General features: G+C 39.0%; 1 protein-coding gene across 1 annotated transcript; it reads left to right on the forward strand.

The window, feature by feature from the left end:
* Positions 1 to 131,118: 131,118 nt before the first annotated feature.
* Positions 131,119 to 226,079, forward strand: gfra2b (GDNF family receptor alpha 2b). The gene is made up of 9 exons (XM_036595873.1): positions 131,119 to 131,882; positions 134,275 to 134,589; positions 162,902 to 162,979; positions 185,057 to 185,441; positions 209,022 to 209,131; positions 211,597 to 211,737; positions 213,866 to 214,053; positions 221,457 to 221,507; positions 225,442 to 226,079. The coding sequence occupies exons 1-9, from the start codon at positions 131,843 to 131,845 to the stop codon at positions 225,592 to 225,594; spliced, it is 1,461 nt and encodes a 486-aa protein (XP_036451766.1). The 5' UTR covers positions 131,119 to 131,842; the 3' UTR covers positions 225,595 to 226,079.
* Positions 226,080 to 288,358: the final 62,279 nt, after the last annotated feature.

A 288,358-nucleotide genomic window follows, 5' to 3' on the forward strand; every position in this document is an offset into this window, starting at 1 on the left:
TGTAGCGATTACTTTCAGTAATTTCGATGTTCAATGCAGCTCTGCACCAGTCATTGTTACAATGGACTATTCCATTTTGTTACTTAATGTCATTACTTTATGTCTATGTACCAAATGATCTCACTGTATTGGCAGATACTTTTGCTCATTTCTAGCATATTTTTTCATATAAGCAAAATGATCTGCCAATATGGGGAGAATTTCATTTAAAGTAAAAAAGAATTCTAGAAATAAGTTTAGTAATCTGATAATATTCTTACAGCAATCTCAAAACAAGAAACATAGCAACTACCTGATTTTAAGATGATTTTACTTGCCAAGATATCATTTTTTTTTTATTTAAATATGGATTAAGTGGCCCCATAATCACTGTATCTGCCCCAGCCTATAAGCTGCCAAAGCATCCCCCAGCCTAAAACACCTTCCTACTACCCTGCCTTGGTAAAGAATTTGCGGTAACACTTTATTTGAAGCTATCTAAATAAGGACTTTAGAATACATGCAAAAGCATTGAATAACAAACTGATAAGGCAAAACGCAAGTATTATAACAGCTTATGTCATAAACACACAGACACCATAAACAGAAGTACATGACATTTTAAGAACATAATTGTTTTGTACTTTAACTCATGTGGGACTATGCAGAACTGATATGAACTTCCAAACTAGACTTTCCTTCTAAGTCCCATTACTTTTGAATGAGACTTCATAATAGTGTTATAAATGCAACAAATATCTATCACTTTAATTTAAGGTCCCTTAGGGCATTGCAATGTCATTTACTTCATAGAGCATCTTCTGTCATCTTGCAGTTACTAGCATAAGCTGGTCTCAAATAGTACTAAAACATTGCTTCACAAATATATTATTTATTAGTATTATTTATTCAGTGCTTATGCATGTGTTATGTAGTTCCTGTGTGGGTAACCTTCATCCGCAAGACAGTGGAGGAGCACTCAGTCCTGTTGGTACCAGTTTTGAGCAGTTAGCATGAACCATAAAAGTGGGCACCTTTGCTACTGGGCAGTGGAATAAGCACGTTCCCAGGCTTCTGGTGCCAAAGGTTCCACTACTAAGTGAAGTGGAAAAAGCATCATATTACATAATGTAATGATTACCTTCCCAGTAGATATTTGGAATCAAGTGCAGGTTTATTAAACAATCAGAAGAAGCGTCAACAACACCAGGCAGGGTCAAAACTGTCAGGAAATCATATAAGATCAGGCCAACAGTCCAAAAACATGATCCAGTACTCAACAACGATACAAAAGGCCAAGGGGTCACAACTGGAGTAGAAATACAAGGAATGTAAGGCTCCGAATCGCAGGGTACACCTAACAACTTTGCTTAGAGTATAAATCAGAATGTCTCTTAAATACTCTACAAAATGGCCTCTGATGAAGAACAGGTGCCAGCTAGAGTCTCAGTACTTAGGAGAGTAAGACCTCTGCTGGCGTGGAGGGGACCTGGCATCAGATGTGACACATAATGTAGTTATTCTAAATGACCAAACATGTAAGCAGTAATAATATCAGTGTGTAACTGTCTCACTTTAGGCTTAGTAACATACAAGACTCCTAAAACTACACCTGGAACACTCTTTAGTAGCTAAAAGCCATTATTTGTGTTGACCAGAAGGGTCATTTGTATGTATGATGCAATGCCTTTCCTTGTTTCTCTAGCAAGACATTTTGATACAGAAAAAGCAGCAGGTGAGTGGACAGCAGGCTTTATAATCGGTTATTGATGACTCACCTGCAGAGACTAGTGTAAAATAGCATATCCCCCCACCAGCACCAATCTATAACTCTCTGATAGGGGCATTTTTATTTACTGCATGAGCTTGTTACTATCAGCATTGTCTAGAACAAGCAATTCGATCCAGGCGTGCATGTGTGTGTGTGTGTGTGAGTTATAGTGTGTGTAAGTGGCTCATTCTTCCCTCCTTCAGTGGTTTATCAGTAATCTTGAGCGATTACCCCGTATCATCTCTGTGCAGTAGCGTGCATTAGCTAGAGCTGTAGCCATCAGTAACCAGAAGCTAACAGTTTCATTAGCCACAGGGGACAACATGGCTATTAATTTCCCTCTGCGAGCGTTTCTTTGGTTAGAAATTACAGCAGGGCGGGGTGTTTCGGTGTGTTTCATTGTGTTTCAGTGTGTTTCAGTGTTTTGGAGTGTTTCTGAGAGTTTCTGAGAGTTTCAGTGTGTTTCTGCTGGATTTGGAGTGGGATTTTGAGGATATGATGTTTTGCTCAGCGGCTACTACACAATCTTCTCTGGTTTGTCTGAGGAGACCAAGACAAGCATTTTATACTCCATGTTAGAAGTCAAACTCTACTAGACTAGAAAAGTGCATTTCCTAATGAAAAGCAGAGTGATTGTGGAGCTTTAGTAATTCCCAGGTGGTTGCTAGGTTATTGCAAGACATTTAATATGGTATTTTACATGATTGCATGGGTGTTGCCAAAAGGGTTCTTGGTTTCTTAGTGGTTGCTATGTTATCCCAGGTGGCTGCTAGGGTGTTGCTAAGCAGTTGCTATGGTCTCTCTTGTGGTTGCTAGGCAGTTGCTATATTCTTCTTGATGTTTACTATGATATCGCTGTATTGTTGCTATGGTATTCTACGTGGTTCCTAGGGCATTGCTAGGTGGTTGCTATGGTGTTCCGGGTGGTTGCAAGAGTGTTGCCAAAAGGGTTCCTATGTTATCCGAGGTGGTTGTAAGGAATTTGCTAACTGCTTGCTGTGGTATCCCAGGCGGTTGTTATGGTACTGGTTGCTTAGGGGTGGCAAGCTGGTTGCTAATGTGTTCCAAGTACTTGTCATAGTGTGCTAAGTGGTTGCTATGTTTTTCCCAGGTGACTGCCAGGGTGTTGCTAGGCAGTTGCTATGGTCTCTCTTGTGGTTGCAAGGCAGTTGCTATGGTATTCTTGATGTTTATTATGATTTTGTTATGTTGTTGCTATGGTATTCCAGGTGGTTCCTAGGGCATTACTAGGTGGTTGTTAGCCACAAAAGTTCTGCCATTCATTCCAATTAGAAAAAAAAATAATTTAAAAGGTTGCTACGCAGAAATCATACATCCATTTAAAAGCTGTACATAAGCTCACCAGTCCCCATCAGACAGAACTTTCCTGAGCTGGTTTGGTGTTGATATCTCGAGAACTGCAGGGCGATTATAATGATTATTAGTAGTCTGGTAGTTGTAGTCAGCTTAGCTTACTATACAGTACTGGACAAAGATCAGATATCAGACTATATTTATTCAATTTCCAGTCAAAATGACCATTAAGAACAAGATAAAGGAAAGAAAAGAAACAGAAAACACAATATTTAACAGAGAATTTCACAAAAGCATAAACAGCTAAATCTAATCTCAGCTGTTTGAGTGTTCAGTGAGTCACTCTTTACCTTTATTACAGCTTCCATTCTTTTCAGGAGACTCACTTTCAGTTTCTCACAGAAATCTGCAGACACACCTCCCAAGTTCAGTCTTAGAAGTTGGTTGATCATTTTCTGAAGTAATCAAACACATTCAGTGATGCTGAGGTCTGGACTCTGGGGTGGTCAGTCCATTGTTCAGCTTCTTTGTTTGATGTGTCTGTCTCCTTTTCTCAGTGAGACTTCTTGACAGCTACACATCCTTTCAGACCCATAACGCTGAGTTGTCTTCTCACAGTGGAAGGAAATTAAAGAAATGAAGCGTGGACTCAGTAACCATGAAGAGTATGTGTAATGCTGCCGGTTTGGCTGATGTTGTGCATTTCTCTGAGCTTTTACACTGAAAACAGATAAAAAGTGAGAGTGAGATGCGGCAGGCCAGCCAGAGCCGCCAGCATCGTGCACAACTCTGACTGTAGTTACTGAGCTTTCTGAAGCTGCGAATGAGCCGAAGAACGTTCACTGAAGTCTGTCCAGACATGAACACACAGCTTAGCCAGGCAGTGGCATGAGCCTCACGCATGATCTGCAGCAGCAGGAAGATCTCACTGATATTCATGTCCATCTGGAAAAGCAAGATAGCATCTTTCTTCTTTAGCATCTTTATAAAGAAAAAAATATGCATCCTAGAGAAATTTGTACTAAATACATCAAAAACCGTAAAAATAAAAAAAACCTTTCATAAGCATTGACTATGGTACTGTTTTGGATGTATTTAGTACAAATTTCTAAAATAATGAATTGTGATGCATTATTTCATTATGTTGCTATTATTGCATTATTCTGTGTAGTTAATTGTGAATTACCACATTTGGTGTTGCATTATAGTGTTAATGCATTATTAACACCACCACTCGAAATAATTCAGTTGTACCCTTAGAATTGAACAGGCTGTTTTTGTTACTGTGCATTTAAGACTGACATATGTGAATGAGCTCTGTTCTGATTGGAGGCGCCTGGTTTAAAAAGCAGTTTGTGTTGAAACACTCCTTATAACGCAATTGTAAATGGGCGGGGCTAAACTGTCATAGGCTGAATAAGCGGATTTGTAAACTTAAGGGTTAATCAGTGGGTCCAAAAACTATTTAGGGGCAGTAAGTGTGCATACGCAGTGTTTATTTGTTCATTCTAATTATCCTAATGTTTTTTATTTTTTAATAAATGCAAACGGCCCAGACAAACAGCTTTTCAATGACTGTATTTATTTAAAAAATCACATATTAAAACTTATGAACTGAGTTCTGAGGTTTTTGTTTACATCACACCAGCTGCCCTTTACATTGTGCGAACATTAGATGATGAAAGTTTCATGATAAATATTCAGTTATTTAAATAAATAAATACATACATACACACATAAATAAATAAATAAATAAATAAATAAGCAAGCTTGCACTGAAAGACCCCCAGACCCAGAGTGATGCTCAAGCCGAGTGTATGCCGACCCCAACCAAGCAGCCAAAGCTTGAATTTCAACAAGTAACAAAAGCAGAGATTAACTGCCTCTTCTTTCTTTGCCGTTTAGGCTTGTTTTTACCAACTTTGCTGTCAGCTTTGTGATGCTGTACTAAAGAGCATGAAAGAATTTGTGTATGTCTTTCTTATAAGGAGAGGGATTTGTGCTGAGGCTGAAGTCAGCTTCCTATTCACCAGCTTCTTGTTACCTTAAATGGTGCAGCAGTTAGAGACATTATAATAACAACTGCTGCTCCATTTAAGGTGGTACAGGAAAATTTAAACAAGAAACTGGTGAATAGGAAGCTGACTTCAGCTTCGTGGCAAATGTATGGTTTAACATTTTAGGCGATTGCTAACTGGCAATTATGCAACAATGCATCTCAGATGACGCTGTGAAGAAATGCAAATGTAATGTAACAAGTAGTGTAATAAGTACTTTCCACAGGAAGCAAATAAGTGAATTAATACATTACTTTTTTTGGGTATCACCCCTAACACTGATAGGAGCACTTTGTAGTTCTACAGTTACAGACTGTAGTCCATCTTTTTCTCTGCATACTTTGTTACCCTGTTCTTTAATGATCAGGACCCCCACAGGACCCCTACAAAGCAGGTATTATTTGGGTGGTGGGTCATTCTCAGTAGTGCAGTGACACTGACGTGGTGATGGTGTGTTAATGTGTGTTGTGCTGCTCTGAGTGGATAAGACACGACAGTGCTGCTGGAGTTTTTAAACATTGTGTCCACTCACTGTCCACTCTGTTAGACACTCCCAAATAATATCTGCTCTGTGGGGGTCCACTGGGGGTCCTGAACAGGGTGACAAAGTATGCAGAGAAACAGATGTACATATATGTGTGTGTAATTAAATTAATTACTAATGTACAGAGGACAGTATTTGAGAGTTTGCTATTGCGTCAGGGCCCCTTTTTCTCATCTATTTGCAAAATATCTCACAAACTGTAAAAAAAGGGGGACGGCTTGTACGAACTAAAATAACCTTCTTCTCAATTATGTCCATGCATTATGCAAATTACCTGTTCTGTTCTCTTGGTGTTGCATGATTGCTCTGAATATGCACACGTCTTCTCTAATTTCCACTACAATAATCCTCTCACTTTGTGCTCTCCGTAATTACAATCATCTGCTGCATAATTACAATTTTAAAACATTGTATCGTGGAGCATCGCGCTGACAGGGGAATAATGGCGGTAAGAGAACGGCAGTATGGGTATTCTGGGCCTGGCAGGAAGTGAGGGAGGGGCCGGTCAGCAGCTGGATGGAGTGCTATGGGGGCGGCTGAGAAACAAACACAAAAATATACTTTCAGTATGAACTCCACTGATCCCAGAACTGCACAAAACTTCTCTCAGCACAGAAAATGAGCACAGGGTGGAAACTACTGTGGGGTAAAATGTCCTAAAAATAGAGATTTTCCTGTTATGAATCATATTTGCAATGTTACATGTCCTTATATCCATATGTTCTTATGCCCATCTGTTCTCTGAGCTCTGAGCACAAACCTGAAGAAATGTTACAAATCGATCAACCATATGGATAAAAAGTGCATTTTATCACTTATTTCTTACTTTGTGAATAAAAGTATGGAAATCCAATATGAAAATGTGCGCTGTTAGATGTTCATACAAACTGTAACTATACATTTCATCACAGTCAGAATTAATTCCATGGCATTTTCCCTTATTGTACTAAATGTAATTGCTAGGCATGAATGGGTTACTATAAAAGTCACACACAATTTTGTGTGCACACACCTCAAATCAAAGTCATTCAGAGTGGTTAGGTGTGAAATACTCTTCTAGTTTCTAGAGAAACTTACTGAGTCAGAATTGTTCACAGTGGTGGTGATAGGAACCAGACATCCACCTCTAAAAGCTCCCTCACAGAGAGTTATTACATGAAATGATTATGAATACACTGCCTGTTGTCTGAGACACTGTTTTAGCATAGGTTTTTGGCCTAAAACATTTTTTAATACATTCATAGTGAAGTGATACATGTAGGATGTTGTGAGGGAAAATAGTCTTAAAAAACCTTATTATTTCAGATTTTCCTTCATCAACATTCCAAATAAAACTCAGAAGACGCATGTAGGTTCACGGGTGGTTTTGGATAGTAAATAAAATGTCTATATTTGTGTTGTAGTCATGGCAACCCCTGGTTCCTAACACCACCACTTTAAAGAAATCTAAACCATTTCACACCAAACCACTCTGAATCGCTCTGTTTACATCTCTAGCAGAAACGCTGGAGAAGTTCACCTTTAATGTTTAATAAAATTTACAACCCCATTTCCAAAAAGAGTTGGGACGCTGTGCAAAATGTAAATAAAAACAAAATGCAATGATGCAATAATTTAAACCCTATATTTAATTGAAAATAGTACAAATACAACATTTTTAATTTGATGCCAACAACACATTCCAAAAAGTTGGGACAGGAGCAACAAAAGGCTGGTAAAGTTTATTTTAGTGTAATGCTTAAAAATACACCTGGTGGTTGATTGGCAACAGGTCCGTAATGTGACTGTGCACAAAAAAGAGTCTTTCAGAAGTAAAGATGAGGAGAGGTTCACAACTCTGTAATAGACTGCATGATCAATTAGTGTAACAATTCAAGAATAACGTTTCTCAACATGAAACAGCAAAGAACTGTTGCTTTTCAACATCTACAGAACATAATATCATTAAAAGATTCCTCTGGGCTAAAGACACTCAGCTTGTTATCAGTGCACAGTTCAAAAGCCAGTATTCATGATGGTATAGAGGTGCATTAGTGCACATGGCATGGGTGATGTGCACATCTGTGAAGGCACCATTAATGCTGAACGATATATACATCTTTTGGCAACATATGCTGCCATCCAGACGACGTCTTTTTCAGGGAAGGCCTTGATTATTTCAGCAAGACAATGTCAAACCACATTCTGCATGTATTACAACAGCACTGCTCTGTATTAAAAGAGTTGGGGTGCTAAACAGACCTGCCTGCGGTCCAGACCTGTCACCACTGATAACATTTAGCACATTATGAAATGAAAAATACGACTAAGGAGACCCTGAACTGTTAAGCAGCTGAAATCCTAGATCAAACAAGAACAGGAGAACATTTAACTTTCAAAACTACAGCAGTTGGTCTCCTCGGTTCCTCAGAGTGTTGTTAAAAGAGGTGATGAAACACAGTGGTAAACATGCCCCCGTCCCAACTTTTTTGGAATGTGTTGTTGGCAACAAATTCAAAATGGGCAAATATTTTTCAAAAAACAATCAACTTCTCAGTTTTAACATATGATATGCAGTCTTTGTGGGATTTTCCTTTAAAAATATGGTTTACATGATTTGCATATCATTGCATTCTATTTATATTTACATTCTGCACAGCGTCCCAACTTTTTTGGAATTTAGTTTTGAAAAATATGGCATTCTAGACAAAATAGAAATAAACTTGAAATGAACTAAATTAAAATGCTATTTGAATTAAACTGAACTGAACTGTATTAAAACCTACAGTGTTCAGCGTTCATCTACAGTCTATCTAGATACAAATGAACGCAGTTAGAGAGAAAAAACCATGTGCTGTCATTGCTCTCACTCCTCTGAGATGTTCTCCATTTCTTCCATACAGATCAGGCTGGAAATGCACCATAAGGGCCTGAACGTGGGCCGGTCCTGCTACACAAGAGCGCTCTTCTGTAATAGCATCAGCTAATGCATGGCCGCGGGGCGTCTGCGGCCTCTACACACGGCCGCCGGGGACAAACACTGGATTTATTCCAATCCGAAAATGCCCCCGACCACTCCGGCTAACACATCCCAGCAAAATCTGGCAGCACAGAGCCGGCGGCAGGGAGATGACACGGAGCCGGCTGCTGTTATTCCTCAGAAATCAATACTCCGTCTAGATCCAGCGGTGCTGGTGTGAAAACATCACAGCGTTTGTCCCTCTGAGTGCTAACTACATCCCTCCACATGCCCCCGCAAGAGTCTACTATCTGCTATCTGGAGCGCGACTTTGAGAAAATAGCGATAAGACGCAAATGGAGGCTAGTCAATAAGGCCATTAGACTCGTGCTAGCGCTTTTATCTGCTGAGTTATTTCAGATTTATGGATAAAACCCTCACAGCTTAATAGCAGACGACACCATTCGGATGTTGGAAGGATATGCGGAGTTACTCGAGCGTGCGGCCGCCGCGGAAATGTCCCCCCTTAAGGACGTAATGCTGCGGCAATTCCGCTGCTATGATAACATTAGCGCGGACTATCAGTTAGCGCCGCTACGGGAAGTGTTAGCATTAGAGATTTGAAATATCTGGAGGCAAATGAGTTTTGACGTCAAGCAGATTGGTCTCATTGCTTTGCTAGAAGTGTGATTTATCCGCTTATCCGCAAAAATTACCATAGCAGATTCGCAGAAAGCTGCGGCGCTGCTTGGGAAAAGCCTGGAAAAGTGACCATGCTGCTATTATAGTTACTGCGTGGAGTTAAAAGACTCAACTGAACTCTGTTTCTGTTCTTATATTTAACAACTTGTATGTCTGACACAATCAGTAGTCCACCAGATTTTTTCCTGAGAGACTTTAAAGGAGTGCGACAGACAGAATTCAGTCTGCTAATGCTTTTTAGCTATGCTAACATGCTAGTCCATGTTTATAGATAACAGTGTGTCATACAGAAAGAAAGATTTCCGTTAGCTACATCAGCCTTGTAGCTCCAGTGCTGAAACTAATGATGGAAACTTTAGACACTGCACATGTCTTGGCTATCTGGGATAAATTTGACTGGGTGGGTTTTTTTTTTGCTGAACTGTGCTTAAACAGAACTGAATTAGAGGGGAATTCCACCAAATTCTCAAAATCTCTGCAAAATGAAATGGTTAAGATATAAACAGAGTCATTCAGAGTGGTCTGGAGTCAGAATGGTTCACAGTGGTGGTGATACGAACCAGACATCTCTTAAAGCTCCCTCACAGAAAGGTATTACATGAAATGGTTATGAATACACTGCCTGATGTCTGAGACACTGTTTTACGATAGTTTAAAGAATTTGGCCTAATATGTATTTTTCAAAAGAAAGGATTTTTTTCAGTTTTTCCACTATTTTCCCATCATCAACATTCCATATAAAAGCTCATAAGACACGTGTAGGTTCACTGGTGGTTTTGGACAGTAAATAAAATGTATTATTTTTGTTTTGTAGTCATGGTGACCCCTGGTTCCTATCAGCACCACTGTAAAGAAATCTAAACCATTTCACACCAAACCACTCTGAATCACTCTGTTTACATCTCAAACACTGAATTATGGAGAATATAAAAAATAAGTAGAATTTCCCTTTGAAGAGACTTTAAAGTGTGATAGCAAACACAATGCATGCAATATACTGTTTAAATGACAAGACTTTGTTTTACTCCCCGTAGTTTACTCTGTCATTGTGTGGTTTTCCACCTTCAAACGAACACGGTCTGGAACAATTACTGCTTTATCTTGATGCCCTTAAACACTGCAGTAAACAAATAATTAGAGGTCATGCCGTGTCAAATACAAACAACAGGAAGCGGACTGCAGTCTGGCTCTGATACACACCTTTGAGGAGCTACAGATTCCAGCTAAAATAAAGAAGCAATTATCTCGTTATGCAAGGCTGTTCAGGCCCGACTTAAGCAGGAGACTTTAAAGGGAGGGGGGGTGATCATATTTAATTGATCAAATGATGAGAAAGCAGAATAAAACATGGGAAAATGATTTATCCACTTTGAAAAGCACAGAAATCACTTCAAAAAGTATTTGATTAGGAATTAAATCCAAAAACCACACATTAAATATAAGTTAGCATCCCCTCATCATACTCCAGCAACAGTGAAAAAAGGTTAGCATGAAATATAAATCAGAAATATCTAGGTTTTCCAAATGTTTTTTATATAAAAGAGCATGTTTTCCCTGTTTGTTTGTAATAAACTACCATATTAAATAGAAAACTGCTCAGATCTTAGCATTTGTCAAAGTGAAAACTGTGAAACTGAAGGTGCTGCTTTGGGAATAAAGCCAAGGACCACGCAAATTTTGGCCCTTATTGTGATGTCAGCACTCATGAGTTTTAATATGTGCTTTTGACAATAGTTTGAAGGAGAAAACTGTCCTGACTTGTGAGACAGTTTCATAGGGCTCATCACATATTTACTATTTATCCTTAAATTCAGCCTGTAAATAATTTAAGTTTTCTAAACATTGTGTCTGGTTACCCAACGTAAGCTCTATAAAATCAGCTCAGGCTGATGATTACATGTTATGTTAATGTAGCAACAGAGCGGTGCATGCAAGAAGAACCATTAAAAAAAAATCAGGCAGTATGAACGCTGCACATTGAGCACACGTGGCTGTAATATATGCTGCATTCAAGAGGTGTCAGAAATGGGAAATACCAATTTTCCTACTTGTAAATTGGGCTTGTTGTATTTGCCTCTGGTAAACAGGATATACGAGATGTGACATAGAACACAACATTTCAGTTTTTACATCACTGAAAACACCAATTTTGCAGTGAATGTGAAAAAAATATTGTGGTGTTGGCAAATAAGATGACGCGGGAAACATACTGCTTTAAATGCTCTTTTATTGAACACAACAGAAGTGGAGAACCGCCACCCAGCACTACTGAAACAGCCAAGATAGCAGGCAGGTCACTTCTAGCCACAGATTTGACATTAATGGTAGGCACAAACACCGTACCACTACCCCACAGCCCAGCACAGAAAAGCCCAAGATACATACACTATATAGGCAAACGTTTTGGGACACTCCTCCTAATAACCGAGTTCAGGTGTTTCAGCCACATTCATTGTTAACAGTTGTATAAAATTAAGCACATAGCCCTGCAGTCTTGATAGACAAACACTGGCACTAGAATAGGTCATACTGATGAGCTCAGTGGCTTTAAACATGGCACTGTCATAGGATGCCAAGTCAGTTTGTGAAATTTCTGTCCTGCTAGATCTGCCCCTGTCGACTGTAAGTGATATTATTGTGAAGTGGAAGCATCTAGAAGCAGCAACAGCTCAGCTATGAAGCGGTAGATCATGCAAACTCACAGAGTGGGGAGGGATTTTGCTATTGGGTTGTTTTTCAGGGGTTTGCCTAGACCTCATAGTTCCAGTGAAGGGAAATCTTAATGCCTCAGCAGACCAAGACACTTTGGACAACTGTATGCTTGGAACTTTATGGGAACAGTTTGGGGAAGACCCTCTTCTGTTCCAACATGACTGAGACCCAGTGCACAAAAGCAAGGTCTATAAAGGCATGGCTGGGTGAGTTTGGTGTGGAAGAACTTGACTGGCCCACACAGAGCCCTGACCTCAACCCCATCCAACACTTTTGGGATGAACTAGAACTCTTGTCCAACATCAGTGTCTGACCTCACAAATGCTCTTCTGTATGAATGGACTAAAATCCCCACAAACACTCTCCAAAATCTTGTAGAAAGCTTCCCAGAAAAGCGGAAGCTGTTATAGCTGCAAAGGGTGACCAACTCTATATGAATGCCTGTGGGTTTGAATGGGATGTCATTAAAGCTACTGTGGGTGTTAATGTGTAGGTGTCCCAATACTTTTGTCCACATAGTGTGTCTACACCTCTTTAAGCTAACAGCCACAACTATTTATAACATTAAAGTCTCTCCTGCTGTAAGCCCCTTGGTGCTCTGCGCATCACTGCGCTTCTATTAGATCTATGAGCTTTTTAACACAGAAAGAAAAAGCAGGATATGGTGGAAAGATGTTGTATTTCTCAGTTATCTATCTGGTAAATACAACCTTGAGCACCTGAACGCAGCATTAGCTATAACTAACTCAGCTATTCTTCTAATTTACTCTATATACTCTAATATATTCCAAATGTATTTATCAAATATATTTTTGCAATGTATGAAAATGGCCAAAAATGTATTTGTTAAATAAATATTTTAAATGCATTTATTTGTATTTGTTATTATATTTGTTCAGTTGTGTGTAGCTGTAGTAAAGGTTACAGATGTAACTAAATGGTACTGATGTCTGCATTGTATTTTACATTAACCATGTTCGTATGCAGTAAGACACTCACACACAATGTATTTAAATAAACAAGATATCAAATCATAACTGCATTTTCACAGAGTATCAATACCTACAACACTCGCTTTTGTCATGTTAAAGGTTCATTTGCTAATATTTAAAATGAAGATACTGGAATACAAATTCATTTCAAAAGGTATCAAACAGTGAAGTACATTAGACAGGATTTTGGCTGTTTGTTACATTTTCAAATGGATTTGAGAAACACATTTACATACATTTATTTTTCTGTGGTACATTTCTATATTTTCCCATACATTTTAAATAAATGCATTTTAAAATATATTTGCTTAATATGCCAATATATTCTGAAATACATTTTAGTGTTTGGAATGTATTTCAGTGTGGATTACAATGTATTTGAAATGTATTTCTAATATATAAAAACACATGTCCATATATTTTCTTTCCATATGAATGCAGTGTTTATTTTATGTAGTTAAAATCCATGCTGGGAAAAACCTTTGTTTCCTGCAACTGCCAACGCTTAGTGACGACCACCAGGCTAGTAGCCCCCAGGGAATTTGAGATCTGACTACTGATTTAGACAAAATCTGCTCTTTACACCACTTTGATGAACATGAAGCTGAGTGTTGACGATAAATACACAAAGCATCAGCATGGAGCTGCTCTGAACCTTTACAGAGAGATTTTGCCTGGAGAAGTCCACCAACATTTCAAAATTTACACCATAATTCAGTGCTTGAGATGTAAACAGACTGATTCAGAGAGGTTTGGTGTGAAATGGTTCAGATGTCTTTACACTGGTGGTGATAGGAACCAGGGGTTGCCATGACTGACACAGTAACACAAATATAGACATTTTATTTACTATGCAAAACCGCCAGTGAACCTACACGTGTCTTCTGAGCTTTATATGGAATATTGATGATGAGAAAATAGTGGAAAATCTGAAAAAAAAATACAACTTCTTTGGGGTCTATTTTGCCTCACAACACCCTGCATGTATCCCTCCACCATGAATGGATTTAAAAAATATGTTTTAAGCCTATATCATCTAAATATGATCATAAAACAGTGTTTCAGATATCAGACAGTGTATTCATAGCCATTTCATGTAATAACTTTCTGAGAAGGAGCTTTTAGAGGTGGACGTCTGGTTCCTATCACCACCACTGTGAACAATTCTGACTTGGTAAGTTTCTCTAGAGCGGAGCATTTCACACCAAACCACTCTGAATGAATCTGTTTACATCTTAACCACTTAAATCCCATTTAATCACACTACATTACTCAGTGGCCAGCAACTTTTGATAGCTATTGTAGACGAGTGTTGAATGGCTGCATTGATTATAAGTGTTTGTGATTAATAATGAGCTTGAAAACAGTGCTGAGTTGTAGAGAAAGGGAACAGGGAGAGAACTGGAGACAAATTAGAAGAGTTTTGCCCAAACGTAATTATGCGTTGAGTGAAGTGAGGCCTTTATCCCTGCTGTTTTTTCCTTGTATGTTGGGCATTAGCAATAAATAAATACCTAAAACCAGTTATATCACACTATCCACCACACTGTGGGCTAACACGGAAATAATTGCCTACAATTAGCAGGTCCTGCCTGCAGCTCTCGTCCCTTTAGAGGGAAAAACAAACGCAGAGTAAAGTTACGTAACCAGAGATTTCAGGCTGGATGCTTCTTTTCTTTGTCCGCTGAAGTGAAGCAGCCGTGAGAGAATGCAGAGCGCTCGCAGGGCTATCAATAAAAAGGTTTCTGAAAAGGTTCTGACAAAATATTAAATGCTTTAACCTCAGTTGTTGACTACTGTAGCCCAGGGTTCAGCGCTTTGTGGAGAAGCTGCACTCTTTCCTCTGCCGAGCGGCTGCAAGAGAGCGAGAGCAGATCTTAATGGAGTCGCTGTGAATCATCTGCTCTGGGGCTTCACTCTCGGCCCACGAACAAACTCGCTGTCAGGTCAAAACCACGCTGTGTTTACTTTAACACACTGCGTTCATAATGCAGAGTCCTGCGTTGAGACATTGTACTCATAGCAGTAAAAAATCTAAACCAGATTGACCCAGTTTTCCCTCCTCACCCCAGACAATGAAGCCAAGACATGTTCTGTGTCTGAAGTTTGCTTCTTTAGTTTTAGCACTGGAGCTATGAGGCTAATGCATTGTCAGGTGGTGCACAGACAGTGAAGGATTGCAGTTAGCATGTCAGAAAATGTCTTCTAATTTGTTTTCACTACAGTAATGACTATTTGCTCTTTTAGTCAGTTATAAGTTCATCTAAAGCAGATGGAACCATCCAGCAGCTGGTTCCCTCCAGTTCACATCCTGTCTGACACCAGTTACCAAATACAGTCTGTGAGTTCAGATCATGTCTTCAACACGGTGGTAGTATGAGGGAAGACTGATTGAGGGAGGGAGGAGAACAACTTGGGCTGGAGTTCTGGGCAGCTTCTGTCTGTAGCTAGAAGGCGAGACCCCCCTCACCTGTAGTAGGACTGATATAGGATGGAGGAACAGGGAGGAGATGGGGTGACAGTGGGGATTGCGAACGCTTCGTCACGAGAACAGAAGGTGAGGATGTGAATTTATATGGCATTAGATTGGAAGAAGGAGGGGTTTTAGGCATGATCCTCCCCCCAAACTTCAGTTATAACATATACACCAGGACAGATCATACGAGTAGGGTTCCAATTTCCAGATAAAAACAGCTTTTCACTTGGTAAAAAACAGAATTTTCCCCTGGTATGATTCCAACTGGATTTTCCAACTGATTTCTACTGGAATTTGTACATTAGTAGGCACCAGTAGGAATGTTCCAATTTCTGGGTAAAACACACTTGAATTTTCACCAGGTATGAGTTAACTGGATCCAACTGAATCTAACTGGATTTTCCAGCAGGTTTCTACTAGAATTTTTACACCAGTAGGCACCAGTAGAAGATTCCAATCTCTGGGTAGAAATCTGGATTGAATTTTTCAACTGGTTTGATTTTTTCAACTGGTTTCTACTGGAATTTCTACACTAGTAGACACCAGTAGAAGCGTTCCAATTTCCAAGCATAAATGCGAGGTGAGTTAAGTGGAACCAACTGAATCTAACTGGATTTTCCATCTAGCCTCTGCTGGAATGTCTACACCAATATGCACCAGTAGAAGTGTTCCAAACTCCAAGTAGAAACCTAGAGTGAGTTAAAATAATTCCAATTGGATTTTCCAACTGGTTTCAATTACTGGAATTTCTAAACCGGTAGGCACTAGTAGAAACGTTCAAAAGTCTGGGTAAAAACCAGTTGAATTTTCATCAGGAGTCGGTCACCTGGACCCAACTGAATCTAACTGGATTTTGCACCTGGTTTCTACTGGAATTTCTACACCAGCAGGCACCAACAGAAGTGTTCCAATTTCAGGGTAAATACAATTTAATTTTCTACTGGAGTGACTGAACTGGACCCAACTGAATCCAATTGGATTTTCCAACTGTACTCTACTGGAATCTTCACAAGGCACATCTAACAAGCATTAGAAGCTTATTTGCATTAGACTGTTATAAGCTGCTGGTTGTGAAGAATCCATCATGGATGAGCTGCATTATGAATAAGAGAGAGATAAATAGACGTCAGTTCTGTATGTGTAGTGTTGATGAAGATAACGGCTGAGGTATGTTGGTGGGAAATTGGATCTTTCTGAGTCATGCATGCACAAATTAAAAGCCACCGCTTTTTAATTTACACACATAATAAGCACCAACTGTGAGCCACCCAGCACATGCTAACTGGTGGGGTGGAAGATTCTATTACTTGTTAGTTACATTAGCCTTGTAGCTCCAGAGCTAAAACTAAAGAAGCAAACTGCAAACACCAAAGGAGTCTTGGTTGATTGACTACACTTGAATTTTCACTTCATGACATTCATAATCAAAATCTTGAGAGTGTCACTTTATACCTGGGATTAGGGTATGGACTAGGACCAGGGTGAGGGCTGGATTTAGGTTTTGAGTTGAGGTTAAGGTTAGGATTAGGATCAGGTTTAGAGTTAAAGAAAATTATGGTCAATTTAGTAAATCACAGCTACATTGTTATTTACATCATACAGATTAGTTGAGCTGTGAAGCTCTGAAGTAGCAGCATCATAATAAAATCTATATCTGTATCTATCTATCTATCTATCTATGTGTGTGTATTACTTGAAAAAAATATTTCAGAACTTTTTTCCTTACCTTTTTGGAAATTAGAGGTTTTGTTTATATATCAAAAATAAAGTCATATGCAAATGTTTGGACAGGTCAAATTTGTTGTTTTGTTTATTTTCTAACCAAGGTTAACACATTCTCTACACAGACCACATACGTGGATATATATTTTTAAAAAAGAAACTGAAAATTAGCAGAGAAATATAGAAAAATCTGAAATTTTTCTGCTAATTTTACTGCCTAGTTTCCATTTATTTGCTGAGTTTAATATGCTGTAGATAAATAAAGCATATAATATTAAATATGCCATAACTTTTGCACAGGCCATATATATTTTTTTGTCCTCAATATTTTAAATTATTAAATTATAAATTATTAAATTAAATTTAAATTTTAAAATTATTTATTAAATTATTTTAACCTGACCAGGTGCACCTACAATCACAGTCATATTAAAATTATATCAACGTCTGCATTGTTTTTAGTGTTTATTTCGTTTTTTATTCATATTTGAACTTAAGTAGACACCTGGGCCAAGAGAAAATGTATTTAAGAAAAAATTCTGATTCTCTTATAAGCTCTTCTGAAGTGATTATGATCAGCCTATTGACTACATACTCTTCTACTTCATCACGCTATCCATCAGCACTGTAGAATCTCCCTGATTCCTCCAGTCCCAGAGATACGGCAAATAATAGGATGCAATCCACATCCGTGATGGAAGGGGATTAAACCCTTGGCAGGTGTTTTTAAAGCTGAAAAGTTGACTAACTTTACTCCTGCGCACTTATCAGCGGCTGCCTGTACTGCCATGAATTTTAAAGGCGGTTTTTAATCCTCTTAAATCTCTGCCACATCCGATACATTGAGGTGCCCGCTGGAATGAAATCAAGCTGCCTTTCGGAATTGTGTCGGCACTGAATGGAGGGAACGTGTCGGGGGGATCCGTGTTCACGCCGCGTTAGAGGAGATAACCTGAGCGGTCTGGGGTCCGAGATGGGCTCTGGACTCTGTTGGCGCTTTGACCAGGTCACGTCGCTCTGAGGAAAAACATCATTCAGCAGGGGTTAAAACAGTCTATCTGGGCCACGGTGGGATTAGAGCGAGAGACAGAGCCAGGAGCCGCAGTGAAAAGGATTGTGGGTACACTGACACCGCCGCCTTCTCAAAGATATCACGCGCAGTCCTGAGACGGCTTTAAGACACGGAGACATCTGCTCATCACTCTGTTACATCAGCTACTGACGTCTTCACGTTGATGTCTCATGACGTCATGTGTTGTGTACTTTTACAACAATCCTTACAATTTCACACAAACTACATGTACATGAGGCAAATATATTCTTGCTGTTGGAACGAAATCTCATATCTACAAAGTGGTAACTTTACAGAAGAAGGAAAAAAAATGTTCTTAGGTTAAAATGAAAGTTAAGAATTTTAGACCATTTCTATTCATCTGTTCTACATGAACTGTTTTCAAATCATGCAAAAAAATAAATAATTATGTGCATACTTCACTCAGATTTATGTACTGATCAATGAGATGAAAACACATTTGGGGCTTTTAACTAAACTTGCACTTTCTTCTAAAATCCTTTTGCTTTGAGTGACCCTACATGTTAATTATGCTTATTTTGTATGCTTATGCCTATTTTGTCATTTCCAAAACAATTACCCAAACTTTACCAAATGTTTCAGTAGTGACTGTTTCAGTAGTGACAGTGAGTGTGTTTACAAAACTCTGACCATTATTAGATTTCTGCAGTTTAATTATTAAGTGGTCATGTAAACAGCAGATTCTGATTTCTTAGATCAGATTAAGGTCCAGAAATCTAATTCAAAACTCTGACACAAGGCTGGATTTGAGCTCAGTAATGGGGTTTTTCAGTGCATGTAAACTCTTACTCTGATTTCTTTCGTTTCTCTCAGTCTGCACGTGTAAAAACCGAGCACTGTCCCAGAAACAGTGAACAGCATTTAACACAGCACCTGCGAGATGCAACACAACACTTTTGGCGTGTCCCTGAAACCGACTACATGCTCATTGAAGTGAAGGATTTAAATATTCTTTATCTTCTAGATGATGTTTGTTCAAATTTTTCACTAAAGTGACTCAATGTTTTTTAAAAAAAAGCCGCTCATGACATGTGAGTTATGAGATTATTAAGTGTAAACTCACTCAACCAGTTACTGACACAATCAGATTTTCTGCAGTTCCCAGATAATAAAGTGTATAAAGATTATATATGTATGGAAGATTATATATACACATTATATGCTGTTGGACTGAGAATTGTCCACCAACTAGAAATATCCTGCCAACAGTGTCCTGTGGGACGTTCTTTTTAGTTAGAGAAAGAGAATTACTCAGCTTAGCTAACAGGTACATAGCTGATCTTTACACTCAGAGGCTGAGGAACAGTGTGAGTTTCGGCTGGAGGATGATGTTTTGTCTCTGTTTAGTGGACATTTAGTGGAGTAAAATCAAGCAGCAGTGGAGGAGTTTCCTGTGAAACAGCAGGGGAGCTGAGCACATCAAGGACTTTTCTCTGAATATACTTATAGGTGGGATGCAGAAACGTTCACTCACACCTTTCATCCTTTCATCTCTCTGTTTTCATCACTACAGCATCCTCTGAGAGTTCACCTGGAGCGATTTCAGCCACTGAGAGAGAGAGAGTGCGAGAGAGAGAAATTTGTGAAAGTTGATGTGTGTCTGTCTGGTGTCCTCTAAGCGTGTGCAGTGACAGTCTGGAATAATTCTGAAGCATAAAATTCCACAGTGATAATCTGATAGATGGAGAGAAATACATTAGCAGAGACATACATCACTTCAGACTAATCACAGACTGTATCAGTATGTCTACAATCACACAAAAGATAACTAATTATTATTTTATCCCAAAAAAGATATTCATTATTATTATTAATTGTAGTATTAGCAATAGTAGTAAGAGTGCAGCATATATAAAAGTACACATATACACCAAAAAGGTAACTTTATAGGACAAGGAAAAACATTCTTAACTTTTAATAGAAGTAAATGGAGAAATATTTTTTTCCAAGTAATTTCTCTAGGCCCATTCATCATGAAATTTTGACACAACATAAAGGGCAACTGGCTTTTTTAAATTATGTCAAAAAATGAAAATTCTGGCTTTGGGAGGCTCGGGTAGTGTGATCATGTGAGTAGCCACCACGGAAGCTCATGGTAGGTGCTCACCCTCCTAAAAGGGCACTTTGTCGTTTGTTCATATACAGATGTGTTATATGTTTTTGTGTTATTACAAACAGTGTTTTGTAGTTGGGGTGAGGGTTTAGTTAGGGTGTTTTCTGTTGGGGGTTGGTCATCATGAGGGTGAGGACTGTGGCTGGTAATGAATTCGTCCATGAATTCAGTGTCCTGTATGTGCTTTTCTACCCTGGTGATTAATGAAGAGCAAATCCTGTAATGGAAATCATGGCCTCCTTTGTGCTTTACTCCATGCTGATATTACAATATACATGTCAGTGCTGAACCTTGACTATTAGAGGCTGGCCTTCAATTTGGGCCAAAAATGTCAAAACTCTACAAATCTATATACTAAAAATTCTAGTTTGTTAGCGCTAAGCTAATGGCGATTTGAAAGAACAGTTTTTGGCAGTCAGCTGATTCCTCCATCACCTTCTAAGTACACTGTAAACAATGATAGCAGGTGAAAACATTTTAAATGCAGTCTATATATCTAATAATTCTAATTATAGGATTGTTCTAAGAACATTACAAGATAATATAACTTATTTCTAGACAATGTTGATTGTTTTAAGTAATTGTATCTTATGATAGGGTCTTCTATTGGCAGATCATTTTACTTGTTTCACCTTTTATTAAGCAAAGCAAGCAAAATTATCTGCATTGTTTCTCAAAACAAGTAAAGTGATCAGCCAATGGAATGAGACACTTTATTAAGACAAAATGACTTAAAACAAGTAAAATTGTATAGAAACACATTGAATAATCTTATAATATTCTCACAACAACCTCATAATGAGAAATATTAGATATATTAACTACATTTAAGATGTTTTCACTTGCTAAGATATCATTTTTTGCACTACCTGCTAATGGTTATTCTTATACCATCTAATACCATAATTCTTAACCAATGGGAGAGCCTGGTTAGCTTTATCTACCTACATATCACAGAGAGAACAATCCTAATTGGCTGATTAAAACAAGAGCAGTACTGTAATACTTGTACAGGTTAAGCATAGCTTACTGAATAAAAAGAATTTAGAATAATATCTAATATTTAATATTATTCTAAATGTAGAATTTAGTACAAAAAACTAAAAATAACAAGAATATGAGAATAATGTATTTTTAGTTCCCAGAATCATTGAGACTGGAAGGGTTCCCTCCTTATAGGTATATAAAGACAAAGCCTTGTATCTCCGTTTTTGGCAGTTTTTATTTTAAAACATAATCTGAAAACATCAGCTTCAGGATGAATGGACCAACAGAATTTATATCAAATGACGTACAATAACTTCTTACATTAACCTTATATTGAAAGCTAAGAATTTTTTTAAAACAATTCTATTGATCTTTTTACTCAGTGTGTTAAATTCAGTAAAGAAAAACAGTAATTGTGCATGAAATATGAAAATGTGCAGAAGTGAGTCTCTGTAGAGGAAGTGTTCACTAACTTACACAGAAAATCAACACAACGTGTAATTTAACCAAGATTGCACAAACTGTTACATATGTGTGATGTTTAGAGAGATGAAGAGGCAGGATGCAAATGCAAGTCCTTGGTTTTATTAAAAATCCATGACACAAGTTATCGACAAAAGTGACAAAACAAAGACAGAACTGTCTGAGCAAAATATTGAAACATGAAGAAAACTGGAAAACAAACAAGAGAGAACCAAAACAGGGATTAAGAGCCCAAAACATCAAGCAAACACAAAGCACACAAGCAGGGGTACAAATACACATGGAACAGACCAGAAACGAGTGGGATTAATGAGAGGGTGGAGCTACAGACAACAGACAGGTGAGACAGATAACAAGAAGGCAGGACCAGACAGGAGACAAAGACCAAAACAACAATAAAAGCACATGGCTGACATAAACAAAAGCACATGGAACAAGATAACAAAGGCTGAAATGGAACAAGACAATGACAGGGCAAGACAGGGTGTTACAGTATGACTGCATGAAGCAGTTAAATAGCATACACAGTTTCTCAGAGATTATTAGAAACAGCCCTGGTCTGTCAGAGGAGAAGTATTATGGGGAAATTATAGGTTATTTTGTCTTATTTTCCTGAGTCAGAGCTGAAATGAGCTCCATCTTGTCCAGGTCATGACCTCTTAATTCTTGACCTTTCCTCTGGCCTTTAGGACATATCTGAGGGTTATCTTTTTTCTTTTCTAATTATTTCATATTCTGGTTTGAGTTTTCCAAAAAGGGATGAAATCGAGCCTCATAATGCTAAGACTGATATCCCATGGACCGATTAAAACTGCACAGGTTCTTCTTTGGTGAAACTGCTGACTTAAAAGTGCAGTAAGTGACTCTGGAGAATGACTGTTGATATTCAAAATCAACAGCAAAACAAATAAACCCCCCCCCCTTCAGTGCTCTTTCAGAAGCTCCACCCCCTAAATTCATGGATGCATATTACCAAGGTGAACGTCGCTGGGCTAGCAAACTTGTTGTTTTAGATCTTAGTGGTCATAAAACCTTCACAAACTTTATACAGACAAATACTATGATATGAACATTAGAGTGAACAACGACACAACAAGTAATGTAGCTAAAGTTAGCTGGGCTGTGGGTTAGCAAACTGTTGCTACAATTGCTGCTGCGAAGCTAACCAGTTGCTTTCACAGACATTAGCCAATAGGACAAAACGGAACTGACCTATTGGTTCTGTGAAACAGTAAAAATAAGTTAATATTTTTTTTCCAGCACACACACAGAACAGAGAGCTGGCAAACCATGAGGAGATATTCACTGAATTTGACAAAAAGGCTTATTGCTAACTTATTATTTACTCAAAAATTCAACAAAACATTTTTGCATACTTTTGCATACGGCTGTATGTAAATGTGATGGTTTGCGTGACTTCACAAAAACAGTGAATTCAAAACAGGCTGTTTTTGCATGGACTGGGAAGTAAATGTTTTGAAACTTTAACAGTGTTTACGTACTATATGAAGCTCTTTGTTCTTTAGAAATTAAAATAAAAAAAAAAATGAAAGAAAATTTGGTTTTCCATGATATGGGTCCTTTAATCTAATACCCTTTTTTCAACAAAAGCCCAGAGTATCACTACAATATTAACAGAATTTGAAAAAAAAACAGGCAAGAAAAGTCTATTAAATAAAAATCATTTAAAAATACTTCAAGCCTTTTCTGAAGACCTAAAAGGCTCCTCTGGTTCCCCTCTGGTTCCCTCCCAGTTCTATTACAAACATTGATGTCATGTGCAGTGATAATGTACACAATATGATGTTTTGAAGTGGCAAAAAAAAAAAACGTTTTTGATATGACAGCAGTGACATATATACGGCAGCATCAAACATAAACCTAAACCTTCTCTTCTTCAATAATTTGTGAAGTGAGGAACATCTTGACCCTTCCTGACTCCGTATGTGTGCTTTTCTTTGCCTTTTGAAACTCACTGCTGTCTGGACATCAGTTAGTCCGGTAGATCCAGGCTGAGTGCTGCTATATTTACCCACAATCACAGATCAGCTTTCGGCCATCCTCTTTGACTCAGCACGCGCTGCCCTCGCCGAGGCTTTCTATAAAGGCCCTGAATGGAGCGCATTCAGACCAGGTCTGCTCTGTATGTGCGAGATACGCAGCGGCTGTTTGGAATAAATGGCGTGACGTAAATTCAGATGGTGAAGGCTATGAATAAACACATTGCAGGCCAAAATAAGAGCTATCGCTGAATCACCATGGAAATAAGGGTGTTTCTGTCTGTGTGGATGGCATCCAGGGAAATAAAACACTTTATTTTACCCTTGCTGCATCACAGTGGTCTGAAATAAACATCTCAGAGCACTTTATGACAGAACTGCTAAGGTTAAAAAGTTAAAGTTGAGTGGCTGAACTGAGTTGCAGTTAAGTGAACAGACCTACTGCAAAATATCTTGCAATATCTTGCAAAAAGTGATCTAATCAGTATATATACTGTTTTTCATTATGAGACTGAAGTGAGAAAATTAAGATTAGTCTTATTAAGATTATGATTTAATTCCACTGATCATTCAGCTTGTTAAAATAAATAGTTCTGTAAAACAAGGAATAAAATAATTTCTGTAGATAAAATGACTTAAAACAAGTTAAAGCTTTCATAACACTTTATAACCAGGGGTCACCATGACTACAACACAAATACAGACATTTTATTTACTATCCAAAACCACCACTGAACCTACATGTGTCTTCTGAGCTTTATATGGAATGTTGATGATGTAAAAATAGTGGAAAATCTGAAATACTAATTTTCTTTGGGGACTATTGTGCCTCACAATGCCCTGCATGTCTCCCTTCACCATGAATAGATTTCAAAAATAGGTAAGTTTCTCTAGAACAGAGAATTTCACACTAAGCCACTCTGAACGACTCTGTTTACATCTTAATCATTTAATTATTCAGAAATGTTGAAGAATTGGTGGAATTCACTTTTAAGGTAGACATTCGTTTGACTCTGAAGTTAATTTCGGTTGTATTTGTAGCTCTTTCCACAATGGCTTTCCAGACTATAACCAATTTTAAGAGGTCCGTTCAGTGAAAAATCCTATGTATCTAATTTTACCCTTAATCCATATTAAGTTGATCAGCCAAGACATATTTGGAGTCTGAAATTTGCTTCTTTAGTTTTAGCCCTGGAGCTACGAGGCTAATGTACCTAAAAACTTAACAGAATCCTTTCTCCTCTGGGCCACAGTGGACAGTGGAGTTACTAAACTAACCATTTACATGCGATATAGTTTTCAATTACTCTACATCATTCTCGATTTGGTTGCTAAATTTAATATTGCTAAATAATTTTTTACCACCTGTATTCCCCTCCTGGGTTTGGCTGGGAGAGATAAGAGGGCCGGGCCAGCTTGGGTGGGAAGCAATCACTCAGCAGTTTGACCTCCACGCTAAAAGCATCGATTGGGCGTGGGCGCATGAGGAGCAGATCATATATCGGCCAATCACTCCCACCACGAATCAGCTGCAGACCTTTCCCCGGCCCATCCACTCGGAGGTGGGACGAAAAATCAATGGCCATCACAAAGCCTTGCAATTATCCGACCTGAGGCCATTTAGATTGGCCATTATTTCTTGTTTGTTCAGCAAATTACAAAATTGTCAGGCCCTGTGTCTATACTCGGGTTTTGGAAACTGATATACAGATTCCGTAGTGCTTCTCCCTCTGTTTCTGAGTTTAGAGCTATAGATAATGAAAAAATACTGAAAATATCAGCATCTGCTGATAATTATTTTAAAATATATTGCAATAGGACAGATGAATAGATCTGACTGATTTTGAAAAGTGATGATGTATTTGCTGAACAGAATCCAGACAAGCACAATGTTTAGGTGGCTTTGGGTTACTGCGCTAAAATATCTGCATGTCATTAATTTTACTGCATTTATAACCCTATGATCCCAATTTCTACAACATTTTTCAGAATGTTTATGTAATGGCAGATACACCTTATGGCCAAGAGCATGTGGACCATCACACTTGTATGAGCTTGTTGGATATCTATTTTCAAAACCATGGGCAATAAATAAATAAATTAATATGGAGTCGCCCCCAATTTGTGACTATAACAGCCTCCACTCTTCTAGGAAGCTTTACACAAGATTTTGGAGTGTGTCTGTGGGAATTTGTGCCCATTCAAGCAAAAGAGCGTCTGAGAGGTCAGGCACTGATATTGGACAAGAAGGCCTGGCTCACAATCAACAATCCAGTGCATTCCAAAGGTGGTCAGTGGGGTTGAGGCCAGGGCTCTGTGCAGGCCACTGGAGTTCCTCCACACCAAACTCATGAAACCTCGCTCGCTTTGTGCACAGGGGCTCAGTCATGCTGGAACAGAAAAGGGCCTTGCTTAAACTGCTGACATAAAGCTGGAAGCATGTAATTGTGTAAAATGTCTTTAGTGGAACTAAGGGGCCCAAAACCTGCAAAACAGCCTCAGCCCATTATCCCTCCTCCACCAAACGTTACTGTTGGCACTAGGCATTCCAGTAGGTAGTGTTCTCCTGGCATGCACCCAGATTCATCCATCAGACTACCAGATAGATATAATATGATTCGAAGTATGATTCGTCACTACACCGAATACGTTCCCACTGCTCCAGAGTCCTGTGGCGGCCTGCTTTACACAACTCCAGCAGTCGCTTGACAGTGCGCATAGTGGAATTAGGCTTGTGTACAGCTGCTTAGCCATGGGAATTAATTTTGTGAAGCTCCCTACACACAGTTCTTGTGCTGATGTTGCTTCCAGAGGCAGTTTCGAATTCTGTAAGGAGTCATGCAACAGAGGATAGACAATTTTTTACCCACTATACATTGCAGCACTCAGTGGCCCCACTCTGTGAGTTTGTGTGATCTACCGCTTTGTGGCTGAGCTGGTGTTGCTCCTAGATGCTTCCATTGCACAATAATAGCACTTACAGTTGACAGGGGCAGATCTAGCAGGACAAACTGCTTGGAATTCATCATTATGTTGTTCAAAATAATTGAGTTTATACGTCACATTTATCTGGTTAATACCTAGATTGTAAAAGAAATTGTTATCAACCAAATAAGCCAACTACAGACAGTTTATACCAAACTATCGCTTTAAAGCACTGTACAGAAACCAAAGGCCGTGGGTGTGAGTGGCATACAGTTGATAGCAGAATTGATTAATATGTCAAAGCCAAGATGACTGTAATAGAACAGATGATGCCTATAGAAAATCACTGACTGCAAATCATGAAAACATTCACCCCCCTGATACCCCCGATCCCCCTCCTGCTGTTTTTATGGGTGTGTGGACGTTTTGACAGTGACGTGAATAAGCGGACCTCAGAAAGCTCTCACTGCACTTTCATCATTCTGCTGCCATCTGAAAGGCATGAGATGAATATACTCCACTGGATGTTCCTGCTCTGTGTGATGTGCTACATGTCAAATGAGGCTCCAGACGTCAAACTGGCTGGACTTTCAGCTTCAGGGAGCAACTAGGAACATCACCGCATCTACAGAGTGATATCAGACTTAAGAGAATGGTTTGAAAACCAAATTTGCACTGTTTTTCCTCTTCAGTAAATATGGAGTTAATCAGCTGAGTCATGTTTGGTGTCTGAAGTTTGCTTTTGTTGTTATACACTGGAGACTAATGTAGCTAATAAATAATGGAAAACTGCTGTTTTTAGCTATGCTAACATACTTTAGTCAATATTTATAGAAATCAGTCATACAGTGTGAATTTTGATGCTTTACTGTAGATCAGGGGTGTCCTATTTTTTTTTCTGGAGGGGTCAAATGCTGTTTGTGGTGGGCCGAGAACCAAAAAGACAAAATAGTAAACAAATAAACAACATAGGTTCCAAAATGAGTTTTTATTTTAGAAGTAAAAGAAGAATGTAGTACGTTACATCCACACTCACTAAGATCTTTATTAGGAACAGTACAATAATACTGGGTAGGCCTCCTTTTGCTCTCAAAACAGCAGCAATTCTTTGTGATATGGATTCCACAAGATGTTGGACACATTCTTTTGAGATTCTGGTCCATGTTGACATGATTGCTTCATGAGATTTTTCAGCTGCACTGTTATGCTGCACATCTTCTGTTCTATCTAATTCCAAAGTTGTACTACTGGATCCCGATCCAGTGACTGGCAAGGCCACTGCAGAACTCTGAACTCACTGCCATGTTCATGAAATTAGTTTGAGATGACTTTTGCTTTGTGACATGGTGTATTAGCATGCTGGAAGTAGCCATTAGAATAGTAAACTGATCATCAAGGGATGAATATGGTCAGCAACAATACTCAAATAGGCTGTGGCATTCAAGCGATGATTGATTGATATTAATAAACCCATCGTGTGCTGAGAAAACATCCCCCACACCATTACACCACCTCCACCAGCCTGGACTGCTGACACGAGGCACGTTGGGTCCATGGATTCATGCTGTCAAAGCCAAATTTTGCCATCTGTTTGCCTTAGCAGAAATGAAGATTCATTAGACCAGGTTACGTTTTTCCAGTCTTTAACTGTCCAGTTTTGGCGAGCCTGTGCCCACTGCAGCCTCAGCTTTCTGTTCTTGGCTGAAAGAAGTGGAACCCAGACTTTCAGTTTTCTGCTGTTGTAGCCCATCCACCTCAAAGTTATACATGTTGTGCATTCTGAGATGCTTTTCTGCCCACCACAATTGTACAGAGTGGTTATCTGACTTGCTGTAGCCCGAACCAGTCTGTCCATTCTCCGCTGACCTCTCTCATTAACAAGGCATATCCATCCGCAGAACTGCCACACACTGGATGTTTTTTCTTTATTGTTCCATTCTGAGTAACTCTAGAGATGCTGTGTGTGAAAATCCCAGGAGATCAGCAGCCATGGGAATACTCAAACTGACCCGTTTGGCACCATTAATCATGCCACGGTCAAAATCACTGAGATCACATTTTTTCCAAATCTGATGGTTGATAAAAACATTACCTGAAGCTGCTGACTGTATCTGCTTGATTGTGTTCACTGTACTGCTGCCACACCATTCGCTGATTAGATAAATGAATGAATGATTAGGTGTACAGGTGTTCCTCATAAAGTGCTCGGTGATTGTAATATAAAAATATGTTTGTTCTTTCTGATGGGCAAATATGGGCTGCTCTGCTGTAGATACTGTCATGTTCTATTTCTTTTGGAAAACCAGCAAATGAGAGTCTTTAGTGGAAGCAATAAACAGTGAATGAGAAAACTGTTTTTCAAAAAATGATTTGTAAATTTTACTTCTAGTTATTTCTTTATTTTGACATACTTCAGTTGCTGGTGACCTAGCACTGCTACCACAAATAACACCAAGAAAATACAAATCTTTCTGTTTAGTCAGATCATGAACTTTATATGTCAATATAAATGTGACAACAGAATTTCTGCATAATTAAATGGTTAAGATATAAACAGAGTCATCCAAAATGGTTTGGTGTAAAATGCTCTGTTCTAGAGAAACTTACCGAGTCAGAATTGTTCACAGTGGTGGTGATACAAACCAGACATTCACCTCTAAAAGCTCCCTCACAGAAAGTTATTACATGAAATGGTTATGAATACACTGCCCGAGGCCCGAAACATTAAGATAGTTTTGAACAGATTTTAACCTTACATGTATTTCTTAAAACTCCTTTCTTGAAAGAAATATTTTTTTTGTTATTTCATATTTTCCCATCATCGTCATTCCATATAAAACTCAGCAGACACGTGTAGGTTCACTGGTGGTTTTGGATAGTAAATAAAATGTCTACATTTGTGTTGTAGTCATGGTGACCCCTGGTTACTATCACCACCACTGTAAAAATCTGAACCATTTCACACCAAACCATTCTGAATCACACTGTTTACATCTCACACATGGAATTATGCAGAAATTCTGAAAATTAGGTGGAATTTCCCTGTAAAGGATTCATTCAAAGGGTTAATTCAGTGCAGTTACGATAGTGGTGCAGACATGAGAAAATGTGGGGAAGAAGAAGCAGGAGAGATGAATCTGCTGAAAGCCCCTAGGGATGGGTCAGTTTACAATGGGATTCGCACAGTTTATTGCAGAATGAGACTGATTTGCTGGAGGATTAGTATAAATTGCTGTGATGTCCCTTCAGGGACCATGTAAGTATGCTGTCTATTCACATAAAAAAGAAAAAAAAAACATTTTCTGACCTTGTGTGCATAAATGGATGCTGTTTTTTGTTGTTAAATTTTCTTTAAGTCAAAGAAATAAACAGCATATATAAAATACTGGGCTATATGCTGCAGTTTAAAGGCCCATATCAGGGAAAAACAAATTCTCTTCAGCTTTTTGAAACAAAAGAGCTTGATATAGTGTCAAACATTATTAAAGTTTCAAAACGTACCGTTCACTTCTACAGTCTATACAGTCCAAATACGAAAACTGAACTGCAAAATCAGCACATTTTGAATTCATTGTGTTTGTGATGCCATAAAAACCAACACATTTACATGCATCAGCCAACAGCAGTCTAGTCCTGACCATTCACAAGTCATAAGACTGAAGACTTCTTCCTAATTGAGGCACTCTTCAGGGCAGCCAATTAGAACAGAGCTCATTTACATATATCAGTGTTGGAGCCACAGACATCACACCAAAAAATTAAATGCAAGAAAAATGCAGTATATGGGCCCTTTAAATGTGTGCAGCATATCTAATATTTGTTACTTGTTTTTGTTACCTATTTCTAGACATTTGAACTCATATTAAATCATTTTATCACATTTTAATCTCAAGAAATAATGTTTTATAAGAAAATGTTACCTGTTACATAGGTATTAATAATAAGTACAAATGTTTAGAAATTCAATAATCTTTTTCTCACAACAATCTCATAAAGAGAAATATTCCATGTACTGATTAGACTGAAGATGCTCTCAGTTGTCCAGATATCATATTTACAGCGTAGCTTCTAAAAGCAGAAATTCTCCTCATGTATGCACTGTTTGGAAACTGGAAGATAGCGGCTGCTCCAAAACCGTCTCAGAAGTTGACTGATAGTGCTTACTAAACAGAGCCATTTGTTCAGTTGAATGAGGGGAACTTTTAAAGCACTGCTGCGCTTCTCCTCCAAACCAAACTTTCACTGCTGTAACCATTTAATGAAAAGTCACATAATCAATAAGTTCAAATGCATTGCTCTGCTCACAAATAGGCCGAGTAGTAAAGTGCGCAGCAGTGCTGGAGATAATAGCTCTGGGTTTAGAGGCTGTTTGTGCTGCAGACTTTGATTTACACACTGTGTTCAGACAAGCTTCCATGTTTTTTTACGTTTAATGTAGTAAAATCTAGCAGTGGGCACTTTGGGTAAAAACCTGGTTATCATGGTTTGATTAAAATTCCTGGCAGTTTCAGTGTTTAGAAGAGAGATGGATGGATGGATGGATGGATAGATGGATAGATGGATGGATGAATGGATGGATGGATGGATGGATATTGCAGTGTTACAGTAGCAAGTCTACCAATATAAAAATACAAACTCCGCTCTAAAACAAGCACACATGGATCTTTCCTATGCTCAAATTATTATAAAGTTCAGAAAGCAAAACTGACAGAACATTTCATTACAATTATTATTTTTAACAGTTGAAATCGGAGGGTGCTGCAGCACTTTCCCTGGACACTGCTGGACCTATAAAAATAATGCACAACATTCACAGTCAAAACTGTCGTTACAGTTTTGCGCACGGCCTCGTGTGATGCAGCTGACTGAGTCAGGCGGCTCCTCAGGCGCTACAAGAGGAAACAGAAGTGCTCTGGTGTCCATGTTTGGCTAACGCTAACCCCAAAAGACCAGATGTTTCCTTATGTCTGCTGTCTCGACAAACAAAATGGACTACTTCAGATGAAGATGTAGTCATCCACTTTGTTTTTGAGGCAGCATTTTCATTTTCATTTGAAATGTGACTAAAACATCCCTGACTCAGACACTCAAGCTAACGTTAGCATGGTTTGCACTGTTTGTATTCTGCATTGTCTGCACTTATTAGTGGCATACCGTATAACAGTTATGGTTAAAATTCATATTAGAGGTACGATTTCATCTGATATACCATCCAGTACTGCATAGAATGTGGCCTGTGCAAAAGTTATAGCACATATTAACTGTGTGACCATAGTCTATACACATGGACTGAAGTGCATTAGCATAGTTGAAAACAGGAGTGGTCATATTGAGGCCCGAATTTAGGCCGTGTTTGTAGATAACAGTGTGCCTTACAGTGTCAGAAACCGCATCATCAAGTCTATTAGAGATCAAGTCTTTATTGAAGACGTATCATTTTGAGTAAATAGTATCAGTTGGTGAGTTGCTGTTGTCAGTGTATTTGTTTAGCTTTCCTGTTGTATTTATCTAGAGCTCAAAAATATCAGAAACTGTAAAAATAGTTTTGTGTCCTGTGGATTCCCTTCTCAAACAGCTTTTAACCGTTTTGTTATGAAATCTAAAGGCATAATTGGTATTATTGTCAAATACACAGTCCCCTGGTTGCTTTTATGTATCAGAAAATGTCTGAGCTTTTACATGCAGAAGGCTTCAGCTATGCCTGTCTCGAGTAGCGCTTGAAATCAGCTTTGAAAAGAGTAAATGAATGGCTTATAATGCAACAGACGTCGAGCATCTGACAGAGCGACTGAATGCCAGACTCTGATTTGATTTAAAAGTTTGCCTCTTTTCGCTGGCAGGTTGTGTTCACTAATATATTTTTCAAGCCCTCAATTTGCAGGCACTTGACATCCACAAAGCCAGCGCCTTTCGAGAGGCCTCATCTACATGAATTAAAAAACCGAGATAATTGTGTTAACAGAGAGGCTGTTTTTTCGGGTGGAGACAGATTTGCCTGTTTCTCCCCTGATAACACAAGCAATTATCTGCAGGTTGTGGAGCCTGGCCTTACCGATTACTTCAGGACTGAGGCGTAATTGATATTCACAATGATGCGGCTATCGGTTCAGCTGCTGGGGTGGTCCAGGATCTGCTTTCTGCCATCAGGAACAGAGGCAGACACTAATTCATTTGGTGGCCCCAGTGAAGTGACAGCGGTCAATCATGGGGCTAATGCTGATGTCAGATATATCATAAACATGAGTTCTCAAAAAAATTGGACATGAACATCTCTTTTAGTCTTTATTACAAGTGTGAGCTTTGGAAACAATTTTAGTTCCTGAAATGTCAATTTATTGCTGATGTTTACTCTTTTAGTATGGATGGTTTTAAATGGACAGTTTTGGATTTAAAAGTACTTTTTTATTTTTAAGAAAAGCACAAAGAAAAACCTATAAATATAACTTCACAAACTGTTTAGCAAGCATGTGAGGTCAGGGAGTGCATTCCTCTTGATCCTAAAAGAATTGATTATATTTTACAGTATAAAGCTAAAATATAAATATCACTGAACTAATGAGAGATGAAACTAATTATACCCTGGACCTTACAAAAACAATGAAAATTGTAACTTCTTTCAGGTGTAATAACACCTTTAGAGGGCAGGATTGAGAAACATTTGTTTATTTGGTGTTTGTTAATTATGTCTTTAGAGCACAGTGATGAGCGATGTTTGTTTATTTGATGTTTGTTTATGATGCCTTTAGAGGGTGGCGGCGAGTGATGTTTGTTTATATAATGTTTGTTAATATTGCCTTTAGAAAGTGGCGGAGAGTCATGTTTGTTTATTTGATGTTTGTCAATGATGATTTTAGGAGGCGGGTGTATTTGTTTTGCTGTTGAGTTGAAGTAGAAAGAAAAGCAATAAGTGTTATGTTAGAAGTCTTAACTAAAACAGAATAAAATGTTAGTACAGCTTAGACCAGCACAGAAAGCATGCTGGTCTGTGCTGGATTTTTCAGCAGGGTAGACCTTTAAAGATTACCACAGCCAAAGCAGCAGCTTTGTTCACCAAAGTGATGCAAAATTTCATACAGCTAACAAACAATAGTAACTTGTATCCCACCAGTTAGCATGGTGCTAACTGTATGCCCACATCATCACAGACTCACCAAAGCATGTGGAGTTTTTCAGTATCTCTAATAGACTTGATTATGTGGTTTCATGTAGACTACTAGTTTCCTGTAGAACACCTTTAGATCCCATTAGAAAACAATCAAATGCATTTAGAATCAGCAATTGGTCACCTATTAAACCGTTAGGATCCTTTACATTGTGATATCAACCCATTTAAAAAGCCAAAACAGATTACAAAACCATCAGGGTTTTTTTCAGCAGGGCTGGCTCCTAGACAGCTCCTACTATTGTTTTTAGCTATGCTAATGCCCATTTTTAAAGATAGCAGTCTTTAAGTCTGTTTATCTGTGACTATGTTGTTGGAGCTCAGCAAGGAAATTATGTCAGATCTTTCATTTCCGAAGGTATCAACACACACTCTTTGATGTTGTTGTGGCCTACGAGGGAACACTCTTCATAGACATATCGCAGCAGCCAGGCTAGCGAAATGGATGAGATCCATCGGCCGGGGGGCAAAGCAGACGGCGTCCTCTACTGCACGCGCACGTTCAGCGATTTAACAATCAGCGATCAAAAACACATCAAAAGATTGAGCATCCCCGACGTGCTTTACAACATAAGAGGAACGTTACGTTTGACCAAATCTGCCTGTTTGTTCCCGCCACATCTTCATATCCTCCATATTTTGATCTCGTTTTTGTCAGTTCTGGTTGTTTACACTCAAGGCTGCATTTTTTTTTTTTTGGACTTTGACATGTGGAATAAGTTTCCTCTCTCCCTCTGCCAGCGCTCACTCGGGTGCCGATAAAGCAGCCGTGGTAAGAAGAGTAATTCAAAGAGGTGAGAGAGGATGAGGTAAAACAAATTCTGGAAGTGAATCCTCTGCCAATCTGCCCTGCAGGCAGATAACAAGCAAAGGAACAGAGAAACCAATTGGCTTCCGTGCAAAATGAGCACACATACGCACTTGCAGTTGCAATTGTCTGGGCTCAGATGTCTAAGTTAGCTACAATTTGAAAAAAAAAAACAAAAAAGTTTGATTAGAAACCCTCTATAGGCCAGTTTATCATATTTCCTTTCAATATTACAGCCAGAAACTTGCTTTTCCAGGCTGTTAAGGAGCCCATATCATCCCATATCATTTCACCCCTGAGGTGCACTTATGATGACCCAAAACAGTCATAATACATTTATCCATGACATGCTGTATTAAAATTTTAACAAGCTGTATGTTTCACTCTAAAAACTTGGCCCATCATTTTTGTTCTGGCTCCAAAATGGCATACAGTGCTTGGACCCCTGATAATTGCCACTTGTGACATTAAATTTACATTGTCACTAATCTCTCAGCGAATATGACAGTTCACAGAAATGAACGTGTTCTACATCAATTTCAAATGCAGACCGACTGGAAGCTGATTGTCTTGGTTGTTAACAATGATAATTACACATATTAACTTTTATTGCAATTTTTAAAAAAGAAATATGAATATGCAGAAATGAAACTTACCTTCTCACAACACATGGCTCTTTTTACACATTTTCCAGGTCCACCTAAGACGTTCGTGTGGTTTAACGTACCACAAAACAGTCATCATTTATTTTGATATTTTTCCACCCTCTGTTTATAGCTTAGAATCAATTATGTTTTTGTTACTGTACCTTTAAGAAATTAGCTCTGCTCTGATTGGCTGCCTTATTAAAAAGCAGTTCAGGATGAAACACTCCTTATAACATCAGCATAACTGAGTAGAGCTAAACTGCTTTATAGACCTATATCTAAGCAAATGCATCGTTTTTAATTTTTGTGACATCACAGAAACAATTCATTCAAACAGGCTTTTGCAGTTGGGGGATGAAAATGTATTAAATTTATTTCTTTAATTTTAAAGGGAGGATTCTTTTTAACGATTTGGACCATTTGAAATATAAAATAAATAAAATAAAAAAGTAAATAAATAAGCACAGCTTCCCAGAGTAAGCCTGGCATTCACATTGCAGTTCACCCCGGGGAAGCCTTCATGTTGGTGCAGATCACATTCGCTGAGCTCAGGAAAGCAAATATTTAAGAGATCTCTCAGAGGGAAGCAAAAATCTCCCCCAAGCCCTTATTATCACACACTTTGGTGAACACTTCTGAAAATAGCAGTGACAAAAAGGGTTCTTCTTATATTTTATTTACTTTATTTACATTTATGAGATGAAATTGTCTTATAAGGCATTGTTTCTTAAAATAAGCAAAAATATCTGCGAGTGTAATGAGATTAAAACGTGATAAAAGAATCTTCAAAGAATGTCTCAAATATAAAATTCTTACAAAATTCTTGCAATGTGTGTTTATGTAGCAGCAAGATTAATGATACACTAGACTCTTAAAGAAGATGGTTCTTCTAGGGTTCTTTAGTAAATACAATGGATTTTGAAAAGGGTCTATATATCACCAAAAAGGGTTCTGCTATTGTTACGATGGTAAGCTTGTATAGAATAGAACAACCCATTTTGGTGCTATATAGAACCCTTTTCAAAAAGGTTCTATACAGAACCATATACAACACATTCTCTAACAATCTGAAGTATTCCACCAAAGAACCATTTAAGCATGCAAAGTGTTCACGGCTCTATATAGAACCATTGTCTTTACTAAAGCACCCTTGATTCTTTTTTAAGAGTGTATGTAAGATTTGGAGACCTTTCTGGTGGAAATGTGTGATTGCACACAACATACAGAAGACCATTCTACAGTGTGGATTGTGCTCCTTGCCCGAGCAAATAAATCTGATGATTGAAAGAGAATTCAAAGAGAACTCAGTCAAAACTTGGTGAAGGATGCATCTTCAGGGGATGCGAGTGAATTATCTACACAGCAAAAATGATATCTTAAGAGAAATCAGCCTAAATATAGTCTAAACATCTATTTTTTTCTAATTTTGAGATGGTTGTGTAAATATTACATGATTATAAAACTTATTTCACAACATTTCTATTTGTTTTGAGTATTTTTTTTTTAAGTAAAATGATCTCACAGTATTGGCAGATAGTTTTGCTGGGTTCAAGCATTTTTCTTAAAATAAGCAAAAATATCTACCAATATAATGAGATAATTTTACTTAATAAAATGACTCAAACCAAGTAAAAATGTTACTAAATAAGTTAAATAATCTTTTTATAAGCTTAAAGCAGTCTTACAATGAGGAATATTATGTATCAACTAGATTTAAGATGAATCTTCTTGCCATTAAAGTATTTTTGGCAGTGTACTATTGTCACCATATCTTCATCTTTTTATATTGCAAAAATTGGTATCTTGTCACCTAAAATAATCTTAAATATAGTACAGAAATCTATTGAGATTGTTGTTAGCTTAATGTAAGATGTCTACATTATTTCAAGCCATGTTTTACCTCTTTTCAGTAGTTTCATTAGGTGAAATAATATTTTACTGGCAGATAATTTTGTTTGTTTTAATATATGTGCTTGAACCCAGCAAATTATCTGCCAGTATAGTGAGAACATATTACTTAATGAAATTATCTAAAACAATAATGTCTAGAAATAAGCTAGACAATCGTATAATAAGTGCATAACCATCTCAAAATGGGAAATATTAGATACATATTTACTAGGCTTAAGATCATTTCACTTGACAAAATACCATTTTTCGCAGTATAATGTTTATTTTGAGATCTTTTGAGACCTAAACATTGAGCCAGATGATCTTTTTGAGTCTGAGCGTGCGACGTTAATACGTCAAGATGTACAACATGATGTGAAAAACACCCAACCCGACAACTCATTTTTAAATGATTATTTCAGACTTTACAGGGCAACTCACAGCAGCAAACGCTTGCCATATTTTTAGCATACAGTTTATCACTGATCAGCCCCTTTTTAGGCTGTTCTTGTTGCACTGTGTTGAATACCGGTACATGTGAATAGCTGTGTTCTGATTGGCTGCCCTGTATTGTAAATCATTTAAATAAACAGTCCAGGCTGAAACACCCTTTATGACTTCAGTGAAGGGGGCGTGGCTAAACTGCTGCAGGCTGAAAAGGTAGACCTATGGCAATTAGTTGAGACATCACAAAAACAATCAGTTAACAACTGCCTTAGTTTGCATATATGGGACTGTTTGGACTGAGGAGTTTTGAACCTTTAACATTGTTTAAACACTACATCACAACTTTTATGTCAAAAAAAGTGAGGAAAAACTTTATTTTTCCTTTTATGGGCCCTTCAATATTTGACCATAGTAAACTGTATGTTGTGAGAATTTTCAAGTCCTCAAAAAGCATCAGTGAATTTTTAAATAAGTTGAGCTCTACTTTGCATCATAACAAGACACGCTTCTACACCAACCTTGTTTGTCTCACCTTCCTCTGAGCTGCTATCTCGACATCTCCCAGAAGACCACCCATTCACATTAACAAGCATTAGAACGTCAATTTATCAAGCACCCTTTCAATAGAGTGCAGAAAAACTGATAACAAAAGAAGATACTCCAGCCATCAAACCTCTATTCGACAAGATTTCATAATTATCTCCTGGCTGCGTGCTTATCTGAGCCTTGCCAGGTACGAGCAGGAGAAAAGCGCAGCACCACTCCGCTCGGATTTAATCGCAAATGGCATGGCACAAACAGCTTACATTTCTCATTAACCTGAGGTGAATGGGTAATCGTGAGGAAAGCTTCAAACAAACAAGACCAGCCGTTTAAGATGCAGTGCTAATTCGTATTCAAACGATACAGCGGAAACCTCTGGAGCTCGTATGCACGGGTCAGAACATGCACTGTTGCTTCTGAATAGAAGGGATCGCAGATTTAATCCTAAAGGCCACTGTATGCACTGATGCTTTTGAATAAAAAAGGGGGCGTGTTCATTTCTGAAATGCAACAACACTGGATGAAAATGACTATTCAGACGAACACTGTACCTTGACCCTAGAGAACACGGCCAAGACCTTGACCCTAGAGAACATTCCAACAAATCCTGTAATTCTCAAATTTTGAGCTTGTAAATAAGTAATGAGGTATTATGGCATATTAACGAGAGAAAAAAGCATGTTAAGTGTTTGGAATGATCCGCTCTTATGAATATGCAAAGTAACACACTAATGTCATCTTATACTAATACTATAATGCATTCAGAGCTGCCACAACTTATTAGCCCAAATCCACATGTAAGTGTTTTATACACACTGCACAAAGACGACCAAAACTGTCCCCATCAGGTAAGCAGTACTTAAAGCTTGTTCTTGTATTGGTGGACTTTCAGTCATGCTGCTCTCTTATAGGTAGAGGCATACCATTCTCCTACTGGTAGGCTTTCAACCATGTTAGACTCCTACTGGGGGTATTTTAGCCATGCCATTCTTCTATTAGTGGACTTTTAGCCATGCCATTCTCTTACTGGAGACTGTTACGTTCCCCTCAGATGTAGCGAGAGGTGGAGAGGAAATAACATGGCATGTGATGGGAGACGGAAGGGAACGACACAAGTACACAGTAGTTGCGTTTGCAGTCAATGTTTTACTTTGCTTCCCACTTGTAAAGGTGTATGATACAAGAATGATATTTACAATGAAAGAAGCATGATACAATAAGCTGAGCTGAATGAGCATAAGGTAAAAGAAAAAGAGTCGACTAACCACGGGTTATGCAAGAACATTGACCAACCAACCGCAAAGGTGGACGGAGGTCGGTGCCAAAGAAATGAAACAAAGAAACCAAAATCTAATCTGCCTAGCCAAGGCTAATCCTCACCAAAATACAGCAGGTGGCACTCGCCCCTTACCTCATGTGTCTAAACAATCCAACCACTACTGTGTATGCATATGTATAGGCGCGCCCAACTTGCCTGTCCACACATCGCGCTGGGGAAGAGAAAACAGAGAGGGAGGGAGAGAGCTAGAGAGGGAGCACAGGAGACTAACATTACTGGCTACATTTCACTGCTAGAGTAGCACAGCTTGCCATACCAGCCGACACCAAAAGTCTAACACGCACTAAATGCTCCCACACATGACTAGGCTCAGGTGAGTCCTTTTATCTGCCAAGGCCCACCCCTCAGGAGAAAGCAGCCATCTTGATTGGTGGGGAGAAGAGCACAGCCAAGCATTCGACATCCACATTGGTCCATTGCACACACACCTGTACAGCGATCTGGTTGGGTGAAAGAAGAGAGAGACAAAGAGAGAGAAGAAAAAAAGAATCGAAAATCCATCGCAAGCACGCAACAGAGACTTTTAGCTATGTCATTCTTCTGTTGGTGGACTTTTCAGCCATGCCCTTCTTCCATTGGTGGACTTTTAGCCATGCCATTTTGCTACTGGTGGACTTTTAACCATACCATTCTCCTATTGGTGAGTTTTTAACTATGCTGGTCTCCTAGTGGTGGACTTTGAGCTATGCTAATCTTCTATTGGTGGACTTTCAGCCATGCCCTTCTTCCATTGGTGGATTTTTAGCCATGCCATTTTGCTAATCGTGGACTTTTAACCATACCATTCTCCTATTGGTGAGTTTTTAACTATGCTGGTCTCCTAGTGGTGGACTTTGAGCTATGCTAATCTTCTATTGGTGGATTTTTAACCATGCCTTTCTCCCATTGGTAGACTTCTAGCTGTGCTGCTGTCCCGTTGGAAGATTTTTAGATACGCCATCAGAGACGTTAAAAAAGGGAAGACTTTTTGGTTTAAATATGAATAGGAAAGCTCGTAACTCTCAATATGGCATCCGTTTACGGGGAGAGCCCTGCCCTTCAAAAGAGATCAGTTTGCTTGGTATGCTGAGACTGGGGAAAGCCTCACTCTCCATGCTGAGATCTGTGCAAAAGCAGTAGCCAGAAGTACCCAAAAAATCATGTTTTTTTGTTTTGTTATTGAGCCAAATGCTACAAAGTATTTCTGAGGTTTTTGTCAGATATTACTTGTGAGTACAAGTATGTTTTTAAGTGGTAATTTGACCTTCAGTTTCAAATATTTTGGTCTCTCACTATTCAAAGAGAGAGAGAGGAGTCTGGTCTTATATGGCTGGAAATAACTGCCCGGTGGCTTTGCAATGATGGTCACAGAGTGAACAGACTTTTCTAGAAGGACTTTGATGCCTATCTTTTATTGTAGGATTTTTAACTCCACCTTAAACTACCTTAAATAAACTCTCTGTACATTAGTTTTATATTAGACACTGAATAATTCATAGTAGTTACTCAGTAATCTTTTAATATATTTAACAACTGAATAAGAAGCCTGCAGTTTAAGAGGTTAACTCACAAGCAAACTTTTAACCATTCAGGTTCAAACTCAGCTGTGCTAAAGGAGGCCAAAAAAGAAATTTACAGGGAGACCCAAAGTCAGTGCTTTGTAGGCTCTGTAACATGACACGGGCATCAGAGTTGATTAATTACCATTTAATATATTTAACATTTAGACTGTGATCGAATAGCAAGGCCATTGATGAATGACTCAATGAAAACAGCTGATTCTCAATGAGACCCCACAATATTTCAAAAGCTTTTGTCTGGATAACACTGAATAACTTGTTACATGTTTTTAGATGACAAAGAGCATTACTTCAACCAAAAAAAGGGTTTTTAGAGTTTCTAGGATACATAACAAATGTATTCGTTCAATTCCATTAGACTTTAGAGGTTACTTATTAGACCTGCGGGAGCTTGGACAATCTGTGCTCCTTGAGCTTTTATCTTTGGCCTTGCATAACTCTCTCTCTCTCTCCAGCACCAGCAATCTAAAGCTTAAGAGTGGCTTTTACACTGTGGTCAGACCGTCTAAACGCTAACCATTAAAGCATTTCGCGCAGCTCCACCGTACAATGGACCTCCAACTATTCAGCCTGCTTTCTGTACAGTACGGTTGCTAGGTAACATCTCTGATCATCGGCCGTACAGAATCGGCATTGGAGACATGACATGCATTGATATGTAACAACTCCACATTGATTTTTTTCACATTTTTAGCCACATCTCGGAGAGAAAAGGCCGCTTGCTCTCTTTCGCTGAAACGAGAGTGTGCCACCTCCACGGACTGATTTATGGAGCATATATAACATTAGCATGTACCAGGCAGACTTAGCATAACAATCTAGGCTAACGTTATCCCGCAGATACGACGCCGTGAGGCGTATGATCGATTCAAGCGAGACAGTGGGCCCTTGAGACCGCGCTAATTAAAGGTGGAGAGCGGCCAAGCAGACGCAAAGCAAATGTCCTTCAGACAATTAGCCTGCGCTCTGCCTGGGCTAGCATTTCTGAACATTTCCTGATGCTAATCATTGTTCTCACCTCTCAGAGCGTAATTATAAACGGGCTGCAGACGGGGGCTGCAATTTTTTGCTCTTGTGGAAGATGATTGGTCGCATTTTCCTCGTGCACTCACTCATACTGCGGTCCCGCTTCCCTCTCTCCCCGCCATCAGCGAACGAAATGAGCTGACAATTGACCTTCCTCATTTAATAAAGCTCAAAGAGAAGACACAGCAGATGTATTTTAATTACCCTGCCCCGCCAACATCCCCCAATCACACAGCATCATCCCGGGCAGCTGTTATTACACCGAAATCAAATTATGGGTTGCACTTTGTCGAGGCATCATGAATGAGATGGTGAATAATTTGGATGGAAAAAATGTCCTATTTAGGTGTCAAAGCAGTAATTTAGCAACTCAAACCTACCCAGTTTTTTTCATACCCAAATGTAATCAGTCAGCCAAGACATGTTTTCTGTCTGAAGTTTGAGTCTTTAGTTTTAGCGCTGGAGCTACGAAACGAATGTAGCTAACAAGTAATAGATGCTTGTGTATGCTAATTAGCATCCAGCTGTCTGCATGCCTAAATTATCACACATTTGCCTCAAACCATATCGAGCAGGACTGGCCTGAATAATTTGAATACTCAAGTTGAATACTCGATTCTCTGTTTAGAAATCAAAAGTTCTATCCTTTTTCATGCCACAAATATTGTAGCCTGAAGTACAGCACATTTCATTAGTAAAGCTCTTAAAAAGCAAGCTAAAGAATGGAAAACGTTCAATAATAAACAAACTATAGCTGGTGTAGTTTAATACTGAATACCGTGACTACTCGGTTAACTGTCGGAGGTGTCAGTATTTGAATACTGAAATCACGATTTGAGATTTCTTATTTTTAGGGAAAGCTGGAGAAAATATACAGGCCAATAGTTCCGCGAAATGCTGATTTCAAGTAAATGCAAGTAATTATATTTCACTTTGCTACTATATAGTTTGGGAACCCTTTTGTAGTTCACTTGGTTGTGAAGCTTAGTCAAATGAGCAGACTCTCAAGATAAGTACACACATAGCAACATACACACTTATCTACCCCAATGCAGCTACTGTGATACTTGTCTTGACAAATTGGTGAGGAATTTGACAATAAAATATATCCTATTGTATCGTATATGAAACACTAGTATCAAAATGTAAATGCTTTTTGCTAACTAGGCTAACTAACTCACTCTAGCTGATGAAACTAACATGTTTGCACATCGCCTACCTGTAAAACGATGCGTACTCATCAGCGTCCAGCGTTGTAACAGTTAGCTCTGTTAGCTCAGCAACTCATCTGAAGAGGCAGCCTCTGCTACTTATTCAACACGAAAACCTACTGGCTACTTCGAATAATAAAACATGTTTTAAAAAGTGTTCTGCTGCACAAGTAATGTCACCGAAAAATGTAAATATACAGCTCTACATTAAGTATTTTTCCTTTTCTTGCGGTTAATCCACTGAAGCGAAAAGACCAGAGGTGTCTCCAAAAGGTGTCTCCACATGTGTGAGCACCTTAAATTACGGTGAAAAAAATGCACAGTAAAGAATTTGCAGTAAGAGGCTGGTACACCATGGAGGCACGACTTACACATCATCATCCACATCAGTTTTTTACTAGTCTTTGGTGAGGGTGCCGCTAAAACCGGGCAGAGAAACCTGGCACACCTGCACCCTAGCCAGCAACCCCTTGGCAGTCGGATGCTGGTGAGAGTCAGAGGCCAACCATCACCTGTGATTTGTGTGGTGTGTCCCACACCGTTAGCTCTGGTCGGTTCTCATCAGCCAGCGCTGTTTTAGCAGACTGAGCAGGCTTAATTGCCACAAGGAGAGAAATGAAAGGGAGCAAAGCAAGAAAATGGTGGTTTTTCAATACTAGTGATGGGCACTTGGACTGTTTCTGACATTTGAGCCAAAGGTGTGAATTTTTTAAACCAGCAGTATTTGAATATCGTGTTCTCATTGCAAAAATATTTAATACTGTTATGAACAAACATGGAATGAAATGAGAACAATAAAAAAAGCCCTGATAACATAGTATGTAAAATAAAGTATAGGCTTTTCTACTTTTTGTCATATGCTTATGAACATGTGTGTGTATTGCACTGCTCGATGTACAAACATTCGCTTTTGTAGCCCTTTTTGCCCACCATGGTGTACTTTCACACTCTGTGTTTAGTTTGAACGCAGACATTTGAAGCTTGTAATACATTCAAACAACATATTCTTTACTTTGTATGTTGGTTTGACAGTTTTACCAGTTGCTGCCCTTGCTATCTGCTAGCTGTAATTAGCGTTACAAAAAAAAAAAAGAATACAGAAAAAGTGAAAATTTCTACACTAAATTGCACAAACAAAAAATAGCTAAACAAAAAAAGCTAATAGGCTACTAGGTTGCTAGCTAGTGCTAAGTATCTACTACTGAATGAGATATGTTTTCAACCACTTCTAAGGTGACCTTTTCTGTGTTTGCACAAGCCTGTAGCTCCAAAATAAAAAACTCATAACTACGTAAATGTATTGCATAAATAAAAACAACCAACTAAAATATAACTAAATCGGGCTCCTGAGTGGCGCAACCGTCTAAGCGTTGGCCCTATCATCAGGAGATCGCAAGTTCGATCCCTGGTGATGCTGCCATCAGCCATCCGTAGCCGGGAGTCCAAGAGAGCACAATTGGCCTCGCTCTCTCTAGGTGGGTTGGATGGTTGCCTTTCTCCCCCCATCACTCAGCGCGATGCTAGTCAGCGCAGGCGTCTGTTAGCTGACGTAACAGATCTGGCGGTTGGCGCTTTCCTCCGAGCGCGTTCAGCTGTCCAGTGACGTTGCGTGAGCGGCAGCTCGGAAAGAAGCGGTGGTTCACAGTTCTCGGAGGAAGCCTGTGTTAGCTTTCACCCTCCTAGCGTTGATAGCATCGTGTGATTGGGGGAGTCCTAATTAGCGGGGTGGAATTGGCTACGACTAAATTGGGGAGAAAATTGGGGTAAAAATATATATATATATATATAACTAAATCACAAAAGCTTTCGGAGCCCTTGAAGGGGCATGGGATATTTTTATTTTTTTAGGTAAAATCTGGTGTACACCAAATACTATCAAGTGAGCACCAGATACTATGTGGTGAGCACCTGAGACTATCAGGTTGTGGCATGCGCCCACCCCCTGGGTTTTCGGCTCCAATGTAGCACGGCATGTGCTACCCCGGGCTCAAGGAGGACGCTGGTGACAGAGTTCAGTGTCGCAGCAGCCATATTTATTAACACACACAAATAAACACAAAGCAAAACCTAACCAAAGGTACGCTGGCCACTTTTCAGTGCACCACTTTGCAACTAGACTTTTCAGCTCTTCAGTCACTGCTGCTGCTGCTCGTCCCTCTCTCTCTCTCGCTCTGTTCCCTCTCAGCTCTTTTAAAGGCGCACACGCTGCCAGCCAGATCAGCATCAGCTGGCTCTCACTAAGGGCAGCCAAGAGGGAACGAGAGCTCACAGCTCCGCCTCCCCGCCACCGCCTCCAGCTTGCAGCTCGGCCGCCCAGGTCAAACGTGAGGTATCATGAAGCGGCCTCGCTGCGGAACAGGGGGTGGGGCCCGGGTGGCGGAGCTCGGGACTCGCTCCATGGCCTCGTGCCTCTCGTGGCTGGCACCATCGTCCTCCTCCCGCTGTCACTCGTGTGACTGGCATCCCTAGGCTGAGCTCGGTCTTTGTGCTCCGCCCCCTCCCCACTCGTGGTGAGCACCTGAGACTATCAGGGGTGAATCAGATACTATGTGGTGCACATCAGATACTATGTGGTAAGCACTAGATACTACATGGTGAGCACCCAGTACTATCAGGTGCGCATCAGATGCTATGTTGTGCACACCAGATACTATGTGGAGAACACCATATACTATGTGGTGCACATCAGATACTATGTGACAAGCACCAGATACTATGTGGTGAGCACTAGATACTGTGTGGCGAGCACCAGATACTATGTGGTGTGCACTAGATACTATGTGGCGAGCACCTGATACTATCAGGTGTGCACCAGTTACTATTTGGTGCACATCAGATACTATGTGGCAAGCACCAGATACTATGTGGTGAGCACCCTGATACTATGTTGAGAACACCAGATACTACCTGAAACTATCAGGCGTGCATCAGATACTACGTGGTGCACATCAGAGACTATGTGGTGAGCACTAGATACTACATGGTGAGCACCCAATACTACGTATATCCGGTGCACATCTGATAGTATCAGGTGCTTACCACATAGTACCTGGTGTGCACCAAATCTTTATCTCAACACATCCCTCCGTAAGAGCTGTAGGTGAACAGAAGGGCTACAATCAAGGGCTTCTATAGCAATATGAGTCACACTGCAACTGGGCTTCAGCCTTACCTTTAATACTGCTGGATATATTTTGAGCTGCGGTAATAAACATATCTAAAATTGTTAAATGTAAAACATTTAAATTGTATTCAGAAATACCAATGGGCACTCAAAGCCTGTAAAATGCTGTTCTGGGCAGCCCTACGAATTTACACTACCTGTACATTACATTAGCCTCATAGCTACAGTTTAAAACTAAATATGCAAACTACCAAGCATTTGATTGTAGGTTTTAATGTCTTGTAGTTTTACTGTGATCATTTTCAATTTCCTGTCATGATATCTGCATGTAATCTGAGAAAACGCATGCAGCCTCCACAACATACTCTAATTCAGCTTTTAGACATGATATCAAGTTTCACGTACAGAGGTCAATACTACATTAGGCTATCTCAGTCTGTGAAAGTGGAGATATTGGTATGTCTTTAAAAGAGAGACCAAAGTAACTAAAATCAGTTTAATTGCCATATCAAATGAAACTAATTTCCCTCAGGTGTACTTAAGGGACAAGCAGAGAATAATGACCCTGGAAAACTTTGACCTCTGGACAACACTGTTAGCGTGTACATGCTGCTTTTGTGCTTCTGTTATATTTTATGTTGTTAGCTGTCTGTAGTTCATCTCGCACCACTCTGGAGTCCATCTTTCCATTTCAGAGAGATAAGAGGAAGAACATCTTTGCTTTTTCATAAATAAATCATAAAAGCACTCGGGAGATACTGAGGTCAGCAAGACACTGGAGCACGATGCTGCCAGTCAGGTGTTTTCCACCTGTATGTAATAAGTAGGGTGATGGTTATGAACTGTAGGTACACTTACTTTAGCAAAGAGAAAAGATACCTTATATGCAGGAATGGAAATGGCCAAGTATCACTGGGGGAAAATGTGTCATCAAAATATTGCTGAATCATGAACACTTCTTCTTCATTTTACTTGCCATAACGTTTCTTTCTACAACTTTCTGTTGTTTCTAGGTTTACATGAAAAAAGTAGTCCATCTGTTTCTCTGCATACTTTGTTACCCTTTTCTTTAATGGTCAGGACCCCCACAGGGCAGGTATTATTTGGGTGGTGGATCATTCTCAGCACTGCAGTGACACTGATGTCGTGATGGTGTGTTAGTTTGTGTTGCGCTGGTGCGAGTGAATCAGACACAGCAGCGCTGCTGGAGTTTTAAACACTGTGTCCACTCACTGTCCACTCTATTAGACACTCCTACCTCGTTGGTCCACCTTGTAGATGTAAAGTCAGAGACGATAGCTCATCTGCTGCTGTGTTGGTCATCCTCTTGTCCTTCATCAGTGGTCACAGGACGCTGCCCACAGGACACTGTTGGCTGGATGTTTTTGGTTCTCAGTCCAGCAGCGACACTGAGGTGTTTACAAACTCCAGCAGCACTGCTGTGTTTGATCTACTTGCACCAGCACAACACACGCTAACACACCACCACCACGTCAGTGTCACTGCAGTGCTGAGCATAATCCACCACCCAAATAATACCTGCTCTGTGGGGGTCCGGACCATTGAAGAACAGGGTAACAAAGTATGCAGAGAAACAGATGGACTACAGACTGTAACCGTAGAAATACAAATATGGTCACTGGAGCTGATTAAATGGATAATGAGTGTAGATACAAACAAACATTTTAAAAATATGTTTATTTTTGTAAACATTAATGTATGGTTATTTTATATTTGATGAACTTAAATAAAGAATAAGGAAAATATAAAAAAGCTAAAAGTAAATGTAGCAAAGTCCTAGAACTTATTTTACTTATCGGGCCTTAATGAGCTCATTAGGGTGGATTATTCAGGTCAAGAGCTGTCATTAAAAATTGTCAGCTGATGAGCTTAAGAAATTCTCTGACTCTTCAAACCTTGTGCTAACACCATGTGCTCCTCTAAGCAGCTGGCCGAGGGTCTAAAAATGAAGCTAATAGATGCCTACAAAGCTTTGAAAGGCTATAAAAAGATATCAAAGCTCACAATGTTCACTGTCTGAAATGTCATTGAGAAATGGCAGTTAAGAAGAACTGTGGAAGTCAAGATCTGGAAGAACAAGAAAGCTCTCAGATAGAACTGCTCATACTGTTGTCACTGCTGGATAGAAATGCAAAGCAAAACCGCCATATGACGGCAAAGGACTTTCAGGAAGGTTTAGCTGACACAGGAGTGAAGCTGCACCATTCTGCTGTGCAGTGTTGTTGCACAAACATGATCTTCGGGGAAGAGTCATCAGAAGAAGCCTCATCACAAAAAGTCAATGCCTGAGTAAACAAAACAACATTTTGATAACCCAGAGGCATTTTCAAAATGAGTGCTGTGGACTAATAATGTAAAAATGGAACTATGTGGCTGTGATCACCAAAGGTATGTTTGGAGGAAAAAAGAGCAGCATTTGATGAAAAGAACGCCTTGTCCACTCTTAAGCATGGGGGTGCTTTGGGGCTGTGTGGCAGCTAGTGGCTCAGGAAACACTGCACGGCTAGACAGAACAATTGATTTCAATAAATAGCAAATTTCCGGAAGTAAATGTGACATAGTAGGTCAAGAAACTGAAAAGGAAAAGAGGCTGACTTTTACAACAGGACAATGATCTAAAACATACATCAAAATCCTTCATGAATTACATCAAGAAACGCAAGCTGAAATGTGACCTGAGTTGAGCATTATTAGGTAGATCTTTAACATGCTGTACATGCCAAACAGCACAAGAATATCACAGAACTCAAAGCATTCTTAAATACAAAGGGAACATTCCTAATAACTGACTTAGAATAGTAAAATATACACTGAACAACATTACTTGGAATTTGGAATTGACAGCTGTATAGTTTGTACATTCTGTCACTTTCTGCTCGGAGAAGTGTGTGCACACATTTCTATCCATGTGACCTGCAGCAGAAATGGGTGAGAGTGCAACAGCAGGTGGCTGTAATTATGATATTACAGAGAAAACCCTCCATGTTCCTCACCGTGCTCTGTGTCTGTGTGTTAGAGCTGTTCTTTGTGAGCTTGGCTGAAAAAAAGCCAGCGTCCAAAGAGCACCGTAATAACACCATCAGTTGGTGGACTGAAATATTTTCAGATTTAGAGATGAAAGTTGAAATGCTCTGAGTGTCCAGAATAAAGCTTCAGGACCATCAGGAGCTTCGGGAGTGGAGTTATTACAGTACAAACACACTGAGCTCAATACATACAGAACTGAACAACTGACACTGCAGAACAGCTTTCATATGATCCACACAGTCATTCTGACAGGCTGTAATACACTACAGGAAGTGTAGGGGGCGATATGACTTCTATTGTTTCATTTAAAAAGCGTTCTATAATGTTCATATGATCCAGACAGTCATTCTGACTGTAATACACTACAGGAAGTGTAGGGGGCGATATGACTTCTATTGTTTCATTTAAAAAGCGTTCTATAATGTTCATATGATCCAGACAGTCATTCTGACAGACTGTAATACACTACAGGAAGTGTAGGGGGCGATATGAATTCTATTGTTTCATTTAAAAAGCGTTCTATAATGTTCATATGATCCACACAGTCATTCTCATAGATTGTAATACACTACAGGAAGTGTAGGGGGCGATATGGCTTCTACAAAAGCAGAATCTCTTTCTGTATAGATAAGACTTTGAATGTACCAGCACAACACACACTAACACACCACCACCACGTCAGTGTCGCTGCAGTGCTGGTGGTTCTGTAGGGGTCCTGACCATTGAAGAACAGGATGAAAGGGGGCTGATAAAATGGACAACGAGCATAGAAAGAAGGAGGTGGCTGGTCAGTACTCATCAGAGTTCTTATGGCATCAATCCAGTCGGAAATATTACCTTTCTACCAAATAGGGCTATTTAGATCCACCCTCCCTCATTACAACATGATGATTGGTGTCAGCCCTGTAGCCTCTTCCTGCAGTGCCCCCTTGTGGCCATTCTGCCAGCAGAAGTCAACCTGGGTGTTTTTAATTAATGCAATCAAATAAAATATTTTGTCCGCCTGTTATCAGATGAACTAGGACTATGTTTTCTCTCTGAGCCTGAAATGTTGTTGAGCTGCTAGTGAGCAATGAGGACTGAAAGGGGAAAATGTAGTTCACCCCATGTTTTTGTAAATCATTTATATTTCAGTCAAAACACATAAAACAGGCAGGAAATTCATCTTATGACTACAATTAAAAGGGGGTAAAACTCCAGGCTTATTGTTTAGTAACTACATAGAAAGCAGTACAAACTCGGTGAATTGTTCTTAAGTTATAGAAGTCAGTAAGAAAAGTTTGTACTCACCACTGCTCTTGGTCTTTTACGGTGTTAACAAGGACAGATGTTCCACTAATTAACTTCATAGGAGAAACACATAGTAATTAAGACCATATAATGGTCATGGTTCTCACACCAGGTTCTAAATGAAATGAAAAGATATTATTTTTTGGACATAAATGCACACATGAATACTTTGATTTGTCTGAGAAGCAACTTTGAAAATTTTAAGCATTACAATGTCTTTAGTTAAATTCAAAAACATACAATCAGGTGCGTCCAGACTTTAGACTGGTGGTGAATATAAGAGGAAATTCTTGACGCAATTCCTTAAAATACACATATATTAATACAAAAGCCAGTCTTTTTTTCTTCCTTTTCTTTTCTTTTTAATTCCAACACGGGCTGAAAATCACAGAGGGGCGGCAGGTTTAGCGCACTGCTGTGGTAGGTTGGCCTGCAGTTATGCTTTTAAAAGCTGCGACGCATTGACGTCCTCAGCCCCCCCACCAGCAGAAAAACTACTTTACTGACATCAGACCGCTTTGAAGCACACTCGCACCCTGCAGCTCGTCTTCATTTATAATTTCAAACACTCCGCGCTAACATCACGGGCAAATCCCCCTCGGCCGTGTACAGCTTTTTCCATTAGGGATGCACGTGCTCACATAGGTGCCAGGGGCCCTTTAAGAAACCACTGGTAGAGCCCCCCGGCTCTGTCTTTTAAGCTCCTTTCTTACGAATCCGGCCATTATTTCAAAACAAAGTACAGCAGGAGCACCACAATTATCCGCACAGGCAATTAAATGCTTGTGTTTTTAAAGGCTAATCGTGACTCGGGTGTCTAATGCTCCACCTGACCGCTTCACAAAGGACCTCTCTTTCTATTTTTTACCACTGTGAACAAAAGCACTTGAAAGTGCAAAAGGTGGCCTATGGTGACATGCATGTGGAAGCACTTCAGATGCTCTTATGTTGTTTTATCTCTTGGGAGAGATAGCACAATCATCTGAAATACCTGGCAACCCTATAGCACTACAGCAAACATAACTGCAATAGCAGTAGAATCTTCACTGAACACAGACAAAATACAATTACATATGCACAATCCCAGTAATACCTGGCAACCCAATACGTATTATATTGGCAGTAAATTTGTTGTCAGTATATTTTATTACATTATCCTACATATTAGATAATATACTGCAAAGTTTCATATTGTGCTTTGAATCATGTTAGTGTGACAAAAAGCACATAACCACAACAATACTTGGCAAAACTTCACATACAGTAATTGTTGCAACTCTACAGGTAAAGTAATACCTGACAACCCTCCATATACAGTAATACCTGGCAACCCTACAATCATGGTAATACTGGTAAAACCAAGCCACCTTACATGATATTATGGTAATACCTGAAAATCTTTCAGGTAAAGAAATAGCTGCCAATCCTACAGGTATAGCAATGTCTGGCAACCCTACAGGTATGATAATTCCTGTCAGCCCTACAGGTATGGTAATGCCTGGCAACTCAACAGTACAACAACCATAATACGTACCATCCTAGTAATACCTGGCAACCCAGCAAGCACAGGGGAATGTAGGTACATGTATGGTAAACCTGGCAACTCCATAGGTATAGTAACATCTGGTAACCCTGCATGTATGGTATGCTTAGTAACAGGTATAGTAATATTCAGCAGCTCTACAAGGGTGGTAATATCTAGCATTTCTACATGTATGGTAATATCTGACAGCTCCATTTATTTGATAATATCTGGCAACTCTACATGCATGGTACTATCTGGCAACTCTACAATTATGGTAATACCAAGCCACCTTACAGATACAGTAATTCCTGTCAACCCTGCAGGTTTGATAAACCTGGCAGCCCTAAAGATATGGGCAATACTTACCAACCCTACAGGTATAGTTACACCTGGACACCCTACAGGTGCTGTAATACTTGGCAACCTGACTGTTAAAGGAAAGGCGGGCAATCTCACAAGTACAGGAACACCTGGAAGTCCCACAGGCAACAGGACAGGTACCTGGCAACCCAAAATGTACAGTTCTTTTGTTTTTTTTTGTCTTCTAAAGTCATAAATAGGGAAAGATAAATATATTATTGTAAGGATCAGCTGCATCATTTGGTTTCTCTGTCTTTTTTGTCAAGCTATGAGCGGTAACCAAATAAAATCAGCAGGTACAAACAGTAAACGTCCAGATCCCAGCGCTGCTGCAGCTGTAATTACAATCAGCTGCATTTAAGCGCCTTAAGGTGTTACAGCAGGAGAATGGAGGCCGATAAGCTTTCCACCCTGACAAATAATGCAAATACAACAATGCAAATAGCTCTAATACAAGCTGTTTTTCTTTTTTTAATCTGCTGCAATTTGTTGTTGTAGTGAAGACTCAGAGATGCACAGAGTAAACCAGACAGATGCTGCATTGTGCTAAACAGCCTTATTCACTCTTTAATTTGTGTCTCTACGGCAACCATCTGTGAATAAGTCTGCTCTCTTTAACTTAGCCCTGCTTTTCCCCCTCCCCCCCCCTGTGTGTTCAGGAGTGTTTGTTTTCATGCATTTTTAGAACTTTGAAGTAAAACTGAAGAAAAAAACATTCTCACCCACAGGACCAACAACAACAATATATTTGTGTTCATTCATCATGTTGGGACTTGTTTCCTTATTAAGTGTACAGAAGCATCATCTTTTGTTAACCCTCTAAGGCCTCTCCACACTGAACGACATTTATCTGTGCGATTTGTTTGGATAATAATTGAAGAACGTGTATAAATGATGATGTCTTGCACAGAAAATGTGATTTTTAATGGGCAGCAATAATGCAACATTATTTTTTCGCTCTCTTATGTCACTATGCCAGTGACATAAGCTCATGTTCTTTCACACAGCCATTATGTTTTAGCTTACAGAGACAACCAGATATCACTGGTCTGGACAGTTTTATGGAAAAGTCACTCTTTATAATTTTATAATATTAAAAAAACTGTCAAAAATGGAGATACAAGGTTTTCTTCCAACAACAGCGATATATGTAATATACTGTATATGGGGCATATTATTATTACATATATTATGATCTACTTACATAGAGCAAAGTTCCAGTGATTTGTTGAAGACGTTGGGAGAAATCGGTGCTAGTTGGTCACAGCAGTGCTTTAGGGGGGATGGAGAGAGTTTTTCTCACCGTCTGTCTGCTGAAAAGCCTGTAAATGTCCTGCTCGTTGTTGGTGATATGAGTAGGGGGCAGAGGCGAGAGACAGAGTGGAGAAGGAAAGCGGGGGACTGAGAGAGGCTGAAGATTGTGTAGAGTGCATTCAAATCTTCAGTAGAACACATTCAGGTTGTTGGTGAGTTGGTGGTTGTTGAGGAGAAGAGGAGCTTTTCACACCTTGAAGCTGGTGATCTCTTCAAGGTCTTTCCAGATTGATGTTGTTAACAGCAATGTCAGCTTTTCTGAGTATTTCTTTGCTGCTTTAATCCTTTCTCAAGCTTGCATTTGACCTCTTTGTAGAGAATTCTATCCCCATTACTAAATGCTGCCTCATTTTCTCATTTTCTCTGTCCATGTTCAGCTGAAAAAAAAATAGTTTATTGTTGCTGTATTTTACCTGTGCTGTAGCTGAAATGCAACTATTCTCATACAACTGTATGACATTGCAGTGTCTGTGTATTCACTGATTTTCTATAAGTGAGTGTATTATAATTACATATAGACACATACATACATAGAATACACATGTGACATTACTTAAGTATTACTTAAGTATTAATTGCTCAAAAGTATAAAAGTATATATATAATGCATATGGGATATATATATATATATATATATATATATATATATATAGTATATTGCTGTTGTTGAAAGAAAACCTTGTATCTCCAAAATGGTAACTTCAACTTAAAGTAGGAAAAAACCTACTTTACTTTTAATGTAGGCCAACCAGACCTTTTTTGCAAGTAATTTTAGGTCGTTTCTTTTAGTCCATTCATCATGACATTTACACACAACGTAAAAGGGCAATAGACATTTTCAAATTATGTCAAAAACTGAAAAATGACAAAAATGGAGATACGTCTTCCGACAGCACCGACATATATATAATTACACATAGGTACTTACATATATGTCATACATATGGGACATATGTGACTTTACGTCCTGACACTGTATAAAAACAAATCTCTGTGTGTGCTTTCTGGCCTTCTCTCCATGTTGTTCTTTTGCCTTCAGTCACTCTGCGAGTGTTGGCAGTGGCACCCCGTTATTCCCCACTGTATTATTAAGCGACTCTGCAGTGGAAGCAACGACAGCTCCGCTGACAACTGTCTCTCCATCCACAGCCTTCCCTCTGCAAACAAAGACTTTTCTCTGGCAAAAAAGCCTGGCAATTACCTTAAACAGCATGGGACTTGACATGATTAATTCTGTTGGTGCAAACATTTCATTACGATGCTAACAGGTGGCCAAACAGATGTGTGCTGATGCTGTTCTGCTTGTTCAATGTGCAGAAAGGAACTGGCCGAAATAGGAGGTATGACGACACATCAACGCATAACGAAAAATTTACCACTACATTCTTAGAGAGACAGTCTACAGTGATGTTTCAGAGGAAGCCAAATGTAGTGTTAAAGGAGAATTCCAGTGATTTTTCAAAATGTCTGTATAATTAAATGGTTGAGATGTAAACAGAGTCATTCAGAGTGGTTTGGTGTGAAACGCTCTGTTCTGGAGAAACTTTCAGAGTCAGAATTGTTCACAGTGGTGGTGATAGGAACGAGACATCCACCTCTAAAAGCTCCCTCACAAAGTTATTATTATTAAGATAGTTATGCATACACTGCCTGATGTCTGACACACCGTTTTAAGGTATTTTTCAGAAGGTTTTGACCTAAAACTTTTTTTTTAAAATCCATTCATGGTGGAGGCAAAGAAAACTTTTATTTCAGATTTTACACCATCAACATTCCATATAAAACTCAGAAGACTTGTGTAGGTTCACTGGTGGTTTTGGATAGTAAATAAAATGTCTATATTTGTGTTGTAGTCATGGTGACCCCTGGTTCCTATCACCACCACTGTAAAGACATCTGAACCATTTCACACCAAACCACTCTGAATCAGTCTGTTTACCTCTCAAACACTGAATTCTGCAAAAATTTTGCAAAAATTAGTGGAATTGCCTTACAGTCCCCCCTGCATGTACCTCTCCGCCATAAATGTATGTAAAGCCAAAATCTTAAAAATCATTGTAAAACAATGACACCAGACAGCCATTTCATGTAATAACTTTCTTTAGAGGTGGACGTCTGGTTCCTGTCACCACCACTGTTTACATCTTTATGATTTAATCAGGAAGAAATTTTGAAGTTGTTGGAATTTTCCTTCATGTAATATGTACTGTACACGTGTTATATATTTTATTTTAGATTTGATTTACTCGTCATATTCCTTCCAACATAACAACAAATGAGAAAATATTTGATCAGAACTGCACAAAATACACAGCTCAAATATTTCAATTTCCTTCCCTGTTAGACTTCCCTGCAGTGCAGCCCTCCGGAGGGACTTAACAGGAGCCGGAGCGAAAAAGGCAGAAATAAAACTCTCTTAGAATTCAGGTCAACAACTGAGGCGGCGTGGAGGATCCGGTGGAGATGAAGGAGGAAAGTGACATGGCGTTCTCAGCCCAGCCGCTCAGTGCCACGTGCAGGGCAGCACAAACGCAGCACACGTGATTCGGTTTATTTAACCTTTAAAGCGACGGACGGGTCAGAAAGCAGCGGCTCTGTGGAAGTGAAGTGAAGGAGGATGGAACAGAGGAGCCTGTGCTCATCCTCCTCATACTTTAATGAAAAAATGATTACAGGGAAATTAAAAGCAGCCTAGCAAAAGACGACTCTTAGCTAAACAGTCTGCGGTCCAGACTGAGCTCCTCATAGACCAGTCTGAATGTTTGTAAATGTAGAGGTTGGCTATACCTTCAAGTGAATAACGACATCCAGTCAGCGTACAAGCAGCTCAGTTTAAATAACAGCAAATACAAACACAACAGACAAAATGTTGGCAATAACGCTTGTGTTCGAGGCTGTAATGTCAAATCTAGACTGTAAAGAATTTCTGTAATTTCTTCAATAATGTTCTGTGTTCTAGGCCTGTCTCAGTTATTACGTAACCACCTAATCGCAGTTATTAGAGATGATCGCAGTTGTTTAAGCTGACTGCAAACGTTTTCCACAGTTGGTAGATCTCACAGTCATGTTCTGCTGCAACAAGCAAAATGTGAGTGTAAATAAATGTAAAAGAAGTCAGTGGTTTTCTGCTCTTTACTGCGTTGAGGGAAACATTTAGAAGTTACTGTCCGTGTTAATCGACTGTACACTACAGATGCAGCAGATAGAGATCAGGTTGGAAAACTGAGTCAGCAGAACTGCTGCCCACTTCAGGAGAGGAGTGAGGGATTCTGAGGTGGAGAGAAGGCTAGAGAGACCAAGTTCATGGTTTTGGTTTCTCGAGGTCAATGCTAACTCTGCTCCGCTATGAATTTCACCTCCAGAGCTTTGTCCACCACTCGGCTCCTCTGGATACCCATCAGCCTCCCACTCTCCAACACTGTTAATAAAACATCTCACACCCGCACTGACCTCACACACAGCGTTGGTGTTAACAAGCCAGCAAAATCATGTCCTCGTATATAAAAAGGACCAAAAGAGCTCACAGGTTATTTAAAAATACTGTTTAAGCCTTAGTAGTCTAATTAGTCGTGGTGCAGTAATATTTAACTGCAACTGCATAATTAATTAATTAATTAACTAACAGGATATTCAAATCGTAACAAATTATCTCCTCTTCTGTTTACAAACACAAACGTGTGGTATGATTGTTTACATTCTAGACTTTATACACAATCACTTGTTTTAGTGAGCTACAAGTTGGAAACTATTAAAGAGGAATTCCACTGAATTTTCTGCATAATTAAGTGGTTAAGATGTAAACAGAGTCATTCAGAGTGGTTTGGTGAGAAACGCTCTGTTCTAGAGAAACTTAGAGTCAGAACTGTTCACAGTGGTGGTGATAGGAACCAGACGTCCACCTCTAAAAGCTCCTTCTCAGAAAGTTATTACATGAAATGGTTATGAATACACTGTCTGATGCCTGAGACAATGGCTGCGTTTACACAGCAGGTAAAAGTGGCCCAAATCTGATCTTTTCCCTCAAATGTGACACAGATGTGTCATTTGTGCGGCAGTGTGAGCAGCAAAAAACGCATTGAATCTGACATTTTCAATTCCGATTTGAGACGCTTTCACATGTGGTACTGAAATCCAATACGTATCCGATCTGCGGCAATGCGACTCAGTCTGAACAGCCAGATCGGAATTCATGCGACTTTTACGTCAATCCAACTCGACATTCGTCATAATTTCGCGCTGCTGAGACTCATAAACATTTAGGCCGATGTTTCTGTACCAAAACATTAGATGAAACTCATCAAACCGCTCCGTGTTTGAAGAGGTTTCGAACGAACAGGCCGAACGCGGCCGGAGGAGCCCGAGGCTGCAGCGTCAGAGAACAGTTTAAAGAATCCGAGGACACGAACCAAAGAAGTGGCCGTGGCCGAATAACGTGCCCGTTTTTCGGCGAGCTCAAACACGTTGTGGGTGAAACTGAAAGCTCCGGGAGCGACCGGCGTTGGCCGTCAAGCACTGTTTTTTTTTGCGCATGCGGGTCAGTTTAGGAGCGTGATCTGTTCAGACTGATGTCGCACACAGGTCACATTTAAAAGATAATGTGAACAGCCAAACAAAAAAATCGGATTTGTTTGAAAATCAGATCTGAGCCACTTTTACCTGCTGTGTAAACGTAGCCAATACGTACTTTTACATGCACTTAATCTGATAACTGCAGAAAATCAGATTGTGCAAGTAACTGGGTTAATAAAACAGTTAAATAATGGGGAAACTCCGGGTCTACATGAGTCAGACAGTAATCAGATTTCTGCTTTACCACCAGCCAATAAACTCAGAGAATGAGACGTGACGTGAACGCAGTGTAAAACTCAAACGTCATGAGCGGCTTTCTTTGAAAACATCAAGTCACTTTAGCTGAAAATACAAACATACGTCATCTAGAAGATAAGGCACATTTGAATCCTTCATTTCGTCGAGGCAAAAGTGTTGTGTAGTGTCTCGCGGGTGCTGTGTTAAACGTTGCTGTTTCCAGGACAACACTCTGTTTTCACACAAGTGCAGACAGAGAGAAATGAAAGAAATCAGAGTAAGAGTTTACATGCACTGAAAAAACAAAACATTACTGAGCTCAAATTCAGCCTCTTTATCAGATTTCTTAGATTTCTAGACCTTAATCTGATGTAAGAAATCAGAGTCTGCTTTTTACACGACCAATTAATAATCAGATTAATAATCAAAAACTGCAGAAATCTGATTATGATCAGATTATTAGGTATTTTGAGAGGGCTTTGACCTTAAACTCAATTTTCAAATACACTGTGGCCTAAAATATTTATTTTTAAAAGCCATTCATGGTGGAGGGATACATTCAGAGTGTTTTTTTCAAATTTCCCACTATTTTCCTATTATCAACAGTCCATATAAAACCCAGAAGACACGTGTAGGTTCACTGGTGGTTTTAGATAGTAAATAAAATGTCTATATTTGTGTTGTAGTCATGGCGACCTCTGGTTCCTATCACCACCACTGTAAAGAGTTCCGTTAAGTTGCTCTACAATGAATCACTTCACATCAAAATTTCATATCTATATTGTTATTACTGATTAAATTTTAATCCAACATTGCAGAATTAATGCAGTTCAATCACCACCTTCAGATTTTACCCTAATAATGAATATAAAATTGCAGCATGCTTTTGTTATCACCAGTAACTTGTAGGGGTTAAATAGACAGTGAAAACCCTCATCTGGCTCCAGTGGACTAACTAGCTGGTAATTGGGGGGAGTTTTCTGAGGCGAAATGGGAATAGCGGGCTAATGCTTTTACACACAGTCCTCCTAAAGGCTGTTATATGAGCATGCTAATAATTCAAAATAAATGGACAGAGCAGCTCTGAGCAGAAGAATCTGGCCTTCGCTCGTATTGATAATTGTTTTAGTAGGCCGTTAGCCCACGGTGAGGTAATTAACCCTGTTCACCATGCAGGCTGGGAAACACAGCAGATAATACACTGCACGGGTGAGGGGGGGGGGTCGTTAAGCTGGCATTAGCGTATTTATCCATGCCTTTATTACAGTCCCGCACAGTGGATAACAAACATTTAAACGTATACAACCGTCACAATCCCAACAACACTAGCACCACAGCCCTGCTTACCTGCTTTTTTAGCTTTTTACTTCATGTTTCTGGTCATATCAAAAACAATTCATCATATGAATTAAACTACATTCTTGATTTCTCATCATTTTTCATCAAAATGTAATGACTTCTGCCCTTTTCCACCTCCACATTTACATGATCTCTAACAGAATTGATCATGTGTTTTCTGAAACCATGTAACTCACTGTTATCTATAAACATGGATTAAAGTATGTTAGCATAGCTAAAGACAGTAGCAGCTATGTTGAAGCCTGAATTTTGTCCATAATTTTTTTTTATTTTTTAAGATTACTTAATAGCTTGATGCTATTTGAGGCAAGTGTTTCATGATTTAGGCTTGCAATTTGCATGATGCTAACTCACAGCATAAGCTTCCATTACTTGTTAGCAACATTAGCCTCAAAACTCCAGCAAACTTCAAACAGGCTTTGGCTATGGAAGCCCATTTCCAGGAAGTAGAGTGGAAAAATATAAAAAAAAAAAAAGTAGAAAAATGTTTAATAATGTCTAAATAATGACTTACTATCTCAAAATAATCATGTATTGTCACAAAAGTTTAACTTACTAACTTACTATATTGAAATAATGACCTACTTTAATACGTTAATAACTCATTATTTGGGCTGGTACATCAGAATTTTGTCTCTGTAACTCAAAATATTATAATCATTTCAAGGTACTAAGTCAACATTTTTTTTTCTTAGAGAGCACATTTAAATATGGCAATTTTTCCCTATTTTAATACACAATTTAACATATTGGGAAAAACCCATAAGATATAAAATGTGTTTTTTCTCAGTGCACATTCTGATTTATTTTCCAAATATGTTAAATTGAGCAAATAAAAGTAATTGTGCATTAAAATGTGCAGAAGGTTGCAGGGATGTGGGAAGTGGGGGTGCTGAGTGGGCTGCAGCACCCCCTGATTTCAGGACTGCAACTGCTATAAATAATAATAACAATAAAACGTGGCAAACTTTATATTAATTTAAGCACAGTAGAGGTCCATGTGAGCTTGTTTCAGATCGAAGTTTGTATTTTTATATTTTCAAAACCTCCAGTGTGCAGAGTTACCAGTCCAAAGCAGCTAATATTGTTTTTTAAATGCCAAAATAATCAATAATCATAATAATAATAATGTTTTATGAACAGTTACCTCCTGCTCTGTGTGCGTTTTAGTATTAATCCTGCTGTGTGACCTGATTGGTTACTGTGCCACATATAAACAGTCTGATTGGTCGCCGCTCTGTTCATCTGAGAAAAGTTCATCCAGAACGAAAGAGCGAGGAAAGGATGTGTGTCCCCGATTTGATGTGCCAAAAATACGTATATATTGTTATCTCTACCTTTACTGTAACACTGTATGACATATTCTGTTTGTTGTAAATTAGCTAAATAAATAAATAAATAAAGGCAAATCATTTTGCATGACGTCATCGGTCACATCACGTATATACTGCTCAAATTTCAGAACTCCCAACTTAACACATCTTCCCGCGCCCCTAGAAGTGTGTTCCCTGTAGAGGACATATTAACTTATTTGCACTCAGAAAATCAGCGACAATATGGAATTTGACCAGGGGTGCACAAACTTTTGCATGTGACTTTATTAAGCCAAATTTTGACCTAAGTGATTATTTTCTCATCTACCGAGTGGGGATTTGGCTTCCATACTTGACTGATCAGCTTCATTTGTTGCGGAAAACTGTATGTTTTTTTTCCCGGACTGAGGCCGCTCACCTCAGCTATTTCCTGCCGTGCACTAGGAGCCTTTCACGCGATTAAGTCAATTAACCCATGCCTCTTGATGAGAGCAATGCTGACTATTAATTAGCAGAGCAGATGACAAACTCTGCCATTCCAGCTGATGAGGAAAGGCTGAGATAGCCAGACCATCTGATTAAGTCGAGAGGATAACAGATCAAGACTGGGTTAAAAGACTCACTTAGTGTGATGGCCCATTGATCAGCGCTAACAGGAGGAGCGCACACGAGCATAATGCAGCAGGAGGAGTTTTCCCTCCGCTCGGCTAATTCTTACACGCAGGCTAGGGTTAGGCCACCTCCATTAGCACTTGTTAGCGAACAGCGGCAGGTGCAGCACTACAGATGTGTTTACGTCTGTGGGACGCTGGCGGTAATTTATGCTAGCTACGGTGGCTAAACCCCCCTGGTGCTTTGTTTACCTAAATTTCTTAGCAATTACTCTGATTATACTTCTGTTTTCCCCTTGGTTTGTTTCATTTAATGGCATAATCGGGAGCAAAAAGACAAAACAGAGCCGATGGGGAATTAGCATTGTAGCAAAATAGTTGCTACACCTTCACTTTAAATGCATTAGGCACAATTTGTGACGTGCAACAGAAAAGGAACAAAAAAATACAACAGAGCAGTCTGACCTTGAAAACTCCCTTCAGTAAATCGTATATGGACTGCAGTAGGCCATAAACTGTAGCTGGAGAGCCCAATAAAAGGAGAGACAAAGGGCCTGATGAACTGAGCCTTTGCGGCAGTTTCAGGCATAAATCAGACACATTCTGTCAGCATGTTATGTACGCACATATGCATGAGGGAGGGCTGTGTGGAGATATGACATGCGGTTGATTACATATTCTGCTTCATTAGAGTGGTAACTATTTTTCACAGTCCCTTAAGGGGGAATTCCAAAATTTCTGCATAATTAAATGGTTAACATGTAAACAAAGTCATTCACAGTGGTTTGGTATGAAATGCTCCGTTCTAGAATAACTTACTGGGTCAGAATTGTTCACAGTGGTGGTGATAGGAACCAGACGTCCACCTCTAAAAGCTCCCTTACAGAAAGTTTTTACATGAAATGTATATGAATACACTGCCTGATGTCTGAGACACTGTTTTATGATATATGTTATAAAATCCATTCAGGGTGGAGGGATACAAAGAAAACGTTTAGAGATTTATCACTATTTTACCATCATCAAAATTCCATGTCAAACTCAGAAGACTTGTGTAGGTTCACTGGTGGTTTTGGATAGTAAATAAAATGTCTATATTTGTGTTGTAGTCATGGAGACCCCTGGTTCCTATCACCACCACTGTAAAGAAATCTGAAGCATTTCACACCAAACCACTCTGAATCACTCTGTTTACATCCTAAACACTGAACTAATTTAGCAAGTTTGAAAATAAACTGTCTTGTAATAAATAAACTTGTGTTCCCATGATGCAGTTTGTAGCTTAAATATTATGGTTTGTAAACACACTAAGATTTGTATTTGTAATAAATAAACTCATGTTTGCCTGTCGTAGCTTTTACCTGTAATATGTGCTTCATAAGTAGCTTTTCTACATCCAAATACCAGCTCTATGACAGTACTAATTTCTGCAACTTTTGTTCACTGCTACTGATGCACTCTATCATGCTATTTTTTCCTATATGTGATCCTCACAGAGTTATTTCCAACTTTTTTCAAGCAGAGTTTCCAAGGCCACTTCCACAATAAAAAGAGTTTTTTGCAGGGGTGAACGGGAGATTAACATGAATATTTTTGGTCGTTTTAGATTAAACAGACATTTGTAGCTTGTAAAAGACATTATCATATATCTGAGCTTGTATGTATCAGTTTTACAGTGACTCTTTCAGTAAAAAAGTCCTGGCATAGAGTTGCCGCCACTGTTTTAAATTCCTAACAACAAACCATTTTAAATGCAATGAGCATGAAGCTTCTGTTAAATAAAAATGAACTAAAACTTAGAGACATGTTTTTTTTTACTTCACAGAAATCATTAGGCCTGCTGCTACTGTAACTAATGAAAAGTTGCTACTACGGAAGAAGGCAAATTATATTTTTCTTTTTATTGTATTTTTTTACTGAAGAGAATGAGAAAATAAATGTATAAATCTTTAAAAATGTTGTGAAATGAATGTTGCACATTTATAAGCAGTAGCAGTCATAGCAAAGCCTGAATTTATCCATATTGATAGAAAGCAGTGTGTTATACAGTGTCAGAAACCACTTACTCAAGTCTATTAGAGATCCTGAACACCCCCATATAGTTTGAAGTGAGTATGAAATGATTTAGGCATACAGGTAGCACCATGCTAATTATAAGCTTCCATTACTTGTTAGCTACATTAGCCTCATAGCTCCAGAGCTAAAATGACAGAAACAAACTTAGGACACAAAACATGTCTTGTCTGCCTGACTAAATTTGGAGCAAAAGGGGACATCCTGCTAGGAAAAACAACACAAACTAGCTTGGCTGGTCATCAACAAAACCAGCATATGTTGTGTTTTGGATGCTGGTACATTGGTCAAGGGTGACAGGCTAAACCAGTACCAGACTAACGCTAGAATTTTTCAGCAGGTAATTGTGTAAATATGATTTGTTGCTGAACTAATCCTCTAGAGATTCAGTGCTAAGGGACACTGCAGCTGTAGGTTGAGGATAAAAGTTCAGCTTTATCTTCAGTCTGAAAGGCCAAGTCCTCGTATAGCACACCTGTCCTCTCTGACATTCTGCTGCTGGATGGCAGCCCAGTCTATTACTGATATTTACAAGTTACTTTACAGCGTGTACCGTGTCAAAGCAGCAGACTTGCACAGACACCTCCACACACCACTGATTCTGTGTCCACTTCAAACCATAGCCTTCACTCCTTGGTAATGGGTTTTCTAATTGCTTATATGCTCAACCACTGTTCATAGCTGGGAGTATATGAAAACATTCAGCAGCAAATTGCATGTCAAACCTGGAGACAAGCCATTTCATATAAAACCTATGATTTTTACTCATAGAAGGTGTTTTCACACAGTTATAGAACTAATTCAGTCTATACCTATACCTAAGCTGGTCTGTGCAGGTTTATGCTAGTCTGCTGCTGGTCAAGTCACCTTTATTTCTACAGCACATTTAAAAGACAAAAAGTGTTGGCCAAAGTGCTGCACAATAATATCAATTAAAATAACCACTTCAAACTAATCCAAACTACACAATACATTCAACAAGGAAAATAACATGCATACAAAAGCAAATAAAAACAATAAAAGAAAAGCTACACTTGCAAGACAGAACAAACCAGGACAGAACAGATACTGAATGCATAGTCATTAAAAAGTGATGGGTTTTTGAATTTGACTTAAAAACGTCTACTGCGGGGATTCCTTTACGAAAAGCGGAAGACTGTTCCAGAGTCTTGGGGCAGCTACAGAAAAGGCCGAGTCACCTTTGAACCTTATCCGAGAGCATGGAATGGCTAAGATCAACTGGTTAGAAGATCGCAGGACTCGTGAGGTGGAATGGAAGCAGAGGAGGTCAGAGATATTGCTTGGAGCCCTGAAAAGCTTTAAAGTTTACAAGTTTGACTGACAGATTCCCAAGTACAGCGAGTTGCAATATTCAATACGAAAGGGAATAAAAGCATTAACAAGCACTTCTCAAACTTAAGAGCAGAATCAAAAATAACATGATTTTTACATGGCTATGTACCAAAGATGATAATGGATCCAGATCACTAGCTATAGCTCTGGCCGAATCAGGATTTCTGAAAAATAATAATGTCTGTTTTGTCTAGGATTAGATTAAGAAAGTTCTTAGACATCCAGCAGTTAATATCTCTCAGACAATCAAAAATGAGGCGCAGAGAGCCATTTTTACCTGGTTTAAGCGGGAGGTAGAGTAACAGCGATAGGGGATTTTGTATCTCTGAAAAATGGACAGAAGAAACAAACAAACAAAATAGGACCGAAGATTGAGCCCTGGGGTACCCCCACAAATAACTGGTGCTAAGGAGGACAAAAAGTAACCAATCTTGTCAGAAAAGGTTCTATTTTCCAGATAAGAGTCAAATCACTTCAGCATAATACCCTGGATGCCGACACAACACTTCAGGGGATGCAACAAAAAGGTGTGACTGACAGTGTCAAAGGCTGCTCTAAGGTCGACGAGAATTACAATAGCACACATTCCAGAATCAACGGCTAAAAGGAAGTTCTTAGTCCTTCAGAAGAGCAGACTTATTACTGTGGTGCTCAAAAACCTGACTGAAATGTATCTTGGATTTTTTGTGTATGCTTGAAAATTAAGGAAGTTGAAAAAAAGACAAACTTCTCCAAAACTTTTGACAAGAATGGTAACTTTAACGGCAGCACATCTTTAAGAAACAATGTGGGAAGTGCATCCAGGGAGCAAGTGTTAGGCCTCATATGCATAATTAAATCGGTTATATGAGACATTGACTCAGGCTTAAACTTATTAAGGGAAACAGAACATGTACTTAGATCAGAGAGGTCAAGGGCCAAAAATGAGATATGCGCTCTTATATTGTCAATTTTGTGGATAAAAAAAAAAAAAAAATCTTTGCACATTTCAGCAGTTGCCTCAGGGGTTGACGTAACGGTAGAATGCAGTACCTCATTAATTGTTTTTTAAAAAAACGTAGGACTATAGGAATGTTTGGGGATGATGTTGGCCAAGTATTTTGCTCTAGCAGCTTTCACCACACCCTGATAGTTAGTTAGACATTCTCAGAAAATTTGGTAAAAGACCTGAAAATGATCTTTTTTCCATTTCCATTCTGCCTTCCTGCATTCATGTCTAACTAACCGCATGAGGCGTAAAAGAGTGTGTGCAATATGACAACAATTTGAACAAAGAAGATGGAATGGCGACATCAAACAAGATGGGTCTGTGATCAGACAAACATGCGTCTGCTAAATTGCACACTGAGACCCAAATGACAAAACAATAATCTAAAGTATGTTTATGCTCATGTGTAGAGTCAGATTTAAAAAGTCAGTAAGTAAAAATTCTCCTACTAAAGGCTTGGATGTACAGCAGACAAGAATCAGAACTTTATCAGCACTAGGTAAAATAACTGATAAAAAGTCAGTAAATTCTTGATGAAAATCCCTATTGATTTTAGGGGGTCTGTACACAAGAGCACAAATCATAGAACATGACAGCTCCAGTTTACACAGCTGCACTTCAAAACTTGAATACTCTCCCACAGTCAACAAACAGCATTTAAAATGATCTCTAAAAATTGTTGCAAGGCCTCCCCCGCGGCCGGTGGTTGTAGGTGTATAAAAAGAGCTACAATCACTTGGAGACAACTAAACAAGCGGGCTTGAATCACCAGAAGTTAACCAGGTGTCGGTCACAAAGAGAAAGTCCAGGCCACAGGAGACGAAGAAATCTTTCAACATTAACTTATTCACCAGTGACCTAGCGTTGACTAACGCTATTTTAAGTGGCGCCAGATCTGAGACTGATTGTGAAACACTGCCAGATAAATGAATGTTCAACGGAGTATATTCCAGTTGGCAGTGGTTACCAAAGTTGACACCGCTGCTTCGAGCCCATGGTCTAGCTGGACTGTGGCGAAATGCTGAACAAATAGATGGAATATGCCCATCCACAGCAAGGAAAACTTAATGTGCTGTGAAATGCAATTTAAAGGATTTGTCCTTTAAAGTAGCAACCAACATACGCTTGTTTCAGTCGTGATCAGCACATCAACTTCCATTACTGCTGACTAGCCTACCAGAATCCAAAACACAACATATGCTGGTTTTCCTAAGTACAATTACCAAATGAAAATATTAAGTGACAGATGTTGCTAAGCAAAGCAATATGTATAATGTAAAGATGAATACACTTCATCTGATTAACATGGGCGTGTGCTCACTCAGAAACTATTACATTATGTCTAAGAGTGAAAGCATGGAGTTACCTTTAAACAGTAATAGTGTATAAAGTGCACACTCACCACCTACTCTGAGGACAGATTTTACTCGGTTAAAGGGAACACAAAAATGATGTATGGAATCATCCACTGTACAGTAGGTAAGACAGGGCTAAAGCAGGTTTATTACTACCTGTTCAGCTAATTCTCATTAGAGATGCTGCCATATAGTATGCAAATTTACTCCAGATGTCATGATTTTCCTTGCTCTGCACAGCTGGTTCAAATCATCAGGTACTTATGAGTTGAATCAGGTGCATTAGAGTGGGGAAATGTAAACATGGGGTTGCTGTGACTTGGAACCAGTGCTCTAGACATGCTCATCGTTCTTCGGGTCATTTAAAGCATCTACTGTAGCAGTTAAATATGCAAAATCACCACCAGGTGTGTTGCATCTTCTACAGACTGTTTTCAAACATAAAGGTGCAGAGCTGACATACAGATACAGATACATGTTAACGCAATAGCTTGGTGAAAAACCTAATTTTGTATTTGATCAGTCGAGACTCCAAACTGTGTACATCTTTCACTGTTAATTATGCCTTCACAGATGTGCAGATTACCCACTGACTGATCCTGGATTTTGAACTTTACACTGGTAACAATGTGGATGGTCCTTTTCTTCTTTGGCCCAAAGAACACTACTTCTCTTATTTCAATAAACAATCTGAAAGGTTGACTCATCAGACTACAATCCATTTCAAATGAGCTCAAGCCCAGAGAAGTCGGAGGTGTTTCTGGATGTTGATAATATATGGCTTCCGCTGTGGATAGCACAGGCTTAACTTGCATTTGGGGATGCAGTGATGGGGTTTATTGACAACAGTTTGTCGAAGTATTCCCAAGCACATGTGGTGATATCCACCACAGAAACATGGCGGTTTTTAATGTGGTGCTGTCTAAGGGGTTAAAGGTCACTTGCGTTAGTTGATATTATGCACTGTGGAGGGTGAAATACCTAAAGTCATTGATGTTGACTAAGGAACATTGTTTTTATGATGGTGGATTATTTGTGGAGGTATTTTTTGGGCAAAGTAGTGAACCTCAAGCCATCATTGGTCATAAAGGACTCTTTCCTGGAAGCTCCTTTGACATCCAAGCATGATTGAATTACCTGTTTAGGATGATTTCTGAACACTTTCACAATGTTCCTAGTCTTAAATTCTCCCAGTTCTTTTGGAATGTGTTGCAGGCATCAATCAACAATGCTGGTTAAGTGAAACATTAAATATCTTATCTTTGTACTGCTTTCTTTCAAATGCAGTTCAAAGTGGATTTACAAATCACTCCTTTCTGTTTTCATATGTATTTCACATACTGTTGGAATAGATATTTGTAGTTAATACGTCAAGATCCTTTTTATTTTGTCAGATCTCCAAAAATTTTGGAATTAAACATCCTTACATAACAAAAAGTAATAGATGCATTTAAGCTTTCCTTATTTTTTAGCCACATTCTCCTTAGATGTCCAGAAAACAGCTAAAACTAAAGAAGAAAACTTCAAACACCAAACAAGTCTTAGCTGATGGACTATCTTTGGGTTAAAAAGGGGGGGGGGGTGTTTTTTGTTGAACTATCCCTTTAAGCTGGTACAGGCTCTGTTGTGAGTGGGTGTCTCTCGGCCTGGGCGCTCGCTCTCAGATGTGGGCAGATATTGTGATTTTTCTCTACTGGCACCGTCAGCATTTTTAATCCGGCAGCACAAAGCAGGTTTAATCACCGTGGTGATAAGCACTGGTATTAACACTGTTTCACAGACACGAAAATAACAGATTTCTGTAGTCAACACCCACGTGGCCTTGCTACTTATAGAGAAAAAACTTGCTACACTCCTTCTCACCACAATTTGTGAATTAAGTGAATTCTGATGAGAACGCTGCTTCCAAAAAATGAATTTAAAAGGAACTGAAGGCCTACACAGCATATGGTCTGTTTTCATTCTAAAGCCAGTTGGTAGGCTCCCAAAGTTTTGAGAACATTATCGTTATTATTCAGTTATTTTTTTTCCACCCTGGTCATTTAGCCGAATGCCATTTTGGTGAAAAATGGTAATGGTGATAAATATTGACTGGCTTTCTTGAGAGACATGCGATATACCCACAAGCATATTTTAAAGCAATTTTCCTGCCATTCATTGAGACACACATTATTCAGCCCAGAATTCAAAACAAAGACAAACAATCATTCAAAAAGCAATTTGCTGCTATTTACCTGTCATCAAAAAGCTTTTAAAAAACGTGTTTGAAAAGTCAATTCGATACAAAGTCTTTATCAGTGCAAGCAAAAGTCCCTTCACTGCTTGTACTCAGGCTGTAAAAAGCAAGTGACATTCAGAGAAGTCAAAAGGGCCCAGACAGAGCGAACGTGTCGCTCTTTAAGAGCAAAGCTGCCATCTGGAAAACAATTACAGTGACGAAAAAAAGACAGCTTAACACAGAAAGTGTGAATGTGTCTGTGCAGTAATTTTAGACAAGGTGCTAAGAGCTCCCACTGAGTGTTTGTTTTGATCTGATGATTGTCTCTTAAAGGGTACAGTAGATTAAAAAGCTCTGGTAGACTGTAATCAATACGGAAACTTTCTGAGCAAAACTGAAATCCAAAATATTACACTGTGTGCCAAGTACTATTTAGCTACAAGAATGCAGCCAGTGTGTACTTCCAACCATGAATTTTTCAACAATGCTAGCTATGGAAATAGGAATATGCTCATGGGAATAGAGGACCCTGGGAACATAAGGCCCTTGGAATAGAGATATTTGGAACATAGCACCCTAGGAATAAAGTGCCCTAGGAATATGGCATCATTAGAACATAGGTCCCTGTGAACAAAAGACCCTGGGAATATAGGGCCCTGGGAAGACAGGACACTGTGAATGTAGGGCCCTGGGAATATAGGATCCTGGGGATATATGGCCCATGAAATATACTTTATTTTTGGAACATAGGGCTTAAGGAATATAAAGCCCTGGCAACATAAGAACATTTAACTACAAGAGCACAGCCAACATGTACTTCCAACCATGTACTTGCTCAACAATGCTAGCTGTGGAAATAGGAATATAGGAACACAGGTTCCTGGGAATAGAGGACCCTGGGCACATAAGGCCCTTGGAATATAGGAGTCTAGGAATATAGAGATATTGGGAACATAGGACCCTAAGAATAAAGTGCCCTGAGAATATGGCATCCTTGGAACATAGGTCCCTTGGAACATAAGGCCCTGGAAGATAGGAAGATAGGGCTCTGGAAACATAGGGCTCTGGGAGTATAGGATCATGGAAATAAATGAAATATACATTGGATCCTTGGAATATAGGGCCTAGGGAGTATAGAGCCCTGGGAATATAAGATCGTTTGAACATATGGCTATCGGAATATAGGATCCTTGGAACATAGGTCCCTGGCAATGAAGTGCCCCGGAAATATGGGATCCTTGGAACATAGGTCCCTGGGAACATAATGCCCTGGGAATATGAGACTGTTGGAATATAGAGCCCTTGGAATATAGGATCCTTGATATATAGGGCCTTTGGGACATAGGGCCCTGGAAATATAAGGCTCTGAGGATATAGGTTAGCTCTTTAAGGACATTTACCAGAGGTTCTACTAATGGGACACCAGTGGTGGTACAACCTGAGCTAGTAGCGCTGGTAGTAGCAACAGGGAAGCAAGTCGTAGGAGCCCATGCTAGAGAAGCTGCTGCTTTGACAGCCAGGATACTGTTCTAAAGCTCTGACAGAGTCACCAGGCTGCAGACAAGCAATCCAAAAAGACTTACCTGTGAGCAGGGTACTTATTTTACAGTGTGTGCCAACCTGCATGTCACTGCATGACAGTGTTGGTACAAAATCTCCAGTAGAGCTACTAATTAGCAACAAAATGAACAATTAGCAAATCAACTGAACACATACAGATGGGCTTGATCCTGCTGCTCACTGTATCACGCTGTACTATTTAAATGTAATTACATGATTACATTAAAAATGAATTATGCAGTGAATTACCTTTTTTCAAAAAAGTTTTTTCCTCCTGTGAAACTAGACTGTACTCCCAACAATAACTTTCCATCAAATTCAAATCCTAAGAAAATACTTACAAACACTAATCTGGCATGAGTTGATTGTTTACATTCTGCACTTTCCACACAATTTGTCCACTTGTTTCAATGAACTTTGAGTCAGAAATAATTCATAGAAATTTACACCAGGCTTTTGTTATCACCAGCAGTAAGTGGTGATTTCTAACAGTTATTTTTTTCTATATTGTACAGTGAATAATATAAAAATAGCCTAATGGTATTTACCATCACAAGTGGTGGTCCATCAAACAGAAAAGCGCTGATGTTAGAGAGAAGTGCCAACACCTACCTCCGCCCACCGCATGCTGGGAATGTGCGGTGTATTTTGTGGGCCGCGGTGTGGTATTGTTCTCCAGCGTAACTGGGTTAAGACCTCATTCACATTCACCAGTGAAAATGCAGGGGAAGAGTCGCCTCCAGGCACAAACAGTAGGAAAAGAGGTTTATTTATTAAAAATGAATGATTTGATGAATAATTTCATGATTTTCTTTTCTGAGATGAATTCAAAGAGTTCAATGCTATTCCAATGATTCACTTTGTTTCGGTCCATGCGAGCAGCCACTGTTCACGATGTCTTTGATGAACTTACATAAAGAAAAAATCACCAAACATGTATCAGTCATGTTAAATAACATTTTGCTGATCGAAGAAACAACTAATAATGTTTGCTTAAAGGGCCTATTTGACGGAAAATTTAATTTTCCTCACTTTGTTCCTAAATAAGAGTTTGATATAGCATGTTTACAGTGTCAAAGGTTTTGTAATAAACAGCACATATGCCATATATGGACTGCAAAAGCTGCAGAAACGTCCCGTTTTTAATACATTGTTTTTGTCCTGTCACAAAAATGAACTATTTTCTACATCAGTTTAGCTCACTCATTAATGCTGAGGTTGTAAGATGTGTTTCAGTCCAGACTGCTTTTTGAAAGAGGCACAACAGAGGGACAATCAGAACAGAGCTCACTGACATATATCAGTCGCATGCAAAAGGTTTGGCCCCCCTGGTCAACTGACATGTTTTGTGGATTTTCTAGGAGTGTAAGAGATCACATTTGCACATTTTATTACACAATTACTGGTTATTTGTCGAAAAAACATAAAATGTAGCGTGTGCAAAAGAACCTTAGCAATTAGAGATTGTGTACTAAAATTTGCAGAAGAACAATAAATGCGTTCTCCGTAAAGGGTGTGTTAACTTATTTTCACTCTTAAAATCAACCACACGTGATTTTACTTTATCAGCCTTAAAGGCACATCTCCAACTACATGAGGAAAGTTTGACAAAGCCATTGCTATGAAATCCCAGGTGTTTGCTAGGGTGTTGCTATATTATCCCAGGTGGTTGCTAATATGTATGTGGGTGTGCAAGTATTTTTTAACTGTATGGACAAAAGCACTGGGACACCTACACATTACACCTACAGGAGCTTTTATGGCATCCAATTTTAAATCCATAGGCATTAATATGGAGTCGGTCCCTGTTTGCAGCTATAACAGCTTCCCCTCTTCTGGGAGAGTGTGTCTGTGGGAATTTCTGTCCATTCATACAAAAAAGCATTTGTGAGCGGGCCTGGCTCACAATTTCTGTTCCAGTTCATCCCAAAGGTGTTTGATGGGGTTGCGGTCAGGTCTTTTAGTTGAAGCATTAAGATTTCCCTTCACTGGAACTAAGAGGCCTAGACCAACCCCTGAAAAACAATCCCGTAGCATTATCCCCCTCCACCAAACTTTACAACGTAACATTCTTCTGGCATTTGCCAAACTCGTCCATCAGACTGACAGATAGAGAAGTGTGATTCATCACTCCATAGAATGCAATTCCACTGCTCCAGAGTCCAGTGGCGTCGTGCTTAACACCACTCCATCTGATGCTTAGCATTGTGCTTTTTGATCTTAGGCTTGTGTGTAGCTGCTCAGCCATGGAAACCCATTTCATGAAGCTCCTAATGTGCAGGTCGTTGACCGGGGCAGATCTAGCAGGACAGAAATTTCACAAACTGACTTGTAGCAGAGGCATCCTATAACAGTGCCACGTTTAAGTCACTGAGCTCATCAATTTGACCCGTTCTACTGCCAGTGTTTGTCTATTGAGACTGCAAGGCTGTGTGCTTAAATTTATCTACCTGTTAGCAATGGGTGTGGCTGAAACACCTGAATTCAATAATTAGAAGAGGTGTCCCAATATTTTTGTCCGTGTAGTGTATGTAAATCTGTATGTACTGTCTATGAAGGTCAGTGTGAGAGATGTTCTTTGTGGCATCACTTGTGGCAGTTAGATTTGATTTTTTTCAACATTCATCTAGCTTAAAACTGCAACCCATGAAAACAGTACAAAATAAAAACAGTTTCAGTTTAAAAATGGTTGGGATAAAAATAGTCATGTAAAATTAGTTTCTGTTACATGTAACTGCACAAATTAAAATAAAATACAAGAAAAGCATAGGATACAGGCCCTTTAACTGAGATGCAGATACACTATTTTGCTTATCCAGAGGCTTAGCCAAACACGTGGATCAACTCGACATCTATTGCTCTAATTTAAAAGTTATGAGTCAATTCTGCCTTGTTCCAGAGGGAAAACGAAAGTAGATTAGAGAGCGATGAAAAAAGCCATTATTCACTTTCCCAAAAACCTCATATTGACATGCAACGAGCAGAGAGAATGATGCTGAGACGGTGGCTGGGAGACTGATGTGTTTGCAGCCTTTTTCAAGCATGACCCCTCCACACTGTCAGGGATAAATCCACTCAGGATTCACCCAGATACCAGCCTCAATCAGATTACTCACTGATGCAATAGCTGCGCCAACACTGGAGGTCAGAGAAATGCATTATTCCACCAACGGCTACTTCCACTCCCACTGTACTCCTCTAATCTATACATCTGTATGCCTCACATTGATTTACCGCACACTGTTACATTCCTCTGCTTTACACTGTCTGTTACACACCAGCCAGGTCACTCTGCTGTCAAATTTAAGGGGCCATATCAGGAAAAAACGGAACTTTTCTTACTTTTTTTTTTTTAAATCAAAAAAATTTGATGTAGTATGTAAACATTGTTAAAGTTTAAAAACATCCAGTTTGCTCCGCAGCCCATACAGTCAATGTATGCAACCTAAGCAGCAAAAATAGCCTGTTTCAAATTCACTGTTTTTGTGATGTTGCTAACCGTCACATTTACATATATCTACTTATTCAGCCTGCAGGAGTTAAAGGGGAACTCCACCGATTTTGCAAAATTACTTAGTTATTCTGTGGTTTAGATGTAAACAAAATCATTCAGAGTGGTTCGGTGAAAACATTTTAAAAAGTTACAAAAGTGGTCAGGAACAAGGGAGGGAAACAGACATACTTGTGATGACGTTTTGTTAAAGTTTAAAATACTGACGTCAATCTAAGACAGACCTATTTATTTTGGGTGATTACGATTACACTAGTAGAAAAAATTGACAAAAACAAACCAGCAACATACTTTAGAAAGAAATGTAAATAAAGCTGCTTCCATACCTGAGAAATCCTGGTGGTAGATGTAGGAAACGTGGAGGTCATTACAGAAAGAGTACACATTTGGTTAGTTGTAACCTGGTTAGTTTCTCCTTTTCTATCACTCCAACACCAGACACTCGACGTCTCTTGCTCAGATTTGAGCCTTTATTCGTTGTGGGTTAGCATAAGTTAGCCAGAACTGAGGCAGTTTTCTAGCAGAGTTGAATTATTAAGTCATTAAGTCATTAACTTAGCCTGCTAACGTTAGTTACGCTTGCTCAAACTGTTTAGTTAGCTAGCTAGCTAACAACTCTAACAAGTGCAGACAGCAGTTGATTAAAAATGGAATATAAATTCGACACCGTTCCAAGCTCAATATGATAGTACTTAAAAAATATATATCTATCTTATTATTTTGTGAGAGCAAACGTTCATTTAAAAGAGGTGACTAGCTGAGCTACCACAGCAGATAATGGTGAGCTAACTGACTGTTAGCAAGTGATGCTCGTTTTCCTTTTAACATATGAAGAGTTCAGCAATAACAAATCATAGGATTAGGTCTGAGTAAATGTCTGACTAAAAAACTGTTGGTACATCAAATAAACCAAGCATTTACTTATCAGATGCATTTTGAAGCCTTCAGAAGTTTCCGGAAGCTGCTCCAAGTGTGCATTTCCTGCTTCTGCGGTGGAGCATTGGTGACGGCTCAGACATCAGTAAGGGTAGAATCTGCCTCAATATGCGTAGAATCTGATCTTATATTTTTTGCTGAAACATCAGTTGCTGAGCCTCACCCGTCTCTCTAGTCGAGATCGCCGCACAGCAGCTAAGCTCGGGCCAGCTCTCCATGTTAGCTGGTTTATCTAGCTAGTGGCCAGCTCACTATAGGAAAATATACTCAGTCCAGCTACAGAGATGTACAATATAAACCAAGTACAGTTTGCTAATAGCTGTTTTATGAACTTTTGCAAAAAAAAATTATATATATCTATGTGTAGTTTTGTACACTGGGTTTGATATACTCCGTTACATAGCTGTGTGCTTATACAGAATCACTTAGAGGCTACTGGGTCAGTTTGCTCAACAGCAGAGCCACCCAGATACTGGAACTAAAAATGTTATATCAACTTAAAATTGTCAGTTGGTGCAGCATGTCCACTATGAGACAGTCATTATCAGTACAGGATGTTGAGTCAGTTAAATCATCACGAGAAATTTGGGCCAATTGTATTTTTTAAATTTGCCCAACATTTAGCGAGTTGGACTTTTTTTACAGTGTACGTAACCTAAGCTGCTACAATAGCCTGTTTTTGGGATGTTACAAACCATCACATTTACATATATACACTTATTCAGCCTACAACAGTTAAGCCCCGCCCACTCATACTGAAGTTCACTGCATCTTGAATCACAACAAGGTTCATTGCATATATCTGTCTTAAAGGCACAGTAACAAAAACAGCCAGGTTAGTTGTGATTACTTTATGATTGCCTACTTAAATGACAAAAACTAACTATAAAGAAACAAAACAGAAGAGATTTTGACATTTTAATTTCTTCACTAGTTTACTAGTTTATTTGATTTTTCAAAAATATGCATAAAACAGGCATATGGAAATCTAGGTTCTGTCAACAGCAGGAGCTGCTTATTTAACGCTTACATAACTTTTGCAATAGATTTATACTTTTTTTTGTTTGTTTTGATGTCAAAAATGACAAAAACATGAAGGATCAACTTTTTATCAAGTTCAAATCATTAAATATCTTCTCTTGTTCTAGATTGAAAGTGTCTTTTTTCCACATAATCCACTGATTTCTAGGAGTCAGAAATAATTAAAGCAAACCTATGAGAAGGCATTTCACCACCATATGGGACCCAGAAGGGTTAAAAATCTGATTTAAAACACTGGCCACCCACTCTTAAAAAAAGATGGTTCTCCAGGGGTTCTTTAGTAAAGAAAATGGTTCTATATAAAACCATAAACACTCCAAGAACCCTCTGCGTTTAAATGGTTCTTTGTATCATGAAATGGTTCTTTAGATTGATGGATAATGTGTTTTATATGGTTCTATATTGCACCAAAGAGGCTTCTTCTACTGTTCTATATGATGTGAAGATTATAACAATAGCATATAAAACTATACACAACACACAACACTTCTCATCAATCTGAAGAACCATTTTACCATGCAAAGAACTCTTTAATCATGCAAAGGGCTCTTTGAGTGTTCATACTTCTATATAGAACCATTTTCTTTACTGAAGAACCCTTAAAGAACCATCTTTTTAAAGTGTCTACTAACTATACCAACTATAATCTGCCACACTGTTTCTGCTCTAGCTACTTAATCTTCAGAAGTGCTTGATTGGCTGGATCAGGTCCACTGATGCACACATTTAAGTCAGGTACAATAAACACATTACAGTTTTAGGCGTATGTTTAAGGCACAGCCACGCTAATAAAGTGGTCAGCGAGTGTACAGTACTGTATCTGAATCTGTATTTTGAGGGAGGCTGCACACCAGGAGCTCAGGAATGGGAACTTGCATTGAAGTGAGTCACAAGTAAGTTTTTTTTTGTTTGTTTTTTTTACTGAGAGACTGTGAAATTTTCTCTCTTTTTCCTGTGTGCAGGTGCAGAGTTGGGGAGGCCACCAACGGCGCAAAATTACACTCCACTTACCTGTCTATTATTGGAGTGATTCGACTTAATAGTCAAGGACCATTACGGATCATCTACAGTGGTATTACATTTTTTTCCCCATTCTCATAAAACTGTGCCCTTACCGCGGTGACCTCTCCACCACATGCCGTTACCATGACGACATGCTCCAGAAGTTATTTTGTTTTCACAAAAAGCAGTGCAACAGACAAAGTTATAATTGCAAGCATGCTTGACCCAGATGAGCACCGTGTTTGGGAATTATTTTCACCGTGAAGTGTCGACACTGCTGTGTTTTTTTTACAGAAACTATAACCACTGTATGTTTTTAAATAGCCTCAATTTTAGCTGCATTGCAGTGGGATTCAGGTGTATGTGTGAGCTTCCAGTAGACTAACTAGACAGGCATTTATTTGCAGTAAATACAACATTTGCAGTGATACAGACACAATGAAGCATGAAATTTTTTTCCTTTGCTTGTGTTGTGCACTATGAACAGTGAGGCCTTCAGTTGCAGCAATAAATGTCAAAGTTTCAAGACAAGTCAAAGTTTGTTTATGTAGCGCTTTTTACAACAGACAATGTCACAAAGCAGCTTTACAGAAAATCCGGGTCTGAGCCCCAGTGAGTGTCGTCAAGGGCAACAGTGGCATAAAAACTTCCTAAGAACAAGAGAAAAAAGCGATGAGAGGAAACAAGATTCAAAAGGCGAATCCATCCACCTCTGGTCGACACCGGAGAGCCCAACAATGACACAACTAAAGCAATATGAACAAAGAATAAGATTTTACAATTAACATGCAATACTGAACATAGAGAAAAAGAAAAAAGAAAGCAGTCTGTCATTAGATTAACCAGTGATAACTGATGACTGTTAGAGGCCCATCAGAATGACAATGAGAAACATCTGTGAGAATCAGTCACTGATAGCAGTGAAAACCACTGTCTGCTGTTAGGAGTGAATCGCAGTGAAAAACAGTGTCTGCTGTTAGGAGAGAATCACAGTGAAAACCAGTGTCTGCTGTTAGAAGTGAATCGCAGTGAAAACCAGTGACTGCTGTTAGGCGTGAATCACAGTGAAAACCAGTGTCTGCTGTTAGGGGAGAATCACAGTGAAGACCAGTGACCGTTGTTAGGAGCAAATCACAGTGAAAACTAGTGACTGCTGTTAGGAGCGAATTGCAGTGAAAACCAGTGACTGCTGTTGGGAGTGAATCCTGGTGAACACCAGTGTCTGCTGTTAGGAGCAAATCACAGTGAGATCCAGTGACTGCTGTTAGGAGCAAATCACAGTGAGATCCAGTGACTGCTGTTAGGAGCAAATCACAGTGAGATCCTGTGACTGCTGTTAGGAGCGAATCACAGTAAAACAAGTGACTACTGTTAGGAGCGAATTGCAAATGAAAGTCACATCCATATTCATCAGTGACTTCCTAGTTCCGCTAGCAGCTTGTTCGGCTGTGGAGATACAGGAGGCGTACTGCTGTGGCAGCTGCCAGAGACTTAAAACCATGTAAACAGTTGTTGGTGTGGGCTTGGGGATATGTAAATGTGTTATAGGTGTGTTATAGCACTGATCGGCAGGTTTCACCTGATACTGTGTGTATAAAAGGGCACTTGTTTGAAGCTCTATGTTTTACCCATGCCTTCTTATTTAACGCTGATGCCACACTGGTGTCAGAAGTGGAATGGCGTCCCCTCAGTGGCCTGGAGGAGAATGGCGCTACTCCGAACTCAAAGGCGTACAGCGAGAAGAGCAAAGCCCGGTGAAAGACTGTAGCAATGGGGGACGACGTTGTGAGACTCGTGTAAGATTGCCTGGTAAGACTCGATGGCGCCGCAAGACTATAGGCTAGAGCAGGAGGGTCCGTCAACAGGGCCAGCACGAGGAAGCTCGGTGGTACAGTCAACACAGTGAGGCATGATGGTGAGGCCAGCATGCAGGAGGCAGGCAAAAGTGAAACCAAAAGTGAAGCCATCGAAAACCTCAGTGGAGCAGTGGAGCAGTTGGTGAGCCAGTGCTGTGAGGGCGAGGACATCGCACCAGGCGGCATCACAAGCCTGGGCCGGTGGGTGAGGTTTTCTACACAGTATGTCAAAACTTGATTAAAAACAGGAAAAACCTACTTCTATGATAATGCTTAATGCTGCTAGTGCCTCTTTGAGATTTCTATTAGTACATTTGCACTAAGCTAACACTGTTGCACATTAACATTTGTGCAACAGTAACATACAAGCTGGTAGAAGACATTCCATCATTTGCAAGCTTATAACAGATATTATCATCTGAGCTTGTATATATCGGTTTTACAGTGATTCTTTCAGTGAAGAGTCCTGACATAGAGCTGCTGCCGCTGTTTTACAATCCTAACAATTGAATGAAACTTTACTAATTTGAATCACTACTGCTGGTGTTCATAGCTTGTGCCATCGGTGCCATTTAATTGGAGCTCAACCACTTCCTGTAATAACCCATTATACTAAAACATGACTGTGAAACGCTACAGGGCGCAAACTATTTCTCAATGAATGGATATACATGGAGCTAAATTGTTAAAAATGTTAACAGTTCTAGTCTTTAACACAGGAATTTCTTTTCAGTTTGGAAAATAGAAAAATGTACGACGTTTTTAATTCTACATTAACCTCTTAGTATCTTTCTGTTTGGTGGTTTGGTGCAGCTAGATGTTAGCATTACTGGTACTAAGTGCTGATTGGTTAGCATTACTGCTACTAAGTGCTGACTGGTTAGCATTGCTGCTACTGAGGGCTGATTGGTTAGCATTACTGCTACTGAGTGCTGATTGGTTAGCATTACTGCTGCTGAGTGCTGATTGGTTAGCATTACTGCTACTGAGTGCTGATTGGCTAGCATTACTGCTACTAAGTGCTGTGTGGTTGGTTTTATTGTTACTTCTCATTGGGGTCCAGCGGTGTACTATAACAGTGCATTTGGATTGTGTTAAGATGATGAGAAACAGTGCTGCTCTTTTACTGGCTGCAGTGAAAGTCCAGTCAGGATAATTAATGCTGTATCCACTATGAACTGGAGGATCTGCAGAAGTGTGTTAGTTCTCCGAGCGGCCACAGCTCGCTTCCTCATCAAAATGCAAATATGCTTGTTGTATTGCGGGACACAAACAAGACACGTATGATCACAATTAATGCAGATTGAGAATAAAGCATGTGCTGCCACTCCATCAGTTGGAGTGTCTTGCACAATACAAGACTAATCTTTGTAAAACAAATGTTTAATTTACTGAGAAAACTGAGTACATATGGATAACACATTGGAATATAAAACATAAAATATGCCCCTGTGCAAAAGTTATGACACATTTTGCACTAAAAGTTGCAATAAACTGCTGTATTAATGTGTGTTCACTGTAGAGGAGATGCTTCACAATTCTGACACACACGCACACACACACACACAACATATATATATATATATATATATATATATATATATATATACAGATGTTTAATCCACACCTGTGTATGTTAGTAAAAAAGGAAATATGTTATTATGATTTGAAATGGATGAAAGGCTAATGTTAAACACACAGAAAACAGTCATACTCAAACCTGTCCATACAGACTGTAAATCAAACATAAATGTAACTATAAAAATATTGAAATGATTATGTTTAAATAATTATCTAATGTAAATCGATGGTATAGTAAAACAACAGTAACTTGAGAATTCTGCAAGTTAACTTTGCTGCTCGCTGACTCCAGTCTCCTTACAGAACATACTCTCAGTCCACTTTCTCCGGTTAAAAGTCGAGCTTAAAACAAACGAAACTCATTTAACCTAAAGGTTAAAAAAGTGATTTCACTCTCAGATGGAACAGAACGAATTTGATAGATAGTTTGCATACATCATCTCCCTCAGTGTGTTGTCTGAAAGCAAGGATATTAACTCAGAGTTTGTCTCCCTGCACTGCAGGAACAGATAGACAGACGGACTGATAGGCAGACAGACAGATCGTTAGATTGATAGATAGATAGATAGATAGATAGATAGATAGATAGATAGACTAACAGACAGATAGACAGACAGACACACAGATAGACAGACAGACACACAGATAGCTAGCTAGATAGATAGACTCAAAAACATGAACATGATGTAGACTGAACACTATTCTTCACTTATTCCACTTAGAAATAATTCATAGAGAATGTACAGGCCATGGAGAACCTTACGTAAGAAATCTCTTTAAATGTATAAGATGAAATAAAAGGTCAAAAGGTTAAAGGGTTAAAGGGTTAAAGCATATGTCTCAGGGCATAAAAGTGACTTTGTGTTCACTCAATGAGCTACACTGAAACACATCTACGCCATAACTGCATGGTATCTGAAAAGCAGCTCTGCCTATCCAGAAAAGGAGGAATGATTCTTGGAAATGAAAACAATATCAAACTCCAACATGCGCAAGTGCAGAGTGAAGGTTTTCTGTACAGCAGAATAGACAGGTTCAGGCTGATTAACCTTCAGACATGTTAGTCGAACCTTCATTCCAGTTTGCCGTATGTGCTGCTGCTGATGTTCGAGCATGATTGATTGAAGTGTTTTGCGTCCAAGGTTGCAGGGAGTCATCAGCAAAAGCAGTAAAAGCAAAAAAGAGCAAATTCTCGAAAGCTTTTTCTGCTAAATTCTACGTAAGTGCTTATTGCCCAAGCAAGAGGCAGGAATTTATCTTACCGTGCTTTTTCCTGAAGGAATTACTGAACGCACATTTGCATTCCATTCTAAACACAGAAAGGATTTATAGATAAACTATCAGGCCGAAATTTGACTGTCACTCTCTGAGGAGGAGAAAAACTCTGTGGCATAAGCAGCTGCCCATAGACGTGCACTTTTTTTTGCAATGCAATTTCTCTTATCGTTTAAAGAAGTAAAACCTATAGAGCAGCATTGGGAAGGTGAATAATAATTGAAGTTGGCTGGACTCCTTTATATGAGTCATTCATGTGGAAGTTATGGAGGAATGTTCTGCTCATTTCTCTGGCCAGCTAATGATCAAACTCTTGCTCTTGCACTACAGTGAAACTATGATGAAAATGTTGGTCAAATATAGGCTCCGTTATATTTGGCTATAAGAGAAAAAAGGTTTATTCCACTGAAGAGTTAGTTCTTCAGCTTCTCCTTCCACAGAGGCTGATTTAATGCTTTACTACAAGGTGTTGACTTAAAGCAACAAATGCTTTCTTTTACTTTTTGCGAAAATTACAATATAAAAGTTAATTTTTTTCTCATGCTATGGAAAACTGAAGTCTTTATGCATAACCTGGCATGCGGTTATCTGATCACGTGCCTTCCTGTTTCAGACAGTCCTATTCTCAGACACGTTTCACATGCTGAGGTCTAGCTTCTGAAGAGCCCTCAAATTGTGCATGATTCAATATTTATACAGAGGCCCTTAAAAAAAAGTGGAGAGAGAGTTTGGGACTGGTTCAGGTAGGATTTTTTGGGGGCCTATTTAGCTGTTGAATGTAAATACAATTTCTTTATGTTTTGGGATAAAGTTCAGACAGAATTTTATAAAGTTTAGGTCAAGTTTGGATATTAACTTATTGAATTCTGGTCAGTTTTGTTTTGGTCAAGTTCAGATAGAATTATATAAGGCTTGGGTCAGGTTTGTATAGAATTACCTAAGGTTTGGGTCAGGTTTGTATAGAATTATGTGAGGTTCGGGTCAGGTTCATATAGAATTATATACGTTTCAGGTCAGGTTTGGACAGAATTTCTTTGAGCACAAATCAGTTTTGGATAAAATTTTGTTGGTTTGGATAGAATTATGTGCGGTTTGGGTCAGGCTCAGATAGAATGTTGCCAGTTTTGGGTAAGATTTGAATAGAATTTTATTGAATTTGGGTCAGGTTTGTTCAGTAAGGTATGTAAGATTTGGGTCTGGTTTGTATATAATTATGTCGGATTTGGATCAGGTTTCAGTAGAATTTTGTGGAGTTCAAAACAGGTTTGGTTTTTGTGTGGTTTGGCTCAGGTTTGGATAGAATTTTGTTGGGTTCAGGTTAAGTTTGTATAGAATTATAACATAACGTTCAGCTCAAATTTGGAAAAATTTCATTGAGTTTGGGTCAGGTTTGGATTGATTTGTGTAAGGTTTAGGTCAGGTTCAGATTGAATGTTTTAGTACTTCACAAATGTCAATTTGTTTTTAAGACCAATTATTATTATCATATTATTATTGTCATAAACTGTTTATATGAAATTACATAATTACATTATATACGGTAATTACATTACATTGAATTTACCTTCTGTTTGGACACGTTCGAGTGTGGGCTTCTGACTATTTTCTGTTTGTTTTGATGTCAAAATGATAAAAGTATGGAAAAATGGAAAAATGTCTTTATTCTTTCTGCGAAACAACACAAAACATCTCATCAAATTTGTGTAAATTATCTATTATTATTTCATTATTGAACAGTATTTCATTATTGAGCTGTGAATTCTAGCAGTTATAACTGGATTTGAGTTATAATATTGTTTGGATTAAGGCCTACAGACGAGCATTCAGTACAATCGCAGAAAAGTCGGTAAAATCTGTCTAGAGTCTCTGACCATCTGTGTTTACTCTCCGCTTGCCTGGCCATGTCTGTAAACACACCGAGAGTCTGGGTGTCTTGTTAGTCGTGTCTGTTTGGGCTTTTCTGAGATTTACTCTCCACACTCCTGCACCCTGCACCCAGCTGCTGCCTCAACAGCAGTCTTCAGATTAAACAAGGATGAATGAAATGCAGAAATATAGCAGCCAGCTGGGATCAGCAACCAATCACAACATGCACAGTGTCCCCACTCGACCTCTCCAAGCTCCGCCCACAAGTTTGTACTTTTTTAGCTTTGTTGTTGTCGTACAAATAGTCCTGGTCATCAGTGTAGTATTTTAAAGTGGAAAGTCAATGTTAAACATTATTTTTTATTTTGTGTTTTAGTGATATAATGATGTCTGTGTGCTACTTGTCACTATGCTGCAAGCTAATTAGGAATGTGGAGTTTTATTCAGTTTTATTTGGTCTTTGAGTTTTGATAGAATTTTTCAGGTTCACATCCAGTTCTAACAGGATTTCTTTTAGTTCGGGTTATACTAGGGTAGAATATTTATCAGGTTTGGCTCAGATTCTGATAGTTGTCTCATGTTGGATTCAGATAGAATTTTCATAGGTTTGGGATAGATTTGGATAGAATTTATTCAGGTTTGGGTTGGATTAGCATAGAATTTTCTTGGGTTAGTTTTTCAATAGAATGTTCTCTGTTTTGGGGTAGATTTGCAAAGCATTTTTTCAGGTTTGGGCTGGATTCACCTAGAATTATTTTGAGTTAGATTCAGATAGAATTTTCTCAGATTTGGGTTAGATTTGCATTTTTTCAGGGATAGATTTATTCAGGTTTGGATTGGATTCACATAGAAATATCTTGAGTTAGATTCTTTTTTTTTTAGGTTTGGGTTGGATTCACATAGACTTTCCTTACATTTCCTTACATCCCTTACATTTAAATAGAATTTTCTCAGGTTTGGGTTAGATTTTGATAGATTTTTTTAGGCTTGGTTTAGATAGGCAAAGAATTTTCTTCGGTCAGATTCAGATAGAGTTTTTCAGGTATGGGTTAAATATGCATAGAGTTTTCGCAAATAAGTGACAAAATTATTTCAGGTTTGCGTTAAATTCACATGGAGTTTTCTTGGTGTAGACTGGGATAGATTTGTTCAGTTTTGGGTTAGGTTTGGGTAGATTTTTTCATGTTTGGGTTAGATTTACATAGAATTTCACTGAATAGAATTTATTCAGGTTTGGATTACATTTGGATAAAATGTTTTTCAGGTTTGGCTTAATTTCACATAGACTTTTCTTGGGTTAAATTCATAAAGCATTTTTTTTAGGTGAGGTTCGCTTAGAATTTTTTGGGAAGGGGGGGTTCAGGTTAGGTATGGATGTAATTTTGTTGGTCTCAGTTCAGATTCGGATAGAAATTTGTCTGTATTTGGGTCGAGCCCAAAAACATGGTGCTTTGGGTTGGTCAGACTTGGACTAAATACAGACCAAGATTTCAGTCTCATATTAAGCTCTAATGTGAGTTACTGACAGTGTTGTTGTTGGTGGTAAATTAACAGCTCCTATACAAACTGAAGTGAGCTATTGAGTCCAGTCAGCAGCGAAACCTCAGGGCTCACAGCAACAATCTATTTGCCAATCCTGAAATGGAGGAAAGTGATACGTAAGGAGATTTGCTAAATGTATGCTGTGGGGAACGCTTGGAATAAACAGCAAAATATAAAATGACTGCACTCATTAATGTGCCGATAGCGAAGCCCCAGTAGATTAAACCATTTCAAAGTAAAATGTCTATAATTATGCAGTGAAGATGCTTAATTATATTGTACATGGAGAAGAGGATATGAGTGGATCTTATGTAATTTATTTTTCTCTTTGCGTGTCAATCATTTGGTGCTGATTCTATTGCAGGTAACTGTCTGAAGTAGCATAATAAATTCATAATCAGTCATTTAGACCCAATCCCTGCTTACACTGACACTCCTGGGGGGTTCATACAGATTGCTAGCACTGCATAGCTATAAAGGACCCAACCCGCAAACATTTCCATAGAGAACAGTACAATAACAACCTTATACCTGTTTAGCATAATTGCTGTCACTGTGAGAAACATACAAATATGGATTGAGAGAAAAGCTCGCAGTGCAATTGAAAAAGTAAAGTGCTGTTAGTTCGCAGCATCGTGCCTCTGGATCCCTGCGGAGACGGGCAGAGTCATCATTCGCACCGAGCTCCGATTCCATTAAGCCTGAGCAATAATTAAAAGCCCTCGTTCACTTCTGATGTTTGCACAAAAAGACCTGCAGAAAATTCCCAGCACTCAAGGAAATTGCGATGCTATCGGATGCTGTAGAAACGTCTGAGGGATTCGCTTCCCCTTTTAACTCACTCCAGCGGAGCGAAACAGAGAGAGAGAGAAAAACACACGTCCGCAATGTCTTCCTGCGTGCTCGAAAACTGTAGGCGTGGAGCTCTAGACTGGGACAAATTAGGACAAGCACAATTTAAATTTGTGCCAATTGTGTCCAAGCATAAGAAAAATGACAGAACTTTCCCTGTGTGAGCTTCCCTGTTTTCCCTTTTTTCGGGGTTTTGGTTCACTGCAATGTAAAACGAGCAACTTTGAACAGTATCAGAGAGAATAGTCAGCCAGAATTTCACTGGTGCCAGTTAATCCACGGAATGTTAATACAAGCCAGTTTTATTGTTCATTGGATAGTTATGACGTGGATGAGATTCATCACAGCATGGGAACAAAATAGGTAATTAAAGCATAATTAATTGGTTAAGATGTAAACAGAGTCGTTCAGAGTGGTTGGGTGTGAAATGCTCCGTTCCAGAGAAACATACCGAGTCAGAATTGTTCACAGTGGTGGTGATAGGAACCAGACGTCCACCTCTAAAAGCTCCCTCACAGAAAGTTATTACATGAAATGGTTATGAACTGTATGATGTCTGAGATGCTGTTTTGTGTTAGTGTTGTGAAAAAGTTTTGGTCTGAAACGCATTTTGATCAGTTTATTTTAATCTATTCACGTGAAGGGTGTTCAAACAAAACTTATTATTTCAGATTTTCCACAATGATTTCTCGTCATCAACATTCCATATAAAACTCAGAAGACTTGTGTAGGTTTACTGGAGGTTTTGGATAATAAATAAAATGTCTATATTTGTGTTGTAGTCATGGTGACCCCCTGGTTCCTATCACCACCACTGTAAAGAAATCTGAAGCATTTCACACCAAACCACTCTGAATCGCTCTGTTTACATCTCACACACGGAATTATGCAGAATTTTTTTTAATAAAACGATTGAATTCTTTTTCAAGCCATGGCCACAACTTAGTAAGGCACGGGAACAAGATAATTAAGTTGTGGCCACAACTTAGTAAGGCACGGGAACAAGATAATTAAGTTGTGGCCACAAATTGGTAAGGCATGGGAACAAGACAGTGACATCTGGGCCAGGAATTAGTAAGGAGTTTAGAACAAGATAGTTAAGTCATGGCTACAAATTAGTAAGGCACTGGAACAAGACAGTTAAGTCATGTCCACAAATTGGTGAGACATGGAAGTGTGGAAACAGGATAGTTAAGTCAAGGCCACAAATTAGTAAGGAGTGGGAACAATATAGTGAAGTTGTGGCCAGGAATTAGTAAGGCCTGGGACAAAGATAGTTACATAATGGCCACAAATTAGTAAGGCATTGGAACAAGATAGCTAAATTGTGGCCATGAATTAGTAAGACATGGGAACAAGAGAGTTAAGTTGTGGCCATGGCTTAATAAAGTGTGGGAACAAGATAATTTAGTCAAGGCCACAAATTAGTAAGGCACTGGAACAAGATAGTTAAGTCATGGCCATGAATTAGTAAGACATGGGAACAAGATAGTTAAGTTGTGGCCATGAATTAGTGAGGCATTGGAACAAAATAGTTAAGTCATGGCCACGAATTCATAAGACATGGGGACAAGATAGTTAAGTTGTGGCCATGGCTTAGTAAAGTGTGGAAACAAGATAGTTTAGTCAAGTTTAGACAATTAGTAAGGAGTAAGAATAATATAGTGAAATCAGGGCCAGGAATTAGTAAGGAGTGGGAACAGGATAGTTAAGTCGTGGCTACAAATTAGTAAAGCATTGGAACAAGATAGTTGAGTCATGGCCATGAATTAGTAGGACATGGGAACAAGATAGTTAAGTTGTGGCCATGGCTTAGTAAAGTGTGGGAACAAGATAGTTTAGTCAAGGCCACACATTAGTAAGGAGGGGGAACAATATAGTAAAGTCATGGACAGGAATTAGTAAAAAGTGGGAACAAGACAGTTAATTCATAGATAAGACTTAGTAAGATGTGGGAACAAGATAAGTAGGTCGAGCCACAACTTTGTAAGGCGTGGGAAAAAGATACTAAAGTCGTAATTGTTAAGTCGTGGCCACAACTTATTAAAGTAAGCTAAGTAAGCTAACTAAGTTCAAAACCCTGCTTTTCTGAACTCCTGATCATTTGATCCCTTTACACTCACATGCTTTCATTGTTTTATCCCTCTTTGTACAACATTATGGTTTGATAGTTAAGATAGTTAAGAGTGTAACTGTTAAATTGTGGCTGTGGCTTATTAAATTGTGGGAATGAGGTAGGCAGGGGAACAAGATAATTGTGATACTTAAGCTGCGGCCACATGTTTATCTGAACCATGACCAAGCAAAACATACACTTAATCACACGCACACCTTTTTGGGGAGTGCATGTATGAATGTATGTGTGTGTGTGTGTGTGTGTGTGTGTGTGTGTGAGTGAGTGCGTGCACCTGTTTTCCATGCAGAGTGTTATACAGATGGATGGTTTGCAGCAGCTGGAGCAGAAGTAAACCCCAGAGAAGTGCGTTTAAATAAAGCTCCTCTAATTACCACGGCAACCCCAGGCTCATTCTGCACACGCTGGGCTTCCCTGCTGACCCAACATGTGTCCACTGCCCCTGGAACGTGTATTTGTGTGAGGTTAGCGTTTTCTTTTACAGCAGCCTCCGCTCTACAGTCACTGTTATATCAGGCTCCTAAACGGTTCCTGGCCTGGATGTACAGTTCTGAGAAAAAAATCTGATATCTAGTATTGAAACTTTGCTTCATGTGGAGGTTCTTTATACCTTAAAAAGGTTCTGCACGCTCACACATCTCATTAACAAAAATACTTCTTAAAAGAAGCATCCATACTGAAAGGTTCTTTATGGAACCAAAAGTGGTTCCTCATGGCAAAGCTCAGATTAGCTCATCTTGGTACCTTTATTTTCAAGAGCAAAAATTAAGTTCCCAGTATTATAATGAAGGCCAAAGCAAACACTTCAATAGTTTTTATTAACAGTGCTTAACTGATATGAAAGCTTTAGCGCAAGTTCTGCCAGGGAGACTCCAATGCTACGTCACTCATTACTCTGACCAATCACAAGCTTCCACCTGTCTTTAAAATGACTCGACTTACACACCTGCTTTGCTGCTTTCAGATGCTGATGTTTCGTCGTCCCCCTCCTTCCTCCCCGCCGCCACCAGTTGGTCCCCGCTCGGTTGCCCAGGGGATATGCTCCGCCCCCCTGCGAAGCTCTACACGTCAAAGTACCTGGGCTGATGACGGGGCCCGCGCCAAGGACTTTAACTTACAAAATTTTGTTATCTATGGAATTGTTAAATACTTTTAGATTAAACTATTTTTCTTCCTTCACATTCGTCTCTGGAGTCTTTCTGGTAGAAATGATGGTTCTCTATGGTGACATACCTCCTTAAATAACAATAATAAATAATATGCTCTTAAAAAGATTGCCCTTCAAGAGTTCCTTAGTAAAACACAATGGGTCTATAAAGAAACAAACACTTAAAGAACGTTTTGCATGGTGAAATAGTTCTTCAGATGGATGGAGAATGTGCTGTATGTGGTTCAATATAGCGTCAAAAAGAGTTTGTCTATTACTGCCTTACTAATTTGTAGCCATGACTTAACTATCTTGTTCCCACTCTTTACTAATTCTTGTTCCCATGCCTTACCAATTTGTGGTCACAACTTAATTATCTTGTTCACGTGCCTTACTAAGTTGTGGCTATGGCTTGAAAAACAATTACACCGCTTTATTAAAAAAATTCCACTAATTCAGTGTGTGAGATGTAAACAGAGTGATTCAGAGTGGTTTGGTGTGAAATGGTTCAGATTTCTTTACAGTGGTGGTGATAGGAACCAGGGGTCGCCATGACTACTTATAAGCTTGACATCATTACAACAAGAAAACCCTTTTTGGTGCTGTATAGAAACCCTTTTAAAAAGAACCATATGCAACACATTCTCCTTTAATCTGAAGAACAATTTGACCATGCAAAGGACCATTTAAGCATGAAATGGCTTTTTGAGTCTTGATAGTTCTATATAGAACCACTGGGCCTCACTAATATCTTCCTCAGTTTGTTCTTAAATGCAATTCTTGAGAAAGGTCCTAAGAGAAAGTCTACATCAGATTCATGAGGTGTTCTTAAAGCACAGAACTGTTCTCACCTTTGTGCTCTTGAGTGTGTAGATTCTGTTCTTACCTAAGAACAAATCCCAAATAAGAAAACACTGGTGAATTTCAAAAAACAATCTTTTTTAAGAGTGTAAATAAAAAAAACTATGCAACTTAATTATCTCATTACATGCCTTACTAAGTGTTAGCCATGGCTCTCATGACTATCTCATTCTCAGGCCTTACTTCACTCTTAAAAGATGATCCTTCAAAGGTTCTTTAGTAAAGAAAACGATTCTATATAGAACCTTGAACACTCTAAGAGCCCTTTGCATGATTAAAGGATAGTTTGCATCATGAAACAGTTCTTCAGAATGTGCTATATTTGGTTCTATATAAAACCTTTTTGAAAAGGGTTCTATACAGCACCCAAAAGGGTTCTTTTATTTTTATGATGTTAGCTTGTAACAATAGAAGAACGCTTTAGGGTGCTATATAGAACCTTTTTCAAACAAGTGCTATATAGAACCATCTACAGCACATTCTCCATCCATCCAAAGAACCCTTTCATGGTGAAAAGAAGCCTTTAATCAAGCAGATGATACTTTGAGTGTTCATGGTTCTACATAGAACCATTTTCTTTCCTAAAAAACCCTTGAAGAACCATCTTATCTAAGTGTGTACACATCATTTTTATCATTTTTATTAAGAAAACATGTTACCAGTGCTTGTCACACTTCTCAAACTAAAGCAAACAGCAGAAAGTTAGTAAGTCATATGATGTGAATATTGTAGGGGAGAAGTAAACAAGTAGTAAAATATGAAAGTTTTGGAAATTGAACGGAACTGCGTCAGCAGATGCAGGTTCTGATCAGGATGCACAGCTGTTATTTATAACTACAAACACTGTCAGTTTCTTTGATGAGGCCTGATTTTCTTCCTGGGCGAATATTAGAAAGAAATAATCAGTTCCTAAACAGCTCCATCAGCGAGACGGATCAAGCAGGCGCCTTTATGTAATGCTGTACAGCAGGAGCACTATTTCAGTATTTACTGTATCCACTCTGTACCTTTATTTCAGCTTCCATTCTTTTCTGGAGACTCACTTTCAGTTTCTCACAGAAATCTGCAGACACACCTCCAAAGTTCAGTCTTAGAAGTTGGTTGATCATTTTCTGAAGTAATCAAACACATTCAGTGATGTTGAGGTCTGGACTCTGGGGTGGTCAGTCCATTGTTCAGCTTCTTTGTTTGATGTGTCTGTCTCCTGTTCTCAGTGAGGCTTCTTGACAGCTACACATCCTTTCAGACCCATAGCGCTGAGTTGTCTTCTCACAGTGGAAGGATGGACAGAAACACCTGTGGATGTTTCCAGATCTGAAGCAGCTTGATTTTCTCCTCTCTCTGAAAGATGAAAGCTTTTAGTGCTGTTTATCTGATGGGGACAGTTTTGGTGTCTACCAGGTCTTCCAGGTGGTTGTTAGGAGCATTTTGTCTGCAGCTTTTAATTGTTTTTTGAACTCCTTTTTGGAAACTCCAAATCTATCTTATATCTAAGTTGTTCAGAAGCATCTGAAAAAAGAAGAACTTGTACTTTTTGACTTTTTCTGCAATACAGCAAAAAACAAATAGCTGCAAATAAACAGTTGCTAAATAAACAATATCTGCAAAGACTAATATAAAGACTGAAAACAATAAAATCTCCAGAAATTCACCTTTTTTTTTTCACTTTTTTGGTTCATTCCAACACCAAACAAGCAAACAAGCAATATCAGTGCTAAATTGCTGCCATTTTGTTGATAATGATTAATCTGTGGAACACACTGAGTGGGCTACAGCTCAGAAGACTGTCAGAAATAGATCTGCCATTGTGTTATATACATACAGAGTGATATGAAAACTAAGAAATGAGGTATATAACGTTCAGAAAGAGATTAGGATTAGGAGCTCACACAGTGATTGGCAGTGAGCAGACATATTTACTGTATAATAATCAGCCTGACAGCCCAGTGGCTGCCGCTCTAATACTACAGAGCTTTTCATACAGTATATATTTATGGTCCGTACGGTACATTGGCACATTAAGCGTTAAGAAAAAAGACACTAATCAGCCCACAGGCCGTTCTGCTTCAGCTCTGAATGAAACTGCTGTAATACTTTCGGTTTATTCGGTGCTTATCTCAGGCCGTGTTTCTTAGGGGAGTCGTTTTAAAATATATCGGGTCGCTCCGCAGCGCTAAATTACAATTCTGTATTAACATGGAGATGAGCTAATGAAAGAAATTACTCTGGTTTCATTACCTATGGACATTTATGAGTGACCAGAATCCAGGGCGGTGGGGCTTGGTGGGGGGGGGTCAACCAGCAATTAACCGTGAACCGGATAGTGCAGTGTTAGAGTGCAGCCGGGTAAAACACATACATTCCCTCTGGAAACCTGAATGGAGGAACTTGACGGGAAATTAAGCTGCAGAAATGAACTCTCATGCCCTCAGCGTGGATTTCCAATCACGTATTTCTAAAGGCAGCTGAATATTTGACAGATCGTGGCCTTCTGGTAGCAGAGAGGGCATATTTTACTTATTGATTTTACAGACACCATTACACTCAGTTCAACATGTTATACTTACACTTTTGAGAGGGTGGAAAACACTTGTGACAGGGGGCATAGCTACGGGGGGGCTGGGGGGCTGAGGAAGCCACCACCCCCCCAAAGAAGTCCTTCAATGCCAATGAAAATACTTCAAAATGTGCGATCGTAATGTGCTCCTACACTCTTAAAAAAGATGGTTCTTCAAGGGTTCCTTAGTAAAAACCATGGTTTTCTATAGAACCATGAACACTCAGAGAACCATTTGCATGCTTAAATGTTTAGATGGTAAAATGGTTCTTCTGATTGATTCTTCAAGCTTGTAACAATAGCAAAACCCCTTTTTGGTGCTTTATAGAACCAAATACAACACATTGTCCATCAATCTGAAGAACCAATTTACCATCTAAAAAAACATTGATGCATGTTTCATTGATTCATTGTTTTCACCAAACAACCTTCGAAGAAACATCATTTTTGTGAGTGTACACTACAGCATAATCTCGAATGTTCTTGTATTCTTGTGAGATTTTTCCACCTTAAACAACTGCAGAAGCTCTCCTATTCTCAGATGCATTGCTGGGATCCAAAGACATTGGGGGTTTATCTGTAGGGGGTCTGTGGAGATCCTTTTGTGTGGTGGAGATTTTATTTATTTATTTATTTATTTATCTATCTATCTTTTTAGCTAGAAGTGCCATTTTCAAGAAATGTAATACAAAAAACAAAAATGCTATTCCCTACCTAAGTGAAAGTACTGTTACTGTAGTGACATCTTGCGTAAAAGTATTAACAAAGGAAATTACTCCAGTAAATAAATAGTTTATTGGAAAACTACTTAAGTGACTTCTATTTTTGTATAATAATAATAATAATTCCTTTTATTTATGTAGCACACTTGTAGCACAATATCAACTCAAAATGTCAAAAACTAATAAACAATATAATATAATAATAGAAAATAAACAAAGGTCTTTAAATGTTTAAAAAGTCTTAAGATTCTACTTTAAAAGATCCAGAATTTCTTAGAACAACACAAAATCCATAAAACACATCTAAAAGGAAAAGTCTTAAGATTCTTCTTAAAAGATCCAGAGTTTCTAGAACTAAACAGTTATTTAATAAAAACAGGTCTAAAAAGAAAAGTGCTAAGATTCTTCTTAAGAAAAGAGATCCAGAATTAGTTAGAACAAAAATAATAATAATAATAATAAAAACACATAAAAAAAAATGATTCTTTTTAATAAGAGATAAAGATCCAGAATTTCTTAAAGACTCAGGAAGCTCGTTCCATACTCGTGGACCCAATACACTAAAAGCACGCTCACCCACGGAGCAGAACTTTGAACTACAAGCAGATTTGATGATCCAGACCTCAGCAAAACTGTAGCATGAGTCTGAGGAAGTAAAAGATCCTGCAAATACACAATCTCAGAAAAAAGGTACTAAACTGTCAACTAAAAACTAAACTAAACTAAACTAAAAACGACTGCTAGTTTGAACTGAATTTAGATGACAGAAACCAAAATGACGAAGCTGAAGTTGACTTTTTTCCCAAGTTTCTTAGTCGAATTTTCCATTCCACCTTAAACGGTGCAGCAGTTACACTCCAGTGGCTAACTACTGTACTGTGTTTAAGGTCGAACTCCAAATTCCAATACTAAGCTGACGAATAAAAAGTCATCTTCAGCCTCGTGGTGAATGTTACGCTTGTTTTACCTGCAGAAGCTGTTAAAATCGGTCGAACAGAGAGCTGTGTCTATTTTGTTTTGCTACCATGAAGAAAATGGTCAGTTTGCCTGTTAAGTTTCTCTAGTGAGGCTGGAGTTTCAGTGCTGAGTGAAGGCGCATTAATGCTGCTGATGCATTGATGCGTCTTTCCTAGTCATGACGTTCAAGTCCGCGTCAGAGTCTGAGTCACTGATGTTGAAGTCAGAGTCCCAAGCTTTCTTGATTTTCTCGAGTCAAGTCTAAAGTCATCAAATTCGTGACTCGAGTCAGACTCCACACCTCCGCTATGTGCTTTGTGTCTCACCTGCTTATTTCTCATCACCAAAGCTCTCTGCTATCTGGGTCGGAGAGAAAGTTTGAAGCTAGACTGACTCCAAGCGTTACACTGTGTACTCACTTCACTCTCTCTCTCTCTTCATCATCTTGGCTGAAGTGTAATCTATCTCTCCTCCACTCACATTTTTTCTGGTCTCATTTCCTCATCATTTTTCTACATTGGGTCCTCTGCGTCTTCATCTCCACCATCCCTGAAAGTAAAGAGTTGAAATATTTCAGTAACAGTACCTGAGTTTAAATCAGGGCTAACATGATTTACAGATTATTACACATTGAGCTAGTTACCTTCAGTTTGTAACAGCTATGTTAGGTGTGGTACATGGTGTAGCATTCGCATAGATTAATATACAGGGGAGGCATGATTCTGCTGCAAGGAGTGCTCTTTATTAAACACCAGAAAAAAAGGCTCATAATGTACAGCCAAACCCACAGGGGGAGGTCACCATTAGCCAGCTACTTCTACTCCACGGTGACCAACCCCCCAACACAAAACACCCACAGCCCAAGACAAAATAACACAATAAACATAGACCACATATCTTTAACTGACAAACAACAACATATACAACATTTAAGTCCCTTTTGTGGAGGGAGTGCACCTCCCATGAACCTCCTGGTATGGTCATCAGCATGGCCACGCCTCACAAGCTTCTCCACAGTAGCACAGCCAGTAGCAGGTCACTAGAATAGTTAACCTTCTCAGGTCGGCAACGTCGTATGCAACATCTAAGGACGTACATAAAATAATAAATATCTTGTGAATGCTGCATGCTTCAGACTTACTTACATTTTTCCCCGGATGGCTAGGGCTTAGCCGTTTCATTGAGGACTCTGTTGCAATTGTTTCCTTGTCAGAAGCTTTGTAAGCCTTGAATTGCACTGTTTTTGCAAACTTTGTAAAATAAATCCATAATGACAAACACTGAACGTCTTCTGTGATTATCCATTTTTCCGTGTTGAAAAGAGTTGTTGTTCCTGACTTGTCAACCAAACAGAGGCTGTGTTCCTGACTCGTCAACCAATCAGAGGCTGTGTTCCGGAATCGTCAACCTACTAATGGCTGTGTTCCTGACTTGTCGACCAGTCAGAGGCTGCGTGCCTGACTCATCAACCAATCAGAGGCTGTGTTACTAACACGTCGACCAATCAGAGGCAATGTTTCTGACTTGTCGACCAATCAGAGGCTGTGCTGTTGACCTGAACTGGGTTCCGACTCGACAGTCAGAGACTGTGTTCCTGACTCGTCAACCAATCAGATGCTGTGTTCCATACCTGTCGACCAGTCAGAAGCAGTGTTTCTGACTCGTTGACCAATCGGAGGCTGAGTTCCTGACTTGTCGAGCAATCAGAGGCTGAGTTCCTGACTCGTCAACCAATCAGAGGCTGTGTTCCTGACTTGTTGACCAATAAGAGACTGGGTTCCTGACTCGTTGACCAGTCAGAGGCTGTGTTCCTGACTCGTCAACCAATCAGAGGCTGTGTTCCTGACTCGATGACTAATCAGAAGCTGTGTTCCTGAGAGCTCGTTGTTCCGCCTCCCCGTCATTGCCCCCGCTCTGAATCTCAACAGCCTGGATCAAACGTGAGGTGTGGTGAAGCGGCCTCGCTGCGGAACAGGAGACGGGGCCTGGGCAGTGGAGTTGTGCTTCTTATGGCCATCATCGTCATCGCCGTCCCCTCTCTGGAGGCTAACCTCCTCCTCCCGTTGTCACTCTCGTCCCTCAGCAGTGTTTGGGATTCCGGCCCCGCCTTTCCGCCAGTTCTCGTGGCTGTCATTGGCGACTGGGGGACAAGTGCATGGCACACAATGATAACATTTACACGACTGCATGCTGCCATCAGTCACGATCGCTGCTGTTATACACCAACTCTGCAAAGAGGCACGGAATGCTGCTTTTTATTTCCAAGTGAAAATAAAGGTCGACTGACTGATTGATTTAAAGCCAGCCTGCCTGCTCTACCATTCTGCAGACTGTAGGAACCTAGCTAAAGTTTTTTCAGTGGTGTCCTGTCAGTTGTTATAGTAACCAGGCAGTTAAATTTAAGGCCAGCAATCGAGTGTTGTCTTTCAGTTTCATTATTTTTCTGCCCCTCCCAACCTGTAACAATGGTTCATTGTACAGACTCAGATATCTTTACAGTGGTGGTGATAGGAACCGGGGTCGCCATGACTACAACACAAATATGGACATTTTATTTACACCAGTGAAAAGCATTGACTACTGTTGGGAGTGTATCACAGCGCAAATGAGAGTACATCTGTAAACAGCTATGACTCCTGTGAAAAGCCTAGCATGATGATCTGTTGATATGAGAAAGGCTCAGTGTGTTGTGAAGCAGGTGAGCAAAACAACACGCTTACATTATACTTAATTTATAGCTTTTCTGCAGAACGAAAGCATCTTTCTTCTTCTGTTCTGTGATCTGTAGAAAGTCGAAAACAAGTGCAAGGTAAACATCAGCCAAGTTAAAATAAGGCAGCGTCAGAAATTGAACGGAACTGTGCCAGCAGATGCAGGTTCTGATCAGGATGCACAGCTGTTATTTTTAACTACAAACACTGTCAGTTTCTTTGATAAGGCCTGATTTTCCTCCTGGGTGAATATTAGAAAGAAATAATCAGTTCCTAAACAGCTCCATCAGCGAGACGGATCAAGCAGGCCTGTGCGGCGTCTTTATATATGCTAATGCTGCGGCGCTGATTTGATCCGCACCGCTATACTGCTCATCACAGTCAACAGACATCTCTGAACTGTCATTCTGCTACTGCAAAAGCTGTCAGACTCTGACTGTAGCTATATGCAACATCTTCATCTATTACTGTGATTATTAGATGGAGGGAAAAATAAGAAGCTCATTTTGCGTGAGAACAGGCAGGAAATTGATGAGTGTAACAACACACTGCATGAGCCAGGCAGCATAAAGTAGGTGCAAAGAGAAAAAGAAGAAATGGAGTTTGTCCAGCTCCTCAAAAAGCCTACATTTGGTTTAAACAGAGTGAACTGTGCTGGGTTAGGCCATCCATAGCTTGCTTGCTAAGCTAAGGTACCTAACCTAGCTATTTTCTGAATCATGACAAAAACATAATAGTAAAACTAAGCAGAGTCAGGCCGGTTAATGATTCAGATTTCTTTACAGTGGTGGTGATAGGAACCAGGGGTCGCCATGACTACAACACAAATATAGACATTTTATTTCCTATCCAAAACCACCAGTGAACCTACACGTGCCTTCTGAGTTTTATACTGAATGTTGATGATGGGAAAATAGTAATAAATCTCGAAAATAAGGTTTCTTTGGGGACTGTTTTACCTCACAACATCCTGCATGTATCCCTCCACCATAAATGTTTTTTAAGGCAAAATCTTCTCAAAACTATCATAAAACAGACATCAGGCAGTGCATTCAGAACCATTTCATGTAATAACTTTCCGTGAGGGAGCTTTAAGAGATGGACGTCTGGTTCCCATCACCACCACTGTGAACAATTCTGACTCGGTAAGTTTCTCTAGAATGGAACATTTCACACCAAACCACTCTGAATGACTTTATCTTAACCATGTAATTATGCATAAATGTTGAAAAAAGATCGAATTCGCATTTAAATACAGAAAATTATTTCAGTGTTCAGTGTGTCACTCTGTACCTTTATTCCAGCTTCCATTCTTTTCAGGAGAATCACTTTCAATGTTTCACAGAAATCTGCAGACACACCTCCAAAGTTCAGTCTTAGAAGTTGGTTAGATTTAATTAGATTTTTGAAAAATATCTCCTGAAAATGAATAACTTGTGCTTCATGGCTGGAATGACGGGAAATCAGATAAAATAGGGGTGGTCTCTGACTTTTGCACACTACTGTATATGATCAAGTGGCATAATTTTTGCAATTTGATGTTCAGAGAATGCCTCTTGTTAAGCCCCTGGAGGATTTTTGGCAATTCACATTCCCTTAAAAACTATATAATGCATCTTTTAATATATTTTCATATGTGCAAATAAAGAAAACAAAACCAAAACAATAATCTGGTACAGCTCATTCTGTCCCGCTCATGAGAACAAAAGATAAAAGACTGTAATGTCATTCCAAATATTCCACTATAGTCTACCACTGCCGGAATGACTTGCAAGGCCTTGAACAAAAGCCAGCTCACTAGAGCACTACAGGAGTGTAGTGTCACAGTGGAACAATGAACTCCAGCAGGGTCACATTGACTCTGAGTAGTAGGGATCCTCCCTGACCCATCAGCTCCTCATTCACCCTCTAAAGCATCTCCAGACAGCAGGGCGTTGGAGTCTGGGCTCAGAAGCGGAGGCTTTAAATTTGCCGTTTGGGATAAAAGCTTCTCACCTACTCTGCCTGAGAACTGAGGGCGCAATTAAGGGCCGAAACGCGGCTCTGCCAGACCAATCGCACCCTGCAATTAGGAATCAATGACCAATCTTTCTACAAAACCATTACCCCGTCCCACCCGCGCCTCATTCAGCGCCTGGCAATAATCGCACACCAAGCTCAGCTGCGCTTTTAGGAGGACGTACTGCAGAGCTATTGTGGTTATATTGAATTTGTGTGCTCGTGTATGTGCATGTGTAGCCGTTTGAATACATTTCAGTTCCACCTGCACTGCAGTGCATGGAAACTGTTTTTTAAAGACAAAAGGGCAGACAAGCCGTTTTTTATTTTAATCCTTAGAAAGTATAGGCAGTTATTGCCAGAGAAAACAAAAGCGTGCTGTGTAATTATGCTGGTTTGGTGTAATGTTCAGAAAATTAAAGTCTACCTTCCACAATGATGTCAGCAACCACCATGCAACTGTCCGGAACACTATAGTAGCCACCAAACAAGCATGAGATACCATAGCAATCACCTATCAACACTTTAACAACTACCTGTAACATTATAGCAATCATGTAGTAAAACCAAGCAACCACCTAAAATATCGTAGTACCCTAGTCACCAGTACCCTAGCAACAACCTAGCAACCACTAATCAACTGACTAACAATACCCTACAAAACAAGTGGGAATACCATAGCAACCACATAGCAGCCAACCTCCTATGATACCATAGCAACCACCTAGCCAAAACCTTAGCAACCATTTTGAATAACACCTGTAGCAACTGCCTGACACACTACAGCAATTGCCCACAGATGGTTCTACATGGGTTCTTTAGTAAAGAAAATGGTTCTATACAGACCCATGAACACTCAAAGAACCATTTACATGATTAAAGGGTTCTTTGCACCATAAAGATGTTCTTCAGATTGATGGAGAATGTGCTGTATATGGTTTTAAATAGAACCTTTTCAAAAAGGACTCTATATAGCACCAAAAAGTGTTCTTCTATTGTTATGATGTCAAGCTTGACACAATAGAAGAACCTGTTTTGGTGCTATATAAAACCTTTTGAACCCTTGCAGAAACCCTTTTTTTTAAGCGTGTAGTAAAACCCAGCAACCACATTAGATAGCCAAGCAATGGCTTGGGAACACCCTAATAACCACCAAAAATACCATAGCAACCACTTAACAATATCCTAGCAACCACCCAACGACTGCCTAGCAATGATCTAGAACACCAACCAGAAACTGCAATGTAGCACCAGAGCTCCTCTCTGGAATACCACTGCAACAACAGCGCTAGCTGTACCGCAGAACCCTTCATTTCATTTCTTTTGTTTACCAAAAATCTGAGGGCGACTACTGAATGACGGTCAGAGGTCAACTCAAAAAGCGGTCCAGGTTAAAACATACCTTATAACTTCAGTGTAAATGGACACAGCTAAATTTCATTGTGAATATATGTAAATATGCTTTTTTTCATACATGGACTAAATCAGTGGTCACCAACTACCCCTTTAAGTGCAATACTTGTAAAATATAACAGCTGACATTATTTTGTAAGTACTTAGTGGCAAACGTTCATCAAACATCAAAGCATATGAGTAAAGTTAAATCAGGAACAAATGCAAGTGATTAGCTAAGTAGCTAACAGGACACTATATGAATTTTTTTTCAGTTAGTATAAAACTGAGAATAATAAACTGTGATAAACTGTCTTGCCAGACCAAAACTCTTATTGTTGGTAGGTTTTATTGTCCAAGTTAAAAAAATTACATTTAATACTTGTAAAGATATTTAAGACTGGTAAAGAGTGAGTGAGATAACATACAGCTTTCGTCCTCCATTTTAAAACTCTCCAATAGTCAAGCTGTTGGCGTGATGCTATTTCTGGTCAAAGAGCAGTGAACAGTTGATGCTCACTGGATTTTGTTATGCATCGTGGGAACTTTCATGGGAACAACCCAAATGTTAAGAAGAGCCATCTTGTCCTTTCAGCAAAAATCAAACCACCTTGGGAGGCACAACATTTTATGTCCGTTTTACCATCTTGACTGTAAATATGTACTAGTACAGGCTAAAAAATAGAAAAGAAAACACAGACCTACTTTGCTCCGCTTTAAGCTTTAGCTCAGCTATAGCTGCTTTTTTTATATCTCTGGCAGGAAGCTTTTCCCCAAAAGAGGAATAGTTTCTTGTAAAATGTTTCTCAATGGTTGATTTTTTATGAGGCTGAAGTCGCTTCTCATTCACCAGCATCTTGATCAAGTTGTCCCATTTCGAAATGAAAAATTTGAATAAAAATCTGACTTCATCTTTGCAACTTTTTAGTGTTTGACAGTTTCTCGTTGCAGATTAAACATATCAGATAATCAGCTGGAGTGATTATAAATGCAAATAAGTCCATTCATCTCCAAATTATTGATGTTTGCCTTAAATTTCTCTCTTTGCTGTTTTGTTAGCTACTAGCTAGGCAAGATTGTTGTCTGTGTTGCTGTGGTGACCAGTAGTCTGCGCACATCTTCAGGGTTAAAGGGTGAATCAGCAGTTCTACATTAACTCCAGCATTTAAGACCATTTATTGTTAAAACTGTATAAAATGATCAGCAGAGCTTTATTTTACTGCAAAGGAGGATTTTTTTTTATTTTTACCTAAAAATCTAATTCTGCTGAGGAGCAGCAAAAGGAGAGTAAAAGAGCTGACCCCTCTCTGACCGCTGAACTAGGGAGCTCTTTGAGACACACCCTCTACAGAAAGACAGATCTGTTGGTGACCACTCGAGTACATAGACTGGAATGTGACTTTAGCTATGTTTACATACTACATCAGACTAACCGCTTTAATCTATATCACTTTTGTGTTTGTAAGTGGAAGAGGAGATAATTGATAATTAGCCTTCAAATTTTTGCTATTTATGTCATTTTGACATAAAATGAGCAGAAAAATATATTTGAACCTGTAAATATGATTTCCACACAGCCTTCCAATGTTTACAAACATAGAAAATATGTGGTGTTTTTTTATCTTAAAGGACATCAGAGAATTTCCCAAACTAACAAAATGTTCCAAAGAAGCTACGGAGGGAAGCAGCAAAACTCCAGGGAGATGATAATGATATGCTGGTCTACTTGTGTCTGAAGCTGTCTTATTCCTCAGAGACTCCTTATATTCCAGATCTATGACACTCTAAAAGGAAACTACACTCATTGGCCACTTTATTAGAAACACCTACTTTGTGCTTCCACTTACTGGCCACTTTATTAGAAACACCTAGCTTGTGCTTCCACTAATGGCCTCTTTATTAGAAACTCCCACTTTGTACTTCCACTTACCGGCCACTTTATTAGAAACACCCACCTTGTGCTTCCACTAACTGGCCACTTTATAAGAAACACCTACCTTGTACTTCTACTAACTGGCCACATTATTAGAAACACCCACCTTGTACTTCCACTAACTGGCCACTTTTTTCAAGCTATCGCTTTAAGAAGACCTTAAAACGTAAAGGGTAAACATTGTTTAATTGACATAACAGTGACAGACGTGACTCCTTTTAATTGGTTTGATCACATTCTGATTTCTGTCCAATAGAGCCTTAATAGACTGAAGACACCATACGATACACTTTCTATTACAAAAAAAAGCAGAGCCTCAGATAACTTACATAAAAATTCTGCATAAAATGTAAAAGTAATACATAGTTATATGTGGGGGGAAAAACTAATTAATTTTATCTTAATTTCCTACTGGTGGGATGAGCAAAATTAAATTAAATCTCCGTCTCAGAGGCAGGCGTGTTGAAAAGGCCGTTAATTAGAACTTTTCTATCTCCTTATGTATCTTCTGACCTACCTACCTAAAATCATCCCTCGCTCCAGCTCCAGTAGCTGGTGATCCAGCACCTCGATAGTCCTGCTCACTCTCCTCACATACGCACACTCACAGGAGCGCAGGTTTCAGAGGAACTGTGTGAGAAGATATCATTCCAGCTGACATGTGAAATAGTGCAGCATTCTGCAGAGAGAGAGAGAGAGAGAGAGAGAGAGAGAGAGAGAAAGGGAGAGAGAGGGAAAGACAGAGAGAGGGAAAGACAGAGAGAGGAAGAGACAGAGAAAGAGAGTGAAAGAGCGAAAGAGAAAGGGAAAGAGGGGAAAAGAGAAAAAGAGAAAAAGAGTGAGAGAAATAAAGGGAGAGAGAGAAAGAGAGAGAGAGACAGCAAGAGATAGAGAGAGAGAGAGAATTTTCTGTTCCGGAGAAATTGCTATCATTAAGGTCCACATAATGTCACATAATAAAGCCTTAAGTTAGAAACACAGCCTGAGGTGGGACGGAGGACGGGGGGCTTGACGCAGACGGAGCAATTTAAACACAGACGGCGCGAGTGAGAATGTATGAAGGGCAGAAGGATGAAGACAGTTCAGATTATTGGTTTGAAGGGACCTGAAGGAGACACTGTGACTAGATCTTTACCTTCAGCATCAGCCCTGAGGAACATGTGTCTGTATTTAGCTCTTTGAGGGGACCAGACGTCCTGAAGTTGATTAAAAATATTAACTTATGGTTCCTGATTTTAAGCCTGAGAAGCCACAGCTGTGGTCAGTGATAACTAAAGCATGCTGTAATTGTATATGTATTATTTTTTTCTATTATAGTATATCTATACTACTCTATCATAGTATATCTAATTATAGTATATCTACACTAGTCAATTAAAGTATATCTATACTACTCAATTACAGTATATCTATACTACTCTATCATAGTATATCTATACTACTCTATTATATCTTTACTACTCTATTATAGTATATCTACTTATAGTATATCTATAATACTCAATTATAGTATATCTAATAATAATATATCAATACTACTGATTGATTCTTCAAGGGTTCTTCAGTAAAAGCAATGGATCTATATAGAGCAGTGAACTCTTAAAGAATCATTTGTATGCTTAAATGATTCTTTACATGGTGAAATGGTTCTTTAGATGGAGAATGTGTTATATATGGTTCTATATAATGTTCTGCTGTTGTGACGTTGTGGTGCTAGATAGAACCATATATAACACATCCTTAATCAATCTAAAGAACCATTTCACCATGTAAAGAACCATCCAAGCATGCAAATGATTCTTTGAGTGTTCATTGTTCTACATAGAACCACTGTCTTTACTTAACCTTTGAAGACCCTTGAAGAACCAACTGCAGCACTATGATTGGCCCTCTTTACAAGAACCGGAAGTGTGTAAACTCTGGGTAAAACAAGTTCTGCTATTGCCTTACGGACAGTTAATAACCTCAGAAATACAGGCGCTCGTATCACTTCAGCTCACCACAGAAAGGTGTGTCACTTTATCTCTGTCATTGTTGCCAAGACTGAAATTTGCAGATGTGTCCAGAACTGTTGGAGAACCAAAGACACAACAATGTGGGCGTCCAAACTAAGTAAAGGATATAAATGCATCATCTTTGTTATTGTTGTTGCTTTAGCATGACCCTGCAATGACTACTTCCTGCAGAAACAATGTGGAAATGTGAAAAGGACCTATAGTCAAAGTTGGCCCAGCCCCACCCACTTCATTCACTGGGCCACCCATAATAGCCCCTCACATTTATTTTTAATATTAAAATATTGCTGAATCATATTTACAGATTTTGGAGCATTATGTGCTGCCCTTCAGACAATGTTCTTTTTTTGTGAAGGCCTGGCTTATTCTGGCAAGACAATGACAAACCATATTCTTCAAGTATTACAGCAGCATGGCTCTGTAGTAAAAGAGTCTTGTGCTAAGCTGACCTGCGTGCAGGCCAGATCTGTGAACACTGAAAACGTTTGGCACTTTATGAAATGAAGAATACAACAAAGGAGACCCCAAACTGCTGACCACTTTCAAAACTACAGCAGTTGGTCTCCTCGGTTTCCAAACGCTTACAGAGTGTTGTGAAAATAAGAGGTGATGCAGCACAATGGTAAACAAGCTCCTGTCCCAACTTTTTTTGGAACATGTTATTGGCATCAAATTCAAAATGGGCATATATTTAAAACATTCTCAGCATTTGATTTGTTGTTTTTGTAGTGTTTTTAATTAAACATAGAGTTTACTAATTTACTTCTTATGATTTTGAACAGCGTCCCAATTTTCTTTATATTTATTGACTGTATCTATAATATATATGATATATACACTCAGTGACTGTGTATCTGATCTATAGACTTATTGATATATGTATATGTGATATATATATATATATATATATATGATATATACACTTACTGACTGTATATATGATACATATGATATATACACTCATTAATTGGAACATGCCTGTTTGAAGTCAGTGATATAAATAAGAAACTGTGTTCACTCTTTGGAAATCAAATAATTTTAATGTTCAGGTTCTATGTTCACATGATGATAATAACATTATTGAATTATTGAAGGTAATAAATACATTCTGAGGAAGGTTGTCTTGTCCTCTTATACAGCTATAATAAAATCCACTGCTTTTATATGGAATAGATCTTTCTTTTGGGTCAAATGTGATTGATCATTAATTAATTATTTTAATCGCTTGACAGCTCTAATAATTAGTTAACAACAGAAATAGCATCAAAAGGCTAAGGTTAGGGTTCAGTTAGGTGGAGCACACTTACTTTTATACAGAACAGCATGGAAACACCACACACGTGATCAGTAGTGTGAGTGTGTAAGCCTAGTTTGGTCCTCTGAGAAAAAGCAACATGTCCCATTGCAGGAAAATGGAGCAGCAGTGCGAAGAGGGAAGCGGCACATCAGCCCCTCGATAAGAATGCTATTTTCACTGCACAGATAACACTTTCCGGAGACTGTACAGGTGTTTTGCTGACTGTGAAAAAATTCTTTTCTGCACGTAACAGGTTTGGATCAGAGTCTCTGCCTGAGCTCACCGTGAAGAATATCCAATGCACTGCAATAGGCAGTGCACAAACAAAGAACAAATCCTAAATAAGAAAACAATTGGTGAATGTCAGAATCTTCATGAAAACTGCGTGATTGAGTTTTAAGAAGAAATTTCTTCTTAAGAACAGTTAAGTTACAGCAAACCACACTGCTGTTCTACAGTCACACCAAAACACACTGCTGTTCTACAGTCACACCAAAACACACTGCTGTCCTACAGTCGCACCAAAACACACTGCTGTCCTACAGTCATGCCAAAACTTCCTGCTGTCCTACAGTCACATTAAAACACACTGCTGTCCTACACTCACGCCAAAACACACTGCTGTCCTACAGTCACACCAAAACACACTGCTGTCCGACAGTCCCACCATAACACACTGCTGTCAGAAAGTCACACCAAAACACACTGCTGTCCTACAGTCACACCAAAACACACTGCTGTCCTACAGTCGCACCAAATCACACTGCTGTCCTACAGTCGCACCAAAACACACTGCTGTCCTACAGTCGCATCAAAACACACTGCTGTTTTACAGTGACACCAAATCACACTGCTGTCCTACAGTCGCACCAAAACACACTGCTGTTTTTACAGTGACACCAAAACACACAGCTGTCCCACAGTCGCACCAAAACACACTGTTGTCTTACAGTCACACCAAACCACACTGCTGTCCAACAATCACAACAAAACACACTGCTGTCCTGCAGTCACACCAAAACACATTGTTGTCCTACAGTCAGACCAAAAGACACCACTGTCCTAGTCACACAAAAACACACTGCTGTCCTACAGCGACTCTAAAACACACTGCTGTCCTACAGTGACACCAAAACACACTGCTGTCCTACAGTCACCTGAAAACACACTGCTGTCCTACAGTCACACCAAAATACACTGCTGTCCTACAGTCACACCAAAACACACTGCTGTCCTACAGTCGCACCAAAACACACTGCTGTCCTACAGTCACACCAAAACACACTGCTGTCCTACAGTCACCTGAAAACACACTGCTGTCCTACAGTCACCTGAAAACACACTGCTGTCCTACAGTCATACCAAAACACACTGCTGTCCTACAGTCACACCAAAACACACTGCTGTCCTACAGTCACCTGAAAACACACTGCTGTCCTACAGTCATACCAAAACACACTGCTGTCCTACAGTCACACCAAAACACACTGCTGTCAGAAAGTCACACCAAAACACACTGCTGTCCTACAGTCACACAAAAACACACTGCTGTCCTACAGTTGCACCAAATCACACTGCTGTCCTACAGTCACACCAAAACTGCTGTCAAACAACAACATCAAAACACATTGCTGTTCCAGGGATGGAACTTCCTAGAAGAAAGTTTTGTTTCTCATATATTTTTGATTGTTTGAGAAACATAATGGCAATTCTCACTATGCTTCATTGAAGTGTCATGTTTCTTGAGCTGTGTTGTCTAAGCCTCTCTGAAGCCCCTGGCAGTCTGGGGCCCCTGGGCTCTGGCCTCACTGGCCCATTCAGTAGTTCATCCATGTGCTGCCCAAAGTCAAACCACAACACAGGGACACTACACTAACTACATCTGCAGTTACCCCACAAACAGTTACACACATATAGTCCAGCCTAATTATGATCAAGGACAACCCAGTACGAGAGAGAGAGAGAGAGAGAGAGAGAGAGAGAGAGAGAGAGAGAGAGAGAGAGAGAGAGAAAGAATAGTGCTAGCTGTAGAGTTTTCAGGGGAAAATAATCCTGTGGGACAGCCTATTCAAATGGGTTTAATTAAAGCGTGTACAGAGGGAGTTTGTGTTTGTAATTGCTGGCATGTTCACTGAAATGTGGACTGTGCTACTGACTGCGATTCCTAATTAACTTACAGATGAAGTTCAAAACCCTCCTGCTATTTACGAGGTAATTGTCTTTTATGCTATTGATTCAAGTATGACGTATCTATTTTGCAGCGACACGAGAGAGAGAGAGAGAGAGAGAGAGAGAGAGAGAGAGAGAGAGAGAGAGAGAGGAAGAGCGAGCATGAAAGAAAGAGAAAAAAAATTAGCACAGCGGTGAATACAGCCTTACTCATTATACACCAAGACATTTCGATATAAAAGTTGACGCTTGAAATCTGTTTCTAAGGCAAACATAAATAGTGAGGTGATTGAAGCGATGTTTGTGTGTATATGTTTGAAATGCCTTTCAATCATCGTCAGCCCACAAAGTGTCAGTTCACTGCTTCAAGACTTGCATGTGGTTTCTGACACTGTATGATGTACTGTTATCTAGTCAGGAACCCTCACAGCCTAAGGCCTATGGTACGAAAATAAAACGTCTTTTAGTTGATTTTTATTCAATTGAATTTTGCCTTTATGTATTTGTAGTAGTACCCTAGTCCATTGATATGTTTTGGTTGAACACAAAAAGGGTTCAAATAAAAAAAACTGGCAATACCAAAATTGTTTAATCAATATTTTTTTTCTTTGTGGTATCTAGGCAGATACAGCCAAGCTGCTCTCCTTAGGACTTCAGGAGCTGGACTGAAGGCTTTACATGTTAGATTAACTACCAACATAATTAGGAAGTAACAGAGAAATCAACCAGTCGTGCTTTGATTTACAATTTGACCAATTAGAGTGAAAAACATCACTCTAGTCCTTCTGGAAGTTCTAGATATGTCACTTATGAATACGAACTGTAATCTAAGCAGACTCCGGTTAGTTGTTAGAAATGTAAAACAGTGGCAGCAGCTCTATGTCAGAACTCTTTACTGAAAGAGTCACTGTAAAACTGATACATACAAGCTGAGATATATGATAAAGTCTGTTACAAGATTCAGATAAACATATGGAATGACTTTCACAATCAGATGTCAGGGTTTAATCTAGATTGCTAACATAAAACAGGCAACGTTTTGATGTGATTGGAAACTAGAAAAAAACATTTTGCACAGGTGTTTTTTCTTGTTTTTGACCAGTTATTGATGCATATAGCTTGAAACGAAGGCCTAGCTCTTACTGTCACACTTTGCTGCAGCTGTTATCTATAAAAATGTACAGAAGTACATATAAAATTCAGGGCATTTTTGTACAAAAATCAGAGACAATGCTTCATTTATTTAATTCCAGTCAAAACACCATTAAGTACAAGTTATTCATTTTCAGGAGATGTTTCTGGGGAGATATAAGATAATCCACTTGCATAGTGAAGGAGAAAGTCAAAGGAAAATAATTGAAAAAACTCCTAACAACCACCTGGAAGACCTGGTAGACACCAAAACTGTCCCCATCAGAGATACACTGAACACTCAAACAGCTGATATTATATTTGGTTGTTGAGGCTTTTGCATATTTCTTTTTTATACATGCTGTCTGCTCTTCTTTCCTGAGACTGAAAAATGAATAACTTGAAATTACATATATGAAGGTTGGTCTCTGACACAGTGCTGTAGATAACAGTGTCAGAAACCAAGTCTATTGCAGATTAGTCCGAATTAGAGCTCAGTCCTCACCCTAACCTTTACCTCAGGAACCAAATGGAAATGGTTTTGCTCCTTTCGAAAAACACATGCAGGCTGACTGACAGGTCCTGATGCCACACTGTTGGTACCACACAGACTCTGTCATGTCCCTCAGCAGCAGGAAGCATCTCTGCCATTAGTTCCTGACATTCCAACAATGTGGGCAGCTTGTGTTCGTGGGAGAACCTGTCACATCACTTTCGTCTTCTGCAGTGACAAATGTGACCAAAACTGTTGACGACAGACCAAACAGTTGCTTGTACATTTTTCCATCTCACTTTTAGAACCACCTCTGTGACTAGGTTGGTGCTCCGAGTCCGTTTGCGTGTTTCTCAGTGACAGAAGGATGGTGACACATTGTCTAAACATGCCACCATTCTTTCTGCTTATCATTTTCTCTGAGAATAACCTTGTCAGTCAGTCTGTGGCAGAGTGGTTCTGTTCAGACTAAAAGCCCTGGTGGATTCCAGAGAAAGCTCCACACCGATTACTGCCTCAACTGTCTGTTTCTGTCTTTCAAAATCAAGACTTGTTTTTATGCAATGCCAGGACAAGGGGTATATATTTTTAAATGGCTCTTATGTTAGTTTCTATATGATAATAACATACAAAATGTATATACACACATAATACATATATACATATTATACGTATAGTACATTACCCTTTCTGGGGCTGTGTGGTAGTGCACTGTTTTCTTTTCTGCTCCACCCTGGCTCCACCCACATCCATTACACACACCTGTGACTGATCCCACCTGCACACCTTCATGTCATCCTGGACTCATTAACTGCCAATTTAAACCCCCTTGTCTGTTTCAGTTGTTGTAAAGTCTCGGTGTTTGAGTTCTGAGCCTGTTTCTTTGTGTTGGTTTTCCTTGTTTTTGACCTCTGCAAATTTCTCTGTTTTTTTTAATATGGATCTGCCTATGTGTTTTAATCTCTGCCTGCTCTGACTATGAGTATTGGACTGCCCCTCATAAAGCCACTTCGCACTTGCGACTTGTTTCAACCCCTATATTACTGAAGACTTCGCAATCAAGGCTACAGCGAGTGGCTTCACAAACCCCAACGCCATCAAGCTCCACACTGCCAGTGTACCCCCCTTTCTACCACAGAGAGCTGGAGATGTGGAAGGACTTTATGGGTAAGCGCCTCTGCTATTTGGCCCACTTTAATGAGTTGTTCCAGTCTGAGGAGGCTAAAGTGGCCTTTGTGGTACTGTTGCTGTGAGGGCCTACTTTAAACTGGGTGGCTCACGTGTGGGCCTTACATAGCGAGATGGCTCACTCTTTAGACAGTTCTGGAGCCTCTTACAGTTTGCCTTTGACCCTCTGCCAGAAGAGGAGGAGGATCCCCAAGGAATTTTGGGGGGTGGGGTGCTATACTGACATCTCTCCAGTGTCCTTGTGTCACCAAGTGGGGCAACAGGGACACAGTGGACACAGATACATAAGATGGCATAACAGGGTTCTACAGTACCTCCAAGGGCTCCAGGAAGGCACCCGCTCTCCTTGCTGATCCGGTGCCGGCTTCCTGAGCTGATCCTGTGGTGGTTCCCTGTGCAGACTCCTGTGCTGGCTCCCCATCATATTCAGATGGCCAGCTTTCCAAGCCGCTCCCTGTTCTGTTCTGGTGCTAGCTTTCCAAGCTGCTCTAGTACCGACTTTTAGAACTGCTCCTCTGCAGGCTTGCAGTGCTGCTCCAGTGCTGGCTTTTAGGATGGCTCCTCAGCCAACCTCCCAGTGCCCTACTTAGCTGGTCCACATTGCTGGTCCTGCCCCTGTCCCCTCTGATGACCCAGTTCATGAACAGCGCTCTCTGTGGCTGTGATATATATACTTACATCTAAATAATACGTACTGAAATATCTACAGGTAATAATGTGTGTAATATGTATTATATATAAGTACCATTTCATATAAACATGATAACTGAGGCTAATGTAGCTAGCAAATAATGGAAGCTTATACACCACCAATTAGCATGGGGTTAACTGCATGTTTAAATCATTGCATGCTTGTCTCGGCCTGTGTAGAGTTATTCAGCATCTCTATTAGACTTGAGTATGTGGCTTTGTTACCTACACTGTTATCTATAAACATGGACTAAAGTACATTAGCATAGCTAAAATCAGGTGTACAATATAAGTAGAATGTAACCTTCCAATATGTGTTAGTTCTATTAGCCTTGAACTTCCTGGGCAAATGTTTACTGACTGACTACATTTTGAGTGATCTGTTTAAATTTGAACGTTAGCTAAACTGTCTCTTTAAGGGGTGCAATCTGCACTGCCAAAACTGTCAAACTGGTTTGCCAAAAGGTCGAGAGATCGTCACTGAGAACCTGGTTGCATATATGAGCTATTTTGGCTCTGACTTTATTCCAGTCTCACGAAGGCCTCCTACAAAAACCATGCGTGTTTGGTGGAACCGGTGTGACGTTGAGTCAGAGGAGTGACTCAGTGTGCGTCGTGTGGAGATTAAGGTGGGCTACATGGGTGGGCATGAAAAAGAGAAAGCTTTTTGGATGCAACACACATGCTAAGTAAACCACTTACCAAAAGTAAAGCTGAGAGTTATGCAGTTTATCACCTTAAGCCTACGACTGGAGTGAATAGTTCTGTGTTTTTGTGCTTTCTCAAGTCCATCATCGCAGTTCCAAATGTATCCAGTAGGCGGCCATTACATATTAATATTATATAGCAGTGATGGTGCAAATGAACTGAGCTCAGTTATGGAGGCATGCAGCCGACTGTTGTTATTCTTTGTCGTTGCCTGAAGGAGAAAGTCAGGAGGCCACAGGATACTGAAAGATGGGTTTATTGTAGAGCTCTAAAGTTCCAACCTAGCCCTGCCTAAATTTGACAATTCTGATAAACAGGCTTTATACAATGCAGTTGTTAATGACTGATCTCTATTGTAGTATGTCAGGAGACACAGAACTAGGCACTCCGGTCCATAACTGTTTTAAATACAGTGCTTTGACCAGAGACAGTATTTGCACTGATTGTTCATGTGGACTAGGATTAAAGAAAACAGAGACTCAGCACAGACACTCAGAATAGTCATATAATCAGTAATGAGTGAGATTTATGACTTAAGAATAAAAACAAAGCACCTTAAAATGAGGAGCATAGAAATACTCCACAATTCTCCTGCTTGAACACATGTAAAATCACACCATACTCGGATAAGATCATAAGTGCTCCTGCCTGACTACTTTTTGTTAATGGTCATGGATTTTTTATTATGTAGTAGCAGCTACTTTTTGTGTTCATTTGTATTTTTTTTGGAAGAAGGTTCTGAATGTTCTGACCAAGCTGCATTTTGTGGCTTGTGGTCTAAAAACAAAAGGTTATATAAGTGGTTCTAGAAACAAATCTCTTGAATGAAATGAGCTCAACAGACAAAAAATTAGTCACCTGTGACTGAAATGTACTTAATAGCATGTAATACATACACAAGCACAAACAGCAGCTGTGATTCGATTTGGCTGTACTGGACAAGTATCTGGATGTAGGCGACATCAATGTTCAGTCATTCTTGCATCAAAGAAATACGCAGTTCAGCCAGATTTCATGGATCCTTCCCTGGCGTCCTACTCGCTGTTCCAGGTAGACACACAGATTTTTAAGAGGATCCAAATCTGGGCATTTTGTGGGCCAGTCCAGATGTGTGAATGCCCCTGAATGTTCATCATGCCCGTCAGTCACATTTGCAGCCCTGTGAACACGAGAATTGCCATCTTGGAATACAGTGATAGGAATGCTGTGCTCCTCAGTAAGATGATAAGGCAAAACCTGGTTGTCCAGGGGCTCAATGTGGGCATTGTGGTTCGAATTTACTGTTACCTCAACTGAGATTTATCTGACCAGATAACACATTTCCAGTCATGAACAGTCCAGTTTTTGTGTCTCTTCATCCACTGTAACCGGGCAACTTTGTGAGCAGAAGTGAGCAAAGGCCTCTTGCGTGCCACTCTGCTCCATATGTTCATGGCGTGCCATTCCCTGTGGAGTGTTCTTTCAGAAATTGGTTGTGAAGAACCCGCGTGACTTCTAGAAGCATTTCTTGCCTGGAAAGGACAGATTTTTATTCACAAGCCGTGAAACATGCCGGCCGCCCCTGTTCGTCACTTTCATCTTTTGGCCACAATTCTGGCGAAGATTTCCTGTGGACTGGGATTTCTGCCACTGCTGGTCGACCTGTATGACCATAAGCTTCGATACACCTGCAAATTCAGCTACTTCCTTCACACTGTGGTCTTTAGCACGCTCTAATGCCATCACTCCTTTAAACCAATCATTAACATCTGCTTTGTGACCCATTTTCCACACATTGAATGAGACATTTACCGCACTGCACCACCTCTTCTCAATCTATGAATCCCGCCGCACACCCCGCACGTATTTATAGCCCGATCACTCTCGTGCAACGCCATCTGCAGGAGCCTGAAGTTACTACCACCTTAAACACGTGTTGACCTGCGCTGGTTGCATAAAGGCAACATCAAGTTGCGAAACAACACATTTCGCAAATGTACTATGGCATGATATGAGGTTATAACCTATTTCTGAGAGCAGTGCATTCATTATTCAACATAATTCACCTTACAGTGGTAAAAAAACAAAACTATAACAGGATTTCATGATTTGATTCAAAATGTTTAATTGTATAAGGAATCTTACCAAGTCACAGTGATAGGAGCCAGATGTCCACCTCTAAAAGCTCCCTCACAGAAAGTTTTTACATGAAATGGTTATGAATACACTGCCTGATATCTGGGACGTTGTTTTATGATAGATACAAGAAGATTTTTGCCTAAAGCATATATATTTTTTAAACCCATTCATGGTGGAGGGATACATGCAGGGTGTTGTGAGGCAAAATAGTCCCTAAAGAAAAATTATTTTGGATTTTTCACTATTTTCCCATCATCAACATTCCATATAAAGCTCAGAAGACACGTGTAGGTTCACTGGTGGTTTTGGATAGTAAATAATATGTCTGTATTTGTGTTGTAGTCATGGTGACCCCTGGTTCCTATCACCACCACTGCAATTTTGAAAAATGGTGGAATTTCTCTTTATCAATTACTGTTTGATCTCTGAAGACCAAATTATCTATGTAACCAACGAGTACTCAAGTATTTTAATAATTTTGCTCTACATAAGGCATGTGCACACACACACACACACACACACACACACACACACACACACACTTAAAATAGTACTCACAGTAAAGAAAGAAGAGCCGTCTATTTTCTGCATGTTTCTCACTGTCATACTATCACATCCAGCTTTAAATGATATTATAGATAAATAATATTATTCAGCCTAGCGTAGCGAGATTGGCAGGATGAATGTGATAAATAGTGGCTATTCAAATGTATAAGCCAATGAGTAAATAAGAAATTAACTTTATGACCACATCCGACCTTGGGTTGATATCTCATTTTCTCATATAAGCTTCTCATTGGAAGCTTATATGTCACAAACACACAAAGCACTGCACTGATATTAATGATTATTCATAATTCAATTAAAACAGCCGTAGCGTATAAGCTAAACCTGCCTGAGTCTTGTACTCAGGACTGGAGTGCTTATTGTCGTGATTTCCCGGGTCTATCACACCTGGTTCAACTCAAACAGGTAATTATCGTCAGGTGTGTTAGTGCAGGCTGGCATATAGAACCACTCAGTGATACTAATGGAGGTGATGTTAATGAGGAACCAACAACTGGACGGTTCTGGAAGATGTTCAGATATGCAAATTTCAATTTACTGCCCACAGTTGCCTGTTTAAGTAACTCTAATTCTATGAATGTTCTTGAATGCATACATCACACATTCTAATATGCTAATATCAACATTAGTGCCTATTTTAATGAACAAATACAATAAATAACACTCAAAGGGACACTCTAGCCAAAATTAAAAAGGCAACCATTACCACATCTGTTGTAAATATGCCTACTGGCTTAATGCATTTTTCTGCAGTAGTCTATATAGTGAGGTTTTCCAGTTTAAAAACAGGAAAACTCACTTCTGATGATGTATCTTGAGGGTGGGAGGTACATTTAGAACTACATCTGCTTTGGGTGGATTTTTTCAGAGTGAGCTGATGGTAATTTTTTTCTCCTAGCTGGTTAATGCAGAAGGAAGCAATATAGATACAGTTGTATGCAAAAGTTTAGGCGCTCCTGGTAAAATTCCATGTTGTGTTGATTTTCTGAGTGTAAATAATAATAAACACAATTACTGTTTAATTGTTAAATTTAACAAGCAAACAAAAATATCTGTGCAAAAGCTATAGCACATATTATATTTTATGTATTGGTTTTCCAATATGTTAAACTCAGCAAACAAATTGAAAATATGCTTTCAAATTTTTAGGAAAATGCTTAACATAACTGTAATTATATATAATGTAATATTATTTACTGCTGGTGTGCTGTAGTGAGAAAACAGTAATGAATGAAAACATGAAAATGATATAAAAAAAATCATGTATTCTGTCAAACTGATGAGACTGAGGAATATAATACTGTGCCACCGAATACTGTACAACACGACAAATAACATAATAACCTCTAGCTTTAGGCCAAAATACCCCATTATTTTTATGGGCACTCTTGGTATGATGTGGTACTAGAGCGATCATAGGGCTTCAGCTAGTGTTAGATAGCTAGACTGTTGTTTTTCCATGAATAAATGAAAATATCAGGAATCATAACTTTATGTTTAAGCCACCTTTCATATATTTAAGATGCAGCTCAACAGTGAAAACATGATTGAAAGAAAAGAAACAAAACAATCAAAAAATTAGGTAGTAAAATAGCCAAAAATAATAAAAATATAACAAATAAAATCAATAACAGAAAAAATACAATTATTAAAATATGTAAAAAGTATATAAAATTAAAAGTAGTAAGCTAGAAAAAAGTAAGGAAAATCTAAGGAAAACAGCTAGTTAAATGCTAAAATTAAGAAATCATTTTTAATCAGTGATAGATGGACAAATGTTGATTGTTAATGTGTTACAGATCAGCAGTAGTTTGTGAGAACATTTTGGGGAAGGCCCTTTCCTGTTCCAGCATGACTTACCCCCTGTGCACAAAGTGGGCTCCATGAAGACATTGTTTGACCAGTTTGGTGTGGAGGAACTCCAGTGGCCTGCACAGAGCCCTGACCTCAACCCCACTGAACACCTTTGGGATGAACTGGACTGCCGATTGTGAGCCAGGCCACTCATCCAACATGAGTGTCTGACCTCACAAATGCTCTTTTGACTGAATGAGCAAAAAATTCCCACAGACACACTTCACAATCTTGTGGAAAGCTTCTCAGAAGAGTGAAGGCTGTTATAGCCGCAACCAGGGGGCAACTCCATATTAATGCTTAAGTATTTGGAATGGAATATAAGTGTGATGTCCACATACTTTTGGCTATGGTGTATATAAAGGCACTAAAACCAGAGTGTTTAATTCTAAGGGATAAAGAGAGTTTGGTAAAATGAAGTAAAAATGAATGATGTTTTGGACACGTAACCCCACACAGATAATATAAGTGAATACAAGGAAAAAATAAAACACAAGAAAACTTTAAAAATAAGAACACAAATGCTAATTAAAGCAACAACAGTAACATTCTAACATATGTTTTCAGTATTCATCACATCCACAGATGAGCAGTGAGCACATCATGGACACGCAGTGTTTCTGTGAAGCAGTCAGGAGCCAAACAGAGCAGACTGGACAAATCACAGTTGAGTGCTTTAGAAAACTGCAGCAAGGCACGCTGGAGCTGGGGATTGGCTGCGGGGTGGTGGGGGGATTTTCAGAGTAATTTGAAGGACACTGATGGTTTGTGAACAACACGAAGACAGACAATTATGCTCTCTCTCTTTATGGACTTTTCAGAGGAAGCTCTCTCTGTTAGAGGTGGAAACTAAGAAAATACATCTGCTCTCATTACATATAATTCAATTTGACCTTGGTTTATTTATCACACAGTAACACTGCATAACACAGTGTGTTTAATGAAAGCAAACCAAAATATCCAACTTACACATATTTCCAAATTGGGCAAGCAATTAGCTAGCTAATCTTTCTACATAGCTGTGTCTGATCCACTCACACCAGCGCAACACACACTAAAACACCACCACCACATCTGTGTGACTGCAGTGCTGAGAATGACCCACCACCCAAATAATACCTGCTCTGTGGGGGTCCTGTGGAGGTCCTGACCATTGAAGAACAGGGTAACAAAGTATGCAGAGAAACAGATGAACTATAGTCTGTAACTGTAGAACTACAAAGTGCTCCTAAAATGGACAGTGAGTGTAGAAACAAGGAGGTGGTCCTAATAAAGTGCTTAGTGAGTGTAGGTGATGTCAGGAGCCAATGGGAAAAATGTGTTTTACTCAACTAGGGGAAGAAGTAAACCTAAACCATGCCAGCAAAATGCCCCCCACACTGTGTAAAAGAGCCCCTGGACCCCCTCACTCTAGGGGTCAATCATTCAGGCCTGTACTGTTGTTTTGGTGTATGCTGTACATTCACTCTCCTATGATGGTGAGGGATGACTCTACTGACCAGATCTCTGTGTTAAACATCTCTGTAGACCAGTGCTGATGTTTTTCACCCTCTCAGGTGGTCACTGTTGTCTATAACAGGGGGTTTATGCATTGCAGCTCTTCTATAATATCCCGTCTATATAGTTGTTCTTGCTGACAGTCTGATCACGCCCTGCACTGATGTTTCAGTTACCTAAGGAATAGCCGCTCCCACACATCACACTAATGCAACACAAGCTTTCAGATGGTTTTGATGGTTTTGTTCTCTGATGTTAAAAATCTCAGGATAAGACAAACCTGAATGAAAGCATGTCTGATCAGGCCGGAGATTTCTGCTCCCCTGGCCAGCAGTTTGAAATGTTAATGCCATTGTTATCTCCATCAGTCGAGTGAATGGAGACGGACTCCGCCTGGGAAGATTTCATGCTGTATGTGCACGCTGTGCAGAGTTAAGCCGAAGAAAGCCTTGTTTAAATGCTCTCTTTCTCTGAAGTATCACTTTATAGTGAGACATAAGCAGCTCAGAGCTAAGCACAATTAGAAGGACCTTCTATACTGCTTAGAAATGCTCTTCACCGCGTTTAAACATATCAGACCCTCACTGTCCCGTTCACATCCTGACAGCAAGTCTTTAATTGGCTCATATAATGACAATACTGAATAAATATGTGCATATATTGGTACTGAAATGTAAATTAATGTAAATGAAAACAAAATGCAATGACATGCAAATTATTTAAATCCTATATTTATTTGAAAATGGTACAAAGACAACATATCACATGTTGAAACTGAGAAGTTTATTGTTTTTTGAAAAATATATGCCAATTTTAAATCTGATGGCAGCAACACGTTCTAAAAATTCTGTAATTCTGAAAATACAAAACACCTGAAGGTTAATTCAGTCAGTAACATGATTGGGTATAAAAAGAGCGTCCCAGAGAGGCTGAGTCTTTCAGAAGTATAGATGGGGAGGAGTTCACCTCTCTGTGAAAGACTGCGCAGGCAAATAGTGCAACAATTCAAGAATAACGTTTCTCAAAGTAAAATAGCAAAGAACTTTTGCTTTTCAGCATCTCCAGTACATAATATCTTTAAAAGATTTAGACAATCCGGAGAAAGGGACAAGGGATAAGGGACAAAGCTGAAAACCACTATTGGCTAACCAAGATCTTTGGGCTCTCAGGTGGCACTGCATTAAAAACAGACATGACTACAGTGGAAATCACTGCATGGGCTCAGGAACACTTCTGAAAACCACTGTTTGTGAACACAGTTCAACACTGCATCCTTAAATGCAAGTTAAAACTCTACTATGCAAACAAGAAATCATATATAAACAGGACCCAGAAACACAGCTGCCTTCTCTGGGCCTAAGCTCATTTGTGATGGACTGAGGCAAAGTGGAAAAGTGTTCTGTCGAATCAAAATTTGAAGTTCTTTTTGGAAATCATGGACACTGCATTCTCCGGCCTAAAGACCACTCAGCTTGTTATCAGTGCACAGTTCGAAAGCCAGCATCCGTAATGTTATGGGGCGTGCATTAGAGCACATGGCATGGGTGACTGGCACATCTGTGAAGGCACCATTAATGCTGAACTATATATATACATTTTTTGGCAACATATACTTCTATTCAGATGATGTGTTTTTCTGGAAAGGCCTTGCTTATTTCAGTCAAACCACATTCTGCACATATTACAACAGCATGGCTCTATAGTAAAAAAAAAGTTAGGGTGCTAAACTGGCCTGCCTGCAGATCAGACCTGTCACCCACTGAAAACATATGGCACTTTATGAAATGAGAAATACGGCAAGAGACCCCGAACTGTCAAGCAGCTGAAATCCTATATCAAGTAAGAATGGGAAAACATTTCACGTTCAAAACTACAGCAATTGGTCTCCTCAGTTCCCAAACGCTTACAGAGTGTTTTTAAAAGAAGAGGTGATGCAACACAGTGGTAAACATTGATTGATAGATTGATTGATTGATTGATGATTGATTGATTGATTGATCACTTTATTAATCCCAGAGGGAAATTCTTCTATTGCAGCAAAACAAAGCACAGTAAAAAGCAAAACAAGAGCAAAATGAACAGGAGCAAAGTATTGTCTTACAGTATTTACAGATGCATAATAGAAAGTAAAGATATATATATATATATATATATATATATATATATATATATATATATATATATATATTGTTTTTCTTTACTTTGTTTTGCTGCAATAGAAGAATTTCCCTATATATTGCATCAATACAATGTGGTTGTTCATTCACCCTCCAGTGCAGGAACAAGTGACTATGTACTGTAAACGATAGCCTGTATTAACAGTTGTGCAATATGACATTTATAGATGCATAAACAAAGAGGCAGTGCAATATGAAATATGTATAAATGTATAATCAAAGTGGCAGTGCATAGCAATATGAGTGGAGAGATGTAGTAATGTCCAGTTGGTGCCCAGTGACGAGGTGTACAGTGCAATCGCTGTTGGTACACACAATCTCCTGTACTGTTCCCTGCTCCTGCGGAGCTGAATGAATCTGTTGCTGAAGGTACTCTGCTGTCTGACCAGTAGGTCATGGAGGGGGTGTGACGTATTGTTCAGGATAGCAGTGAGTTTATTAAGTGACCTTCTTTCAACCAACACCTCAAAACCATCCAGTGAGCATCCCAAGACAGAGCCAGCCTTCGTGATCAGTTTCTTGAGCTTATTTGCATCTGCCCCTCTGATGCTGCCTCCTCAGCAGATTGCTGCAAAGAACACAGCACCCGCAACAACAGACTGGTTGAAGATCGCCAACATCTTGGTGCACACATTAAAGGACCTGAGCCTTCTCAGAAAGTAGAAACTGCTCATCCCCTTCCTTCCAGCTTCTGTGTTGGCCCTCCAGTCCAGTTTGTTGTCAAGCAGAACAACTAGATATTTCTAGGTGTCTACCAGCTCAACGTTCTGACCATAATCGTGATCCTTCCACCACCATCTCCTTGGTCTTGGTCACACTGAGGATCAGGCGGTTCCTCGTACACCACTCAACAAATCTTTCCACAAAGTTTCTATATTCTCTTTCCTGCCCATCCCTAAGGCACCCAACCACCACAGAGTCATCACAAAATCCTGAAGGTGGCAGTGGTCAGACCTGTATTGGAAGTCCGTTGTTTACAGGGTAAGAGGAAGGGGGAGAGCACAGTTCCCTGAGGTGCTCCAATGCTGCTGACCAGGTGATCTGACAGGCAGGTTCCCAACCACACATACTGGGGTCTTCCAGACAGATAGTCCAAGACTCATGCAATCATGCACATGTCCACCCACATTTTCTCCATCTTCTTTCTCTGCATGAGAGGTTGGATGGTATTAAATGTACTTGAGAAGTCAAAGAAAGTAATTCTCACTAAGCTTTGTTCTGGTCCAAATGGGAATGTGCCTTCTGCAGTAGATAAATTACAGCATCATCTACTCCAGAGGATAGATGACTTCTTTGGAACAGGAACCAGGCAGGATGTTTTCCACAGTACTGGCCCTTGTTTAAGGTTCTGGTTGAAGAGATGCTGAAGAATCCCATATATCTGAGAGGAACAAACCTTCAGGACTCTCGGGCAGATCCCATCCAGTCCAGCAGCTTTGCTCACTTTCAGCGTCTCCAGCTTTCTCTTCACCTGGCTGGTTGTCACCTCAAGACAGGGGATGCGAGTCTTCAGACAATGGCTATGAAGTGGGAGGGTGGGAATAGGTGGGAAGCTGTGAATAGGGGTGTGAAAGAGGTTGTCATTGCTGATGGAGGGGGATGGTGTCGTGCTGAACCTGTTGAAGAATACGTTCACGCTCGTCCAAACTGCCCTCAACAGTTTGTTGCTTTGTTTTGTCCCAACTTTTTTGGAACTTGTTGCTGCCATCAAATTCAAAATGGGCATATATTTTTCAAATAAGTTTCATTTTTTATTTCTCAAATAAGATTTCTCAGTTTTAGCATTTGATATGTTGTCTTTGGACTATTTTCAAATAAATATAGGTGTAAATGATTTTCACATCATTGCATTTTGTGTTTATTTACATTTTGCACAGTGTCCCAATTTTTTTGAAAATGGAGGTGTATAACTGCACTGGATTATGGTACAATAATGTACCCTTAAGGGGACCACCTTAACAGTGACAAGAGGAGTACTGCCCCAGTGACAGTTTAGTACCTTTATTTCTGAGAGTGTACTGTTAGCAAATGCTAACAGTGTTTGGATGATTTGCCAAATTCCTCTGTAGTCACTCCTGGTTGAAAGCAACTTTACCCCCTTAAACTGAAACCTCACACAGATTCAAAGTCCAAGTTCTGCCAGAAAATAAAAGCTTAAAGTAAAACAATAACAACAATAATAGTAATAAACCCCTGATGCCATAGGGTTGTTTAAGTTACCATGGCTACCCTACTGTTAATCACTACTGTCCACTGTATGCCCACACAGTCCTGATCAGACAGAGAAATGTTTTTCTAGATTTTGACTATTTTTTAATTGTTCCTTATATCTAACTTTGGGCAATGATCAAGTCACAAATTAAGATCACTGAGTTGTAATATTTGCACTCAACTTGCCAGCCCCTTAAAATGATCGCAACAAAGGATGGCAGTTTCAGCTTAACTTTGGTCTAAATTACACACAGCAGGGTTGATGAAAATAAAGAAATCTACTCTTCAATAAAGATGAACCCGCACTGCCTCTCCCACAGGACTGGGGTTTGTACTTTAGGCCAACCTGGTTGTTATCAGCAAGGCAGAGCCACTTTCACTTATACGGTGCCTTTCATCAGTTCATTTGCTGAGAGCAGAAGGAGGCATCATTGATTTTTGACTCTGGCTGCTATTACACTCATTCTAAATAAAAGACAGAGTGGCCGGCAGTGAAAGATGCAGCTAAACAGCAATCTCAACACTTAATTTCAGCTTCTCTAAAGTCAAGGACTTCCACCGAGAGAGGCTACACACTTAAACATTATCGTTCTTTAAGGGTTCTTTAGTACAAAAAAAATGGTTCTATATAGAACCATGAACACTTTTCTATATAGAACCAAAGAACACTTTGCATGATTAAATGGTTCTTCAGATTCATGAGAATGTGTTGAATATGATTCTAAATAACACCAAAAAGCATTCTTCTATTGTGTAATGGAAGAAACATATTAACAGTACATCTACTTAATGTAAGTACTGTATCAACAGAACATCTTCAAGATATTTACTTCAATGTGTTCAGATGTTTCACTGTAAAAAATGCAGCTTTTAAATTAAAAAAGTAAGTAGCTACAACAAATGAAAAACACAAATTATCCTTTTGTTAACCTAATATTACAGGTTTTAGGAGTTTAAAAGCTGCATTTTACTTTTTACAGTGTAAAAAATGTTGTTCTAAAAATCATGCAGTAACATGTGGTGCAAGGGTCTAACTCATTCCAGCATCAGGAGGTTGTGAGTTTAAACTCTGGCCATTCCACAGCTCTCCACATCTGGAAGCCTAAGAGGAGAAAATGCCTGATTGTGTGGTAGAACAAGTCTCAGATAGTGGAGAAACAAAACACATTCTATACTGTTTACTTAACTGAGAAACTAGAAATGTGAGTTGGAAGAAAATGTGACTAAACTAAGTCATTAAAGTTGGGTGAACTCTGGTGTCCTCAAGTCGAGTGAACCCTGGAAAGAACTGTGTAATCGGTTACCTTATAACTTTTAGTTGAGCTGACTTTCACTTTTTACAGCATGAAATGCAGGAAAGAAGGCGTTTATAATGTGAATATAGTGTTGATATTAAGCCTTTTCAAGCCAGTAGCTGCAAATTAACTGGCTGCTCATTACTACTTTATGCCATTGCTGCCTGTTTTAGAGCTCCCACAGTTGAACTGTGCATTATTTTCCTTCAGTAGCACTGATGGATTTAATATTTAATATTTAGTTGGAAATGTGTATGATTTCACAACACCAGAAGTGAACTGGATACTCATCTTTGTAGGTGCGTGAGCAGGTCAACGTTTATAAGAGTGTTGGACTGTATTTAAATACTGTGTGTTATTGTGTCAGTTGTGCAGGATTGATTGATATGAACAAAGCTGCAGTTGTCTGTTTTATCTCAGCACGGCCGTCTTTATGGAGAGGTGTGAATAGTTTTTCACAGCAGGGGGTTCTCAGCCCTCCCCTTTCCCCCTTTTTGCTCGCTAGCAGCTTAAGACAGAGTCACAATATTTAACACAACAGTGACCTAGCTCATCATTCATGATCAATATCCTATGTGCAATAGAATCAATACTGCATGTGCGATATAATCAATATTCCATATGCAATATGTGTAAAATATTCTTACAGTGTAAAGATTTTTTGCTTTTCTATTTAGAATGTTTATATCCCTAATTTTGTGAAGGACATAATTTATATTTTTATTTTTAGTATTATATATATTGTCTATACAGTAATAAATAACAAACTGTAACCATGCTAAGAAATTAACAAAATTAATTACCTTGTTTATTAATTCTCTTCTCGTTACTTCTTTGCTTGAGTGCCTTGGTAACACTTGTAGCACTGAGAATTCCCCCGTTAATAAAGGATTATATTATTTTATTTTATTATAGTAAAAGCCAAAATAACATAAGAACAACAAGGAAAAATAAAGTGTTCAAGGCTGAAAAATGACAAAAATTAAAAACATAGATCGCTGAAGTGTTGGAACCCTGAAACATGTAAAAAAAAGGTGAGTAAAAGACTTGAAATGGAATAATAAAAGTGCTAAAAATATACGAAGTGCCAGACACTAGGCTTAAGTGTTAAAATTAGCTTATTAAATATTCAATGCTAAAAATAAAGTGCAGTAAGAATCAAGCTAACAACTGGTGAACTGGCTTACTACTTTATTAAGTGATAACTTGGCAGTAGCAAGTAGTTTTATTTGTGTTTTGTATATTATACATCATAATCTTGTGCACAACCCTTACCTGAGCCTTGGGTCTGTAATGTGCCTTTTTAATGCCTTAATGATAAATCACCAGTTAGCCCTAAATAAAGACAAAATGTCTCTAAAGTGAAGATTAACATGCATTAAAAAGGTGTTTAGACCTGTGCTAATGAATAGCTTCTGGTCAATATCTAACCTGCTGGATTGCATTTCTTCAGATCAGGGCATCTGTATAGTAATAAATGGTGTGTAAAAGATTATACAGTATTTAATTCACTCTAGTAATTTCTTAATGAAGTAGCAATAAGCAGCCAGTTAGTTACCAGCTCTTGGCTTTATTAGGCTTAATAAGAGCATTTTAAGGCCATTATAATGAGTCACCATAGGTTTTTTTTATATATATATATATATATATATATATATATATATATATATATATATATATATATATATACCGCCTTTCACAATCACAAGGTCAATTTATAATTGTCATATATACTGAAATCCAACAGGTAAAATACCAGAACCCACCTAGAATTACTATATGTTGCATGTATCAAAACTTTAGTATGCAGAACAAGGATATGCATGTTAATATTGTGATGTTGATTTTACTAATAGACATTTAAATGTGATAATTCAGTTATAGATGCTGGCGTCATCATAAAGGCCTGAATCAACAGCAGTGATCATTTACACTAAATGTCCTAAATTATCCAGACACATCTCCTACTTAATGGATTCATCTACTCTGAGGTGACGACACATTGCTGACACAAGTAGTAATTTGCACATTCAGCCATTTAATCTCTATAGAAAAGCTTTGGCAGTAGAATCAGATGCTCTTAGCCTAGGCCTAAGGTCATTATGCTCAATGCCAAGTGTTGGACTGTGGAGCAGTGGAACCATGTTTTCTGGAGTAATGAAGTTCCACTGAACAGCTCTGGACTAAGCTGGAGTGATGAAGCCTCACTCAACACATCTAGGATGAGTTGACATGATAAAGTTTCACTGAACTCCTTTGTGATAAATTAGAGTTATGAAATCACTGAACAAGTTTGGGATGAGTTGGATTATTTTTTTAGGTTTTGCTTGCTTTGGAGTGATGAAGCTCCACTGAAGACATTTGGAAAGTGTTAGAGAGAGGAAGTTCCACTGAATACCTTTGGAGTTGGAGTGATTAAGCTCCACTGAACACCTTTGGAATCAGTTGGAGAGATGAAGCTCCATCAAATACCTTTGGGATGAACTGGAGCAATGAAGCTCCATTGAACACCTTTGGAATGAGTTGGAATGAGGTGGCTCCACTGAACACCTTTGTGATTAACTGGAGTAATGAAGCTTGATTGATCACCTTTGAGTTGGAGTGATGAAGCTCCATTGAACACCGCTGGAATGTGTTGGAATAAGGAGGCGCCACTGAACACCACTGGAATGAGTTGGAACAAGGAAGCTCCACGAAACAAATTTGTAATGAATTAGAGGGAATAAACTCCATTTAGCCCCCTTGAGATAAGTTGGAGTGATGAAGCTCTGTTGAACACCTCTGGAATGAGTTGGAGTGAAGAAGCTCCATTGAGCTCCTTCGGAATGAGTTAGAATGATAGAGCTCCATTGAGCACCTTTGGGATGAACTGAAGTAATGAAGCTACATTGAATACCTTTGGAATGAGTTCGAATGATGGAGCTCCATTGAACACCTTTGAGATGAACTGGAGTAATGAAGCTCCACCGAACACCTTTGGAATGACCTGGAGTGAAGAAGCTCCATTGGACACCCTTGGAATGAGTTGGAGTAATGAAGCTCCACCAAACACCTTTGGGATGAGTTAGAGAGATGAAGTTCCACTGAATACCTTTAGAATGAGCTGGAGTGGTGAAGCTCCACTGAACCCCTTTTAGATGAAATGGAACAATGAAGCTCCACTGAACACCTTTGGGATGACCTGGAGTGATGAAGCTCCATTGGACACCTTTGGAATGAGTGGGAGTAATAAAGCTCGGTCAAACACTTTTGGAATGAGTTGGAGTGATGAAGCCCCATTGAACACCTTGGATATGAACTGGAACAATGAAACTCCACCGAACACCATTGGGATGAACTGGAGTAATGAAGATCTGTTGAACACCTTTGGAATGAGCTAAAGTGATGAAACTCCATGAAACATGTTTGGAATGAGTTGAGTTCCGAAACAGTGTACACTCGACTCAGACTTGAATGTACCTCTCTGTTGGTTATGTTCACAGCTAGTGTGAATAATTTTAGTGACTACAAGGAGAGACACTTTATTGATCATTGCTGAAAGATCAGGTGCTGTAGGTTTGAAGGATTGTGAAGCAAAGACCAATAAGCCAATAAATTCTGATACAGACTTTCTGCAGTGTGTGATATGAGCACCCCACACATACAGGCCTCTCCCCTGAGTAAACAGAAGCAGTGCTTTGAGCTGGTTGGCTGGTTATAGATCCTCAATGGAAATGATCTACAGTGCTTTAGTGGAATGACATAATACTTGTGACAGTTGGATGCAATCAAATCTAATCTATTGAGCAACATGCTGCAATTACCCTTAAGGGCAGAAATCCATTCAGCCTGCATTGATCCAGGAAGCATGTAGTGGGAATTAATTTGGTTGCAAACTCTATTCCATGGGGATTTTTGTTGGACTTACTGGCCACACATGCACAGCAGCTACACACATGGCATTACAGAAGCGTTTCACAAAAAGAAATATATCGATAAATTAGCTTTTGCAAGAGATGCAAAATTCTGCTTGTGTAGAATTAAATGATTATAAACAGTCTTAATGTACAATTAAAAGACTATCAACAGTTTGCTTGTGTAAAAAAGCTGCATAATCAAACTGATTCTGTATAATTACTGTTATATTGCAGTCATCTACACAGACTGTTTATACATCAGTTTGATTTTGCACAAATACACTGCTTATACAACATAATTGTATAAGCAGTTATTTTGGCAGAAATGTACAATTCAACAATGCAATTTCAGTTGTTTACACATAGAGCATCCATATGCCTGCAAGATGCACATGCACACGAAGTGGGGTCGGAATTCTGTATCCTTCAGCTCATCAGCAAATGCACGTGTCCATGAGGGGGCGCTAAAAGCATGATTTGTATTTACAACAATGGTGTAAAAGTAAAATACACTCCCCAAGAGTGAAAAATACCAATTCTTGCACAATGCTGCTTGACTTCTCCACAAACACTCTCATTTAATTCTACACAAATACACTTCTAATGCAACCATTTTATTCTATACATATACACTGCTTACACAATATCAGTAAATAACTATAAGCAGTCTGTGTAGAATTAAACGATCATGTAAACAAACTGTTCATGTTGAAGTAAATGACAACACGAACAAACTGTTTATGTAGAATAAAATGACTATCAGCAGACTGTTATGTAAGTCATTTAATTCAACACAGGCTGACTGCTTAGAATAATTCTACAAAATGTTGCTTAGGTTGCTTATTGTCATTAAATCCTACACACTGTGCTACAGTCATTCATTTATACAATCTGCTAAACCTGCTGCAGAAATTCCACACAAATACACTGCAAATAAAACATTCTACACACATACACTACTTACACCACTATTTAATTCTACACAAATATACTGCACATACAATAGAATTAAATGACTACAAACAGTGTGACTGTAAAATTAAATGACTATAAATAGTATGATTGTGTAGAATTAAATAACTATAAAGAGTCTGTGTAGAATTAAATCACTATGAACTGTCTTATTGTGTAAACTTAAATGACTATGAACAGTCTGACTTTGTAGAATGAAATGACAGTCTGTGTAGAATTAAACCACTGCAAACAGTCTGACTGAGTAGAATTAAACATCTATAAATAGTCTGACTGTGAAATTAAAGCACTATAAACAGTCTGACTGTGTAGAATTAAACAACTGTAAACAGTGTGACTGTGTAGAATTAAATGACTATAAACAGTGTGACTGTGTAGAATTAAAGGACTGTATACAGTCTGACTGTAGAATTAACGACTGTAAACAGTCTGGTTGTGTAGAATTAAACGACTAAACAGTCTGGTTGTGTAGAATTAAACAACTGTAAACAGGCTGACTGTAGAATTAACGACTAAACAGTCTGACTGTAGAATTAAAGGACTGTAAACAGGCTGACTGTAGAATTAACGAATGTAAACAGGCTGACTGTAGAATTAACGACTGTAAACAGGCTGACTGTAGAATTAAAGGACTTTAAATGGTCTGACTAGAATTAAAGGACTGTAAACAGTCTGACTGTGTAGAATTAAAGGACTGTAAACAGGCTGACTGTAGAATTAAAGGACTTTAAATGGTCTGACTAGAATTAAAGGACTGTAAACAGTCTGACTGTGTAGAATTAAAGGACTGTAAACAGGCTGACTGTAGAATTAACGACTGTAAACAGGCTGACTGTAGAATTAAATGATTGTAAACAGTCTGACTGTGTAGAATTAAATGATTGTAAACAGGCTAACTGTAGAATTAACGACTGTAAACAGGCTGACTGTAGAATTAAAGGACTGTAAACAGTCTGACTGTGTAGAATTAAAGGACTGTAAACAGTCTGACTAGAATTAACTGATTGTAAACAGTCTGACTGTGTAGAATTAAATGATTGTAAACAGTCTGACTGTGTAGAATTAAATGATTGTAAACAGGCTGACTGTAGAATTAAAGGCTGCTCATTTTAAAGCATGGAGCAGCAGGCTGTCCATATGACTGGTGGTAAAAAGAAGCAATAGTCTAAATTAACAGTGAATGCAAGGTCATATTCAGACTTGTGGTCAGCAGATTTGCTTCAGGGAGACCACCCAGCGTTCTTTTGCAGCCGTCACTGGATTGGTGGGGGCTGGAGGCTCAGAAGCGAAGGGGAGAGAAGAGGAGAAGCTTTTTTCAGCTTTTTTCCAGCCGCTCTCTCCTTCAGCAGCGCAGAGCGGAACGGACGCAGCTATGAGGGAGGACACATGAGGGGGCAGAGAGAGTCAATGTGCCCATTTCATGCTGTCTGGCAGAATCACTAAGCGCGTTCCAGAGGAGGAGAAGAGCGCAGCACTGCGTGCATTACTGCTGAACAGTCCTGCTCCGGCGGTTCTGTGCTGGAGAATGTGAGGATGGAGAAGTGAGGCTGTGAGGAATCAGCTGAGCGCAGTCAGAAGTTGCCTACAGCGTGTTTTTGGGATGAGAATGGGAGAAACGCTCTCGACTCTGGCTTAAAAAGAAGTTGATTCCTCGTCTGGAATTGGGGAACGCACATGGACGGAAGAGGGAAAGGCTGGAGAACAGCTCTGAGAGGATGCTCTGCTGGAGAACGCGTTCTTAATTGTTCTTGTATACATTTCTAAGGTTCTCGGATGTGAAGTGGAAGCTCTGTTGGATTGTACGTCCGTGAATGTGGAGATGGACCGCAGGGCTGAAGGCTGCTGTTTGAAAGCCACTCAAAAACTGGAGATCTAAAACTGAGCCGAAAAAGGAGATTTACTCCGCGTCTGGAGATCGAGGCACCTTTAAAACGCAGCGCAGAGGGATTTATCATGATTTTGCTCAATGCTCTGGCTGTGCTCTTCCTACTGGGTGAGTAAAAAGCTTGAAAAGCGTCACACAATCCATGAAAAGTGGTAAAAATGATGATTTTGAGCTTGAACGATTTGTTCAAATGTTTGAAGTAACTGCGTAAAGTAGCGCTCAAACGGACACAACGAAGTGCACTCTATGGTAAAGAAAGGTGGCATTGCAATGCTAAGCTGTCCTCTGTTTAAGTGCACGTGAGCATCCCTTCTGAAAAAGCGTGTTTTCGGCATATTTTGGCTTTTAAGTTCCTCGTGCTCGCGGAGAGGAGCGCGCTCCCGCACGGAGCTCTCCAGGGTGCTGAAAACGGAGCGGAAAATACAAACTAGTGCACTCGAGCTGTGGTCAAAACGTGACCAGCACGAACATTCGGTCACACTTTCCAGTCACGATGCCCCAAACAGCCATTCAAGCTCAAGCACGCGCCTCATTACAGTCCAGCTTTAATAAACTGATCGCGCGTGAGATGCTCGCTTCTTTCCATCCGAACGAGGATGGATTGTGTTTGACGTCTCCAGAGGAAAAAAAAACTACTTACAACTGTCGCTTCCACTCATTACGAGCCGGGTAATTTAATCGTGCGAAAGCAGCTGCAGTTCCCTGCCCCGCCGATAGATGTCGCTTTTAGCAATCTTAAGTGCACTATCTGTCCTAAAGCACCCAGGCCATTCTAATGAGTGAGTTCAGCTACTTAAAGGGCGCCCATTTCTGACACATCTTGTGTAATCTCCATAGAAAAGCAGTGGCCAGTAGAATGGGATGCTATTAGGGTCAACATGTCTGATGCCGAGCCAGGGTTAGAGGGATATAAAGCCCCCCCCCCAGCACTGGGCTGTGGAGCAGTGGAACTGTGTTCTCTGAAGTGATGGAGTTCCATCCAATGCCTTTGGGATGAGTTGGAGATCCAAAACTAAGCATCCAACATCAGTACCTGACCTCACTAATGCTCAATCAAATCCTCACAGCAATGTTCCAACACCTAGAAGCCTCCCCAGAAGAGTGAGGAGGGAAAAGAGAGCAAAGAGGGAACAAATTCACCCCTGATTGCAGAAGATATGCTGGATTTTTCAACACAGCAGCGATGCAGTGGTAACACTAGTAGTGACAAATGCATTTATTATTGAATTATGAGACATATAATCATATAAAATAGAATGGCTTTCTCTTTTGTGCTTTCTGTAATGAGTCATGTGCTCTCCATGTATGTATGACATCAGTGTGACATTTTCAGCCGCGTCATACTAAACCCTGAAATGAGTAGTAAGTAGTTCCACATGCTAAAGTACAATTTTGATGGAAATGTATATCATCAGTTTTATTAGAGTCATTAACATTTAATTCCTAATTTTCTTTGTGGGTTTAACTTCATTCTGTTGTGCCGGTTCAGCTTCTGTTCTGCTTTACTGTTGCTCACTCCTCTCACTTTGAAGCTTTAGTGTTTATGTTTTCAAACATTCTCTGAATCTGTAGAGTCGCCCTTTCCATTCCATCTTATCACGAGATCATACGTGACTCACATCCGGATTTATGAGGCTATGAAGAGGGGCAGAGATACACCTCATCTGCCTTTCACCGTGTGAAACTGACCAATGGACACTAAGTGAAATCACTAAGGACTGACCCATCATGCCAGGAAACCCTTCATTCTTCTTTCAGTCCACATCGGAGACATGTGAAATGGCATGCAGAGAGTTTACAGCTGCAGCGGTTTTGGAAAGTAGTGATGAAGATAATGGAGCATTTTGATATGAAACAAATGAGTAGCATTTTATATGAAGAGCCTTTAAAGGAGAGTTTAAGAAGACAAGCACAAGTCCAGAGAGAATGACCTCAATACAAACCTCATACAAAGAGTATGCATTCATTTTTTTGACCAAAACAATGAAATTATTAGGCAATTTTTAGATGTAAAAATAAAAAAATATAATACAAAATAAATAAAATAATTATATTTAATGTCAATATTCCGATACTGTGTAAATAATTCCACCAGTTACGCTTGTTTAGTTGTATGTAGCATTTTTAAAAAAATGTTTCTACCAAAATTACCATATCAAATCAAATTGTGGCGAAATTTGAGATTTCTTTGTTGTTTTCTAAAGATTTGCAATCAGTTTGTGATCATTGTGAAGGCACCACTAAACTGTTAAACAAAAAAAGCAGAAAAGGTTCTTTGCTTCAGTGCCATTGAAGAACCACCTCTAGTTCCCTAAAGAACCTTTTGGTGGACCTCTATTTGAAGGTATGTGAATAACCTGTAGACAATAGAACGGTTCTACACCAATTTAAGCTTTTTTTTCCCAAGAACGACATTGTACGTTTCAGCCAAGAACCATTTAGTAATGAGATCTCCTCTCAGCGCAGCCTCCAGTCTAACTCTCCTCATATCTCCTCCCAGATGATGTGGTGTGCTCCATGGTCAGTTCCTCCAGCCTGTCTGGACTGGGCACTCACGGCTGGAGGGCTCCGATGGACTGCCTGCGGGCAAGTGAGATGTGCAACCAGAATCCTCAGTGCAGCTCGCGCTTCCGCATCATGCGCCAGTGCCTGGTGGGCCGGGACAGGGCCACCATGCTGGCCAATAAGGAGTGCCAGGCTGCGCTAGAGGTCCTTCAAGACAGTCCGCTGTACGACTGCCGCTGTAAGAGGGGCATGAAGAAGGAGCTGCAGTGTCTGCAGAGCTACTGGAGCATCCACATGGGCCTCAATGAAGGTAGGACAATGCTTATGTTTATGCAGGCCTGCCAGACTTAAAGCGAAAGTTTGGGCAAATACAACATCAGCTGATCAGCCAAAACATGTTTGCAACTGTTTTGCACTTTGTAACACTGGAGCTAAGAGGCTAATGTGGCAAACAAGTAATAGAAGTTTCTACCACAACAATTAGCATGATGCTAGCTGCATGCCTAAATTCCTTTCGGTGCTTTACAGAACCATTTATTTTGTAATGTTCATTAACATTAGAAAAGAACCCTTTACCCATGCAAAGTACTACTCAAATATTAAATTGGTTATTTGAGTTGTCCTTGTTCTAAAGAGAACCATTTACTTAAGAATCCTAGAGGCATTCATTTTTAAAGTGAGTTACAACTCTTTTTAAGCAGGTGGTCCTCCACAGTCTAAATAAATCAAAGGGTCTAATTCTCCAATATCTTCCCCAGTTTGTTCTTAAATGTGTTCTTGAGAAAAGTCCTAAGAAAAAGTCTTCATCAGATTCATCATGTGTTCTTAAACTGCAGAGCTGTTCTCACCTTTGTGCTCTTGAGTGTGTGCAGATTCTGTTCTGTTCAAACCCCAAATAAGAAAACTTTGGCAAATGTCAGAATCTTTAAGAAGAAATTTATTCTTAAGAATGGTCAACGAATGAGGCCCAGTGTTTGTTACAATCACAAAAAATGGTTTGACATTTTAACACCATTTACAGTTGGCATATGTTTAGCTGTTAAATAGACATTATGGGTGCTTTACTGTGGTGATGCAGGTCGAAGCTGAAATCTAGAGGGGGCGCTCAAGAACAATGAAGCTTTACCTAAGAGTCAACCCACCAGCTCTATTGCCAGGGTGACAATGAGCTGATGTGCATTTTAAACAATGGTATAGGTGATATTAAATACAGTTATTATAGATGCAGCTCAAGAGGGCAAAGTGACAGGTGCTCAAGACCCTGTGCTGTGGTGCTAATAAAGGTTCACCACCATCTGGTCAGTGGTGATGCTATGGTGGTAGTTTCATTGGTGAATGGGATAGAGGGGGCTGAACAATTGTACAGCAGCAGAGGGGCTGCATTCTGTAACTGTACACAGTATAGTGGACCTATAAGGTAGATGTTTCTGATCAGACTTCACAAGTCACTTCAAATGAGCCTCTGAGGTGTGAATCCAAGTTGAGTCTCAAAATGTGAGTCTGAGTGGAGTATCAAGTCTCTGCAGTGTGAGTTGGGTAGTGAGACAGTTAAGGATAGGTCCAAGTCAAGTCTTGAGTCTCTGGGGTGTGAGTCCAAGTCAAGTCTGGAGTCTCTGGGGTGTGAGTCCAAGTCAAGTCTGGAGTCTCTGGGGTGCCAGTCCAAGTTGGGTCTCGAGTCTCTGAGGTGCGAGTCCAAGTTGAGTCTCCAATTTCTGGGATGTGAGTCAGAGTCAAGTTTTGAATCTCTGGGGTGCGAGTCCAAGTCAAGCCTCGAATCTCTGGGGTGTGAGTCCGAGTTGAGTCTCAAGTCTCTGGGGTAGGAGTCCAAGTGGAGTCTCGTGTCTCTGGGATGCCTGTCTGAGTCAAGTCTCAAGTCTCTTGGGTGCAAGTCCAGGTCAAATCTCAGGTCTCTGGTGTGCAAGTATACGTCAAGTCTGGAGTCTCTGAGGTGTGAATTCAGTAGCAAGTTAGTTATTGGTGAGTCTGAGTAGAGTCAAGATCTATTAAAGGGTGAGTCCAAGTTGAGTCAAGAGTCAGTTAAGGGCCACCTCAAGTCACAAGTCAGTTAATAGACAGTCCGAGCCAAGAGCTAGTTAAAGGTGAATGCAAGTCATGATGTCAATCAAGGGGGAGCCAGAGTGAAATTGTGAGTCAACTATGGGCAAGTCCAAGTCAAGGTATGGGTCTGTTAAAGGAGAGTCCAAGTCAAGTCATGAGTCAGTCATTCTATGACTCAAGTGCTGTGAGCTGCTTACACAAGTCTCCATCTCTGTTTCTTATAAAATGGCTAACTAGTGTAGAAGGGAGGTGGAAAAAGGTGGATGAACTGGAAAGTCAGCACATTTTTACAGGCTCTTCATAAAATGACAGCAATCCTGACTAATAGCTGCTGAACAGTCGGAGTTACTTTATGCTGAGTTTGGAGCGTTTGATGTTGCGCTATATTGAGAATTGGCTTGGTTGTTCTTTGTCAAGTGATAGCTGCTCACTCAGACAGTTATTTTAAGTACTTTTTGCTCTTTTCTGGAGAGCAACTGGATTATTTTTATCAGCGTGAAGCCTTCGAGCGCATTTATGTGCATGTTTGAGAAATGCCCAGTGTTTGAGTGCAGGAAAATGAAGGCCTACCTGCTTTTTCACATCCTGATCTGTCTGTGATGGAGCGCCGAGACTCCTGGGACAGCGTTTAGCGTTTTAGCTTTTTGAGCGTGTTGGGGAATCATTAGAGGATTTAGGCATTTTAAAGCAGGCTGAATTATAACCCATCTGCTTTGGCAGTTGCTGCAAGAGCCACAACAAATAGTCCTATTGATGCGAGTAATCAGGGAGCGCTTTTAAAGCCACTGCCGCTCTCAGGCCTGCTATTTCAATGAGGCATTGTGGACTGCCAGCCGTGCTAACTGCCTGCTAAGGTAAAACACGTACAAACGTGTGCACAGAGCTTCCTTTCATCATAGCCTGTGTTTAAACAGATTAGACTCTCCAGAAAGTTAATTCCCTGCAAATGTAGCACATCCTGACAGCATCGCATTAGAGAAATCTGTGGGGGCCACATGGAGTGCAGGATTCAGTGGAAATGTTTTATTGTTTATCTGAGGCTCAGAATCATTAGGAGCTGCCCAGGGCAGCGGCTGCTGGCAGGATTTTCGCTCTAAGCAGGTGTGCCAGTGTACAGGCTAATAGCTGCTTGTTTATGCTGTCAGTTTATTGGGTTGCAGATTTATTTTTTTCAGCTGTGTCCGGCAAGTTTAGCATGCAGAACAACTTCCTATGTTCTTAAAAATAAAGGTTTCTAAATGGTGCCCAGCCTGGATGCAGGGTTCTTGGAAAAACTTTGAATTGCTCAATCCGTGCAGTGACAAATGCGTCCTTTCATAGCTGCTGTTGGAAAATCTTTACAGAACACTGGTAGAAATCCATTTCAACTCAGTGGCAAACTATGGCTATTAGAGTGACGCTTTCAGTTTGGGACATAAATGTCAAAACACTACTTTCTGCTAGCATCCCTATGGGATTTAAAAGCACAAGACCTCAGTCATCTGGGTAGGAGCTCAGAGTAGAGCCACTACTCCTCCACATTGAGAGGAGCCAGTTAAGGTGGTTCAGGCATCTAAACAGGATGCCCCCCGATGGGGCTTTACCAGGCACGGCCTACTGGGATGAGACCCTGGGGTCGTTTCAGCTTGGCCTGCTTTTTCAGTTAGGGCAGCCAATCAGAAAAGAGCTCATTTGCATATATCTTTTTTTAAGGCACAGTAATAAACAGCCTGTTTAATTCTAGTAAAGCAAGGTTGGAAAATAGACATGTAATGACTGTTTTTGGTGCATAAAACCACACATACTTAATAATGTCATATAAAAATAATATGCAGGATTAGTAGTGCTAATGCTAACAGTGTTTTGCTAATGAACACCTCACCCTCATATTTCTGTACTGGACCCAGTTTTTTGGCCTACTTTTGGCAACTCTGTAGCAGCTCAGCCCCCTTATTAAGTTGTTTTTTTTCTCTCAGACTCTTCCACAGACTTCTTCCAAAGACTTCTTCCACAAAATCCACTACAGCTCGTTTTGTCTGCCAACAACGCAGCAAAAAGCAAAACACATAAAAAAGTGCTGGGTTTGTGTGGAGCGTCGGAAGAGCGAGTGCAGCCACAGTGATTGCAGCCCGACAGAACTCAATCAAATCCACTGAAAAGCACACCACATACAATCGGCCACAGCTGGCCAGCAGGCTTACACGACAAATCCAGCCAGGCAGGAGCGCCCTCATCACCCGTTTATCTTTCACTCGGCTCTGTCCGACAAGCCCGGCTGGGATTTTCTCCTGCTGAATAAATATAACAATACAAAACACATGCAGAATCAGTGAGAAAGGCACAGGGGTGGACACTGAATGAGGGACAGGATGGGAATAAAACGTGTTCATGTGTTTGAGAGAGAGAGAGAGAGAGAGAGAGAGAGAGAGGTGGGGGGTAGAGAGAGAAACAGAGAGAGGGAGAAACAAAGTCCTAGAGGACAAAAAAATAACACTTTCTTGCTGTTGTAAGAAAACCGTTAGGCTTTCTTACAACAGAGAGAGAGAGAGAGAGAGAGAGAGAGAGAGGGAAAGAGAGAGAGACACAAAGGGGAAGAGAGAGAGATAGAGAGAGAGATTTACACAAACAGGTTTAGAAAGCTGATCCCAAATTTTGAAAAATGTACACAAATTTAAAAATTGCAAATATTCCTTGGGGTGTGCACACAGCCCCCTGACTGATAATTATGTGTCAACATGTCACCGCCTGAAGGACAGTGGGTGACAGCCCCCATGCCCTGCCCCTACTGACCCCCACCCTCCATTTCCCCACCCTTCTTAACCCCAACACTGCACACATGCTCACACATTCTATGCTAGTTCATCCCAAAAGTGTTTGATGGGGTTGAAGTCAGGGCTCTGTGTGGGCCAGCTCTTCCACACCAAACTGACCCAGCCATGCCTTTATGGACCTTGCTTTGTCCACTGGGGCTCAGTCATGCTGGAACAGAAAATGGCCCAAACTGTTCCCACAAAGTTGGAAGCAGACAATTGTCCAAAGTGTCTTGGTCTGCTGAAGCATTGATATTTCCCTTCACTGGAACTAAGAGGTCTAGGCCAACCCCTGAAAAACAACCCCACAGCATTATCCCTCCCCCACCAAACAGTCAGGCAGGTAACGTTCTCCTGGTATTCGCCAAACTACAGACTCATCCATCAGACTGTCAGATAGAGAAGCATGATTCATCACTCCACAGAGTCCAGTGATGACATGCTTTACACCACTCATTTCATATGTCATTATTATTAGTTCATGTTGTTATTGTCATTGTTGTCACATCCACTGCTTTGGCAATACTAGACTTGCAGCCGTGCTACATTGAGAAAGAAGAAGACAAGAAGAAAGAAGAGAGAAACGGACAGAGAGAGGGGAAGGGAGAGAGAGAGAGAGAGAGAGACAGAAACAGAGAGGGGGAAAGAGATAAAGAGAGTAGAAAGGAGGTGGAGTATGGGGGGCAAAGAGGGGGTATTGAGGGTTTGCCAAAGGTGGCAGAGAGCTGAGGTCCAGTCTGGATGTGAAACGCCACACAGCTCTGCTGGAGCGAAGCTTTCTCTCTCTCTTATCCTTCCCTCTCTCCACGCTTCAGAGCGCTGTCAGCACCGGCGATATTCAGTCCGATCCATGACAAAGGCAAGAATGCTGCTGCACGACGCCAAGCGAGAAAAAAATCTCCAACAGAGACTCTGCCAAAGCGAACACGTCTGCGGGCAGATTTAGAAACGCAAGCTTTTTGCTATTCACACCCAATTGGGCGAAGCTCTCCATCTCCATTCTCTGGCAGAAAGACCGGTCAGGTGTGCAGGATTAACCGCACCTGCAGACAACACGACCAGTCAGAGACACAGAGGTGTCAGAAAGGAGGAAAACAGCACTCTTTAAGAGTTTTGTCCCAGACAGTGGGACAGATTAAGATAAAAACAATCAGTACTTAAAGGAATAGTTCAATGTTTACATGCTAATCTTTGTCTACCACATCTAAAATGTACAGATGTTTATCTTGGACAATAACGTCCCTGTACTTAGAGCGCACTCAAAACATACTTAAAAGTGCCGTAGAGTGCATTTATTCAGTATTTTAAATAGTTCTTTGATGTCTACATAGAACAAGCATGTCAAATTGGGGAACTTCCAGGCCAAAGTGCTGTGGAGATCAGAGTTTACCCTCATCTAATGCTCTGAATTCAGTTCATGAAGGTCTAATTAGCTGATGAGCTGAATCAGTTAGGTTCAATGAGGCAGTGTGCTGAAGTCTGCAGTGTTTTGTCCTGCGAGGACTGAAGCCTGACACATGTGATATAGAAGGTGTGTGACTTTGGTCGGGGGAAAAATGCCCAGATGTGGTTTTACACGCCCATTTCAATCAATTTCAATCTTTATTTTGACTGGGAAGTACACTGAGGGTGACGTGCAATGTAGATGAGATGATGAAAATCATCAAGACAAAAAAGATTTATATAAAAGATATATAATATAATAATAATAATAATAATAATAAAATCAATAAAATCAATTCAACGATAGCGGCTCAAATACAAAACAGGCATAAAAAATCAATTAAACATATAATGAAAACACATTTAAATGAAGTAAAAGATGCCCATTTACACCCTATGATTCGGCCTTAAAAAGGATAGTTCTTCAAGGGTTCCTCAGTAAAGACATTGGCCCCATTCATCAACAGTTCTTAAGAAGAAATTTCTTCTTAAAACCCACTAATGCAGTTTTTACAAAGATTCTTCACCAACGTTTTCTCATTTGGGATTTGTTCTTAGGTAAGAACAGAATCTACACACTCAAGATCACAAAGGTGAGAACAGTTCTACACTTTAAGAACACGTCATAAATCTGATGTAGACTTTTTCTTAGGACGTTTCTCAAGAACACGTTGAATAACAAACTTAGGACAGTACTGGAGAATGAGGCCCAATGATTCTATATAGAACCATGAACAGCCAAAGAGCCATTTGGGTGATTAAAGAGTTCTTCAGATTTATGGAGCATGTGTTGAATATAAGCTGAATAAGCTTTCAGTTTAAGATAATCTGCTTCAACCATCAGAAAGTGGATAAAATCTCACAGCATGGCTGCTTACAAGCTGCTGTTGAGGTTGTGATGCAATAAAGATGGAGCTGCCCCTCCGTCTCTTCAGGGTCAAACGCCGAGCAAAGCTGCTCGATATTGTCGATATTGTTAGAGACTGACCGGAGTGAAATGAGCAGAGCAAACTAACAGCTCTGAATAAAAACTATCTGGGATTTTGTTGAAGATGTGGGAACTGAAGTTGGCTTCCTATTTAGCAGCTTGTTTTGCGAATTTTCCATTTTTCCGCTCCACCTTAAATGGTGCCGCAGTAACATTCTGGTGTCTCTACAAGCTGTAGCATTTAAGGTGGAATGGAACATTCAATCAAGAAGCTGGTGAATATGAAAAATGATCATCAGCCCACTGACATTTCGGTTCTTGTGAAGGGAATGAAAAGTGCCGACGTTCCTTCACAGCCTGGAACGCTACATTTCTGTACACAGTCTGACATTTTCATTACTGCTGCTCTGTTGTCGTTGTTTCGCTGGGCTAGAAGGTGGGCTGGTGTATGTAAATTTGGGGGTTGAAAATATTAATGATTCAAGACTGTTATGTAACAGTTTAAGATTTGGGAATCAGCCCGTTTTATCACCCTCCTTTGCAAATTTAGGATTTGTGTTTGAAGGAGGAGACAACAATGAGTGTGTTTACATGCACTTTATAATCCCATCATAATCGTATTTCTGCAGTTATCTGATTATTCAAATTGTCATGTAAACAGCACACTCCGATCTAGAAATCCGATTAAGAAATCTGATACGAGAGCTGGATGTTAGCTCAGTAATCAGATTTTTCAGTGCATGTAAACTCTTACTCTGATTTCTTTCGGCAAGATGCAGCAAAACACTTTTGGAGTGACTCTGAAACCAAATACATGCTTGAAAAATGAAGGATTTAAATATTCTTCATCTTCTAGATGATGTATGTTTTCAGGTAAAGTGACTCGTTTTAAAAAAATCTTCTTTAAAAGCATCATCTTCTATGAGTTTACTGGCCTGTTGTAAAGCAGAAATTACTGCCTGACTTATGTAGACTCCGAGCTTTCCCATTATCTGATTACTCAAGTGCATGTAAACACATTGATTGGATTACTGACAAAAATCTGATTTTCTTCAGTTATAGGATTATTAACTGCATGTAAACACACTGAATGTTTGAAATCCACAGTGTGTCAGTTCCATGTACTGAACTCTGCTTATTCAACTGTGCCACTGTAAATACAGTTTGCCATTCTATTGCAACTTTAATAGAATGCAATAGACAGTTGCTTCATAATAGTAGCTAGGTGCTTAGCTTCTATTATAAGTGTTTGTCAAAAAGACACTTTGACTAAAATGAAAAATGTAACTATTGCTACATCTATTGTAACCATGTTTACTAGCATCCTACAGAGCTGTCACTGTAGTCTCTATAGAATCTCCATAGAGTTTCTATAAAATATAAGATTTTCTGATTAAAGTCTACAGAAACCCCCTTCTGATGATGCATCTTAAAGGTGGGAGGAGTTTTGAGAAACTACAGCTGCTCTGGGGTGGATTCTTGGGACTTCAAAATGTTCTTTTCTTTTTGTTGGTGCATGTAGCAGGCATAGCACGTTTATTTATAAAGTGCCTTTCTTGAACTGTGGTCAAAGTGCTTTACAGATGAGAAAATACAAAGATAATTCAAATTAAAACTTAATTAAAACACAATTGAAACATCATTATAAAAAAATTATATCTAAAAATTAAATTAAAGATGAAATTATGACAATAGTATGTATGAATAGTATGAGGAGAGAAGTGCAGTAGAGCTAACAGTGTTTAAAAAATTAAGCCCCAGGATGACTTTAGCTCTGTCTCCTCTGACATTGCCCATGTCCCAGAGGTGAGAACCAGTCAAGCCCGAGACCAGATTATGTTTTTTTTTTTTTCAGAATATAATGCAAGGGAAAACAAGACTGAAATCAGTGTGTAGTTAATTTTACATATTAGATATTATACTACTAAAAATACTACTACTAATAATAGCAATAATATGAATAATGATAATATTAATAATAATAACAATAATCAGTCTTCAGATCAGGTTAACTTAAGATTGTTCAAAGGCAGACATCTAGTGGAATGGTGGCAAATAAAGCAGAATGTTTCTGCAACCCAGTTGTACAGCTCACTCGTGAGCAGATGAGTGAAACATCGCAGGAGATAAAAAGCTAATGAAGCTGCTTTGTGCGTCAGTGTTGCCAGTCGTGTGTTTGAAAACATTTATATTTCTTTCTAATTATTTAGTCGATTATGCCATTATTGGCCCTCTAAAGACCTCTCATTCCCCATCAGTATAGCTCGAGGACCACCAGGGTGCTTTGCGGCCCACTTCCACAGCTCAGCAGTTGAGAAACCATGCTAAGCAATACTGCATATCACAACAAATATCATTAAACACACATTTTAGGCCAGAATGCCTCTTTAAGTAAATATTTTTTTCTTTTTCTAAGCACATCATAATTATTACTCATGGTATTCGATTGGACACTGTAGCACTCTAGCAATTACTTTGAGTGACTTCAGGCTGCTTTCTGGGCATGGATTAAGCCAAGCCCTGGACTGAACAGCAATGTTATGCACCATTCAAAATCTCATCTAGTCCAGTCAGACTGACAGACATACATACAGACAGACAGACAGACAGACAGATAGATAGAGATTAACAGATACATAGACAGACAGGCAGACAGACAGACAGACAGATAGATAGATCGATAGACAGATTAATAGGTAGATAGCTAGATAGACAGATAGACACAGACAGACAGACAGATAGATAGAGATTAACAGATACATAGACAGACAGATAGACAGATAGATAGACAGACAGACAGACAGACAGACAGACAGACAGATAGATAGATAGATAGATAGATAGATAGATAGACGATAGACAAACAGACAGATAGATAGATAGATAGATAGATAGATAGATAGATTCTAGTGTTGTGAGGAGAGTAAATAATAAAACAAAAATCTAATGAAAGTCAAGCAGCCCAGTCCTTCTTTAGTGTCCATTAACTTTAACTAAACCTTAATACTTTGCTTCACAGCACACAGCGCCATCACAAACCACTCTGCCATTTAGGTCTGCATTGTCACAGTGAGACAAACTGGCAGAAATACTAATGGATATAATAACAATAATAATAGATGTCTGGATGATTGTTTGAAAGCTTAATGACTGGTCTAAGGTAATGGCAGACTAATGGATGCTACTATTATCAAACTCAATTAGAGTCATTAATCAAGTTTGCTAATTTTCTTACAATTAAAACAGGAGCACAGTCATCTTCGTGTTTATTCACATGCTAATGAAACACAGTCACAACAATAAGAAAGCTCAAGAAATGTCTCTGTATCAGTCATATCAGTCAGTGAAATAGTGAACAGGCCACTTTACAGTTTAGCAAGATGTCAAATTTACATAGTGCACTCTTTACCCCACATTTGCTACATAGAAAATAAAAATATGCAACAAACACTTTACACATCACTGCCATCCAAAAACCAAAACATGGCAATTTTACAGGAGAAGGCTAAAGTCTTCACAACGTTTAATGTAAGTTAATGTAAAGAGATTTTATTCCAAGTGATTTTGGAGCATTTCTATTGGTCCATTCATCATGAAATGTTCACATAATACAAAAGTCTGCTTTTCAAATGATGTAAAAAAAAATGTAAATGATAATAATGGAGATTTTTTTTCTGGATAGCAACAAAATACATTTTTTGCTCAATATATTTTAATGTTTGGAATGTAATTTGAAATAAAATTATGTATTATATATTCATCTCACAAACATAAAAAGTACCTGCTCATGTATTTCTTTTCCATATGGTGTAGTCAATCCGCCAAGACATTTTGGATGTCTGAAGTTTGTTTCTTTACACTGGACCTATGAGGCTAATGTAGCGAACAAGTAATATGTTTATTCCCTATCAATTAGCATGACACTATTACATTAAATCTGCTGGTATTACTCTAGCCCTGCTATATTACTTTAACATGGTTGGTAATACTTTAGCCCTGCTGGTATTACTTTGACATGGTTGGTAATACTTTCAATCTGGTAGTATTACCTTAGCAAGGTTGGTAATACTTTAACCCTGCTGGTATCACTTCCACTGGTTTGCATTGAAGTCCCTGTATTTACTGAATAATAAGCCTTTGTGTGAAATAAAACTGGCATGTTAAGGGGTTAACACAGTTGGTAATACCTTAGCCCTGCTGGTATTACTTTAACCCTGGTTGTATTATTTTAAATCTGGCTCTATTACTTTTATTCTGTGGATATTACTTTACTACTGATAATCTTACTGTAAATATGCTGGTAATACTTTAACACTGCTGATATTTAAATCTGTAGATATTACTTTAATACTGCAGATATTATAATAAGTCTGCTGGTATTCCTTTCACAGTGAAGGTATTACTTTATCACTTCTGGTAGCTCTTTAACACTAAGGCTATTACGTAGGATCTGCTCAGATTACCTTACATTTGCTGGCATTACTTTAAAACTGCTCATGTTACCATAACACTGCAAGTATTACCTTAAATTTACTTTAACAATGCAGGTATTGCTTTATCACTGCTGGTATTTCTTTTATAGTGCGGCTATTACTTTACATTTGCTGATATCACTTTAACACTGCTAATATCGCCATAACACCGCTGGTATTACTTTAAATCTGATGATGTTCAACTCTGCGGGTATTAGTTTAAATCTGCTGGTGTTGGTTTTAAGGTGGTAATTTTGCTGTGTGCTTTCATTATGTTCTCACCTCTGACACCAATTACACATCATGCTAACAAGCTGAGCAGGAAGTGCTTCAGAGTGCTAGAACAATGTCAGTGTTTGATATTTCTGGTCAAGAGCTCTTTAACTTGCTGCAATTTTTTTGACCAAAATCAGTGAGCTTATTAAAATTATTGGTCTCCAGCCTTTAGAAAAGGTGGAAAATGACTTTAAAACACTGTTCACTAATGAAGCACAATGATAATTCTTGGTTCGGGGCCAGTAAAAAGGAAAAAATCGCTGACTTTGATGTCAGGATCTTGTTGATTGACACAATTGCATACTTGTTTACATAGTGAGTACATGAGAAATTACATTTACATTCGATTTGCTGACTGCTTTATGATTGCTCAATGTAAAAAATCGCACAACCAGTAAAACTTTACAAATTGTCTGAAAAATAAGGCTGTATACAGAACAATAACTTTTCACAAATTCAAATAATCATAAATATCTCTTCTGCTCGTCTGGACATAATTAAAGTATAATCACTGCATGCTTTTGTTATCACCACGGCAACTGAGCTTTCTAAGGGGTAAACTCTAAGCTGTACTGTATTAGATCTGCATTAATGAGCGGAGGGGGTACAGTATTTGTACGGAGGAGTAAAAGCTTAGGGGCAAACGTTTAATACACGCTTAGCCCAGAATATAAAGCCAGCGGAGTTTCCCTTCTGTACGACCACACTGACGGAATTAACATTTCCTCCTGCTTGGAGGCAGCGTCTGGTTTGTTCCCGTATAGCCTTCCTATATCTGCGCGAGCGGCCACTGAGGGTGATTATGTAATTAGCGAGCCACAGAGCAGCCTGGGAGCCGCACTCGTGCCTATGCAAATCTTTATTTTCAGCTGTCCATGTTAATTATGGGATTATGTTGCAATTGGCTACTAAGAATAAAGTATCTCAGAAACAAGCCTGTGTATTATTCCTTAAAGACTGTTGTGTAGAGTTACTGAAGGAGACGCCTCATGCCAAGTAGGCCACTGTACAGCAGCGTGGCATCGGGACAGACTCTCGTTGCAGCAGTACTTCAGTGTTTAGAAGGTGGGACGTCTGTGAAAGCTGGAAACAAGTAGAACTTTATGGAATTTCGGGAAATAAGTCAACATAAGTCAAAATAATTCAGTTACAGAACACACTGTATTCTGTAAACAGGTACCAAACATCTACACTACTGTTTAACAGTTTATACAGTTAGGATGTAAAAATTATAAACTATTTTTTTCAATGATTTATTCAATATTTTAAAAATTCTGTTAATGTTAATTGTATTAGAACTTCATTCTGGATATTAATTTTATTAGATTAGATTCCATTTTCATTTGAAATATCCTGGTATGTCATGAAGTCAATGATGCCATGTATCTCAAACAAGGTTCCCAGGACATTTGGAGGATAAACAGCCCCAATAAATCCCAGATTCTACATCATACTTAACAGCAGTGATGGGGTTCTTTGCGCTATAACCATCATTCTTCTTACACCAAACCTGCCCTGGCTGTTTGTTGGCAAAAGCTGTATTTGAACCAAAGAACCTGGTTCGAGTGAGAATTTCAGTAGTGTTTAGCAAACTCAGGGTGTTTAGATCAAAGACAGGGCTTTCTTCTGGCATGAATAGTTTGTTGGCAAAGTGGCATCTAAGAATTGGACATTTGGTGGCTCCACAATGCTGTTCTGGAATGCTCCAAATGTGATCCTTACAAAAGTTTACCACCCTCCTCACTGTTCGTGGGGGTTAAATAAACATTCCTCTTCCAAGCAGGTTCACTACAGCTCCAGTTGTTTTAAACTTCTTTATTATTGCCCTAACAGTAAATGTGCACATTTTCAGTACTGTATTGAACACACTTTTATCTCGTTGTGTTTGTGCATTCTCTGAAATCCTTGTGTAGTTGAGGGAATTTGGCCTTTGTGGCGCCTCACATTGATGCCTCAGTGCAACAAGAAGTCATGGATGACTGTTGAAGAAATCCTGAATACTCAGGTGCATTTAAAATGGAATATAAATGGGAACATGCTTCAGTTACAGAAGACTTTCTATGGGCACCAATAATTGTGGCACATGGTTTTATTAAAAAGACAAGAATTTGTGTTCTCGAGACTAAATTTATTTCAGATAAAAGTTTCTTTTAGTTTTCCGTGTGAGATAATTAAGCACAAAGACTTTTTCCATTAGCTTTTTTTTCATTACCTTTTTTTTTTCATTACCTTTTTTTTTTCATCTCTGCTGGGATGCCAGTGGTATGAAGCTAACTGTGTTTCCACTATGATGATGCTCTGGGTTGCATTTTGAAACCCCCTGTGAGGAATATATCATAACAATCATGCAAAAGTCCTCCCACACTTGCAGAGGCACCTGAAGCTTCCTTTAACCTCCTAACACTGCAGCTAATGAGGCGGTTCAGTGAGTACATTCTTGTTTTTTTGGAAACAATAAAGCGACAGTTTTGTAGTTTTTTTTGTAAATGCTTTTGTAGAAAATTAAATCAGTCTAAATCAAGCTAAATGTCTAATTAGCTCTCTGCAGATGATGAATGCAAACCTAACTGCAATAATGTTAATTTAACATAATGCTAATTTTTCAAATTAATTAGGAACAGTTAGCATTATTAAGAAAACTGAGGTTGCCAAATAAGCAGTCAGAACACAGATACGTGTCTAGACTAAGCTTTTTAAAAATGTTACTGATTTTTCTGATGGCCTGAAGTCATCGTGGACCAAATGAATTCTAAATGTTTGCGTGTGGGGAGTGAATGGCATAAGGTTTTGAACAATAGATATGGAGATGGAGGTTTTTAAAGAGGATGTTTAATCAAAGATGATTAAACCAACCCCCCCTAAAAAACCCTCCCACTCCCACACCTCCCACCCAAAGTTTTTAATTAGAGGAGCGCAGTAGGTCTGCGGATGGGAAAAGGCCAGAATTCATTAGCTATTGTTGCACCTGACAAATTGCGAAACAAAACCATCCCCCTGCTGCCAAGTCATCTGGTATTTCTCTCTTAATGAATGGCGTTCGTTCAGACCCCACAACAGATTAACTCGGTTCTGCAGAAACAGTGTGTTTACTAATTGCATGCTTTGATTAGCAGAAGGAGCAGCTTGTGGAGGATTTAAGCTCCAGCCCACCTTGTGGAAGCATCCTGAACACATTTCATTATAAATCATGCTGTGATTAACTGTTTCTTTCTTTGTGCGCTGCTCAGTCCAAAAACATCCCCATAGTAACTATCACATGCGCTCACAATAGAATGCTGTCCACCTTCATAACATGTCTGATTTTTCTAGCTAAAAAGTCAACTGACAGGTCACAAATTTGTACTACTGACGGTTTAAACCAGGGATCAGCAACATGTGGCTCCAGAGCTGGATGCGGCTCTTTTACTGCCCTGTTGCGGCTCCACAGCAGAATTAGATTTTTAGGTTAAAAATAAAATAATCCTCCTTTACAGTAAAATAAAGCTTTACTGATCGTTCTGATACAGTTTTAACATTAAATGGTCTTAAACGCTGGAGTTAATGAAGAACATCTAATTCACCTTTTAACCCTGAAGATCAGCGCACAGACTGCTGGTCGCCATAGCAACGCAGACAACAAACTCATCTAGCCAGTAGCTAATGAACAGGCAAAGAGAAAGTCTTAAGACAAACATTGATAATTTGGAGATGAAAGGACTTATTTGTATTTATAATCACTCCAGCTGATTTCCTAATACGTTTAATCTGCAACGAGAAACTGTCAAACACTAAAAAGTCGTGAGGCTGAAGTCATTCTCATTTGCCAGCTTCTCGTTCATATTTTCCCGTTCCACCTTAAATGGTTCAGCAGTCACATTCTGGTGCCTCAGGCACCATTTAAGATGGAACAGGAAAAATCTAACAAGAAGCTGGCGAATGAGGACCTGACTTCAGCCTCGTAAGAAGTCAAACGTTGAAACATTTTACAAGAAACTATTCTACTTTTGCGGAAATGTTTCCTGCTGGAGATGCGAGAAAAACAGCAATAGCTGAGCTTAAGCTTAAAGCAGAGCAAAGTAAGTCTGCATTTTTGTTTATTTTATATTTTTAGTCTATACTAGTACATTAGCACATACTGAGACATATTTACAGCCAAGATGGTAAAATGGACATAAAATGTTGTGGCTATCAAGGTGGTTAGACTTTTGTTGAAAGGACAAAATGGCTCTTCTTAACATTGGGGTGCCAACCCCTTGTTTAAACCCTCATGCTATGTTGGGGGTCCTGTAGACACAAGGCTCTCTTTAAAAGATAAAATACCCTTTGTTTCAAACGTTGTTTCATCAGCTTCAAATTTCATTCATTTTCAAAATGTTAAGAAAACTGCTAATAAACATTATTTTGACCTGGTGACTTGATTTAAAAGTCCTCTACAGAAATTAAGAGCTCTGATTGGTGATGAGGGCAATTACAAAAATAAATGAATAAATAAATACAAAACATTTAAATTGACTCAACAAAGCCCGCTAACAGCGCTAAATTGATCATTAGAAAAGTGCTGTATAAAATGCAGAGCTTTAGCAGTGGTAGATAGTTGCTACGGTGTTCCAGGTGGTTGCCAGGGCGTTGCGAGTTGCTGGGCAGTTGGTATGGTATTGCAGGTGGTTGCATGTGTTCCAGGTTGTTTCTATGGTGTTCCAGGTAGTTGCTATGGTGTTGTTATGTGGCTGCTATGGTGTTCCAGTTGGTTGTTAGGGTGTTTCTATGCTGTTGTTAGGTGGCTACTTGATTGTTGCTACAGTACTGATAGGTGGTTGCTATGGTATTTTAGGTGGTTGCTAGGGTGTTGCTAAGCAGTACCCAAGGTGATATATACACAAACACACACACACACACACACACACACACACACACACACACACACGCACACAACCCCATTTCCAAAAAAGTTGAGATGCTGTGCAGATCATTTGAACTTTAATTCAAAGTAGAACAAATATATTTAATTGTTTTTTAAAAAAATATATGCCCATTTTTAATTTGATGCCAACAACACATTGGGACGGGGGCAACACCTGGTCGTTGATTGGCAACAGGTCAGTAACATGATTGGGTGTAATAACAGCATCTCAGAGAGGCTGAGTCTTTCAGAAGTAAAGATGAGGAGGGGTTCACCACTCTGTGAAAGACTGTACAGGCAAACAGTGCAACAATTCAATTGCAACAATTAAGTTAAAAGAAGAGGTGATGCAGCACAGTAGTAAACATGTCCCCGTCCCAACTTTTTTTAAACATGTTGCTGGCATCAAATTCGAAATGGGCAAATATTTTTCAAAAAACAATAACATTTATCAGTTTCAACATCTGATATGCTGTCTTTGTAGTATTTTCCTTTAAAAATATGGTTTACATGATTTGCACATCATTTCATTCTATTTTTATTTACATTCTGCACAGTGTCCCAACTTTTTTGGAAATGGGGATGTGTATGTCATCGCTGTCCATAGAAAGACAGTGTCTTCAAACTAGTAACTTTATAGGAGAAGGCAAAAACATTCTTTACTTTTAATGTAAGTTAATGTAAAGAGATTTTATTCCAAGCAATTTCAGAGCATTTCTCTTGGTCCAGTCCTCATGAAATGTTCACACACTGTAAAGGTGCCATGTTCAAATGCTGTAGAGCAGTAAAAATGGAGATACAACTTTTTCTTTGGTGTGTGTAAATCATTAATTAGTCATTTACACATTTCCCAGAATGTGAACACTCTGCAGATCATTTTCTGTCTACTCTTCTATTTGCAGTTTCTGTAAAGAACCCTGAACTGTGTTTCTATGAAAATTTTTCCCGTGGTTGACTTAAACATTTATATTTAACCAAAACAGTCCTATTTCATTCAAACATACCACTTTCTAGCATCTTTTTATTCTATGTTGTTTTTGTTACTGTGCCTTTACGACTGATATATGCAAATGAGCTCTGTTCTGATTGGCCATCCTGTATTGTGCCTTATCCAGAAAGCAGTCCAGGCTAAAACATTACCAATAGCATAAGAGTGAAAGGGTGGGGCTAAACTGCTATAGGCAGAATATGTTAATATTCTGTGATAAGAAAAAACATGAATCAGAATGAGCTGTTTTTGCATTTTCTCTTTGTCCATTGAAACTTACTACATCAAATTCTTTTATTTCAAAAATGTGAAACAATTTTAATTTTCTGTCATATGTGCCTTTTAACTCATTGCAATGTGATTATTCTTCTCACAGCTAAAGAGCCTGTGGTTCATGTTGAGTTAGATAAACACTTCTTTCCTTTTCCCGAGATGACGTACGGTTCTAGCACACGCACACGTGATGGCTGCTGCGTTGTATAATTGATTTCCTTGGAGGAAAGCAATTTCAAAAGCAAACCCAAAACTGTTCATCTCACACTGCTTCCCCGTCGCTCCGATTACTGCTGACTAGCCTGCCTTCTATCTAGAGGAGGCAGGGAGGAGAAAAAAGAGGAGAGAAAGCAGCGGAGCGACAGAGCACAGCCACTAAACCCATTCTGATGGTGATAATAACAGACTGGACTCCTATATAAGCACAAACATTGGAGCCCTTTCTGCTGTGTGAGTCCGATATCCACTCTCATTTACCTGATAATGTACACTGTGTCCAGCGCATTAAGCTTTTCACTCTCAGATCACCACTAATGTAAACTCACCTCTTCTGCATAAAAACCTAAACGCTGCACATACGTTCCGGTCTGTAATTACTCATCCAAAGGTTTTCGAAATCTAGAAATGTGTTATACAATCAGAGCCTGGGCTCATTTCAGTAATGGCTTTGGCTAATGGGTTCCTTTTTAGGAGGAAAAAAACATTCTGCAGCAAAAAGAGCACTTTTCCAACAACAAGTGCGTTTTTCCCATCATATATGAGTCAATGAGTGCTAAGTTATACAATACAAGTCAGAAGTTGATAAATGTATGTTTTTCAGAGGCTTAAAGCGAAAGTTCAGCACAAAAAATCTGATGTAGGAGAAAAAGCCACTGTTATCCATAAATTACTGTAAAGCTGACATTGATCATGTACATCTGCGGCTGCACAGTTTGTGTTGGTCATCCTCTAGTCCTTCATCAGTGGTCACAGGACGCTGCCCACAAGACGCTGTTGGCTGGATGTTTTTGGTTCTCAGTCCAGCAGTGACACTGAGGTGTTTAAAACTCCAGCAGCACTGCTGTGTCTGATCCACTCGCACCAGCGCAGCACACACTAACACACCACCACCACGTCATTGTCACTGCAGTGCTAAGAATGACCCACCACCCAAATAATACCTGCTCTGTGGGGGTCCTCTGGGGGTCCTGACCATTAAAGAACAGGGTAATAAAGTATGCAGAGAAACAGATGGACTACAGTCTGTAACTGTAGAACTACAAAGTGCTCCTATACGGTCTGTGGAGCTGATTAAGTAGACAGTGATTGTAGAAACAAGGAGGTGATTTCCAGGTTATGGCTGATAAATAAATAAATAAATAAAAATAGATAACTGACCTCAAAAAAGTTTTGAGGGAAATAAATCCCAGGAACACAGTGATCCAGTTAAAATTTCAGAATTAATTAGACCATAAATGTGTCAATATTAGATACGACACCATAATTTAATTTCATAAGTGGGCAGGATGTCCTCCGTTAACACCCCCCCTCCCTTTCCCCAAATGTATTCAATCAGTGATGTTTGGTGTCTGAAGTTAGTTAAGAAGTAACGGAAGCATGGTAACATGGTGCAAACCATGTGGAGTTCAGTATTTCTAATAGACCTGTATGGTTTCTGACACTGTTATCTATAAACATGGACTAAATTATTTTAGCACAGCTGCTTCAGTGAGCAGCGAGTATGTAAATCTGCCTTGTTGTGGGGTCTAATGTAGAAGACAGTTTGTATTTGTTTTCTCGCCGACTCCACAATGAAATAAACATGTTAATTTCACAGTTTTGATCTCATCCCTTTTATACTAAAAGAAAAACACAGATTTAAAATGAGTGGCATTAATGACCACCAACAGGAAATTCCTGTCAGAATTGAGGCCGGAAGGCGAAACGGACAGACAGGCACTGCTGGCATGTTTCACGGCTTGTGAACAAAATTCACTTTGCTTCCAGGCAAGAAAAGCTTCTAGAAGTTGATGCAGGTCCTTCACAACCAATTTCTGAAAGAACACTCTGCAGGGAACTACATACCATGAACATATGGAGCAGAGTGGCTTCTGCTCACAAAGTTGCCCGGTTACAGTGGACGAAGATACACAAAAACTGGACTTTTCATGACTGGATGAATCTCCTTTCTGCCTGTTAGTGAATGACGCTGGCGTCGTGTTCATCGCAGACCTCAGGAAGCCTTAAATGAGGTCTGCATGCAAGGTGCGGTTCAAGCTGGAGGAGGTTCTGTGATGTTCTGGGGGTGTTTTAATCACACAGAAATGGGCTCTTTGGTTGAGGTGACAGTAAATTTGAACCACAGTGCCCACATTGAGCTGACGGACAACCAGGTTTTTGTATTTTGCTCACCATCTTACTGAGGAACATAACATTCCTATCCCTGTCATCCAAGATGATAGTTCTCACGTTCACAGGGCTAGAAAGTGACTGATTGGCATGACTGACATTCAGGAGCATTCACACATCTGGACTGGCCCACAAAATCTCCAGATTTGAATCCTCTTGAAAATCTGTGGGACTACCTGGATTAAGGAGTAAGATGCCAGGGAAGGATCCATGAAATCTGGCCGAACTGCGACTGGATACTTTTAAGATCACATTTGACTTACAGCCGATTTGTTCAGACTCTGAAGATGAAACTACACTAAATTCCAAAACCAACAGGTAGCCTGAGCTGAAAATGTGACTTTTTTACAAACTATCAATTGCAAACTATCCTAATTGAGAAGATATAACAGTAATCAGGACATTGTCAGTTGCTTTAGACATGAGGTCAAAATCTGGAGGACATTGAGGAGATGCAGTTTACTGATCAGGATAGTCAGAGCTGAGGTTCTACACAATGTGAGGAGCAGAAGAGACAGAAAAGCGACTGAAACCTTGAGCCGAGGTCACTTTTCATCTTAAAGCTGCAGCTCTCTGAGGGTTTTAAACACGCCACTGAAGATGCTCTATCAGCACACAGAGCACCAGCACTCGCTATCACACTCACACACAGGAGGTTAATTACTAATTATACCAACTTTACTGTCAGAGGTAATTAAAACAGGAGCACAAAGACGGAGTAAAGAATAACAGGGCATTTAATCACTGAGAGAGAGAGAGAGAGAGAGAGAGAGAGAGAGAGAGAGAGGGAGAGAGAGAGAGAGAGAGAGAGAGAGAGAGAGAGTACAGAGAGAGATAGAGAGAGAGAGAGAGAGTCACTTTAGAAATCAGGCCTTCAGAGCCAGAAAGAAAATATTATATTAAGACTCTCTATCTAAATCACTCTATCTCTCTCATCTTTCTCTCTCTCTTACACATTCTTACTTTCATTCTTACTACCTTGCGCTCTTTCTCTCTCTACCTATCTCTCTCCCTCTTGTCTGTCTCTCTCTTTCATTCTACCTTACATACTTTCTCTCACTTGCTCTTTCACTGTCTTTCATTCTTTCTCATTCCCTCTGTCACTTTTTCTTTCTTTCCTTTTGTGTTTCTTTTTTCTTTTACTCTCATCTTTTCTCCCTCTTTCCTGTCTCACTCTCTCATTCTCTCTTTTGTCACTATGTCTATCTCACCTTCATTTCTTTCTTTCTTGCCTTCATTTCTTTCTTTCTTTCTTTCTTTCTTTCTTTCTTTCTTTCTTTCTTTCTCACCTTCAATTCTTTCTCTCCTTACTCCCTCTTCATTTCTCCCACTTTGTGTTCTCTCTCTCCTCTCTCTCTCTCTCTCTCTCTATCTCATTTTACTCTTTTTCTTTCTTTCTTTCTTTTCTTACTCTCTCTATATTTTCTGTTTCTCTCTTCATTTTTTCTCTCTCCCTTTTCCTTTGTCTTCCTCTCTTTTTCTGTCTCTCTCTCCCTCACTTGCTCTTTCATTCTCTCTCATTCCCTCTTTCTGTCACAACTTCTTTCTCATCTTCCTTCCTTACTCTCATCTTTTTTCCCTCCAGTCTCCATCTCTCTTTTTCTCTCTCCTTTCCTTCTCGGCTGTTTCTCCTTTTCTCTCTCTCTCCCTCGGTTGTTTCTCTCTTCATTTTTTCTCTCTTTCTCTGTCCTCCTCTTCCTCTGCCTCTGTAATTCTTTCTTTCTTTCTGTCTCTATCTCTCCCTCAATTGTTTCTCTCTCCTCTCTCAATGTCTCACTTCCTCTGTCCTCACTCACTTTCTCTCCTCTCTCTCTTCTGCCTGCCTCTGTATTTTTTCTTTCTCTCCATTTTTCTTTCTCTCTCTCTCTCTCTCTCTCTCTCTCTCTCTCTCTCTCTCTCTCTGATAGATGTCAGTGATGGTGGAGTCTGGTGGTAAATGAGTGAGTATAAATCAGTGAGCTGATCTGTCAGTGGAGCTCGTTCTCTTTTATTTTATTTTAGACGGATGTTCTTGTTCGGCCGCCACAACAAACTCACTGTGACTGATGAGCTTTTCTTTATGAGCTTTTTTTTTTAAAGGATTTTGGGATCATTAGCCATTAATGTCGCAGTAAGAATGCTACAAGGTCACTCAACTCTGGAACACGTTTCTGTTCTGAAAGTTTGAAGGCGCGTCTCCCTGCGCTGAATCTAATTTTGGCCTCACTGGAGGTCTCTCCATCTGTTGAACTCTTTTATGTCCACAGAGAGCGCGCTGCTCTTAATAGAATAACGGACAAAGTCGCAGCCAAGGACAGTGTCAGAGCGCCTTACACGCTCGCTGCCGAGAGCTGACATTTATATACCTGCCCGGCTGAAGAACAGACAGAACCAGCCGGTGAGCACCAACCCACCAGATTTATCACGCCAGCATGGCAGTGCCTCCACACAGTCTCTGAGGCTTTAAAGGGGAATTTCAGCAATATTTTACAATTTCTGCAAAATCGAGATTCAGTCAAGATTCAGTTGAGAGCAGAGTGATTCAGAGTAGTTTGGTGTGAAATGGTTCAGATTTCTTTACAGTGGTGGTGATGAGAACCAGGGGTCGCCATGACTACAACACAAATATAGACATTTTATTTATTATCCAAAACCGCCAGTGAACCTACACATGTCTGAGTTTTATATGGAATGTTGGTGATGATAAAATAGTGGGCAATCTGAAATAATATGTGTTCTTTGTTCTTTGAAAATGGTTCTGTATAGTACCAAATGGGTTCCTCTATTGCTATGATGTCAAGCTTGTATGAATAGCAGAATCCTTTTCGGTGCTACATAGAACCCTTTCCAAAAAAGTTACAATAAATTCTCTGTCAACCTAAAGAACCATTTTACCTTGCAAATGTTTCTTTGAGTGTTAAGGGTGCTATATAGAACCACTGTCTTTACTATAGAACCCATGAAGAACCATCTTTTCTAAAAGTGTAATTATGTTTATTTTGTTAAAACAAATTTTACCGTATGTTTCAGTGGTGACTGTTTTGGTAGTGACATGAGGGACAGGGATGCAGTCTCACTTCCTGCTCTAAAATGCAGGGGCATGGCTAAAATAAGACTCCGCCTACAGACTAAAACTGTTTCAGCAGTGACTTGAAAACATGGGACAGCATTTTTTGACTTTTAGTTTTTTATTTTAAAAGTTAAACTCATGATAAAACTACATTTTTAACGTCACTTTAAAAGAAATTAAAAATACATTTTTTTGAAAATAATTTTTTCAAGTGTAAATTTAGGGATTAGGATTTGGGACAGACTCGTATACATACATATTGAAACACACCAACAAATCAAGTTATTATCAATTAATTGATAGTTATTATCAAGTAATTATCAAGTTATTAAAACATATACCTTTTTAGTATAGAGATTCAGTTTTTCTTGCCTCCTACAACTTTCTTCTACCTGTATGCTTCTATAAATATTTTACAATCGGTTTTGGCTTGAATCTGAGTGTTGACCTGTAATTGATGGCTTTATAATGACTATCTGGCAGCTTTTTGCAGCTTTTTCGACCATCATCCCACCAAAATTATATTGCATTATTTAAAAAACCTGGAGAGGACATGTCCCGCCCCCCTGAATTTGCATCAATGGCCTTCGTAACACCAGAATCCATCTAGTGATAAAAACATTGAGAATCCAGGTGTCACAAACCCTTTCATAGCTGATGTATGTCATTTCTGTGAAAGCAGATGTACTGCCTCTCACCCACATCTCCGGTGAGTGTAACGGGACACACGCCTCTATCTCTCAGTTTATCTGCCCTATTATTCTCTTCCTCTTTGTGTTCATGATGGTGCTGCCCCATTTGGACCACTGCTCTATTTTCCCCATGCAGACGCGCTGTGGTGGTGGTGGTGGGGGGGGGTGGGGGCTGTGCAGGGCAGGGATTAGGCCGGTGTTTGGTGGATTAACTCTTTGAGCAGGCGCGTGCAGTGCGGCTCATGAAGGTGGCGGCACTGAGTGGCAGAAGCTGCAGATAAAGCTGATCCAGGATGATCCTTGAAAAAGAGCGGCGGGCAGGGGGTCCATTCAGGGAGAACACAAACGTCCAGGAGAGACCAAAGGGTCCTGAGCCCGGGTGGCTGCCATCCTGGGTGGGAGGATGTTGGGAGTGGTGCATTGTGGGAAATGGCTCGCAGGGTGAAGGGCAGGATGCACCTGGCGTGTCAGCGTGGCACCGTGGCGGGGTCGCGCCACCCACAAGTGTTAATCTCTGGCCTCACAACCACTCAGCCGTACCGCAAAGGCTGCAGCTCACATTAATATGTAAGCTCCTTCCCTCCAGGTAGAGGATAGAAACAATCACCTGTTTTTATTTCTCCTTCTCCAGTTCTGGCACAGTAAAGCAAAATATTGGCTTAGTTTCTCCAATAAGGACTTAATTTCTTGAAAAATCAACATAATATCTCAGTATAATGAAGTCTTATCTCAATACAATCACTTTTCTTGAATTACTGATTTAATATCTTAATATAATGTCTTCACAAAGTGACATTTTCTCAAACAATTGACTTGATACAACCCCATTGTGCAAAATGTCAATAAAAACAAAATGCATTGATGTGTAAATTATTTAAAACCTATATTTTACTGAAAATAGTACAAAAACAACAAATCAAATGCTTCTTTGAAAAATATTTGCCTATTTTGAATATGATGTCAGCAACATGTTCCAAAAAAGTTGGGATGGGGCAACAAAAGGCTGATAAAGTTATGTAATGCTAAAAAAAACAACTGAATGTTAATTGGCAACAGTCAGTAACATGACTGGGTATAAAAAAGCATCTCAGAGAGGCTGAGTCTTTCAGAAGTAAGGATGAGGAGGGGTTCACCACTCTGTGAAAGACTGCACGAGCAAATAGTGCAACAATTCAAGAATAACATTTCTCAACATAAAATAGCAAAGAACTTTTGTTTTTCATCATCTACGGTACATAATAACATTAAAAGATTCAGAGAATCTGGAGAAATCTCTGTATGCAAGGGACAAGGCCAAAAACCAATATTTGCTGCCAGTATTTGGGCCCTCAGGCAGCACTGCATTAAAAACAGACATGATTCTGTAGTGTAAATCATTGCATGGGCTCAGAAACACTTCTGAAAACCACTGTCTATGAAAACAGTTCATCACTGCATCCACAAATGCAAGTTAAAACTCTAAAACGCAAAGAAGAAGCCATATATAAACAGGATCCAGAAATGCTGCCACCTTCTCTGGGCCCGAGGTCATTTAAAATGGACTGAGGAGAAGTGGAAAAGTGTCCTGTGGTCCGACGAATCAACATTTGAAATTCTTTTTGGAAATCATGGACACTGTGTCCTCAAGGCTAAAGACCACTCAGCTTGCTATCAGTGCACAGTTCAAAAAGCCAGTATTCATGATGGTATACAAGTGCACATGGCATGGGTGACGTGCACATCTGTGGAGCCATTAATGCTGAATGATATAATACATGTTTTGGCAACATATGCTGTCATTCAGACGACATCTTTTTCAGGGAAGGCCTTGATTATTTCAGCAAGACAATTCCAAACCACATTCTGCATGTATTGCAACAGCATGGCTCCGTATTAAAAGATTCCGGGTGCTAAACTGACCTGCCTGCAGTCCAGACCTGTCACCACTGAAAACATGTGGAGGGTTATGAAGTGAAAAATATGACAAATGAGCCCCTGAACTGTTGAGCAGCTGAAATCCTGTATCAAACAAGAACAGGGAAACATTTCACTTTCAAAACTACAGCAGTTGGTCTCCTCAGTTCCCAAACAATTGCAGAGTGTTGCTAAAAGAAGAGGTGATCAAACACAGTAGTAAACGTGCCCCCATCCCAACTTTTTTGAAATGTGTTGTTGGCATCAAATTTAAAATGGGCATATATTTAAAAAAAACAATAAAGTTTCTGAGTTTCAACATATGATATGTTGTCATGATTTGCACATCATTTCATTCTATTTTTATTTACATTCTGCACAGCATCTCAACTTTTTCAGAAATGGGGTTGTATATCAAATTATTTTCTCAAATAGTTTACTAATATTTTGATATTTATAAGTTAACACATTTTCTGACTTAATCTCTAAAAATAATGATTAATTTTCTTTAAATACTGACATCTCCAAATTATGACTTTTTTTTCTCAAAGAATTTACCATCTCAAAACTTGGAAATATTTGCTCCAAATGTTGAGTTATTGTGACAAAATAATGATTTATTGTCTCAAATAATTTACTTAATGTCAAAAAATGAGTTTTTCTAAATATCATCTTGAAATAATGACATTTCCTCAAATAATTGACATAATATCTTGAAATGATGATTGATTTTATCAAAATATTGGCTGATGTCCCCAAATAATTGACTTAACATCTCAAAGTAATGACATATTTTCTTGATATATAGATAATATGTTGAAATCATGAATTATTCTATTTTGAGGAAGAAATTATTTTGGTATAATACATCATTGTTACAAGATACCTAGGTAATATTTTGCAAAAATGTAGTATAGTTTAGTCATTGTTGTGACATCAATGAGTTTGGTTCAGTTCAGGAAGAACTGCATTTTGTCATTTTGATGTATTAGACTCCAAAAATAGTGTGAGATTCTCAGTCTTTTAATAATCTCTTTAAAGTCTTTAGAGACATCTAATGTTTCCAAGGCTTTAGGGATTGTGTGCTTTTGCACGCTGCATTTTTTACTAATTGCTTTCTATAGGAGTGACAAGTTTTGCTCTCTGTTTTTCTGCTGCAGGTGTCAGTTTTTTTTAGTCCTGGGTGACTTTGTTTTTGTATAGAGAGCTCTAGCGGCCTGTTGCACAAAGCATGTTCAACTTAAACAGGGTTCCTGACCGAGTTTCAGCTTCTTAAAACCAGACAAATGATTTCAGAGATCCATCCATCATCTAAACCGCTTATCCTTCTGGGTCGTTGTGGGGTGCTGGAGCCTATCCCAGCTGTCACTGGGCGGAAGGCAGGATACACCCTGGACGGGTCGCCAGTCCATCGCAGGGCAGACAGACAGACAGACATACACATTCACACCTAGGGGCAATTTAGCACGTCCAATCAGCCTGACTGCATGTTTTTGGACTGTGGGAGGAAACCGGAGTACCCAGAGGAAACCCACGCAGACACGGGGAGAACATACAAACTTCACACAGAAATGACCCTGGTCACCCAGCCAGGAATCGAACAATTTTCATGCCATCTCTGACTTGTGTGTATCATCATTAGTGAACATTTCTGTTTTTTGTTATTGTTTATCTTGTGTAGAACAGTACGGTCTGCGTCCAGCTAATTCAGTGTATTTAGAGCATATTCCTCTTTTGTAATAAACATTACTGAAGTAATCTGACTGATCAACGTTTTGCCTGAGAAGTATTAGGGAAAGTCTTTAAGTTTATTGTATTATATCAATAATTTTAATTCATAGTAATTCTTAAAGCTGAACTGAATCATGAAATCAAATGTCTGAATCAAATCGTTCATAATTCACAAAAATTGCCTTTGAATCGAATCAAAAGCCAATGAACTGTTCATCAAATTGATTAGCTGTGAGCTCAAAGATTCACAAGGCATATCGCAATCACTGTATTGCAGTATAGTTGCTGATATGCTACTTCATCCATTTCATGCAGCCCTAACACAGAAACATCATATCAGTCCAAAGGAAGTTGAGCGTTCCTTCCTCAGATCAGCAGAGCTGCTGTGTAGACCTGGGATTAGCCCTGGATTATGAATGCTAGATTAAAAGTCCAGCACAGGATCCACCACAGAGGGACTAATTTGAGATTTTCTGCCACTCTGGCTCTGGTCATATGGCTGCTAAGCCCCAGTGCTCTGGGAACAGACGCACTCCTGGAAAAGTCTTTGTTTAGAGGAACAAGGAGGAATAGGTTTATTCTGAGCATCGATTTTTTAAATTATTTTATTTTTTATCTTTTTTGCAGAATTAATCTCTAAAGTCAGGTAGCATCTGGTTCATTTGTGAGAAATTTGTTTTAATTTGCACAAACAGAGCCTGTTACAGTCTCTCGGGGCTCTCTTGGCCTTTTTATTCTCTAATATTGCTTGTTTACGTTGCAGGAGAGGAGCTTTACGAGACGTCCCCCTATGAGCCCATGCATTTCTCCGATGAATTCCGGCTCGCCTCCATTATTTCAGGTAAGAGATATCATTTTTAATTGGAGCCACACTCGGCGCTGAAGGTTGTGTTATGAAATGCATTGTGCATCACTGACCTCCAAGGTTAGCGGCCTGTGGGGGTGGACAACATCAAATTATTGAATTTTTATTTTCTGTACAAATGCAGAGGGCGAGTGAACAGAGGGGTTGAGTTCAGGGGGGGACATGCAATCAGGACAAATACAAATTTGCATCTTTTCAATGTCACATTTGTTCACATGAAACCTCCAGCTATTTGTGTATGATTCAGTAGCCCTCTCTGTTTCTCTCTCTTCTAAATACAGCCGGTCTTTATTTGGGCCAGAATAAAAGCTTTAAGATGGTTTGTCGCTGTTTATTGCTCTGTTACCTTGATTCAGAAATAGGTTAGCAGGTTCATTTTTGGTCATGGCCTTGAAATATCGCCGTTTTTACCTATTTTTTGTCTGTAAATGTTGCTAATTCATCAGCTAATCCAATGTTGAGCCTGAAATAAATGATTTACCAGTCTGAAGGCTAACCAATGCCTCTGTACATTAACATACTTCTTATTCTTTTGCAAATTTAATGAGGGATTTGGGCCCTAAGGTGGAGTTTAATGTGTTATTTGTGCAAATACACTACAGAAATACACAAAAAACAAACTAGGAATCCCTGTGGTGTCAACTAATTATGACTTCTAGCCCACAATCCTAAAAAAGATGGTTCATCAAGGGTTCTATAGCAAAGAACCATATCTAACACATTCAAAGAACCATATCTAACACATTCTCAATCAATCTGAAGAGCCATTTCACCAGATTGATTGAGAATGTGTTAGATATGGTTCTATGGAGCATCAAAAAGGGTTCTTCTCTTGTTATGATGTCAAGCTTATAACAATAGAAGAACCCTTTTTGGTGCTATATAGAACCCTTTTCAAAAGTTCTACATAGAACAATCTGAAGAACCATTTCTCCATGCAAAGAACCATTTAAGCATGCAGATGGTTCTATAGGTCACCAGTTCTTCTTCTGTTACAAGCTTGACATCATAACAACAGCAGACCCCTTTTTGGTGCTATATAGAACCATATACAGCACATCCTCCATCAATCTGAAGAACCAGTTCATCATGCAGAGAACCATTCAAGCATGCAGAAGGTTCTTTGAGTGTTTGTAGTTCTATATAGAACCATTGGCTTTACTAAAGAACCCTTGAAGAACCATCTTTAAGAGTGTAGTCACTGAGATACAGGCTAATAAATGCAACCAAGCTAGTGTTAGTGCACTTCTTATGTCTGTTGTTGAACAAAATCATAAAGAAAACAGCAATTTAGACTTCATTCAGCACAAACTGGACACAAGAGAGGAGTTTTTACTTTGAGTAGGAGAAAAAGAAGTAAGATATCTAAATAGCCAAACTTGCTAACTGCAGTTTGTCTATCTCATCAGTCGCTTAAGTAATCCATTCTCTCCACTGTAATGATTATTCAAAGACAGTTACTACAATTATGCAGCTCCAATAAGATATACAAACAAATAAACACTTCAAAACAGCTCTCAAAAAAGCACCCCAAAGCATTCGAAGTTCTTCCCACCTTTAAGATCATTAGAAAGGGGTTTTGCTCATCTTAAAGCCAGAAAATCTCACTCCAGAGACACTGCAGGACCACTGGAGGATGCATGTAAACATGTTTACAGATTCATTTGGGCAAAGCCTTTCTTTATTAAGGAGGGCTAGGATCATTTATTGGTTTTTTGATAACAGCCATAAAATCATAAGTAATTTTTTTTGTCTTTCCATTTAGTATGCATGAATGCTTTGCTCTGTTATCCAATACTCTAGTCCTGGCTTTACTTCTGCACACGCTGCAGCGAGCTGCTCTGTGAGCCACAACATTAGTGAGTGCAACACTGCGACGCAGCGAAAACAGCATAAAAAGCACCTTTTTTCATTCTGAATTAGAGTTTTATGTTTAAACATCAGATCTGATTTTTATGGATGAAAAAGCGATGTTCAAGGCACAGTAACCTTCACAAGTCAAATGTGCTTTTTTTAATTAAAAAAGGGAAAAAGACAAAAGGGAAGAAATCAATGGATCCATTGAGCAGTAAAGCTCATTTTTGCTGGGTAACGGCCCATTCTGTTAAAAAAAATGCAATGAACTACAACAAAACAACTAAAACAAACTATAAGAGCAACCTGAACATAAAGGCAGCTTTAGTGATCTATTCAGCTCCGACCTGGTCTGAAAAAATGGTAGAAATATTTTGCAAAAATAAATAAACAGGAATTGTTTATAGATTTAGATTAATTGATTTTACAGGAGCTCTTTATAGATTTATTGATCTTCCAAATTTGCCCAAAATTGTCCCAGCGCTAATTTGAAGACATTGTACCAACATATCCAAACAGTTTAATATGTAAAGTTTCACTGAAATCATCAACAAACCCAAAACTATATAATAACCACTCTTAAAAAGATGGTTCTTCAAGGGTTCTTTTGTAAACACAATGGTTCTATATGGAACCATTAACATTAAATGGTTTGGTGGTGAAATTGTTCTTTAGATTGATGGAGAATGTGTTGGACATGGTTCTATACAGCACCAAAAAGGGTTCTGCTATTGTTATGATGTCAATGACTAGTAACACAAGAATAAAACTTTTTGGTGCCTTATAGAACCATCTGCATGCTTAAATGGTTCTTTGTATGGTAAAATAGTTCTTCAGATTGATGGAGAATGTGTTGTATATGGTTCTATCTGGCACCTTTTTGATGCCATATAGAACCCTTTTCAAAAAGGTTCTATGTAGAATCATATAAAACACATTCTCCATCATATCTAAAGAATGCTTTCACGATGCCAAGAATCATATAATCATGCAAAAGTTTCTTCAAGTGTTTATAGTTCTATATTGAATCATTTTCTTTACTAAAGAACCCTTGAAGAACCATCTTAGAGTGTACAATACAATATACCCTAATCCTACAGTCTTACGGCAGCGTTTTCTCTTCCTCATTCAACATCAGACAGACTGATTCATTAACAGCAGTCCAGTGTGAGATTCCAGTGTAAATACACAATCTCTTAAATCAACTCTACCGAGCCCTCCGCGTATATCCCCCCCATCACGCATATTCAAATCCTCATACTCACTCAGATCAGCCAACATTTAGACCCGATCTGTTCTCTACTGCCCGAGGCTTCCATTCACTAAAACATGAGCCAATACATCTCATTATTAATACCCAGCTAAAGTGGAGGAAAGTCCCTGACCACTAACATGAACTCTGCTAAAGTTCTGTTTACATTGAAACTGGTCTTGAAAGTACACAATGATGGTTCTTCAAGGGTCCTTTAGAAAAGAACTGGTTCTATATAGAGCCATGAACACTCAAAGAACCTCTTGCATGACTTAAGGGCTCTTTGCATAGTGAAATGCTTATTTAGATTGGTGGAGAATGTGCTGTAGATCCATATTTAGAAAAATGTTCTATACAGCATCAAAAACTGTTCTGCTGTTGTTACGATGTCGGGTTCTTTAGTAAGGAAAATGGTTCTTTATAGATCCATATTGTAATATATACAACCGATTTCAAAAAGGTTCCCTACAGAACCATGTACAACACATTCTCCGTCAATCTGAAGAACCACTTCACCATGCAGGGTTCTTGGCATTTTTAAATGGTTCTTCAGATTGATGGAGAATGTGTGGTTTATGGTTCTATATGGAACCTTTTTTAAAAAGGTTTTATATAACACCAAGAAGGGTTCTTCTATTGTTACGATACAAGCTTGGGGCTAAATAGAACCCTTTCGAAAAAGTTCAATCTGAAGAACTTTATGATGCAAGGAACCCTTTAATCATGCAAAGGGTCTTTGAGTGTTCATGTTTCTATATAGAACCATTTTCTTTAAGTAAGAATTGAGTAAGAATTGTGCGTATGACAAGCTGTTGAATCTCAAATCGAGTCTTGAATTAAACACAGTTTAATACATCTAAAGACACAAAGCCAAGCCTAATAGAATAATCACAATAACAGGCTACAAACAGTACAGACTAGCTTAGCACAGTAAGAGATGGCCATATGTTTATTTCAGTGAGAAGAGCTGCTTCTACCGCTCACTGGATGCGTTTATCCACCCAGCAGTACAGCCAACATTCATGTTTCCAAACATTCTGATTTGTTCTACAGTAAAAATACTTCCAAGAGAAAACCTGCTGTGCTAACACAAATCACTGGAGAAAAGTGCAGTAGACATCAGTTGAGTAAATTAGGGTTAGGAGAATCCTCTCAGTCAATATTCACAGTTCCTTTTTTCCACAAGTAAAACTCACCCTGACACACTCAACGGCTGTTTTTAAATATTTTTTTTGGAGAGTGACTCTTGCTTTCCTCCCACCACGATACTGTCCCCAATCTGCCAGAGCTAGGGGGCACAAACGGACGATGGCATGTCACAAGCCTCGTTTGTTCTCTTGCATTTCATCAATGGCCAGTTTCTGTCCACGGGAGTCACTCTTGGCTAAATGTTTTTGGGGGGTGAATGGTACAGACTACAGTCTGTAATTGTACACCTACAGCAGTATGCAAAAGCTTGAACACCCCGGATCAAAGTGAAGTGAAAAAAGTTACACATCACATACAGAAAATTAAATATGGAATTTTTAGTGCACAAAATGAAGCATGAAGTGTCAAATGTACCATATATTTTGCAGGTTTCATTTTTTCCTGCAGTATGTTAAATGGAGCAGTAATTGTACATTAAAATGTTCAGAAGTGTGTTCTCCATAGAGGATGTGATCATTTATTTTATTATTTTGAAAATCAACAAAACTAAAAAGACTATGGGCACCCAAAGTGTTGCATATTACCATAGTACTATAACAGAGGTCGCAACCCAAATGTGAAGAAGAGCCATTCTGTCCTTTCAACAAAAATCAAACCACCTTTGAAGCCACAACATTTTATGTCCATTTTACCATCTTGGCTGTAGATAAGTCTTAGTATGCACTAATGTACTAGTATAGGCTTAAAATATAACATATATAACATAATATATGAAAATACAGACCTACTCTGCTCTGCTTTAAGCTTTAGTTCAGCTGTATCTCCAGCAGGAAACTCTTCCTCAAAAGTAGAACAGACTTCTCATGAGGCTGAAATCAGATTCTCATTCGCCAGCTTCTTCTTCGAATTTTCCCGTTCCACCTTAAATGGTGCCTGAGGCGCCAGAATTCCACCATTTAAGGTGGAACGGAAAAATTCAAACGAGAATCTGGCAAATAGAGCTGGAGTGATTATAAACGCAAATGAGTCCATTCATCTCCAAATTATTGATGTTTATCTTAAATCTTTCTCCTTGCCATTTCATTAGCTACTAGCTAGGAGAAAGATTGTTGTCTGCGACCAGCAATCTGACCGCCAACCTTCAGGGTTAAAGGATGAATTAGCAATTATACATTAACTCCAGCTTTTAACACCATTTATTGTTAAAACTGTGTTAGAACTGTGTTAAAACTAGGATTATTTCATTTTTACCTAAAAATCGAATTCTGCTGTGGAGCCGCAACAGGGCAGCAAAAGAGCTGCATTCAGCTCCGGAGCCACATGTTGCCGACTCTTGTACTATAGTATACAGTGCATAGTGGACCTCTAACGTAGACAGAGCACACAAATTGTTCCAGTCAATGGGAACCCAAGGCAAGGGTTCCTAATAAAGTGGACATTGATTGTGGAGCACTATTCTCAGCATCCTCCACCAAAAACACAAAGCTCCTGATTAGGCAGTGTGAACAAACCAAGCCTCTGACAGATCCATCAAGCACTGTACGTATGGTAACTATGGTACTTTTACTACAATACAGCTTAAGTTTGGTATAATTGGTGCAAATGGGGCTGTATTAGTCACGATTATAACAGCAATTCAGTCCGACCACCGAGGAGAACAAAATTAGTTCATATGAATCATAATTACAGCATTGAGGAGGAAAAAACTTGCATGAATAAGGCATGATTCATAGCCCTGACCGCGCGGAGGCTTTTCTTTCTCCTTTCCTTCCACTGTCAACTCCGAAACTTGATTGTATTTTCTTTCACAAATTAAGTGCATAGCGGGGTTCTGAGTATATCAAGTTTTTGGAGACATCACCTGGGGTTTTCAGACCTTTTCAGGGAAAGGCAAAGCGAGTGGGAGAATACAAATATAGAAAATAAAACACACTCAGCTCCCGCACTGATGGAAAGGAACAAAAGCCATCCTCCATTCTGTCATGAAAAGCTATTTTCTTTTCAATTCCTTATGCGCCAGATCACATTTCTCATTATTTACCCCACACCAGAGGTAATCTGGATCCTGATATTCGACAGATAGGATTGCCGTCTGAAAATAGCACCCAAGAGCTCGCCAGGCGCGCGACGGGGAAATGTGTGGAGATTATTTGGTCATTCGTTTGGCCACTTCATCAGGGATGCTCTAATCAGAAAATATGACAGTGCCTTGATGCAGCTGGACGGTCAGGGCTTGTTTCATGGGTCATTTCCATCCAAAAACATGATTTTACCAATATATCGGTTCGCGGCACTTACTAAAGCACTTACTGCCCCCTGCTCTTATCACGGATGCCCAACAAAAGGGTATATTTTTTGTTGATTAGTCACGCCCCATTTTCAGTGATTATACAATAAGTTCTTCAGAATTTGAACAAGCTTATTCCTCCAAGCACATATCAGAGACAAACAAAAGCCTTTCAGAACACAAAGCCTTTAGTTCAAAAGTGGGGAGAGGGGATGTGAAAACACATTCACAAAACAAATGCATTTTGAACAGATCACAGGACATCCAAGATACAGCGCAATATCTCTGAACTGAGGTTATTTGTTTATTCAGCTTTACAACAGGGAACTGTCCGATTCAATTTGTCTGAGAGTCAGTTTAGTAGGGGAGAGCAGGGCACAAACTAATATAACACATGGACTTTGTATAGACAGATATATATTCAAAAGTCAGAGACTACTCTTAATTTATTTAATTTCCAGTGAAACTACCACTAAATACTAATAGTTTCTCAATATCATCAGCAGAAAATGACACAGAAGCCTCAACAACTAAATCTAATCTCAGATGTTTGAGTGTTCAGTGTGTCACTCTTTACCTTTATTATCATAGATGTTACATACATACTACCATGCATACTAGCACACATATATACACATATATTAACAGCCACCTGGGACACCATAGCAATGGCATATCAACTTTTAGCAACCACCTGGGATAACATAGCATAGCAAAAGCCTAGCAACATCTTAGCAACCACCTGGGATTCCAAAGCAATAACCTAGCAACACCTTCAAAACCACCTGGAATATTATAGCAAAGGCCCAACACCTTAGCAAGCATCTAGGAAAACAGCAATGGCTCAGCAACACTTTGGCAATGACCTAGGATATTATAGCAATGGCCTAGCAACACCATAGCAACCACCTGGGATAATGTAGCCTAGCAACAGCCTAGCAACACCGCAGCAACTACCTGGGGTACCATACCAAAGGCCTAGTAACATCTTAGCAACCACCTGGGGTACCAAACCAAAGTCCTAGCAACAACTTAGCAACCATCTGAGATAACATAGCATAGCAACAGCCTAGCAACACCTTAGCAACTATTAGGAATAGCATAGCATAGCGACAGCCTAGCAACACCTTAGCAACCACCTGGGATATCATAGCATAGCAATACCTTAGCAACAACCTGGGGTACCATTGGAAAGGCCTAGCAAGACCTTAGCAACCATCTGGGATAACTTAGCAATGACCTAGCAATACCTTAGCAACCACCTGGGATAACGTAGCATAGCAACAGCCAAGTAACATCTCGGTACCATCTGGGATTCCAAAGCAATGGCCTAGCAACCTCTTAGCAACCACCTTGGATAGCATAATGATGGCCTAGCAATACCTCAGCAACAGCCTGGTATAATGTAGCATAGCAACAGCCTAGCTGAGATTCCTCAGCAACCACCTGGGATTCCAAAGTAATGGCCTATCGTCATCTAAGCAACCACCTGGGGTACCATAGCAACAGTCTAGCAAAACCTAAGCAACCATCTGAGATTATAAAGCAATGGCCTAGCAACATCTTAGCAACCACCTGGGATGGGATAGCATAGCAATGGCCTAGCAGCCCCTCAACAACCACCTAGGATTCCAAAGCAATGGCCTAGCAACATCTTAGCAACCACCTGGAATAGCATAACGACAGCCTAGCGACATCCTAGCAACCACCTGGGATAACACAAGCTTTCCCCTTCCAGTTTATGTTGTCATTTCAAGCAGAGATGTGTAGGTTGTTTGTATAATAAGATTAATAATCTTGCTTAAATACTTTTTAAATTATTGATCAAAAACCAAAATGTGTTAGATTGTCTCCCTACTTTTACACATTAAACTGTCCATGAACCTCAGTGAGAGATGTTTCTAGGACAGAAAAAAGAGAGGGGGTAAAAAGATAGAGGGTGGGAGAAATAGAGAGGGGGAGAGAGATAAGAGGATAACAGAATGTGACGTTTAAAGGATAGCATAAAGCAGACTGGAACATTAAAGGGTGTTTGAGACAAGAGAAGCGTTTCTAATCGATTAGTGCGTAACTGGCCGCTGAGACAGAACCCATCTTGAAAGAACACTTCAACTGGAGACAACTTTAAAGGAAATAATACGCCAAGTAGATCAGATTATTTATTTATTTGTCACACCAGGTGGTAGCGATATAAGAATCTTCTTATTAAAGTGGTTCACGGTCAAGACGGGACGTTCTTAAGAAAAAGGATGAAACGGAAAGCAAAGAAAGGACAGCAGCACGTCTCTGAACCACCTCCAAGAGGCCCGGCTTTTAAGAAAAGTGTAGAACTGGTTTGTTTTACTAAATGAACCCAAAGGACAAAGCTGAGTCATTAGTTCAGTTGCGGAGAAGAAAGAACCAGCGGCTGGTAAACAAGCTCTAAAGCTCTTTCACGCAAACAGACGGGATTTGGCAGCTGATAAACGGCATTATACGTTGGGAAGATTGATTCAGTTCGTTCCTCTGCCTATTTGTCCGGGCCTGAAAGTGTCTACTGCAACAAATCAGTAGAATGAAGACGGACAGAGTGAGAGAGAATAGAAGAAAGAGAGAGCACAGGATAAGACACAGACACAGAGAGGCAGAGAGCGAGCTCCTAATTTAGTTCTCTGACAACTTCAAAGCTGACCTTTTCCCCTTCACCGAGTCCCGGCGCAAAACCCAGTCTATCTCCGTCCTCAGCCAGATCTGCGTGAGCTGACAGGGTTTTTCTGGTGATTGTAATTGTCAGTTCAAGAGGCTGCTGTTGTTCAGCCTGTATGCGAGTCGTTCGTTTCTTTGCCTCGAAAAATCTCCCTCAGTTTCCCTCTGGATCTGCTGGCACTAGAGCACCAATTACTAACTCAAACATACATCACAGACCGGACCTCAGGCTTCCTGCTGTTCTATATACGCCTCACAGCGATCCTGGTCAGAAAAACACGCTGCTTTCAAGGAATCATGACCAGACTGATTATATTTTCATTGGAAATTTACATTAGTTTTTATTTTTATTTTGTTCATTCTTTGGTTTTCAATTGCAGTTTAGTTTTTGTGTTTTAGTGCAATAATAGTTTTGTTTTTATTTTCTGAAAAGGATGAGTTTTTGTTTTGTTTTAGTTCGTTTCATGGCTTGAGTTCAGGGATCAAATGGTGGCCCAAGTCTCGGGGGGTCCCCCAGTGGAAAGTCTAAACAATGACTAGACTTTGACTTGAACCCTGATGACTCGACTTTGATTTAAACTCTGACGACTCTGACTTTGACTTCAACATAAATGAATCTGACTTAGACTTGAACACCAATGACTCGGACTTGGACTTGAACACCAATGACTCGAATTTGAACAACAGTGACTTAAAAAAAGACTTGAAAAAAAATTACTTAAATGTCAATGATTCAGACTTTGGCTTGAACCTTGATGACTCAGATTTTCATCTGAGCACCACTGATTTAGAATGTGACTTGAACAACAGTCACTTTGACTTGAACATTGATGACTCAGACATTCACCTGAACACCGATGACTTAGACTTTGGCTTGAACACCAATGACTCAGACTTTGACTTGAACCCACACGACTCGAACTTTGGGTTGAACTCCAATGATTTCAGACATTGACTTGGACACCACTAACCTGGACATTGTCTTGAACACCAACAGCTTGAACTTTGACTTGAACCCTGAAGTTTCGGACTTTGACTTGAACACCAGTGATTCAGACACCAATGACTTGAATTTGACTTGAACATCAATGACTCAGACTTTGATTTGAACACAGATGACTTGACTTGGACTGGAACACCAATGACTCGAATTTCACTTGGACTTGAGCCTAATGACTTGGAAAGACTTGAGACCCAAAGTCTAAGAAATATGGAGAGGAATCTGGCTGCAAAACGAGTCAGTTATTTAGTTATTGGTCTGTCACTGTGCTCATGCTTGGCTTGTTTTATTCTTGAAGAAAAGTGAAGTGTGAGAATTCAAGTTTGCCTCCATGAGCTAGAAGCAGCATCGATGTGATCAATAAGCCCTCTCTCAGCACCTAAACTCCAGTCTTACCAGGTGAACTTACCATTTTCCTCAAAAAAAGAAAAAACCTGAACTCTCTATTTTTGAATGATTTATGGCTTCTGCAGTTAAACAAGCGCAACAGTCGCTACAAGGCCGAAACAGTCTTTTAGTTCACCAACTTTCAAATATTCAAATGTTTCACCTTCAATGTTCCAGAGGTCACATTCTGGCACCCAACTTCTGCACCTTTTAAGAAACCGAAAATTCAAATAAGAAGCCGAGTTCAGCTTAGTAAATGAATTTTTATACTTTGTACAGAAATTCATCTAAATTCAATTCAAACTAGCAACTATTTTTAGTTTGCTAAGCTCGTTTTAGTGCTGAGCTAGTTTTTATTATAATCCTATTATTTTAATCCTACGCTCCGAGTCATTTTTGGTGTTCAGTGTTGAAATGGCATTAAATGTTCTAAATAATACATACTCACTCTTTCAGGATTCAAAGTTTAGGAGTCTGGACCTATATTAGATATTAGTTAATATCGATAGCTGATGGGGGTTTTCTGGAGATTATAATTTTTAATTCAAGAGGCTGCTGCTGTTCAGCTGTGTGAGAGTTGTTTGTTTATTTGCCTCAAAAAGTCACCCATCTGCTTTCACCAGAGCACCAATTACTAACTCAAACATACATCACAAGCTGGACTTCAGGCTCCCTGCTGTTCTGCATAGACCTCACAGCGCTCCTAAACAGAAAAACATGCTGCTTTCATGCTGTGATCGTTATTACACAGAATTTTTCATTCGCTTTTATTTCTGTTTGGCTTTTTATTTGGGTTTTATTTGGGTTCAGTTTCAGTTTGTTTTACTGTATTAATATTTGTAGATTTGTTTATATTTTCTTCTGATGAAAATATATTACAGATAAAGAGTACATGTTTTTCACTGTTACTTTTCATTGTAGGAATAGAATTGATGATAATAACCGTGTCATGAGTAGTAATTCCAGAGAAATAAACAGAGATCCCACCACAAATGTGCTTAGAATAAAAAATATCCACAATTCCTCAAAAGCAACACATGCCCAGCAAAAGTTGCTTTCAAGGAATCAAGTAAAGTCAAGGTTTATTTATATGGCGCTTTTTATAACCGGTGTTGTCGCAAAGCAGCTTTACAGAAAAATCCGGGTCTGAGCCCCCATGAGCGTTGCCAATGGCAACAGTGGCAAAAAACTGCCTAAGAGCAAGAGGAAGAAACCTTGTGAGGAACCAAGACTCAGAAGGGGAACCCATCCTTCTCTGGTCGACACGTTCTAACATTTATATAAAATATTAAAATATTAAAATACAGAAAAGAATCACAGTTGTTTTAATGGGCAAGGTGTGGTGTTTTTGAGGAATCAGGACTCCTGAGAAATAAAACAGGATCCCACGTCAGGCGAGTTCAGATAGAACAGCCATGATCTTGCCTGCTGAAACATATTGCAGAATCACAGTAAATTAAATGGACTCAAATGGGCTGCTTTCAAGGAATCACAGCTGTTTCAACAGGCAAAGCATGTTGTTTTTCAGGAATCAGGATTGTTTTGCCTGAGGAATTAAAACGGTCCCCATCTGAGATGTGTTCAGAAATAAAAACAGCTGTGATTTTGCCTGTCAAAACATTGCAGGATCACAATCAAGTACAAATGGAATCAGGCTGCTTTCAAGGAATCACAGCTGTTTTAATGGGCGAGGCATGTTGTTGCTGATGAATCACATCAGTACTTGTTGAAGAATAAAAAGATGATGGACTCAGAAGGAAGAATATTATGATTTTGCCAGCTGAAATATTCTGCAAGTATTCGGTCAAGTATAATCTTATGGTGTTGGGCTGCTTTAAGGTATGTTTTAATGGGCAAGGCATGTTGATTTTGAGAAATCAGGATTGTTTTGCATGAAGAATTAGGTAAAACTTTACTTGAAGGGTGTCTACATAACACATTCATAACACCTTACACAAACACTTCATAACATGTTAATGAATGTTTAAATCAACATTTATAAAAGATGTCATTCTATTGAGATATATTTTTAAAAAGTATATTGTTTTCAGTAAAACGGTTCATTTCTGGACAGCCAAAATAATCATTTGGTCATTAAGTGCTTTGACATTCACCTATACTTTGATCTTTTTTTAATTATCTGTTTAAAATTATCTGTTTTCTTAAGCATTTGCTTTGTATGTCACTTTATCACATGGACAGTAAATTACTCGCAAAATATGCTTTGGAATCTTAGTATGGTGATTACGTGTCAAAGCACTTAATGACCAAAGGGGTGAAGCGAGGTCATTTTTATTTTAGCTGTCTAGAAATGAGCTGTTTTGCTGAAAATCTAGTTTTTCAAAATAAAAAATGACTTTTATTTTAAAAAAATGTCTCAGTAGTCCATATTAATATCATGTAAAACATATATGCTTTATGAACGTTGATTTAAATGTTCATGAACATGTTATGAATGTGTTATGTAGACACCCTTCAAGGAAAATGTCACCAGGAATTAAAACGTATCCTGCCTCACACAGGTTTAGAACAATGAACTTCTACAATTTTGGCAAGCAAACTACATTGCAGAATCAGAACCAAATACAATTAGATGTAATTGAGCTGCTTTTGAGGAATCAGGGCTGCTTTAATGGACAAAGCATGTAGTTGTGGAATCAACAAAAATACATTGCACAACAAACAGCCACCTTTTCCAGGCAAAACATGTTGATCACAGCTGTTTTAATAGGCACAGCTTGTCCCTTTTTGAGAAACCAGGGCCGCCTTCTTTGAAGAATAAATACAGTTCCCACTTCAGATGTGTCCAGAAAATCTTGTTTTACCAGGAATAGCATGTTACTTTTGAGGAATCGCTGTTTTAGTGGAAAAACATGCTGTTTTTGAGGAAACAAGATTGTTTTCCCTGAGCAATTAAAAGGGATTGCATCTGAGATGTGTTCACAAATAAGAACAGCTGTGATTTTGTCTACTGAAACATACTGCACAATTCCAATCAAATACAATCAATCAGAATCAGGCTGCATTAGAGGAACCAGAGTTGCTTTAATTGGCAAAGCATGTCGTTTTTGAGGAACCAGGGCCGTCTGCCTTCAGATCCCATCTCAGCTGTGTCCAGAAAGATGTGCTGCACATATTTTACCAGGTGAAGTGTGTTGCTTTCGAGGAATCATGCCTGTTTTTTTCAAGGAAGAAAGCGGGATCCCAACTCAGACATGTTCTGAAGGAAGAACAGCCTGCTGAAACATTCTGCAGAATCCCAGTCAAGAGCTATCAAATGGAATTGGGCTGCTTTTGAGGAATCATGGCTGTTTTAATGGGCAAAGCATGTTGTTTTTGAGGAATCAGGACTGTTTCACACCTCAGACGTGTCTAGAAAGAAGAACAGCCCAGTGAAATGAGCTGTTTTCAAGGAATCATGCCTGTTTTTCCAAAGAATAAAGCGGTAGCCCACCTCAGACATGTTCTGAAGGAACAATAGCCTGTTGAAACATTCTGCAGAATCCCATTAAGTACTATCAAATGGAATTGGGCTGCTTTTGAGGAATCACCGCTGTTTTCAATGGACAAAGCATGTTGTTTCTGAGGAATGAAGCTTGTTTCACACTTCAGATGTGTCCAGAAATAAGAATAGCCCAATGAAATGTGTTGTTTTTGAGGAATCATGACTGCTCTTCCTGAAGAATAAGGAGGGAACCCACCTCAGATGTGTTTAAAAAGAACTGTCCAATAAAATTTGGCCTGCTGTTTGCTCTGTAACATACTTTGGTGGGCATGTTTTTATTGGACTGAACTTTTTGAACACATCTGAGGTGGCTTCTATTTTTACTCTTTAGGAAGAACAGTTGCAATTCCTAATCATTCAAACGAAATCCTTGAAATCAGCCTGATTCCATTTCATTTTTTCCCTGGGGAACATAAAGGTATCCTACCTTAAACGTGTCCAGAACAACGAAATCCTAAAAAATGGCTGGCAAAATGTACTGCAGAATCACAAACAAGTACAATCTGATGGATTTTGGATGCTTTCGAGTAATTGTGGCTGTTTTAAATATGCTGCACAACAAATGGACACACACTGCCTGGCAAAAGGGAATGTTTTTGAGCAATCTGGGTTGTTTTTCTCCAAGCAATTAGAAGGTATCCCACCTCAGATGCAGTCAAAAGGAAGAACAACCGAGATTTTCCCTGCTGAAACATTCTGTGGAATCACAATCAAGCACAATCGAAAAGAAATCCGACTGCCTTTGGAATTGAGCTGCTAATGGGCAAGGTGTGGATTGTTTTGCATGAGGAATTAAAAGGGATCCCATCTGAGATGTGTCCAGAAGGAAATGTGGCACATATTTTTCCCCCAGGCAAAATGTGTTGCTTTTGAGGAATGGCAGCTGTTTTAATGGGTCTTGTTTTTGAGGGATCAGGATTGTTTTGCCTGATGAAGTAAAAGGGATCACATCTGAGATGCATTCAGAAATAAAAACAGCCCCAATTTTACTGTCAAAACATATTTGAGAATTACAATCAAGCGCAATCAATTGGAATCGGGCTGCTTTGGAGGAAATCACAGCTGTTTTAATGGGCAAGGCGCGTCGTCACATCTGCTCTTGCTACAGAAAAAAGGATTCCACCACTGACGTGTTCAGAACGTTGAATGGCTGTGATTTTGCCTGTTAAAGCATATTGCAAAAAACAATCAAATACAATCAAATGCAAAAATGGAATAGGGCTGCTTTTAACGGGCAAGCCGTGTTGTTGTTTGAGGGACCAGGGCCGCCTTCCTCGAGGAATAAAAACAGATCCCACCTCAGACGTGCGCAGAGAGATACACTGCACATATTTTACTAGGCAAAACATGTTGCTTTGCAGGAATCACGTCAGCTCTTCCTTCAGGATAAGAAGGGAAGCCACTTCAGACGTGTTCTGAAGGAAGCGGGTTCCTGTGCCCTTTTGTATTTGAGACCCTTTAAAAAAAAGATCAGCGCTGAGCTGAGCTTGAACCCCCCCTCCCCCTGCCCCCCTTTGGATCTCAACTTTGATTTCAAAGGGCCTTGCAGGCATTCTTTTCCTGGCTCTCCATTTCAGAGATGAAATGAGACGGTGTTTGTGTGCCCCGGCGTCGGTGTCGGGAGGCCAGGGGGAGCCGAGCCAGGAGCCAGGAGGAGCTTTCGCTCCCATCGAAACACAGGGCTGCTTTCTGCGGCAGAGGCAATAAGCAGACAGGTACACTTTCCACTTACATGACCTTGCGAAAGCCTCTGCCTCTGCGAGATGTGTTTTGAAGCCCTTGCCTGATTCCCTCAGCTTAAATAAAACATGCAGGGGAGCGCCGCGGGGAAGGGTTCTGAGCTGGAGATACTGGGGGTACGTGTCTGTCAGGGAGATAACAAGCTGGCCCTGGCGTAGTGCTAATTGGCCATTGCGTACGTATACGCGCAGAATATTTATCCCTCCTGCCGGCTCGTGGCAAGACCCACAGCATCGCAAATTTTTCCCCTTGAACAGTTTTGCCTACTGCAAGCTGTACGGAGATCTGCAATGAGATAATGAGAAATGGAAGTACTGGGGAAACACCGGGCAGGAGGCCTGTAGGGTTAAGACTTCGTAACAAGCGCACGGCTTAGATTACATCAGGACCTTGACATGCACTCTCATTACCAATAACGCTCTCACTGAGCCTTTTGAGCAAGTTTCAAGCACAAATCGGACACATTCCACCCACAAAAATGAAAAATAAAAGTGTAGGAGACGCCAGGTAAATTAGCTACTTTGATCAAAATATGGCCACATTCATAATATATCAACATTCTGTTAGCATTTTGCTGCTGGAACAAAACCTGGTATCTCCAAAATTGCAGCTTTACAAGAGAAAGAAAAAACTTACTTTACTTTTAATGTAAGTCAATGGAACCAGATTTTTTTCCATGTCATTTTATGCCATTTCTTATGGTCCATTCATCATTAAATTTACAGACAATGTAAAAAGCAACACGCTTTTTTTTAATTATGTCAAAAACAGCAAAAATAGGGATACAAGGTTTCGCTCCAATAGCAGCGATTTACATGTCAAATAATGGCATATCTGAGCATCTGAGCAGCCTGGGGTCTCCTGAGAATATTGAAGCATGATGTGTCCAAATATGTCATAATTGTACTTTAAACTGACCAAAATTACACAATATTGCCCTTGATTTAAGCAACCTCATAAACTCATCAGCTTAACAGCGTGCAGTTAGGGGGTGGGGCTATACACAGTTTGCATAATAAACCGCAGTCTTTGTAAATCAAATGCTAATTTCAGGTGCAACATGGGTGCATAATGCAGCCACATTTTGCACTGTGCTGCACTCACAGGTCCCCTGCTCAATCTGGACATCCAAACGTTTTTCCTCAGGTATTGTGACTCTGCAGAAGCAGGTACATCACCACTCTCACTTTTATGTGTTTCTACAGAACTCTTTGTATTGGTCTGCATTTATTAGAAGGTTTTCTTTTAAGTTCTTATAAACAAAAACAAACATGGCAGCTGGTGAGATAGATGCTCATCACCACTGAGACTAAATTAGGTGTGTCTAAATGATCCTGCATGTGTTTATTTTGTATGTACGCTCTTCTAGAATGTTACCCTTGTGAAAGGAAAAAAAGAAATGGATGTTTATTTCAACATAAATATTGAGATAAAATGTAATGACTAGCAATCTGGACATTTGAACTCCATGTAATGAATTATGCTTTGATTGGTGTAATTATTAGTGTTATTGTTAAAAACTTTTGTAAGAAGTAGAATCTTATGTTTATTTAGGAGGAACAGTAGGGGGGCAGATGATGTTCTAGAAACTGGGTATAAAATTGCTCTTTTCTCAGTAATTTCAACAGATTTCAAATCCCAGTATATCAGACTTTTGTAATTAAGCCTGTGAAATCTGCAATATTTTGAAAAATGAATGTATTGATTATTATCAGTGTAACATACCTAAATAAAGCAGTGGTTTGTCTGTGAAAAGCCCCTTTAACACTAAATTGGAAACTTATGGACATGTGATGTTTCCAGCTCTTTAGCTGGGACCCTAGCAACTCTAATTTAAAGAGAAGGTAACCAACATTTGTGTTGTTATCCATCAAAAAACAGTTTTTTGATTCGGAGAGCAGATCAAACCTGTCTGAACTGAGGGGAGTGCTCAACTCTTTTTGTTCTAGAGGTTCACAAACTTTTTGCATCAATGGCCTCGGCTGTTTGAAACATTTTTTGCTTTTAAATATGGCAATGTAAATGCTTTAGTTAGTCAGTTAGTTAATTACTTATGTAGTTACACTGTTAGAAATAAAGGTTCTGTGCAGGTACATTTTTCGATCATCAAGGTTCAAACAATGTAAATGTTCCCTCAAAGGTACAACAGTGGTTTTAAGGTCTAATTGTGTATCTTAAATAAGTTTTTTCCAGATAAAAAGTACATATTTGTACCTTTTCATAACCGGATGTTTTAAAACAGAACAATAAAATAAAAGCCTGGAGACGAGACGGGGTGTGTGGAGTCAATACAACTTAGAAAATATAATATCAATGGATTATGGTTCAGTTATGTTCCCTGACTAAAGGTACTGAGATGTTCCCTGAAGGTACCACCCCAGAGACAAGAGGAGTACTGCCCCAGTGACAGTTTACTAGCTTTATTTCTGAGAGTGTAGTTAGTTAGGTAGGTAGGTAGGTAGCACTGAATTGATCGCAGAGGGAAACTGTTTTGTTGCAGCAGCACACACAACACAAAATAAAAGGACTCGAACACAGACAGTTCTAAAATACACCCAGTATAAAAAGTAAAGCACACTGAGTGAAAGGGTCCCAAGGTATAAGTAAGGGGGAGCAGGGCACAACCTAACACGCTTTGGTTTTTGCTAAATAATTTTTAAAAAATTTAAGTTGGAATAATCATGTTTTTTATACAAGTAACATAAACATCTCTGCTAAAAATGAACACCTGAACTTTGTTTCTAGCTCCTACTGTTCATGTACAATTCCACCCAAAATGAGGGGAAGTGCAGTGTTACAGTTTAGCTCATGGGTGAGTTCTCTGCAACAGACAGAGGGTCAGTTTAACCCCTGCTAGAAAAGTCTGATGAATCAGTTCAAACAAAGTTAATTCAATATAATTCTATGTTGTAAGACATAAATATGTTTTCCAACCAAACTAAATTACATATCATCATCTATACGACAGACAGACAGATCAATTGACAGACAGACACACACATCAAATTATACATGAACACTGACATGAAAATCTGTGTAAACATCTGGAACAAAAAGACCAAATTGACATCATTTGTCTTTGTTCTACTAAAGATGTTTTAGCTGTAATGCTGTGTAAGAACTAACCCTGCAGTACAGAGGCTGTACTTAAGCCCAGCTCCACTTGCTGTGAGCTTATCAGCTGCTTCAAAGCAGTGCTGTAGGAAACAAGATGGTGATTAATGTAATATAAGGTTGGATTTTGTGATTCACACAAACAGCTCAGTAACTGACAAAATCTGTGTTGAAAAAAATGACTGACGAATCGCTCCGAATTTTGGTGGGAGACCGTGGCTAGGAAATGTGGTAATGTGGCCAGAAGCTCATGCTGCTTGACCTTCTGTGACAACGTAAAAGTTTGTGTTAAATTGTGCCCCACGTTAGGTTGTTCGCTGTGCTTCCCTAATAAATGTAATACAGTAATATAATTGTGTGGTTTGTGTTAAGAAGCTCTTATGAATGAAGATTATTTAATAACTCAGGATCTGTTCATGCAGAAGTCCAGCTGCTTGTAAGTGTTCAGAAACTTTTGTCCAGCTGTGCATCCAGCAAACACAGAAACGGTTCAGTGCTTGCTTTGTGTCTTGTTATACTGGCGATAATAGACGTGCTCATTATTCAAAAACGCTCACGTTTCATGGGCCTACGTCCGAATGTCCACTCTGCTGATTATTATGTGCTTTCCACTAAGTAAAAAAATAAAAAAGTATTGTGTATTTAGTATGCAGCAGTGAACATGTTTCATTAAAAACATGGTTTTAAAGTGTCCAGTGTTGGGACTGAGGAGGCTTCAGATGGCCCTACGTGCTGAGGCCTCGTCCCGATTCGGCTCCCTCGCTCCACGGTGAGGAAGACAGAGACACAAACGAGGGCACAAAGCGGCTCAGATCAGATCAGCTTTCGCGCCGCAGAACCTGAGACAAAGCACTAAAACAAAACAAAACAAGCAAGCCGACTCAGTCGACTTGAGCACAGTTCAACTGTTTCAGCAACAGAAATCAAGGTGAACCACCGTGAGCAGAGCTGGCATTACGGCATTAATATGAAACAGCCCCAATTTTCCCATGGCTGCTCTCAAAATCAGAGCATTTTACATTCAAAAAACAGCCTGAATAAACATCACGGTCTCCAGCGTCACGAGAGAAGCGCACCTATCTCGTAAACGGGTTACATCAGCAGTTCCTTGCTACCAATCTGTGTAAAAAAAAGCTTATCCAACAGTTCTCAGTGGGTAAAAAAAACTAATTAAAGAGGCTTCCAAGAACAAAGACGAAGAGCTACGGAGCTTTCAGGAAAAAAACGCAATTAGAGCGCACGCGAGCCGTTATCAGAGCGGTTGAAAAGGTCAGAACATGTCACGGATTTAATGCTGAGACGACAGACACAGAAGATTCGCCCTCGGGGGGCTTTGGGGACATGGTTTCTTTATGTTTGTTCCTCAAAGTCAGTTTTTTTTCAGGTTTTTGTTCTTAAAATCCTCAAGGTCCAAAGCTATATACTTGTCAAGCAGGCTCGCTCTCTCAACATCATTCTCTCACCTGGAACAATACAGATCTGTACAACATTCATGTTTAAATAATAAAGTTATGTCATATTGCATTCAAGCACACGTTTGTAAATGCACAGTGTTGTTCAAGTCTCTGTAAAAGAGCTCCAAAACAGGTACTCTACACAACATGATAATGCAGGGTAATAGAACAAGATTTCAGACAATTTCATACTATTTGTCCATTTATCATGAAATGTTTACAGTGGAGCTGCTGTTTCAAACAGAGTCAAACGGAGAGATTCAGAGTGGTTTGGTGTGAAATGGTTCAGATTTCTTTACAGTGGTGCTGATAGGAACCAGGGGTCGCCATGACTACAACACAAATATAGACATTTTATTTACTATCCAGAACCACCAGTGAACCTACACGTCTTCTGAGTTTTAAATGGAATGTTGATGATGGGAAAATAGAGCATTTCCTCTCTGACTCTGAATGCATTCTGACTTTGTTTACATATTAACCACTTACTTATGCTGAAATTAATTACAGACGCTGGGTATTAAGTATTTTTAACATTTTAGTGAGCAATTATTTATTGTAATTATTATGTTATTTTGCACTGTTTAGTCTTTTATGTGGCATCATTGTATGAAAGGAGCTATACAGAGCATTAGTTCTAACCGCAGTCCCACAGTGAAAAATACAAACAAAAAAAGAGAAGTGAGAATTTTGACCATAGATATTTATAAGGGTTATGTTCTGATCTATTTACACCCAAGACATTAATAGAGATAGTAATAGGCTAAATATATACACAATCATCATTAGTAGGGCACTTCCTATTGGGATGTGTCTAATACTTGATGCAATACTTACATTTTTTCCATGTTGTTTTTTAAAAGATCCTTTTAATGTATTTTAAAGTTAAAAGAGTAGATTAAAAGATTAGATTAGATTAATCATGAGTGATCAAGAGCTTTGTCTGTAGGTGGAGCCTTATTATAGCCACGCCCCTGCATTTTAGAGCAGGAAGTGAGGCTGCATCCTTGTCCATCATGGCCACATGGTGAGCAGTTAGAACCCATTGATTTGACATAAATGTGTCCCAAAGTCAGAAAATCAGTGTGGAACATTAGGAATTGTCATATATTCTGCAGCTAAGAACTTTTTTATAATTTTTTTTTTAATAAAAAATATGATGATGTTATGTGTGTATAACTGTTCAAAGCTGCATTTGCTGGTCATGCACTGATGAGCTAAAATTGTCACTACAACAACAGTCACTACTGAAACATCTGGTAAAGTTTGAATAGTGTTCTGATTGTTTTGGTACTGACAAAATACAATGTTCAATCATTTGTTTTAATAAAATATAGCGTAGAGTCATTTAGAGCCAAAGGATTTTAGTCTAAAGTCCAAAATCTGTTAAAAGTCCCAAATGTGTTTCAGCTCTGACTTTGGCTGTATTAATATTCTAAGCAGATAACTAAAATTAGCATAGAAACATCGTAGTTAGATGTATCCTCTCATGTGTTAACTTATTTTTACTTAGAAAATTAACAAAGTATATAATTTGACCAGGGCTGTTTAAACTTTTGCATATGACTGTATGCAGTTCCCTTCTGGATTAGTAAAGCTTGTATCTCTCTCTCTTTCTCTCTGTAGCAATGGACTCTGCCTTGTCGAAGGGGAACCTGTGCTCTGACACAGGAAAGCCCTGTAACCCCTGCCTGGATGCGGCCAAGGCCTGCAACCTAAATGACACATGCAAGAGGCAGCGGTCAGCGTACATCGCCACCTGCAACCGCGCAACGCCCATCACACACAACCAGGAGCCGTGCAACCGCAAGCGATGCCACAAGGCCCTGCGGCAGTTCTTTGAGCGCGTGCAGACGGAGTTCAGCTACCCGCTGCTCTTCTGCTCGTGCCGGGACAAGGCCTGCGCCGAGCGCCGCCGCCAGACCATCGTCCCGGCTTGCTCTTTTGAGGAGAAGATGAAGCCCAACTGTCTGGAGCTCAGAAGGACCTGCCGCTCCGACCCTCTCTGCAGGTATGACTGAGAGACAGAGTCACAATACAGAAAGTACAGGGAGGAAACAATGAGAGCAAAGATCGCGGCACCAGAGATAGATGCTGTAGGCGGACTTTGAGGAAAGGAGTGTATGTTGGCATCAAATCACATATACAATATAACCAAAACATTGTAAACTCCTGCTTCTCCAGCGTCTGCTCTGAAATCAAGAGTATTAATTAGGGCTGCACAGAAATTTTGGCCACTGATTTTCAGATAAAAATAGTTTAAAGTGGCACTTTCGGGCCAAACCTTGTGGCCAAATAGGTCTAAAATGAAGTGCCTACATCTAACAGATCCTTTGAATGAATCTGAATGATTTGTTTTCTTTGCTGTTCTCAAACAGTTCAAACCGTTTACACAGTAGATCAATAGTGAAACATTCAAACACAGTCTAGTGCAGCTGCATTCCATATACTTTTTAACTTACATGCTTTTCTACATGAACTGATTTAAAGATAGAATGGTAATCACATAAATAATACTGAGTAACTCAATATCTTTTGGTAATAATCTTTGTCACCTTGGTTTTGAGGGCTGTTTCTGCAAACATATGCATTGGGTAGATACTGCTGGTGTGGGTTCATGGAAGTAATTAATAACTGGTTACTTTTCTTTTACAGTAACTACCCCAACACTGGTACTGTGTCACAGATGGAAGAAATATAGCTTTGCAATGTATTATTGTCTCCCAGAAGACATATATAAAAACATACACACATATATAAATATGTCTATATACTGAATATACATATATACTGAAACTGTCATATATACGTATAGGTGACTGAAAACATCCCTAATTCAGACACTCAGCTAAACAGGCTAACACAGGGGGGCCCATTCCTGGTCCTGTCGATCTGCCACCCTACAGAGTTTTTCCTCCGATCCTAATCTAACACACCTGAAACAGATAGTGGAGGTCTTGAGGGGTATCTGAACATTAGAGCCAGGTACGCTGGATCTACCACTCTCCATGGTGGTAGATCTCCAGGACCAGGATTAGGCACCCCTGAGCTAACATTAGCATGGTTTAGCAAACGTTAGCAAACTATGCTAATGTTAGCCTGTTTAGGTACTTGACTGCAGTGAAATCTGACACATCTGGACAACAATCGATAACACAGGCAAAACAAGCTAGCTAGTAAAAAGCTATCATTAGCTAACAGAACTGTTTTCCCTCACAAAAGGTAATGAAAACATCTACACTCTTAATTTGTGTTAACAACAGACTTGTTGTATTATAGGCAATGTTGGCAAGCACACCAGTGCCCAATACCTTGAGCTCAGTCTTCACAAATCACTGGACTGGTTTTGAAACTTTAGAAAGTTTGTCTGCACTTTAATAAGTCTACGTTCCTCTCATATTTAATTCAGAATTTCTCATGGTTTTCCCCAGACGGTCTTGTTATAAGGTCACGTCTGGCCATGCAAGACTGGTCTTAGCACTGTTTTGGTGATTGCAAACACTGTGACAGGACATGGTGTGGAATGGCATGAATGCCATTTTAAAAGCCGGTGGGCTTATTTATGGTAAATCATGCTCGATAGAAAGCTTGCTGGCTGTGAGGGAAAAACTTGTATGTCTCAGTGCTGGACCTAAAAAGTGTAATCAGTGGCAGTGCCTGGCACTATCATCTGAAAAATCTGCAGGAACATAGGGTGTGAGAGAGAAAGGCGCAATAATACAGCATCTCAGGAGCTTTCTGACTCACCCCAGCCTGGGGCAGACTTTTGTTGGGCAACTTCTGTCCTCAGAATTTTGATGTGCCTGAGGCTAGAACAGGCAGAACAAATCACGAGCCTTGTGCAAGCAGTCCTTCCCGACACTCTCTTTATGGAAGGACTGCTGTCCTTGTATCTGGTCCTGAGCTCCTATACAATATCATACCATAGCAATGGCCTAGTAATTGCAAAGCAATCACCTGGGATCCCATAGCAACAGCCTAGCAACACCTTGGCAACCACCTGGGATACCATAGCATCTGCCAAGCAACAGTTTAGCAGCTGCCTGGAATGCCATAGCAGCAGCTTAACAATTGCTAAGCAATCACCTGGGATACCATAGCAACAGCCTAGCAACACCATAGTAACCTCCTCGGATATCATAGCAGCAGCTTAGCAACAGCATAGCAGCCACTTGGGATAGTATAACAATGGACAAGCAACGTCTTAGCAACCACCTGAGATACTATAGCAATAGCCCTAGCAACATCTTAGCAACCGCCTGCAGTATCATAGCAACAGCCTGGCAACATCTTAGCAACCACCTGGGATACTATAGCAATGGCCTAGCTACATCTTAGTAACCACCTGCAATACCATAGCAAGACCTTAGCAACACCTTGTTAACCACCTGGGATAACCACCCAGGATACCATAGCAACTGACAAGCAACACCTTAGTGACCACCTGGGATACTATAGTAACTGCCAAGCAATACTTTAGTAGCTGCCTGGGATGCCATAGCAGCAGCCTAGCAATTGCTAAGCAACCACCTGGGATGCCATAGCAACAGCCTAACAACACCATAGTAACCTCCTGGGATATCATAAGAGTAGTCTGGCAACACCATAACAACCTCCTGGGATATCATAGAAGCAGCCTGGCAACACCATAGCAACCACCTGGGATAGCATGGCAATGGACTAGCAACACCTTAGCAACCACCTAGGGATACTAAAGCAATGGCCTTGCCTCATCCTAGCAACGACCCACAATACCATAGCACAGCCTAACAACACGTTAGTAACCACCTGCAATAGCATAGCAACAGCTTTGTCAGGCCAACTTAAAGTTAATTCACAAAAGTTCCTCTTCTGCGTAGGTATGTTGTCGATCCTCCACTTCTCAGCCTCCATCTCTGCATGGTAGCATATTATGTAAGAGATGGAACCCAAACCCATCTCTAAAGCACTTGTCCATAAACTGAATCCTGCACCAACACCAGGTCCAGTGTCAGGGACCATTTTTGGAAGGCTTTCTTGACTGTGGCCCTTCTTGTTTGGGTCAAACTGAAGGAATCTCTGAAGAACATGCTACCAATCCCAAAAGGTTCCAGCTGCTTCCTTTTAACTATACATCGTACTTCTACCTAAAAGACACTCTCTAGCACCTTCCAGAGCCTCACAAAGTCCTCTGTAGCTATCCAAGTATGCAGTACCACATCTGTGATGAGGTCACTTCATACATCATATCACATTCATACATCTGTTCTAAGGCACACTTGGCATTATCCTTTGGTGGCGTTCTTTGTGGAGACAAATTGTAGTTTATCGTTTTGACCTGCTTGACCACTTGGTCTGCAGGGTCAGATGTGTCTCAGGCTTATTACATACTAAGGCTTATTATTCATTAACTACTGGGACTTCAGTGCAAACTGCTGAGCTTTTCTTAGTTCAGATAGAAGTGTGTAATAAACTGTGGGCCTGCCGGTGGGCCCTGACCATTTAAGGGGTTAGGCATGTAGGTGTGGAAAGACAGTTCCATTACCTAGCATTAGCATAGAAGCAATAGAAGTTACTAATTATTTCTCTCAATCTGTAATGAGATTACTTCACTCATTCCTATAAAAAAGTCATCATATTACTTATTGCTTTACTTCTATGTTACTCTCTAAAACCTCTCAAAAACTTGCCTGGGCATTAAGAGACACGGCCTAGAGGAATATGGGGGCGGGTTTTTTGGGGGGGATTTACTCTTCTTAGTGGCAGACAGTTCAGGACCAAAAGTTGAATAAGTTGTCCCCAGACGTGTGTTCTCATTATGAGATAATGCATGGACCCCATGAGACTAGACCACTTCAGCTTCATATCCATGTGCCATTCATCCTGTTTCTGCAATGAAGAGTCACACCTGTTCGCGCTGTAGACTTTAATGAGAAGAAACCATCACATCCCTCTTGAACTTCTAATTATCAAGATGATTCTATTTGTAATTATGATTGCCTGAGAGGAGGTTAATCTGAACTGTCCCAGGATTAATCCCAAGAGGAGGTTAATCCTGACTCTTCTACAGAGAGTGCTTGAGTCTTAGAAAGGTGCAGTGACTGAGCAGGAGGAACTTGTACATTGTAAATACTCTAATACCACCTGAACACAGTAGATCAAGCGGGCATCTGTCCGTCTCAGTGGATATATATGTGGCATGCAGACCCTCAAAGACCCCAAGTACTGTTATCTAGCCAACTCAGATGTGTCCCTTTGAGTACATTTAATAGGAGTAGCCATATATTAAACTGAGTAAAAACCCTTTTACATGCTATCTTATAAAATATGGTTCTTCAAGGGTTCTTTAGTAAAGACAGTGGTTCTATGTAGTCTGTTTGGTATCTACCTAGTGGTGTAATAAGACACCCCCAGGCCTCTGTGCAGAGCTTTTGGCCCAGTCCGTCAAGGCCTGATAGACCTAATAATGTTTATAGGGTTGACTGTTATGATATAAAGAGTAGAGAACATGAAAGACATATAGTCAGACAAATTTGTGTTATATATCAGTGCTAGCGGAGAACTCTCAAACCCAGCACAACCTCGCAGAACTCACTCAACATTTTTCAAACTGACCCACAACTATATATCAGATTAAAAGGGCAGACTGGCACTGGCACAGTGACCCAATGACATTCAAACTACTCACATTTATAAGGGAAAGTTATCCTTTAAATGGCACATTGGCAGGCCTACATTTTTATTACACATTATAAAGAGTAGCTCAGCCAGTTTGCATTGCAGTCCCTGTAGTTACTGAATAATAAGGCTTAGTATGTAATAAACCTGGAATTTTAAGGGGTTAAGTTCAGTTTATCGATGCAGATCAAATGTATAATGCAGTGATGAATTCACAAGTCAAATAATCATCTGATATTCAGTCAAACTGAACTTTAGACAGACTGCCCATTTCATTCCATATTACAACAAAACATGAGATGTACTGCAGACCTACAGTTAGCATTTGTCTGTTTGTCTTAAAGGCTGTAGACTGACTGCCTTTGTTGGTGTAAATTTCAAGCCACGTCACTTACTGCAGGCTTTGGGGTTCCATTCTGGGTTTAATTTGATACAGCAGCAGCAAAACATTGAGTGGCACACTGTACAGGGCAGTGTTGAAAGTCACTGAACTGCAGCTCATATCAGCGTGTATAACCTTAAGACAATGAGGAGGAGCTTAATCTGCATCCTGAATGTCCCTCCCATTGTGTGAGGCCTGTTCACATGCTAATCGTACCACTTGCAAATGACCATTCAAACAGTCACTATTTAGTGACATGACAAATTAGGATAACTTTACTGTAGGCGAGGTTCATAAGGCTACATGGCAATTACATAAACTTGTAATGGCAGCTGACATCAACCTACATAAACATTTATAAAGGCTGATTCCTATGAGCAGCAGTTCTTGTAAAGGCTGCTTTTGTCAGCTTCTGTGTGGAGCTGATGTAACAGCTGTGTATCAGTGACAGGGTTTTACTGACATTAGGTGTCATAACACATTCTGGGGTGAAACGACACACCACGCTACGACCACACTACTGACTTTGTAGCTCAGTGTATTTTTGGTATGTCAAACACATACTGGCGATTACACGACACAACGAGTATGTGACACAGTGAGGCTGCAAAATCAAAGTTAAAAACCTTAAAAAAAAATGCTTTCAAACTTTGTGATAACACTGAACTAAAAAAACCTACAGTACTGTAGTTATATGGTGAAAATTTTAATACTGACACTCATATGAGTTTCATATTTATGCTTACAAGATTTTTATGAATCACTGTGGCAGAGCCATGACACCGTGCTGACAGTGACACAAAAGTTAATGTTTGGGCGACCTTAAAAGTTTGAGTTAACTGAATTTCAAATAGTAAATTAACAGAACATAATGTGTTTTATGCACTATCACCATATTAATTGAAGTTTCAATTAATCTTTTAAGACAGACACTAACTTTTTAAAGTAAAAGTATCCTAATGGTGATGCCAAAACACTGAAATGAGTTATGTATATTTTATTTATTTGGCTCTTAGGCTAAATGACCAGTTCATGTGTTTTTTGTGCTGAACATTCTCAAAATGCAGATTCAATGCAGTCTAGTTGAGGCCATTCTGTGTCATCTTTGGGATAAAGACATGGGACAAAATACGTACAATAGTCTCAGCATGGAAAAACTGATTTGTCAACTAGATTTAAGATAATTTCACTTGCTAAGATATCAATTCTGCAGGGGTGTTTCTGATTCTGCAGAAAAACATAGGCAAGACTGAGAGTTACTTTACAGAAACTGAGTTTGGTGTGTCTAGGGGTGAAACAGGTAGAGTGAACTCCATGAACTGCCCTTCACTAACAATCAGTTCCCGTTACTTTCTCACCACTGAGTGGCTGCTGTCCTTGGCGCTGGTCCTTAAGTCCATGGCCACATGCCAAGGTCTTGATGTAAGACGGAGAGGCTGTACAGGTGGTATGAGTAGATTTGGTGATATCTCCGGTCAGCCCAGTGTTACATCATCTAAAATACTGCAGACACTGTTCTACAGACACTGTGGAAAAGCTTATCTACAGCTGCTCAAACTGTTATCGAACCACCTGATTGCAAACAACTCTTTACCTGTTAGTATTGAGCAGGCAACTACTGTTACTAGTGTTATAAAACGTGAAAAATTTTTATTTAATTTAAAATTTTAGTTGATCCTGTTCCTTTTGTGTTTATTTAGAATATTGTTTGATTCATTTTACTGTCCTAATGTTCTTTTTTACCTCACTACTTTTCATCATTATTTTATTTTCTAATTTAATTCTCTTTAGCTTTCTCTGTTTGTTTTACTTTTTAATTTTAATGAACAATTTATTCAAATTTATTCAAATTTATTCTACTTTCTGCTGTCCACTCTCACTCTCCACTCTTGGAGCATTTTTAAATCGGTACGTTTCTCTAGAACGGAGCATTTCATGTCAAACCTCTCTGTTTAGTTCTCAACCAACTAATTATTAGTTACAGTTAATTAACTAAAATTTTTTTAATGGAAGTTTGGAGGTCAGAGTGTGTGTTGGGTTTAGGATTCATTTTTTGTGTTGAGCTTAAAGTTTTAAAATTTTGTGCATGATCAAATGGTTAAGCTGTAAATGAGTCGTTCAGAGTGGTTTAGTGTGAAATCTTTGGTGGTTTAGTGTGAATGATGTGACCCCTGGTTCCTATCACCACCACTGTAAAGACATTCAATTCAGTAACCACTGAATTATGCAGCAATGTTGCAAAATTGGTGGCATTTCCCTTTAAGGTGAAGATTATTAAGGTGAAATTAACAGATGTTTAGTTGAATGTAAGACATAATTTAAGGCATACAGGCATCTACACTGAGCTTTATGGGAGATTATGGGACAAATAAACACAAAACATTTCCAATGCACACTGCGGTGAACAGTCTGAGTTAAATCATTTAATCCTTTAAGCAATAACGCGAGAATGCAACTTATCATTCCACACACTTCCCATAGCGTTTCCCGACTTCCTGGCGGCAGAAGTCAATGATTGATATCACACAAACCGCCGTAATCCTCGCAGTCTATTAGAAACAGTAAGAATAGCTGTTAAATTGAGTGGAGAATGTTAATTAGCCGGGTCCGGTGAGCTATTAGAAAATCAATTGGCTCTGTGTCAACCAAACAATTCCCCCCGGAGGGCCAATGTTCAGGCCCGCGCGGCTAACGTATCATTCATCGGCCGTCACCCGCTCGCCATACCACATATTTCAGTCTTTTCTGAAAGCATTATAAAACACTTTGAATGTCAATGTGACAGTCACAATTGTAGTGCACTGGTACGAAGCGAAATGTCAGCTTGGTCCAGCATGACTCACCTGCTGTTATTATGTGTTGGTATTTATTTTTTTTTTTTATGTTGTTTTGGCTTTGATGGCGAACCTGCGGACTAGGGAACAATCTCCTCCATCAGGGGATTAATAAAAAAGTGCACGTTCATTTTTTTATGTATTTATATTCAAGCTCGGCCTCTGTGGCACATATTCTGGACGCGCTCTTCTTACCTCCGGGGTGAGAGAGGCTGGGCTGCAGACGGTTTGTCCTTGTAGAGAGCATGATTTATAAGCGCGGGGCAGTCTGCGGGCAGCGTGCTGGTCCCTAGTAGGCCGACCTCAGTCTCAGTCTGTAGAAATCACCTTGCCTGAGCCTGCAGTGGGACACTGGAGGACATCCAACATCGCTGCCTTCCCAAAGCCTGCAGGCACAGAAATAGTGAGCTACAGTAACACAGGGGGTTTGGCAGTCCCTCTCCAACAGTTTCCGAACAAAGACATACGCAGTCTGAGTTCATCCCTTTTACTTCCAGTCAAAACGTCCATTAAGTTGTTCATTTTTCAGGAGATATTTCAGAGGAGACCACCAAAACTGTCCCCATCAGATAAACAGCACTTAAAGCTTTCATCTTTGAGAGAGAGGAGAAAATCAAGCTGCTTCAGATCTGAAAACATCCACAGGTATTTCTGTCCATCCTTCCACTGTGAGAAGACAACTCAGTGCTATGGGTCTGAAAGGATGTGTAGCTGTCAAGAAGCCGCACTGAGAAAAGGAGACAGACACATCAAACAAAGAAGCTGAACAGTGGACTGACCACCCCAGAGTCCAGACCTCAACATCACTGAATGTGTTTGATTACTTCAGAAAATGATCAACCAACTTCTAAGACTGAACTTTGGAGGTGTGTCTGCAGATTTCTGTGAGAAACTGAAAGTGATAGACACACACACACACACACACACACACACACACACACAAAAAAATGGATAGAAGTATTGAGACACCCCTTCTAATTATTCAGTTCAGGTGTTTCAGCCACACTCTTTGCTAACACGTGCGGTGCAGTCTCATTAGGTAAACACTGCCAGTATAATGGCTCGTACTGAAGAGCTCAATGACTTTAAACATGGCACTGTCATAGGATGCCACCTCTGCCACGAGTCAGTGAAATTCCTGTCCTGCTAGATCTGCCCCTGTCAACTGTAAGTGCTTTTATTGTGAAACTGAAGCAGTTAGGAGCAACACCAGCTCAGCCACGAAGCAGTAGACCACACAAACTCACAGAGTGGGGCTGCTGGGTGCTGAAGAGCACAGTGCCTATCCTCTGTTGAATCACTCACTAAAGAGTTCCAAACTGCCTCTGGAAGCAACATCAGTACAAAAACTGCACATTAAGAGCTTCATGAAATGGGTTTCCATAGCCAAGCAGCTACGCAATGCCAAACGTCGAATGGAGTGGTGTAAAGCAGGCCGCCACTGGACTCTGGGCAGTGGAATTGTATTCTGTGGAGTGACCAGTGATCTGGCAGTCTGATGGACGAGTCTGAAACAATGATGCCAGGTTGAATAATTAAAAATAAACCTGAATGATGTAACGAAAGTGATAAAATTCTCATCCCTGGAACACTATAAGGTCTGAATATGAATCTGTAAATAATGTGTTTTTGGTAACTTTTCACAGTCTCTAACCTGTTGTCAAAGTATTTTAGGGCTATTTGTTAAAACACATATATATTTTGCACTTAATATTTTGCACTGAAACACATTGACAGCCACAAAATATATTGTTGTTTTGGTTTACATCCTTACAGTTTACAAGGAAATCCTTAATGTGAAGAGATTCAACAGTTAAACATAAGACAGACTCATTTTTTTCTATGTAAAAAAGCAAAAAAAAGATAAATATAACGTTGTGGTAATGAAAATTGTCTTTAAGATACAAAATGAACTCTTCAACCATTTTGCTGTGCCATATAGAGCTCCAACTGATCTATTAAAAGATATGAATATTTTATTGAATATGATACTGTTATCTCAGTGATAATTATGTTGAGATGTTTTGAGGTGGTTTTGTGAGAATGACCCTTATTAAGAGACTGAAACGTAACCAAAAAAACTCACAGAAGCAAAACAGGTTGTTCTTTTTGTGGAATAATAAATTGCAAGTGCGCACATAGACGACTTGATGAGGAGAAGAATTCTTTACTTCCCTTTCTGCCTTTGCCACTCTGTCTTTGAAAAACATGTGCTTTTGGAGATTAATAATCACACTGGTTGAAAATATTGGACACTGTTATTTTTTCTTTCTCTTAGAAAACATCTGTTTGAAGCAGCAGTCTTTGTTATTCCTTATTTTTTTCATGGTGTCTTTTTGATATGTCTTTTCTCATGTCACGCCCGAATACACATTGGCTGGGATTTATCTGCGCCTCTGACATCAATCGGTCAGATCAAAACTGTTTTGATCAGGCAAACAAACAGCCGAAGCCGGAGTGTTAGCCGGGCTGCTGGAACCTCGGAGGGAAGACTGTCCCGAGCTTTGATTTATTTCAGGTGACACAAATCTTCCCCTGCTTTAGATTCAGTGGGTTTCTGGCCTAAATGAGTGGACTTGCGGAGCGGCGAGCTCCTCCAGGCTCCAGACTCCTCTGAGCCGTTAGTCTTCTCGAATGACGCTGGCTTACAAAGTCTTTGAAAAAAAGCTGGAGGTAGAACCATCGCAGGGTTCTTTGGCTTGTCCCTGCAGGGAAACCTCATTTTGTTTGTCAGATAGAATGCTGTCATATCATATTCTCATCACATCTCAGGGATTATACAAGTGCGGTGTGGTGGGAATGCATGGCGGAATGGCAGAAGTATTAGAACCTGCAGATTTTCTGACTCTTAATCCTATTGCTGTGGTGCACCATGCTTGGAATTGGAACTGTGAGATTCATTACCCACTGCAGCCTCAGACAAAAGGCCATGCAATGTCTTTACATATCATTATCAGTGCCGTTCTGCTGGAGTACTAGAAAGAAGTGTGGATGGAAATGATGTACAATTCCCGAAGTGAACAGGATTTTCATCCTCGGCCTTCGTAGGTGAGCGAGCAAGACAGCATTTATTGTCAGAATTGTTTGATATGAAGAAAGCTGCAGTTGTGGGTTTTACCTCAGCATGCCCATCTTTGTGAAGAGGTGTGAATAGTTTCTCACAGCATTTCACCCCTCATTGCTCACTAGCAGCTCAACACACAACACTTGATACACACAGAGACAACAGAGTCCTAGTTTACATGATAAAGTTGCGGGAACAAATATTTGATTTGCTTATATTCATTAAAATATCTAAGCTGATTTCTATTTGGAATGGCCACTAGGGGGCACTGCAGTGCAAACAGTAGCATTAAACTATATTTAAAAAAAACAACAACAACAAACCTAGCCAAAAACAGTCACGTTAAGGAGCTAACAATACATTACATAGTATTGTCATGTCATATGTATCAAATATAAAAGAGCAAATTTTGGCCAGTTATTAATTTATATTAATCAATTAATGTCATTAATTGATATTAATTGTTAACCAACAAGCCTAAAAATGGAAACAACCATCAAAATATCATGTATACAATGGATACTTCCTGTTCTGGAATCTGATTGGCTGAGCTTTGTTCAAAAGTCATTGTAAAACACTTGATATACATAAACTTTCAGTCATATGCAAAAGTTTGGGCGCCCCTGGTCAAATTTCATGTTGTTGTTGATTTTCTGAGTGTAAATAAGTTACACATCCTCCACAGAGACACACTTCTGCACATTTTAATACATAATTACTGTTTATTTGCTGAATTTAATACACTGAGAAATAAAACAAAATGAGGCCTGTGCAAAAGTTATGGCACACTTTATATTTTCGCTTTTATGTTCCCGGTATGTTACACTGAGTTCTGACCGGCAGCGATGCAATCCTACAAAGTGTCTAGAGGTCATTCTTTTTCAATGAGAGCTGGCAATATCTGGCAACAGGAAGCAGCATGAACGCTGGTGACATGAAATGGGCGGGGTCAGCAATGCAACAAATGTTATGCAAATTAGGAAGAGTGAAGCAACGTGGCAGTTACCAATGGGAGTTGAGCAGAGTGGTGCATGCTTTATCTCCTCCACTGTGACACACTGTGCCCCTTTTTGGTTGCTAGATATTTGGTCCTACTATAGATGGAGGAACGGCAGCAGTGCTTCAACCTAGAGTTATTATGGTCATTTTCATTAGTTTTTATTTTTATTTAGTTTTTCTTTTTAGTTTTTGATTTCAGTTTAGTTGGGCTTTTTTTTCTGAAGGATGTGAACCAAAACAACAATATATTTTGTGACACGTGTAAAAAGAAAACACTCACTGGCTGTCAATGTGTTGCAGTAATAAGATGAAAATATATGTGTTTTAACAAATAGCCTTAAAATATCTTGATAACAGGATAGAGATTGTGAAAAGTTACCAAAAACATGATTTACAGATTTATATTCAAACCTTATTGTATTGGAGGGATGAGAATTTGGTCACTTAAATTGGAAAATGTTACTAAAAATTATTTAATTTCAGTTAAATCGTTTAGGTTGATTTTTAATGATTAAACCTGGCATTTTTTTATGGATTTTTGATATTAGATCAGTGGAAACATATATACATGTCACTCTTTACCTTTATTACAGCCATTCTTTTCATTCATTCTCCATTCTTTTCAGGAGACTTACTTCCAGTTTCTCAAATCTCCAAAATTCAGTCTTAGAAGGTTTCTCCTTATTTGTGCAAGTGGATTGTCTTAAATCTCCTCAGAAAAAAGAATAACTTGCACTTAATGTCTGTTTTGTCTGGAAATTAAATTTATAAATGGTGGCCTCTGACTTTTGCACAGAACTGTGATTCAAAACTCAGTGTGTATATTCTACATCTGAACTAAAGATCCAAAATAACACACTAAAGGCCCGAAATGTATCCTTGTTACAAGTCTTACAAAGTCCTGGTAAAAAATTGTCGAGTGTTCGGCCACTTTTCTAAATAATAAATGCAGAAAACTGCTGTTCAGCTCTCTCTAAAGTGAAATGTGTTCTACAAAAGATAACGTTCTGAAGTCATTAATTACTGAACACTAACTGCGTAGTTATGCTGAAAGAGTTTTGGCCCCACAGTGTACTACGACAATGTTAATTGCTCAGACACTTAACAAGAACAGCTTCCATGTTCAAAAAGCCTTCACTCAGGCCTGCGCGCCAATGTAAAGCAGACTGTGAGTTGCTCTGAATGAAAAATAGCGAGTGGAAAATGCTGGAGTTCGGACACGCCGGCCGTTATCTGTCCTAATTGCCCAGGGAACATCACCCGCCACGGCTCAAATGAGGCATGAAAAAGAAAGAGACTACTTTAAAAAAAGGCTTGCTTAAAATATTTGGCCTTCATACTCCCTTTTTTTTCTTCTTTGCCCGGTGTGAGACATCTATTGTTTGAGGATGTCCCCGCTGGGCCTGAGCCAGGACAGAAAAGGGGAAACAGGACGGCTCCATCTGTTCCTAAAGCCACAGTGATAAGCACTCCAATTAGGACATAAGTGGGCCGATATTTTGCTGAGGGAAAAAGAGATATTTTTATCGTTTTTAAGCAGGTACAGATTGAGTGATACGCAGAGCAGCTGCTAATATGGCTCACATTGCAGTGATGTTACATCGCTTTATAGGAGAAAGAAAAAATGGCCTTAAATTTGATGTACAGTACTGTGCAAAAGTCAGAGACCACCCATCATTCAAGTACACATTTATTTTAATGGAGGTGTTTCTGAGAAGATGAATATAAGACTAATATAAAGTACATAATATGGGCAAAAGTTTGTGGACACCTGCTCATCCACTATTTCTTCCAAAATCAAGATTATTGAAACTGTCTTTACTCTTCTGGGAAGGCTTTACACTAGATATTGGAGCAGTGCTGTGAGGATTTGATTGAGGTCAGGTACTTATGTTGGATGGTCAGTTCTGGATCACTCCAACTCATCCCAAAGGTATTGGATGGAGCTCCATCACTTCAGAGAACACAGTTCCACTGCTCCACAGCCCAATGCTGGGGGGCTTTATAGCCCTCTAGGCACACTTGGTTGAACATGGTGACCCTAGAATCATACATGGCTGCTCCAGAGCATCTATTCTATTGTCAATGCTTTTCTGTGGAGATTATCCAAGCTGTGTGTGCATTTGAACTCCTGTGTCAGCAGTGAGTGCACCTTAATGCAGCCCAATTCACTAATAAGAAATGGTGTCCACAAACATTTAGGCATATAGTGGATATGAGATATGAGTTTCCAAAACTGGAGTTCAAAAACTGTTTAAAAGCTACAGAGAAAATGAGGCTTCTAGCAACCACCTGGAAGACCTGATAGACACCAAAACTGTCCCCATCAGATTAACAGCACTTAAAGCTTTCATCTTTGAGAGAGAGGAGAAAATCAAGCTGCTTCAGATCTGAAAACATCCACAGCTGTTTCTGTCCATCCTTCCACTGTGAGAAGACAACTCAGCGCTATGGGTCTGAAAGGATGTGTAGCTGTCAAGAAGCCTCACTGAGAAAAGGAGACAGACACATCAAACAAAGAAGCTGAACAATGGACTGACCACCCCAGAGTCCAGACCTCAGCATCACTGAATGTGTTTGATTACTTCAGAAAAAGATCAACCAACTTCTAAGACTGAACTTTGGAGGTGTGTCTGCAGATTTCTGTGAGAAACTGAAAGTGAGTCTCCTGAAAATAATGGAAGCTGGAATAAAGAGAAGGAGTGACACACTGAACACTCAAACAGCTGATATTAGATTTAGTTATTGAAGCTTCTGTGTCATGTTAAATAATTGTTTTCTGCATTTTCCGTGATGCTAAAAGTGAGTAACTTACTCAAAAAAGTGAGTATTTACTGGCCGTTTTGACAAGAAATTAAACAAATGAATATAGTATTATATATCAGTATATTTTTGTATCATTTCTATTGGCCCATTCTTCATGAAATGTTAACACACTGTAAGGAGCAGCTGGTGTTTTAAATTGCATAAAACATTGTGATATGACAGTGAAGACTTGCTGGCTGCTTTATGGATCTTTATGGAGCTAAATGACTGCACACTTTAAAATACAGCAAATGAGGATGTATACAAAATATCACCAAGTAACCAACACTGAGAGCAAAGCAATGAGTATAAGTAAGCTGTTTACTGTTCCCAAAAATGGCTGTTAAAATGAAGCATAGAAAAAAAATGTCTCAGCTACACCACCAGTTTCATGCAGTTACATCTTCATTTCCAGAATGCTAATCAAGTGTCTAAAAAAATGACAGATACCACAAATGAGTTGGCTATATCCAGCTATTATTTACAAAAAAGCAGAAATGCAGACCATACAGAGGAACATTCACTCTGAATGAGGTGTATATATACCCACTGGCCACTTTATTAGAAACACATACCTTGTACTGTTGTATCTACCATTATCCAGTAACTACTATGAATTATTCAGTAACTACTATGAATTATTCAGTATCCACTATGAACTCTTCAGTATCCACTATGAATTATTCAGTGTCCACTATGAATTTTTCAGAAACTACTATGTTATTCAGTATCCACTATGAATTATTTAGTGTCAACTATGAATTATTCAGTAACTACTATGAATTATTCAGTATCCACTATGAACTCTTTAGTATCCATGATGAATTATTCAGTGTCCACTATGAATTATTTAGGGTCCACTACGAATTTTTCAGTAACTACTATGAATTATTCAGTATCTATTATGAGTCATTTAGAATTTATTCTGAATTTTTCAGTACCCCCTATGAAATATTAGTATTTAAGTTCTAGGATGTTTTTAAAATTAATTTGACCTTTGCTTGGACAAACAAAAAATGCTCAGTGGCCTCAAAACCGGTCTGATCCTGTTGGTGCAAGTCTATATATGAGGGTTAAAAAGAGCAAAAAAAAAAAAAGAACAGAAAAACAACTTAATGTTGCTTCATTAATTTAGCAGTGAAGTGAGCAGTAACAAAGAGCAGGATAAGGCCCGGAGCAGAACGCTATTAAAGCTTTTCCTTATCTACCTCCCGCGAACCCTGCTGGGGTATTTTTGGAACAAGTGTGCATAGATCCACCACATTAGTTACAGGATAAGCACGGAGGACTAAATCACTTTGACGTGCAGTTGCCTGACCTGCCTTTTTTTAGTGGGGTGTGAAGGAAGGAGTGAGTTTTTCCACAATTAACTTCCTATAAGCCCTTTTCCTCCATTGACAAGAGAACCTGATTAACCCTGACTGACCTCCAGCGTGTCTGTTTCACCCACAGCATAAAGGCCAGCCTTTCTCAGGTTACTGCCAAATAGAAAACTGAAGGAAACAGAAAGACTAAATTAACTCCTTAAACCTCAGGCTTATTGTTTGCTTATTAATCTTAAAGGAGCAGTAAGATTTATTTGGTTTACAACCAGCAAAATTAAAAATATAATTACTTTGCAGGCTTGTTTAAACCACTTTATCATAACAGTTTGCAGGTCCACACATGGGCGATGCCATGTTTAGATCATGTGACAACAGCCGAACAAACTTGCCGTAGAAGAAAAAGATTTGCGTGCTCATTGGTTAAAGCTGCTAAGGCTATGCTAGTTACTTTGCCACAGGTTATTCATTGCAGCGCCTGACAGGTGAGCTGTATGGTGCTAAAAACTGAAAAGAAAACAATGATCATGGAGGATCATCGCTACTCTTTACAAGCAGAAATGATGTGAAGTTGGCAGCAAGTAACATGAGGCCACACAAAAACTGCAAAATAAATGAACAGAGAACACTAAAGGCCACTGCACACCGGATGCGCAGCAGCACACAATGCAGTGAAGTGTTGTATAGCATAGCATCGTGCAGCACATTGCTGCTCTAGAATACCAGCAGGACGAGCCGTTAACAGCCAGAGTAAACTTCATTTTTACATTTTACTTGCATAAACTGAATGAAATAAAGCATTCAGCGTCATTTATCAAGTCATCATTTTACTACCTTTTCACATACTGGCTGTTTTCAAGCTGAAAGATATGAGCTGGAAAAGGCTAGGCTAGCAACGTTAGCTGAAGTAACTTACCATTAGCATCTGTCTTTTTACGTAAAAAGACTGACTGCCTTTCTCTGTGTAAATTTCAAGCTACATGTAATGTACTGTGGCTTTCTGTGGTCTTAATATGGCTTTAATTTAATATAGTGAAGGCAAAATGCTGCATAGCGTGCTGTGATGCGCTGAGAAATTGAACAGTGTGAACAGAGTCATGCAGCACCAGCGCAAGGTGCCAGTATGTGTACCTCCAATAAAAACAATGGTTTCCAAAGTTTGGACACGTGTGGCACGATGTGGCACATCCGCTGTGCGGTGGCCTTTAGAGACCAATGTCAGCAAAAGAAGCAGTCTGAACATTAGCATTGTGTTGTCCAGCTGGAAAGACCTCATGAAGGACAGACAATGTCAGAGTTGCTTATTTTCTGCTGAAAAGGTCAAATTCTTTATTCGTTGTCATGCATTGTTAGCACGATCAAAAAGTTATGCTGTTTATTTTTAAGTATAAATATGCATCAAAGTGTAGCAGTATTTCGATGCTAGCATACACGCTAATACAATTCCTGCTACATAGGGGAGAGTGGGGCACAACCTAACACATTTTGGTTTTTGCGAAAACCAAACATCGCTGCTACAAACAAACACTTGAACTTTGTTTCTAGCTCCTAACATTCATGTACAATTCCACCCAAAATGACGGGAAGTGCAGTGTTACAGTTTAGCCCATGGGTGGGTTCACTGTAACAGACAGAGGTCAGTTTAACACCTGCTAGAAAAGTCTGATGAATCAGTTCAAAGTTAATTTAATATAAATCTATGTTGTAAGACACAGATCTATTGTCCAATCATTCTGCATTATATATTATTAGACAGACAGATTACTCAATAGATACACACACACATCACATTATATATGAACACTGATATGAGCCTGTATGTCAGACAATGACAGATATATGTTTTGTCCAGTGAAGGACAGCAAATAAAAACATCACACATCAGTAAAATATGAACACTGTTTTTCAAATAACTACAGCTTTACCAAATGTTAATGTCAATTTAATTAATACACTTATTTAAAACCAAAATACTGACATCTGAAAGATGCTAATAAAGTAAAAGAAAATCCCTGATTTCAGAGGTTTTCTATTTTTCATCTTAAATCTGTGTAAACATCTGGAACAAAAAGAAAAAAAAATCTTTATTTGTCTTTGTTTACTAAAGGTGTTTTAGCTGTAACGCTGTGGAAGAAGTGACCGTGCAGTACGGAGGCTGTATTTAAGCCCAACTAGCACCTACTGTAAGCTTGTCAGTTGCTTCGAAACAGTGCTGTAGGAAACAAGATGGTGATTAAAGTAATATAAGGTTGAATTTTGTGATTCACACAAACAGCTTAGTAACCAAAAAAACCTGTGTTGAGAAAAATGACTTACATGCCCTGAAAACACTCTTTGGCACAGATCTCTTTAAAACACTGACCAATCGCTCAGAATTTTGGCGGAAGACTGCGGCTAGGAAATGTGGTAATGTGGCTAGAAGCTCATGCTGCTTGACCTTCTTTAACATAGTAAAAGGTCTGTGTTAAACTGTGCCTCATGTTAGGTTGTTCCCCGCACTCCACTACTGAGTGAACACTTCCATACGACTCTAGTTTCCATTCTGCAGCGCTCAGCGTTTATGTAATATTCAGTCCTCATCAGGAAGAGTAAATAACTGGCTAAGCTGTATTTCTGTCAGACTCTTTCTCAGTAATGTTAGCTTCAACTGCGAGTGAGAGCAAAGACAGAATGATTTAGATTTGAAGTCAGAAACAGCTAATTTCAAACAAATATTATATAACTCTGCTTGATGCGTTGATGGTAGCACTTCGTGTGTCACTTAAATAGAAAACTGTTACTGTCTAAACTGGTTATGAGGACAGCTGTGCCAGATATTAACGACACAGAATCCAAAAACAAGCATTTCTATTAGTTACCAGTACCTTTCCTCTGACTCCCACATCTTTGAGTGATGCTGATCACACAGATCGTCATTCCACTAAGCAGAATAAGGAGAGTGCGATTACCTCTCCACAACACCAGAGGGCAGTATACAGGTTATACGTTATAGGTCGATAGGTGTTAGCATACAGTTCCAAGAAAATTGCCATGCCAGTTGTTTCATAAGGGAAAGAAGGAAACATCTTTTTTGCTCCTTTATGACTTATTAGCTGTGGCAAAACATGTCTTTTAGAGCTAAGCCTTAGCTTAGGCTATAAATGTCAAAACTAGGCCAAAAAACTTTACCAACTTTACAATTATGCTCATTTTTACTAGTGCCCTATGGGATTTCTAGTAGTATGTTAGCGCTAGCAGTGCACATAAATGTTTTTGGGCCTTTCTAGATTAAAAACAAACATTCGAGGCTTGTAAAAGTCATTCTGTATGTTTAATCTGAAGCTTGTGACAGACAGTAAAATAAATCTGAGCTTACATCTATTAGTTTTACAGTGTATCTTGAACGTCCGCTGCTGTTTAACATTCCTAATAACTAACCGGAACATGCTTAGACTACGACTCATATTCACAGTCAGTGACATATCTAGATTTGATATAGAGCGACGTTTTTGTCATAAAACTGGTCCCACTTATTGTAAATCACAGCATTCCTCTGTCACTTCCTAATTATGTGGGTAGTTATTCTAGCGTGTAAGGCCTTCAGTCCAGCTCCTAAAGTCCTAACCAATAGGAGAGCTCAGTTGGCTATATCTACCTAGATACCATGAAAAAAACAACCCTGATTGGATAGTTTTCTATTTCATGGATTTAACCTTTTTGTTTCCAGCCAAAACTTAACATTGGAATAAGAGTATTACTACATCAGTTACAGACATTAAATACAACAAACATGATTATTTTAAATGATATTAACAGTTCTTTAATTTCATATTTCTTTTATTTCACATAAATCATCAGGCCTTCTCGGAAGGCCTAGAAGGCCCTGACAGTTCCCCACTGGTATCTGCTATGAATTATTCAGCAAACCCTGTGCAAAAAATGAAAGCTGGTGCACGTTTTTCCACAATTAATTTACTATAAGCCCCTTTTCTCTATTGACAAGAGAACCTGATTAACCCTGATTGACCCCCCCTTGTGTGGCTTTCTTCCACACCTTCAGGAGAGATACTGAGCGACTGCTTTCTGAGGGATTTCAGGTTAGCCGTATGCATTTAGCGAGGTTAGCATATCAGCACTGTTGGAGCCAGAGGTTGTATTAGTGCTGATTTTGTGTGTTTAACACATTGACCCCTTTTGCCACCATCAGCTTAGAAACACCGGAGCCTCCAACAGCTTAATTAACCATGTAAATCATCCTCGGTGCTGTGGGATTTGTTAATTAAGGCATTTAAAAACTCGGTTGCAAGCAAAAGAGCTTTTGTAGCATTGTTTACCGTGTTTCCTGCTCCCAGCTCAGTCTTTATTATGTCAAACGCCCTGTAATCAATTGCTGGAAGTCTGTGCATTCACCAGTATCTCATAATATATATCGTTAACTGACCCCAGGCTTGTAATCGAACGTAATTATGAATGTATTGGCTTATTTGTTTGCTTGTGTGAGTGTTTTTCACTTAAAAATTCATACATACTAATGTGCCCACCATGATCTCCCCTGGGTTATTAAACCAGCAATAGAGCTTGAGCTTTTGCAGCATGTGCGTGTAATATTATGAGGAACAGACTGACGGTTTGGGGTCAGGCGGACTGATTTGCAGCGCTGTTACATTCATGGTCACGTAGGCAAGATGGCAAAATAACAGAGCAAGCGAGGCTCTCCATCTAGCACTTAAAATGCAGCCGTAGATGAGCGTGTTGTGCACGGCACTTGAATATTTCCCAGTCTCTTCGGCGAAATTGCCACTGCATTTCTGAGATCTATCTGACATGCTTCAGCTCCGCGGGAAAAGAGAATTCATCCAGCGGAAGCTAATAATCCATAGAGCCTTCAGAGTCGCGCCTCAGAAAGCTCCGTCTGATCAGCTGCCGCTCCCTAATTGATGATTTTCTCGCACCTTTCCGCGCCCCCCTGTGTGAGTCAGCGGCGGATTTATCGGGGGATGAAGCGGCGGCCGCAAACAGTGCAGAGGAACATCCATTTCCATCTCAATACGGCCGAGCAGAAAGGATGACCTTTTCTGCCCGTGCCAGAAAAGCGTGCCATTAACACCACTCTTTGTTCAGGGGCATGGACACCCAATAGGGAGGGATAAGGCTGGAGCTGGCAACCACAGCCAGGTCTGGAACACTGAGACAGGAAACCACGCGTGAAGATACACACAAACACAGCCTGAGGTCTGCTGCTAAAGGCCATGGCTTTTGTGATCTGCTACTTCTAATCATTGCTAGGCATGTTGTTTTTTTATGGGCAAACTATTAAAGACCTGCCACATAATATTTTAACACAGTTCTGATGGGTTAACACTCCTGATTATCAGTACTTTTGTGTCCTGAATTTAGTGTTTTGATAAAGCGTGTTGTGGTTGGCGAACCTCTGTTTAGTTTTATGTGTTAACTGTTCTGAAAACATGAGTTCTGAATGGACAAAAGTGTCCAAGCAGCTGAGAAAAACTAATATTTTGAGGCATTTAATTAATATATTGAGGCTACTAATTACAATATTTTGGCCACTAATTACTATATTGATGCCACAAATTAATAAATTAAGGCCACATATTAATATGTTCAGGCCACTAATTACTATATCGAGACCACAAATTACTATATTGAGGCCTCTAATTGCTATATTGAGTCCACTAATTGCTATATTGAGACCACAAATTAATATACTGAGGCCACTAATTACTATATTGAGGCCACAAATTCATATATTGAGGCCACAAATTACTATATTGAGGCCACAAACTATTATATTGAGGCCACAAAGTAATATGTTGAGGCCACAAATTACTATATTGAAGCCACAAATTACTATATTGAGACCAAAACTAATATACTGAAGCCACGAATTAATATATTGAGGCCACAAATTAATTTTTTGAGGCCACCAATTAATATATTGAGGCCACTAATTACAATATTAAGGTGACTAATTAGTATATTTAGGCCTCTAATTGCTATATTGAGGCCACAAATTAATATATTGAGGCCACAAATGACCATATAGAGGCCACTAATTGCTATATTAAAGCCACAAATTACTATATTGAGGTCACTAATTACTATATTGAGGCCACTAATTGCTATATTGAGGCCACAAGTTATGAAAAACTATGTAAGTATGTATACACCTGACTATCATACTTATATGATATTGCTGGACATCCCATTCCACAACCATGGCCATTAATATGGAGTTGCCCCCCTTTTTTAACAGTCTCCACTAGCCGTGACAGAAAGGCTAGCCATAAACAGGCTTTGTAATTTTTGATACTGCTTGTTATACTTTGTTGCTTTTGATAACATAAAGACTCAAAGTTCCTTACAGTACATATTATAGTTTTTATCTATACAGCACCCTCATTATACGCTCAGTGTCCCCTGTGATAGCACTCTGATATCTACTGTAAAAAATTAATGTGATGCTACAGACGTTAGAGGGTTCTTTACTCCTTCAGGCCTGAAGCTGGATGCTGTGAAGTGACCGCAGCCTGTGCCCGAATGAGTGTGTGTTTGAGGCAGATTGGTGGGGTTAGTGAGAGAGCGCATGCAGTCAAACAGAAAATGGCCTGGTGGTGAAGAGCTGCATCCTCGGAGCACTCAGAGGGTCAGAGAGCGTCTCCTGCAGCAAAAGCGCAGATGGAGTCCCTCTCTGTTTGATCTTCAGCTCTGACCAGAAGGCCAACAGGAGCAGATATAGCAGCTACAGGATTATATACAGCACTGTTGAGAAGAATCAGCATTTTTAATCATATAAACAAATTTAGTGGCAGATAAATTAATAAATGATTCTAATATATGCAGTTTCACAAAATACAAATAACAGATCTACCCAGGCTCCACCCAATGTGCTACTGTTGGACACAAGGTTGGAAAAAAACGCTGAGAGAGAGAGAGAGAGAGAGAGAGAGAGAGGGAGAGAGAGAGAGAGAGAGAGAGAGAGAGGAAAAAAGAAGAAAGAAAGAAGACAAAGAGAAAGGAGACAGAAAGAGAGAGAGAAACAGAGAGAAAAAGGGAAGCGATAAAAGAGTAAGAGTGTGAGAGAAAAGAGAAAGGGAGACAAAGAGAGAGAAAGTAAACAGAAAAAACAGATAGAGAGAAAAGAGCTAAAGAAAGAAAAGGGGGGGTGCAGAGTGCAAAAGAGAGAAAGGGAGAGTGGGGGAGGGGAAGAGAGAGAGAGAGAGAGAGAAAGACAGAGAGAAGAAAGAAAGACAGAAGTGGGGGGCAGTGAGAGAATAAAAAAAGAAATATAAAAAGGAACAAGAAAGGAGAGAAATAGAGGGGCAGAGAGAGAGAGAGAGATATCGTTCAGTGATATCATAATGCATTATATGAAAAATTGCATGTGATTTATTGAAGACAGATGTGGTGCTTATATAAAAAGAGATGGGAAATGATGGATTATTTATGGATTTATCTCAATTTGGTGCTAAAAGTCTGTTTACATTTATTTATTTATTTATTTATTGGTTTGTTTGTTCTTTTGTTTTAGATCCAGACTGGCAGATTTCCACATGAACTGCCAGACGACTCCACACTCAATAACAAGCTGCCCCAACGACAACTACCACGGCTGCCTGGTGTCTTACGTCGGACTCATTGGTGAGTGATTACAGACGTGTTTTTGACTCTACAGATTAACTTTTCTACATCGCTTTAAAGAGCTGACTGAGGAGCTGATTATTATCTGGCCTCCTTTTAGCCACATAGTGATTTCAGGCTTATGAACAAGCCTCATTATCAATGATCAAATAAGAAGAACCGAGTAAAACATTGAGCCTCCTGATTAAGCGTGATGCCCGCTAGAATGAAGTTTATTACATAATGCAGGAATTTGGATTCTTCATAATTAAACCTTTCAAAGCTTTAAGGATCAGAACAGGTTTTCTCCAACCTACTTTGGAGATCAAGTTTACAAAATTACAAAATTTACCCCTTATCTCATGTGCAGTCAATCAATCGAAATATGTTTGGTACCCAAGTCAGTTCTAGATTCTCTGAGGTTCAAGTCCAAGTAGAGTCTCAAGTCTCTGAGGTCCAAGTCCAAGTAGAGTCTTGAGTCTCTGAGGTTTAAATTCAAGTCTAGAGTCTCTGAGGTTCATGTCCAAGTAGAGTCTCGAATCTCTGAGGTTTAAGTTCAAGTAGAGTCTTGAGTCTCTGAGGTTTAAATTCAAGTAGAGTCTAGAGTCTCTGAGGTTCATGTCCAAGTAGAGTCTAAAGTGTCTGAGGTTCAAGTCCAAGCACAGTCTTGAGTCTTTGAGGTCCAGGTCCAAGCAGAGTCTCAAGTCTCTAAGGTCCAGGTCCAAGTAGAGTCTCAAGTTTTGAGGTTCAAATAGATTCTCGAGTCTTTAAAGTCCAAGTCCAAGTAGAGTCTCAAGTCTCTGAGTGCAGTTTAGTAGGTCTCAAGTCTCTAAGGTCCAGTTCAAGTAGAGTCTCAAGTCTCTAGGTCAGTCAGAGAGTCTCAAGTCTCTGAGGTTCAAATAGATTCTCGAGTCTTTAAAGTCCAAGTCCAAGTAGAGTCTCAAGTCTCTGAGGTGCAAGTTTAAGTAGAGCCTCAAGTCTCTGAGGTTTAGGTACAAGTAGAGACTTGAGTCTTTAAGGTTCAAGTCCAAGTAGAGCCTCGAATCTCTGTGGTTTAAGTTCAAGTAGAGTCTTGAGTCTCTGAGCTTGAAGTCCAAGTAGAGTCTTGAGTCTCTGAGCTTCAGGTCCAAGTAGAGTACCTTACCTAAAAACAGCAGTGGTCATCTTGAAATGTGAATTGTTTCCATACTGGCTACATTAGCTTCTTAGCTCAAGTACTAAAACTAAAGAAACAAACCTCTGACATCAAACATGTCTTTGCTGATGTACTACATTGGCAGAGAGACGGTGTAAAACTGCTTTAAACAACACTGGAGCTCAGAACAACACTGCAACAATTTATAATCTTAGCATTTATCAGCACTTTATTTAGATAAAATTTCTTAAAACAAGTAACATGTCTAGAAAGAACTTTAATAACAACAGTCTCATAATGAGAAATATTACATTAATTATTATCAGATTTGAGATGTTTTCACTTGCGAAGATATTATTTTTGCAGTGAAGATTTGTCTAACCTGCCTTAATATAACAATCTTAAATGTAGTCCATATATCTAATTTTTATAATTATGAGATTATTGTAAGAATATTACAAGATAATATGACTTATTTATAGACAATTTCACTTGTTTTAAGTAATTTTATCTTATGGTAGGGTCTTATTCCATTGGCAGATCGTTTTGTTGAGATAGATGGGTAGGACGTAGTGTGAGGGCTACATGGCCCTGCAAACTGAGTTTTTTCAGAGGCTCACTCCAATATAACAGTGTTATAACATAAAAAAGAAAAACTGGCAAGGTGGCTGCGCAAGTGAAACCAAAGAAACCCACAAATCTAAGTATTTTTTTTCCGTTAAAAATAACAATAACTACTGTATTATCTTAGTTTAATGTCAGTGTTTAATGTAATGTTCAATGTTTCATGGTCCTTTCCTTCATAACAAGCATAAAAATCGCTAGTAGTATGCAACTGTCCCAGTAGCTAGCTAGCAAGATTTCCCGTTCCACCTTAAATAGTCCAGCAGAATGTAACTGCTGCTCCATTTAAAGTGAAACAAAAAAAACTGAACGAGAAGCTGCTGAATAGCTGACTTTAGCTTTATATCACTGAAGAATTAGGGGTGGAAGATAATAAATAATTGCCCCTCTTTGAAGGCATATGATTCCCTAAATGTAACTAAAGATCAGCAGTGAGGTTGAGGCTGAAATTTACCCTCCTCTGCTATCACTGCAGACTGGCAGGGTCACCTACAGAGCACCGCTAATAGCCTGTTAATGAAGTGATGTTCTTTTTTATTTGAGGGTGCCATTTCATAGGGAAGATTTCAACCACTACCCCCTGTAACTCAGTTCCAAGGGGCAAGGAGACACTCAAAAACAAGGGGTAAAAATAAGAAATGGGACTGGGCCTTAGACCAGCCATCAGTTCAGTCACACTAAATCAAAATGACATGTACAATCATGAGCTTGTGTCTGGTCCTTTCAGGTTCGGATGTGACCCCAAACTACGTTGACGCGAACCACACCAACATCACCATCTCTCCGTGGTGCAGCTGCCGCGGCAGTGGTAACCAAGAGACGGAGTGTGAGGCTTTCCTGCGAGACTTCAGGGAGAACGCATGTCTGAGTGAGTTCGGGTTGATGCGGCGAATTCTCACACGATCACCTCACGACACACGCCGCTGAACAAACAACCACACTAAATCAAGCTAAATAACACAGTAATGAGAAAAGTCCCATCTTCCATTACACTCAGCCCTCAAACTGCCTATTCCCCTTTGCAGACTTTCACTTTTCAGCTTCTAAACTCTCATCTCATCCTTCAGATCCTTAAAGGGCCCGCATCCTGGAAACTGAATAGTTTGATGTAATATGTAAATACTGGTAAAGTTTTAATAAATAGCCCTTCACTTACCAGTCCATATCATCCTGCTGCAAAAACAGCCTGTTTTGAATTCATGTTTCAGTGTTCTAAATAATATTTCCATATATACACTTATTCAGACTAGTTTAGCTCCACCCATTCATGCTATAAGAAGTTATAAGAAGTGTTTCAGAATGGACTGCTGCATGAATGAGGCACAGCCAATCAGAACAGAGCTTGTTTACATACATCAGTCTTATTGACAAAGCCTGTTCAATTCTAAAAGATAAAAAGAGGTTGGAAAATTGATTACGTAATAATTAAGCATGACTGGTTTTGGTACATAAACTCAAACAAATCTCATAAGTGGGATATTCGTAATGAGAAAAAAACACTATATGGACAAAAGTATGTGGACAGCCCTCCTAATTATTGAGTTCAGGTGTTTCCAACATCCTCATTACTAACAGTTGTATAAAATTAAGCACATAGCCTTGCAGTCTTGATAAACAAACACTAGCAGTAGAATGAGTCGTACTGAAGAGCTCAGTGGCTTTAAACATGGCACTGTCATAGGATGCCACCTCTGCCACAAGTCAGTTTGTGAAATTTCTGTCCTGCTAGATCTGCCCCTGTCGACTGTATATGCTATTACTTGTGAAATGGAAGCGTCTAGGAGCAACAACAGCTCAGCCACGAAGAGGTAGATCACGCAAACTCACAGAGTGGGGCTTCTGAGTACTGAAGAGCACAGTGCCTATCCTCTGTTGAATCACTCACTAAAGAGTTCCAAACTGCCTCTGGAAGCAACATCAGCAAAAGAACTGCACATCATGAGCATTACAAAATGGATTTCCATGGCCGAGCGTCAGGAGGGAGTAGTGTAAAGACCTCACAAATAGTCTTCTGGATGCATGGACCACAGACACACTCCAAAATCTTGTAGAAAGCTTCCCAGAAGAGTGGAAGCTGTTATAGCTGCAAAGGGCGGACCAACTCCATATTAGTGCCTATGGATTTAGAGAGGGATGTCATAAATGCTCCTGTAGGTGTAATGTGTAGGGATCTCAATACTTTTGTCCATATTATGTAAGACAAATACAGAATATGGGCCTTTTAAAAAAGTGTTCTCTTACTCTTTGTGAGCCTTGTCCTGGTGCTGCTGTGCCATCTCTGTTTGCATCCTTTGCATGCATGTCTTACTCTCTTTTTCTGTTGAATGTTAGTCTGCTTGTTTATCTTTCTCACTCTAATACTTGCTTCTTCTGTTTCTTGTCTGCTCCAACATGTTCTATCATCGATTATATGAGAGACCTTGAGCGTGGAAAAGTTATATAAAAAAAGAAATAATTAAATACTGTTGTCATATAAAAAATCCTCTTGTATTCACGTTTATTTATTTATTTATTTATTTTTTACATAATTGGAAAACAGCAGCAGTACTAAATGGACCGATAGAAATGGACCAAATGATTTATGTAATCTCGTTCCATTAACGTACATTAAAGTAAAGAGCATTTTTTCCTTCTTCTGGAAAGGGACCATTTTGAGATACGAGGTTTTGTTGCAACAGCAACTGTCTGTCTATCCATCTGTAGGTCTACTCATCTTATAAATCTATTCATCCATCCATATGTCAACCTATTTACCTATCTGCATATATTTCCACAAGTCTATCCATCCAACTACCCGCTCATCTATCTGCATATCTATCTGTTTAGCTATAAATCTATCCATCTATCAATCAATCAACTCATCCATCCATCCATCTGCATATCTATCCATTTACAAATATATCGATCAGTCTTTTCTTCCATCCATTCATCCATCCAACTATGCATTTATTTGTCCATCAGTGCATCATTAACCTTGTTTGGTCTTTCATGTGTAGGAAATGCTATCCAGGCGTTTGGTTACGGAGCTGACGCTGGTTTCCTCCCCATCACTGAGTCTCAGTCTGCGTTTCCGTCAGAGCGACCCAACCTGCAGCCCGCCATCATCACCAAACCTGTCATCAGCTCCAATGACATCAAACCTGTGGACAGCGCATGTGTCTTCTCCACCTGTGCAAACCTAAAGGTCAGTAACTCACCCAGATCTCTAAACCAGGGCTTCCCAATCCCAGTCCTGCACACTTTTTCCTCATTTAGCATACCTGGCTCAACCTTAATAACTAATTAGTGATCCAATAGTGTATTCCTCCTCTTCTTCTTCTACTGCTAACTCGTCCCACAGTTTTTGAGATATCGACACCATTCCAACACCGGAATGTTCTGTCTGTTCAGGAACGAGGTTGCTTGTTGCAGCTTGTAAACAGCTTTTTGATTGGACATAGTTTTTATACAATCATGGTTAAATGACAATTTTTTCAAATTGAAATGAAAGAGGTGCAAAAATTTGTGCACCAACTTATGTCATGTTGATACCAGTCCATTAGCAACACCCTATTTACCATGTAGGCAACCATAGCAACAGCCTAGCAACCACCTGGGTATACCATAGCAACCACCTAGCAACATCCTAGCAATCAACTGGGATACTAAAGCAACCACTTTTCAAAACCCTAACAATCACCTAGCAAAACCCTAGTGATCACCTGGGATATGAAAGCAACCACATTGCAACACCCTAGCAATCACCTAGCAACCACCTGGTATACCATAGCAGGCAGGTGGTCTTTCCCCAGGGGGGACTTGTGTCCCATGCAATCACCATAAACTACAACTATTACTACTAATAATAAGGAGAAAAACAAGAAGTACAATAAAAAGTAAAATAAAAATAGTTTAACTGAATAAAATCAATGTTTCTCAACAATCTAAATCTAAAAAACGCTTCAAATCTGGTACAGCATATAGATGAGGAGCAAACGGGTGACACAGATGAGAGCTGATTCAGCTTCATAGTAAAGGTAAAGTGAAATAATTTTTAAGGAACATCTACAGATTGACTGTGATGATGTAGAGAGGGGCTCCCCATGAACATTTGAGCTGTTAGACATTTTTATATCAGAAATCAGAAATTCAATGTAAAGAAGTAAAATATTACAACCCCATTTCCAAAAAAGTTGGGACACTGTGCAAAATGTAAATAAAAACAAAATTCAGTGATGTGCAAATCATTTAAAACCTATATTTAATTGAAAATAATATAAAGACAACATATCAAATGTTGAAACTGAGAAATTGTATTGTTTTTAAAAAAATATACACCCATTTTCAATTTGATGCCAACAACACGTTCCAAAAAGGTTGGGACGAGGTCAACAAAAGGCTGGTAAAGTTGTGTAATGCTAAAAAAACACCTGGTGGTTGATTGGCAACAGGTCAGTAACAAGATTGGGTATAAAATGAGCATCTCAGAGAGGCTGAGTCTTTCAGAAGTAAAGATGAGGAGGGGTTCACCACTCTGTGAAAGACTGCATGGGCAAACAGTGCAACAGTTCAAGAATAATGTTTCTCAACATAGAATAGCAAAGAATTATGCTTTTCATCATCTACAGTACATGAAATTCAAAATGGGCATACAAAACAATACAATTTCTGAGTTTCAGCATTTGATATGTTGTCTTTGTAGTATTGGTTTACATGATTTGCACATCATTGCATCCTGTTTTTATTTACATTCTGCACAGCGTCCCAACTTTTTTGGAAATGAGATTGTACTAGAAATAGATTTACAATGTTAAAAATGATTAATTTCTAACATTCAAAATTCAGATTTACTTACAATTATGTTCTAGCATGTTCTAGCATTATGTTCAGTTCTAACTCAATTCACAAATTCAGTCAGCTCTAACTGAATTGTCAAAAATAAACATATCGGAACTAAAATGATTTAATAATTATTATGAAAAAATGTTGCATGTTCAAATTGAATTCTTACAAGTTCTTAAATGTTCATATCTAAGTTTTATATGTGAAACGGAAAGTTCTATTTTTTGAAAAACTAAAGTTTCAGCTTTTCATTTGCTTTATGGGACACAGGGGACTTTTTTTAACCTTATATGGCTTTTTGTGGGTGTTTCTTTATGTAAATAAGCCTGGCTGTGATGGAGCAGAGCAGTGTAGGATTTATCATCATTCACTTTATACAGCTGTTCATACACACATCTGAAACCATTTATCTAGTGCATACTACTGGGTTTTATGCACAGACATAGAACATGCTCTATGCATGCTTGGATAAATGAGATCCCAGGTTCTAACTTCCCAGTCAAATGCACCTGATACAGCCACCAATCAGCATCAGAACTGATGTTTTGAATAAATCCAGTTGATATCCAGAAATCAAGATGATTGATGGGTGGGTGGAGCCTAAGTAAACAAATATCTTTAAAGGAAAAGGAAAAAAGGTTAATCAGAGGCCCTGAATTAGGTAAGCCTGGGCATTAAATCAGCATGCAGACAGATTAAGATCATGAAAATCATACATTTAATCAGAGGCATCCAAACTTTTGATTAATGCTGTACATAATGTTACTTATTTGGGTCACTTGAGCTCTAAAACCATTTCCCCTTTTGTATTACACAGCCAATTCATCTACTAATAAATGTATTAATTTTCTGAAGAAGTCCAGTCCTTTACTTGCTACTTCACATTATTGGCTGAGAAATTTTCTGTGTACCGCTGTTTTTTACATAATCAGTCATTTTGGGAGAAAAGTGGCATATTTTCTTTCTTCTCTCTTAAACAGCCTTGTGAACAGCCCTGAATGCATGTCTGTGTGGTAAAAGCATAAAAGAGAAAATTAGACACCTGCTAAGAAACATGCACACATCCAAAACAGTTCCACCAAGTGAAGTGAAAGCAAAGACCATAATGCTGGAATAAACCAGGTGATCCAGTCAAAACTGCACTAAGATGCCGTAAACTGAGCTCATAATTCAGTTCACAGAATGTGTGTTTGTAGACGTCTTCACTGCTGGGCTCAGTGGGACTGTTTCAGCACCTGAATCACCTGCAGATAAGCTCATATAGATTTATGGATGATCCGCTTTGCCTGTCCATGATGGACAAAGCTCTGGAGATTTCTGCTTCAGTGGATGAAAGTGATATTTGAGAAATGTTACCTTATGAGGACATCAATGGGGAATTCCACTGAAATTTCATTAAAAATCCACAAATTAATGGCTAAGATGTAAACTTAACCATTATGTAGAGTCATTCATATTGGTTTGGTGTGAAATGCTGTTCTGCCTGATGACTGAGACACTGTTTTACGATAGTTTGGCCTAAAAACATACATACATACATCATCTAAACCGCTTATGCTTCTGGGTCACGGTGGGGTGCTGGAACCTATCCCAGCTGTCATTGGGCGGAAGGCAGGATACACCCTGGACAGGTCGCCAGTCCATCGCAGGGCAGACAGACACAGTCACACCTAGGGGCAATTCAGCATGTCCAATTGGCCTGACTGCATATTTTTGGACCGTGGGAGGAAATCCATGCAGACACGGGGAGAACATGCAAACTCCACACAGAAAGGACCCTGGCCGCCTGGCTGGGAATTGAACCCAGGCCCTTCTTGCTGTGAGGCGACAGCGCTACCCACTGTGCCACCGTGCCGCCCTGGCCTAACAACATGTTTTTAAAAATACATTAGTAGTGAAAGGACACCTGCAGGACACTGGTGGTTTTGGATAGTAAATAAAATGTCTATATTTGTGTTGTAGTCATGGTGACCCCTGGTTCCTATCCACTTTGATGATTTCTGGCCGGGCATCCAGGGTCCTTTCTGTGTGGAGTTTGCAAGTTCTCCCTGTGTCTGTGTGGGTTTTGTCCCACAGTCCAAGGACATGCAGTCAGGCCAATTGGACATGCTAAATAGCCCCTAGGTGTGAATGTGTATGTCTGTCTGTCTGCCCTGCGATGGACTGGCGACCTGTCCAGGGTGTATCCTGCCTTCTGCCCAAAGACCGCTGGGATAGGTTCCAGCTCCCCCTATGACCCAGAAGGATAAGCGGCTTAGAAAGTGTGTGTGTGTGTGTGTGTGTGTGTGTAAGCTTCTGCTGTTCTGCAGAGTGACAATTAAGATAAAAATTTGAAAAAATATATACACCAACATTCAAAAGTTTGGAATCACTTTTCATATTTTCATTTGATTATTTTAATTGCAATAACCGCCTAAACAGTGCAGACTTAATACTATAAACTAGACAACAAACTTTTTTAACTATTTGTAATGGTGCAACTGAACCACACTGTTAAAAATCATTATGTCTATAACATATTAAGGGTGGGAACATCTTGATGAGGAAAGATATTTATCAGGCATTTACAGCTACTTTGTCTTATTTTGATTGTGCTCTATTTATAATAACAATCCATTTTGTTATGTTTTTTCTGTTTTATTCTTATTTCTTAGTTATGCTACTTTTGTTATTGTTTTTACTGTATTACAGTTTTATTACATTATGTTGTGAAGCACATCAAGCTGCATTTTATGTTTAAATCAGTGTCACTGAAGAAGAAAACTAAAAACAAGTCAAAAAAAAGTTCTTGAATCAAAGCTAAATCATCTGGCAAGATAGTGAGAACATTTAACTTACTAGATTTCTTGATATACAAAAAGATGCTGTAAAATATCTTAATATTTTAAAAGCAGTACATTTTTTATCAGTCTGAGGCCTTGTGGATGGATTTAAGCGGATTAATCGATCTAATTTGATCGAGTATCTTTATCGTTATCTAAGATTAGCACAAACTAGTATACGAAGCTTGTTTTAAGCATTTTCTTAAAACCTTATTTGGTCCAACATTCCTTGAAAAGATAATGTTTGAACATTAAACCCTGTTTGAACCCTGTTTACAAAGGTCCTAAACTGTCACTGGGCCAGTACCTCTCTTGTCTGGGGTGGTACCTTCAAGGATACATCCCAGTGCCTTTAGTCAGGGAACATAACTATCATAATCCATTGATATTATATTTTCTAAGCTGTAGTGACTCCACGCACCCCGTCTCGTCTCCATGCTCTTTATTTTATTGTTCTGTTTTAAAACAATAGGTTATGAAAAGGTACAAATACATACTTCTCACCAGGGAAAAACTTATTTATGGTTCACAATTGGACCTGAAAACCACTGTTGTACCTTGAGGGAACATTTACATTGTTTGAACCTTGATGAATGAAAAACGTACCCGCACAGAACCTTTATTTCTATCAGTGTATGGGGTCCAACATGTGAGTGAAATATCAGCCTGGTGCTGCAGGAGTTACAATCAAACCCAAACCAATAGCAGCAGCACATGTTTGTCTATCTATCATTCTGTCTATTAACTGAATGAGGGAACGTTTCTCTGCTCACCTGTCCCCGATCTGGACCAGTCTGCAGGTTCATAATTCACCCAAACTACGGCTATAACGATATATAACGATATGGCATTTTCTTTTGTGGAGTGAAATGTTGCCATCTGGGAAGAACATGATGTTTAGATAATATTTAAAAGCAGATTCATGTTTGTGCATCCGAATCCATTTTCAGATGGGAAGGTGTGCATCCTCTGGGGGAAGCAAAGCTCATGAATAGAGCGAAAAATGTGAAATATTATGCATGAGTCATCAATATTCTGCTCAGATATCTCTACGGCGCAACTCGCTGCTCGTAACGGCAGCTTTTACCTCCGCCTCTCTCTTCATGAATTAACATCATAATACTGCCAATGCATAAAAAAACTATCCACTTTATAGATGTTTTTCTGCCGTAAAATGCCACAGCACTTTTTACGGAATGAGTGAGATTGCGCGTCAGAAGTGGAGCGGGTAGGTGGATGTTCACTCGCTCAGCATTGTGGAGGTGAAAGCTTCTCAGCTCAGAAGTGCAGGAAGCAATCAAAAGGCCACAGATGAAGCACTCTGAGATAGACTTTAAAGCACCTCTAAGTACTAATGCCAGAAACTCAAATTAAAGCGGTCACATCGTGTGTGACTCTGCCGATAATCTTTGGCATTTTTGGTAATTTTGTTGCTTTCATACACAGAGATTATTATACTGCCAAGAAACAAGCCCTCAGAGCTCGACGTGGCTGACAAAAAAACAAAAAGCCGCACTCAATGCTGTACGTCTGAGCCGAAGCCGCTTAAAAACAAGGATTAGCTAATAAATTGCTTTTCATGCAGACGGAGCTCAAAAGCGCGGAGCAGATCTACTGCCAGTCTAAAGTGAAGGAACTTCCTAGGCATTATATTTCTGATTCACGCTCTCGGTCAGCGCTGGTAAGAAACAGCTTGCTTCGGCTTTCTTGCTGTATCTAAGCAGCTTTTTGGTGGATTCAGGGATTTCACAAGCTGCTGTTCCTACACCACATTTCACTTTTCTGTAATATACATAAACAGCGCCAGACAAAAAAGTTTGAACCCACAAGATTAAATGTTTCTAGAATCTTAAAAACAATTTGAACCATTTTCATGGTTACACTACCATTTCCATGGTTATGCTACACCTCTTTCAGCGGCTACACTACACCTATTTCCATGGTTACACTACACCTATTTCCATGGTTACACTACACCTATTTCAGGGGCTACACTACGCCCATTTCCATGGTTACACTACACCTATTTCAGGGGCTACACTACGCCCATTTCCATGGTTACACTACACCTATTTCCATGGTTATGCTACACCTATTTCTATGGTTCCACTACACCCATTTCCATGGTAACTGTACTTTGAAGAACTAGACTCCCCCTAAAAAAAAGCTATCTAAGAGCTAGCATTAGCATGTTTGTTTTGTATTCACCTCAGTGTAGCGGCTGCCTCCTGACTTCCTGTTAGGATGGTGAAAGGACCCGGGTTGTTCTTCTTCTTTTACTGGATTTTGTTGGTGTTATCAGGTGCATTGCCACCACTTACTGGACTGTGTTGTGAAGCACTGTGGTTGGAACGTGACAATATACTTTCCAAGGACCCCAGCAATGTTTGGGCTGGCTTCATATGTGCCTGCAGTAATTATAGGAGGCTATGAACTCTTCCATGTTTACTCTTCTGTGAGGAACTGTTGTTTCTGTTGTCCATGCAACAGTTTTTTTTTCTGTTGGTGTTTAGTTATGTGGATATATGTATCTGAGTTGTAAGCAGTGGTGCATATAGTCATTTGAGTTAGATGTAATGGTGGATATATGCACTTAGGTTATAGGTATTGCTAGATATATGCATTTGGGTTGTACATATTGCTGGATATATGCATTTGGGTTGTAAGTATTCGTGGATATACGCTTTTGGATTATAAATATTGGTAGATATATGCATTTGGGTTGTAAGTATTGGTAGATATATTTATCTACCAATACTCATAATTAGTCATAACAAGTAAACATGTTGAGAAATAAGTTAAATAATCTTTTTAGTTTACAGCAATCTTAAAATGAGGAATATTAGATATACTGACTAAATTTAAGACAATTCGACTTGCCAATATATCATTTTTTGCAGTGAGTGTAGACTCTAAACATGTTTGTATGTCTGTGTTCTCACAGGACGGTGGTCAGAAGTGTTCTCCCTCCAACAGTTTCGAATGTGCAGACGAGGTAAGGCTGAAAGCTCTGGTCCTCAAAGAGCCACATTCAGTTCAACTGGTTTTTGCTCATTTCCAGCTGCAGAGCTGTGATTACCTCAGGCGTGCTGGGAGCTCCAGCAAAGCAGAAATGCCGAGTCAGAGAGCCTGGGGCTCTGGGGGGCTCAGCTAAAAAACACAGAGAAGAACACCTGTGTGGAGCGAGGAGTGGAAAAGCTTCTGAAGACCACAAACTCAGCCCATCACACTAGTCTAGTCTACTCATCAGATTACAGTTTACATAACCATATTAGGTCCATCTGAATTGAATTGTAAGCAGCAGATTTGGTGATCAAGGGGGTTGTAGATCATCGCTGCCCAAAGAAAAACATGCATCACCAAAATAGCACCTTTACAGGAGAAGACAAAAAATGTTCTTAACTTTTAATATAAGTCAGTGGATAGTGCAGAGGTCACAACCCAAATGTTAGGAAGAGCCATTTTGTCCTTTCAACAAAAATCAAACCAGCTTGGGAGCCACAACATTTTATATTCATTTTACCGTCTTGGCTGTAAATATGTCTCAGTATGTGCTACTATGCTAGTATAGGCTTAAAAAAACAATGTAAGTAAATGCACATATTTACTTTGTTCTGCTCTAAGCTTTAGCTTAGCTATAGCCGCTTTTCGAGCAGGAAACCTTTCCATAAAAGTAGAATAGTTTCTTGTAAAATGTCTCTCAACGTTTGACTTTTTATGAGGCTGAAGTCGCTTCTCATTCGCCAGCTTCTTGTTCGAATTTTCCTGTTCCACCTTAAATGGTGCCTGATGTGCCAGAATGTAACTGCTGCAGTATTTAAGGTGGAATGGGAGAATTCAGACAAGAAGATGGCGAATGAGAAGCGACTTCAGCAATGCTTTTTAGTGTTTGACAGTTTCTTGTTGCAGATTAAACGTTTTTTGGCAAAAAAGCTGAAGTGATAAATGCAAAGTCCATTTGTCTATAAATGATTTATATCTGTCTTAAATTTCTCTCTTTGCCGTTTCTTTAGCTACTAGCTATGCGAGATTTTTGTCTGCGTTGCTATAGTGAGCAGCAGTCTGGTTAAAGTGAATTAGCAGTTCTACATTAATTCCAGCGTTTAAGACCATTTATTGTTGAAACTGTATTAGAACAATCAGTAAAGCTTTATTTTACTGTAAAAGAGGATTATTTAATTTTTTATCTAAAAATCAAATTCTGCTGTGCAGCCACAACACGGCAGTAAAAGAGTTTTGTCATTTTGGTCATTTTGGGCCGTTTCTATTGGTTCAATTATGATGAAATTTTTACACAATGGACAGCTGAGGGGTGAATAGAAAGGGGTGAGAAACCACTGCAGTGAAAACTATTCACACCCCTCCACAAACACAACTGTGCTGAGATAAAATGGACAACTACAGCTTTCTTTATATCAAACAATCCTGCATGACTGACACAATAAACACACAGCATTTAAACAAAATAACAACACTTTTATAAATGTTAATTTGCTTGCTCACCTACAAAGACGAGAAACCCATTGCCATTTTACAAATCATACACATTTCCATTAAAGTATATTCAGCATGAGTGAAAAGTGCACAGTTCGACTGAGGCACTTCCCAAACAGGTGGAAATTAGTAAGTGTACGCAGCAGGGGGTTCTCGCCCCTCCTCTTTCACCCCTCGTTGCTCGCTAGCAGCACAACACAGAGTCACAATATTTCACACAATAGTGTCCTAGTTAATCTGATGAAAGAGTTATGTGGAAAAATACTTTATTTGATTATTGTAATTAAAAATATCAGTCAATTCCGACCCCTCCTCAGAAGGTCTACAGAAAGAGGCTACACAAGATTCTCCACTTGTTTCAAAGAGTTTCTGTGAACGAAATAATTAAACAAAATGTAAGACAAGATGTTTAGTTGCATATAAAGATAAAGGGTTAATAGGGTTAAATCAAACTTCTCTGTTAAATGTAAAACTTATGCTGTTGATAATCAACCAAGTTTCACCAGATTGTTTGTGTGTTTGTTTGTGTTGTAAGTTACAACAACCAAGATAGTGAGCATCTATCAGTCCGCACCCTGCTGACTGTTTGCCACTGCGGGTCCACCTTCAGATTATTGTCCTGCATACAAGCTCTAACTAGTATTTAATCTCCTCAAACAGATTTTAAATGCATTTTTATTACATACTTTTATTACAAATTACAAATATTACAAACAAGAGAGAGAGAAAAAAAATAATGACTAGGCCCAATATAAAATGATTTTATAGAAAATGTTGTTGCTGATACTGTGATAGATTAAAATTATGTAATTATAAACTAATTTGCAAAGTATAAATAAAGAAAGGAAGGATAGAAAAATGAGTAAATTGGACTGTGAGTGGAAAATGAGTGATGATATGTGGAATTTTGTCTAATACTCTGCTTAAACACCGGTGAGCTGCTCGGAAAAAAATGAGCAAAATGCCAGTGGACCGCCAGCTCTGCCATCAGTGGGTCTACAGTGGTCCACTATCCCCTTGCTTTTAGGGATACTACATGTTCATTTAACACAACTACCATCTTAAACCTTAGACTACAGCATAGAAAGCAGGGGCATTACCATTACAGTATACCAACACCTTCCAGTCACTGTTGGTACACATCTCACTCATGTTTTGTTTTGGAGAAGCAAAGTGTACTATCCTTACTTACTCACAGAACATTCACAGCCACAGTTCTGTTATGAAATTAACTGGTAACACTTTCTTTGAATGTCATGTTTGTAAGCATCTATAAACACATTTATAACATGTTATAATGCATTCATAAGGCATTATAAACATGGTTATAAATATTTATAAAAATGAATTACACTGTATTACACTTTATAGCCATGCTTATTATACATTATGAATTGTTAATATAATGCATCATAAGTTGTGTTAATAACATGTTACACTGTCAGTGCCAAAGAGGTCAGTCCCAGCTTTGAGAGCGTAAAGACAAATATAAAGTTTATTTACGCCCTGGGATTTCCAGTATTTTATTTCTCACCGCTGGTGCTGTTAGGGTTGCATCTACGGGGCTTCAGACCTGATTATTCTAATGCTCCAAACAAGCTGTCCAGCCTAGAATTATTGCTATTATGTGCTTTTCTTAACCAGCGCTCTCAATTTAAATGTTACATTACATCACAGCAAACCAAGTACCTATGAGCCCCTGCCCTAAACCCCCTCTGACATCACACTGAGCATGAAGTTACTGTGAGATGGAGTGCTGTCCTTGTAATTTGTTCCCTCACTGGTTCTAACGTCAAGCGCTAGAAACCTTCACTCTGTATCATCACTACACTACAGTACAGTAATGCTAATTTCTGCTAGCATTCTATTGGATATGCAGTGTTAAATTATTGCCAAGCTAACGGTGGTGTACACTGACTTTCCCATATTGGGTAAAACACTGATGGCAGCTCTAGTTTAAACTCTGACATTTGAAGCCTGTAATGTGCTTTACTGTGAATGTTTTAGTGTTTCAGTAAATTCCTCAGTAAATACTTCAACTTGAAGCCTCACTCTTAACACTGGAGGAGGCTTTAGTACAGTACGCTTCACTTTACTCAGAGCAGACAAAGACAACTTATGAGCTCTTATAATTTGTTATGAACAGTACTTATAATGCATTAGGTTAACAATTCAGAATGCATAATAAGCAAGGCTATATTGTGGTATGCAATTTTATAAATATTTATAGCCATGTTTATGATGGCTTATGAATGCATTATAACATGTTATGAATGTGTTTATAGATGCTTACAAATGTGACATTCATAGAAAGTGTTACCAGGTATATAAATAAATAAATATCAGCTTTTTTCCTGAATTGTTAGCCTTCTCATGCTGAAATGTAAGAAGTAACCGACTAGTGATTTTACTTACAGTACATTCTTATTTTACAGAGCATGCTGGACCCCAACATGGACGGCTCCATCGACTCCATGGACTCCCACCAGTCGGAGAACAACAGAGCCAGGCAGTCGTCAGCATCTCCAGCCAGCATCTCTGCAGTAACCGTGATCCTGTCCATTACGCTAGTCAGTCAGGCCCTGTAAATACAACCTGAAGTCTACAATGCCAAGAACAATCTGACGGACCCCTCCCCCCCAAGACCTTGATGAAAAGACTTGAAAAGTGACATTGATCCCTCTCTCTCTTCTTTAAGTGTGTGAATATGTCTCACAGTCCATCTCAAACACGTTCAAACAGCGGCCAGAAGCAACAACTGCAAAAATGTCATCCTACAGTACGAGGAAGCACCCATGACCGTCAGCGCAGCATCGCAAACTCATCAGAGGGAGCTTTGGGAAGGCCAGATACTGATTAGCCTGACGTTTCTTGGGCTAGAAATGGAGATCACAGAGGTCCAACCAACAAACCTTTCATCTTCATGTCAAGAAGAAATGGCCTGTTTTTTGAAGGACGAGACATTCAAATACAGATGGCCTCAGCACTGGACTGCATAAACGGATCTCCTTCTGTATATTAGCATCCAGTAGAGCAGCACCACACTGAACATAAACAGCTTTCATTTATGGATACGATGTAAAAAAAAAAAACAACAAAATGATGTCCCCCTGTATTTTTTGTCAACTATGAAATCTTCTCTGTCGTATCAAAACCTCAGATTTTTCAATGCAGCTCAACATTGTATGAACATTTCACGACAAGTGGACCAATAAAACACTCTCAAAAATAAAGGTGCCAAAACGGGTTCTTGGGAGCTATGTCATAGAAGAATCACTTTTAGTTCCATAAAGAACCTATTTTTGTAAATGAGATGTTTCCACACTGAACAATAGTTTTTAAAGAACCTTCACAAAATATAAAGGCTCCAAACCAATGACACCCTTAAACATAAAGATGCCACAAAGTGTTCTTTGGGCGACACCATAGAAGAACCACTTTTGGTTACTTCTTTGAAAAATGGTTTTGAGAGATTCGTCAGTATGAAGAACATTTTAAAAGGGATAAAGAGCATCATATTATGATGTTTACATGATTATGACATTTTCAAAAATGTTTCCATTTATTGAAAGGTTCTTTGGGGAACCAAAGTGATTGTACATTGAAAAGGTGCCACAGAGGGTTCTTTGAGAGATGCCATTGAACACTCGGTAAATGTAATGGTTCTACACCAATTTATGGGTCCTCCCTAGAACCTTTACATCATGTTGAGGTTCTTTAAACTTTAAAATCATATCTGAAAAAGTGGTTCTTCTATAGAATTGCTCGAAAAACTTTATCTTTGGGAGTGTGTACTAATCTAAGGGTTCGTCCAAGAACTTTTACATCATGTGGAGCCACTTTTGAAGCCATATTTGAAAAAGAGATTTGTAAGTGTGAAAATACCTTTTAAAGGTTTAAAGTACCTTCAAATATCAGTAAAAGTTCGGTACCAATTTAAGCGTTCTTAAATATAAATAATGAGGAGGTTCACATATCATCACATATCAAAGAACTATTAATTTAAAGGTTCTTTAGAGAACCAAACATGGTTCTTCTATGGCACTGTGCAAAGAATTATTTGCACCTTTTTTTAAAGAGTGCATGTCAATTGAAGGGTTCTTCCTAGAACCATTACATTGTCTGCAAAGCTTTTTAAATTTTAAGAAGTTTGACCTCACATTTACAAAGAAAAAATGGTTCTCTAAAAAACCATCCACTCCAAAAGAGCCCTTTTTGAAGCCTTTCTTTTTAAGAGTGTAGAATTGTGCATCCAAGCCAAGAGCCATTTGGGAACTTTTATTTTGAAAAGTGTACCAATTTAAAGTTACACACATCAAGGGTACATTAAGGTTTTCTTGTAAAGTTAATATTTTCTAGATAGGAGGTTTTGTTACGACAGCGACGAAACATAAAGAGAAGGTTGAAATCACTTCGATGCACATTTTTAAAATGAAAGTTTGGCACACGCATCACTTCGACTCTCGCTGGTGAGGAAAAAAAACATGTTCTCAGTTGAGATAAGTGAAATGCTTTTACAATGTTTTATCTACGAATAAAGCGAGAGTGCTAGCAGCAGGGAGACCCTGAGTGAGAACAAAAAGGCGAAAGCCGTGTCAAACCTATCGCAGCAGAGAGCTGTCAGTGCCAATATCGCTCCTTTAGGCTGTTATTATGTGTAATTTTTTTCCTCTTTCTTTCGGTTCCCCAAGAGACTTGGGTTACGTACACGGGAAAGCACTCCAGGGACGAGCTGAACAAAGCGCCGTTTGCCAAAAGAGTAAATTGTTAGTGTTTTATAGTGTGCAATCTATCGTGTGGCCTTACTTTTTTGTCTTTGCTTTGTTTCTCTCTCTTATGTAATGGTTTCAGACTGTACCACTCGCAGCGTCGGGGCCAGGGCAGGACTGACAGAGATTATTTCAGACGGACAGAAAGAAACAGCTCCAGTGACTGAAACAAAAAGAACAAAAAAAGAAAAAAGAAAAAGGTTTTGGTTCTTCTGTGCTGCTTTCAAACAGAAGGTGGGGGATGGCAGAGACTCAAGAATGTGTCAGAAATATTTGTCTAAGTCTAAATAAAAATAAAATATCCTAGTAATGTTGGTGATGAATGAGTGGTGAAGTTTTCAACATGCGGTCAAGTGCAAAAATGTGGACACCCCCTGTGACTTTACGTTTCTAAGTGGGTTAAAATAACTTAACACATCCTCTACAGAGAACACACTTGAATATGACATGTTTCTGGAAATTTTACTGCCTAGTTTTACATACTGAGTTTAATGTATTGGAGAAAAATAAAGCACAAAACATAAAACGTGACATAACTTTTGAACAGGCCACATTTAATGTTTTCTATTTTTCCCTCAATGTGTTGAATTCAGAATATAAACTAGTTCAGAGATGCCATGAACTCTTGCTATAACTTTCTGGATTGTTATCTTGAGATCACAGGGTCGTTAACTCGTTATCTCAAGATAACTTCCTTATCCTGAGATTACAAGATAGTTAACTTGTTATCTCAAGATAACAACTTTGTTAAATAAGCTACAACTTTGTTATCTTGAGATCACAAGATAATTAACTCATTATCTCAATTTATAACATTGTTAAATAAACTACACTTTGTTATTTTGAGATCACAAGATAATTAACTCATTATCTCAAGATAACACCTTCATTATCTTGAGATCACAAGATAGTAAACTCATTATTTTGAGAAAACTTTGCCATCTTGAGATCACAAGATAGTTAACTAATTTCTTGAGATCACAAGACAGTTTACTCATTACTCAACTTTGTTATCTTGAGATAATGTAGAGAAACATCTCATGGCCTCTCTGGACGTCCATAAGAAACAGTAATTGTGCATTAAAATGCAGAAGTGTGTCTCTGTAGAGGATGTGTAACATATTTACACTCAAAAAAATCAACAACAACACAGAATTTTTCCATGTGCGCACAAACGTTTGCATATGATCTATATATTGTACACACACACACACATATATATATATATATATAATCATCACTTTTGGAACAATGCTGAAAATGCCAGCTGTTGTTTACAGTTTGTCAAATTTCTTTATCAACAGACCGACAGAATTGGGCCAAAATGATGTAGAATAAAATCTCACTTAAATTAATTTACACTGAAAGATATTTTTTGTATTTTTCCTACAAAGTTAGTATTTTGGAGATATGAAATCTTATTCCAATAGCTATGATATAATATATATATATATATAAATCAAATTTACACATATTCCCTTTTATCCAAAATGCAGTCAATCAGCTGAGACATGTTTGGTGCCTGAAGCGCGCTTCACTACCTTTAGCACTGGAGCTATGAGGCTAATGTAGCTAACAAGTAATGGAAGCTTATGTACGCCAATTAGCAAGGTGCACACTCGTTTCGAACCGTGTATGGTTGCTCAATAACCTATAATAGACTTGATTATATGGTTTCTGACACTGTATCAAACACTGTTAGCTATGAACATGGACATATATTTGTTGTCTTTGGTATTTGCTTAAATATTCTAAAAGCTATAGTTTGGACAAAATCTAGGCTTAAAAAGTGGGAATGCTTAGAACCTGCTAGGTTTTCACATTAATTATTAATGATAATGACTTCTGGAAATTTAAAAACACTGCAGTCTTTACTTTGTATTTATACTTGCATGTAAACTCATTAAGTAGTGTAGTAGTACTCTTAGTTCATTGTTAAGTTTTGGTTAAAAACAAAAGGGTGAAAATCTGAAATTCCCAACAAAAAAATATCCAATCAGGGTTCTCCTCTCTCTGTGGCATCTAGGCAGATAAAGCTGAGCAAGCTCTCCCATTGGTTAGAACTTCAGGAGCTGCACTGAAGGCCTTACACATTAGATTAACTACCAACATAATTAGGAAGTGACAGAGGAATCGACCAATCATGCACTGATCTGCAATGAGACAAAAGGTCTCAAAAGGTCACCCTAGGCCTTCTGGAAGCTAGATATGTCACTGACTGTGAATATGAGACGTAGTCTCAGGTGTCGGTTAATTGTTAGGAATTGAACAGTACTGAAAGAGTCACTCTGAAACTAATACAAGATCAAAGATATGCTACTGTTTGCTGCAAGCTTCAAATAAAACATACAGAATGTCTTCAAATGTCCATGTTTACTCTATAATGGCTGGATAGCATTCACTTACTGCTAACATACTGTTGGAATTCCTATAGGAGTGCTGGTAGAAATTTGCATTATTGTAGAAGTGTTTTTTTCTCAATCAAGTTTTGACATGTACAGCCCAAACTGAAGGCTTAACTCTAACTGTTATTTTTTGCCACTGGATAGAAGTGAGTCATACAGTGTTTGCAACCACAAGATCAAGTCTAAAGAGATTACTACATAACTCCACATGGTTTGTGGCTAGTGATGATTTAGGCAAGTAGTCAGTTAATGTCAGACACCAAACATTTTTGGTTGATTGACTACATCAGAGGTGCCGGGGGCGGGGGGGGTTGGGGGGGGGTGGCAGGTGTGTGTCCTTGAAGTTCTATGAACCTGCGTAAAAAATTGAAATATGAAATGCTGTGTCTTATTTATAAGCAGAGGTTCATTAGTTTTTCCCCAAATTTTTGTTTCTTTTGATGATGGCCTGCTGCTGCTGCTCTTCAGAGACCCTTATTTCAGTGTTTTGATGCTGGAGTCTGCATGGAGTAAATTATTAAATCATCCAAATCTCCTCAGGAAGTTACAGCGGAAGTTCAATGGAAAAAAAGTCAATTAACAATGCAAAAAACAGTCCCCAAATGCATCAGTTCCAAAACTACACCCCAGATTAGAGACAGTCAACACACTTTAGAATTAAATTTACAGTATTTGTCAAAAAGTATCCAGACAGCCCTTCTAATGAGGGAACTCAGACATTGAATACACCCATCGCTTATATAATCTCCATAGAAAAGCACTGACCAATAGAATTAGATGCTCTGGAGCAGCTGCACATGAGCCTAAGGTCACCATGCTCAATGGCAAGCGTAGGCTAGAGGGGTAGACTGGGCTTTGGAGATGTGGGACTGCATTCTCTTGAGTGATGGAGCTCCAATACCTTTGGGATGAGTTGTACTGATACAGAACTGACCATCCAACATCAGTAGCTGACCTCACTAATGCTCGAGCAGATCCACACAGCAATGTACCAACATCTTATGTTAAGCCTTTCCAGAAGAGTAGAAGCTGTTACTGCAGCAAAGGGGGACAAACTCACTGTTAATGCCCTTCATTTCAGAAGAAACGCTGAAGGAGCAGATGTCAAACTTTTAGACAGTTTATAGTAGAGCTGCAGTACATAAACCCCTCATTACAAAGACCATCTGAGAGGTCAGTGGTGCAAAAAAAGCATCAGCATTGGTCTACAGAGATGTGGAAAAAAACTAATTAGATGAGTCATCCTTCACCATATTCTCCACAAGCAGGGGTGGATTTGTGATTCTGGGATTTTAGGCAAACAGGAATGGCGCCCCCTAGATGTACATTTTTAATTAGTTGAAGCTCTAGGCTCCCAGGTGGCACCACTGTCTACACTGCAGAAAATGTCTTGACAAGTGATATCATCCTAAATCTGGTCGATATGTCTCATATTTCTCATTTTGAGACTGTTGTCAAAAATGTTAATATATCGATACATATAGATACTGAACCTTTTGAAACGGTGCAATATTCGTTTCCTGCACTTTCGAAACTATTCATATCAAATGTGGTCTCTTGCTTTCTTTTGACTTACACAGGCTTTCGTAACGCACTGCTAGTGAGGAGGTTTGAATATCGCTGTGGTTTGCTATGCTTAATGGGAGCTGCAGTGAGTTCATAGCCCTTGTGACCAGTCTTAGTCGACAGAGAAAACAGTAGGAGTGCTGTGTGGACAAACTTCCCCTTTGAAGCAAATACTTTTCTGATGAATTGTGCTGCCTTGTCAAAATGTCCTACCATCGCACACATTCATAGGTAGCTCTTTACATAAGTTCAAGTTCAAGCTCATGAGGCTTTATTATCATTTTAGCTATATACAAGTAGACAGTGAAACGAAACAACATTCCTCCAGGATCATGGTGCAACACAGGAAGTGCAAAACAATGCAATATACACAATAGTGCAGACAATACAGTGTAATAAATACAAAATACAATAAATACAAAAGAGAACACAGGCAGTACACAATACTAAGAATATGTAGAGTTGTGCAAAGCAGGATGTAACATACTAGAACATATTAGCAGATAGCCTAGCATATAATAAGCCTAGCAGTCCCTGAGGTAGCAACCAGAACAACAGCAACGGAATGCAGTATTTGGTTGATACAGTATTCTAGCAGCCGATATTGTAAAGAAATAAAATGTACACAAATGTAAGTAGACAAAAACTACCACCAGGATCAAAACTATGAAGCTGAAGTCAGCTTCTTATTTGCCAGCTTCTTGTTCATTTTTTTCCAGTGAATTTGAACTAGAAGCTGGCAAACAGGAAAAAATATCCTTAATCCTTAGTCTTATAGTCCTTATCAAAATATTTACCTGTACCTGACCTGTGCAGAGACTGTCGATCGGTTGGTGATTGTTCCCATTTTCAACATCAATTAAACATTCAACAAGGTGTCTCATTAAACTATCATCCTGATAAATGTTTATCCTGTTCTTGAGCTAAGAGCCATAAGTATTAATGACATAAGCTAATTTGAAGTTATCCTAAAGCATCCAATAATGGCCTTGGCATTTATTTGTGTTGATAACTGAATGCTCCTGGTGTTCATTAGAATAAAGGATTTGGGTATTAAGGCTGTTGACACAATAGCTGTATTTCTATTTGTCTCTCATGTCGCTTTATCTGCACTGCTTGTGTGAACATGAGCCTCACTTTAGAACAGTGATTTATGTTTATTTGGATATATCTAAAAGAATAAAAGCCCCTCAATTTTTATCCGCTTTTGGTATTGAATTTCATTATATTTCAAAATATCACATAGCAGTTAAAATACAGTGAATAGAACCTGAATTAAGACATAGGTCTAGTCTAAGTACTAGACTCTGTATCCGTTTATAGGTTTTTAGTCGATACAAAAGAGCTGATTGTGTAACAAAAACCTCCCTCAAAATGTGTCACTACTTTTCTTCAAAATAATAGGAAGTGATGCTGAATTGTGATAACTGCAGTATTGCACAGCTATCATACCATGAAAAGTGCCGTACTGTCAAACTTCACTCATCATCAAAGCAAACAAAGCATGGGCCTGAAGCATTGTTTATGACTGAATATGATCCTGTATCTTCAGCAACATCTCAACTAGCCTCGTTATTACTCTCCATCTCAAATCATCTGTGCATCCTAATCTAAACCAACTGTGTCATACTTACATACTGCACAGCTGCAATATGCTGAACAACTCAAATCTGCATTTCAGATGGAGTCTTTCATCACCCGGCGCTCCGTCTGCTTCATATCAGCCCAGCAGGTGACACAAGCTGCCACTCCAGCTCACAACGCGCCTGCTTACGCTACAAATACAAGTCTACATCCAGCCTGCATTAGAGCCCAGTCTGGTTATGTTTTCAGGTGATATCATATGGTTGAAAATTTTTAATATATTCTAATGCTTTTCAAACTTTCTGTATAATTCAGTTGTTGAAGTGTAAACAGAGTTACTCAGAGTGGTTTGATGTGAAATGATTCATTATGGAGATGCAGATTTATGTACAGTGGACATCAAAAACCACTAACTAGTATCCAAAACCACCAGTCAACTGGTTTGTGTCTTCTAAGCGTTTATAGACACAGATCAGGCATAACTTTATGACCACCTCCTTGTTTCTATGCTCATTGTCCATTTTATCAGCTCCACTTACTATACAGGTGCACTTTGTAGTTCTACAGTTACAGACTGTAGTCCATCTGTTTCTCTGCATACTTTGTTAGCCCCTTTCTACCCTGTTCTTCAGTGATCAGGACCCCCGTGGACCCTTACAGAGCAGGTACTATTTGGGCAGTGGATCATTCTCAGCACTGCAGTAACACTGATGTGGTGGTGGTGTGTCAGTGTGTGTTGTGCTGGCACGAGTGGATCAGACACAGCAGTGCTGCTGGAGTTTTTAAACACTGTGTCCTCTCTCTGTCCACTCTATTAGACACCCCTACCTTGTCAGTCCACCTTATAGATGTAAAGTTAGAGATGATAGCTCATCTGCTGCTGCACAGTTTGTGTTGGTCATCCTCTAGTCCCTCATCAGGACGCTGTTGACTGCATATGTTTGGTTGGTGGACTATTCTTAGTCCAGCAGTGACACTGAAGTGTTTAAAAACTCCAGCAGCACTGCTGTGTCTGATCCACTCAGACCAGCACAACACACACTAACACACCACCACCACGTCAGTGTAACTGCAGTGCTGAGAATGATCCACCACCCAAATAGTACCTGCTCTGTGAGGGTCCATGGGGGTCCTGACCACTGAAGAGCACAGTAAAAGGGGGCTAACAAAGTATGCAGAGAAACAGATGGACTACAGTCTGTAATTGTAGAACTACAAAGTTCTACAAGGTTAACAGAATTAAAACCACTTTCATACATAATTCCCCATTTTTAGGGGCTCAAAATTAATTAGGCAAACTAACACAATCATGAATTTTAGCATCGTTTTTAGTACTTGGTTGCAAATCCTTTCTGGAAGTCTGTAACCCATAGACATCACCAGACGCTGGGTTTCTTCGATGGTGATGCTCTGGCAGGGCTTCACTGCATCTGTCCCCAGTTCCTAATTGTTCTGCCTTCAGTAAATGAAATGCTAATTTGGATTGAGGTCAGATGATGGAACATTCTACTACTTTGCCTTTGGGTTGTTTCTGCGGTGTGCTCATGGTCCATCTGCACTGCGAAGTGCTGTCCAATGAGGTTTGAGGCATTTGGCTGAATCTGAGCAGATAATATGCACTCTTTAAAAAGAAAGGTTCTGTAAGGGTTCTTTACTAAAGACAATAAGCCTCATTCACCAAACTTTAAGAGGAAGAATTTTCTTCCTAAAACCCACTTATTTGGGATTTGTTCTTAGGTAAGAACAGAATCTACACACACTCAAGAGCACAAAGGTAAGAACAGTTCAGCGCTTTAAGAACACGTCATGAATCTGACAGACTTTTTCTTAGGATCTTTCTCAAGAACACATTTAGGAACAAACTTAGGAAGATATTGGAGAATGGAGCCCAGTGGTTGAACACTCAAAGTACCATTTGCATGCTTAAATGGTTCTTTGCATCATGAAATTGTTCTTCACATTGACGGAGAATGTGTTATAGATGGTTCTATATGTAACCCTTTTGAAAATGGTTCTATATAGCACCAAAAAGGGTTCTACTGTTACAGACATCGTAACAATAGCAGAACGCTTTTCGATGCTATATAGAACCATATACAATACATTCTCCATCAGTCTGAAGAACGATTCCACCATGCATCAAACACTTCAAGCATGCAAATGGCTCATTGAGTGTTCATGGTTCTATACAGAACCATTGTCTTTACTAACGAACCCTTGAAGAATCATTTTTTATAGGAGTGTAGCCCTAATATAATCCCTTCCCTTCTCATCTCATTGTTGTGGTACAAGTTAATCTTTGCCTCATTTGTCCAGAAGCTGTTATATAGTTGTTTTCGCAAATCTGGCAAATTCTAATCTGGTCTTCCTGTTTTGAGGCTCACCAGTGGTTTGCATCTTGTGATAAACCCTCTGTGTTTAGTCCAGTGTAGTCTTCTCTTGATTGTGAAGAGCTTTTCTTTTAGCAGGGAAAGAATTTTTGTCATCTTCTGTCAAACCCCACAGTTGTTTTCCGGGCTCTTCTGGGTGTTTCTGAGCTCCCCAGTCCATTATTTCTTTTTAGAATGATTGATCCGGCCACACCTGAAGTTTTTGTTCTCTGTCTGATGGGTTTCTTTGATTTTTCAGCCTAATGATGGCTTTCAGCACTGGCAGTGAAGCTCTTTGGACTTCATATTGAGACTTAACAGCAACAGATTCCAAATGCAAATGATAGACTTGAAATCAATATATATATGCTAAAATGTAATGCCGCATTTAACTACACAAATTTAGCCCTGATCTTCCACTCTCCAGTTTCTGTAGATCACTGAGAAAAGCCCCAGATCAGAGGCATTTCAGCGTTCACTCGGGACTCATAATCGCTATGTATGAATTGCTCAAAGACACCAACTGAGAGACTCGCAGATGCCTCGTAGGTGCCTGATGGATATTTAGCAGGCTAAATATCTGGACCTGACGGGGGTCCAAATCCTGTAGTGTACAAAGTGTTGTGACTGGCAGTGCGTTTGGTGATGAGTTACAGCCAATGAGAGCACAAGATACGGGGTGAGGGAAATCCGGGGAAGTTGTACAGCGTCAACCATTCTCTCCCTACATTCTTTCTTTCAAATCAGAGCAGAAACAACTTAGATCACTCGCTTCGTGCTGATGCCTTTTTTTCGATGAAAAAAGCCCTGTCTCGCACATGACAACTGACCACTGCTCACGTGTGTTTTCGGGACAAGTTGGGAGACCTGACAGACTCCTCAGAGATTCCTCCTGATGAAAGATCTTATAAAGTGTGACCCCCTGTCACTGATCAGTTGTGCAGTATGCAAACCCCAATGACTTCAAGATTCCCAATTACAAGACAGCAAGCTGTGTAGTGTGAACAGTACAGCGGTTTGTCCACTTTGGAAGTCATGATAGTGTGAACGTGGCCTAGGTGAAATAATGAGGGACTGACACACACCTGACCATGGAACAGCTGAGCAGCCAACTGCCCGATTACTTTTGAACCCCTAAAAATGTGAGGGCTATGTAAAAGCTAATTAATTAAAGCTGGAAGTCTATACGTTGAGCTCATATTCATTATTAAGTCAGCTGGAAAAAGCCAGTTTACTTTTCTTTCTTTGCTTATACCTCTACCTTTTGTTCTATCACAGTCAGACAAACTCCTCTTATATCAACTAAGTATGATAGCAATGCCTTAGCAACCACCTTGGATATCATAGCAGCATCCTAGTAACACCTTAGCAACTACCTGGGATACCATAGCAACCACCTGGGATAATACAACAACACCTTAGTAACCACATAGGATACATTAGCAACAGTCTAGCAACACCTTAATGACCATTTAGGATACTATAGCAACAGCCTAGCAATGCCTTAGCAACCACCTTGGAACCAATAGCAACCACTTGATATAACATAGCAACACCTTAGCAAACCACCTGGGATAGCACAGTAACTGCCTAGCAACACCTTGACAACCACCTGGGATGACAGCAACAGCCTAACACCTTAACAACCACCTTGGATACTATAGCAACAGTCTAGCAACACCTTAACAACCACCTGGGATAACATAGCAACAGCTTAACAACACCTTAATGACCACTTAGGATACTATAGCAACACCCTAGCAACCACCTGGGATCCAATAGCCATCACTTGGTGTAACATAGCAACACCTTAGCAACCACCTGGGATTAGACAGCAACTGCCTAGCAACACTTTTGCAACCACCTGGGAAAACAGCAACAGCTTAACAGCACCTTAACAACCACCTGGAATACTACAGCAACAGCCTAGCAACACCTTGGCAACCACTTAGCAACCACCAAGCAATACCCTAACAACAAGCTGGAACACCAAAGCAACTTGTAGCAACACCATAACAGCTACCTGCTACCTACCTTTACTATACAAACCCAATTAAGTTTTCAAAAACAATCAACAGTGTTCTGCAACTGCTTTAACATTAGCATCAGTCGAGCAACACCTTAGCAACCACCTGGGTAAGCACAGCAACTGCCTAGCAACACCTTAGCAACCACCTGGGATAACAGCAATGGATTAACAACACATAAGCAATCACCTGGGATGCCATGGCAACAGCCTAGAAAAGTCTTAGCAACTACCTGGGATGCTATAGCAACCATCTGGAATATTAAAGCAACACCTTAACAACCACCAGGGATGCCATAGAAGCAGCTTAACAATACCTTAACAACCACCTGGGATGCCGTAGCAACAGCCTAGCAACACCTTGACAACCACTTAACAACCACCATGCATGCCCTAACAACAAGCTGGAACACTATAGCAACCTCATAGCAACACCACAGCAGCTACCTGCCACCTACTTTTACTATATAAACCCAGTAACAATTAACAGTGTTCTACTGCTTTAACTTTTGAAGCATTATAAGCCGACTTTAAGCTCATTCACAAACTTTCACATTCTAGTTGAATTTGAACTCCAGTATGTGGTAGACAGCTAAAATAACAATAACTTTGTCCACGTCCAAATATTTATGGCCCTGACTGTATGGAGATCACAGCTATGCACTGAAAAAAACTGCGCCGTCTGCTAGTCTGTTCCATGAAAGAGAGAAGATTCTGGTTGTGTTGGTTTGGAGGAGAGTTGACAGGAAGCCCCTGAAGTGCTTGACAACCTGTCTGTGAACTCTTGAGTTGATTTCAGAGACCTGATCTCGCAGCCCCTCGGGGCTGGACAGAGCACTTGCGGTTTAGCTGTTGTGCCTTTCCACGTGCTGCTGACCTCACCCAGCATCGAAAACAGCCTGGCTGCGGGCTAGCCTGACGGTCAGCCCCAACAGCTCAATGAATCAGAGGCTATTTGTAGATTAGACTGTGCTGAAAAAATAAAAATACTGGCTATGATTAGTCACCTTTTCCTATCATAAATTGGCTTTTTCATCAAGCAAATAGATATTTTATTTAAAGCCAAGTTCATGATTCATGTTTATCTCTAAACATACAAATATTACATAAAAAGCACAGTTACAGTGTAGACCCAATAGAGTATTACACATTAAAAAGGATTATGGTATTTAGTTACAAAACTAAAAAGAAACAAATTTGCATTGCTAAAGTAGAACTTGGCCTACTGTTTAATCTCATTTTGAGATCTTTTTTATCTTTTTTTCTAACGTGATGATTTTTTTAGATTGAAAATTGAAGATTGAAAAACACTGCAGTTTTCCTTTAATCATTATAGTCACATTGACATACATTCAAAATTTGCTGTCCTGCTTAAATCTTTAAGGTATATTCAGCGTGATGATGGAGGCAGTCTACATTCCCAGTCCACTCTATGAGAAACACCTACCTTTTTCTTCTACTCAGTGGCCACTTCATTAGGAACACCCACCTTGTACTTCCACTCTTTGACCACTTTATTAGAAACTCCTACCTTGTACTTCCACTAACTGACCACTTTATTAGAAACACCTACCTTGTACTTCCACTTACTGGCCATTTCATTAGAAACACACACTTTTTACTTTGTCTCACTGGCCACTTTATTAGAAACTCCTACCTTGTACTTCCACTAACTGGCCACTTTATTAGAAACACCCAGCTTGTACTTGTACTAACTGGCCACCTTATTAGAAACACCTACCTTGTACATCCACTCACTGGCCACTTTATTGGAAACACCCAGCTTGTACTTCCACTTACTGAACACTTTATGAGATCCACCAATCTTGTAGGTCCATTGTATATCAGTGGAGAACCCTCAGGGTTGTTTAGGTCTTCAGAGAAGGTCTTATTAAATTAAATCACATGCCTGTAATTTTTAGTTTATTTTCATTTAATACAATCATCACACTAGTTGTATTTAATCTTTGCACATTTTGTAGTAATACTCTTATTCTCAGTCTCATTCTAAATTTTTGGTTGGAAGCAAAAGGGTTAGCATTCTTAACATGGCCAGCAGAAAATGATCCAATCAGGATTGTTCTCTCTGTGGTATCTAGGTGGATACAGCCAAGCAAGCCCTCCCACTGGTTAGGGCTTCAGGAATTGCACTGAAGGCCTTACACGTTAGATTAACGATTGTGTGTAGTTTCCACCACACTGTCAGCCTGGTGGAAACTACACATAATTGCAAACAGATGACACCAACTAAAATATACATCCATATAGCCTAGATTTCTCATTTAAAAAGAAATTCCACATTTCTACAAATTAATAGAAAAGGGTGTGACACATTTCAAGCACATCTTTTAGAACAACAATTTTAAATCGTTCTCACAACTAACTTTTCTTTCTCTATGTTCTCCCTCTTATTGGAAATTTCGTTAATTCATGAAATTTGTATTAGTAATAACAAAGCACGCAAAAAAGATTAATTGGCAACATAATTAGGAAGTGACAGAGGAATCAACCAATTACGTGAACCACTTACATGAATGTGACTCTAGTCCTTCTGGAAGTTCTAGATACATTACTGACTGTGTGCACGAAGAGGACTAACACACACTGTAATTTAACAGATGGACTACAGTTTCAAGTTGAGGTTTCTGATAAAGTTGCCAACAGATGTATAAGCCTTTGTCGCTGCACCGTGGCTTTTCTGATGCTTCTGCTGTTGTTTCTTCACAGGCACTCTGAAGTGGTTCAAACATCTCCAGTGTGACAGCAAAATAAGAGAAAACATGGTATTAAAATAGCCATCTCTCAGACATTACATAACAGCTGGAACAGCTAAAGAGCCAAAGCAGAGAGCACACAGCATCGGCCTGATATTGCCTAGCAACCAGAACACAGGCATTATATTAATTGCCTAATCCATGCAGCAGCATCTGGAGAGGCTGAGGGAGCTGCAGGCTGATTAAAGCAACTGCACCAGATCCAAGATATGGAATCAGCCTGGGCCAGAAGATGGAGGTTACTGACATGATAAAGTGTAGCGGATATTAAAGGAATAGCTTTAACAAGAAAAAATCTGATTCAACCAGTTTTTATCCTTTTTTTGATGTTTCACTTTCATTTATTACTTCAAAATTTAGATGAGGCTGATTCACTTGCACTGAGGTGTGTTAGCTGATGTGAACTTAGCTGATGGCACAGTGTCTTAGTCACATTTCAACCAAGAGTAAGGCATGTCTACTGATTATTCACTCATTCATCATCTAATGACCCACCTATCATCCCAGAGGGTGCTGGAGCCTATCCCAGTACTCAATGGGTGGAAGGCAGGAAACACCCTGGACATATTGTTTTATAATTTGCAAATATGGTACAACTTCATAGTATTAAGTAATTATTTTGGGTAACATAATGGTAAGTTCCAATGCAGTCTAACAAAATTACCATAAAATGCCCTACAGGTTCTAGATATTAGCTGGATAAGTGTGGATTTCAAACTCCACAGTACTGTGGAACTGTTTTGGATACAAAATATGAAGACAATCTGACTAAATTACACTGAAATGCACTGAAAAGTTCTAGCTATTAAAGGATATAGTACATTATCTCATAAATAGAGAAATTATTTGGAGTATCAGGGCAGTAAGTACAAACAAACTCACACTAAAGTGCACAAAAGTAAAATAGAAAAATCTGCAAGTAAACAGTGAGAACAAAACCCCAGTAAGAATCACTGCTTTCTCTTACAGCCCAGATTCACTTTGATAGATAATAGACAGGTACATGCTATACAGTCATATACAAAAGTTAGAACAAATTCCAAGATTATGTTGATTTTCTAAGTGAAAATAAATGAACACATTCTCTACAGAGCACATTAGAATACAATACTTTAGCACACCGGTGATTTTTACAATATATGAATAAAAGTTTAACATATTTCAATAAAGTAAACCATAGAATGCACACAGATTTATCCTCAACATGTTAAATTTAGTAAATAAACAGTAACTGTGTGCTAAAATGAGCAGAAGTGTGTCCCTGTAGAGGAGGTTTTAATTTATTTTCACTTAGAGAATCAACAAAAACATGAAATTTGTTCAAACTTTTGCCAACTGTATAAGACTTTAATGCTTTTGTACCAGAGATGGTTTAATTGACTTTTCTGCTTAAGCATGTGACACTACAGAGACACTTTATGCAGCTTTGTTTGTACTAACCATCTTTTTCCTTCAAATCACTATATAGGCTATATGGGTTAATTTACAATGTCCTTAATCAGCTTAATATCTAGAACCTGTTAGGCATTTCAGTGTACTTATTCAGACTGTCTTGGCACTTACCATCATTTTCCCCCAAATATTTACACAGCACTTTAGAGATTGCACCCCGCACATACATTTTTAATATCTAGAACCTGTCAGTCATTTCAGTGTAATTTTGTAAGACTGCCTTAGAACTTACCATCATGTTACCCCCAAAAAAATAGTACTTTCAAGTTTGTACCTCAAACTTACCCAGCTAATACCTAGAGCTTAGGGTACTGCAAAAAAAAGTGTTTCTCACATAGAACTGACACGCTGATGAACACACTGCTCACTCTGCTCGCTCTCCTACATGCATAGGAGCTGAACAGCAACCAATCAGGTTGCAGTAACCAAATGTGTGACACTTGAACACATTGAGATTCAACACTCAAATGCACATTAATATATAAAGATTGAAAAACCAACTTACGTATTTCAAAAAGTGGGACATTCTTGCATCAATTTTTCATGTTTAAAATGACTACTAAGTGGCTCAGTTACACTTTCTGCACATATTTTAGCAACACAGAGAGAAGCAACTCAGCTGAGGAATGAAAACTCAGTGTTAACTTTAACTGTGCATGGGTATATAAAAATATACAAGTACAGTTTACATTAAAATATTACATTACATTACATTAAAAAGTTCTGTCTAAATATTCTGAAGTTCTGCTATTCTGTCTACAGCAGTTTAGCCCCGCCCACTCACACTGATGTTAAAAGAAGTGTTTCAGTCTGGACTGCTTTTGTCATGGCAGTCTATTCAGGACAGCCGATCAGAAGAGAGCTCATATATCTGTCTTAAAGACACAGTGTGTTTTATTCTAAGGGATAAGAGGTTGGAAAATGGTCATGTAATTATGAATGATGACTGTCTTTGGTACATAAAAGTGACCCTAAAAAACATAAAAATGTAGGATATGTGCACTTTAACTCAAACATTGAATATTTTTTTTTGCACTGCATACATTAATCAATATCAGCACTAAAACATTAGATCAATGATTATTTGACCATTGGTGAGTGCCAATCAAAGTTTAACACAATCAATTTTTTCAGCGCTGAATCAACAGCCAATACAATGATCAAGATCAATACATAATCAGAGTCAGAAATCAAAGTGGACTGAGTTGTTGTGCCCAATATTAATGTCATTTCAGTCACATTTACTGGCATATTGTCAATGCAGTTTTTCCTTTCTTCAATATTCCACGTTAAATTGTGTGACTATTGTTCAAAATATAACATTTACTGTTAGAATAAGCATTTTTTCAGTATTTATTCAGTACTGACTTAGGGCCATTCTCCATGTGGATTGAGAAACCAAGTCACAAAGATTTCAGGGCTTAAAAAAGATGCGTAAAATATTAGGCACAGCTCTAAAAGTCACTATGCACATTTATACAGTTGACCTAAGATTACATAATACTTTTCCTTCTGGTTTTCATAGTTTCATAGTCGCTCTGCATATGTAAAACAGCTCATCACAACACCAGTTTTCAAACCATTTATAATACAAAACAATATTTTTAATTTTCTCAGAGGTTTAACTGAGAAATCTGTATAAAACAAATTCATGTGTACTTTTTATATCATTAATGTTAAACTACATTTAAAAATATGTACTTTATTTAGATAATTCATTTGTCACAGAGATTTTCGTCACTGGTGTTGTCAGGACTCTCATGTAACATTTTAACACAGTATTTTCAGCTCTATTAATCTGCTTCTTTGGGTCGAGGTTCATCAGAGAGGAAGCCTCTCAAGGCATGAGAAGGCGAGTTCACACTTCTAACGATATATCATTAATATATTAATCATTTTATTTATCAGGTAGCACGTAACTTCTGTATGTCACCAGTGTTATGTGCTTTAATGGCTGGGTAAATAAAATTTTGTAAATATAATGTCATATATCATTTTTATTACTAATTTTAAATAGCTGCACAAGGTCACCTGACCACCAATGAGTCAGCCAATTTACAAGATCCTCAGTTTTAACCAGAATGTCACTGGTGTCACAGTCACTGGTGTTACACCACATTCATATAACACCAGTGACGGTAAAATATGTTTAGAATTAAGCTCTCCTTTTTGCATACATGTTAATAGAAGATGTTAATGGACATATTAAGATGAAAGATACAAATGTATCCACCTGAATTCCCACTCCAAATGAAGAATGACCCATTAACACTACAGCCTGCATCAGTATTTTAAACTAAAAGTGGACCATTTTTTTGTTTTTATACATTTGAGCATCTCGATTCTTAATTCCTCACATCAGTCTCTGTCACACTGCTCACCAAACCTACTCATGACTCACTGTTCTTATGCAGCACTGAGGAAATGTCAATACTAAGTACATCACCGTATTAACAGTCCCATTTTACCTCCCATTAGAGGCAGGTTTGTGATAAAACTGCAGGTGTGGTGCTGTTAAAGTGAGAGCCACTGAAAGCTGTTTTGTCAGGAAGGACACTGAGGATAAAGGATGAGGAATAACAATGAGTGAAGTGATGCATTTAAAGCATCTGAGTAGAAATACATTTACAACATCCATTTAATAGGAAAGAAATGTCAGCTTTCTTCTTGATTGAAAGTATTTTCTACTGCTAGCGCTCTAAACTGGGTTTCTGAATTGTTACATTTGTTCTATCCAGGCGCTGCCCCACCCACAAATGTGTTCTTTCTTGTTAGGTGGAATGAATAACCAGCTCTATTGTGATATGAACTGAGGCTATTCTACAGTTTCACATTAGGTTGAATAAATAACTGTCTCTAAATGTAGGTATTGTGATATGAACTGAGTCTGTTCTACAGTTTCCCATTAGGTTGAATGAATAACTGTCTCTAAATGTAGGTATTGTGATATGAACTGAGTCTGTTCTACAGTTTCCCATTAGGTTGAATGAATAACTGTCTCTAAATGTAGGTATTGTGATATGAACTGAGTCTGTTCTACAGTTTCCCATTAGGTTGAATGAATAACTGTCTCTAAATGTAGGTATTGTGATATGAACTGAGTCTGTTCTACAGTTTCCCATTAGGTTGAATGAATAACTGTCTCTAAATGTAGGTATTGTGATATGAACTGAGTCTGTTCTACAGTTTCCCATTAGGTTGAATGAATAACTGTCTCTAAATGTAGGTATTGTGATATGAACTGAGTCTGTTCTACAGTTTCACATTAGGTTGAATAAATAACTGACTCTAAATGTAGGTATTGTGATATGAACTGAGTCTGTTCTACAGTTTCTCTTTAGGTTGGAATGCGAGTTTTACCAGTGTTCTGTAGAGCTTGTACAACCTCACAACAACTGCTACAGAAAAACACATTTGTGGGCGGAGCATAGAGAGGTCAACTGCAGTTTACAGTTTTCATCACAGAAGGATTATTCATTTGCTTTTTTAGTCTGGTTCCTGGTCTTAATTACCCGATGTAATTAGCTTCTTCTTATGCCACTGTTTACCTTCAGAAACTGACTGAGGCCCCTGAGTTTTGAATTATGTTATCTCCTAATGGGCTGTAATCAGATGCCTTTTCTCTGTGGGCATGAAACATACAGAAAGCTAATAATGTAGAAATTAAAGAGTGACATTGAGGAGGAAATCGTCTGGATAGAGACAGCTCAGGGAGTGTGACTGGAATCAAATCAACATCTGTCAGAATCACTGTGCCGACACAGGAACAACTCCAACACAAACACACTGTTTTATATATACCATTAGAACGTGAGGTTGTGCATTTGCTCCATGGGAAATCTACATGCAACTGCATATATTTAATAACAATGTGTCAAATATGTATTATATATGTGAAAGTACTTATATGAAATAACAATATGCCATATGTATATTACACATATGTAATAATAATCTGCCCCTTATATTAAGATGTGTGTGTGTGTGTATGTGTGTGTAACTACCTATGTGTGTCTATGATGACAGTATGTCCCATACATATAATATTTATGTAAGTCCCTATACTTATACAATATCTCCACGTGGTAACAGTAAAAAGCACTTTAACATAAAGAGATTTTATTCTAAGCAATTTTGGAGCATTTCTATTGGTCCATTCATCACAAAATATCCACATGATGTCGAGGACAGCTGCCATGTTTAATGATGTAGAAAGTAGTACCTGTATATATATATGTAAGTACCTATATAACAATATAGGTAGAGGCGAAGTGGAAAAGTGTTCTTTGGACCAACAAATCAACTTTTGAAATTCTTTCTGGAAATTATTTTTGCTGTGTCCTCCAGGCTAAAGACCACTCAGCTTGCTATCAGTGCACAGTTCAAAAGCCAGTATTTGTGATGGTATAGGGGTGTATTAATGCACATGGTATGGGTGACCTGCACATCTGTGAAAGCACCATTAATGCTGAATGATGTATACAGGTTTTGGCAACATATGCTGCCATCCAGACATCTTTTTCAGGGAAGGCCTTGATTATTTCAGCAAGACAATGTCAAACCACATTCTGCATGTATTACAGAAGCATTGCTCCATATTAAAAGAGTCAGGGAGCTAAACTGACCTGCCTGCAGTCCAGACCTGTCACCACTAAAAATATTTGGAGGGTTACGAAATGAAAAATGTGACAAAGGAGACCCCGAACAACTGAGCAGCTAAAATCCTGTATCAAACAAGAATGAGAAATATCTCACTTTCAAAACTACAGCAGCTGGTCTCCTCAGTTCCCTTACACTTATACAATGTTGTTAAAAGAGGTGATGAAACACAGTGGTAAACATGACCCCGTCCCAATTTTTTTAGAAGGTGTTGCTGGCATCAAATTCGAAAATGGGCATATATTTTTCAAAAAACAATAAAACTTTTCAGTTTCAACATTTGATACGTTGTCTTTGTAGAAAAATATGGTTTACATGATTTGCATATCATTGCATTTTGTTTTTATTTACATTCTGCACAGCGTCCCAACTTTTTTGGAAATGAAGTTGTAAATCCCACATGTAATATGGAACCTATATCTGTCTATCTATCTATCTATCTATCTATCTATATATATATATATACATATATATATATATATATATATATATATATATATATATATATATATATAGCACAGTTGCTGTGTTCAAATGATAACAAAAAATTATGAGATTTTTATATTTTTTGTACAGCAATGGTATGTAGTTATCTATATAATATAATAATAATAATAATAATAATAATAACATGTTGTCCCATATAGGAACCAAAATGGAAACAGGAGTTTTTGTTGCTCCTGTTTTTCAGTATGTTTGTTGTCACTCACTCCCGCTCTATTTGCATTGTGCTCTGTCTGTCGAAACAGTGAGACGCTGTCTGACAGTCATGAACACATCTGTCTGACAGATCACTAAAAGCCTGTTCCTGGTGGAGCAGTGGGTGGCTGAAGGTGCCCTGAGGGACGACAGCCGTAATAATGATCACACCACTGACCCTTTTTACACTGGAGATGGATACGTCAACAAATATCACTCTCTCTCTCTCTCTCTCTCACTCACTCCATAGAAGGCTTCAGTGTCAGAGCCAAACTCAGTCTCACACAGTGACAGTTGCTTCATAGTGCTACTTGTCAAGAGAATGCCATTCCATCACATGTCAAATAAAAAGAGTGTGATTAATGTATTCAGGTTGGAGGTGACTGATTTAGCTATTCTTTTTTCACAATCAGAGTCAGAATCTTTTTGCATTGACCATTTTTTATGGAGCAGATATACCCAGGCCTGTACTTTTGTGTCTTAAGTTAAGTTAGAATTGTTCACAGTGGTGGTGATAGGAACCAGACTGTTATTATATGAAATGGTTATGAATACACTGCCTGATGACACTGTATACGATAGTTTTGAGAAGATTTTGGGCCTACAACGTACTTTTAAAAATACATTTACAGCAAAGGGGTACATGCAAGGTGCTGTGAGGCAAATAGTCCCCAAAGAAAACATATGTTTTCAGGTTTTCCACTTTTTTACCATCATCAACATTCCACATAAAACTCAGAAGACGTGTAGGTTTACTGGTGGTTCTGGATAGTAAATAAAATGTCTATATTTGTGTTGTAGTCATGGCGACCCCTGGTTCCTATCAGCACCATTGTAAAGAAATCTGAATCATTTCACACCAAACCACTCTGAATCACTCATCTCAACCACTGTATTATGCAGAAATTTTGTAAAATCAGTGGAATTCCCATTTAAGTTGTTACTTTTACACATAAAAAAAAATTACATTAAAAATGAAAAGTGATACACGTGCAGTGTGATATTATCAACATGCCACAAAATCACAAATTTCCTTCATTTTTATTTAACAGAATCAATATGCTAGCATTTAATTTTATAGTAAACCTTTCATTTCATTAAGTTTTGGTTGGAAACAAAAGGGTTAAAATCCTGAAACGCTCTAAAGAAAATTGTCCAATCAGGATTGTTTTCTCTGAGTTATCTAGATTGATACAGCCAAGCTGCTCTCCCATTGGGTAAGACTTCAGGAGCTGGACTGAAGGCCTTACATGTTAGATTAACTACCAACATAATTAGAGAGTGACAGAGGATTCAACCAATCCCACCTTGATTTACAATGGGCATCATTAGGTCTTCTGAAGGTTCTAGATATGTCTGTATGTGAGCCGTAGTCTAAGCAGGTTCTGTATGTACAAGCTCAGATATATGATAATATCTGTTACAAGATTTAGATAAACATATGGAATGACTTTCACAAGCTCCAAATGTCTGTGTTTAAACTAGAACAGCCAAAAATGTTCCTATGTACCAGAGGTAGATTAGCGCTGACATGCTACAATCCCATAGGGAGGCTGGTGGATATTTTTGGCTTTAGGTTCCTCACTGGATACTACATATATTTACATAATTAAAATGAGTGCCAGTAATTTTTTATAGGAGAAAAACATTCTGCTGTAACAAAACCTCAAACAAGATTAGATCTCGTCTTCATGCACCAGAGATGGAATGAAAGCTGTAGTGCAACATGCTTTGGGTTCCATACTGAGGCCAGTGATGATTTTTTTAGTGCTGAAATTAGGTTGGGAGTTCATCCCTGTATCACCTAGACGCAGTTCAGTTCACGGTGAATAATTGAAGTTGAAAGGAAAGTGACTTTGTACACGAGTGCTATTAGATAAGCTTGTCTTCTGCATCGACGCTCATTTATACCCCCTCAAAAGCATGAAACGAAAAAAATTGCACCCAGACGCTGAGCTATACTCTGTCAAGCATGTTTATGTGTGAAATCTGAAGTATAAGAAAAGGCATTGTTGAGGAGGCCTGTTAAAACCCTAAATCAATCATATTCATTTGTGTAAAGTCATTCCTATTTGCTGTAACTGTGTCTAGACACGCAGGCCTATAAATCTGCACTGCAGAGATCTATAACTAATCAGCAAAAAAGCTTTCTCTGAGCCCTTATTAATGGATTTATATGAGTTGATTTAGTAATGCTTCAGGAGTAGTTTATTAACCCCTTAGATGGCCAGGATCCACCAGCAGGCCCAAAGCTTTATTACACTTCTATAATCTAAGAATAACTCAACATTTGCATTGACATCTCTGTAGTTACTGAATAATGAGCCTTAGTATGTAACAAGCCTGAGATTTTAAGGGGTTAATACAGTAACCCTTTCTTGTCCAATAGCACATTGAGGAACAATGCGACAGAATTTCTTCTGATTGAACTGAAGTGCTAAAAGGCTGCATTCATAGTATTTGATGACATCATTAAGAAGACCATGTCACCATGTTGGTAGGTTACGTCAATAAATGCATTAAGTACTCTCAATAAATGATCCTTAATTAACAAAGACCTCAACCTTTTGCTTGGAGATGTGTAACTGTTACTGAGCAGATAATGTGCAGCACAGTGAAGCGAATCACTGGAGCTGTTGATTGCATTTCACTGGCTAATCTAACACCGTGTCCCAAACTACACACCTCTGTACTGCATCTACTACACTAATGAATACACTTCTTATGGGATATGCATTATTTTGTGCATACTATTTAGTGTGCTTGTATGTGAATTGGAACCTGGAAATAATAATGTAGCAGGGAATCTCCGCCATTTAGATTATAGCTTTCATTTGTCATCGCTACAACCACAAATCAAATAAAATCAAGTCAGTACACTCAAATACCCTGGTTAATGTGCTTTAAGATTTTATCTGTTTACATACAGCAAAGGACTTGAAGTTGCCAACCAAAAAGGTGGCAGCGCAATTGTGACATCATTGAAATACTATCAATAGTTTCGATCACATTTCATGTTTGTTTTTTTTTAAGTGAACACATCCTCTACGGAGACACACTTCTGTACAATTTAATACACAATTACTGTTTATTTACTGAATTTAACACATCAGGGGAAAATACAACATGTAAAATGTGGCCTGTGCAAAAGTTATGGCAAGTCAATGTGTTAACTTTGCATTTGAAGCTTTAAAATACCATATTTAAGTGTGTCTCTGTAGATGATGTGTTGACTTATGTACACTAAGAAGATCAACAACAACATGGGATTTGATTCAGGGTGTTAAAACATTTGCATGTTTGACTGTTTATGCTGTATGAACAACTACGACAGCACATTAGAATTATTTAGATCGTTTGTGGTTTTCAAACTTTTATTTACAAATTTTGATTGTTTTGTTGAAACTCTTAGTTCCATGTGATCACAATACTGAATTATTGATGAATAATGAAGAGATAAAACCTCACGTGTAAGATACACTGATCAATTTTAAAACTAAAAGGACTAACTAATTAGATATGAGTTATGGGTTAATAATAATAATAATAATAACATCAGTGTATCATAATGGGAATTAGCTGGGAGTTTAACTGTAAAAGTTTAACTAATACCAGAGAACTACCACAGTGTAGCTACGACATTTCAGAGTGCTAACTCGGGATATGAGTGTCCGAGTGTCTATGGTCTTCTCTACTTCTCTCCGTGATTTTCCATCATAGATATTCCATCCCCTTTGGGTCCTTTGAGTCTTCCAGAAACACTTCCGTGGTGTTGTGCCTCACATCCATTGTGTTGTGACTGTCTTTTGCAGCGTTTCTGAAGTTGCATGTGTTTTCTTTATTTGCAGTGCATTTGTGAAATGTAGCTCTGATGTAGTCATGTTGATGAAAGTGTTTTCTGCATTTGCAGTGCATTTATGAGTTTGCAAAACATTTTTAATTGTGCTATGAATAGGGTCTTGTCAGCCACCGTAATTTTGAAGTATTTAAACTCTTTTCATCAGGCTCCAAAATGCCAAGAATGGCCTTCTAAGCTGCCATAGTTGCAACGCTTGTGTTACACAACAGAGTGTTCAATGCACCACTGTTTCCCTTTAAATAAAAGATTGACCACGTTTTGTCAGGGCTGAACGTAGTCCTGGTCAAATTGTATGTTTTATAGGTTTTCTAAGTGAAAATATGGTAACACATCCTCTACAGAGACACACTTAAACATGACATTTTACTGCAAATTTAAATAGACAATTTCTGTTCATTTGAGTTTGACATACTAGAAAAATTATACCATCTAATCTAATGTGCTATGACTTGTAGAAATTATAAATATATTTTTTGTTCTATTTGTCCCCTTATATGTTAAATTCAGTAAACAGTAATTGTGTATTAAAATGTGCAGTGGTGTGCTCACTTATTTACTTATTTACTAACTAAATAAAATGAAAATCACTGATGTAAAATGCGGTTAGTGTGGCCAGGATGAGTCGTAGTGACACGGCAGGTCCAGCAGTTCTGAAGGACGACTTTGTGAAGCCAATTAAAAGGTGTGAATTTGATCAGAACCTTAACCATCATTCATCAGTGCGATGCTGCTCCGCTAACCGCTCCATTAATTAGCTTTTATTAATGCGTGCAGTCAGGGGAGCGCTCAGCCCTCGGGGTGAAAACATTTAGAGTAATCAGCGGCCATGAATGTGAATGATGTGGAGCTGAGATGAATGATTAATGGACTAGGAGAAAGGATGAAACCCGGCCCAGCTCGAATGAACTAGGGGATGGTGGGAGGGAGGTTGGCATGGGCAGGTCAATCGACCAATATTTAACCTCTGGAACGTGACCCCTGTGACCCTGGTGACCCCTTTGGCTTGACTTTAAGTAGAAGTTGTTCATTTTTCAGGATGTTTGTGAGGAGGTTAGATATCAGATAAAACACTTGGATAATGAAGAAGAAATTCAAAGCTACAGAGAAAATGGGGCTCCTAACAACCACCTGGAAGACACTTGGAACAACAAAACTGCCCCATCAGATAAACAGCACTTAAAGCTTTCATCTTTGAGAGAGAGGAGAAAATCAAGCTGCTTCACATCTGAAAACATCCACAGGTGTTTCAGTCCATCCTTCCACTGTGAGAAGACAACTCAGCGCTATGGGTCTGAAAGGATGTGTAGCTGTCAAGAAGCCTCACTGAGAAAAGGAGACAGACACATCAAACAAAGAAGCTGAACAATGGACTGACCACCCCAGAGTCCAGACCTCAACATCACTGAATGTGTTTGATTACTTCAGAAAATGATCAACCAACTTCTAAGACTGAACTTTGGAGGTGTGTCTGCAGATTTCTGTGAGAAACTGAAAGTGAGTCTCCTGAAAAGAATGGAAGCCGGAATAAAGGTAGAGATTGACACACTGAACACTCAAACATCTAATATTAGATTTAGTTGTTGCATCATTTTCCATTAAATATGTTTTTCTTCTTCTTCTCCTGACACTGAAAAGTACAGTGCTGTATGTAAATGTGAATTGCTGCCAAAGAAACTGGAGGAACAGCTGATAAAAGCTCTACGGTTGAGACATCAGCACTCAAACTTTTCAGTGCTTTAAACCTTCAGGCCAAAAGAGTTTCAATATGAGCTTTTAATAACAGCTTGGGAAAAAAAAACTGTCAAATCACTATTTAGATGAAAGCTGCTCTTCATACCAAGAAAATGATGAACATAAACAGAGTGAAGAACAGAGCTGCTCTAGGATAAACTGAACCATCAGGGGTTTATTACCTCATTACTCTAATCAGAACACACACACATCTGACACTGACCTCACTGTATCCTCAGAGAGAGAGAGAGAGAGAGAGAGAGAGAGAGAGAGAGAGAGAGAGATAATAAAATATTTATTTTCAATAAAACCAAAATAATGATTTTTCAAAAAAAAATGCCAGATCACACAAATCAAAATTCCACTTTACGTTTGGCGAGACTATATTACAGCACACTATGGAATATAATTACTTAGGACTAATAATCAATGCATCTGGTAACTTTAACAAGACAATGAATGCACTGGTAGACAAAACAAGAAAAGTATATTTTACTATTAAACGATCAATAAACACACTCAACCCACCAATCCAAATTTGGCTAAAAATATTTAATTATGTAATTAAACCCTTACTCTTGTATGGCAGTGAAGTATGGGGACCAATAATTTATCAAAAAGACACATTATGGGACACGACCCCTATAGAAAAATTTCATTTAGAATTTTGCAAAGAAATCTTAAAAGTACATCGCAATGCAGCCAATCTGGCATGCAGAGCAGAGCTGGGCGAGTTTCCTCTCTCCCTCCCCGTGATAAAACGAGCTTTAAAATTCCACCATCACCCCTTACAGGCACATCCAGAGTCATACCACCACACAGCGTACCTCAGCAACCACACACACCCAGAAACAGACCCCCTCAGACCCCTCACAGATAAATATCACCTTCAAATCACAGCCCAGTTCACCCTCTCACCATCACACACCACAGCCCAGTACACCATCTCACCATCACACACCACAGCCCAGTCCACCCTCTCACCATCACACACCACAGCCCAGTACACCATCTCACCATCACACACCACAGCCCAGTCCACCCTCTCACCATCACAGATCAGAATGATCCACAAAACATACCAAAAACAATATATCAACAATTGGACCAATGAAATTGCCACAGTTAATAAATTAGAATGCTACAGATTACTGAAGAGAGAATACAGACTAGCAGATTATCTGATCAAAATAAAAAAAACCCAAAGAAAGACGTCTTAACAATGTACAGACTGAGTGATCACAATTTAGAAATAGAAAAAGGGCACCATAAAAAACGCTGGAGGCCCAGAGAAGAAGGAATATGTAATCAGTGCAGTTCAGGACAAATCGAAACAGAGCAACGCTTTCTCTCCTCCTGTAACAGATATGAAGACCTCAGAGAAGATTATATCAGCTCAGTTGAAACTTATATCCCATCATTTAAGGAGAAAATGACTAAAACAGAAGATCTGTTATGGGTGTGTTTAGGAGAGACACCAGAATGTGTTGAACTATCAGCTAAATATGTTTACAGCTGCCACAAACGCAGAGAACAGAGTGACACAGCACCTTAAACTGTATTTCCCATGTAAATGTATCATTTATTTATTTGATGTTGTGTGTGTATTTTACAATGCGTATGTGTATGTATGTATATGTGTGTATGTACATATGAATATTTTATTATTTTAGTCTTTCTTTTATACATTATTTCCTTCTTCACCATTATCTTCATATTCTACTAGGATATTTTAATTGCTTTGGCAACAATTGTTCATTACAATTCATGCCAATAAAGTTATTTGAATTGAAAATTTAAAAAATTGAATTGAGAGAGAGAGAGAGAGAGAGAGAGAGAGAGAGAGAGAGAGAGAGAGAGAGAGAAAGAGAGAGAGAGAGAGACAGAGAGAGAGAGAGAGAAAGACATAAAGAGAGCGAAGAATATAAGAGAGAAGAATGAGAGGGAAATGAGAGAAAGTGAGAGAGGGAAGATTGAGAGAAGAATGAGTAAGACAAAGATATAGACAGAGAAAGAGAAAAAAGAATGAGAGAGAGAGAAAGAGAGAGAGAAAGAGAGAGACATAGAGAGAGAGAAAGAGAGAGAGAGAGAAGAAGAAGAATGAATGATATAAAGACCATAAAAAGAGAGAGAAAAATAAAAGAGAGACAAATGAGATAAAGAGAAACAAGAGACAGAGAAGAGAGAGACTGAGAGAAGGAAGAATGAAAGAAGAGTGAGTGAGAGAAAGATAGAGAAGAAGAATGAGAGAGAGAGAGAGAGAAGAATGAGAGAGAGAGAGAAGAAAGATGGGAAGAATGAGAGAAAATGTATGAGAGATATAGAGACAGAGAAAGAGAGAGAAGAAAAATACAGAGAGAGATAAATGAGAGAATGACAAAAGAATAAGAAAGAGGAATGAGAGAAAAGAATGATAGAAGAGAGAAGAAAGAGAGACAGAAGAATGAGAGAGAGAAGAATTAGAGAGCGAGAGAGAAAGAGAGAGAAAAGAAGAAAAATGAGAGAGAATTAAAGATGGAGAGAGGCAGAGAGAGAGAGAGAAGAATGAGAGAGACAGAGAGAGAAAAATGAGAGGGGGGAGTGAAAGAAGAATGGGATAGAGAGAGAAGAGAGAAGAGAAAAAAGGGTGAGAAGAAGAATGGAAGAGGAAGAAGAGAGAGTGAGAGAGGGAAGACTGGGAGAAGCGTGAGTGAGAAAGGCGAAGAGACAGAAAGAGAGAAGAATAAAAAAGAGGGAGATGAATGAATGAAAGAGAAAAGAATGAGAGCGAGAGAGAGTGAGAGTGAGTTAGAGAGAGAGAGAGATTTTTAGAGGGAGAAAAGTGCAGTAATGGAAATCAGTGAGTGAAATAGCTGCAGTAATTTGCGTCGTATCTCCACAGTGAGGAGAGGCCAGTTAGGATGGGCAGAATTTATTTGATAGCATCAAAAAACAATATAGCAGAGCAACAGTTGTTCAATCACTGTCAGAATTATCCAAAAAAAATCACATTACTCGTTTCCTCTGCGGCTGCTCCATTAAACGTGTTTGCTTTCGTTTAACTGTGTGTGTGATTGCTGCCATCTGACCACAGAAAAGGGACGAAGACTAGCATGTTGGTTTTGAGTCATGGAGGGTTTATTATGAAGAGAACTACTGAAAAATAAGAAAAATCAGACATAATCAACCTCTGAAGACGTACATCTGTAGCCCACATCATGCCCAAATAAGGAACTCCAGGTGTAAGCTGTTTATCTCCGTAGGGAAAATGAATGTTTTTGAAAATTACTTCTATCTCACTCAGAAATGTACATAGATTACTAAAATATATGTTATTTGAGATTGTAGTGATTATTTTCAGTAATAAAATATTGCTACTTAAGCAATAGAACACGAGAGGGAGTGTGTTGATCCGAATAACATCACGGCTGTGATTGACCCTTTAACACTGAAGGTCAGCGCGCAGACTGCTGGTCACCATAGCAGTGCAGACAACAATCTCGCTTACCTAGTAGCTAAAAAAAAGGTAAAGAGAAAGATTTAAGATGAACATCGATAATTTGGAGACGAATTGACTCATTTGCATTTATAATCACTCCAGCTGGTTTCCTGATACGTTTAATCTACAACGAGAAACTGTCAAATACAAAAAAGTTGTGAAGCTGAAGTCAGATTCTCGCTTGAATTTTCCCGTTCCACCTTAAATGGTGCAGTAAAAAGTCGAACATTAAAAAGACAGAAACAGAAAAACAGAACAAAGAACAAAAAAAGCCCAACAGCACATCAGATTTATCTTTACACAACATGTTTATCTTTCTCTACACTTTCTATACTTAAAGTGTTCTTTGCATGGTGTAATTGGTTCTTCAGATTGATGGTATAGGGTTCTATTTGGCACCAAAAAGGGTTCTTCTATTGTTATGATGTTAGGTTTGTATAGAAGAACGTTGTTTGGTTCTATATAGAGCCACTTTCAAAAAAGGCAACATCTACAGCGCATTCTCCATCAATCTAAAGAGCCATTTCATAATGCAAAGAACTCTTTGATCATGCAAATAGTTCTGTAACTGTTCATGGTTCCATATTAGAACGATTTTCTTTACTAAAGAACCTTTGAAAAAAACATGTTATTTAAGAGCGTATCTTAAATCATCTTAACTTAATCTTAAATTAATTATTCTTAAGAACTAGAAAATTAGCATACAGTCATTTGAAGAGGTAAGTACACCCCATTAATAGTTTAGCCTTTTCAGCATATTTGGAGATGAGGTGCACCTGATCAGGTGCCAATAATTAAACACTGAGTGTGTTTACCTGCACTTAATAAGCAGTAATAATCCAATAATTGGATTTCTGCAGTTATCTGATTATTCAAATGGGAGTTTCCCCATTATCTCATTACTCAAGTACATGAAAACACACTGAACTGGTTACTGACACAATCTGATTTTCTGCAGTTATCAGATTATTAAGTGTAAACACACTGAACCGGTTACTGACACAATCTGATTTTCTGCAGTTATCAGATTATTAAGTGTAAACACACTGAACCAGTTACTGACACAATCTGATTTTCTGCAGTTATCAGATTATTAAGTGTAAACACACTGAACCAGTTACTGACACAATCTGATTTTCTGCAGTTATCAGATTATTAAGTGTAAACACATCGAACCGGTTAATGACACAGTCTGATTTTCTGCAGTTATCAGATTATTAAGTGCATGTAAACGCACTCACTGTCTGTGTAGGTCCTGATAACTGCCCGTTAGTACTGGAGTTAGAACAGCTTCTCCAGAGCCTGAATCCATTCATACTGGCCCACACTTGAGTAATATTGTTTCTGAATGGCACCAGCATGCGCGGCCATCATCAACACTAACCTACAACCAAAAGTGATGATGTCTGTTCCTCACTGCCACTAACGAAGCACCCGGAATTAGAAGCTCCTACAGGAGTAGCAGTGATCAAACAGGTTTTTTAGCCCAGATAACACGGTGTACTTCCTACAAGCGGTTCACGTACGGACATGATGTAAACAGCAGGCCGCTGAGCCCAGCGCTCTGTCCTTTCCTAACGAGCCCTGCGCCTAATGGTCTTCATCACCGGCAGAAACAGCACATAAAATAAAGCTCTCGTTTTTTGAAAGGGAGACTCAGGACTTTTTTTATCCTCTGTACATATCTCGGAGATCATTTTCACAGATAATGAGATTTGTTAACTCGAGAGATCAATGCAGAAAGCTCGGCCCGGTTCCACTTCTACGTGCTGGGGAACTGGAGTTCACACTGATTTTAACTTCAGACAGATAATTCCTCATTAGGCACACAACAGAACAGAATTTATTTAATAAATGTTGATATAAGCGTATCGTCTCAGAATGATATGACTGTGCTTGTGCTTCACTGGCTGATGCTGGTGAGAATGAAGGCTTTGAAATGCTTTAAAACATCACAAAATTGATGTTGTCATGCTTTCATCAAGACAATTAGATGTTAAATTAGTCTGAGATCTGGTCCTCATTGTTTAAAAGATCAAATGAAACATATGTTTCTGGTATTAAACCTGACTGACTGAGCCACGTTTGAAGCTGTTGTGAAAATAAAGTACTCAATATATGCACTTAAATCTCCGCCTCACAACTGCTCAACTCTGTTTCACAGCGCCAAGTCACAAAAAATGGAATAATCCCTGACTCTAATGCTGCTCGCATGGACCACCAAGAGTGCTGATGAAGTAAGAACCCAGTTCAGTTTAAACTGAGGGGCTGACAGCTTGTTTTTAGCTAGAACTAGGCCAATCACCTAGCTAAGAGACTAAAAGATAGCTAACAGGCTAAACAATTAAAGTACACTGTTAAAAAAGACAGTTCTTTAAGGGTTCTTTAGTCAAGAAAATGGTGCTATATAGAACCACTCAAAGAACCCCTTTGCATGATTAAATGGTTCTTTGCATTGTGAAAGTTTTCTTCAGACTGATGGAGAATGTGCTGTATAAGGTTCTATATACTATATCTATATACCAGCAAAAAGGGTTCCACTATAGTTGAAAGCCAAAGAACTGTTTTTGGTACTATATAGAACCTTTTTTGCTAAAGGTGTATATGACTCACTGTAAAATCACAATATGAAACACTAAAAAATGTAAAAAAAAAAAAAGTTTGTGTTTAGTTCTGCTTTAAGTTAAATTTGTCCATTAGTTCCACATAAATAAAAGATGTTCTGCCAGAAAGACTCAGGAGTCAAAAGTAAAGTTATGTCATCAATGAGATTTTTCACATTGAAAGGTAACAATTCAGTAGAAATTAAAGGATCTTTGGCGTAGGCCCCGTCCTGGTGGACCCAACTGGTCGTAGTGGAGAGGGAGGAGGGGAACGTCAAAACATAGAAAGCACCAGAATAGGTCATTTTAAAGACCGTAAGCCTGTGATTGGTCAGAAGTAATGAATGAATGAATGAATAACGTAGCATTAGAGTCTTCCTGGCAGAACTTCTGCTAAAGCTTCCATTTACATAAAACATTTTTTTCTTTCAGTTTTCTCATTTTTGGCTAGAAGTTAGTTGATGTATAATGATATACTTTATTCATGTATTTAAGTCTGCATTCTTTTTTTTCGGTGTTAGTGTGTTCTGTAAGTTATCAAATTATGGCTTCTGCACCCAAACAGTGCACTAGTATTGCTAACAGACCAGGGACTCGGGATGCTTTTTAAGACGAGGTTGCTGAAATTTTAAGCAGCATAAATGTGATGTGTACAATGACGTCATTCAAATTATTTAATGATTTGCCCTTTTTTAGTCACATTTGTTTTTTTGGGTAATTTGGATCAGGATGTGTCTTACAGTGCTATAACAAGGCCAGAGATGATGATATTTAATGGAATACACACCAAGCAGGAGATATAATGGGTAATTAAAGCTTCATTATTTGATTAGATGATTTTTAAAAGTTTATAAACAGTATTCGTCTGCTTTGGGACTCAGAAATGGCCTATATTTCTGCACTGACTTTCCCTCTTTAAATCTCAACCTGCACATGCACACAAAGTGTCCAGCTGTTTTTGGCTCACTTAAATAGTGCAGGGCTGCTGCAGATTTAAAAATATATACATAAAATATACAAATATAAACTCCACTCTAAAACAAGCAGAAATGGGTCTTTACTATGCCCAGATTATTAAAAGGGTCCAATCTCTGTATTAGTATTATTGCTGTTGCAGATACAATCCTAAAATCTGGGGGTGCCATGGCCTCCTCAGCACCCCCACTTCCCACGTCCCTTTAATAGACTATTCTCAAATTTCTGTGTAAATTAATACAGAAGTGTAAATAATTGCATTAAATGATGGTTGCATTGTAAACAATGGCTGAGACTGCTGCCTGGAATAAAGGCTGCATTCTTAAATGCACCAATAATTCAACCAAACCTGAGTTTCCACTCGATCAATCTGAAATGTGTTCAAATTCAGCTGAAAGCTCTGCCTGTCATGTGTCACTTTTCATGAGGTAACCAATCAAAAAAGAGGGTAAAACTGAACCGGAGAGAGAATGTGAGGCTGTAGAGTAGGACAGATTTGCTAATATTTGTGATTAAAAATGCTCAGCTTGGAGATAAACATTTATTCACTGGCATATTTACAATCCTGGAGATTGTTCTCACAGACGTTTACTTAAAAATAAATAGACCCCTAAACACGGTAGCTTGGTGAGCGGTTTACCTTAATGTAGACATATGATGCTGTGGCTCTTTGCTGGTTGTGGTGCTCAAGGTGCTCGCTAACACTGCAAATGTTTACATTACCTGGGTGAGAATTCTACCTGGTAGATTTTTTCCTCCAAAATGAGGCTCAATAAGAGCCAGTTTCCTTACTCTATCCGTTTGGTAGGATATGTGATGTGGTCACCTATGTCGCCTATATGCTGTGCATAGCGGTAGATGGAGTACGCTGTAGCCGGCACGCAGGGTCATGCAAAGTTCAAATGTTTTCAACTTTTACACAATGCGCTTTGGCCAAGTCAAACTAGGCTTTCGTCCATGTTGGAGGAACCAGCAGACACACCAGCTGCTCTCTCAGCCACCCTGTTAAACAGTGCAGGCGGAAGAATAACTTACTATTTAGAGCCGGATATGAAGATGCAGTGACTGTTTGTTTGTGATTGTTGCCAAATGAGTAGCTGTATTTTGCACTGTTTGGGTGTTTTCTAATTACTGTGCAGAGAACTTTTTAAGGAGACATTTCAGCATGGGGAGTGGGGTGAAAAGGGACGTACAACACCGTTAGCTTGGTGCTAATATAAGGCTAATATAAGAGGAAATTGCAGGCACTAATCAAAATTAGCATTGTTGTCATGGTGGTAGTTTCTATAGAGTTAGCCTGTTAGCCAACTGATCAGCATAGCTCTATTTAATAAAATAAGTTGCCAGCCCCTCAGTTTTAACAGAATCAGGTTCTTTTTTCATCATTTCATCACTCTGTAGATAAAATCACTGTAAAGCATGGCCCCTAACAGCTTAATGCTGTAATATAGTACATGTTACATTTTTATTCTGAAATGTTAGACAACTTTACAGTAAAAGTTGAAAACCTCCCTAATTTCAAGCCTTATTTAGATAAGGATTTTTTTTTAATCTGAATCTATGACATTGTTTCATAGTGAGTAGATTGTACAATTGTATGCAAAAGTTTGGGCACTTCTGATCAAACTACACTTTGTTGATGTTTTGTTGATTTTTTAATGCTAAATTTAGCAAATAAATATATGCTTATATAAGTTTAACATTGCTCAACACTCTACAGTGTTTATCTGTAATGTGATCTGACAAGGGATGCTTAAACCTTTGCATATGATTGCATAAAGAGATTAAGCAGCGATGAATGAATAGTGCTACATTAATTCTACATTAGACACTACTTTAAACTACTCGGGAATGCTGGTTAATTGAGGAGCTCTTGCAGCTGATATGGAGGGCAATGGGTCAACTTGAGCTCCTCAATTAACCAGCATTCCATAGTGATTCCCACCTGGAAAAGCACACCATACTACACTAATCAGATTCCCTGGGACACAAATCCTCAGGTTATAGTCACCTACCTCTGTAACATGATCAAATTCTAAGTTGCTCTGGATAAGAGCGTCTGTCAACTGCCTAAATGTAAAATGTAACTGTGGTATGTTCTACAGGAGAAATATAAGACTCTGAATAGGTGCTAATGAACTACCTTAATCATTACTATAATCTGTTGAGTAATTAACTAGTTACTATCTTACAGAAAGTTATTACATGAAATGGTTATGAATACGCTGCCTGATGTCTGAGACATTGCTTTTGATTTTGGCATAAAATGTTTTTTCTAAACCTTTCATGGTGGAGGGATACATGCAGGGTGTTGTGAGGCAAAATAGTCCCCCAAGAAAAACATATTTTGATTAGTTTTTCCACTATTTTTTCATTATCGTTCCATATAAAACTGTGTAGGTTCACTGGTGGTTTTGGTTACTAAATAAAATGTCTATATTTGTGTTGTAGTCATGGTCACCCCTGGTTCCTCATCACCACCACTGTAAAGAAATCCGAACCATTTCACACCAAACCTCTCTGAATCACTCTGTTAACAACTATGAGTCGCTATAGTGTTAGCACTGAAAGATAAGCCATTAGTGATTATAAAGTCCTTGATCAGATTTCACAAACTTTTTCAAGTAACTGCCTGTTGCCTTGGGAAAGAACACAGCACCAAGGCCAGGGGGTAGAACATCACTGCAGATGTTTGGAGAACATCTGTTGGAATATCTGAATAGCAGTTTGCAATTATTTCTTCAACAACACCAGAAAAAACTCCAGCCAGCAAAAATGTGTGAAGCCGGCTGTGCTGATTAGTAGGACACTGAGTTGTAAAGCAAGCGGTATTAAAAAAGGCCTTTACTCATTTAAACTTTAATCACTGATTTCTGTGACTTATAAATGGAATTCTTGATCAATATCATATGTGGACCATTCTAGCAAATTAGTTCAAACTGTGGCTCCACAGTTTAAAAAAGTATTTATAAAACTTTTAAGTATTCAGACCTTAAATATTTATAAGCATTATGTTCTGATCTATTTAAACCCAAGGCAATAATAGAGATAGAAATAAGCTAAATATATATTAAGTCATCATTTATATGGTGCTTTCTATTGAAAAACCCATTTACAGTTACAAGTATAAAAATAAAAATTTTTGTAAAGACTGTTTCAGTGAAGTTGAAAGCTTTAGATTCATCATGAGTTTAATTTTAAATAAATACATAAAATTAAAAAGTGCTGTCCCACGTTTTCATGTCACTACCGGAGTTTTGGTCTGTAGGTGGAGCCTTATTTTAGCCACACCCCTGCATTTTAGAGCAGAAAGTGAGGCTGCATCCTTGTTCCTCATGGCCACATGGTGAGCAGTTAGATCCCATTATTTTGAAGTAAATGTGTCCTAAAGTCAGAAAATCAGTGTGGAACATTAAGAATTGTCACTACCAAAACACATATTTTTCTTTAATTAAGCACTGTTTAGTATTTCATTGAAAGATATGATGATTATATGTGTGCACAGGTGTTCAAAGCTGGGTTTGCTAGTCATGTACTGGCTGCATTTTTGAGTTCTGCTTAAAATGAGCTCAGCTTGTCACTACTGAAACTGTCACTACTGAAACATTTAGTAAAGTTTCGGTAGTGTTCGGTTTGTTTTGGTAGTGCGAAAATGGAATGTTCAATCATTAGTTTTAATAAAATAAACATAATTAAGGTATAGAGTCACTCAAAGCAAAAGGATTTTAGTCTAAACCAGGGACTGAAGGATAGCTACAGACTTCAGCCTTAGGGGAGGGTGATAATAAATAATTGTGCCCCCCTCTTTAAAAGCATATGATGCCCTAAATGTAACTAAAGCCCGGCAGTGAGGTTGCTGAACACTTTCCTCTGCTATCACTGCAGACTGGCAGGGTTGCCTACAGAGGACCGCTAGTATCCTGTTACAGAGAACACACTTCTGCACATTTTAATGCTCAATTACTGTTTTTTTACTTAATTCAACATATCAGCGAAAAAATAAGACATAAATTGTGGCCTCTGCAAAAGTTATGGCACATTTTAGACTTTATGTTTTTCTAATATGATAAACTCAGCAAATAAATAGAAATTGTTCATTGAAATTTGCAGAGGATGTAGTGGACATGTTAACAAACATGTCATTTGAAATTTAAAAAGCAGTCCGGGCTGAAACACTCGTTATAACTTCAGCATGAGTGGGCAGGACTAAACGGCTGTAGACTGAATAGGCAAATATATGCAAATACTTTGGATTTTATGACAAACAAGGAACGTAAGCTGGCTGTTTTTGTAGCTCAGTTTCTATATATGCACTGCATGGAATGTGGAGTGAACTGTATGTTTCGAAAACACAATCATAGATTTCAGGTGTTTCATTTAGGCCACAGGTGAATAAAAATCAAGCACCTAGCCATGCAGTCTGCCTTTACAAACATTTGTGAAAGAATGGGTCTATGGCATATGCCCATCCCCTGGACCCTGATTACGGCTGTGAAAGCGGGCGGGAAGGCGGGGCCTGAACTCTGAGCAAACTCCACCTTCCTGCCGGCTCTCGCAGCCATAAACAGGACCTGAGGGACGGACGCATGCCATAGGGTCATTCTAAAGAACTCAGTGAATTTGAGCAAGGTGCTGTAATATGATGCAGCCGTTGCAACAAGTCACTTCGCAAAATTTCTTCCCTCCTAGATATTCCACCTTCAACTGTGAGTGGTATTATTAAAAAGTGGAACCACAGCAACTCAGCCACAAAGTGTCAGACCACGAAAGTTACAGAAAGTTACTTGTTCCATGGACAAACAGCTGCATGCAAGCCTTACATCATCAAGCACAATGCCAAGCGTCGGATGGAGTGGTGTAAAGCACACCACCACTGGACTCTGGAGCTGTGGAAACGTATTCACGCTTCTCTATCTGACAGTCTGATGGACGAGTCTGGGTATGGTGAATGTCAGGAGGACGTTACCTGCCTGACTGCATTGTGCCAACTGTAAAGTTTGGTGGAGGAGGGAAAATGCTATGGGGTTGTTTTTTAGGGGTTGGCCTAGCCCCCTTAGTTCCAGTGAATCTTAATGCTTCAGCAGACCAAGACATTTTAGACAATTCTCTGCTTCCAACTTTGTGGGAACAGTTTGGGGAAGACACGTTTCTGTTCCAACATGACTGAGACCCAGTGCACAAAGCAAGGTCCATAAAGGCATGGCTGGGTGAGTTTGGTGTGGAAGAACTTGGCCCACACAGAGCCCTGACCTCAACCCCATTGAACACCTTTGGGATGAACCAGAACGGCGAGCCAGGCCCTCTCGTCCAACATCCATGTCTCACAAATGCTCTTCTGAATGAATGGGCAAAAAATCCCACAGACACACTCCGAAATCTTGTAGAAAGCTTCACAGAAGAGTAGAACCCGTTATAGCTACAAAGTGGGGACATAAAATATATATATTTCAAGACAGAGAGAGAAATTTGGTTTTCTATGATATGGGTCCTTTAAGATGACAGCATTAAAATCTACTTTGCATTAGCATTTCTATGTTTAATTAGTGTTCAGCTTTACATTATGCAGTGCTGTTTAAAGAGTTCAGCTTCACAAGGGTTCAAGGGAACAGACGGGTTTATTAACATCACACAAGAGACTTAGTTACAGATTACAACTGAGTGGATAATGTGATGAAGTTCTAATGATATTTGGATTAATTTTAGAGTCTTGAGACTGTGCATGTTTGTCTTTGGTTTGATTTTCAGTTCAGCTAGTCTGTGTAACAGTTCTGAAGCTAAAAGCTTTATAAATTCACCACTTGTTCTCTGCCACCGTCAGCATAATAACAGCACCTTGGTGTGTTGTACGTCCATCTAAGTATAATGTCTAGGAAATATGAGTTGCAGAGAGGTGTACACAAAGCAAACTCACCCATCAAATTAATACCTGCAGGTTTAAAATGCTCTTTGTAATCACACTGTAATTTTACCACCAGCTCAGAACTTGTTAAGACTAATGTCTGCTAGAATTGGTTTGGAATAGATTCATTATTCATTTTTCAGAAGATATTTCTGAAGGGATTAGATATATTCTGCATAAGGAGAAAAATCAAAGGAAAATAAACGAGTTTCCAAAATTGGAGTTCAAAAAATTATTAAAAGCTTCACAGAACATGGGATTCCTAACAACCAGCTAGCTATCTTCTTTTGGACAAAGACTATAATGCTTGGATGGATACAACCAGAGGAATCAGGAACCAGCCATTCAGAAGTCAGAAGACCCAAACAGAAGACAGGATATTCTGGAGAAACCATCCATATGGTCACCAGGAGTAGGAATCGACTTGACGGCACCTGATAATAATATTAACCACCACCTGGAAGACCTGCTAGACACCAAAACTGTCTCCATCAGATAAACAGCACTTAATGCTTTCATCTTTGAGAGAGAGGAGAAAATCAAGCTGCTTCACATCTGAAAACATCCACAGGTGTTTCTGTCCATCCTACCACTGTGAGAAGACAACTCAGTGCTATGGGTCTGAAAGGATGTGTAGCTGTCAAGAAGCCTCACTGAGAAAAGGAGACAGACACATCAAACAAAGAAGCTGAACAATGGACTGACCACCCCAGAGTCCAGACCTCAACATCACTGAATGTGTTTGATTACTTCAGAAAATGATCAACCAACTTCTAAGACTGAACTTGGGAGGTGTGTCTGCAGATTTCTGTGAGAAACTGAAAGTGAGTCTCCTGAAAAGATTGGAAGCTGGAATAAAGGTAAAGAGTGACTCACTGAACACTCAAACAGCTGCTTTTTATCCTGACACTCATACTTAACTGGCTGTCTTGACTATAAATTAATAAGTGACTCTAAAAAACAATAAATTTGTATTCACTTTTTTGGAGTGCTTTATGTATGTTTAAAGTTTGGTATTTTCATTTGTAAAGACTTATTCAATGAGTTTTAACAAAACGCCACTAAAGCCAACCCACGTTGAGCTCACTGGTGTTATTCTGAAGTGGCTAATTCTAACCTCATTGACTCCAGCTGATTGGCTGTTTGCAATCAAAAGGAGGAGATACATCACATTCAGAATTACAATTTGAAATTTAATCAAATCTTAATTAAATACAATTGAAATCCGCAGGAAGATGGGGGAAAAAAACATCTTGAACAATCAGCAGCACTACTGCAAGACAAAAGAATCTTTCATCTGAAGTGGACTTGCTGAAATGAATTACACAACAAGTTTTAATCTACACTTCATGTAACCCTGTTAAAGCAGTCTAAAAGACATTTAAATAAAGTCGTACTTCACGCATTGCACATTTAATTGAACATACTGCAGTGAAGTCTACATATACAGGCCCAGAGATATGTTACCTGTAGAGTAGAACCAGTTTACTGCTGTAGTGCTAGAACCTTCAAGGAACACAACCATGAGAGAAAAGACGTCTTTGTGGTGTTATGCATGGTCTGCTGTAAGTACACTGGCGTGATAAGGCTTTACATCCGCTTTACATCATTCTTTGTTGTTTTTTGTATGTTTTGTATTATTTGTGTGTATGCTTTGATGTTTCCCTGCTGGCTGAGGAGTTTGCCATCATATCCACCAAGATAACAGCCAAAAGTGGCTAAGAGGCTCCTTGGGCTGGCTGTTTGCGTAACGCTACATCACAGGTATGATGCAGTCTGGACTGGCCGCTTGGGTGACGCTGTATCATGGCTACGAAGCTCTCTGGACTGTGGTCCTGATTGACATGACATCGCAGCCTGGACTGGCTGATTGGATTACGATGCACTGCAGCTATGAGGCTGCTTGGACTGGTAGTGTTTGGCTGCATGAGCAGCGCTATGCCACAGCTACAAGGCCTCTCAGGCCAGCTGCCTAAGTGACTACCACAGCTATATGGCCGCCTCGGCCGGCTGCTTGTTTCATGTTTTTGTGTTTCGACACTTGTTTGTTCCCTATAAGAAATGTAGAGAAAACAGTCTAAAATCTTGTCCACACATATTTGGATGTGTAATGTAGCTTTTTTTTCTTAATTAAATGTGATATCATGCCCGAAGACATTCATAGTAGGTACTGAATAATTCATAGTAGACACTGAATAATTCATAGTAGATACTGAATAATTCATAATAGATACTGAAAAATTAATTGTAAATACTGAATAATTTATAGTAGATACTGAATAGGTAATAATAGACAGAATAATGCATAGTAGATATTGAACAATTCATAATAGACACTGAATAATTTGTTGTAAATGCTGAATAATTATAGTAGATACTGAATAATTCATAGTACAGACTGAATCATTCATAGTAGATACTGAATAATTCATTGTAAATACTGAATAATTCATAGTAGGTACTGAAAATATCATTGTAAATACTGAATAATTTATAGTAGATACTGAATAAATAATAGTAGATACTGAATAATTAATAGTAGACACAGAATAATCCATAGTAGATACAGAATAATTTATAGTAGATACTAAATAATTCATAGTAGATACTAAATAATTAATAGTAGACACTGAATAATTCATTGTAAATGCTAAATAATTATAGTAGATATTAAATAATTCATAGTAGATACTGAATATTTCATAGTACACACTGAATAATTCATAGTACACCCTGAATAATTCATAGTACAGACTGAATAATTCAGAGTACATACTGAATAATTTGTTGTAAATACTGAATGATTCATAGTAGATACTCAATGATTCATAGTAGATACTGAATAATTCATAGTAGATGCTTAAGTAATTCATAGTAAATACTGAATAATTGTCACGGTTCCCTCCGTTCCTGCTGTCACTACCTCCCAGCCTCCAGACTCCATCTCCCAGAACACCTCACCTGATCACATGACCTTTGATCGCCCTCACATGACCCTCAATCGGTCTACTTCACCTGACTACTGATTAACCTCACCTGTGCCTTGTTTCCTGTGATCTGTTAGTTTAGTATATAAGCCTGGGCTTTAGCATAGGATCTTTGTGAAGTATTACCCTATTGAGCCTTCTTGTCTGTTTGTTTGCTTCGCTGGTATGATTGTTGCCTTTTGCCTTGCCCTTTCGGTATAGTTATGATTTCTGGTTTGACCTCGTTTTCTGGATTTTGGACTTCGTTTTTTGGACTTCCCACATGGTTACTGTTTTCGTGATCTAGCTTTTGACTTTGGACAGGCTGACCTTGATTTTGGATTCTCTTTTTTTAATAAACCTATTTTACTTCAGTGTGGCCTGCAAGCGTCTGAATTCTGTCCAAACCTGACAATAATTAATTGTAAATACTGAATAATTCATAGTAGTTACAGGATGAGATGAATTGACACTAAACGATTAAGAAAGTAGGAAAATGACTCACAGCTTCAGAAAACATAGACTCTCCGACTTAATAAGGTTTATCAGAGGAGTGTGTGATGTGACCTGCCAGCAGATGGTTGTGAGTCATCACACACACACACACACACACACACACACACACACAGTTCAACAAGATGCAGGAGGCTAGCAAGGTCACACACTGAGCTAACACCTCAGGAGAAAAAATTCCACACACATATGTTTGTTTTTTAAATGTCAGGACGTGAGGTCATATATACTGTATGTCCTATTTGTATTGTATATGTGCAAGTACCTATATGTAATGATAATGTCCTTTATCTTGCATTGTGCAAAATCAGAGACCAGCCTTATTTAATTTCCAGTAGAAATTATCATTAAGTACAAGTCATTCATTTTTCAGCATCAGGAAAAAAAGAAAGAAAACATCAATTTAACACAAACACACACAGAAGCCTCAACAACTAAATCTAATCTCAGCTGTTTGAGTGTTCAGTGAGTCACTCTTTAGCATTATTCCAGCTTCCATTCTTTTCAGGAGATTCACTTTCTCACAGAAATCTGCAGACACACCTCCCAAGTTCAGTCTTAGAAGTTGGTTGATCTTTTTCTGAAGTAATCAAACACATTCAGTGATGTTGAGGTCTGGACTCTAGGGTGGTCAGTCCATTATTCAGCTTCTTTGTTTGATGTGTCTGTCTCCTTTTCTCAGTGAGGCTTCTTGACAGCTACACATCCTTTCAGACCCATAGTGCTGAGTTGTCTTCTCACAGTGGAAGGATGGACAGAAACACCTGTGGATGTTTTCAGATGTGAAGCAGCTTGATTTTCTCCTCTCTCTCTCAAAGATGAAAGCTTTTTTATCTGATGGGGGCAGTTTTGGTGTCTACCAGGTCTTCTAGGTGGTTGTTAGGAGTCACATTTTCTTTGTGTACCTTTAGGCGCACAGTTCTTGCACTGATGTTGTTTCCAGAGACAGACTGGAACTGTGTAGTGAGTGATGTAACAGGTGATTGTTGAATTATATGCACTATGTGCTTCAGCACTAGGCAGCTCCACTTTGTATCTAACGCTTCAAGGCTGAGCTGTTGTTGCTCCTAGATGCTTCCATTGCACAACAGTAGCACTTACAGTTGGCTGGGGCAGAACTAGCAGGACAGAAATGTCATGTACTTTACACTGCTCTTTAGTAACACCCATTCTACTGCCAGTGTTTGTCTATGGAGACTGCAAGGCTATGTGTTTGATTTTATACACCTGTTGGCAATGTATGTGGCTGAAACACCTAAACTCAATAATTCACATTGTTCCACATACTTTTGGCCATATAATGTATCTATCCTAATCCTAATCTTAACCTCAGGAACAAAATAAAAATATTATATCTGTTTCAGTTTTCAAAATAAAACATTAGTTTTTTTATTAACAAAATTCTAAAAAAAAACTACAACAACGAGTATTTTTAATCCTTTAAACTATCCTTACGAGTATCCTTTCTTTTTAGGTTAGTCCTGTTTTTATTACAATATCAGGACATCATTGTCCTAAAACAAAAATAAACAAACACACTCCTCTAGAGCCACGATGCAGCACTTAAGCTCAGTTCTTTCTCGTTCCTCTGTGAGATGTTGATGGTTCTGTGGTTCTCTGTGTGGCTATATGTGTGTATGTGTGTTTATGTAGTTAATTTCCCCCGGTGCTGCTCACAGATGGCCAACATTAAGCTCCGCAATATTCTCATCTGGTTTAAAAAGGAGAAAAAAGACACCAACAGACGTTTTCTCTCCAAAAGAGTCTAAAGAAATAAGAAATGAAAAAGCCCCCACTCTGCTGAAAGCACTAAAACTGCTGTGTTTTTAGAAGTGTTCCTGCTCTGCTATACTGTGAATTCAGAAAGCTGCATATTTTTGACTCAATATTCAAAACAGGAAATGTTGTCCAACCGGCACAATTAAAAACCTCTGTTATGTGCCAAAGGACAGACGTGGGGACAGTTGTATTTGCTTTGGACGTGTGTCTTTGTCTCTCAGGTCTCCTCACTGCTCTACACTTGCTGTCATTTTAAACATTTCACACAAACGTGTGTAAAATAATTCATGTAAGATAAAGAACTACATGCGGTTAATTTGTTTTTGCATCAGCAGTTGATGCTAAATGGATAACACAAGCTTGCAAAAAGCATTATAAACAGCACATCACATTTAAAAATTAAACATAATATTTTTGGCATGTTAAATCCAACTACACTCACTAAATGCAATGTAAGTTGCTATTACCTTTGTTTTAGGGGTGTAATGTGTTTTAGTATAAGCGCAAGCATTACTATTGATGCTCCAGATTCCACTTGCTGTTAAACATACACAGACGTTTGTGTATCATAGCTTTTGGAACAGAACAGGAAAAATTTTATAAGCCTGCTGCTTAAGTGGCGCTCTGTTGAGGCCACGAGGCTACCTGAACTGGGCACCTGATTAATGTTACATCGCAACTATATGGTTGTCTGGGCTAGCTGCTGGGGTGATGCTGCACTGCAGCTGTGGGGCTGCCTGGACCAGTAGTGTTTGGCTGCATGAGCAGAGCTACACTGCAGCTACCAGGCCCTCAGGTCAGCTGCCTAAGCAACACTACATCACAGCTATGCGGCTGCCTGGGCCGGCTGTTTGGGTGACACTGCATTGCAGGTATGAGGTGGCCTGGACAGGTAGTGTTCAGCCGCAGGAAAATGCTACCTCTTTGTGGTTAAGGACATTTTTGGTCTTAGAGGTTTCCCGGGCCGTTCCCCTGTGTGATGTACTGTAGTTGTGGAGTGAAACTTTCCCCCGTGGCTAAGGACTCTAGGCTAGGTAAGTGACTCTATACCATGGTCAGTGGAACCCACCCTGCTAGCTGTGGCAACTGTGGAGTTGTGTATATGTGTGTATTCTGTGTTACATATTGTTGATTATGTATTTTGTTACTTTCTGATTGTAAAGTGTCATACATGAATAAAAGTGATGACTGTGATGAAGCTAGAGGCTCCAGCTCATCAGCAACATGACGGAAATGTAATTACCTTTTGATGTGGTCTGTTGAGACTTGCCAGTGTGGTCATCATCCTCTTTTATCTATGCTGTAAGGGCCCAAAACCATATGGATGAAGGGGGGTGATCCCGTCATCAAAAAAGGAAAAAGAATCTAATTAAATTTACACTGAAATTACTAATCACTAATTACTAATTACTTATCAGATATTAGGCTGATAAATTACATAATAAAATACCTCATAAATAGTTTAGGTATGAAGGTGGTATAAGGAAGTATATTCACACTATATTTCACTGTAATTTCACACATTTAAAGCAGGAAAGTAAATCATATATTTTGTTGTTGTATGGAATTTGTAAGTTGTATGGAGTAAAATGAATGTAAAGAACCCAGTAAAATCAAAGTAAGAATCAACGTTTTCCTTTACAGTCCAGATAACTTTATTTAAGTACAATATTTTTATGCCATATAACTACCCAAAATAATTACCCAGTACTGTGGAGTTGGTCCCAGTTGATAATTCAGTTGAGATGTGGTTTGGTGTGAAATGGTTCAGATTTCTTTACAGTGGTGGTGATAGGAACCAGGGGTCACCATGACTACAACACAAATATAGACATTTTATTTACTATCCAAAACCACCAGTGAACCTACACAAGTCTTCTGACTTTTATATGGAATGTTGATGATGGTAAAATAGTGGAAAATCTGAAATAATAAGCCTCTTTGCCTTAGAACGCCCTGCATGTATCCCTCCACCATAATAACAGTGTCTCAGACATCAGGCAGTGTATTCATAACCATTTCATGTAATAACTTTCTGTGAGGGAGCTTTTTAGAGGTGGATGTCTGGTTCCTATCACCACCAATGTGAACAGTTCTGACTCAGTAAGTTTCTCTTGAACAGTGCATTCTGCAGACATTTAGAAAAAAATGGTAAAATCCCCCTTTAATACCTAGAACCTGTTTGGAGTTTGTACCTTACACTTACATGGTTAAAAGCTAGAACCTAAGAGACTGTAAGAGAAAGTCTTGTGGATTCATGATGATCTGAGCTGTTGAGAGATGGCTGTAGACTCCAGGCAGAGTGATGCCTGGTGATGCTGAAGCAGCAGTATGTCCAGGCTCATTAACACAGCAACAACATGAGGTCACTTCCTCCTGCCGCGAGTGGTGAGGTCATGCTTGAGGTCAGCCTTCACACTCATATTCTCACGAGGGTTTTCACGCCGCATGTTGCAGTCCGAGCTGTGAGATTCATCACGGATTCTGGAGCTGCAGCGTTTGTCCTGCACTTTAGATGACCTTACAGTACAGCACGAAAGCAGTTTTGATGTCAGATAACTGTTACTAAGGGCAACTAGAGTCGAAGATGACCTTGTCTTATTTCTTTGATTAACCTTGTGTGTGTTAATCACAATTCTTACTGTCAGTGTCAGTTCTTAGTGTGTCTATGTTATGTGTGTAATGTGCAAATTCATATTACAAAAGCAAATCATATCTTAATTTAGGAATTTTATCTTGACCTACTCAATCAAAAATTCAAAATTAAAATATTTGTTTCCTAGCAACCAACCATACACACAGCTGAAATGTAAACAGGTAATGAAAAATAATGTTAAAAATGTAAGTTACAGCTGCCAATACTAATGTAAAAAAGATCAAAACAAATCTAAAGTATAATAGACTAAGTTGTGAATACTGTGAGAGTGCCCCCTGCTGTTTATCAGAGTATTGCCGCTCTCCAGGTTCAGTCTCCATTTCCCAAACGCTTTAGCCAAATGCGCTAATGTTATTCCTACTAATAAACAGACACACGATCAGTTCTGTCTCCTCGTTATTCACCACATCACTGTAATATTTCATCATCAACATTAACACCTGAAGGTAATGAGAGGGATGGTGAAGTTTGTGTCTGCAGTGTCTGAGATTTTTAAAATGCAGAGTTCGAAAAAAAACTATCTCACAGTGAAAGCAGCGTTTTACAGTATAAATAAATGTAGCGTCATTATGCTAGTAGTGAACTATGCTGCTGACACAGCTGCCTAAAAACAATAGAAACGGACGCTTAAACAGAAGTTAGGACACCATTGGGGTTTATCCTAAAGTTAGGACGGTATTTAGGAGATTTAGTCTAGTTAGGATGTTTGTGTAATACTGTTTTCTTATCTGGAGTTAATGATGAGATTATGAAGTTAGGAACTGTTGTTCTGCAATAGCTGCTGTTCTAAATTCACTCCGTACTGAAGTCGTCATGGAGACTAAACAGATCAGATTTCAGAGTGAAGATGTCTATGTAGTACGGACCCTGGACTGCACTGTATTGCATTGTATGTACTGTACTGCTGTAATGATGTTCTATATTGAATAGACTAAATGAGAACTAGTAGTAAAAGAAAGTGAAAAAAAAATTGTCAAAAAGTGTTTCCATTTCAAACTTCTCTACACATTTTGTCTCTTTTCACATCAACCTCATCTACACATCTCCTGTCTATGTTCTGCTAGACCACGAAGGACCAACTGGGTGAACCAGTCTGCCACAGCGCCACCCTGAGGCAGAGCAGTGCTGCAGCTCTAGTTAGTTAAGATACCAAAGACATCTGTTTTTCCCGAATGGACAGTATGACATCATAACTATTTTAGGGACCCCCTGAATATCTCAAAATTAAAATTCTTGGGTGTCCCTTAAAAAGTTATGATGTTATGCTGTCCATTCGGGTAAAACAGATGCTCAAAAACAGATATAACCAGGGTTATTTAGAGGGTCTTGGACTCCCCAGGACCCACTACATTTCAGACTTTATATATAGCAGCAAAAGGGTTCTTCTATTGTTACAAGCTTGACATTGTAACAATAGCAGAACCCTTTTTGGTGCCATATAGAACCATATACAACACATTTTCCATCAGTCTGAAGAACCATTTCTTCAGACTGATGAAAACATTTAAGCATGCAGTTAGTTCTTTGAGTGTTCACGGTTCCATATAGAACAACTGTCTTTACTAAAGAACCCTTGTAGAGCCATATTTTTTAACAGTGTACAGTATTTATATATTTTAGAAGCTGAGCAAACATTCATTAAATCTCTTTTTGCCTAAAACAACTCAATAAAAGATGGCGCTAAAATAAAGCATCCTGACTGGGTAATTTTGTGTCCTGATAAACAGTGTTAAAGGTCTACAGGTCCTAAAAAATATCAGGTAAACCTTTTTTGAATGTACAACACAGAGTTTGGATCAAGTGATTTTTAATGTACACTGGAAAAACTAGTACAGAATTTAAACTTAAAAAAAGTAACTGCCATAGTCTTTTTTTGCTCTCTTTGCACCTCAAATGATGAGTTAACTGAATTTAACATACATGATAACTGCTATGATAACATTTGGTGAGCTTGAAATTTTACATTTAGAAGTTTTAGTGATTTTTGTTTTGCAGGGGAGGATATATAAGGTTCGGGAAGCCCAGGTGACGCCCCTGGTTGAAGCTACACTCAATAAGCTGTACCAAAAAAAAAGGTAGTTGATTTCTAAGTAAAGCACTGAAAAGAATGTTCCTTAGTACTTTCCAGATGCTCCAGATGTGTTAAGATTTAGAGGGTGAATCAAAGTAGGGGAGTTGTGAGATGACTTTGTTTTTTTCATTTGTAATGAATCGATACTTTCTTTTGATTAACTACCCCAACACTGTTGGCTGTAGATGACGAGGAGATGAAGTTCAACCAAACAGGGCTTTAAAGGAGCGATTTCTAAGATTTTTAGTTTAACACATTACAAAACTACCTAAAATTATCAACAGAACGTGTAAAAATAACAGTTCTGACATTGTGTCAAAGATATTCATGTATGTACGATGGTGCAGAGATATCTACTGAAGTTAGCATGCTAAGCAGCCTGTCCTGTTATGCAATACCACTTTGTGCTTCAAGAGGCGATAGTGAGTCACTGTAGCATAGAGCCTGCCTTCAGTCCAACATCAAGGATGTAGAAGTCGCCGTCCGCTCCCAGTGTGAAGCCCAATCTCGCACCCTTGTCCTGATTTCACTTCTCAAGGACCCTCAGCCAGAAAATGCAAGTTAGCATGTTTTATCTTGCAAGCTATTTCACACACACATACACACATCATCTAAACCGCTTATCCTTCAGGGTCGCGGTGGGGTGCTGGAGCCTATCCCAGCTGTCATACTGTTAGCTGTTAACTGTAAAATTTCACTGATTTAATTCAGCTGTATGCTAGCTTTGTTGCATTTGTTTATGAAAATATTAAAGTTGAAAAAAGTCAGGCACGTCCATACCAAACTACGCCTTTTGAGGTTCCTCCCAGAGATGTTGACTGATGGCTGTGATATGTATGATTCATCCAATAACACTGCAAAAATTGCTATTTGTAACCAAAGGTAGTGAAATTAGATGGAGACCGCATGCACAAAAAGTGACAAATAGAAGCAAAGCAAGAATTAGCATTGGTGCTGCTTTCCACCACTGGAGACTGGAGCTCTTGGCGAGCAAAGGAATTAAGTTTGATGCTGAACTCACAACATTACTTCTAGACTGGTAAGTTAACATGCGGAGGAGCAAAAAGGGAGGAGGAGGAGGGACTGTGCAGAGTATGAATTCAGTGGGCTGTGTCAGCCTACATATTGCTCCTTGCTATGACCTCTGGTCGAAAACAGTCTTTCTTTGTGTCTGTCTGTGGTCATTTTGTGTGCTTTCTTTCTTGAATGTTCCTTTATGTGCAGGGACGTGATTGGCCACTTGGGGGCATCCTCCTAGAGGTCCCTGAGCTGGGAGACATTCAGGGCTCTCTTCCCTCTGAGGTGACCTGGAAGAACTCCTGTCCAGGCCAGCCTGGCACTCTTTACTCCAGTGTCCCCTGCTTTGCCTCTATTTTCAAATTTGGGACAGCTTTATTAGACTTTGTAAGCTTGGGGAAAGTAGGGGATGAGTTTAGAAAGGTAGGAGACAACAGTTTAGTTGTAGTTTAGTTAGATTTAAGTGTGTTTGTTTATGATTTTTGGCATACGCTTGTCCCTGAAGCCATCAGCCCCGTTCAGCTTAGCCTTATGCAAACCTTCATATTTGTAAGAAAGTCTAAACAAACGTGCAGTTTTTGCTTTAAATGGTGTCCGGTGTTTGGTCTGGCTGCTCGTCTGGGGAGAGAGCCCACTCTCATTTTCTGTTACAGCCTGACCCTAGACCAGGTCATAACATACTTTAACCCCTTAAAGTATGTTACGACCTGCACCAAATGCACTCGAGGGCCCAAAGTTTTATTACACACTTCTATTACCTAAGAATAGCTCAACAAGTTACTGAATAATAAGCCTTAGTATGTAATAAGCTTGAGATTTTAGGGGTTTAAACTCAAGTAAGTCAGTACAGCAGAGCATCAAAACAATCTTAAAACAAGAGAGAACTGCAAACCACCTACAAACATCCAGCCAAGAGCAGCTCTGTGGGCAGAAGCTGACCATTGATAAAGTGCTGGAGGATGGCTAACACCAACTGTGCATCAGCAGTCTTTAACTGTGCAGCAGCTAGATGGAGCTACAAAGGTCTGCATAAGTTGTGACGGTACACATTTAAATCTATCACTGCTGTCAGAACAAAACGTTGTATCTCCATTTTTGCCTTTTTACAGTTTTCAACATAATTTGAAAGTACCAGTTGTCCTTTATATTGTGTGTAACTATTATGGTAAATGGGCCAACAGAAATGACCCAAAATTACTTGGAAAGACATTTGGTTCCATTGACTTACAATAAAAGTAGAGTATGTTTTTTTCTTCTCCTGTAAAGTTACCATTTTGGAGATACGCAGTACATGATGTGCAGTAATAATGAATAGGCATTATAACGGCCATTATTTCATTGTTTTTCGGGAAGGTGATTCTTATTTCCACTTTTATTCCACTCTAAAGTATTTTTATTGATACTTACAAATGAAATAGAGTGGTACAGCAAAGCCGTCTGATTTAGCTTTTAAAAATCATCCCGAACGCATTCTTTTTCCTATTTGCATGAGGAACGGGCCATTCCAGAGTAAAGCTGGTGATTCAGAGCTTGTGTTGATGGAGGCCTGTATTAGCTTTCTTCTCATGCTGATCCTTGTGCTCCTGACAACATCCTGCGCCATATCATAGGGGAGTCATTCGTACCATTACAGACAAATGTATTTTGCTCTGACAAGCTGCGACAGCTTAATGGTGCTGCTAGAACGTGCGTGGTTCTGAGCAGAGCGGCATACAAAACACACCAATTACCATGCAGGAGCAGCGCGAGGTGAAGAAGGGTTAAGTGCAGTTTCTATTTGAATACTATTCTTTGAAGCCCATTTCAACTCAGTATCATTCGCACTGCTCCTGCACAAGTCCTCTCCGCACATTCGGATAAGAGAGAATAAGAAAAGGCAAAGCAATCACTCAAGACAAATGGGATTTAAAAGATCGATCTTTTGCCGCAGCACTCTGTCCTTTACTGACCACTTCTAAACATATTAATGTAAAATTGTGTTGCTTTATGCTTGCGGAAGATCTCAAGTCTGCCATAAATTTCTTCCCTGTTAGGTTAGAGGTTACATGTGCAACAGGATGTATATGCATGCCTTTTTCTTTGAGACCACTCTCACAGGCCAGATTTCTTTTTAGGCAGTGTCTATTTGCTCCAAGTGAAAATAGTGTTTACCACACAGGCTGGCTAGTTCCACTAACTCTGCCTAGTAAATCATGTGGCTATAGCACACCGAATTGCTTATTCTTGCTACCATTTTGTGTTTTTTATGAAGAAAAACAAGGCAGCATTGGGAGAAGCTGTGTTCAAGAGAGAGGTGGAGTTCAGAGTTATATAGAGTAATATTAACCAGAAAATAAATTAGTGCAATTTTCCATTCACTACTCAATAAATATTATATGTAAAACATCAGTCTTAACCCAGGCTTATCACATACTTAGACTTATTTTTCAATAACTACAGGGACTTAAGTGCATTCTGGTTGTGCTATCATTAATTTATAGACATATGTAATAAAACCTTCCCATTGTCTTGTCTAGGATAGTAGACTGATGCTGGTTGCTACAGCACAGTGGATAACACAACTGCTCCCTGCAAGCAAAAGGGGCATTACATTTTTGGCTTTTTTTATTTTTTTTTTTTTAATTCAAGAGATTTTAAGTCCCATGTCTCAAACCTGGCCCGGGGTCCAGATCTGGTCCACAGAATAATCCTATCTGGCCAGCAAAATTATTTTCATTTTCTATTAATATTAGCCCGTTTCACAACACACTGAACTACAATCCCCAGCATGCACTGCAGCATAATGTGCATAATGTAGCCTATTTATATATTTATTAATTTATTTGTTTCATTATGTAATATTCCAAGGTTCACTACTACTGCCTTTATTTTGATGTTGATGTTTTGGCGTATTTTGAATACACAATGGTCAGCTCAGGTTATAGCAAAATGTTATTTAACAATCCAATAAAAACACAGACATTCTCTGGCCCTCAGATTTGTAGAGGTTTTTAAATATGGCCCTTTTAGTGGTTGAGTTTGACACCCCTGGTTTAAGTCAAGAGGGTATGTTTTGTTTCTTACACCTCTAAATGATTATGTACTGTACATTATTACTGTCTTAAATAAATTAAAAAAAATGGGGATACTGACCCCTGACAAGAGAGAGATTTGTTGGCAAGAATGACATCAAGTACAGCTTCTTTAAAATAATCAGAATAACTTTATAATAATTTTACGTAGGTTAATGTGGAATCAGTATCAAGAAACAGTATAAAATAGCACATAATTCTGTAAGTGTAAATATCATGATGTCACTATGAAGACTAAGTGTAAATAGTAAAATCACACTATAGCAACATCATTTTACTTACACTTAGAGTAAATTGCATCTGCCTTCTTTTTGTTGTTAGAGAGTCTGGTGGGTTAATCGCTCAGTGAAGCCAAGAATGGCTGACTTTTACAGGAAATGGTCATTTAAATAACAACCAAAACAACAAACAACTGACTACTATTTTAGCATGATAGAAGCAGGAAATTGTCAAAATGGAGCTACAACAAACACACCGGCAGGAAACAAAGTAGGGGAGATGTGGCGCAAAATGGCTGAGAAATGCTGTGTTGCTAACACCAAAGAAAGTGTGAAAAAATGTTAGTGATTTATAAATTTAACCAATCAAAGTGCAAATGTGGATAGCCAATCAGAGAGTTGCTGAAGGGTGGATAACCAATCAGAGTGTGACGGAAGTGTAAATAGCCAATAAGAGCACAACTGACAAAATGATAGTAGTTGTCCCTCCAGAGAACACAGTTCCACTGATCCACAGCCCAATGCTGGGGGGCTTTATACTCCTCTAGCCCATGTTTGGCATTGGGCATAGTGACCTTAGACTAATCTGTGGCTGCTCCAGAGCGTCCCAATTTATGGGTCAATGCTTTTTTATAGTGATCATTCAAGCTGTAGAACACCTGTGACAGAAATGTAGTATCTGAATTCACTCATTAGAGAAGCTGTCTGGATAATTTACAGATGCGTGTACATTAGTGGGCAGAGCATCTGAGGCCGAGACTAATTGGAGACATGCGATAAACGATAAAAGAGGAAAAGCCTGGTGGATCAAAATCAAGTTACAATCAAAGCTACACGCTGTCCTCACAATGAAGCACCAGCATGAACTCCGAAATGAAAACGCACATGTATGGGCCACAGTTACAGACAGCCACTTACTTGATTTCTCTCTATTCTTGCAATCTTTCCATCAGGGATGAAAAGAGAAAAGGATAAAGGAAGGCTTTCAAAAGAATCTGAACCCCATTCATCTCTCCCTGATGCTGAAGGGGAATGTCTGACGCATGGATTTACCCTTGATCAACATGAAAAGACACAGCAATAGAACAATTAGAGCAAGGTAAAATGCAGACAGTCGAATCTCTATGAAAGTGGAATAATGAATATATATGAATAAACCTCAGCCTCGACACTGAGGTTGAGGAATGAGGAGTCTATTCCTACTTTCAAAGAACCATTTGGTATTTTTGATCACCTTTAAAAGGTCAGTTTTGCAAGGCTCTAATGTAAAGCAATCAAACTTTATGGTGTCAGTAATAGCTTGCACTGTAGAAGTTTTAATTGCTTTCTAATTAATGTTAACTGTCCTGATTTGCCAGACATAACTTGAGGCTGTGTGTAGCCTGGAAAAGTCAGAAAAGTGGAGGACAGACTTAGGCTGTGTTCAACTTTCAAACAGTGGAATAAATAGAAAATAAATATTTTGGGCATTTTTAGGGATAATTAAGCAATCTACAGACCTGCACATGGTGTCACAGATAAGAGTGACACAGCATTGAAAGACAGCCAATAATACTTGATCTTCTTTAGTACAGAGTGAAGAGTTAAAGGCGGTAAGAAAAAGGAAGTGTCTAATCAGAGTCCAGAGATGCACTAGCAAGTAACCAGTGCCATTAGCTATTGCCAGACTACTAAAGATGGCGGCTATTTCTGTTACTGTGCCTTTAAGACTGACACATGCAAATGAGCTCTATTCTGATTGGCTGCCCTGAACTGTGTCTCATTCAGAAAGCAGTCCAGACTGTAACACCCTTTATAATGGGCTAACATGGTCAGTCACATGACTTATCATTTACAACTCCTAAGTGTTGGTGCTGTGAGAAAGTTCTCTTAAAACAAGGCATTGTCCAGAATATGTACTTGCAGGGGTACATTTCAACTGACTACGGTTAACATATTTTATGTTTGACCACGTTATTACATTTTTCCTATGAAGACATTGTCCAGCTCACACACTGTTTGAACTGAAGGGGGATCTGGACTCCCCATAAGAGCAAAGGGACTCCTCATAAGAAAGACAAAACTGAACTTGTCGGGTCCCTTTTATTTCCTTAAAATTCATCATGTTCAATGTTAGAATTTAAGGTGGCACAGAATTTAAGATGGAACTCCATTTAAGGTGGCACTGAATTTAAGGTGGAACTCTATTTAAGGTAGCACAGAATTTAAGGTAGCGCTGAAGTTAAGGTGGAAATATATTTAAGGTGGCACTGAATTTAAGGTGGAACTGCAAATAACATAGCAAATAGCACTTTCTAGTTGTTTTTAAAACATTATGTTGTGAAAGGGTACAAACACATGCCTTTCTCCTGGGAAAAATGTATTTAAGTTGCACAGTTAGACCTCAAAATCAGTAGCCACATTATACATGCAGCCTGATAATCCATTAATAATCCAACTAATAGCTCAATCGGAACAGAATATGTCCATGTAAACACCTCAGTTGGAGCTGACTAGTTTGAATTCTGTATTCCCAATACAATTTCTATCCAACTGAACGAGGTGGGTAATCTAGTAAATAATCAGTTCAAAAGAAGAATAATATCCATGTGAACGCCTATATCTGAATACATTTCCAATCGGAAAGTTTAAGTATGTTTGTGTCATAACAGAAGTCTATAACCATTAACTTGGCAGGAGCAGAAGAGACAAAGTTTATACTTCAAACTTTAAAAGACTTAAAAATAGTCAGCAGGATGGACAGTCGTAAAGCTCGCAATTACAAGCTGTTCAGACAAATATATGAGCAAATGAACCACAAGAACGGCAGATGGAAGTTTCTTAAATTGGCGTATTACTAAGCTAAAAGCCAGAACGGTAAAAGTGGTTCAGACTGGACTTACGCAGTGCTGGTTGTCATGGTAATGTCTACAGTAAGTGGTACTCTACACTGTTAGAAATAAAGGTTCTGTGCAGGAACATTTTCCATTCATCAAGGTACAAACAATGTAAATGTGTCCTCAAAGGTACAACAGTGGTTTTAAGGTCCAATTGTGTACCTTAAATAAGTTTTTCCAGGTGAAAAGTACATATTTGTACCTTTTCATAGCCTAATGTTTTAAAACAGAACAATAAGATAAAAAGACTGTAGATGAGACGGGGTTTGTGGAGTCAATACAACTTAGAAAATATAATTTCAATGGATTATGATACAATTATGTTCCCTGATTAAAGGTACTGAGATGTACCCTTGAGGATACCAGCCCAGTGAAAAAAGGAGTACTGGCCCAGTGACAGTTTAGTATATTCTTGTCTGAGAGTGTACCCATGCAAGTAATGTGCATGTAAACAGAGATTTCTATCAGATTGTTGAGTGAGCATATAACCACTTCTCAATCTATAATCGGAATGAATTCAGTCGGATTGGCCAAAATCTGTGCATTTAATAAACACAGCCACTGTTGTACCTTTGAGGGTACATTTACATTATTTTTACCTCGAAAAAAAATGCACAGTACCTTTATCTCTAACAGCGTCTGTTTAAAAACTGTATAAGATTAAAACTCGCCAACAGCCATAAAGACACATGTTGTTAACCCTATGACTTATGCCAACCAATATGTTGAGCAGTGCTGGGAGTTGCTGAGCTACGCCATGTGTCGATGCCGGTGTGTGCACTGTCATTAAAAACAATACTTTAAATTATTTGGATGTGTCACAGTGCGTTCGCTGTGCGGTGGCCTTTAGAATCAAACAGGCTAATTTCGTGCCTTTAAGACTGACACATGCAAATAAGCTCTGTTCTAATTGGCTACCCTGGATTGTCTCAGTCAGAAAACAGCCTGGGTTAGAATAGAAGTGCGCAAAAGCGTGTTCTCTGTAGAGGATGTGTAACTTATATTCACAAATGTAATTTGATATGTGAAAATTCACATTATTGTCACATGTAAAAATGTAATCCATTCTAGTTTTTGTCCGCAAATTAAAACGAAGTAGGAAACATCACAAATTCTTGCTAGTGAGAACTGAAATCTTAGAGCATAATCTGTATTTTGTATGTTAGAATATATTTTTCTTTAACAACAAAACGGCACTGTAACAAGTCAACATAACCCGAGTGCTTCAAATGAACCGAGGCAGCATGCTAACCACGCTAATCCCCAGTGAAATTCACAATGTACAAGCTTGTTATCCCTTCCTTGCATTCAAAAGCCCCTGTTTTGCTTATAATTCAAAACTCATTTTTCCCCTTAGCGCAATTCTCTTTTTTCATTTAGGAGTATGACTTCCTTAAAAGGACGTCCCTCTGAGATACAGTCAGAAAGCGCTGTGATTCAGACAGAGTCGCAGTATGTAGACAGTACTCTACATGCATGTTTGATTCTTTGATTCTTGTTATTGTATTTATTGTATAGTATTTAAGGCTTGCTCTTATCTGGGCATGTGGGGTTTGGATTGCTACTTTGCTGTTGCAGCACATCTCTGAGCTTGGCAAAGCTAACTGCATCAGAAATGCCACAACATTTCAAGAAAAGGGAAAAAAGAAGATACTCACATGAGGAGAATGAGCCGAGGAGAAGTGAAAAGGGGCAAGGTCTAGTTGACACCCACAAACACACATGCAACGTGTGCAGAGCTTTGATAAGAAACAGAGCATCATTAATCTTTTAGCAACTCACTGTACAAGCAGATCCGGGACAGTTGCTTTGTGGTTGCTTTGACCATCACCAGACAAAAGCACCTGGACATACTGGTGTACCTGTTAAAATGGTCAGGCAGCGTTTGTAAAAGACTAGCAACTCAGCAATATAAATATATATGGCATATATACTGCTGTATATATATATATATATATATATATATATATATATATATATATATATATATATATATATATATATAAAGCCTGGATTTAACGCGACTTTCGGCTGAAAAACAAACACTTGAAGCATGTAATCCATTAAAGTGACATTTTTTAGTTAATCATATCGTAAATTCCAGTCTGTGATATATAAGTTGCCCTTCAGTTTATACAAAAAAATGGGTTCTTACTTCATCAATATACTCGGTGCTCTATGCAAGCAGTATGAGAGTCAAAGATTATTCCATTAACAGCACAAGGGTTTTATTCTGTGCCGTGGCACAGTAAAACAGAGTTCAGTTGTTGTGAGGCGGTCGGTATTTATATATCATGGATTTTACAACGGCTTTGAACTTGGCTTAGCCAATCAGATTTTAGGACCAGAAGTATCTGTTTTATAAAGACAAGTATATTGCATTCGATGGTAAATAATATGTATACTGTTATATAATTTTAGATGGGATATAATATTAAGCAACATATAATATGTAGACTGCTCTACAATAGTCGATATATAATATAATATATACTGCAATGTGTAATATATACAGTCAGATAATATTAAATGAGGCATGTCATATATAGACTGGTATATAATATTAAATAACATAAAATATACAGAGTAGTATATAACATTAGGTGATGTCTCACACAGAGAATCTAAGAGGCAGGAATCCAGTCACTGTGTAAAGTCATACTTTTGTATATACAGATTTACCCAGTACACTTTACGTCTGTACAGTAATTACTGTAAAAAAAATAAATAAATAAGCTGCCTATTTTTCAATATAATCCAAAACTTTAGAAGAGCAAAGCTTTCTTAGACTTAATAAGATGTTGGATCTACCACTGCCAGGTTAGAAACTCACAGACAAATTACAGCACATGGACTAATTAGACTGGTTAATGTACTGTAAATAAACTTGTACTTCTGAAAACTGTTCTCATTTGAGTTTATTAATATAGTTGTGCACTGAACTGAGATAATTAGCTGGAATCCATATTCAGCTTCACTTATGTGCTATTCTAAAAATATGACTGTGTAGATTGCCTTTAATGTAATTCAACATACATGTAATTCAAACAATAAAGGATAAATGAGTGGTTCTCAGACACATTACTTCAGTGAAATTCTTATGTCAGTTGATTCTCAACAACAGTGAAGTACGAAAATCATCGCACTATGGCACAGTACATCTGAACAGTCTGTCTAGTAGAAAAGATGGGATAAGTGAACTAATTAATTCAAAGTTCTATCTGTACAAAACAGATTTCTCTTTTTATGGTACAACAAAACAGTAGAAGCCATATCACCCTGCACACTTCCTGTGGTGTATTAGAGTCTGTCAGAATGACTGTGTGGATCATATGAACGTTATAGAGCGCTTTTTAAATTAAACAACATAAGCCATATCGCCCCCCACACTTCCTGTAGTGTATTACAGTCTGTCAGAATGACTGTGTGGATCATATGAACGTTATAGAGCATTATTATAGCGTGCTTTTGTTTTTAAGTAAATTAACTTATTGATATTTTGCTTCTTGTAATATAGACTAATACATCTGCAGCCTTAGTTAACAAAGGTCAGAGACAGAGATTCGGATTCAGTATTCAAACAGAACGTGTTTTATGTTAAACAGAATCTGTATCCATAAGTAATTAAAGAATATGCAGAAAACCCAGAGTTGCAGTTCATGAATAAGTGAAGACAAAGAGACCTCGAAGCTTTATCAGTGTCTAAAGCGAGGCGGCGGTTCATAACTTTTCCTTGAATTTTCTTTTTCACTTTTTCATGATTGGCTGGTTTTTGCTGTATTGTGCACGCTTTTTCTTCTTGACATCTAGTGTCAGGTTTAAAAAAAAAATCACTTCTTTTCCCTTTTGGCGGGATGTAATCAACTGAGACTTAAAGGCCTGCATGACAAGGATGTGAGAGAGAATGTGAATCAAGGCAGCCAACCAGTGCATTAATACATTTTTAGAGTAAAAACTGAAGGGCTTCAGAGTCACGGTATCAGTGGTTCTCAGTGCCAGTACTGAAGTACCTCAGTGTTGCACACTTACCGTTTTCTCCACAGTTACACACCTGACTAACCTCCACAGCTAATTACACAGTCCTTCATGAGCCAGATCAGGTGTGTCAGTGCAGGAAAAACTTTAAAAACACTATAAACTCCTGGTGTTCTCTATAACTGGTTTAATATGCAAACATGACATACTTCATTAGAAACACCCACCTTGTGTTTCCACTCACTGGCCACTTTATTAGAAACACCTACCCTGTGCTTCTACTCACTGGCCACTTTATTAGAAACACCTACCTTGTGCTTTCACTCACTGGCCACTTTATTAGAAACACCTACCTTGTGCTTTCACTCACTGGCCACTTTATTAGAAACACCAACCTTGTGCTTTCACTCACTGGCCACTTTATTAGAAACACCTACCTTGTGCTTTCACTCACTGGCCACTTTATTAGAAACACCCACCTTGTGCTTCCACTCATTGGCCATTTTATTAGAAACACCTACGTTGTGCTTCCACTCATTGGCCATTTTATTAGAAACACCTACCTTGTGCTTTCACTCACTGGCCACTTTATTAGAAACACCTACCTTGTGCTTCCACTCATTGGCCATTTTATTAGAAACACCCACCTTGTGCTTCCACTCATTGGCCATTTTATTAGAAACACACACCTTGTGCTTCCACTCATTGGCCATTTTATTAGAAACACCTACCTTGTGCTTTCACTCACTGGCCACTTTATTAGAAACACCTACCTTGTGCTTCCACTCATTGGCCATTTTATTAGAAACACCCACCTTGTGCTTTCACTCACTGGCCACTTTATTAGAAACACCTACCTTGTGCTTCCACTCACTGGCCATTTTATTAGAAACACCTACCTTGTGCTTTCACTCACTGGCCACTTTATTAGAAACACCTACCTTGTGCTTCCACTCACAGGCTACTTTATTAGAAACACCCACCTCTGGTTGCATGTGTAGACCTCCATTTCTTTCTAAATCATTTAGACTTTCTTATAGTTCTCACACTGTATGCCAGAAATGTGCATCATTTCACATGGTCAGTGTCAAATGCGATATCCAATCCCTGCAAGGAGTGATGTGATGAGGACGTGCCACACTGCACTAACGCTGCTGTTTAGGGATGTCACATCACTACCGCAGAGTCACATTCTGACACAGGAATAAATACAGAGAGGCGTTTTAGCTGTGAAAGCTCAGAGCTGTCCAACTGTGAAGTGCAATTTGCATTGGAAGTTGACAGCTCTGTAAAACGGTAACCCCCCCACCAAAAAAACATCCACCAACACCCTTCCGATCTTTCCTCCATCATTCCTCTGTT

The sequence above is a fragment of the Colossoma macropomum genome, unplaced genomic scaffold, assembly GCF_904425465.1.
Source record: "Colossoma macropomum unplaced genomic scaffold, Colossoma_macropomum, whole genome shotgun sequence".
NCBI lineage: Eukaryota > Metazoa > Chordata > Actinopteri > Characiformes > Serrasalmidae > Colossoma > Colossoma macropomum.

Bases quoted from the DNA above. Each gene is read 5' to 3' on its own strand.
- gfra2b (XM_036595873.1), top strand. From the start codon at position 131,843: ATGATTTTGCTCAATGCTCTGGCTGTGCTCTTCCTACTGG. The intron at 134,590-162,901 runs GTAGGACAATGC...TTTACGTTGCAG, and splicing joins CCACATGGGCCTCAATGAAG to GAGAGGAGCTTTACGAGACG. The intron at 185,442-209,021 runs GTATGACTGAGA...CTTTTGTTTTAG, and splicing joins CGCTCCGACCCTCTCTGCAG to ATCCAGACTGGCAGATTTCC.